The sequence below is a fragment of the Homo sapiens genome, chromosome 6, assembly GCF_000001405.40.
Source record: "Homo sapiens chromosome 6, GRCh38.p14 Primary Assembly".
NCBI classification, from domain to species: domain Eukaryota; kingdom Metazoa; phylum Chordata; class Mammalia; order Primates; family Hominidae; genus Homo; species Homo sapiens.
In genome coordinates, this window is record NC_000006.12 from 19,675,528 (window position 1) to 19,963,885 (window position 288,358).

Here is a 288,358-nt window from a genome sequence, read left to right on the forward strand (position 1 = left end):
TGGGCATTTTCTTCACAAGTTTTCTGCTAAATAGGGATCTACATGAACACCCCAAGGATGTTTACTAAACAACTCTTTTGTTTTCTATTTAGAAAATTGACAGGAAATATAAATTTGTGTGGGAAAGCATAGAAAGGACACAGTCAATAGATGCCTCCATAACCCTTAGCAAAGTGTTTGATTCACTGGCTTTTAAAATCAGGACTATGTCTTTCCTTACCTATGTCTTTTTAGACAGCAGAATGAATCAAAATTTAATTTGTTTTGGAGATTATTTACTGTTGCATATCTCATCTGTGGCAAAATCCTACAATGCGTAGGTTAGATCAATAGTTAATTGGGAGAGAAAATATCTTGAATTGATCGCTTTTCTGACATGAACTCATTTACAAACAAAAGGAAGAGATTTTAGGAGGTATTTAATAGACGATGGACCAGTGGGTCACAATTATCGTATTTATCTGAAGAAACTTTAAAAAATGCAGATGTCCTAAAAATTCTGATTCAATGGCATTGGCATATCATATGTATTTTTAAGAATGAGAAAACTTGGGGCCAGGCACGGTGGCTCACACCTGTAATCCCAGCACTTTGGGAGGCCAAGGCGGGCGGATCACGAGGTCAGGAGATGGAGACCATCCTGGCTAACATGCTGAAAACCCGTCTCTACTAAAAAATAGAAAAAATTAGCCAGGCCTGGTGGTGGGCGCCTGTAGTCCCAGCTACTCGGGAGGCTGAGGCAGGAGAATGGCGTGAACCCAGGAGGGGAAGCTTTCAGTGACGATCGTACCACTGCACTCCAGCCTGGGCAACAGAGCGAGACTCCGTCTCAGAAAAAAGAAAAAATAAAATAAAATAAAAAATAAGAATGAGAAAACTTGTGACTGTAATAACTCATATACTCCTTGGTGAGTAGATGAGTTCATTAGGTCTTATGTATAGGGCACTGCCCGGTGGCAACAGGATACCTCTAGAGAGCTGCACTGTGGCCGGGCACAGTGGCTCATGCCTGTAATCCCAGCACATTGGGAGGCCAAGGTGGGTGAATCACCTGAGGTCAGGAGTTTGAGACCAGCCTGGCCAACATGGTGAAACCCCGCCTCTACTAAAAACACAAAATTCGCTGGGCGTGGTGGCACACGCCTGTAATCCTAGTTACTCGAGAGGCTGAGGCGGCAGAATTGCTTCAACCTGGGAGGTGAAGATTGCCGTGAGCCAAGATCACACCACTGCACTCCAGCCTGGCAGACGGGACGAGACTCTGCCTAAAAAAAAAAAGAAAAAAAAAAAAGAGTTGCACAGCCTCCCATCTCTAAGCAACTTTAAGTTCATTTTCTGATTCTTTGTCTACTCTGCGTGTGCATGTGTGATGAGACCGTTTTCCCTGTTTTCCTTGGTATGTTCCCAGCTATGCCCCGGGATGTTTGGGTTCTCAGGGACACCTGCTCCTGAGCTGGGCACCATGGCCTTGGCTCATGACCCAGCCTTCAAGACACAAGCAGCGGACGTACACCCTTAAGTACCCTGGTGGGGGACCCATCACACCACCCCCTGGTGGCTCTGAAGACTAGTTAATGTTAAAAACAATTGAAATAGGCCGGGCACGGTGGCTGACACCTGTAATCCCAGCACCTTGGGAGTCCAAGGCGGGCGGATCATGAGGTCAGGAGATGGAAACCATCCTGGCTAACACGGTGAAACCCCGTCTCTACTAAAAATACAAAAAATTAGCCAGGCGCGGTGGCGGGCGCCTGTAGTCCCAGCTACTCGGGAGGCTGAGGCAGGAGTATGGCGTGAACCCAGGAGGCGGAGCTTGCAGTGAGCCGAGATCGTGCCACTGCACTCCAGCCTGGACAACAGAGTGAGACTATGTCTCAAAAAAAAAAAAAAAGAAAGAAAGAAAGAAGAAGAAACTTGAAAAAAAAATCAAGTAACAAAAGACTGAATCCTTATATTTGTGACATTTTTAAAGATTATTAACATTAGTGAGTGTATCAAGTTTATGGTGTGGCATGCCCAGGCTGCTCCTTTTACCTCTTCCTTGCCGCCTTCCCACCCGTGGTAACAAAGAAATATGACAATGACTTTGTCTTTGCACCCTATTTCTTTTCACAAGGGCTACTTTTAGCTAAGCTCATTGTGCGTTTTTTCACAATATGTAAGACTTTATTTCTGAGAGGTCACTAACAACATTCCACTATGTTCTGGTTGATGATAACTTTGTTCCACATATTGCCATTGTGTCCAAACATTTGTACTTTTTCAAATATGAAAGAACCAAAGAACCAAATTGGTCAAAGGTTAGTTTTTTTAAAGCCACAATATTTTTGGTCTACTTTTTTATTTGAAGAAAAGTATTACCATGTGCTCTATTAACATTGCTCTATGGAACAATTCACAAAAGAAGCAATCAAAACTCCAGATAAAAACCTGTGTATTTTAGCAGCCCTGCAAATTATCAAAATTTCACTGGGATAATAAGTATTGTTACCAAATGAAGTGAAAGTGGAATCTAAGTTAACACTTTATTCAAAGCAACTGAGACTCAGTGACTCCCCAGACACACACTGGCAAGGTTCCAACCCCGACCAAAAATAATGATCCTCAATCCTGCCCATCCCAAACCCCGGTCTACCCCCTCAAAGATGGACAAGGAGATTTCCAATGCTAAAGCTATAACCATGAGGAAAAAACAAGCCACTAAATTCAAGCTATAAAGTAATTCACTACAATTTTGCATTTTTCCTTTTCAAATAATTAATATAGATATTTTGTCTTGTAGCCAAAATGGCATGCTTTCTATTAAAGCAGCACAGGCTAAAACTGTGGTTATTCTAAATAGAAGACTATAAGGACCAAAGCATCAAATGATTGCTGTATATCTGAACTAGAACTTTATGATTAATTCTATAAAAATAATAATTAATCTTCTGAATACCAAATGGCAGACACTACGCAGAATAAGGTAACACAAGAAACTCAGTGATAACAGATCATTAAGAAGCAATATGGTTTTCTTGAATAATAACAAAATGTTGTTTCCTTCCCTCTAAAAACAAAAAACTATTAGCTAAAGCATTACTTGAATGGCCTATTAAAGCCAAATAACTAATAAAAAACATGAGGTTATTATCCTCAATGATTAAAAATCGCCACCCATTATAAATATATCCAGTAATCTGAAATTGCTTAAAAGGAAATCAGATATACACACCATTTCCCCAGGATGAAAGCTGATTTCTTTTTTTTTATTGTCAAAGTGCTTTCTTTTTTAAAGAAATGTTTCTTTCCCACAATGAATAAATAAACACAAACATTCAGAAATCCTTACAAACAAGTGCAATGATACCCTGTCTTCATAATAAATAATGTCAATTTTAAAGAAACAAGACATTCAAGTTTACCAGGTAAAGTCATTCTCATCCCTTCTCTCTGTTCCACACATTAAATATAACCCAAGCCATTGTAAGTGAAGTGAGGTCAAAAAAACACTCAAGATAAAAATTTGATTCTTGGAATTAGAACATAGACTTGGCTTTCTCTAGTCAAGTAAGAGTGCTAAATGCATTGTCCTCCCTGTGGTCAGCAAATTGGAAAAACTTTAATTTTTTTAAAGGTTCATTTGTCATTCTTAAGGGTTGTCTCTTTAATATAGTACTTGAAAACAAACTTGTCGCACTTTCTTATACTCCTAAAACAATAATAATGTGCTTAAAAAATGATCTTCATATTATTAGAAAATGTTTTTGTTTTTATAACTGTGATTATATAAACCAGTACCTGAAAGGTCATTATTTTTTCTAACCCATATAACATAACCAAATATAAGCCTTAGTATTAGCTTTTTACTGTGTAATTATTTTCTTAAAAAAAAAAACTTTGTGTGAGAGTATGGTAGAACAAAATATAGTAAGAAAATATTTCAGGTATAGAACTAACATATTTTAAATATTTAAATATATAACTGAACTCTGTGTGTGTGTGTGTGTGTGTGTGTGTGTGTGTGCGCGCGCATGTGGTGGATAGTCTCAAAGGCTGAAAACATCCAGAAATCTTGAGTCTAGAATTAACCAAGCACTGGAATTAATAGTGGCCTTAGGACCTTCCGCCAAACCACGATGTCAGGTAACTTCAGTTTTAATGGTCTGTTTTTTCACAGAGGTCAGAAGACCAAGCCTACAGTCATTCCCTGTGAACAAGTACAGTGAATTAAGGAAACACACTCACATACACACACACGGTATATGTGATATAGATATAGAACTTTGCCTATCTCTTCCTTGACTTGGGATAGAGGGGGAAAGTCTCCATTAAGATTTCAATCATGTAGCATTGGGACTACAATTCATACTATTTAACCCTAAAACTCTAAGCTGATAATTATTTTTAAATGGTCCTTCATTGGTAGTGGTTCCTAGAACTGAGTAAAACCAAAGGTGAATCTCAATTTAAAGGAAACACTTTCAACTCAGGCCTAGAAGAATCCTACAATCAAGAGTTAAATTCTCACAGCTAAAAAGAAAACAGTGTATTTGTTATTAGCTCGAGCTGGGAGGGATAATAAATAACAAATTAGGTCCACAAACCTACAGATACTGGAATAATCAGATAAATAATAAAAAGTAAATTAAATATATTGAATATGTTTAAATAAGAGGGCATTTAAATTCTTTCAGAAGAAGAGGAGACTAAATGAGGTATATTTGAAATATAACCACATAGATTATATAGAAATGAAATATATAATAATTGAAATCAAAACTTTAATAAACTAGTTAAACATCTGGTAAGACAAAGCTGAAGACAAAATCAATGCACTGGAAAGTAGATCTGGGGAAATTACACAATATGAAGTCCAGAAGGATAAAGGGAAAAAATATATGAAATGAAGGGTTAAAAAAAAAAAAGGTGGGCCATAAATAGAGGTTATCTAATATTCATCAACTGACATGCATAAAAGAAATAACAGAAGAATGCGGGAGAGAATATTCAAAGAAATTTGCTAAAGTTTGTTTTAGAATTAAGAAAAAATGCAAGTTTTCAGATTCCCAATATACCCTAAGTAGAATAAATAAATAGAAATCTATCTCTGGACACATTGAAAAACCTGCAGAGCAACAAAGACAATAAAAAGACCTTAAAAGAAGTCAGAGGTTAAAAACAAATTTTTTAAAAAATAATTAGGCAGCTGACTTTTCAACAGTAATAACAGAAGCCAGAAAAGAGCAAAATTATATCAAAAAGTGCTACTGAAAAATGTCAATTTTATAGACAGTAAAATTATGGTGTAGGAATATGGGCACAATACAGGCAACAAATAAGACTTTGAGTCTGTACTATTAACAGAGGCTAAATAAAGACATGCATATGTGATTTAATTTAGTAAAAATAAAAATGAGGAAAAAAGTAAAGCCTAAGAGACAAGAAAGAATGGTGAGAAACTCAAGAAAAGAAACTAGTGAACATGGGTTAATCTTTAATAAACAACCCTGAATATATAAAACAATATCTTTAGCCAAGTGTGGTGGTGCACACCTGTAGTCCCAGCTACCCAGGCGGCCTGCTGAGGTGGGAGGATAGCTTCAGGCCAGGAGGTCGAGGCTACAGTGAGCCATGTTTGTCAAATAAGAAAGCAGAAAAGTAATGGGAATTCAACTATTCTAAAGTCACTACATTGTTGGGCAAGTGAAGAATTAGTTTAAGATTATAAAATTAAAAATTCAGAGTAAGGATTAAAGTCAAAACAAATACTAGAGTAAAAATAGAATAGAGGATTTACAGTAACACATTTGAAATAAATCCAAATGTATGACTAATCACAGTAAACTTAAATGGACTACACATGTTAAAAGTCAAGGTGTTTCAGGCTAGATTTTTAAAAATTCAGCCATCAAATATATTTAATATATCTGAATATATGTATTTTAATACATGTATTTTAATTCTAGTATATCTGAATATATGTATATTCAGATATATTAAAATATATATCACATATAACATATTCAGATATATTAAAATTCAGATATACTGATTCAGTTTACATTAGACAACATAAAATATAAAACTAATGTCAGAAATGATATAATTTATGACAAAAAATAATTCTAGAGATAAAGAGAACACAATAGTGTAAAAGGTTAAATTCACCAGAAAGATATGATAATTTAAGTTTGTATATGCTCAAAATATAATTTCAATATGAAAATTGAATTTCATGAAATTCATGAAATTTGATGAAATTTGAGAGAACTACAAAGGTAAACTTACAAATCTGTTTTCATAGTAAGATTTTAAAACATCTTTCTCATTAAGAAATAAGCAAAGATAGCCAGGCATGGTGGCTCATGCCTCTAGTCCCACCACTTTGGGAGGCCAAGGTGGGAGGATCACTTGAGGCCAGGAGTTTGAGACCAGCCTGGCCAACATGGTGAAACCCTGTCTCTACTGAAAATACAAAAATTAGCCAGGCATGGTGGCATGCACCTGTGGTCCCAGCTACTTGGGAGGCTGAGGCATCAGAATTGCTTTAACCCAGGAGGAAGAGGTTGCAGAGAACTGAGATAATGCCACTGTACTCCAGTCTGGGTGACAGAGCAAGACTCTGTCTCAAAAAAAAAAAAAAAAAAAGAAAGAAAGAAAGAAAGAAAAAGAAAAAAAGAAAAAAGAAAAGAAAAAGAAATAAGTAGGAACACAGAACACGATTTGTATCCTCAATATTATAAACTATATTAAATTATTTCTAATAATTGGAAAAAACACATTTTCTTAAACCACATGTAGATCATTTGCAAATTATAAAATGTTCTTTTATGAAAATATAATAATTACAAAAATTTATAGTCACAGAAAACTTATTAAATGCTCATACACTTGAAAAATAAAAATATACTTGTAAGTAACTCAGTGATGTCGGTAATAAAATATTTAGAGAAAAAATTAATGCATTCAATGCCTACATCATGAGTAAGAAAAGACTGAAAAATACTGAACTAAGGCAAAAACTTAGAAATTAAAAAAATAGAATGGCCCCAAATAAAGTAAGTGGAAAATAAAAAAGAATTAAAACATACAATAGGGGATCAAAAATGCAAAGCTGGCCCTTTCAAAAAGACTATTAAATTCACAAACCTCTGCCAAGTTTGATTAATAGGGACATCATACAAATAAACAATATTGTAATGAAATGGGTATATAACTACAGGGGCTCCAACAATTAAAAAAATAGTAAAAGAATATTATCAAGTTTATTCTACCAATAAAGTTATAAATTCTTTAAAAAATATATTTTACTTAGCTTGCAAGATGGACTCAAGAAGAAATAGACCACATGAATAGTTTTAAAACTATTAAAGGAAAAATCTTTTTAAGGTTTGAAGCCTGATTTTATTAGGCAGCTGTGTGATGTTGGTTTAGTTATAAACTTTTATACATAAACAGGGATGGTATTAAGTAACTCACAAGTACATTTCAGCTCAAATGTAGGTAATTTATGGAGAAAGTACTTTGTGAAATGTTACTGGTAATATAGTTATAGTTATATGGGCAATAAAAGCAACATGACCTCTGCATTGGGGTAGATTAAGTAACAAGCATGATTCTCCCCTCACTTCCCCTCCACAAATTCAGACACAAGTAACATTAGAGGCAACTTTTAATACATCTAAGGCCTTTGGGATGGATTGGGCATAGGAGGAAACTAGGGGACTACTGGTCTTTTGGGTAGATGTTGGTCTCTTCAGCCTTTAGTAGAATTAGATGGGGTAGAGTATTACGATTGTATCTCATTCTTTTTATTTTTCCTTTTCTCTTTTTTTTTGACAACTTTTTTCGTTTTTTGACAACTAAAAATTGCATATATTTATCGTGTACAACATTATGCTTTGAAATCTGTATACATTATGGAATGATTAAATCAAGCTAATTAACAAACGCATTACCTCATATACTTATTTTTTTGTGTGGTGAGAACACTTAAACTATACTCTCAGCAATTTTCAAGAATACAGTTTTCGAGAATGCATTGTTATTAACTATAGTCACCATGTTTCACGATAGATCTTTTGAACTTATTCCTCCTGTTTAACTGAAACTTGACACCCTTTGACTAACATTTACCCAGCCCACCCAGCCCCTGACAACCCGCATTCTGCTCTCGAATTCTGTGAGTTTAACTTTTTTAGATTCCACATATAAGCGAGATCACATGATATTTTGCCTTTCTTTGCCTAGCTTATTTCACATAACATAACATCCTCCAGTTTCACCCATGTTGTCGCAAATGATAGAATTTGGGGTTTTTTTGTAAGGCTGAATAGTGTCCTATTGTGTGTATATACCACATTTTCTTTATTCTCCCATTGAAGGACCCTTAGATCGATTCCATCTCTTGGCTATTGTGAATAATGCTGCAGTGAACATGGGAGTGCAAATATCTCTACAACGTACTGATTTTATTTCCTTTGGAATATATCCTGCAGTGGGATTGCCAGATCATATGATAGTCCCATTTTAATTTTAGGAAGAAACAGAAGAAAGTAGAATGGTAGTTGCCAGAGGGACTGGAGGAACAGGAAAAATGGGGAGTTGTTTAATAGGTATAGAATTTCAGTTTTGCAAGATGAAAAAGTTCTGGAGATGGGTTGCACAACAAAGTGGACATATTTAACACTACTGAGAGTACACTTAGAAATGGTTAAGATGGTAAATTTTATTGTGTGCTTTTTTGCTGCTACAATACAAAATTTAAAATTCCATTTTAATTTCTTGAAAAATGTAAATTTCCTTCAACTTCAGAAAATTTATTAATATAATTTACCATATTAAAAATTATAGGACAAATATGATTAGAGATAGGGAAAAAAGCGTTTATTAAAATCAATGTTCATGCTTGAGTTTTAAACAGCCTAAACTTGAGTTTGAGACCAGCCTGGCCAACATGGTGAAACCCTGTCTCTACTAATAATACAAATATGAGCCAGCGTGGTGGCAGGTGCCCTGTAATCCCAGCTACTTGAGAGGCTGAGGCAAGAATCACTTGAACCCGGGAGGCGGAAGTTTCAGTGAGCCAAGATCGTGCCACTGCACTCCGGCCTGGGCAACAGAGCAAGATTCTGTCTCAAAAAAAAAAACACAGCCTAAGCTCTTCGTCAAAACTTATCTTCATATAGTTACACATACATACGTACTTTACAACAAACATCATACTTAATGGTAAAACATTAAAAGAACTCCTTTTTTGTTGTTGTTTTTTGAGAAGGAGTCTTGCTCGCTGCCCAGACTGGAGTGCAGTGGCGCAATCTCGGTTCACTGCAACCTCTGCCTTCCGGGTTCAAGTGATTCTCCTGCCTCAGCCTCCCAAGTAGGTGGGATTACAGGCAGCCGCCACCACGCCCAGCTAATTTTTGTATTTTTAGTAGAGACGGGGTTTCGCCATGTTGGCCAGGTTGGTCTCGAACTCCTGACCTCCGGTGATCCGCCCGCCTCGGCCTCCCGAAGTGCTGGGATTACAGGCGTGAGCCACCGCGCCCGGCCCAAAGAACTCCTTTTAAAATCTTGGAAAGACATATGCTATTACCACTTTTATATTAACTCTATTCTGAAGGTCCTAATACCAAAAAAAAAAAAAAAAAAAAAAAAAAGATACGGTGGATGTAGGAGACAAACAGGAAGCAGCAGAAGGGAAGAAGAAAAGAAGGAAATAAGAAAAGAGAGGCAGGGAAGGAGGAAGGCATAAAAAAAGAAAAAAGAAAAGTTAAAGTCATAAGGAAAGGAAATAATAAAATTATTATTTTTCTTACATGATATTATTTTTCTTACAAGATGCTCTTCAAAAAATAATCCGTCAATCTATAGATAAACTATCAAATTTAGTAAGACAATTCAATAAAGTTGCTAGATACAGTTGATACATAAAAGTCAATCGCATTACCATAGAAGAGCAATACATAGAGCATTTAATGGATTTAAAATATCACATTTCTAATGCCATCAAAATATTATGTATCCAGAACAAAACCCATGTGAGACCTTTAAAGAGAAAATTATCAACTTTTGTTTAAAGAAAGTATAAATAAATGGAGAGATTTATCATATTCATGGATTAGAAAATCCAACATTGTGATATCAAAGAATATGTCAACTCCTCCAATTGAACTGCAGATCCATGGCAATTTCAACCAAAACTCAGAAAGGACTTTATATGGAATCTATGAAGCTGATTCTAAAATGTACGTGAAAGAGCAAAGGATCAAGAATAGTCAAGACGCTCATGAAGAAGCGTCAAGTAAGAGTTCATCGTCTCCCCGATGTGAACACAAACAAACCATTCTTAATTAAGATGGTGTAGAATTAGGACATATATAGTGAAATACACTAACAGAACACAACTGAGGGCCATGAGATAGACCCAGGTATATATGCAAATCTAACATATGATAGAAGTAACATCATACACCAACAGGAAAGCAAGGGCCACTTAATAAATAATGCTTAATAAAACATGGATGACCAGTTACCCCTTTAGAAAAAGTGCAGTTGGACCTCCTCCTCACATCATAGGCAAAAAAACAGTTTCAGACTGATTGAGGGCTTAACACTTTTTAAAAAAGAATGTGATGTCTTTTTGATAGAAGGATATCTTAAATAAGACCAAAAAAAAGTAAAATCATAAAAAAGTGGTTGATGTCATTGAAACCTAAGAACCTCAGTTTATCAAAAGATATCTTAAGAAGAATGAAAATCCCAGCCACAAGAGTAATAAAGATTATTTGTAATGTATATCATCATCTGAGGAGTGTGAGATTATTCCTAATAATCAGTAAAAAAATAGCTCAGTAGAAGGGGAGCAAACTATATGGAAACACCAAAACATGAATGACCAATAAACATGAAAAATGATCAACCTCATTAATAATCAAGGCAAGGAAAATAAAAAACAAAATGAGGTAAAATTGTACCACCCTCAGGTTGACAAAATTTAAAATTCTGACAACACAATGTGTTAGGAAGAATATAGAGTAACTGGAACTCGTATACACTGTGGTAGGAGTGTTTTCTTTTTAGAAAATAATTTTGCCATTATCGTGCAAAGCTGAGGAAGTACGTGCCAATTTAATTCTACTGTGCAAACACATGAAATCAGTTTAGGGGTTACTATTTTGTTAATAAAAATTATAGACTAGACAGAATAGAAATTAATAATGCATCACAAAGGCAAGATGCCCTAGGGATGATGTGGCACCTGTGTGCCAAGAAACAAGTATAATAATGATTGTAGCAGCATTTTTTATAATAGCAAAATAAATGGAAACAACCCAAATGTCCACCAGCAGTAGAACTGGTAAACAAAACAGTTATACAAAGTAAATAAATTCAAGGCTTACTGTTCTTATCAGTAAGGATATGGAATACCCTGTTCCAGAAGTTTCTGCTCTTGTTAATTCTCCCTTTTCCTCTGGAGAATAAAAATCTGTTATTTCTGGATATCTGCCCTCTACACTGTATTTACATAAAATTGACCTATTGAATTCAATCCATGGTTTTATTTCAGAACTAGAAAATACCCAAGATCCTTATTTATTCTATCACTTTCCCGTTTCTTCCCTCTAATTTCCCACTTCCATTTCCTCCCTCACCTCAAAATACACACACATACTCACACACACATTTCTTGACATCCTCGTAATTTGACCTCTAAAAACCTCAGGTCTTTCAAAATACCTGTGGAAAAAATACTATCACCGTCTCTCTGCAGTGGTAGTTTAATGCCCTTAAAACCTTCACTCCTAGCTCTACCTTTAGGAACAAGAAAACAATTTTTCAATACCTGAACAAGAGCAGAGGATGATTAAGGTACAAATTTTATAGGCTAGTTTATTTTATTTCTAATTATATTCTTAGTAAATGATGTTAATATTTAATAGGAATGACTTTGACACTCAGTGCTTTGCCCAGTAAAACCAGAGCCCTTAGCATTTTATTGGCACTAAAGCAGTCAGCTGTGACACAGGATAATGGCAAGGGTAAAGAAGATCTGCTCCGTCCCTAAATTAAATGTCTCCTCAATGACTCGAATGTTCAGGTAGAAATAGCAGTTGCTCAAAGAAAATGACTCCTTTACACTGAAAAACAATCAACAGAGCGTTTCCCACAAATCCAAGGAGACAGTAACACATAGAGAGGAGATCACAATAATTTTAATGGGTGTTGACAATATTATCATAATAGAGTTGCCTGTTTAAACCAATGCTGACTCTACTGCATGTGTATGTACAATGTGGTTTAAGTAAACCGAAGCAGATGCAATACATATAATTCAGAAAGAACTGGAAGGATTGTCTACTCCTCTTGCTGTCAATGAGAAAAGGGTGAAACAAATGACTTACTGGACACTGTATATTTCAACAGCATTGCCTCTCATGTTCAACACAAAAATCACAAAGGCAGTCATTGGTGAGGATCCCTTGTCTGCTAGATCACTATTCTCCAGCATGTTATGATACCCATTAAACGAAAGATAAATTATAGGTGTTTGTTTATTTTACAATGATTTACATAAGACTTCTCATGCTATATATTTCCTTAGTGCACATAAAAATATGACTTGAGTGAAACATCTCCTACAATTTTACTACTTGCCTCTCAACTAGCCTGACATGTGTCCATGGCCAAGTCGCTAGGTTTTTTGTTTGTTTTGTTTTGTTTTTGTTGTTGTTTTGGGTTTTTTTGGTTTTGTTTTTGAGACAGAGTTTTGCTCTTGTTGCCCAGGCTGGAGTGCAATGGCACGATCTAGGCTCACCACAACCTCCGCTTCCCAGGTTCAAGCGACTCTCCTGCCTCAGCCTCCTGAGTAGCTGGGATTACAGGCATGCGCCACCATGCCTGGCTAATTTTTTGTATTTTTAGTATAGACGGGGTTTCTCCATGTTGGTCAGGCTGGTCTTGAACTCCTGACCTCAGGTGATCCGCCTGCCTGGGCCTCCTAAAGTGCTGGGATTACAGGCATGAGCTACCGGGCCGGCGGTAAAGTAGGCTTTATACAGAAGATACATTTCATCCATTTAGCTTAGTAGCATGTAAACAGACAGTAACTTAATGCCAAGCTACTTCATGAGGCATCATCATCAAAATTATTGTTTTCATGTATCTATTTCTGTGTGGCTCTATACTAAGCATTATGAAAAGTCGGAATGAAAATATCTAGCCCTTTCAGGATATACAATTTAAAACAAAATGGGAAAAATCAGCATACTCATATAGACACTAAGCAGAAGCAGAAGATTAGTATGTTTTATTATATTAAATGGTTAGATGAATGAAAAGGAGTTGTAAGATTTCACTTCAGGATGGTTAGGGTCTCACATGAAAATATCAGCCTCTCAGGCTGGGTGCGGTGGCTCACGCCTATAATCCCAGTACTTTGGGAGGCCGAGGCGGGCGGATCCTGAGGTCGGGAGATCAAGACCATCCTGGCTAACACAGTGAAACCCTGTCTCTACTAAAAAAATACAAAAAATTAGCTGGGCGTGGTGGCGGGCACCTGTAGTCCCAGCTACTCGGGAGGCTGAGGCAGGAGAATGTCGTGAACCCGGAAGGCGGAGCTTGCAGTGAGCTGAAATTGTGCCACTGCACTCCAGCCTGGGTGACAGAGCAAGACTCCGTCTCAAAAAAGAAAAAAAAGAAAGAAAAAGAAAATATCAACCTCTCTGTCCTGAAGGCTTATTTGAGGAGTTGGGTTTGAAGAGTTGCCTTAATCATTAATCAGAGGAGCTTGTCAAGGGTTTCAGAGAAAAGGAACACTCCAGAAGAGACCAAAGCATAGAGTAACTGATAACAGGGGCATGATTACTAAGAGAGCCAAGGGGAATCTTCAGTGCAGTGGATCTCGACGTAGTTCAAGATCAGTTAAGTATATTTCATTTATATACCACCCCCCTTTGTGAATCCATTCATTCGGCCAGGTAGACCTAGTGTTTTCTAATGCTTATCTATTACTCCAGAAGACTCTATTTGCTTTGAGTTCCTAAATACATCAAGTCAGCAATCTCTAAAAACCTATATTAGAAAAATATTTACATTTAAGAATAGTCCCTCAATTTCACTTAATTTCTAGTGTGGATAGTTCAATCAACACTGATTGAGCCATCTACACTAGGAAAATTTTGGCATCTTGTGTTCTCTCGAAATTATATAGTTCTTTGATTCTTTTAGGCTAGAAGTTCTTCAAGTGATTCTGCGGCACATTGAAGTTGAAAACCACTGCTTTATACCTGTCAGGCAATGGAGCATGCACACTTACCCAGGCTCTCTTTGTTAGAACAGGCATTTCGGCTCAACTGTACAAATACTGCAAGAAAAAAAAACGGTTTTATGGCTGAATATTAACATTGAAAATGGCATATTTCTGTTGGTCATAAATACTCTCTCAAATGGGAAAACATTGTTAAATACTATGCACTTATAAACTTTCAGAGTAGTCAGCATTGTAAATAGTGGTGTTTTATAAACTATTTTCCAATACATTGCCAATGAAGACAATAGACAATAAGCTCCCAAGGGTCTTCATTCCCCTCCTGGGTCTCCCAGTGATAAGGACGCTAATAGGCTGAGATCTCACAGAATTTCAATAAGAGTGTCAGAGGTATTTGAACCAAAGCAACTCCATCTTGAATAGGGGTTGGGTAAAAAAAGACCGAGATCCCACTGGGCTGTATTCCCAGGTGGTATTACTCACAAGATGAGATGGGAGGTCGGCACAAGATACAGGTCATAAAGACCTTGCTGATAAAACAGCATGCGGTAAAAGAAGCTACCAAATCCCACCAAAGTCAAGATGGCAAAGAAAGTGACCTCTGGTTGTCCTCACTGCTCATTATATGCTAATTATAATGCATTAGCATGCTAAAAGACACACCCAACAGCATCATGACAGTTTACAGATGCCATGGCAACATCAGGAAGCTACCCTATATGGTCTAAAAGGGGGAGGAAACCTCAGTTCCGGGAACTGTCCACCCCTTTCCCAGAAGACTCATGAAGAATACACCCCTTGTTTAACATATAACCAAGAAATAACTGTTAAGTATTATCCGTGGAGCAGCCCAAGCTGCTGCTCTGTCTGTGGAGTTGCCATTCTTTATTCCTTTGCTTTCTTAACAGATTTGCTTTCAATAAACTTGCTTTCTTAATAAACTTGCCTGGAATACTTTCTTGTGTGAGATCCAAGAGCCTTCTCTTGGGATCTGGATTGGGCCCCTTTCTGATAACAAGAATTCACTTTTCTGTGTATGACAGGTGAGAGGATGGCCCCCGGGAAGAAAGTTTGGAAAAAGTCTCCTGGACCGGAAGCGGAAGGGAGGGAGGGAGAGAGGGAAAGAGGAAGTGGGGAAAAAAGACCTGAGATGTAGATTCTTGACCACAGGCAAGTCCTTCATGGTCCTTTTCCTGGCAGATCTTAGACATCTCATGTGCTTTGCCCAGTTCTCACTGTTGATGCCTAGAAATTAATGGTTTCATAGTGGGATAATGCCATTCCTCTGAAGTCTAGGTCTGATACCCATCAGCAGTATTTAAAACCACACAACCCTTTTTGAAATACCAAAATAGCTAAGCCGAATAAAAAATATAAACTTTGACAGGCAAACTAAGATGCTTTCATGCATTTTATGCTAAAACCGTACCAACTCTCCGTAAAACTCTTTACCTGCGTTCGCCCCATCCCCTGGTTCGCATTGTTCTCAGTAATGAAGACCTCCTTGCCTATCACTAACACCAATTAGCTTACACCAAACTTCAGGACGCCAAGGAAAAGGAAAAATCACTCTTCCAGCAGCGGTCATTTAAGAAAAAAAAAAATTGATAATAATGTGGAACTCCCTCCAAAATTAGCCTACACCGTGATATAAATTGGTTTTCTTTGTGATCTAAAATTGACTCGCAGTTGACTAGTTAGAAAATAGTTGCTGAAAAGCCGGGGCCTTGGAGCTTTCGGATCCTGCCCGCCTTTCATCATGTAAACAAACGCATCAGATTTAAAGCTTTCCCATAATTGTTATGCTAACCTTGGAGCGCAACCTCTCCATTTGCATTTGAAGGAGCTAAATATTAGGCAGGAAAGAAAGTGCTCTTTTTGAAAGCCTGAGAAAATGTCCCCGCTCGGGGCTGCTCCGCCATCTGGGCCGCGGGCTGGGCGCGCGGCTCCCGCCCCCAGCTCCTTGGCAGAGGCGCCGGAGGAAGGGGCGCCGCGAAGGGCCGTCATCTTGTTGGAAAAGAATGCAGAAATGCCCCCCTAAGGCTGAATGAGCACCACTTCCACACTCAGGGCGGGGGAGGCCGGGGGACGTGGGAGCGGCGCGCCAGGAGCGAGGCGTCCCTGGTGACAGCGCGTCCCGAGGGCTCTCCCTTTTCCCAGAGCGCATACCAAAGGCAGACTCCTTTGCAGGCTCCACGAGCCCCATTCGCGGTGGAAAGGGGCGTTCCAGACTGCAGGGTGAGGGGCTCCGGTGTGTGTGTGGTGTGTGTGGTGTGTGTGTGTACGCGCGCGCACGCCCTTAAGGAAAAATCCATCTTTTATAAGTGCTGTGGCCCACTTTTAACTGGATCTCGTGGAGTACTCAGATACAGCCGGTATAGTGAAGGCTAATAGCATCAGCACACTTTCGCGCATTAATCTTGGAGTAATTAAAAATAAAAACAGTGAGCTATGGGGTTTTGTTAAACAAGGGAGAAAAAAGGTTCCAACCTCCCATCAGCCTATTCTGGGGGAATCCAGAGAGCCCATGCATCCCTCTACCTTTCCATGCAACCTGCACACAAAGCATGTCTATCGGGAGTCACGGGGAAAATCATTCCTGGGAGAATATCTAGGGCATCATAAACCAGAACAGAGCTGGAGGGGGATAAGATGCTGCTAGATTGAAAGAATGTAATTATTTTCTTTCACCACTTCTCATTTTAATCTCATTTCTAATATAACTCAAAGGTGCTTTGATTTTAAAATGATTTTTCTGCTGTCAGAATTAGCATTTTTCACTAGTCCTAGGAGACATTCCAGAGGAGAACGGCATTTTTATTTTCCTTTTCTCCCCCCATGATTTCACAAAGGCTTCTCATGCATCGCTGGACTGTATTACAAAGTTAGGGGATTTTTTTCCCTCTCCTCAAAGGAAGATCATTGAGGCTGCAAGTAACCCTGGTAGCTGCTAGGAGATGGAATTCTTCAGGCTAAAACTGCATGTTGCACAAATAACTGGCAAAAAGAGGAATGCAGGGCAGCACTTGAGTCCTCCACAGGAGCAGAAAAGATGCAGGAGTGACCCTGCAGAAAATATTGGGATAAAAAAAGGACAGTTTTTTGTTTTTCTTAGCCATAAACTAAATATCAGTGTTTGACAAGTCTCTAAAATGCACCAGTTGCTATTCATTCTATTTACTTCATAAGTATTTATTAAGGGCTACGTGTTTTGTTTGTTTGGTTCTTAGGAGTCAGAACTTGGCCTCAGGCAGACCTGGGTTCTCACACTTAATTACCTTAGAGGCCCCAAAACAGTTACTTAGCCTTGCTGAATCTCAGTGTTTTCATCTGTAAAATGGGTGTTTTGTGCCCATCTCAGGGGACTATTTTCAGGATTAAAAAGCTCAGTGCCTAGCACATAGTACAAGCACCCCATAAATCATCTTCATCATCATTGTGGTCACTGTCTTGTCTCTGAAGACTTTAAAAGGATCTTTTATAACTTAAATGAAGCAAATGAAGAAAGCATCCAAACATATTTATTTGCTGCCAAATTCTTTTCTAGCTGCTGGAGATAAACAGCTCCTTTGTAGAGGGTAGACAATGAAGGTGGAGGGGAGGATAGGATGAAAGGGGTCCTCAGCCCTGGTTGCACATTTGAATCACCTGGAAAGATTTTGCAAAACCAAGTCCCACCTGTTTGCATGGAATAGCACCTAGGCATTGTTTTTCGTGGTGTTGTTTTCAATTCCCAGGTGATTCTAATGTACAATCAGGGTTAAAAAACACTAACTTAGAAGCTGTCACCATTATCCAAGTGAGAGATGCTGGTAGCTTTTATCAGAGTGATAGAAGTGGAGATGCTCAGAGATGGTCATAGTCAGGACACGTATTAGAGGTAGAAGCAAATCAACCTGCTAATGGATTGAAAGTGATGAGGATGGGTGGGGAGACAAAGAGGAATCAGGAACCCCCTAGTTTGGGACGACAGTACAGATGATGATTCCATTTCCCAGGATGGAGAAAATGAAGGGAATACAGGCTGGGGAATGGAAACCATAGAGCTGAAGACTGGCACAAAAATACTGACCATGTTATGTATGAGATGCTTATTGGACATATATTAATATAACATTAACCTAATTTGTAAGTGGACGAATCCAGCAGGCAGTTGATTTGCAAAGAAGCCAGAACACTAAATGTCATGTGTCTGAGCACTGCCAAAAAAAACTTTCTGTGAAGATGAAAATACTCTAAATCTGCACTGTCCAATACAGCAGCCACCAGCCACGTGTGCGTATTGAGCATCTCAAATCAGGTTAGGCTGGTGTGGCTGAGGAACTGAATTTTAATTTTATTTTATTTTAATTGGCTTAAATTTAAATAGCCATATGTGGCAGGTGGCTATCCTATTTGACAAATTAGGTATGTATTGATGATTCCCATCTTTATGTATTTGGCCTGAACTACTTCTTTCAGAATCTGACTTCTCACCACTTGCCCTAGTAACAGGTCAAAGCCACTATCATCTGCAGTCTAGAGTATTGCAACAGCCTCCTACTGTTTACAATGTCCTCCGCCCACTCTTGTCACTTCTATTATATATTCTCAAAACAGCAGCCAAAATGATCTTCACAACCTGATGTTCATTTATCATGAAAATCATACCAGGTATTTCCTCTACTTAAAGCCATATAATGACTCCCCATCTTGACACAGTAAAACCCAAAGTCCTTCCAATAGTCCACAAAAAAGCCCCCTCTTTGTCTCTCTAACACTGCTTCACACTTTTCTGTTCCTACTGTAGCAGTTTTCACCATCTGTTGTACTGTATAATTAACTCAGTTATTTTATTTATTGTCCGTCTCCGTCTTAGTAGAAAGTAGTCTCCCTTAGGGTGGGGATTTATGACTATTTTGTTTACTATTTTATCCTCTGGTACCAAAAACACGGTACCCTGATACATATTAGGCACTCAGTACACACTTATTGAATGACTGAGGCAGCATATAGATAATAGATACTCAGCCAGGTTAACCAGAGAGAAAGGCTGTAGACAGAAAATAGGAGAGGCTCCAGGATTGAGCCCTGGGCCATCCAACATTCAGAACCTCACTGTCCAATATGGAAGCCCTGGGCCATCCAACATTCAGAACCTCACTGTCCAATATGGCAGCCATATGTGGCTATTTTAGAACTTTTGAAATATGCTCATCCCAACTGAGATGTACGGTTAAGTCACAGGATTTTGAAAACTTAAGTATTTATTTTTAAAAGAAGAATGCAAAGTATCTCAATTATATCGATTACTTATTGAAATTACAGTATTTGTATATATTGAATTACATATAATATTAAAATCAATTTTATTGATTTTTTACATTTTTAACATGTAAATTAAATACTAGGATACTGAATATCACATATGTGGCTCGTGTCATATTTCTATTGGACACACTGGTTTAGAGAATGGGAAGAATAGCCAGCAGGGGATTCTGTCCAGTGAGATAGGAGAAAACAGGAGGCAAGCGTGGTGCATAAAAGATTACAGAAATAATTGTTTCATATAGGAGAGAACAGCTAAACAGATTGAATGAATGAGATACAGATGGAGAACTGACCAAGGGATTTGCCAAAATGAAGATTATTCTTAGTCTTGACAAGAGTGGTTTCAGTGAAGTTGTGTGGATGGGAGCCCTACTGGAGAGGGTTTGAAGTCAGTATGAAAAGTGAAGACGTAGAGACAACCAACATAGACAACCCAATCAAAAATGTTTTGCTCTGAGAAGTTGTGGTTGCTGGAGGTAAACAGAGGAAAAAAAATTTAATGGGAGATATTTTTTAAGAATATTTGACAACTGAAGGAAATGATCCAGGAGAGAGAAACCTGAATTGGAAAATCTTGGCTAACTACATATAATATAGAAACACGGCACTTTAAAACTGAACAGGCCCTTGAAGATCATCTTCGACAAACATTTTGCATTACGGCTAAGAATTCTGAGGTTCATACAGGTGAATGATCAATGTCATACATCACAGCTGAAACCAGAATCAGAAATAACATCTACAAATGAACACTTGCTTGAATTGAGTTCATTTCTGCAGAGACAAACATTTTCAAATTCTAATATATTTGACCCACTTTTTGCCTTATAAAGCACGATATTTCCATAATTTCTAGTGGTTCATTAAGAGCTAACATTAAGTGCAGTGGTGCAATCTCGGCTCACTGCAACCTCTGCCTCCTGGGTTGAAGTGATTCTCCTGCCTCAGCCTCCCAAGTAGCTGGGATTACAGGCACACGTCCCTATGCTCAGCTAATTTTTGTATTTTTAGTAGAGACAGGGTTTCACTATGTTGGCCAGGCTGGTCTCAAACTCCTGGCCTCAAGCAATCCACCCGCCTTGGCCTCCCAAAGTGCTGGGATTACAGGCATGAGTCACTGGCCTTATGTGTCAATTATTTTTAATTGATACATAATAATTGCACACATTTATGGGATACAGAGTGTTATTTCAATATAAGTATACAATGAGTAATAATAAAATCAGAGTAATTAGCATATACATCATTTCAAACATTTATCATTTCTTTGTGTTGAAAACATTCAAAATCTGCTCTTCTAGCTATTTGAAAATATACAATAAATTGTTAATTACTGTCACCCTATAGTACTATAGAACACTAGAACCTATTCCTTTTATCTAGCTGTGATTTTGTATTTATCAACCAACTTTTGGCTATCCCTCACTTCCCAGCCTCTAGTAAGCACTGTTCTACTCTCTACTTCTATAAAATAAACTTTTTTTAGCTTCTGTATAAGATTAAGAATATGCAATATTTGTTGTTCTGTGCCTGGCTTATTTCACTTAATGTAATGTCCTCCAAGCTCGTCCATGTTGCATTGAATGACAGGATTTTGTTCTTATTTATGACTGAATAGTATTCCATTGTGTACATTTACATACCACATTTTCTTTATCCATTCATCCATTCATGCACACAGGTTGATTTCATGTCTTGGCTATTGTGAGTAGTGCTACAATAAACATGGAAGTGTATATATCTCTTTGATATATTGATTTCCTTTACTTTGGATATATACCCAGTAGTTGGATTGCTGGATCATGTGATAGTTCTATCTGAAGTTTTTGAGGAAACTTCATACTGTTTTCCATAATAATTGTATTAATTCACATCCCCACCAACAGTGTATGACAGTTTTCCCTTCTCTGCATTCTTGGTTAATTTTTTTCTTTTTGGTAATAGCCATTCTAAGTAGGATGAGATGATATTTCATTGTAGTTCTGATTTGCATTTTCCTGATGATTAGCAATGTCAAGGACTTTTTCATATACCTGTTGGCCATTTGGTTTTTTTTTTGTTTGTTTCTTTGTTTTTTGTTTTTTTGAGGCAGAGTCTCCCTCTGTCACCCAGGCTGGAGTATAGTGGCACAATCTTGGCTCACTGCAACCTCCACCTCCCGAGTTCAAGCAGTTCAGCCTCCTGAGTAGCTCGGACTACAGGCACATGCCACCACACCCAGCTAATTTTTGTATTTTTTGTAGAGACAGGGTGTCACCATATTAGTCAGGCTGGTCTCGAACTCCTGACCTCAGGTGATCCACCTGCCTTGGCCTCCCAAAGTGCTGGGATTACAGGCAAGAGCCACCGTGCCCGGCCCTTTTGGCCATTTGTATATCTTCTTTTGAGAAATGTCTCCTCATTTGCCCATTTTCTTATAGTCTGGATAATTCCCATGTTAGATGCAGTAAATTTGGTTTTCTGCTTATCCTGAGGTCAAAAAAACATGTTTATCCAAACCCTATTGAAAATCTTTAAATGTCTTGTTTTCCTTTCCTTACCATGTAGGAAATTGAACATAATTTGATATTTTTAATGAGTCAATATTTTTCAGTGCCTCAGAGCATCACGTTCAATAAAATTTCACTATATATCTAGCACTTCAGGTGTAGATATATAGTGAATATAGGGAGGGATATTTTACATTGTTTATTTCTATAAACTTCATAGTATAATACCATACTTATTTTATTTGATTTTTTTTCTCAAAAAGGTGAGGTAGAATACAGTGTCAGGTAAGGAGGTTACCTGTTAATTCAAGTCTTACCACCTTTTTTCTATCTCTTGAACACTAAAATGATACAATACTGCTAACTCATCAAAATACAACATCTGTTAAGGGGTTTGGGTTTGCGGTTTTGTTTTTGTTGTTGTTACATTGCTGATGTGTTTGTGGTGATTTTTCCACATCCCTCACTTAGAAATTGTTATGAACAGTAATACATCTTCACAAGATGACTACGCTGAGTTGAGTCATTCTGTGGCCACAAAGAGGCATGCTTTCACATACAAGTGGACTCAGATGAATTACTTGGTATCACAGAAGAAAGATATATGTGAACTTGACCACATACCTTTTTTCCACTCTAGTTCCACATCAGTACCGATCCTTCCCCAGTCCAAGGCTGATCCTTATATCACACCTTATTTGTTTTCTCACAGTACACACTAGCTCAGGTCTCACCAGCTATAAACTTTCCTTACCCCTTCCTTACTGCATATCTTCCTTTTGCTACCACACCTCTGGAAAAAAGTACTTTGCATCCACTGTCTCTGATTCCTCCTAATTTTCCATGTAGAGACCCTTCTCAGTCTTTATTTTTCTTAATTTCCCAGGGGTCTCTGACATAGTTGAATCTTTCATCTGGAAACTAACTCTCTAACTCTCTTCTCTAAACTACCATTTTACCTTTTCCTTTTTCCCTCTTTTTTTTTTTTTTTTTTTTTTTTTTTTGGAGACAGAGTCTTGCTCTGTCACCAGGCTGGAGTGCAGTGGCGCGATCTCAGCTCATTGCAAACTCCACCTACTGGGTTCAAGCGATTCTCTTGCCTCAGCCTCCCTAGTAGCTGGGATTACAGGCATGTGCCACCACGCCTGGCTAATTTTGTATTTTTAGTAGAGACGGGGTTTCTCCATGTTGGTCAGGCTAGTCTCAAACTCCCGACCTCAGGTGATCCGCCCTCCTTGGCCTCCCAAAGTGCTGGGATTACAGGCATGAGCCACTGCGCCTGGCCAATTTTTTGTATTTTTAGTAGAGACGGGGTTTCGCCATGTTGGCTAAGATGGGTTTCGACCTCTTGACCTTGTGATCTGCCCGCCTCGGCCTCCCAAAGTGCTGGGATTACAGGCATGAGCCACCGTGCGTGGCCAACCTTTTCCTCTCTTTTCTCCTCCTTCCCCTCTGCCCACTTCTTGGTCTCCCTCACTAGTTCTTCCCTGTGTGCTGCCTGAAGATCTGTCTTCCCAGAGTTTCAACCTCAGGCCTCTCCTCCCCTTCTTCTACTCTCTGTGAGTTATTTCATCCACTTCCCAAGCCCTAATTACCACCAATACCCTGAACTCAGAAGTTTCTTGAGCTCCAAGTGCATATATTTAGTAATCTCTGGGCATCTCTACCTGGATGTCCTGGGAGTTACCTCAAAATTACTACATCTCAAATCAAACCCATTGGCCAAGCTGTTTCCTCATGAATTACTGGAACCAACCAGTTACCTAGTCACCCAAGCCAGAAATCTCATAGTTCCTTTCAATCCTGCTTTCCCTTCAACTCCTGCAGTCAACTGATTTTACCTTAAGAACTGATAACAATCTGCAGATTTATATTTATGTTTTTATACATTTATATATTTGTAAAAATACACTTTTCCTCAAATCTGGTATGTGGCGTTCGTTTAGATGGTCACCCTTTTCTTCTGGTTTTCCTCTTTCCAGTTGTTCAATAGGGAGTTGCTCCTCCTTTCCCATCCTGCACATTGTTTCCAGGCTCATCTTTCCAAAACTCCAGAACACAAATTTGAACTATTATTGCTCTTCCTGAAAACTTTTGTGGGCCACCTTCCCCACCCCCACCATGGAATAACGTTCAGAATATTTGTCAGAGCACGTCATGTCCTCACATCTCGCTTTAGCCTGCCAACCCCAATGCCTCTGCACATGCTCCTACCACAATGCTCACTCTCCCTGCCCGACACACCCCTGGCTACCTCCCCACCTGGAGCTCCTACTCCACCTTCCAGACATCTGGTCAAAACCTCTTTTATAGCATTCATTACAATGCATTATAATTATTAGTTTGCACGTCTCCCATGACATTGTCTTGTCATTATTAAATGACATAAGCTGCTTAAAAAACAGGGAGCCTGTTTTTCTCACTGTTGTATTTACACCGTATAGCATCATACTTGGTTGGTGTAAGATGTGTTGGACTTGAATGACTTAGTGGTGTACTCTGTCTCAGTGAGAGAACCGATCTGGTCTAATGAGCTAATCTTCATTGCCTACCCTGTTGACAGGTTTCCTCCCAGACACAAGAGACAGGTGATTTCTGCCTTCAGACACAGTGTGTCTTCCTGATTTGTGACAAGAGGAACAGCCCCCCGTTTTCTTCATTCTTCCCAGGAGAATAAATTGCATTACACAACTGTGGGGTCGACATGCTTTATCAAGGGCATACTTTGTTGATCTGTTCCAATCTTCCTTGTCTCTCCTGTTCGTTCTCTGAGCCTGTCAGCCCTTTTTCAAAAGTGAAAACACCACAAAACATTTCTGTAATAACATGGTGTATATTATCACATTAGCTACAGTTATAATAAAAGTGGCTACATAATCAGATTATACTTTCCTCATAGCCATAGGAATAATGGTGCTTTATCAGGAAATGTGTATAACCAAATGGAAACTCACTAATGCAACAGGAAATTATCAAACATAATATAATTCAGGAGTCTCAAACTGCTAGTGTCTCAGTAGGTATAGGGGAAAAAAAATCTATTTTACTGTAATGAAACTCTTAAAAGAGACCTGCTTATTACTTTTGTAAAAAGTGCTCAGCATATGTTTTCTCCTTATGCAATGATTTCTTGTTTTGTTTTGTTTTTACTTGAATGCTATTTGTGAATTTTTGTTGAATATCGGAAGAATACAAAAATTATCAGTGGTTAAGGTAAAAAGTCATTCAATTTTTAAAAATATGGACTCATACTTTCAAACTGCTAAGAAGGTTTCCAAACAGCTTCTGTAAGTATAATCCACATAACAAAATATCAGTACCCTATGTATTGTGAAAAGTGACAAGCTTTCTACTTGTGTGCACAAACAGATAAGCAAGACGATACATAGCACGTCATTTAGCCAGTGCTCAAATTCTACCCAAAAATTAACTTTGATTTACATCCAAAACCATAAACAAATATACAAAATCTATGTAGTTGCGATTTTTGCCTTTGCTAAACACTTGTTTCATGATAGCCATAGTATCAAATTCAAATAAAAAATTAAATGACTTTTCTGCTTCATAATAAATCAAACTCTTGCTGGAATTTAAAGGAAGTACAAAGAGTTTATTTTACATTCTCGAAAAAATTCTCCACTAGTCCAGGATTAGGGAAAGAGAGACTAAATCAAGGGACAAGGCAGAAATTCAGTCCAAAGACATATTTCCTATGCCATCTCTATGTATGTGCATATGTATATACATGTTGATAGATGGTATATATATGTAATAGCTGTATAGATGGATACCTATTAATACAATATATACATAAATATGTCTATATTAATATCACATATAAATATTTATACATAAATAGAATATATTTTATATACTAGTAATATGTGTTAATTATTTTATATTAATAATTATAATTATTGATTATAAATGTGTTATTATAGTTGATAAAGGTGATATATTAGTGTATATTATAAATGTGGTATATATACTACGTAATATACAATATGTATATATTGGATAATATTATGTGCATAATGAGTAAGTGGCGATCTCCCACACTGGGAACTCTGAAGGAGAGAAGTTTGTTTAAATGAGCTCTTCAGTGGCCTACTCTACTGAGGTGCAGACCTCTTCTGACCTGAATTTCCAACCTATGAGAACATAGGTTTCAACAACTGAAGCCATGTGAAGGCACTTAGGATAGACTGGAAATACTCATTTCCACCACTTGGGCCTTTTGGCTATTTTGTTTCCTATCCTGTCTTGTTTCCTACCAGAACATCTCTGCTTTTCAGTCTCAGTATCTGATTTGACCTTGGGGGGCTGCAGCCATGTGAACCAGCCCAGCAGCCACCCTTCCACTGATGGCACAGCTGTTCTCCCCTCCAACATCTAAATGTAGCACAAAAGGAGAATGAGATTTGGTAACAATAAAACCAGATACATTGGTTTATAGTTTTAAAAATCATGCTATTCCATGGCAATCATTAAAAAGTCAGGAAACAACAGGTGCTGGAGAGGATGTGGAGAAATAGGAACACTTTTACACTGTTGGTGGGACTGTAAACTAGTTCACCCATTGTGGAAGTCAGTGTGGCGATTCCTCAGGGATCTAGAACTAGAAATACCATTTGACCCAGCCATCCCATTACTGGGTATATACCCAAAGGACTATAGATCATGCTGTTGTGAAGACACATGCACACATATGTTTATTGAGGCATTATTCACAATAGCAAAGACTTGGAACCAACCCAAATGTCCAACAATGATAGACTGGATTAAGAAAATGTGGCACATATACACCATGGAATACTATGCAGCCATGAAAAATGATGAGTTCATGTCCTTTGTAGGGACATGGATGAAATTGGAAATCATCATTCTCAGTAAACTATCGCAAGAACAAAAAACCAAACACCGCATATTCTCACTCATAGGTGGGAATTGAACAATATCACATGGACACAGGAAGGGGAATATCACACTCTGGGGACTGTTGTGGGGTGGGGGGAGGGGGGAGGGATAGCATCGGGAGATATACCTAATGCTAGATGACGAGTTAGTGGGTGCAGTGCACCAGCATGGCACATGTATACATATGTAACTAACCTGCACAATGTGCACATGCACCCTAAAACTTAAAGTTAATTAAAAAAAAAATCATGCTATTCCAAACAACTTTACTGTGTCATTCCACATGGCAACTTGGAGATTGGTGGGGGTGTCTGGAGACTATAGGGAGAAATAAGAGCCAATGTAGGATGGGGACAGGTGGTGTTATAGGATGGCGACAGGTGGTATTAATTGAAAATTATATATCAAGGAAAAAATCATCTTGGTCTGTAGTTTGAGAACAAAGCCAAAGGAATAAACAAACACCGCAGGAAGTGTCTTTGTATATGCAGAATCAAGATAGAAAACCAGTTTTCTATCCTTCAGAACAAACCCTTTATCCTCGTAGACGGGAAGTAATCAAGATTCCGTAAACATCTCCAACGTCTCCAACAGTTCCTGACTACCCAGCTTCTTCTCTTTTGTCACTAGTTACCATTGCCTTGGTCATTTCAATGCATTTCTGTCCAGATTTGGACTCCCTGCCTTCCTTTACGCAATTGATGATACTGTTTCTCAGAGCACTGTAGCCCCTACAAGCCAGATCTTGGTAGAGGACCCCCATGTCGGGGAGGCCACACAATAAATGTGGAGCAGAGAAGTCACACGGAAACTCACGCAAGTTACATTACGCTTAAATATCCTGATTTGATGAGGTACAGATTTGTAATGAATCGTCACCCCCTTAATAATATTGGCTTTGGCCGGGCGCAGTGGCTCACGCCTGTAATCCCTGCACTTTGGGAGGCCGAGGTGGGTGGATCATGAGGTCAGGAGATCAAGACAACCCTGGCTAACACAGTGAAACCCCGTCTCCACTAAAAATACAAAAAATTAGCTGGGTGTGGTGGCGGGCGCCTGTAGTCCCAGCTACTCGGGAGGCTGAGGCAGGAGAATGGCGTGAACCCAGGAGGCAGAGCTTGCAGTGAGCCGAGATCGCACCACTGCACTCCAGCCTGGATGACAGAGAGAGACTCTGTCTCAAAGAAAAATAAATAAATAAATAATGATAATAATAATACTGGCTTTTTATATCTCAAGCCCAGAATTTAAAAAGTCTTGTATTAGAACCATTCAGTTAAGGTTACAGGAGGACAAGTCACAAAGACACAGACTTCATTTGTCCTGTCTTTTTGTATTTTGTGCATCAAAAAATCCTTAAGCACAGAAATCACTCTGAAAATGCTCTGCCTGGCTATCAATGGCCCAGAGATTCAGAGTAAAGGCTCTGCTACCATAATGCTTCTGTCTGATCCCTGGCTCATGCATTTTAAAGGGGCCGGACCTTGGCATTTAATTTAAACTCTGTATACTTTAACCTCCTCATCTGGAAATGAGGGGTAGTAGTCATAATAATAATAGCCATATGGACTTATTATGAATATTAAATAAGACAATATGTGTGATGCGCTTGGTACAGTGCAGGGCATGAAGTAGTAAATGTTGGTTTTTATGACTTAAATAATGTATTGCTGGTAATAATGATCACTATTGTTCATTCACAATTAATATTAAGAATAAATATGTTATTTATTCTTTATATTGTCAAATATGTTTTGCTTAAAGTTTAGTATTATTGCTAAAATATGTAGCAGTCTTTGTGTTATTTCAGCTATCACAAAGAATATATTTTGTATAATCATTCTAAGGAAACAATGGGCCGGGCGCGGTGGCTCAGGCCTGTAATCCTAGCACTTTGGGAGGCCGAGGCGGGTGGATTACCTGAGGTCAGGAGTTCGAGACCAGCCTGGCCAACATGGTGAAACCCAATCTCTACTAAAAAGACAACAAATTAGCCAGGCGTGGTGGCGGACACCTGTAATCCCAGTTACTTGAGAGCCTGAGGCAGGAGAATCACTTGAACCCGGGAGGCGGAGGTTGCAGTGAGCCGAGATCGCGCAACTACATTCCAGCCTGGGCAACAAGAGCGAAACTCCATCTCAGAAAAAAAAGGAAACAAAAACATGAATAACTTCCAGACATAAGCCTATGGATGCCAAACAGCTTCATAGAGTCACATATGGCTGCAATGATTTCCCATCGTTTCTCCTGTCTCTGCTCCACTATGAAAATCTTGTCAATTAACCTATATCATGTCTAAACCCAAGGTATCCCTGGTCACCTAGGATCTTTAATCACTGTGGTTCAAAGTAAGCACAGGCTTCTGAGACAGAAGAAATACTAGCTTTTGCTTTTTGAAACCCAGAAGTGCATTTCTCTACTTCCACAGAGAAATGGTCCCAAATGTAGCAGGAAGAACACGGACTGCACCAGGACTGTGGATGGACCTGGAGGGGACAAGCTGGTGGTAGAGTGAGGATGCTGAACATATGGGAAAGTGCCCTAGAGTCCGAGGCTTTCAGCAGGTCTCTCCTTGAGAGATGGGGCCATAGTTGGGGAGAGAAACTGGAGGAAATTTTATATAGAACTTAGAGTAGGCAAAAAAGCATGATGTTATTAGAGGTTAGACCCTTCAGTTGAATAGATTCTACAGTAGACACAGGCTCTGATTTAAAAAAAAAATGGACATATAGGAGTATTCATTGCACGCTAAGTTAGTTTTAAAATGTGACTGAGGCCAGGTGCGGTGGCTCATGCCTGTAATCCTAGCACTTTGGGGAGGCCAAGGTGGGTGGATCACCTGAGGCCAGGAGTTCAAGACCAGCCTGGCCAACATGCCGAAACATGTCTTTACTAAAAATACAAAACATTAGGCTGGGCTTGGTGGTGGGCGCCTATAATCCCAGCTATTCGGCTGAGGCAGGAGAATAGCTGCAACCTGGGAGGCAGAGGCAGCAGTGAGCTGAGATCGGCCCATGGCCCTCCAGCCTGGGCAACAGAGCGAGACTCTATCTCAAAAAAAATAAAATAAAATAAAATAAAATAAAATAAAATAAAATAAAAAGTGACTAAGTAGAAACAGTTAGGTCTTGGCCCCAAATTTGGGGCACCTTGTCACGCAGATTCTCTGACCTGAATATTAGATGCTCTGTTCTTTCCTAGATGAGTCTGGAAGCAATTGCATAGACAACCATTTTAGTCATATAACTTCATTCTTAGAAGATTCTTAACCAGTAACTGAGAATAAGTTTTGTTTCTATTTAAAGATGGTGAGAGTAATTACTGAATCATAATGCTGAGACATCCTGTTTGGCATCAAACGCTCTACCGATGCCAAACAGACTTTTCTTTCCTTACTTGAAGGAGAATGCCAGTAGGCCTTTGTGTCACCTATCGGGAGTTCTCCTGTTCGTCATCATTCTGAATTACCTTAATTACACATTTAAAAATCAAACTCATGTCCACAGTATGAGTATCGGCAGACTCTATACATTGCCATGATCCTTCTACTGTAATTTTTATTAAGAACAACTGTGGCTCTCTATTCAAGGGATTCCCAAGATTTTACGGTTCTTTTGTTTGGAGAGAGAAAAACAGAAGTCAAAGATCAGAGAAGCCTTCATGAAATTGATGGACTAATAACGGACAGCTTAGCATGCATGCTAGCATGTAACTTTCACCACCTCATTCCCTATCCCACACTTTTCAATCACAAAGTAAGTTCTAGTGTTGTGACTCCATTCTTGTCTCTTTGTGCTACATGTGAAAATTTGGGGAAACATGTTGGTTACTCTGTAAAAGCCTTTAGCCGATTTACTTCCATTTGATCCCATGAGTTTGGAGAGTGAACCTCACTAAACCCTAAAGGGGGCTTTCCTGTTTCATGACACCAGCCGTGAGACTATCTCAGTCTTAGCAAATGTACGAAGTCTCCAAATGCTCATCAACTTCCTTAAATGCTGTTAAAGAACTGTCCCTCCAGAAAGGGTTTGGAGTATATTGGTTGGTGAATTATGAGTCCAGAGGTAGACCCATGTAAATAAATTTGATCCTAGCACATCTCACGTCTTTCTTTTTTAGACAATGCTGTACCTAGTGCCATTGAGTGAGTGTGTTAGGTTTTCCTCATTACCAACATTTACTTGGCATTTTCAGAAATTTCTGATGGCTGTGGCTGAGTTTTCCAGTCCCAAGGGACACAGCATTTTTCTTCCATATCTTACTTCACTGGCCCCAGGTGTGTCAAAGTCGTAAGTAAAAACTAGGGCACAATATTTTGATGTCCATGGAATCTGAAAGGGTGGAAGCCATGGTACAGTCAAACAGATCCCCATAGAAATGATCTATTCATAACTAAGAAAGGAAGACTATCACTGCATAGACGGGGGTTACCAGAAGTCATCATCATTCTTTCATTCAACAGACATTTATTTATTTGTTTGTTTGAGACAGAGTCTCACTTTGTCACCCAGGCTGTGTACAGTGGCGTGATCTCAGCTCACTGCAACATCCACCTCCTGGGATCAAGCAATTCTCCTGTGTCTGGGATTACAGGCACCTGTCACCAAGCCTGGCTAATTTTTATATTTTTAGTAGAGATGGGGTTTTGCCATGTTGGCCAGGCTGCTCTTGAACTCCTGACCTCAGGTAATCCACCTGCCTTGGCCTCCCAAAGAGCTGGGATTACAGGCAAGAACCACTACGCCTTGGACACAGGGTGGGGAACATCACACACCAGGGCATGTTGTGGGGTGGGGGTAGGGGGGAGGGATAGCATTAGGAGATATACCTAATGTAAATGACGAGTTAATGGGTGCAGCACACCAACATGGCACATGTATGCATATGTAACAAACCTGCACATTGTGCACATGTACCCTAGAACTTAAAGTACAGAAAAAAAAAAAAGAGCCACCATGCTTATTGAGTCACATTTATTGAGCATCTACTATGATTGAGGCACTGTGGGAGATATAAATATAAATACGAAACAGTCTACTTTTAAGGAAAAACTTATGAATGACTAGCATGTACCATATTTTATATTCATTATTCTAATTCATACTTACAACAGCATTTTGAGCTTGGAAATAATTATCCCCGTTTGATAGATAAAGAAACTGAGGCTCAAAGAATATAATTCGTTTGCTCAAACAAGATCTGACAGTTGGTAAGTAGCAGACAGAGAACTGTCTGACTCCACAATATAAAGTTACCTTAATGTGAATGAAAAGACAGTTACTGCGATAAGTAGAAATCAAGGAAATACGTGATATGTCCAAGAGAAGAAAAAATAAAATCTTATAGGATTTCAGAGGAAACAGGTAAGAGCCAGACCCCACAAAAAATGAGCCCCGGCTCATCTGCTGATTGGCATAGAGCAAAACTGTCTTAGAAATACATTGGAATGTAGCGTTGCATTTACATAGATTAAAAGTTTGGGGAGAAGACAGTTCACATCTTTATGCATGGATACTGTCACACATTGGTGAATCGGTCCCCAAAATCCCCTGTCAGGAGACCAGCTGGGACTCAGTGGGGAAAAGGCCAGTAAGGACCTCTTCACCCCTAGATCATTTTCTGAAGTAGGAGCCAATCCTGTTTTCCCCTTCTGGAAAACTGATATCCACAAATTTGAAGTATAAATATCCATTTTCCACCCCAGTTGGAGCAATTATTGGCATTAAGTACTGGCTTATCTGCTGGATCTGTGAAAGAAAATAGGCACACTATAAGAATATAATGAAATAAAATCACTTTTTCCACATTTGGTAGCAAACTTGAATTACTTTACATTTCTTGTACTCCATTTCTCATGTCTGAGCTCAAAATAATACAGTAATAAAAACACATTTTATATAGTACATCACAGTACAATAGAGTACATTTGTTCTCCACAATTCCCCTGAGATAAATAAGAATTCATCTCCCCATATTAGAGATGAGAAAAATAGTTCAAAGAGCTTATGATTCCAAGGTTCAGAAAAAGTGTCTTTCTAGGATTACAGAGCCAGTAAGTGCAAAGCTAGACCTGTGGGCCAGACCATCCAGGATGCTCCTTTCTAGACATGATGTGGTCTCACAATACATATGGAATTTACTCTCTACTTTTCATCATCAACGGTGACACTTCAAGAAAGTGATTGCTTGGCCAGGTGCGGTGGCTCACACCTGTAATCCCAGCACTTTGGGAGGCTGAGGCTGGCAGATCACCTGAGGTCGGGAGTTCAAGACCAGCCTGACAAACATGGAGAAACCCCGTCTCTATTAAAAATACAAAATCAGCTAGACGTGGTGGTGCATGCCTGTAATCCCAGCTACTCGGGAAGCTGAGGCAGGAGAATCCCTTGAACCTGGGAGGCGGAGGTTGCAGTAAACCGAGATCGTGCCATTGCACTCCAGCATGGGCAACAAGAGCGAAACTCCGTCTCAAAAAAAAAAAAAGAAAGAAAGAGATTGCTCTTGCCAACTTTCCCCTAAGCAAAAGTCACACTAATTCACATATATCTCAGCATTTTTACCTTCAGTATGAAAGCCCCATACTTTACACAAAACTACATCTATATTGCTGAAATTCTAATATAGCTTCGTGCTACTTTCTAGCATTGCAGAAGACTTTAAATCTTTTTCGCTCTGTCTACCCTAGATAACCATATGTAGGAAATGACACAAATGAATGGAAGAATTCCACGCACATCTAGACACAGGAATGGGTTATGATTTCAGTAATAAGCTTAGTTACAAAGCTGATCCAAAACAATCATTTAAGCAAAGCTTAGTTCATTTGAGTAAAACACAAATTAAACAATAAGTTTTCCAAACAAGATCTGAAATAATCGGCATCTCCACAGTTCCCAGGAGAAGCAAACAGGCAGGTAAAGAACCTGTGTATACATTTGCATCTGCAAATAAGGACAACTGGATATAGCAAATCTCAGTTTTAAAAAATGTTCTTTATATAATCAGTTTTTAAATGTTTTATTTTCTTATTTACAGAACTCAAATACAACAAAACCACTGACCATATTTCAGGAACATGAAAATTATACAATGAAAAATAATTATGAAGATTTAATACTATTAAAAACATAGACATTTTTCCATGTGAACACATTCATGCTGTGAGCATGGACAGTTTACAAAGAGTCATTTCCACTCCACCTCACTCTTGCCCAATTACTTTTTGGGAAAATATTTATAATATATTTTCAAGATATTGGGTATGCACACTTCACTTAACCTGATGATATGTGTTGGGTTTAATAATGTGTTACCAAGTCATAACCTTATCATTTGGAGATAGTCTAGAGAGGCAGTCAAAATGGCCAAGTTTATGCAAAGTTGCAGAAACGAAAGACCAAATTGAATAAAAAGAAAATAACTGGCCGGGTGCGGTGGCTCACACCTGTAATCCCAGCACTTTGGGAGGCTGAGGTGGGCGGATCATGAGGTCAGGAGTTCAAGACCAGCCTGGCCAACATGGTGAAACCTCATCTCTACAAAAAATACAAAAAAAAAATTAGCCAGGCATGGTGGCTGTCACCTGTAATCTTAGCTACTCGGGAGGCTGAGGCAGAGAATTGCTTGAACCTTGGAGGTAGAGTTTGTAGTGAGCCGAGATCGTGCCATTGCCCTCCAGCCTGGGCAACAGAGCAAGACTCCGTCTCAAAAAACAAACAAACAAACAAAAAAACTAAAAAAAAAAAAAACCAACCCACCAAAAACCTAATCATTTTGGTCCCTCTTCCTTTTGCTTCAGGATTCTTTTTGCAAGTGCTACTAGAATCCTGCTCCCAGCTATCTAATCCTGGGCCTTTGCAGATCCACAGTGGCGTGAGAACCTTAGGTTATAATAATAAGATTTGAACACCACATTCAGCACTTCCTAAGATTCAGGGACTGGGCAGTCTTTTCACCTACATACAACCTTGCATGTAGCAAATAACATAAAACCCAGTTTGAGAGGGAGCATGTCTGGAATGCAACGATGTTTCATGGAAAATGGGGTACAGACATAATTCCCCCTGAATACAGTTCATCAGTGCTTTCCACAAAAGTGAGCTTTGATGAGATATCTAGTACCTAGGAAATACAAAATATAATATGAATTTATTGGGTTGTTCAACACTCCCCCAACGTTTCACAGTTTTTAATCATTCATAATCTGAACCATTTACTCTAAGAGTTTGTGATTTGACATTCTCATTGCCATCTTGTTATTACGAAATAAATGGAAAATCTAAAACCAAATGTATATAAATAGGTTACTTTATGCTTTAATTCATGGAAAATAGTTTTTAAGTCTTTTTTATTATTTTAAGAAACGAACTAAAAGTAATCAAGAAGAATCAAAATATTGGATGTAACTGTCTAACTTCTGTATCTGTTTATTTATCTATAAAATAGGATTGACAATGTTGTCCTAAACTTACAGAGGAATATAAATGTAATAAGCCTTTTAAATCTCTGCTTTGTAAACCACAGAGAAAAAGGCACTATGTAAATATTGTTATCTTTGTGCCTCATTATCTGAGCTAATGATAACTGTAGAAAAGTTAGGTCAAATAACATTAAATGGACACTAGAATAAAACTTCAGTTTCAATGTGTTGTTTTACCATTTACATTGACAAGTGAGGATAAAAAAAGAGCATGAAGGAAATATAGCAAACACTTTGATTAGATTATGTCACCAAAATTCCAATGTAGAAATAATATCTAAAATAACAGCAGTTTCTGTTTCTGCCAACTTCTAAAATAAAAACCAACTCAGATTCAGCGTATCAGTGGAAATTAAAATAATACATTTTAAAAAATTCTCTAACCTGCTTCTAAAAATCATAACACAATTCTGATAATTGACCAATAGCATCATTTTGAGCTACTTAATTACACATCATTAGCAAGAGTAAAAATGCCAAGAAGCTCATATTGACATGGTTTCCATTTTTGGGAAATGGTCAAGTGATTCTTATGCAGGCATAGCTTACTCTGTGACTCAGAGGCACAGTTTTTACAGAGAACCAGAAAGGTTCTATGACTGGTACGAAACATTGAGCAGAAGGAGAATGGGGCCCACATATTACTACCCTCCACTTAATGTTTCATTTTTTGCACATTTATTTTGAACAAGCCTTAAGTCTCTTAGCCCATGTATCTGAGATTTTGTGAGCCGATCTGCAAAATCCAATCTGAAGCTCATCCCAATACACAACAATAAGTGAATCCTTCAGGTATAGTGCTGTGCAATCGTTCATGCTTTACAAACTCTCATTTGCCTCCTTCAAGCCAAGGGAGTATCTTACTTATCTCTATTTTCTTCGGGCTGGTGCAAACTTTCAAAACACAGTGAGTGTTATTATTTAGTTAATAACAATAGGTCCCTAATCAGGTCCCTAATTTATTAATAAACCAGGTTTGCCTCAGGTTTGAATAACAAACAACTTTTCTAGCTCAATTTGTCATTTATTTTCTTTTTGTTTTGTCTCTCTCTCTCTCTCTCTCTCTCTCTCCCTCCCACCTCCCTTGGACTTTTATTCCATCTCTAGCTTATCCATACTTCTATCACTGTCTTATCAGCTTCAAAAGTTGTCCAAAGCCCTGTGGCTTTTTTCTCCACTGGGAAAGTGACAACCTAAGCCAGGATGCTGAGCCCTGTGTCTGCTTTCTGCTTGCTCAGCAAAGACCTTAGTTGTATTGCCAGTGCTCCTGATCACTCACTCACCTCCCAGGATGGGTTTTTTGTTTTTGGTTTTTGTTTTTTTTTTTAATTTTCACAGTCAGAAGTAGGGAAAGCTGAGTGTTAATGGTTATTTACAGTAGGGGTCCTCAACCCCCAGGCCACAGATAGTACCAGTCTGTGACCTGTTAGGAACTGGGAACCAGGCCACAGAGCAGAAGGTGAGTGGCAGGCAAGCAACTCACATATGAAGCTTCGTCTGTATTTACAGCCGCTCCCCATTGCTTGCATTACCGCCTGAGCACTGCCCCCTGTCAGATCAGTGGTGGCATTAAATTCTCAGAGGAGCGTGAACCCTATTGTGAACTACACATACAAGGGATCTAGGTTGTATGCTTCTTAGAAGAATCTAATGCCTGATAAGCTGTCACTGTCTCCCATCACCTCCAGATGGGACCATCTAGTTTCAGGAAAACAAGCTCAGGGCTCCTACTCATTCTACATTATAATGAGTTGTATAATTATTTCATTATATATTACAATGTATTAATAATAGAAATAAAGTACACAATAAATGTAATGCTCTTGAATCATCCTGAAACAATCCCCCCTCCACTGATCCATGGAAAAATTGTCTTCCACAAAACCAATCCCTGGTGCCAAAAAGGTTGGGGGCCACTGATTTACAGGGTGCATTTCCCAGTAAGACATCTTCAGGATGTTCCCATTACAATCAAAGCATTTTCCTCCACCTAAGCACTCCATCCCTTACTTGCTTATCCTTTGAAGCCAGAGATCCTACTCTTCATGTGTTCCACTGGACATTTAAGGATTTTATGAATCACTAACCCTCAGACGCCCTTAAAAATCACTCTATTTTTCAGCTCAAAACCCTGCTACACAGCCTAAGGAAGAAACAGTAAGTAAAAACCATTTTTTAAAGAGTTTATCTACTGTCATCATCAAGAATTTATTAAATGCTGACCAGGCATGATGGCTCATGTGTGTAATTCCAGCACTTTGGGAAGCTGAGGCAGGAGGATCACTGTAGTCCAGATGTTGGAGACCAGCCTGGACAACATAGTGAGATCCCTCTACTATATATATATATATATATATATATATATATATTTTTTTTTTTTTTTTTTTTTTTTTAAATTAGCTGGGCATGGTGGCACACACCTGTGGTCCCAGCTACTTGGGTGGCTGAGGTAGGAAGATCGCTTGAGCCTGAGAGGTTGAGGCTACAGTGAGCCATGATCATGCCACTGCACTACAGCCTGGGCAACAGAGCAAGACTGTCAAAAAACAAACAAAAAAGGATTGCCGTATGGAACAGTGCTTAGAGGTATTTTTAAAATTGCATCAAAACCGTAGATGGTTAACATGACCTAATACCCCACTCTCCTCAGAAGTTCAGGACAATGCAAAAGCATTGGATGAATCACCAGGAAATGTGAGTTTTAAGCCTAAATAACAAATTATCTAAGCCTAGTTTCCTCATCTGTCTACCTCCAGGAACTGTTGTGAAGAGCTGCAGGTGAAATTAATTGATAAGTGGTAAAATTTACTCACGTAAGCTTTTTATACCTTTTCATTCATACATATTTACCTTGGGAAAAGAGAGAAATGAGTAGAAGTAAAATAAAAGGGAAGGAGAGAAATGTCATAGGTGTACCAATAAATCTCTGCAAGATTTCCTTTGACATCCTTCTGTAGCAATATGGTCTACTGTCAAACAAACGTTTCTTTAAGGGACTCTCTAATCTCTACCCTAAAGCTCTCATCCTGAAATAATGTCCCAAATATCATAACCAATTTGTTTTGACCACTAAACAGGCCACTTTGTTGTTCCTACAATAAGCCAAAAATCATATTATAACCCTAATTAATACTCATGATGATGGGCAGGCACTAATCTGATATGTAATGACCAATAGTTACAAATCCTTAATAGGTAATTTTGCCATACTCAGCAGTTTTGTTATCCAAATTACTTTGCTCAAACAACGGTCACCCCATTTGGCTTTAACTCCTATGGCGTGAGACCAACCCAGCCTAATGCTTTCTTGGTGACTAGCTCTAGTTCAAGGGGCAGCATGTCCCCTAGGACATAGGAAGTCTCGGATCTACTGGAAAGACATCATCACATACTTTACTAGGAATAAGAGAAATGATGACTAGAGGCTTCAATGTCAAGTTTATTTTCTCAGGAATGGGGGTGTAGTACAGGATAGCTAGGTTTTCCAAAGCAAGTTCACAAGCCTTATAGCTTCAGTCTTATGAACAATCTATCTTTTGACATTTTTTTTTTCTCAAAGGTGTTCTGGAAAGCAGAGAATGTGGGAACATAATAAACATGAGTCATATGGAGGTGGAGGACCCCCCACTAGGGGCCTGGCATTTGGAGATAAATAGACTGTGAGAAGGTTACTGAAATTGCATTTGACTGGCCAAGTTCTCTTTCAGTGGAGTAGCAATGTGAAATAAAACGCAATACAATGGCTCCGAAGGATTGTTTGTAAGGATAAATAGGACAGGAGACAGACTCTCATGTGCTATGTTTTTCCCATTTCAGATTAATTTAAAAACCACTTATCTAATAAAAAATTTACTGTTAATTGATACAAGTTAAGTACTACTACTGTTAGTACTATTAAGTACTATTAGTACAGAAGAGATTTATTTCATCTCGTGCTGTTTGGAAATTTGACATCATTCCTGGCTTTCACCTCACCCCGCCCCCCCATTATAATCCATTGGAAATGGGACAGCGACAAGAGCTATTTAATGTGTCACAACACAGAGTGAGGGGAAGAAGTGCTGGAAGTGGAGGCTTTTCAAAGAGTGGAGGAAATAGTGAAGCATGATGATTACAGAATATGTTTTTTTTTCCTTCTTTCTCCCTCCTTTTTTGTATGAGCTTTGTTTTTGTTTTTGTTTTTGTTTTCTTATTTTATGGCTAAAGTGTTATTCCTAAAGGGTGTGTTCTTTCAGGTTTATGGCCCTGACTAATGGAATTGCTCTAAATAACATTTTGATCTTGTAAGGTCACCCAGAGTGCTATACCTTTCCTTTAATGAGTCAGGTCTGGACCAGGCATTTCCCAGAATTGAGATGGTAATGAAGTCATTAGTTTCTTCCTACTTGAAGCCCTGGCTAGAAAGCAGAATTCTATGGGCAAAGTCTGAGTGGGCTTTTTTCATAAATCTCACACCCAGCTGAGCTGTAACACCTGTTACATTTTCCCAGGAGCTTGAGCCATAAGACCATTTCCAATCTATTTGCTCTTCTTCTTCCACAGGACACTGACAAAGGCAGGGGTCCCTGTTTTCTAAGGCACTGCTAATTGAAAATCTCTGGCTGGTGCAAATGTGAGCTCAAACCCACAAGAGTTCCAAATAAGGCCCCAATGATTATTTCCTCCTCTTTTTAAAAATAGCCTTTATAATGCAGGTTATACAAGATTAATTTGTTCGAGGGAAAAATAGTCATTGAACCCTTGCCCCCAATAAACTTTTGCTTTCCATGCACAGTTTTTTAAAAAAGAAAGAAAGGAGAGGGGAAAATAATAAAACCCAGAGATCAGCTAACCCTACAAGCCCTGTGTTTGTGGGAATTGAAGGATGGGGGTAGCATTAAAGTGTGTTTGCTTTTGCTGTGGGCTTTTAAAATCTTTCCTATTTATTAATTTTGAACACAAGAATTGGGAACAAAATTGAGTCAGATGATTGTGCAGATGTAAAGTGATTACAATGGCAATGGAAAGTTTAAAAGAAAATTGTATTTTCATAACCTGAGTAATTAAAAGAAGAGGCAATTTCCCTATAGAATCCTTGAAAGGAAAAAAAAAACACGCATCCATCAATAGAAAAGATGGGCAACTCCAGCCCTAATAGCAGTGGGGGGGGGGAACCCTGAAAAACAAGGACAGGATTATGTGTCAGATGACATTTAATATAAACACATTCACGATTACATATTGCTCTGGGAGTCCGAACACCCTAAGGGTGTGAGTCTTGAAGTCAAAACTTTTGAGACCCACAAGTCATAACACAGCCAGTTATCAACTGTTCCCTGTAGTCCCACCAACTGCATTTTTCACCGAAATCCCCTAAAGAAACAAACTGCCTTTGAATTCTGTACTGTGCTTCATTGGTTATTTTTTTGTTTCTTTGTTTGTCGCTTTGGGGATTTGTTGTTGTTGTTTTTAAGTATATTGCTTGTATTATTGTCATTGTTTGAGCTAGGTACTTTTGTATATCTCATTCTTAAGATACATTCTCTTTAACTATTTTCCTGCTTGTCTAATAATTGAGAAGACAGTCTCAGCTTTTTACTATGAGGAGGGAGTATTGATCAGTAGGAAGAGGCTATCATTTCATTGCAAGAGAAAAAAGTAAATTTTTAAGTAATTGTTTAATAAGCTCTATTCCCAGAGCAAAAAATTGTTTTCATTTTATTTTGTTTTGTTTATTTATTTATTTATTTATTTTTGAGACAGAATTTCGCTCTGTAGCCCAGGCTGGAGTGCAGTGGCACAATCTCTACTCACTGCAACCTCCGCCTCCCAGGTTCCAGCAGTTCTCCTGCCTTAGCCTCCCAAGTAGCTTGGATTACAAGCACCTCCCACCACACCCGGCTAATTTTTGTATTGTTAGTAGCGAGAGATGGGGTTTCACCATGTTGGCCAGGCTGGTCTCAACCACCTGACCTCAAGCCTCCTAAAGTTCTGGGGTAACAGGTGTGAGCCACGGTGCTGGTTCAAATAGTTTTAATTCTACTGTGACATCTATATATAGGTCTAAATCCAATCGTGAAAAGAGCTGAGGTGACCAGAACCTTCAATACTTACTGAAATAGTTCCTAAACCATATACGAGTCCCTAAAAAATAAATTTGGATGCGTATTTATTGAAAAGGAAAGAGGTTCACAATCCATCACTGAGGAAAAAGCTTTTAAATGGACCCACTTGAAAGTTGTCATCGTTTGGCGGGTCGAAAATGTTCAAATATTTGCAATTTCCTATTTTAACTTAAATATTATGCAAGACAATATGAATATTATGATCTGATTTTGTTGTTTTTTAATATATACTCTGAAAATTTAGCAGCAGTTATCCTTGGGATGGGATTATGGGTCACTTTTAATTCGTTTCCTCTTTTGGCTTACCTATATTTTTTACTTCTTCAGGAATAAATCCCTGGGTTTACCCTCAAGCTCCAGTCTGAAGCTAGCCAAAATATTTGAGAAAATATTAGTCATTTCCTTGTGGCTGCTGTCAATCTTCATCCCCATTCTCAGCCTACTTGTACTCTTCAGGGTTGTTGAGTTTTTTCCCTATCTGTATTTCAGCAATTCTAACTATTAATACATAACCCATAGGGTTTGACACTACAACGAGTCAAACAATCTGATAACTTAAAAATCACATTGGGGCCGGGCGCGGTGGCTCACGCCTGTAATCCCAGCACTTTGGGAGGCCGAGGCGGGTGGATCACGAGGTCAGGAGATCGAGACCATCCTGGCTAACACGGTGAAACCCCGTCTCTAATAAAAAAATACAAAAAATTGGCCAGGTGTGGTGGCGGGCGCCTGTAGTCCCAGCTACTTGGGAGGCTGAGGCAGGAGAATGGCGTGAACCCGGGAGGCGGAGCTTGCAGTGAGCCGAGATCGCACCACTGCACTCCAGCCTGGGCGACAGAGCAAGACTCTGTCTCAAAAAATAAAGAAAAAAAAGAAAAAGAAATCACATTGGATTAGGAAACAAATCTACAATTGACCTGGATTTCTTTTTTTCTACCTAAACCCACTATAAATATAATATGTCACAATTCTGTCCAAAGAATTTTACGTTCCTGTCCACTGCACTGAAAATTAGAGATAGGCTCTCACAGAGGAAAAGCGATGCAAAACAAAGACTCTCAACAGCCTGAATGGAAATTTCTAGAAAAAATATGGTTCAGGTGGTAACTTCTTATCCGTTAAGAAGGACCAGTAACACTGATTCTGTCAGACATATCTTCTCTCATTTCCAGAAGTTTGGATTATTTCTAGATTTTTCTATCTCTTTCTCATCACCTACTCCTTTAGTTCCCTGCTTATCAAATGAGTGCTTTTCTGGCTTTACATTGATCATCGCCAATTTTTACTTTTCTTCTTTCTTGTTTTATTTGGCCATTGTTGTCCAAGAGAGCTAAACTTTGCCATCCTGTTTTGCCAATAGATTCTATCATTTATTTCAATATTTCCTGTCAGATATTAGTACCTGACTTGATGGATTTTCTATTTTGTATGTGTTAGTAATGAATATTAGTGTTTATAATCTTCTTTAAAGCTCAGAATTTATTTTAAAGGGAACTATTAAATCTTTAGGTTGGTGATACTGATCTATGTTTTAATGATGGAAAGCTGGGGAAAAATAATTTTAAATTAAACCTCACACCATTAACAGAGGCAGCATGAAGTGTTAGAAATTAAATTGCTTGTAAGTGGAGGTTATAACCCAGGTTCTGTAACAAACTCTGGGTGACTTTGAGCATGTGTCACTTAACCTCTTTGGGCCTTAAGTATCATCATCTGTATGTTAAAAGATTTTCAAGAGACAGAACATAGGTCTCTCTATTTCTGCTTTTGTTTGGCTCTCAATCCATTAATCCATAAATCCTCTTTGAGCTCCTGTGTGACTCTGATGCAACATTGATTGTCTACAATGACCAATAGCCAAGATCCACCCGGCCTGTGATTCCCACAGCTGTGAGACTCAGCTCTGAATCTTGAGTTGCCAAGGCACAGAGATTCTCTTATTATTTCTTTACTATTTCCTAATGGCTCTTTTGGTTTTCAAGGCACAGAAAGAATTCTCCTGACAGATGCTTCCACTGGGTGCAAGTAGCCCTGCTGCATAAACTTCTCCTATGCAACAGCTGATGGAGTTGAGTTTCACTGTGTCCATAGATGTCCAACACCATATTTAGGAATTTCCCAGACTCTCATTCTTCCCCAAATTCCCACCCAAACTGCACCCCTGTGGAACAGAAGTGAAAATTGACTAAGAATGTTATTCAGAATCAAATGGGAAAGTTTCCACAGCTCCAGGTAATAAAAGTAAAAAGACAGGGTGATCTTTGAATTCCTCTGGAGAAAAATTAAAATGTTCTTTATTAGTTGCTATAGTGTCCAAGGAAAGCCTCCTCTCACCCTTTTTTTTTTTTAAATAAGGGCTTCTCCTTCCTACACAGTTCTTTTAATACAAGTGAAAAATTCCAAATTCCTCATTTGTTTAGCTTGAAAATCCCCTGCACATTCCCACAAACTACTTCCTTTTCTCTCTTTTTAGCAAGACTCCCCTCTCTTTAATGAAGAGAAGTTCAGAGGGTTTTTCCCATGAATAGATGGCAGGCACCTGGGAGTTATGAATTTTAAAGTGATCATTTTCTTTCAGCCATGCTGGACAATGGGCATCTCCTTTTGACTCACTTTCACAGCTTTGAGAGGCTCTCAGATCAGCCACATTCCAATCGGACTGGAGTCAGATCAGAGCTGTGCTGGACCGCATCAAGGTCTCGCACAGAAAGACAAGGAGCAGATGGCCGGCACCGAGCCCTCCTCCCCCTTTCAGCGTGCAAAGGCAGGCAATGTGGGAAAGCGTTCGCCCGGCATTGCCTATTGATCCCTGAATAGAACCACCGCATGCCACCAGCCTGTAGGTATGAACCTCTGTTAACAGATGGTGAGATCATTATGAGCAATTAATTCCTTTAATGTATCAGTGGGAACATGTTGGAAAAGATGATGCAAGCACTGAGTGAATAGTGAACTTCTCACTCCTGGGGGAGCACGCAGGATCTACCTTGGGGGGTGCTGGGAATATCTTCCCAGGCTGCATCTATATCCCAGGCTGGAGACAGGAGCTGGGAACTGACTCCACAGAACAGAGGTGTGGTTTTCATTAACTAATTGTGAATCCTTGCCTTTCTTCATGATTAATGCCAGATTTGTCTCTAGGTCATTTTTATGTATACATAAGAATCATCCAAAACACAGAAACAAACAAAAACAATGTTGGTCAGTAAGTCCAAGATGCATGGGGAATTGTTTCACAGAAATCAGCAAAGTATCAGGTCATGGGTCACATTTGCTAAACACAAATATGGTTGTGACAGTTCTAAATTGAAAATAAATGTTGCTTTTGACAAAGATAAAAGAATGATAAAAATATGCACAGCCCAGCATTGGAGTAAGGAAGACAATGTTTGGACGTGTTATAAATTAGTACTTTTAAAAGAGGATTTAAAAAAAAAATGAACCCACATATATAATGAATTGGAGCAAATGACACATGTAGCAAATTATTTCCCCCAGCATAAGCTGGAATAATTTTTAGATCTCAGTAACAATATGAGAATGACTATCAGTGGCCAACTGAAAAAACCTGGTACCCTGTTATTCAGAAATGGCTCTGAGTACTAATCAGTGCAATAACAATGGCGTTTTTACATGTTTCCCGACTTTTTTTTTTTTAATATTTCATAGTGGAGGTGTTTTTCTTTCACAGGAAAAAGAAAAATCTTCTAACACAGTATGGATCATTGGGCAGAAGACAGAAAATACAGAAACAGGAAATACAGGCAACTATTCACTTAATTCATATTTAAATGACACTTTCTGCTTGTAATTAAGACACTCAAGTAGTGTCTCTGTTCATGAAATTTACATAACTGTACAATAGCTTGCCTAAATGAACAGCAAATGGCAGTTAACTTTGAAGTGTATTATCTTAATTGAATAAATCTGGCTTTAATTCAATAAATTAAAAACATAGAAAAAATATCGCAAAGACTTTTAAAAACAGACTTGCCACCCCCCATAAATACAGCATGGTACTGTTTATAGCTGTGTTGGAATGCTCGGACATTTTCCAGTATGATTTTAGAACTCTAAAAGCATTCCGGTACACACTCACTGTTTTTCCATCATTGTTTCCAAAGCAAATCAATGTCACTTTCTGGAAATCATTGATAAGAATATCTGAACACGAAATCAAAACACATAAGCTTGCTTATATGAGATGGTTCCTCATCTGGGCTTCCAATTTCTCCATCTCCATGGGAAATCTGGTCTTTCTCTTTTTCAATTCTGTATCACTGAGTGTCCTATGACATAGAGAAAAGACTAAATAGAGGAAAATCGTTTTCTTGCATAGGAAATACACGTTCCCATCACTTTTCCATTTAAATCAGATTTACATGGATCATAAATCCCTTCAGCATAGGAGAACTGACAGAAGATGCTAAATTCTCCCCTCCCAAAGTTTGTTGCTTTAATCAGCACCATCGTGTTTCAGTGATTATATAGTTAAGGAGAAGAAATCATGCAATATGTTTTTATTTGCATGAAATAAGTTAATTAGGCACCACCTGTGCCTTGTATCAGTCAACTAGGGGAAAAAAAAGGCAGGAGAACACAGGTGTTCTAAGAGCATCATAGTAGATTTTATACATTAACTTAAAAATTCTAAAACCTAAAATCACTTATCAGAATCCAGCAGCGCATATTGCTAAGGAATAACCCATGCACGATTGCGCACGCACACACAGACACACACACACACACACACACACGCACACACACACAGATATAAATAAAAATCGCTGTGAAGAAATTCCTGGTTTCTTGGCTAGCAAGAAAAAAAAGGTCGTAATTCATTCTTTCCTCGTTCTCACAGTGTTCACTATTGTACCATCTGCAATATACAATGTACATGCTCAGCCATAACCCATACGGCTGGAAAAGAAGCATTCACACTGTGAATTACCATTTTTCCCAGCATCTAGCTCTAGTCAAAGACAGCACAATAATAAACTAGAAGCTCCTTTGTCTGTTAAACATTGTTCTTCATTACTACATGAAAAGCAAATTGTCTTTGTATAGAGGAAGAGTGGCACACACGGCCATGGGAGTGGGGGAAGGGATTTGTCTCTCTCACTGACCACCTCACAGCCACGGCGGCCATTCTTCTTTCTCCACTTGCCCACCCAACTATGCCTTGGAAATTACTTCATCTGCAAGCCCATTGGGGATAGATCCCTTGCTCCATTGAGTGAGATGTTGGATTAGAGACTCATGGTATGCTTTTACACTGAATGTCCTGACACTTACATCCACAGATACATATTTTTAAAATCAATTTGGTCTGTCACTTTTTACTTTTTTATGAGAAGTGAAGCTTATCCCAGACATTCTTTTTTTCTGGGCTAAATATACTCAGCAAGTTATTGTGGGTTGTTTGGGCTCCTAAGAGCCAAGTGAAAAGCAAGCGAGGAAGAAAACCAAGAAAATATTTGGAGCAGCAGATATAGATAAAAATGTAAACATATAGCTATAGCACATAGTAATGCTTACTATGAAAGTTAAGAAAATGTATACATTAGACCAGAACTAACTCATCCAATGAAAGGGTCCTTGTAATGGAAATCGGTCACTTATAAGAAATTAATGATGGCCTAAAGGTTTTTTATTCTTTTGGATTTAACAAATTCCAACAAATCTTTCACCCAATGAACTTGCTTACAAAAACTTTACCAAATTAAACTTTACCAAACAAAAACTTTACCAAATTAAAATATCATGACAGATAGACATGAAGGCCAATGGGCAAACTCAAGTCCTTATTTCAAATGTCAAAGAAAATTGCTTCTTTGTGACACCTCGTTTCACTCTCAATGGATCATTGCCATAGTGTGTTGCTGGAAAGGTGTGCCAGGAGATGTAGAAGGGTGCTCTGACAGGCATAAAGTGAGCGGCAAAAGTCAGATCTGTAGAATTAACCGTACTGGATAGGGACTGGCTGAACAAAATAAACCACCTGATTATCAGTCCCAAAGTAGTTCAGTTTGTGTGTTCACTGTTAAAAAGAAGCCGAGATCTCATCAGAGACTAGTAAAAATCACTGGGGAGAGAATGTCCAAAGATAAACTGTGGACATAAAACAGCTGTTTCTATATTGGCGGGTTTTGCAGTAGACTTTGTGATTGCTAGTTTTCCTCCCTTGCATGGGAATAATACTTGGCTCACCGAGTTGTCATTAAGCTTCAAAAACATTATATGTATAAAATAACTCCAATAATTTCCCGTATATAGTAGGTTCACAATAAGTGCCAGTTGCCTTTTCAGATGCAGATTAACATTTGATTTTAATTTAGGAAGAAAAGAACTTAATTGCCAAGTACCATGTTCACATTCGTTCTCTTACAGGAGACATAATTTTTTATTTTTAATGTGCCATACTTGACAACCTGAGAACTTATGATTGTGAAGTAATCATAATGATTCCTCCCAACTTTGAAATGCTGTTATTCTGGAATATTCCCCAATTTCTAAACTTTATATACTCAACCCAGAAAATAAGTCTATTCTCCTAGAGGTCACAACTATAATCTATCTAAAGAGAAGCCTGCTTATGTATTTTTACCATGTGACATGTGACTTAGGGCTAGCTTTGACTTAGGCAGGCCCATTCTATGTAAACATGATGCTGACATCACCAGGAGACAGAGGAAGAATCTCAGTCCATGCCCATGAGAAAGTGGTAAAAATACATGAGTCACATTAGAAACATCTGTCTTCAATCCCAAATTAAGGACTTCCCAGAATAAGGGACAACTTGTGGACCACATGATCTGCTCTCCAACTTGAACTATTTGCTTATTTGTCTTAATTCTATGAATATATAAAAAATAGCTAATGGTTTCCCTTTCTTAATAATACTGCATTTCCTTGAGAGTTTGCATGCTGGTTTCCAAATTGTTACAACAAATATATTTTTTTAATTTTCAGCTCGAATGCCCCTTCTTAATTTAGAATGACAATATTTGTTCCTCAACTCATAAAACAAAGCATTTATTAACAGTCCCTATAATTCTGCTTTTTGTCACTTGCAGGGAAACATGTTGAACTTACTGACTGTAGATCTTCACATTTAAGATTCTCCCTTTTCAATATCTTTTTTCTCTTCTTCTCCATGGGCCCTTCTTCATCGTTTCAAACATACATAGATATCCTCAGTCTAGAGCAGTTGTTCTAACCTGGGGACAATTCTACCTCTAGGGGACATTTAACAATGTCTGGAATCATTTTTGTTGTCAAATTGGGTGGAGGGGTGATACTGGCATCTGGTGGGTAGAGGTCAGAGCTGTTGCAGAATTTCCTACAATGCACAGGGTAGCCCCATTGCCTGTCCCCACAACAAAGAATCATCCAGCTCAAAATATCAATTGTTTCAAAGTGGAGAAGCCCTCATCTAGAGGGGAAAACAAATGTTTTTAAAAACTAGTTGTATATAATTTTTGCATCTAGCTACTCCCTACACATCCTTTATTTCATTGCTAAACTTTTCTCCTTTTTTTGCTTTTTTTTTTTGAGACGGAGTCTCGCTCTGTCACCCAGGCTGGAGTGCAGTGGCGCGATCTCGGCTCACTGCCAGCTCCGCTTCCCAGGTTCACGCCATTCTCCTGCCTCAGCCTCCCAAGTAGCTGGGACTACAGGTGCCTGCCACCACGCCCGGCTAATTTTTTTGTACTTTTAGTAGAGACGGGGTTTCACCATGTTAGCCAGGATGGTCTTGATCTCCTGACCTCATGATCCACCCGCCTCGGCCTCCCAAAGTGCTGGGATTACAGGTGTGAGCCACCACGCCCGGCCTTTTTTTGCTTTTTGGTTTTTTGTTTTTGTTTTTTTGTTGGAGAGATGGAGTTTTGCATTTTTGCTCAGGCTGGTCTCAATCTCCTGAGCTCAAATGATCCATCCACCTCGGCCTCCCAAAGTGCTGGGATTACAGGCGTGAGCCAGTGCACCCAGCCCGTTGCTAAACTTTTCTAAGACATCTCCCCTGCATCCATATTCTATTATGCTCTTAATCTTCTGCAGCTGATTTTCCTTCCAAGCAACTCACTGCAACTGCTCTCTTTAGGGTCACCAACCTCCTTAATTGTCAAATCAAACAATCCAATAAACATTTTTTCCAGCCTTATCTTATTTTGACACCTCTATTGCATTCAAACTGTTGGTCTTTTTCTCCTTCTTATAATACTCTTGTCTCTTTTTCTTTGCCCCTTGACACAATCCTCCTCAAGTCTTCATCCTTGTGATCATAATCATCATCATCATCAATCCATCATCACAACTCCTAACATCACATGCATCACTTCATTCTGTTCTCCATTTAAATCCCCCTATCAGGAGCACTTCTACACTGCTGGTGGGAATGTAAACTAGTACAGCCACTATGGAAAACAGTGTGGAGGTTCCTTAAAGAACTAAAAATAGAACTACCATTTGATCCAGCAATCCCATTACTGGGTATCTACCCAGAGGGAAATAAGTCATTATTTGAGGAAGACACTTGCACATGCATGTTTATAGCAGCACAAGTCACAATTGCAAAATCCTGGAACCAACCCAAATGCCCATCAGTCAATGAGTGGATAAAGAAACTGTGGTGTATATATACAATGCAATACTACACAGCCATAAAAAGGATTGAATTAACAGCATTTGCAGTGACCTGGATGAGATTGGAGACTATTATTATAAGTGAGGTAACCCAGGAATGGAAAACCAAACATCGTATGTTCTCACTGGTATGTGAGAGCTAAGCTATGAGGACACAGAGGCATACGAATGACACAGTGGACTTCGGGGACTTGGGGGGAAAAGTGGGAGGGGGGAGAGATAAAAGACTACGCATATGGTGGGTGCAATGTACACTGCTCAGTTGATGGGTGCACCAAAATCTCACAAATCACCACTGAAGAACTCTAACCAAATTCCACCTGTACCCCAATAACTTATGGAAATATATTTTAAAAAATAACAAAACCATAAAAACATAAATAAGTAAATAAATAAATAAATCCCCCCTATCAGAGAGGTTTCTCCTGGCTACCCTACCCAATGTAACACCATCTGATCTTTCTATGCTCTTGTTTCTCTTCATAGCATTTTTTGCCACCCAATATTATTTTATATGTGAATTTTAATTTTTTCATTGTCTCTTCTCACCCCACTCCCTTTCCTCCAGATTGTAAGCTTTATGATAGAATAGGAACAATATCTATCTTGTTCACTTCCATCTTATTAGTACCTAGTACTCAGTAGCTACACAGGCATATTTGTTGAATGAATAAAAGGATAAGTGAGAAAATGAAGGGAAACGGGGCCTATGAAGTGCTTTCTAGTAGCAGGCACTGTGCTTAGTTAGCACAGTATCCTTCCAGCACTGGTAGTATATGCTTTCTTACAACTCTTTGTCTCCTAAGATGCTGCTCCAAGCTGATACTCCTATTTCGATGACCACTTCTCTGTCTCCTTTGATGCCTCCTCTTCTTCCTCTTACTGCCTGGCTACTTCTAAGATTCCCTCCTTGATGCTATGCCATCCCATTGCTCTGTGCTCTCTTTGACAGCATGTTTTAGTGTCCCGCTTCAGTGGCCCCAATAGCACAAAATTCAGTATGCCACACCTCACATCTGCAGAACCAGCTGTATTATTCATCCTTGTGGCAGACCTACCACGTCTAGGCCAGTGCTGTTGCTGGTGACTGTTTCAACATTTGCAAAGGCCTTGATGCAGGAAGAGGCCTTCATGCAGGAAGAAGCCTTGAACTTTTAGGGAAGTGGTGAAAGTCCAGTGTGGCTGGAATGAGGAGTGAGGGGTGCAACAATGATAAAATATGCTGGTGAAGAAATCTTTACTGGACACCCCTTTTGTGTATACAATTATCTAAGATGTGTGGGCAAAAAATTAAAGATGAACTTGATGCCCCTTCATCAATAAAGTTTGGTGATTTAGTATCACAAGCATACTGTCTAAATGGTGCTCATGTCTGTGTCCCAATCAAACACCTTTATTTCACTGTGTAAAGCTCCCCCCGCCCCGCCCCCCGCTTGCATCCTTTCTGACGTTCCCCTATGGTCGATTTCACTGCTCCTGCTTACTTCACAAAACCAATTATCAGGCATTGTTTATTTTTTAAAATGGTGATCTCTATATAACATTATTCAGAACAAGAAAATATAGTTTTATTTTAAAGTGTTAAGAATCCACATGGAACTTAAATTACATGTAACAGAGGAAAGCACAGTTTTTGGAAGTGGCCATATAACTTTAAAAAGATGGGCCGGGTACAGTGGCTCAAGCCTGGAATCCTTCAGCACTTAGGGAGGCCGAGGCGGGTGGATCACCTGAGGTCAGGAGTTTGAGACCAGCCTGGCCAACATGGTGAAACCCCACCTCTACTATAAAAATACAAAAATTAGCCAGTTGTGGTGGCAGCCACCTGTAATCCCAGATACTCAGGTGGCTGAGCCAGGAGAATCGCTTGAACCCAGGAAATGGAGGTTGCAGTGAGCTGAGATCACACCACATAGCACTCCAGCCTGGCAACAAAGTGAGACTCCGTCTCAAGAAAAAAAAAAAAAAAGATGCCATTAGCTTTTCCCTCTTGTACCCAACTAAGTTTTCTTCTTCAAAGTATTTTTTTTTTCCTTCCTATAACTCAATTTTCTTCTAGCCAGGTTCTTTGCCTTTATAGAAAAGTCCTCAATGGTAAGCAAACTGCTGAAAGAAATCACATATAACGTGAGTTATCAAGGGGAATTTGAAAGAAAAGTAATTTCTTTCTAGGAATACCAGCCAAGACAAAGAAGAAGCTGAGTGTATGTAAGTGTGTGTGCATGTATACATGTGTCTGCTTATGGCAATATTTATACATAACATGGAATCAGCTTCTGAGGTATTCTTAGACATCGTCTACTTTTAAAATTTTCAATAGTCATGAACTCAATAAGTAATAAATAAATAAGAGATGACTTCCACTATAGGTGAGGCAATTACATAGATAACTTACTTTAAAAATCTTTTGAGAAAAAATAAGCAGATATCGTAAAAAAAAAAGAGTAAGTTTAAGCATTTTGGAAACTGTAAGGTATTAGACAAATGCAACATGTTATTCTTATTAATAAATAATGACTTGTACATTACTTGGCTTTGCACATTTAGAAATACGGTGTGACTGAAACATTATCATTGGGAGCCGCTTTAAATATAAGTGTGAAGTAAATTTGAGAGAGAATCTAGAAGAAAATAATTACTTTTTTCTTTCTGAACTTGTCTTAGAATGTTTATAGTTGAAGTTTTTTATTTTAAATCACTGTTTTTCTTTTCTATACTAATATGTCTTCTATACTAATTATCTTCTAGTCTAATATGCCTGGACATGAAGTGAAGACGGGAGTGTAGATGTAATATTCTGCCTAGAAAGATTTGTATTTCTGTGATACTATATACCATCAGTTTAACTGATTAAAAGAATTAACCAACTGGCAACCATGGGTGTTTTCATTACTTGGGTATTTTAGCACATTTTCAACTGAGAGAGATAAAAGAGGTAGAAACCACTTGGGAATCACGGATAACAACAGGGTATATTTAGATAATGGAAATTTGATATTAATTTTGGGGAGAAATAGCTGAAATCCTGCAATATGTGGAATCAAGAACTTTGGTTATTTGTCGGGTCCCTGTATTGCACAGTTTAAAACTGATGCTTATAAGAATCACTTGGTTTGCAAAATTGCCAAGGGACTAAATGACTTAATCAACCTTTCCCATTTTTATCTGCAGTCAATCTAAGCTTATTATTATCAAACCACTCAAGTGATGGCCCCTGATTGAAGAGAACATTCCATGGGGAACAACATGAGTAGCCTTCCCTCCTGGGAGGGGGGATATCCACAGACATTGCAATGTTCTTTTTTTCACCTTCAGCCTCTATAGGTAGAAACTTAAAAGCCATTTTGAACATTATCTCATTATCCCTTCACTTTTGAACTAGGAGTTGATTACCCTTAATTTGCAAGGGGGCACTGTATTGAGAAGTAAGCCGATTTCACTAATGTTACATACAAAGCACTCTGCACCAAGCTAAGAACAGAATTCAGACCTTCAGGTCATGATTCAACCTCTGCCTCTGTATTTGCATAGCATAATATTATGAATAGGATCCTCTCCTCTTCTGAAAAATAACAAGATATTATTAACAAAATGAATCCTTTAATGCACACTTAAAATCCTGTTTCTTAAATCAAAGGTGGCTATTTCTGGAAAAGAAATAAATTCAGGCATTCAAATATAGCAGTGGTTTTATTTTATTTATTTGTTTTTCCAGTTAGAAAGCTGCTCTGCTCAATAAGAGCCCAAATGAATGACTACATTCTTCAAAGAGACAAACTAAGGTAACCCTGATTGTTATGTTGACTTTGTTAAAGGCAATGGCCCAAAGCATTAGTAATTAAAGCTCATTTAAAATTAATTTAATTTTCAGGAGCCCATAAACTCATAAAATCAGGCACATGTAAAATAAACAGCTACAGATGCATTTTTGAAACCTAATAGTTTCCAAAGTGAAAAGATGGAACAAGAGAAGGAGAAAGAAAAGGGAATAAAGAGAGAGTGAGAAAAGAGAAAGTGCCCAGTATTAGTCTAAGAAGCTTGTCTTTTGAGCCCCAGTCCACTGTTTCAAAGGCAGGATTAGTTAGTTCACTTAGTAAAATTTCAAGTTGCTGAAGCATCATTGTGCTTCTCTTCAGAATGGAGCCAAATTAGATGGAGACATTGGAAAATGCTTCTCTGGGAAAACATTAATTTTGTACACATTTCTCAAAACAGATGAGAGCTCCCATTTCTACTACCTTAACTCTGCAGAAATTAATTAACTACTTTTGGCAGTAGAGTATTACCCAACCTTTACATTGATGAAAGCTTCAACTATTCCTCACAACTTTTAGACACAGGCTTTTAGATGACCAAACATGAGTTCTGGGAAAAGTGATTAATATATCTAAACTGTGGTCCAACTTTTATTTTTAAAAATAAAATGAAAGATGTAGAAACACCTTATTTTCAAAATAAGGGTTGGGAGTGAGAAATCTACTTGTGCAAATGTGGAAAAGGACAGTGGCATCTACAGTAAGCTGCAAGTGTAGATGTTTGAGTGTAAGAGCTAGAGGTGGAGTATGCATGTGGGAGAGCAAAGGACATGAAAATAAAAGTAACAGTCTCCTTTCTCTCCCCATCCCTTTCTCTCTTTACAGAATACACACTTTCAGTCAACTAAATGACCTAATACTGAAAATACAATGGCTTCAGAAAAGACAGACTATTTACAGAACTCTATTCGTGAAACAGACATTAGAGACAATCCAATCCGATCTCTGTTACATTCAGTAAGTCCAGCAAAAGCCCCTGGATAGTGATGTTTGTTTTCTCTCACCAGCTCACTTGTAGTTGAGGCTGACAAGTTTAGAAAACTTGTCTAGAAGTCTGCCACCCATTTGGTGGCACAGAGCAATTCTTAGAAGGCTATTCTAAGTCCTAATTCTGCTCTCTTGAGCAACACAGGATACAATATGTTGCTCCTCTTCATCTGCAGGCAATAGTATGGTGGTCAGACCTGGGTCAGAGAGACATGGGTGGATTACTCAACCTCTCTAAGCATCAGCTTCATTACCTGTAAAAGGAAATAACAGGTATTTCCAATCCTCAGAAAAAGGATTTTTGTTAGGGTTAATGAAATAATGCACTTAGAACAATGCCTAGAATTTAACTAATGCTTAACTACATTAGCTGCTTTGATGGTGTTTAGGTGTCAGACAGCCCTGAGTTCAAATCTCAGCTCCACTGTTTAGTAGCTGTCCTTAGGTTAATACATTTATCTGAGCTTCTGTTTTTTTTTTTATCTTTGAGATGTCTATCTCACAAGGGTTTTGTAAGATTTAATGAAAAAAATTTAAAGTGGCTGATATTTGGCTCTAATATTTTTATCATCATTGTCATCAGTGAACACTTAATCAATGTCCTCCTTAAATTATATTGCTAGAAACTGATAAAAAAACAATTCTAAAGTAGTCAGAATCAGCCCAAAGGGTACCGTGAAGACTGTCTCCCTTGACCCTAAACATGATACAGTAGTCCTGCCACTCCCCCCACAGTCCCCCACCACCCCCACAGCCCCCTGCACCATCCATGGTTTTGCCTTCTGCAGTTTCAGTTACCCTGGCCCAACTGTCATCTGGAAATATTAAATGGAAAATTCCAGAAATAAAAAATTCATAAGTGTTAAATTGCACACCGTTCTGAGTAGTGTGATGAAATCTTACACCATCCTGCTCCATCCTGCTTGGGACGTGAATCATCTCTTTGTCCAGCATATCCACACTGTATGCACTCCCTGCCCATGAATCACATAGAAACCATCTCGATGAGCAGATCGGCTGTCGCCATTTCACAGTGCTTGTGTTCAACTAACCCACATTTTACTTAGTAATGGCCCCAAAGTATGAGAGTAGTGATGCTGGCAATCTGGCTATGCCAAAGAAAAGTAAAGTGCATCCTTTAAGTGAAAAGATGAAAGTTCTCAACTTAATAAGAAAAAATATATATACTGAGGTTGCTAAAGTCTACGATAAAAATCGTTTATCCATGAAATTGTGAAGAAGGAAAAAGAACTTTATACTAGTTCTGTGGTTGCACCTCAAACTGCGAAAGTTATGGCCACAGTGCATAAGAGCTTAATTAAGATGAAAAGGCATTAAATGTGTGGGTGGAAGACATGAACAGAAACACGTTCCGATTGATGGCCATCGGGTTCGGTGCTATCTGCAGTTTCAGGCATCCACTGAGGGTCTCGAAGTATATCCCCTGTGGATAAGGGGTGGGGGGACTATTGTACATTCTTTAATGCAGTCTAACATTGTATTTGTTTTTCTTCTTTTAGACCCTTAGAAATAAGAGTATGAAAGAGAAAATACATACTCTGGAATCCATTGGTCCTACCCCACTTATTCAGAATAATTCAATTAAAAACAACATACACCATATAGGAATGTCAACAGTGAAGGTGAGTCGCATGAGAATTCTCTTTTGAAAAAGACGTATTTATACTTAATTTATTTATCCAGTCCAGTAATTACTCTGCAAACACTTGCCAAGTGCCTACAGACTGCGTCAAGCATAGCCTTACTCTCTAGCTTTCTAGGTCTCATGATTCAGGGGCATCTGGGATCCTATGACCTGTTTAACAGAATCCTATTTCTCTTAGATGGCCTTAAAATGACCTGTGTGTGATTTGCTCTACATAATTATTCATGTTTCCCAGAGAGGTAACATTATGTAGGTCTTCGAAATACAGATTTCAAATTGAAAAGGTTGAACTACCTCCCATCAAGATGGTAGCATATGAAAGGGCAATACATTCCAATCCCAACACAGCTAACCAGTGCATAAATCACCTGGACTTCTCCCTCATCTACAGAATAAGGGCACCATTCTAAGTAGTGTAAAAAGTCCCTTCTAGCCTTCTCATTCGAACATTATGTAACTGCATTATTCTATCATTAAGAATTTCCAGGCTGGGCGCAGTGGCTCCAGCCTGTAATCCCAGCACTTTGGGAGGCCCAGGCAGGTGGATCACCTGAGGTCAGGAGTTGGAGACCAGCCTGGCCAACATGGTGAAACCCCATCTCTACTAAAAAGACGAAAATTAGCTGGGCGTGGGGGCAGGTGCCTGTAATCCCAGCTACTCGGGAGGCTGAGGCAAGAGAATCACTTGAACCCAGGAGGCAGAGGTTGCAGTCAGCCGAGATCACGCCACTGCACTCCAGCCTAGACGACAAGAGTGAAACTCCGTCTACAAAAAAAAAAAAAAAGAATTTCCTGTAACACAAACTACCCATCTATGTATGTCCTAGGATAATAGCCCTAGGGTCAGTCATCATAGAATCAAATCAAAAGCTGATATCTTTGTTAACTCTCTAACAAATATTCTAGAGGAAACTCCTGATGTCCCAAAATATATGAAACCAGCCTCAAAAAAATTCCTGCACCACACAGTGCTGCTTTTCCTACCAGCTAACTTCCCTCCTCATTCCTATTTCTTTCAAGTTACAGAAGTCCATTTTGTTCATATATTTAATTGCCACGAGCTTCAAAGGAGGCCAAGCCCCACCTGGTCCCAGGGGTTAAAGGTTTGTTGGCCTTAGCAAATCAGCATTATTTTAATCCCCTTGCCAATGGCTGGTTTAGGATTGGTTTGCTGTTAAAAATGCATATTTGAGAGGAAGCTCCTTTTTCCTACCCCTTTGTTGAGCTATATGAGGTGATGCTCAGAGCTTCTGCAGCCATCTTGTGATCACAGGACCATAAACCTGAATATGGAAGTAAAGACATCAAACACAGCAAAGCAGAAAAATGGAAAACACCCAGGCCCTTCTTGACATTGTTGAGTTGCTGAGTTAACTGACTCTGATTAGTTAACTTGTCTACTTGTTATCTGAGATTTAAAATAGTCCTTTTTCATGGTTGTTTCTCAAATGGTAATGTGACTTCAAATAACTTGTGTGTCTGATTAAAATGCAGATTCTGATGTATTATAGGAGGCCCTGGGCTGGGTCTAGGGATTCTGCAGTTCTGACAAGCTCCCAGGTGAAGGTGACACTGCCAGTTCTGAGCCTGAACTCTGAGTAAGAAGGGTTTAATTCACTTTAGATAGATATTCAGTGACTAGTAGCTGAAATCATCCTAAATGACACAACTCTCTTAATCTAGTATTTTCTCTCATCATCTCCTACCTGTGTTGATGAATCTATTTAAGGACCTAAAAATTTTAACATTAATTTCAGTTGCTGTTAACCTGCATGCAGTTCATGCTTTGACTCGATTCCTCTCACTTCAATACCCCACCATCACTGGCACCTTCTTATTCTTTTCTGCCTTCAATAGGGCATTCACGAGTCCCAGCACCCACGGTGGGACAAAGGCGCCTGTGAATGCTAGGTGCCTTTGCCCTGCTCTAGCGTGGAGAGCTTGCCAGCACACCTGGCCCAAAGGTGATGCAGCTGCATGCACGTCGGTTCCTTCCCTGCCATCTCCAGCTCTAAAGAGAAATGCTTGAGCGCTTTTGCAAATCAAAACCTTTTCATCCTGAATTTGGTGATTCACCCTGAATGGTGTCTTCTTGGAAAGTCTGTAATGCACTATTGTGTAAGATGGGTAAAATTGGCCTGTCTCATTGACAACGCTCTTCTCATGGCTCGGGATGAGCTGAGGGAGGCGAGAGTCACAATAAAAAGGGTTCTTTACAAACGGCCTCCCTCCCGGGTCGATGTAGCCACGCCAGCGTACCTGCGTGGGATGGATGGGCTGTCTACGCCCGCTGTTGGTATCACTGCCCCCTTTATTCCTCACATCCCTCTGGATGAGAATTAGATTTCAGCAGGTATGAAGATGGTGCTTGTTTTTAACAAGGAAAATTTACAAAGCTTCCATACTGAAAAAAAAAAAAAAAAGTGTGGGGGAGGCAAGCATTCAAAGGCCATGCCAAATTTGCTTTTCCCCAAAGCAGGGAGAGACAAAGGAAATCCCAAGCATACCTCCCAGACACAAAGAACATGTGTTTACCCTCCAAATTCAAGCAAGTGAACTCAGCTCATTATCCCAGGAGCCGGCCACTGAGTCTATCCAGTTCAAGAAAATGCCTACGGTCCCATTCAGAGAGTGGAGTTTTATCTTTGTATTCAGAGTCAACTAACACTTCTTTTCACAGCAGACAACTCTACACTATGAACTTTCACATATATTATCTTATTTGATCTCTTCAACAACCAACCCTGTCTGGTAGATACTGGAATTAGTAAGAGAAAACTCCAGAATCTGAAATGTGCCTATTGAGCCCAAGAAAGAAATTTTTACAAGAGGAAAAGCTAAAATTGCATTGGTAAACTCTGTTAAATAGTGCTAGCACAGTTTTAAGAGCAATCTATACTTTTTATTTTCCACACAGCTAAAACAGACCTCTCCTTGGCTTGTGCCTCAGTGGGACAGTCCTGGTCTTTGCAGACAGAAAGACTGACCACCAGAACCTTGCCTTGGTAGCTTGTAGCCCTGGATTTATAACCCACAGTCACCTTGATGGGCCAGGACGATCTGGTCACAACTTGTCATGTCAGCTGCCAGCAAGCTAAGTCCAGCCCTTGGCCAAGTGTGTGTGGCTCTCTCAACTTTGTTCATTTGGATTCATTGCTGGTGTTTTAACATCTAGAGATGTCACATAAAAATCTGGATTTTTGAATTCTCCAAAGAAGTCAGAAGATCTGGCTGTACTACACCGTGGGATAATCCCTCTATGTCCTGGGCAGTGAGAGTGCCTCGAATCAGAGAAGGTGGTCTCCAGCTGGCCCACAAAAGCTCTCCCTGCTGTCTTTCCAACATGGGGGCCAGTGTTGTTTGTCAAATATCTATCATTCTACACCAGGGTCTCTCAGCCTCAGCACCGTTGGCATTTGGGGCCGGCCTATTCTTTGCTGTGGGGGACTGTCCTGTACATTGCAGGATGTTTAGCAGCATTCCTGGTCTCTGCCCACTAGATACCAGTAGCACCCCCCACCCCTAGTTGTTCCAAAATATCTCCAGGCATTGCCAAATGTTCTCTTTTTGGGAGTTGGAGACAAATTTCCCCAGGTTGAGAACTCCAGCTCTGCATACATGCAGCCCTCGTCAATCATTTCAGGTACTAGCCAAGCCCCCATCGATCAGTACTGGAGTCCGCATCTCCTACTGCCCCCAAATAGCCCTTCATACTACTACTGATGAAAATTCTAGACATACACACTGATTTCCTTCAATGCAGGCTTTGTGTTCCCTTTAAAATGAGTGTTGGCCTGGGTGAGGCACTATATTATCAGTCATTTATATATGTTGAAGTCTCTAGATCTTTTCTTAAGGGTAAATTTTCACAGAGGAGAGGATAAGGAGAGCCTGAAACCACTATCCCCTGAAGGAAGGTTGATAAAAGAAAGTGCTTTTAAGAAGGAAAGGAAACAGAGACAGAGTAACAAATGGGTTAAGGGATTTGCTTAAGTGCCAGCCCAGCAGGCATCCGCCTGAAACATAGCTTTATGGGGATCACCTGTGCACACTCTGCAATTTACTGCTTTGAATGAGTAGGAGAGTAGATTTACGCAAGTCCGCCTCCCTCTGCCTGGCTTAATGATGCACCTCATCGTATTCTGATGAAATCTAGATGCAATCATATTCTTGTCTTAACTAGTTGTGCTGGCAAGGGGGTCTTTCTCCACAACTGAAATTTCTCATGTTGGCAACATAGCTAAGAAAAACATACCCATTTGCCAGCTCCCCTCATTGCTGGCCCTAATTAAAGAGGATGGTGCCGCTCCTTTGAAAATGGCTGTTGAGGTCAAGGGGATGCTGAAAGGAGGAGAACCCTCTGCAGGGGTGATTACCCCATGTGTCCTCTTAGCAGGAACCTTAGCAGGAACATTGGGATCTGGTGAAGGGTATATTGCATCACAGGATCCAAGGAGAGTCATTCGGAGAATCCTGGAGCTACTCAAACCTAACTTTACAAATTCTTTATAATTAAGCAGCCACGTAACGTCATACACCCAATCCTCTGGAGTGTGGCCACAGCAGTACCCAGAGGAAATACATAGACTCAAAAGAATCTACTAGAGATCAAGAAGAATGAAGATTAATACTCAAAAATCTAGAAAAAAAAGTAAAATTTTTTAAAAGTAGAAGGAAACTAAGAATAAAAATGGATATTAATTAAAAAGAAGCAATAAAATAGGCAGTTTTGAGAAATATGATATAAAAAAGACATCAAAGTCATAAATAACATCAGGTATAAAAAGGGGCACATAGGTATAGTTACAGATGAGATTTTTTAAATTCTACAGTATAGGAGATCCTCTGTGCTCTGTGCCAGTCAAACCCTACCTGAAACTTTTGCTTATTTCTGCCCAACAAAGACAAGTGACCCTCTCATAATACTCTAGGCATAGCTCTATTATAGCACTTCATCATGGTATATACTTTTTTTATTTGTCTCACTTACTAGCCCCAAAATTCTTTTATAGAAGGGAATATATCTTACTTATTTCTGTACTGTAGCTCTAGGCATGCCTGGGATACAGTTAATATATAATAAATATTTGATACATGAATACATTCAGAGAAGACTAACAGGCTGATGAAACATGAAAATTCCATCATGAGGAAGGAAATGAGGATATATACTGTTTTTTTGTTTGTTTGTTTTTTTACGACAGAGTTTCGCTCTTGTGGCCCAGGCTGGAGTGCAATGGTGTGATCTTGGCTCACGTGCAACCTCCGCCTCCTGGGTTCAAGTGATTCTCCTGCCTCAGCCTCCTGAGTAGCTGGGATTACAGGCACCCCCTACCATGCCCAGCTAATTTCTGTATTTTTAGTAGAGGTGGGGTTTTCACCATGTTGGCCAGGCTGGTCTCGAACTCCTGACCTCAGGTGATCCACTGGCCTTGGCCTCCCAAAGTGCTGGGATTACAGGTGTGAACCACCGTGCCCAGCCTACTCTTCAAAACAAATGATTGCAGAACACAACATAGTTGTCTGTCTTCAAAAGTGTATGGGCTGCACGCCAGTTTGAGGGACAGAGCAAGACCCTGTCTCTAAAAAAAAAAAAAAAAAAAAGTGTATAGGTCTGTCATGGGGAGGAAAGATTAGATTTTTCTGTATAGACCCATGGAATAGAATTTAGACCAAAGTACATAACGTAAGCAGATTAAGATTCAAGTAGCAGTAGAGCCAATAGGATTACTTGATTTATTAGGAGCTTTCCTTCCCAGTAAGCTTCTATTTAAATTGTTTATAGGTAAGAAGTACCTCTTACTTCTTTCAAATTAATCATGCATCTTCCTGTCTTTCTTCCCATACATGAACCTCTACTTCAGCCCCAAACCACCTGAAGACAGTACAGGACTCTAATGTAGTGGATGGTCAAGAACTGTCTGGGGCCAGCTTAGGGTTATAACCATGTACATACTACTTCCCACATCTCCATCAGATTTTCAATTATGGAAATAAACCTCAGCAGGTTGGTATGAAGCCTGATTCTAGAAAGGCTAAATATGCCACTAAGCTGCCTGCCAGACGCTGCTAGTATCAACATTCTGCTCTTCATTCCAAATTGCAGTTTAAAATCAGTGCTTCTTTTTCCCAAATATCATGGCCACCTGTTTATGTCTTCTTTTCCTCTCTGACCAGCATGAAAATATTTCTTTAAAAAATTGAATTAATGACTTTTTCTCTTCATCAACTTCATTAAATGTAGAGATTAGGCTGATTTTTTAACCTGATCAGAGTTCACCATCTTCAAATACTGCAATGGTGTTGTTCCTCATGCAAAGACACACTCTTTTTTTATTATACTTTAAGTTCTGGGATGCATGTGCAGAATGTGCAGGTTTGTTACATAGGTATACACGTGCCATGGTGGTTTGCTGCACCCATCAACTCATCATCTACATTAGGTATTTCTCCTAATGCTATCCCTCCCCTTGCCCCCAACCCCTGACAGGCCCCGGTGTGTGCTGTTCCCCTCCCTGTGCCCATATGTTCTCATTGTTCAACTCCCACTTATGAGTGAGAACATGCGGTGTTTGGTTTTCTGTTCCTGGTTAGTTTGCTGAGAATGATGATTTCCAGCTTCATCCATGTCTCTGCAAAGGACATGAACTCATTCTTTTTTATGGCTGCATAGTATTCCATGTGTATATGTACCACATTTTCTTTATCCAGTCTAACATTGATGGGCATTTGGGTTGGTTCCAAGTCTTTGCTATTGTGAATAGTGCTGCAATAAACATACATGTGCATGTGTCTTTATAGTAGAATGATTTATAATCCTTTGGGTATATACTCAGTAATGGGATTATTGGGTCAAATGATATTTCTGGTTCTAGATCCTTGAGGAATCACCACACTGTCTTCCACAATGGTTGAACTAATTTACACTCCCACCAACAGTGTAAAAGCATTCCTATTTCTACACATCCTCTCCAGTATCTGTTGTTTCCTGACTTTTTAATGATGGCCATTCTAACTGGCATGAGATGGTATCTCATTGTGGTTTTTGATTTGCATTTCTCTAATGACCAGTGATGATGAGCTTTTTTTCATGTTTGTTGGCCGCATAAATGTCTTCTTTTGAAAAGTGTCTTTTCATATACTTCGCCCACTTTTTGATGCGGTTGTTATTTTCTTGTAAATTTGTTTAAGTTCTTTGTAGATTCGGGATATTAGCCCTTTGTCAGATGGATAGATTGCAAAAATTTTCTCCCATTCTGTAGGTTGCCCGTTCACTCTGATGATAAGTTTCTTTTGCTGGCAAACACACACTCTTGCTGTGCTCACCTAAAGTTACATTTTCTGTGAATACCACTTTCAGACAAGAAGTGCAATTACAAAAATTATATCTGATATTTATAATTTCTTAGGCCTATACCTGCGGTGAATTGGTTTCACACTAGAGGAAATGCAAATTACTTTGAATCCAGGTGGAAGAGTATTCTCTGACGTGTTTATTGAAAATTCTACAGCAAAACAAATGTAGCAGCTTAGAGAATCAGTAAGAGCTAGAGAGATGAAAATTTTTTACCTGCTCAAATTCAAAATATTGCCTGTGTGCATTTGCATATATACATATATGCTGTAAATACTTAAGAATATGTAATACCCATTCATTGTCTCAAACAATCAGGGCTAGCCACTGAAGCACGTCCCTCAGGTTGTTTTTGTGGAAAGCTGACTTCACTAGCATGTTTATTTCTTTGCTCCCCAAAACCTGGCTCTTCACAATGGCAAACCTTTTGGGAATACATAAAATATGCAACAAATGTGTCTGTCAGCTTGCCTAGTCTCTAATTGAAAGCCCCAAATCACCAGAATAAAAGTAAATAGGAAATCATGTTTAATACACCAAATCAATGAAAAGCATATAAAAGTTAAAATTGTCCTTTTTCATGAAGCCCCCAACTGTGTGCTGGTTGAAGAAATGACAGATCTTCTTGAGTTGACTGCTGTGTATATATGTTCCCTGATGCAACCTGAAGTTCTCTGTAGTGAACGTTAGTTCCTGAAATTATTCAGAAGGGTGCTGTTCACTCGTCAGAGTCTTAATGAAGGGGAAAACAGAACAGGGCATTTTTCTGGGAGGGGAGAATTATATCCTTTTCTCCTGTGGGTACTGTGGTCTGCTTGCTTGCTTGCTTGCTTGCTGGCTTGCTTGCTGGTGAATTTTTGCTTTGTAGAGAGTTTCTGGTTTCCTTGGGAAGTTGTGTTTCTGATCACTACATTGGACACACACACACCCTTTTCCAGAGTATCTGCTGTGTCATATCATTGTTTTATTAATTACACTCCTTGGACTTAATGTTAAACAGATTGGATAGAAAGGTAATAGATGGAGAGAGAAAGAAAGAGAGAGAGAGAGAGAGAATCATGTACCCTCTGCTATATTCCAGTCCTCAAAAGCTTTAAATTCCCCCAAAAAGTGCCTGACAGAAGAGAAAAAAATCAAATTTTCACAAGTGATCTGCACTTTCACCAGAAAGTGACCCTAGTGTGCATTTGATGTTATTTTCAGCTGCCCAGTGTCTGAATCCCCTTCCTAAAATCAAGGCAGCTTCTACTATATGAATTTTTACAGAAGGCAGAGCTCATCTCCCCTTTAGAAGCCTAAAAGGCCACTTTTCTGTGACCTCTGCCAAACTGGCCAAGGTTCATGGACATATGACCTAACCTCAGCCAATCAGATGCTACCACCCAAGACATTTAACCTGGTGGCCATGATGAAAAGACACAGAGATGGTGGAGAATGTGCGCCGCCATTAACATCCAGTGACCACTGCAGTGGCACAGGCAGTGCCAGCTAGGGTAGCAGTATTGTCCTCATCAGGACACTTCATTTGCTCCTGCCCAACTACCAAGCATGGTTATCCAGGCTTCCTGGAAATTCTGTGAGATAATCAGTAGTTTTTCTTTTTATTTTCTTTTACTATAAATGTTTATCAGTACAACACATGTATGGAGTTGACAAATCAAGTAGAAGTAAAAGAGTTAGGAGGAAAAGCAACTATCCCCTGCTTCTGCTGTTAGTTCCTCTCATCCTCCAACCATGCTCCCTAGGCACTTTTAACTTCTTTATCTATTTCTCCTGGAATTTATCTCCATGTTCCAAAATAACATGCTTACACTACTAGTCGTTGATTCACCAATATTAGACATTAATAATGACTTCCTCTAAAGGTTAGATGAGGATTTAGCCTCTCTATCCCTTCTCTACTTTCTTTCACCCAATCCTCCAAATACAGTTACATAACCACTTTATTTAAACCAACATATTATGTCCACATTATAAGGTTTATATAAAGGCATGTAGTGCATTCTGATTATCTTCTTTTTGTGCCATCAATTTTTGTCTCACCTTTTTAGAGTTGCTGGTAGTTTTCTGTATACCAGTCGTTGATATTTTCCCAAATGTTTGATTGTACAATAATTTCTGATAATTTCTGTGTCTTTTTCCAGATGCTGTATCATATCAGATAATCTCTTCATGCCCCCTTTTTTCCTTGGGGATTTGATGTTTATCTGGTGGCTCTCTTTCCATTTGAAAGATTTTCTCTGATATTTGCAAGTTATTAGCCATCTGAGAACTACAAGACATTCATAGAGTGATGGCCTAAAACCAATGAGAAATCCCGTGCACATGGGCGGGCACATGCCCTGGATTCTCTCTAGATTGAATGGGGAAAGTCTACTGCTTCTTGGTGAACTCCTAAGTTCATGGAAGTTTTTTTTGTTTGTTTTTGTTTTTTCTGGGGCTGTTTAATGCCTCCAGAATAGAATCTACCACTCTTTCTCACTGGGGTATAAGCCTGGCCCCTGACCTTCTCAAGAGAGAGAAGCAAGGCATCCTACCAGGGCCAGCTACATACATTGCAAGGCCCAGTACAAAATGGAAATGTGGACCCCTTGTTCCAAAAGCAGGGGAAATGGCACTAATGTTACTAAAATATAAAACTTTTTCTTTTCTTCTGCAGTCTCTTTCTTGAATTGTCATAGTGTTTTGTTTTTACTATTTAAAGTTATTCTAAGTTTAAAAAGATTAAAAATTTAAATAATTAGCATGAATTTTTCAGTGTTCATCTTTATGTTGTGCAATGCCAGTTTTAAATGCAAATATAAGCACATTTAACACTTAAACAGGACGACTGAAATTACACAATTTGTGTTTCATAGTGTGTACTTGAATATAAGTTTCATTCTTACCAGAAAAATGGAAATGCTGCACAAAAAAAATAAATAAGTAAAAACTCAATCATTTTTATCTTACTTTCATTTCCTTTTTTTAAAGACAGAATCTCACTCTGTGGCTCAGGCTGGAGTGCAGTGGCATGATCTCGGCTCACTGCAACCTTCACCTCCTGGGTTCGAGCGATTCTCATGCCTCAGCCTCCCAAGTAGCTGCGAGCACAGGTGTGTGCCACCATGCCTGGCTAATTTTTGTAATTTTTAGCAGACAGGGTTTCACCATATTGACCACGCTGGTCTCAAACTCCCGGCCTCATGTGATCCACCCACCTTGGCCTCCCAAAATGCTGGGATTACAGGAGTGAGCCACTGTGGCCAGCCTATTTTTATCTCACTTCTTAATAGATACATATTCTACTAACACTCTACATTCCTTACTGAAGAATAAATTAGGACAGAAAAGAAACTCTGAGTCTTACTACCTGTCCCATTCCATGTCATCATTTTTACTGTAGGTAGTTTGGCTAATACAAGAAAGTAACAGGAGTAGAAAGGACATGATGGGGTTCCTCGGAGGTCATCATTCTTAGAATGCATTGCCTTGTTCCTGCCTTTGAAAATCGTTATTGGAACAGGCAGTGTGGCTTCTCAGGCCTGTCAGCAGCAGCATACTCACTCACAGACTCAACATCTTGCTTTGCACTCACTTTGAGGCTTGCTAACCTACCATACATCCTGGGTCCACTGAAGTTCTGTGCTCATGGGACATCAGAAACACTATATTTAAATAGGGCAGCAAGGAACAGTGGACACATGTATTATGCATATCTCCTCTGCTCACATTCATGCTTCGTCATCCCATCAAACTTCACTTATAAAACACAAGTTCAAAGATAAAATTATTCAGAATTTCAAGATGGCAGAGGAGAGCATTAAGTCAAGCACAGAGTCGATCTGAGTACTGCGCCCTGTGCCTTGTTTCCTACTCATCATTATGCAGGCTTTCATTCAAGTCCATTTTCAACACAACTGCCTCACCCTCACCTACAGTGGCGCCTGGTTTCTCTGAGTCTGTAACCTCCTCTCCTGTTCAGTTTCTTCAGAGAATAAATCTTTTATTTTTGAGATGGAGTCTTGCTGTCACCCAGGTTGGAGTGCAGTGGCGCGATCTCCGCTCACCACAACCTCCACCTCCTGGGTTCAAGGGATTCTCATGTTTCAGCCTCTTGAATAGCTGGGACTACAGGCGCTGGCCACCATGCCTAGCTACAGAGAATGCATCTATTCTGTGTTAAAGAACCATACCTTAAGGCCAGGCGCGGTGGCTCACATATGTAATCCCAGCACTTTGGGAGGCCGAGGCGGGCACACGAGGTCAGAAGTTCGAGACCAGTCTGGCCAACATAGTGAAACCCTGTCTCTATTAAAAATACAAAAAAATTAGCCAGGTATGGTGGTGTGCACTTGTAATCCCAGCTACTCAGGAGGCTGAGGCAGGATAATCGCTTGAACCCGGGAGGCGGAGGTTGCTGTGAGCCGAGATTGCACCATTGCACTCCAGCCCAGGTGACAGTGCGAGGCTCCATCTCAAAAAAAAAAAAAAAAAGAACTATACCTGGAACATAAGGCAGATCCAAGAGGCACATGGGGAACAGGTCAGGGTTGATAAGGGTCTCAGTGGGATCAGCATGAATAGGAAGTCAGGTAGGTCCCTGGAGCCTGGGCAGGGCAAAGAAAAGTGGGTAGGCAGGGTATGAAATATCAGAACAGTGTCAATATGGGCATGAAAAATTAATCTGTTATTGGCACATCAATTTCTTTATTTAACTGAAGGTTACTGTTTCTATTAAAGAACATGTTGCACATTAAAAATGCCTTTTTTAGGCCTTTGACAAAATTCAACAACCCTTCATGCTAAAAACTCTCAATAAATTAGGTATTGATGGAACATATCTCAAAATAATAAGAGCTATTTATGACAAACCCACAGCCAATATCATACTGAATGGGCAAAAACTGGAAGCATTCCCTTTAAAAACTGGCACAAGACAGGGATGCCTTCTCTCACCACTCCTATTCAACATAGTATTGGAAGTTCTGGCCAGGGCAATCAGGCAAGAGAAAGAAATAAAGGGTATTCAATTAGGAAAAGAGGAAGTCAAATTATCCCTGTTTGCAGATGACATGATTGTATATTTAGAAAACCCCATTGTCTTAGTCCAAAATCTCCTTAAGCTGATAAGCAACTTTAGCAAAGTCTCAGGATACAAAATCAATGTGCAAAAATCACAAGCATTCCTATACACCAATAACAGACAGCCAAATCATGAGTGAACTCCCATTCACAATTGCTTCAAAGAGAATAAAATACCTAGGAATCCAACTTACAAGGGATGTGAAGGACCTCTTCAAGGAGAACTACAAACCACTGCTCAATGAAATAAAAGAGGACACAAACAAACAGAAGAACATTCCATGCTCATGGATAAAAAGAATCAATATCATGAAAATGGCCATACTGCCCAAGGTAATTTATAGATTCAATGCCATCCCCATCAAGCTACCAATGACTTTCTTCACAGAAATGGAAAAAACTACTTTAAAGTTCATATGGAACCAAAAAAGAGCCTGCATTGCCAAGACAATCCTAAGCCAAAAGAACAAAGCTGGAGGCATCACAATACCTGACTTCAAACTATACTACAAGGCTACAGTAACCAAAACAGCATGGTACTGGTACCAAAACAGAGAGATAGACCAATGGAACAGAACAGAGGCCTCAGAAATAACACCACACATCTACAACCATCTGATCTTTGACAAACCTGACAAAAACAAGCAATGGGGAAAGGATTCCCTATTTAATAAATGGTGCTGGGGAAACTGGCTAGCCATATGTAGAAAGCTGAAACTGGATCCCTTCCTTACACCTTATACAAAAATTAATTCGATATGGATTAAAGACTTAAATGTTAGACCTAAAACCATAAAAACCCTAGAAGAAAACCTAGGCAATACCATTCAGGACATAGGCATGGGCAAAGACTTCATAACAAAAACACCAAAAGCAATGGCAACAAAAGCCAAAATAGACAAATGGGATCTAATTAAACTAAAGAGCTTCTGCACAGCAAAAGAAACTACCATCAGAGTGAACAGGCAACCTACACAATGGGAGAAAATTTTTGCAATCTACCCGTCTGACAAAGGGCTAATATCCAGAATCCACAAAGAACTTAAACAAATTTACAAGAAAAAAACAACCCCATCAAAAAGTGGGCAAAGGATATGAACAGACACTTCTGAAAAGAAGACATTTATGCAGCCAACAGACACATGGAAAAGTGCTCATCATCACTGGTCATCAGAGAAATGCAAATCAAAACCACAATGAGATACCATCTCACACCAGTTAGAATGGTGAACATTAAAAAGTCAGGAAACAACAGATACTGGAGAGGATGTGGACAAATAGGAATGCTTTTACACTGTTGGTGGCAGTGTAAACTAGTTCAACCATTGTGGAAGACAGTGTGGCGATTCCTCAAGGATCTAGAACTACAAATACCATTTGACCCAGCCATCCCATTACTGGGTACATACCCATAGGATTGTAAGTCATGCTACTATACAAACACATGAACATGTATGTTTATTGCAGCACTATTCACAATAGCAAAGACTTGGAACCAACCCAAATGTCCATCAATGATAGACTGGATTAAGAAAATGTGGCACATATACACCATGGAATACTATGCAGCCATAAAAAAGGATGAGTTCATGTCCTTCGTAGGGACATGGATGAAGCTGGAAATCATCAGTCTGAGCAAACTATCACAAGGACAGAAAACCAAACACCGCATGTTCTCACACATAGGTGGGAATTGAACAATGAGAACACTTGGACACCGGGTAGGGAACATCACACACCAGGGCCTGTCATGGGGTGGGGGGAGTGGGGAGGGATAGCATTAAGAGAAATACCTAATGTAAATGATGAGTTAATGGGTGCAGCAAATCAACATGGCACATGTATACCTATGTAACAAACCTGCACGTTGTGCACATGTACCCTAGAACTTAAAGTATTTTAAAAAAAAAAAAAAGCCTCTTTTTTTTTTTTTTGAGATAGGGTCTTGCTCTATCGCCCAGGGTGGAGTGCAGTGGCTCAATCTTGGCTCACTGCAACCTCTGCCTCTCAGGTTTGAGGGATTCTCCAGCCTCAGCCTCCCTAGTAGCTGGAATTACAGGCATGTGCCACCACGTCCAGTTAACTTTTGTATGTTTGGTAGAGACGGGGTTTTACCATGTTGGCCAGGCTGGCTTCAAACTCCTGACCTCAGGTGATCCACTGCCTGCCTTGGCCTCCCAAAGAGCTGGGATTACAGATGTGAGCCACCGCGCCCGGCCAAAAAAATGTCTTTATTAAGTATGGCATCCTGAGAACTTGTGATTTCCTCAACGTGTTTTTGTTGGTGTAATGGGATTTAATGGATCTTGGGGTTTACACACCTGGTATTGCACCCTGGTTCCAGTATTCCCCAAGGGTAGCTAGCCATAGACAATTTATTTAACCCCACAGAGCTTTGCTTTTCTCTTCTGAAAGTAAATGGAGGTAACTATATCTAATCTCAGACCACTGTTGTGACGATAACGTGAAAATTGAAATTATATAGCATAGTGCCTAACACCATCTTGATACATAATGAATATTCATTTTCTGCCTTGTTTTCGATATTATAAAAATCTCTTATGAAGATATTTAAGTGAACCAAATGTCAAATTGAGAAGGATAGAGGCCAAAACAGACTTTTTTAATCCTCAGACAATGGATAATAGGTGCTATATAAGCACACAATTTTTTTTATTACACTAATGACTTATCCTCAGAGGACAATGGATAATAGGTGTTATATAAGCACACAATTTTTTTATTATACTAATGACTTTGCATATATATGTGGTATTAAGTGATAATGTATAACTGGCTTTTATTTACACATTGTGCACAAATAAATTTGTTTCAATTTGAACAAGTGGAAGTGGTTTATTCTGGAATTTTTTTGGATCTCTTTTATTTTTTTAAAGACAGGGTCTCACTCTGTCACCCAGGCTGGAGTGCAGTGGGGTGATCATAGCTTATTGAAACCTTGAATTCCTGGGCTCAACTGATCCTCCTCCTTTAGCCTCCCAAGTAGCTGAGACTACAAGTGCATGCCACCATGCTCAGTTAATATATTTTTATTTTTATTTTTGTAGAGATTGGGTCTCACTGTTGCCCAGGCTGGTCTCCAACTCTTGACTTCATGCAATCCTCCCACCTCACCCTCTTAAAGTGCTGAGATTACAAGCATGAGACACCATGCCCCACTGACCTAGTTTTTAGACATATCTTCACGGTTTCTAATTGGATATTTCACAACAAGAATGTCTTTGTTCATTTTGAACATTCAACAGTTTTATATTTTGTTATTTTAAGGTGTACTCCAGGTGTCCTTTTTAATGTTGCTGTTTGCAGTTATGTCAAGTCATCAAACCATGGCTATCAAGGTGCCATATTGCAGTCCATTCATGACCCATGTTCAAATAGGGTTCCAGTAAGTGCGTCTTCAGCACTGGTATGCTTGGTGCATACCAGGTCCTCCTTTTCAGCAATCATGTTTTGCTTTTTAATATAAATGATAATGATTGTCAGGGGATGCTACAGAAACAACTCAAGAACCTCAATGGTATGTGTGACTGGTCCAAGGTTTAGAGTCAAGTACAGGACTAAATCACCATAGATAACAGACCTTCAGTTTAACCAGAAGAATAAATCTCTATAGAAGTGTCATAAAGGTACAGTGCATATTCAATACAATGTAAAATGGTAAGAAAACTAGCAAACCTAACACAAACCGGCACAGGATTGAGTGCCAAGTAATTGATGATGAGAGTATGGTCCATGTTAGAATGTAAGAAGGTGTTAGAAGTGATCACCTATCCAGGTGATCACTCTGGATAGTGGAGCTGAGAATAGAAGGTGGGTTTCCCTAAACTCTGAAACTGGGGATGTGGCTAGATAAAGAAGATGCGGCAAAGTCGTTACACTGACAGGAGACTATCCACATTATCTCATCGGAAAAGCCTTAATGATTCTCATAGTTAGGGGAGTAGTCATGTAATACATATTCTTGATGCACCAGGATTATTGGTTTTGTGCCTCGCCTTTGGTATTATAAAAATCTTTTATGAGAAATGATGACTTCAAGTGCAAGGAAGAGGATGGAAATACTTGACTCTCACTGGAAAACATGAGAAAGTTCATTCTGCTCTTGTCTTCCCCCATCTGCTCTGCAGGAAAGTAAATGCCCTTGGCACTGCCACAAAGCTTCTTCAAAGGAATTTGTGAAAGGGAGAGAAAAACTTTGCAGATGCCCTAGAGCTTCAGATGGCTTGCAGCCCCTTCTTGACAACACTCCCTGAAGACGGCCATTTATGACCTCCCCTTAAAGAAAAAAAACAGACTTGCTTCACTTCCAGCTTTTAAGCTTACTTGCAGGTATTTCCTGCATATATCTTGCTTAGCAATGACTCCATTTCATTAACAAACTATCCAATAATCCTGTTGTTACCACTCACTTCACAGCTGAAATACCTGGACCACAGAGAAACACCTGCCTAAAATTGCATGGATCAGCAGAAGCAGGAACAACTTTAAAATTCCCAATCCACTCAACAAGAATCTCCCAAGTATAGGGAGAGTGTCAGGATAACCTCCCAGTTCTGTTCTTAGCCCTTGCTTGTTGACTAGCTTTCTTGGCACACTGATGTATGAGAAATATGGCTTCCACTGTGTACATACATACATACAGAATGGTACAGGGAGTAGTCTTTTCCTCCTTGTGATAAACAAAAATAGCCATGCCTACATCAATACAAAATAACTACACACCTTTTTTTTTATCCTTTGGACTTGCCCTTCGAAACGGTCATCTATTAACAGCAATTGGATTATTTTTTTTTTAACGGACTGGCACAGATGGTCTTGTATTTGACTCACTGGAACAGACAGTATTTTCTTCGGTAGGACCAACTGGAAAACGTTGGTTGGTTTTTGAGACACAAGGGACATAACTAGCGTTTTCAGACAAACCTAAGTCAGGTAAGCAAGCCTCTTTTCAAATCCCCAGTTTCAACGCAAGATAAACTTCTCTAAGATTTAAGTCAGTGTAAAATGTATGAGGTACCTCTTCCTTCCAGCGTCCCCCGTGCTTGATGAGGCAAAAGGAAGAAGACAGCGAGTGCTTAGCTGCCTTTTAGAGGATATTCATGAAAATCAGAAGAATGGCATGTGACACCTGTGGGAAAAGTTAAGGAAATTAAGATTCTTACATCGGAAAAAAATAACCCCTGGGGTGAGTTAATCTTCATGTATGTAAAGAGTAAATAGCTGCAAGATGCCATCTGATTTACTATAATAAGGGTAAAACACAAATTACTACATCTGAATTGCTGTCGATATAGCCACATTACGCAATGAGGAAAGTGTAACCGGATGTTAAATTAGGCCTCATCGTATCTTGCTCTCGATTAAGGTGCCAATATATTAACAGATATCATAAAAAATATGAAACAGATCCTTAAATGCAGAGTTACAAAAGGGTTTGTTCCGTAACTCCTGAAGCCTCTCACTTACTTTGAAAATACAAAAGAATGGACATAGAGGAGACAAGAAGCAATAGTAAAAAGATTCTTCTGCAGACGACAGTTGCTATGCCTTGAGTCTGCCCATTCAGAAAGGGGTGGGGTGGAAGAGAGAGCATCCTCTGTCACCTCGAGCCTAGACTGGACCATTTGAAGATCTAGAAATGGGCAGTTGGAGGATACAGAGGACTGGTTCCTGACTCAGCCTGAGAAAGCTGAATCATCCCATGAAAGCAGGATCCAAATGACATTGGGATTCATCTTCACTCTCTAGCAAAGGGTATGTAACCTATCCCCATGGACCAGATAGGAGCTAAAGCGGCTTGCCATTGGGTCCTGTACACCAGGGTGGAATGCGGAGGGGCCCAAGGACCACAATGCTGGAGATGAAATCCATCAGAACTACATCCTGACTTCTGTTTGATTATGCAGATTCAAAGGAAAGGCATTCTGGCTCTAAAAACAAAAACAAAATTGGAAGATATAAGTAAGACTAAGAAAAAAGGAAGGAAATAACTCCCTTGCTTTTAGGTTTGCTCAGAGTGAAGCAAGATGAAGAAAAATCAGTTATAAACTTTAAAGTAAGGTGTCATGCTACTGATATAAAGAGAAATTAAGAGTTTTGAGGCAAAACCAGCTGTCAGACAGGTAGAAAATATGATATAGCTCTTGAGAAAAGAGAATGCTCCTGGAACAGATGGGCGCGCCTCTGAGCTTTATAAAGCATTAACTAGCTGTTTAAATAAGTCCTTAGCAGATGTTTTCAATGGAGGTGAAATGGAAAAAAAAAAAAAAAAAAAAGTCCAAGGCACAAAGGGAATTGATATCACAAATAAGAGAAACTCTTGAATTCAGAGTGCAAGTTATTGTACAAAGTTTTTCTTTAAGACTAGCCACAGTATTTGTAAAACATGGAGCATATTACAAAATCTGCAATTAAAGTAATATATATTGCAATATTAGCCTTTAAAAGAGAGACATACTTAAGGAAAAAGATAGTTTGTGATGATATGTACAGCTCTTCATCTGAGACCAAAAAGGCAAGCAAACATTCATATCCACACTACTATAGGTAATCGTTTTTCTTGTAATCGTACCCAGCTATGAATACATTCACAAGAAAGGAGAAAAATCACAAAAGGATAAAGGAAAAGATTCTTTTGAGTCTGTGTTGAATGTACTGATACTCAATACTGTGTTAAAAATACGTATTTAAAAAATAGAGCTCAGTCCATTGCACAGAAAATAAAGGAGACAGTGGGTTTTTGTGTCAGATGGCTCACATACATACATACTTAATTCAATCAGCAAATGTTTATCAAGTGCCTCAGGGTGCCAGGCAGTGGACTAGGTGACCCAGTAGGGAAGATAAATAATATCCAAACTCTACCATCCATGAGCCTCTCTTACATGCCTGTTGCTCTCACTACTAGTACCTATTGCAAATTGACTTACCCATAAATGCTACTCACACTCACACATTTGGCCACCAAGCTGTAGGAATGGTGGAGGTGCCATTCCAGGTGTGGAGCTAGAGAGATGGAGTAGGAAGTGGATATGGAGCCTCAGACTCCACCCGAGATACAGACTGGAGTGAGGAAATGCGTAAGACCAGCACTCCACTGGATGTAGAGCCATAATCTAACCACGGTTCACATTAATGTCCACACCATGACTGTATGTCATTATTTAGAGTGGGAGGAGAGGAGAAATCAGAAAAGGGGAGGGAAGATAGCATCTGTGCCTATAAAATGTAAGCATATGTATTAAGAAACAACACAGAACAATCCCGGGATGAAAGACATCGAAGAGTAGGGAAAACAGAATGGATGAAACCTATTTTAATTGTCATTTTTTGACAGAATTCACATTGTTTAAGAGGTCATTAAATTAGGCATAGTGGTTTAAAGTCTGGAGTTTTGCCCCTAAGAAACTCAGGATTAAAACTATGGCTTTGCCACCCACTTCATGAGTAACCCCTAAGGTTCATTTTCCCCATCTACAAAATTGAAATAAAGCAGTGCCCACAAAGGGTTGCTGTAAGGGTTAAATTAGATGAAGAACACAAAGTACATTTATCATAGTGTGTGAAAATTATCAAAGGATTGAACAAATGTTTTGTTATTATTAATATTACCGTTATTAAGCCTGCTTACAATGAGGCAACTTTTAAACTTTATTATAAAGACATATCTATTCTTCTGACTTCTCAGGGCATCTTGTTTGCAAAGTACTGCAGAGTTTATCATCAAGGCATTCAACAAATAGTTATTAAGGATCTATTATATTGCAGATACTGTGCTGGGAATATACCAGGGGGCAGGACAGGTCTGATTCCTGCTGTCATAGAGCTCAGAGTTTGGAAAAGAAATTACTCTAGAAATGTTATTGGCAAAGTTCTTGGCATCAGAGAATGTCAAAAGAATCTTTCCAAGATGCACACATGGGTCAAATAACTTTTACAGAACAAGTAAGAAAATCTCCCCTCTAAGAATACTAGAAGGAAGAAAAAAAAATGGACCTGAAAAACTCAGGCCTCAGAGAAAATGGAACATTTATCTGATAAAGGATCTTTGGATTAATTTAATTCTGCAGCCCACAAGCCTTGCTATTCCACACTCAATTTCTCTGATGCTTCCTCTCCTCTTGACCTTCCCTGTCACTATTCTAGTTCCTCATCTCTCACAGGTACTACTGCTAATGACTCCTTACTGTGCCTCTGACACCTGGGCTTAGGCCCCTCTCATCATTCCTTCAACCTTCCCTTCTTTCAAGGCATTTCCAATCATCTCATTCTGTTCAAAACTCTGCAACACCCTCCCATTGCCCACAGGGTACAATTCAACAGCTTTACACAGCAAACAAAGCTGTTCGCAAACCAGATGCTTCTTATGTGTCAGGTCTCACCATTTCTTCTACCAACATTTTTATCCCGTTTTGACTACTTAAGGGTTTCAAAAGTACCATACTGTCTCTCACCTCTCTCTTTTTTCCACATTTCCTCTGCCCAAAATGTCCCAGCCTCCTTTGTAGGGCTCCTCCAGCATTATCTCTGCTCTTTAGACCTTGATTTTAGGAATCCTAATGTTGCATCACATGATTTGTTTGTTTGCTTTTGTGTCCATCTCTCCGCTGGATTGTAAGCTCCTTGAGAGCGAGTTTAGTACCTTTTATTTTGGAATCTCTACATCTGTGATATTGTATAAGCCAAAACAGATACCCAGTGAGCCAGCAGCTATGTTTTACAAAGCTTTTTTCACATTCATTACCTTATTTGATATGCCTAGAAATGGCGCCTTTTAGAAACCAGGTGTAACTGGTAGAGCAGGTTTGAGGCATTTTTACATTGTCAAATGATAAAACCAAAATTAAGAAATATTCAGAAGTGGTAGACTAGGGTTACATAAAGAAAAATAGCAGAAGATTTTCCTCAAACTCTTGCATTATCTTCACATTATCTCTCCTGCTAGACTATGTGACCTCTGAGTATAGGATTAAAAGCAAAAGAAACTGGAAAATAAAGGTAAATCATATAGCAAGAAAGCAGAAGGATTTTCAGATGCAACACAATAAATGAATCTATCTCATCACTCCCTTGTTAGTCACTCCTCAAAAAATTTACTCCCACAAAAGAATTTTCTGAAGTGTCTTCTATCTTCAAACCAAACAAAAAAACTTTCAAAATTTATGACCTATTTATTTTTTTGCTCTTTACAGCCCTCAGCTTCAAATTTCCAAAATGTTATCAAGTATTACATTTAATCTTATAACAAACTTACATCCCAGGTAGGATGTTGCCCATAGGACTCATGCTGGGTGATGCCTGGGTGATCCAAACAGGGAAACAATATTCCTTTAAGCCACATTAGCTCTCAACGGTGTCACTGGTCACGCGTAGAGAGGCAAATTCATGAGCAGCATTGGGGAGTTAATGAACGGCTGGCCAGATGGTGCCTGTCAGAAGGTGTTGACTTTTTAGACAACTGGGACTGTTTCCTGGGAGTAAATGAGAGGTGCAGCAGGGACGGATTGCATCTCAATCACACAGAAACAGACAGATTCACTGCTAATGAAAATAATCACATAGCCAGGCATATTTTTCCTCTTTTGATTTTGTTTGTTTTACCTGGTAGACATAGACGAGGATCTAGCTGAAACTATAACATCATATTAAACGACGCAATGGAGTAAATATGAAAAGCTACCTATAAACTATTAGTATTCTTAATTAGGAAAAATCAAATAGAATAAGGAAAAATAATGCAAATTAGTGGTAAACTAACCTGGAATTAATAAGGGTATTTTGATTGCTATAGCATGAACTACTTGAAAATAAATAAAATTTGAAATACAATAGTGACCTGCAGATGTTATTGAAATATTCAAACTGGTGGAGTCCATTAAGGATATTCTGGCACTTTTGACTTTCCAGCATAATACATCTGAAATGAACCACTTTTACTAATTTGACCATTTTCACTTGCTGCTTTGCTGAACTGCGGAAGTTTTCCTATTACATGCTTAGTGACATCTTTGGCAGGTAAACCTTGATACTCAATGCCCACATTTCAGCAGATATAATAAGTAGAAAACTTCATTGACTTTTTTGTTGCTATCAGAGAATATTACCTAAACATTTGTCTGCCTGTTGTGGTTACTCTTAGGTATTGCATAAAATCAGTTAAATAAATGCCATCACAAAACTATGGATAGCCTGTTTGGTCACAGTAACAGACTCAGCAGATTGGGCAACTCTATTTCTTACCAGCTATGTGACCTCAGGCAAGTTGTTTAGCCTCTCCTTGCCTTGGCGCCCTGGTTAAAGTGAAGATTCTATGAAATGAATGCAAAGAGTTTGACACAGTAGCTAGCATGTAGTCAACTCTCGTAATGCTTCTCTTTCCTGACTACAAAGAGCTCTCAGTCCAGGTCATTCATTCATTTCCTTCTTATGTTTCCATCCTCCTTGATTGCACACACTGGGTTTGTCTTCAACCTTGTGTCCATCCTAAACAGGCTTCTAGAAATTCAGAGCGATGTATTTGAAAATTTGCCTTGTTATCTAATAAGAGGCAGTGACTGTATGGAGCATAATATTAAGACACTTAATATTTTACCATCATTTTTTGCCACTTGAGTCAACCCCCCAGCAGGGGTCAATGTAATGGATTTTTCTAGTACAATTTCCTCTATGCTTTGAGGATTTCCTGGGGGCAGAGATTTCTTACAGACAGCTTAAACAATGCAATCAGTGGAAACAGATGAAGTTCCATATTCCTAGCACTGACCACAATATGTCATTTTTTTCTTTCTTAAAGGTGATTTATTTTTATGTTTGGTTGTGAAACAAGGATCAGATTATACACATATACACATTGCTCAGAACATGAGGTTAAGCGTTTGCTCAGCTTCCATCTCCTTCTGCATTAGATATTGAAGCAACTGTCAAGATGTGGAACAGGATTTTCTTCTTGTTGGGATAATAACGGCATATATTTATTTCCAGTAGACTTAATAAAATATAATGAATAACAAAATGGGAAAGATTTAGACAATTTCTACCTGTGTGTAAATGGAAAAGAAGGCAAAAACACTCAAAAGAGAACGTTAAAAACGTTCAGCACATCATGTTGCAGCATGATTAGCATGGTACAGAACAGAGAGGTGATGCTTCCCTTGGGTACCACATTTAGTTCAGCCAACCTGGAATATAATGTGCAATGACCACCTTTTAGACATTGACTTTAAAAACCATGATAGCTAACTCAGAAAAGTCTCTGGTTTTTAAAACTTACCTTAATTTCAACTCAAGACACTCCATTTGAGACAAATATCCTTGATGTTAAAGCTGAATGACTAGAATTCTACTAAAACTATTATTAAGTTGATTTGAGTAATGCTTTGTGAAGACAACGACCTGTGAACAGAACTATTTATATTAAAAAGCAACAATGTTTCTATGTTTTAGTCTCTTGTCATGCCTCTCTCAATACCATGCTTTTATCTGGTTCACAGCGTCATCAGTGAGAATCACAGCATTAAGACCCAAGTATACTCAGCACTCTTGATTACTTTCACATTGAGAGTAATGCATGTATAATTGCAAATCAGTTGGCCTCCTAACTCTAACCCATTAGGTTTTTCACATATCCATTAGTACAATTTACAGAATTAGAAGTGCTTCACTCACAAACATTTGCAGGCCACCTTTATCCAGTTACTTAAGAAAGTTTACTTGCATATTGCATGTGAGATGGCCACATAAACATGGATAGTATTCCACCTGGAACTGTGAAATATGCATGTCTCAAATAGAATTTGAATTTTAACAAAGACTTTCTTCCCAAGGAACCATGATTTTCACACTGCAAGTTCAAAAGTAGGATTAGCTTAATCTCAATTCTAGTTTCTTATTAGGAAAATAGCTTTTCTCCACTAGACTCAAACATGTTCAGAAGAAAAGAAGACTGAGGATTGAGACGATGCTCTGGATCATTTAGACCAAATCCACTCTATCCTCATATATTTGTACCATATAGCCTTTTTGCCTCAGTTCTATTTTTCTTTTTCTTTGCAGGCACCATTAAAGAAGAATTAAATACTGATAGATAAAAGTTAGCCTCGCTATAAGAATACAGTCAAATTGGCTGGGCACAGTGGCTCATGCCTGTAATCCCGGCACTTTGGGAGGCTGAGGAGGGCCGGATCACCTGAGGTCAGGTATCGAGACCAGCCTGGGCAACATGGTGAAACCCCGTCTCTACTAAAAATACAAAAATTAGCCAGGCGTGGTGGTGGGTGCCTGTAATCCCAGTTACTCGGGAGGCTGAGGCAGGAGAATCGCTTGAACCTGGGAGGCAGAGGCTGCAGTGAGCCAAGATCACACCATTGCACTCCAGCCTAGGCAACAGAGCGAGATTTTGCCACACACACAAAAAAAACTAACAAAAAAAACCACCCAAATTAGCCAAGCCAGAGAAATGCAGTAGTGTATTAATTCACCAGTGCTCATCAAATGAGGCTGAACAGGTTAAAAACTGGAATTTCTGGGCTTCTGCCCCACTACGATAAAACCACTTATGTAAAGGTTTAATTCCTGAGTACAGTGACCTTGAGTAAATTTCCCTGTCCTCCAGGCTTGTCCTCCCCCACAAAATCTTCCCTGACTGCCTAAGAATTCTTAAAATTCCTTTCATGTGAGGCAAATTTTTTCATTTCAAAAATGGCTCTAGAAGAAGCTATACATTTACTTAATTTTACATTAAGGTATGGATATCCTTAGAAGGGGTACCTCCTCTCTTAGTAAAATTCAAAGCCGTTAAAATTTAGCACTGGAAGGAGAATCTACTACTGAGGAAGGTTGGCTTCGTGGGACATCGACTCTTTCCTGTTCCACTGCTTGCCAGTTTTTTGTTTTGTTTGGTTGTGCTTTGTTTTTGTATTGTTTTGTTTTGTCTTTTGAGACAGAGTCTCACTCTGTCTCCCAGGCTGGAGTGCAGTGGTGCAATCTCGGCTCACTGCAACCTCTTCCTCCTGAGTTTGAGCAATTCTCCTGCCTTAGCTTCCCAGGAAGCTGGGATTACAGTCTCCTGTCACCACGCCCAGCTAATTTTTTTGCATTTTTAGTAGAGACAGGGTTTCACCATGTTGGCCAGGCTGGTTTCGAACTCCTGATCTCAAGTGATCCACCCGCTCTGGCCTCCCAAAGTGCTAGGATTACAGGCATGAGCCATCACACCCAGCCTCCTCACCAGTTTTACCCCTTTGGGTTCTCTCCCTGTGGTTACTGTGGCAGCCCCCATGCTAACCCTCAGGAATACCATGCTCTTCCATTAATATTCTGAGTCATGTATGGCTAAAACTTCTTTTCTTAGTGCCTCTAACATAGCAGATGCTGACTGGAACACCCAGGTCTTTATTCTGTATTAAAATACAACGCTGACAGGAGCAGGGGAAATAGAGAAAACAAGAAAAGGAAAGAAAGAAAGGGAAGTCACATGCTATGACTCTGTATCTAGGGGCTTTATATGTCTGGGAGCTATTTCATTTTGTCCCCACATCAATCAGATAGGGAAGGTTTCATTATTCATGCTTTGTAAGTGGTACAAGACTCAGAGATTTAGGAACTTGCCCAGAATCAATCATTGGTAAATGACAGAGCTGGAATCCAAACCCAGGTGTGCATGACCTCACAGAGTAAGGTCACACCTGGCTCACATCAAGGGCTTGCTCACTTGAGGGCACCAAAGGACCCCCACAGCCTCTCCGTTAAGTTGCTTAGGTTCCCCAGTAACTCCCCATAACCAATCTATCTCTGTAGGGAAGCTGCTGACACCTTCCAAAGGGAACCACCTCTCTGACACCTGACTAAGCTCATGGGTCAGATCAAAAGAAACACCCTGCCGCCCACCAGGATTTGTCTCTCTGGGTTTTGGCTGTCCAGCCTCAGACACTCTTTCCAAGGTGACTGATACCCACTCAAATCCAGTAGATCCCTGACCTTTACACACAGACCACCACACAACAGTTCCTTATGACCACACAGGCTTCCATATGCCTTCCACACAGCAGTTACACATAATATAACAACGGAGAATACTTCCCCTACAGACAATAGTAGCCTATTCTTACCTGAGGAGGCTACTAATTGTAGAAAGGAGGAAGAATAAGGTAGAAACAACTGTAAGCAAATGGGCTTAAAGAGAAGAGCAGTTTGGGTGTTAACAAAATCAGTCCCTTTCCCCTTTCTCCGTGAAGATCCTGCTCATTTCTGAGGCTCAGCACAGATTCCTCATCCTCGTGAAGCTTTCTCTGTTGTCTCCATGTAGTCCCAATTTACCCATTCTCTCATCCCATAATGTTTTGTTTATACCCTTTTTATTCCCCTAAAATTATGCTGTCCTATGATATAATTAGTTGTTTATGGTCCTCCACCCCAAGTAAAGTGAAAGCTCCTTGTGAGCAAGGATTGTGCCCAGTCTTACGCAGTTCCCCAGGCATGTGCGAGGTAGTAACAGTAGTAATAACAGTAATGGTAATGGCCACCATTTATTAAGTACTTACCACTGAGTACTCCTATCCATGCAACCCTTGCAATAAGGAACATTACCTGTCTTTTACAGATGTAGACACCAAAGTTTAAAATGACTAAGCAGCTTCCCCAAAGTCACACAACCAGTATATGGCTTCCATCCCACATCTGACTAACTCCCAAAGGATGTGGTTTTTCCCAGTCACCTCCAAATAAGTGTTTACTGAAAGAATAATAGTAAAACTTCACCCGTTTCCCAATTTTCCTCTGCAAATGCCTCCAAGTAAATTAAACAGGCAGAAGAGATTTTCTGTTGTTGTTACTGTCCAATAGGGTCCTGCCGAAGAAATCCAAATTTCATGGGCTTGTACTTCTAAGAGTCATCAGTAGCTCTGACATAAACATGTATGCATATAAAAAATAAATATGTATCTAAAGATACACCATTTTACTTTTATCTCTTCCATTATTTAGGTGGTCCTCTTATACTGGAGATATTCTTTTACCTATTATGAAGCAAGCCGGCTGACTCACTACTGTTCTAATGATAGTCTGTCTCCCTGACAACTCCTATAGATACCCTGGGGATACTCACACCCTGTGGGAAGGTATAAAACAAACCAGAGAATTTTCTGAGATCTATATTAGTATGTATTAAGCAATGTGAACTCAGTATTTTCATTTTTAATAGAATGAAAAATCTATAAGAAAACTAAATAGTCTTCAGATTATTTTCTGTGGGGAAAAAATGATTCATTCCTCGATTAATCAAGCTTCATGGCACTGCGCACAAAATCCGTTTGCCAGAGGTCAGTGCTGTGAATATTAAATGGTTTTTGTGCTAGAATATTTAGATTATCCTAGCTTTTGGATACAAAGACTATTCCTACTCCGCTGAGGCAGAGAAGTGTCTTCTACCTGATGATAGTGTGAATCGGACATGAGCAGACAAGCCATGAGGAATATGAAATTACCATTATTGATGGTGGGGAAGTTAGAAGTAAAGAAAGAAAAATAAAGATAAGGAAGTCACACAAACACACTTAAAGACACATTCTTGGGAGAAGAGAATAGGAAAAGAGATGCTATGGCCACTATGGTACATTGGGCAGCCAGGATCTTCTATAATGACCAAAGCGATAGGCTAACAACAGTATAAATCTCCATTGATGTTATAAGGTTTAAAAAATGTCTTTCACTCATTTGGTTCATCAATGAATCAAATTAATTTTTTTTAACAAATTGACTAGGGTTATTAACTCTGTTGGGCTGTTATTGGGAAAACAAGAAAATAATAAAAGATGGTTTTTTCCCTTGGGGCTCTCATAGTCTCCACTGCACATATATTGAATGCTTGCCCTGGGCCAGGCACTGTTCCCATGTCTGTTGGCCCCACTAGACAAGAAATCTTCAAATGTAGGAAAAGACAACCACGTAAGAAAACCATTATGATGAGGCATAATCAGTGCTAACGGTGGGATGGCCTTGGGATATATTATCAATATATTATTAATATATTGATTGAGATTATCTTGATTAATGACTAAATGCTAACTACATTGCGTGGCAACATGGGCCTGAGACACTCTGCCACTTTTGAAAAACAACAGAGAAAATTAGCCAGGGATGATAGCCAGTGCTGTAGTCACAACTACTCACTCGGGAGGCTGAGGCATGAGAATTGACTGAACCCAGGAGGCGGAGGTTGCAGTGAGCTGAGATCATGCCACTGCACTCCAGCCTGGGTGACAGAGCAAGACTTTGCCAAAAAACACAACAAAACAAAACAAACAAACAAAAAACCAGTATCCTCATAGTAGCATCCCAGTGTCTTTAAGGGAATGGAAATAGAGGTGGCTGGAAACAAGGGCAGAAGCCAAGCATAAAGGATCTCAGATACTTTCATCTGGATTTTGAACTTTATCCCATCAGTAATGGAGAAATACTAAGGAACTAAATGTACACAGAGAAAAATATAACCAACAGCATAAGGGAATAAATATGAAGAACTAATGATTAAGAGCTAGGAAGGTGAATGAACAAAGAAATGAGAAGATTATTTGTGGCAGACATGACAACCATTTCTTACCCTCCTTTCTCTTGCTTGACTCTCACTACAAAGTCAAAAATCAGTATACTGGCTTTCTAGCCTCCTTTAGAATTAAAGTAGGTCATGTGACCAATCATGTTGCCATAGGATCCTGGTTAGGACAATGAGCTTAAGAGAATATTCGCTGGGGCTTTCTGCATACACAAACCCAAAGGAATTGTACTAGTTAACAAAGATTTTCCTTTCTAAATGAGAGTAAAGGCTCACCAAGCAAGATTCCTCTCATCCCCTGCCACTCCCTATTTAATGCCTTTGTAAAAACTGTAATTTGGTGAATCCCAATACTGTAATGGCCAATTTAGGATCATGATCGGGAGGTTCAGGGTACTGTTTCCTAAACTGATATCAATCTCTTCAAATAAATCATTCCTGCCTGAAGTGTCTCCTCTAGTGAACAGACTGTCAGTAACCACCCAATTATCACAACTTCTTTTCTAAAGTAAGTAAACAAAACTTCATTTTGCAGCATCATCAGGTTCAACAGAGTCAGAAAAATAAAAATAAACGGCAGATAAGTGAAGAATAAAGTGAAGTCCCATATGGGTTTTTGTTCAGATGGCCATGCAATGTAATTTAATAGAATGAGCACTAGACAGAAAGCCAGATTCTGCTACTTGCTTTGTTTTTCATTAGATTATCAGGTTAGATGAACTACAAAACGAGGAAGCCAACTGGAAATCAGGACCTGAAACAGGATTCATCCCCTGGGCTTGAAATCATGCTGGATACAAAGACGGCCATGAATAATGGCCCAGGAAAAGCCCAGGTGAACTACTGTGTTCTTTCTGCTGCTGTGTTTTATTCCTGCCTTTCTTTATGTTGGTGTTCTACTTCAAGATCACAGAGAAACTGGAACCTACCTCTTTACAACTTACAGTAGGAGGAATTATTAGTAGAATAGAAACTTGGGTCCTGGAAGCTATCTAGGAATGTATTGCCATAACTGAGTTCCAGATCAGAGTGAGATCAATAGCCTTTAGAGTTGTTATATATAAATCAATGCAGTCCTTCCTTTCTAAAGTGGGACTGATCTTGAAGACAGGGAGGCTGTTTGGCCACTCCTGGGGACACGTAGTGAAGCTATATGGGAAGGATGGATTCCCACCAGGAAAAGAGAAAAGATCTGATAGGCTTCTTTCTATCTGGCTGAAATGAAGGCCTAGAATCTCCAAGTTTACTCACTTCTGATTTTCCTGTGACTATTCTAAGAACCAATTCAGAGATTTGCTAAAAAGTAGAGCTACATATAGATTTTCTGTACTTTAATTTTAATGAGGGATGCTGAGAAGTAGGCTTAATCCCCCCAAAATTCATTGCAATGTGTATACAAGAACCTCTGGGACATACGGGTATACCTTACTTTATTGTGCTTCACAGATATCGGGAGTTTTGTTGTTATTGTTTTGGTGTTTTTTTTAGAGACAGGGTCTCACTCAGACGTCCAGGCTGGAGTGTAGTGGTGTGATCACAGCTCAGTGCAGCCCCAAACTCCGGGGCTCAAGCAATCCTCACACCTCAGCCTCCAGAGTAGGTGAAACTACAGGTACAAGCCACCGCACCCAGCAGATATTGTATTTTCTTTTTACAAACTGAAGGTTTGTGGCAACCCCACTTTGAGCAAGCCTCTTGGCATTTTTCCAACAGCATGTGCTCAGTTTGTGTCTTTGTGTCACATTTTGGTAATTCTTACAATATTTCAAACTTTCACATTATTGTAATATCTGTTATGGTGATCTGTGATCAGTGATCTTTGATGTTACTACTGTAATTTTGGGGAGTGGCACAAATTGCATCCATATAAAATGGCAAATTTAATACACAAATGTTGTGTGGTTTTGTGTGTTCTGAATGCTCCACCAACCAGCCATTTGGCCATGTCTCTCCTTCCCTTGGGCCTCCCTATTTCCTGAGACACAACAATATTAAAATTAGGCAATTAAAAACCCTGCAATGGCCTCTAAGTGATTAAGTAAGAGTTGCACATCTTTCACTTTAAATCAAAAACTAGAAATGATTAGGCATAGTGAGGAAGGCATATATAAAGCCAAGATGGGCTAAAAGCTAGGCCTTTAGTACCAAACAATTAACCAAGTTGTGAATGCAAAGGAAAAGTAATTCAAAAATAATATTAAAAAGTGCTACTCCAGTGAACACACAAATGATAAGAACACAGAACAGTTTTATGGCTACTATGTAGAAAGTTTAAGTGGTCTGGATAGAAGATCAAACCAACCACAACACTCACAACATTCCCATAAGTCAAAGCTTAATTCAGAGCAAGACTCTAACTCTCATTAATTCTATGAAGGCTGAGAGAGATGAGGAAGTTGCACAAGAAAAGCCTGAAGCTAGCAGAGGTTGGTTCATGACGTTTAAGGAAAGAAGCCATCTGAGGTTGGTTCATGACGTTTAAGGAAAGAAGCCATCTCTAGAACATCAAAGGATAAGGTGAAGCAGCAAGTGCTGATATAGAATCTGCAGCAAGTTATCCAGAAGATCTAGCTAAGATCATTGATGAAGGTGGCTACACTGAACAGCCGATTTTCATTGTACATGAAACAGCCCTATATTGGAAGAGGATGCCATGTAGGACATTCATAGCTAGATAGAAGAAGTCAGTACCTGGTTTCAAAGCTTCAAAGGACAGGTTGACTCTCTGTTAGGGACTAATGCAGCTGGTGTCATTAAGTTGAAACTAGTGCTCATTTACCATTCCAAAAATCCTAGGGCCCTTAAGAATTATGCTAAATCTACTCTACTTCTGCTTCATAAATAAAACAACAAAACCTGGATGACAGCACATCTGTTTACAACATGGTTTATTGAATTTTTAATTTTTAATTTATTTATTTTTTAAGTTATTTTATTTAATTATTTTATTTAATTTTTAATTTTTTATTTGTATTTTTATTTTTATTTTTTTGAGACAGAGTCTCACTCTGTCGCCCAGGATGGAGTGCAGTGACGCAATCTCGACTCACTGCAAGCTCCGCCTCCTGGGTTCATGCCATTCTCCTGCCTCAGCCTCCCGAGTAGCTGGGACTACAGGCGCCCGCCACCACACCTGGCTAATTTTTTGTATTTTTAGTAGAGATGGGGTTTCACTGTGTTAGCCAGGATGGTCTCGATCTCCTGACCTCGTGATCTGCCCACTTCAGCCTCCCAAAGTGCTGGGAGGTTTACTGAATATTTTAAGCCCACTGTTGAGATCTTTCATTTGGGAAAAAAAAAGCCTTTCAAATATTACTACTCACTGACAATGCACCTGGTTACCCAAGAGCTCTGAGGGAGATGCACAGGAGATGAACATTGTTTCCATGCCTGCTAATACAGCATTCATCCTGTAGCCCATGTATCAAGGCGTCATTTCGACTTTCAAATCTTATTATGTAAGAAATACATCTTGTAAAGCCATAGACAGTGATTCCCCTGATGGATCTAGGCAAACTACATGGAAAACCTTCTGGAAAGGGATCACCATTCTAGATGCCATTAAGAACAACCATGGCCGGGCACAGTGGCTCACCCCTGTAATCCCAGCACTTTGGGAGGCTGTGGTGGAGGATAACTTGAGCCCAGGAGTTGAGACTAAAACCAGCCTGAGCAACATGGCAAAACCCTGTCTCCAGGAGAAAAAAAAACTAACTGGAGCCAAGATGGCCGAATAGGAACAGCTCCGGTCTACAGCTCCCAGCGTGAGCGACGCAGAAGACGGGTGATTTCTGCATTTCCATCTGAGGTACCGGGTTCATCTCAATAGGGAGTGCCAGACAGTGGGCGCAGGTCAGTGTGTGTGCGCACCGTGCGCAAGCCGAAGCAGGGCGAGGCATTGCCTCACCTGGGAAGCGCAAGGGGTCAGGGAGTTCCCTTTCCGAGTCAAAGAAAGGGGTGACGGACGTACCTGGAAAATCGGGTCACTCCCACCCGAATATTGCGCTTTTCAGACCGGCTTAAGAAACGGCGCACCACGAGACTATATCCCACACCTGGCTCAGAGGGTCCTACGCCCACGGAATCTCGCTGATTGCTAGCACAGCAGTCTGAGATCAAACTGCAAGGCGGCAACGAGGCTGGGGGAGGGGCGCCCGCCATTGCCCAGGCTTGCTTAGGTAAACAAAGCAGCCGGGAAGCTCGAACTGGGTGGAGCCCACCACAGCTCAAGGAGGCCTGCCTGCCTCTGTAGGCTCCACCTCTGGGGGCAGGGCACAGACAAACAAAAAGACAGCAGTAACCTCTGCAGACTTAAGTGTCCCTGTCTGACAGCTTTGAAGAGAGCAGTGGTTCTCCCAGCACGCAGCTGGAGATCTGAGAACGGGCAGACTGCCTCCTCAAGTGGGTCCCTGACCCCTGACCCCCGAGCAGCCTAACTGGGAGGCACCCCCCAGCAGGGGCACACTGACACCTCACACGGCAGGGTATTCCAACAGACCTGCAGCTGAGGGTCCTGTCTGTTAGAAGGAAAACTAACAACCAGAAAGGACATCTACACCGAAAACCCATCTGTACATCACCATCATCAAAGACCAAAAGTAGATAAAACCACAAAGATGGGGAAAAAACAGAACAGAAAAACTGGAAACTCTAAAACGCAGAGCACCTCTCCTCCTCCAAAGGAACGCAGTTCCTCACTAGCAACAGAACAAAGCTGGATGGAGAATGATTTTGACGAGCTGAGAGAAGAAGGCTTCAGACGATCAAATTACTCTGAGCTACGGGAGGACATTCAAACCAAAGGCAAAGAAGTTGAAAACTTTGAAAAAAATTTAGAAGAATGTATAACTAGAATAACCAATACAGAGAAGTGCTTAAAGGAGCTGATGGAGCTGAAAACCAAGGCTCGAGAACTACGTGAAGAATGCAGAAGCCTCAGGAGCCGATGCGATCAACTGGAAGAAAGGGTATCAGCAATGGAAGATGAAATGAATGAAATGAAGCGAGAAGGGAAGTTTAGAGAAAAAAGAATAAAAAGAAATGAGCAAAGCCTCCAAGAAATATAGGACTATGTGAAAAGACCAAATCTACGTCTGATTGGTGTACCTGAAAGTGATGTGGAGAATGGAACCAAGTTGGAAAACACTCTGCAGGATATTATCCAGGAGAACTTCCCCAATCTAGCAAGGCAGGCCAACGTTCAGATTCAGGAAATACAGAGAACGCCACAAAGATACTCCTCGAGAAGAGCAACTCCAAGACACATAATTGTCAGATTCACCAAAGTTGAAATGAAGGAAAAAATGTTAAGGGCAGCCAGAGAGAAAGGTCGGGTTACCCTCAAAGGAAAGCCCATCAGACTAACAGCGGATCTCTCGGCAGAAACCCTACAAGCCAGAAGAGAGTGGGGGCCAATATTCAACATTCTTAAAGAAAAGAATTTTCAACCCAGAATTTCATATCCAGCCAAACTAAGCTTCATAAGTGAAGGAGAAATAAAATACTTTATAGACAAGCAAATGCTGAGAGATTTTGTCACCACCAGGCCTGCCCTAAAAGAGCTCCTGAAGGAAGCACTAAACATGGAAAGGAACAACTGGTACCAGCCGCTGCAAAATCATGCCAAAATGTAAAGACCATCGAGACTAGGAAGAAACTGCATCAACTAATGAGCAAAATCACCAGCTAACATCATAATGACAGGATCAAATTCACACATAACAATATTAACTTTAAATATAAATGGACTAAATTCTGCAATTAAAAGACACAGACTGGCAAGTTGGATAAAGAGTCAAGACCCATCAGTGTGCTGTATTCAGGAAACCCATCTCACGTGCAGAGACACACATAGGCTCAAAATAAAAGGATGGAGGAAGATCTACCAAGCAAATGGAAAACAAAAAAAGGCAGGGGTTGCAATCCTAGTCTCTGATAAAACAGACTTCAAACCAACAAAGATCAAAAGAGACAAAGAAGGCCATTACATAATGGTAAAGGGATCAATTCAACAAGAGGAGCTAACTATCCTAAATATTTATGCACCCAATACAGGAGCACCCAGATTCATAAAGCAAGTCCTGAGTGACCTACAAAGAGACTTAGACTCCCACACATTAATAATGGGAGACTTTAACACCCCACTGTCAACATTAGACAGATCAACGAGACAGAAAGTCAACAAGGATACCCAGGAATTGAACTCAGCTCTGCACCAAGCAGACCTAATAGACATCTACAGAACTCTCCACCCCAAATCAACAGAATATACATTTTTTTCAGCACCACACCACACCTATTCCAAAATTGACCACATAGTTGGAAGTAAAGCTCTCCTCAGCAAATGTAAAAGAACAGAAATTATAACAAACTATCTCTCAGACCACAGTGCAATCAAACTAGAACTCAGGATTAAGAATCTCACTCAAAGCCGCTCAACTACATGGAAACTGAACAACCTGCTCCTGAATGACTACTGGGTACATAACGAAATGAAGGCAGAAATAAAGATGTTCTTTGAAACCAACGAGAACAAAGACACCACATACCAGAATCTCTGGGACGCATTCAAAGCAGTGTGTAGAGGGAAATTTATAGCACTAAATGCCTACAAGAGAAAGCAGGAAAGATCCAAAATTGACACCCTAACATCACAATTAAAAGAACTAGAAAAGCAAGAGCAAACACATTCAAAAGCTAGCAGAAGGCAAGAAATAACTAAAATCAGAGCAGAACTGAAGGAAATAGAGACACAAAAAACCCTTCAAAAAATCAATGAATCCAGGAGCTGGTTTTTTGAAAGGATCAACAAAATTGATAGACCGCTAGCAAGACTAATAAAGAAAAAAAGAGAGAAGAATCAAATAGACACAATAAAAAATGATAAAGGGGATATCACCACCGATCCCACAGAAATACAAACTACCATCAGAGAATACTACAAACACCTCTACGCAAATAAACTAGAAAATCTAGAAGAAATGGATACATTCCTCAACACATACACTCTCCCAAGACTAAACCAGGAAGAAGCTGAATCTCTGACTAGACCAATAACAGGCTCTGAAATTGTGGCAATAATCAATAGTTTACCAACCAAAAAGAGTCCAGGACCAGATGGATTCACAGCCGAATTCTACCAGAGGTACAAGGAGGAACTGGTACCATTCCTTCTGAAACTATTCCAATCAATAGAAAAAGAGGGAATCCTCCCTAACTCATTTTATGAGGCCAGCATCATTCTGATACCAAAGCCGGGCAGAGACACAACCAAAAAAGAGAATTTTAGACCAATATCCTTGATGAACATTGATGCAAAAATCCTCAATAAAATACTGGCAAACCGAATCCAGCAGCACATCAAAAAGCTTATCCACCATGATCAAGTGGGCTTCATCCCTGGGATGCAAGGCTGGTTCAATATACGCAAATCAATAAATGTAATCCAGCATATAAACAGAGCCAAAGACAAAAACCACATGATTATCTCAATAGATGCAGAAAAAGCCTTTGACAAAATTCAACAACCCTTCATGCTAAAAACTCTCAATAAATTAGGTATTGATGGGACGTATTTCAAAATAATAAGAGCTATCTATGACAAACCCACAGCCAATATCATACTGAATGGGCAAAAACTGGAAGCATTCCCTTTGAAAACTGGCACAAGACAGGGATGCCCTCTCTCACCGCTCCTATTCAACATAGTGTTGGAAGTTCTGGCCAGGGCAATCAGGCAGGAGAAGGAAATAAAGGGTATTCAATTAGGAAAAGAGGAAGTCAAATTGTCCCTGTTTGCAGACGACATGATTGTTTATCTAGAAAACCCCATCATCTCAGCCCAAAATCTCCTTAAGCTGATAAGCAACTTCAGCAAAGTCTCAGGATACAAAATCAATGTACAAAAATCACAAGCATTCTTATACACCAACAACAGACAAACAGAGAGCCAAATCATGGGTGAACTCCCATTCACAATTGCTTCAAAGAGAATAAAATACTTAGGAATCCAACTTACAAGGGATGTGAAGGACCTCTTCAAGGAGAACTACAAACCACTGCTCAAGGAAATAAAAGAGGACACAAACAAATGGAAGAACATTCCATGCTCATGGGTAGGAAGAATCAATATCGTGAAAATGGCCATACTGCCCAAGGTAATTTACAGATTCAATGCCATCCCCATCAAGCTACCAATGACTTTCTTCACAGAATTGGAAAAAACTACTTTAAAGTTCATATGGAACCAAAAAAGAGCCCGCATTGCCAAGTCAATCCTAAACCAAAAGAACAAAGCTGGAGGCATCACACTACCTGACTTCAAACTATACTACAAGGCTACAGTAACCAAAACAGCATGGTACTGGTACCAAAACAGAGATATAGATCAATGGAACAGAACAGAGCCCTCAGAAATAATGCCGCATATCTACAACTATCTGATCTTTGACAAACCTGAGAAAAACAAGCAATGGGGAAAGGATTCCCTATTTAATAAATGGTGCTGGGAAAACTGGCTAGCCATATGTAGAAAGCTGAAACTGGATCCCTTCCTTACACCTTATACAAAAATCAATTCAAGATGGATTAAAGATTTAAACGTTAGACCTAAAACCATAAAAACCCTAGAAGAAAACCTAGGCATTACCATTCAGGACATAGGCGTGGGCAAGGACTTCATGTCCAAAACACCAAAAGCAATGGCAACAAAAACCAAAATTGACAAATGGGATCTAATTAAACTAAAGAGCTTCTGCACAGCAAAAGAAACTACCATCAGAGTGAACAGGCAACCTACAACATGGGAGAAAATTTTTGCAACCTACTCATCTGACAAAGGGCTAATATCCAGAATCTACAATGAACTCAAACAAATTTACAAGAAAAAAACAAACAACCCCATCAAAAAGTGGGCGAAGGACATGAACAGACACTTCTCAAAAGAAGACATTTATGCAGCCAAAAAACACATGAAAAAATGCTCATCATCACTGGCCATCAGAGAAATGCAAATCAAAACCACTATGAGATATCATCTCACACCAGTTAGAATGGCAATCATTAAAAAGTCAGGAAACAACAGGTGCTGGAGAGGATGTGGAGAAATAGGAACACTTTTACACTGTTGGTGGGACTGTAAACTAGTTCAACCATTGTGGAAGTCAGTGTGGCGATTCCTCAGGGATCTAGAACTAGAAATACCATTTGACCCAGCCATCCCATTACTGGGTATATACCCAAAGGACTATAAATCATGCTGCTATAAAGACACATGCACACGTATGTTTATTGCGGCACTATTCACAATAGCAAAGACTTGGAACCAACCCAAATGTCCAACAATGATAGTCTGGATTAAGAAAATGTGGCACATATACACCATGGAATACTATGCAGCCATAAAAAATGATGAGTTCATATCCTTTGTAGGGACATGGATGAAATTGGAAACCATCATTCTCAGTAAACTATCGCAAGAACAAAAAACCAAACACCGCATATTCTCACTCATAGGTGGGAATTGAACAATGAGATCACATGGACACAGGAAGGGGAATATCACACTCTGGGGACTGTGGTGGGGTCGGGGGAGGGGGGAGGGATAGCATTGGGAGATATACCTAATGCTAGATGACACATTAGTGGGTGCAGCGCACCAGCATGGCACATGTATACATATGTAACTAACCTGCACAATGTGCACATGTACCCTAAAACTGAGAGTATAATAAAAAAAAAAAAAAATAAAAAAAAAATAAAAAAAAAAAAAAAAAAAAAAGAAAAAAAAACTAACTGGGTATGGTGGCATGTGCCTGTAGTCCCAGTGACTTGGAAGGCTGAGGTGGGAGGATCGACTGAGCCCGGGATTTCAAGGCTGGCTGCAGTGAGCCATAATCATGCAACTGCATTCCAACCTGGGCAACAGAGTGAGACCCTGTCTCTAAAAAAAAAAAAAAAAAAAAAAAAAAAAGAATCATGATTAATGGAAGGAAGTCAAATATCACCATTAACAGGAGTTTGGAAGAAGTTGATTCCAAACCTAATGGGTGACTTTGAGGGGTTCTAGGCTTCAGGGGAGGAAAGAATCACAGATGTGGTAAAAATAACAAGAGAACTAGAGTTAGAAGTGGAGTCTGGGCTGGGCGCGGTAGCTCACGCCTGTAATCCCAGCACTTTGGGAGACCAAGGCGGGCGGATGACAAGGTCGGGAGATCGAGACCATCCTGGCTAACACGGTGATACCCCATCTCTACAAAAAATACAAAAAAAAAAAATTAGCCAGGCGTGGTGGCGGGGGCGTGGAGGCTGAGGCAGGAGAAGGGCATGAACCCAGGAGGCGGAGCTTGCAGTGAGCCGAAATGGTGCCACTGTACTCCAGCCTGGGCGACAGAGCGAGACTCCGTTTCAAAAAAAAAAAAAAGAAGTGGAGTCTGAAGATGTGACAATTGCTGTAATCTCACAATAAAACTTGAACGCATAAGAAGTTGCTTCTTATGGATGAACAAAGAAAGCAGTCTCTGGAGATGGAATCTTTTCCTGATGAAGGTGCTATGAACAATGTTGAATGACAAAGAGGAATTTAAAATATTAAATAAACCTAGTTGATTAAGCAGTGCCGGGGTTTGAGAGGATTGACACCAATTTTGAAAGAAGTTCTATGTGAGTAAAATGCTATCAGACAGCATTGAATGCTACAGAGAAATCGTTCGTGAAAGGAAGTGTCAACCAATGTGGCAACCTTCAGTGTTGCCTTAACAAATTGCCACAGCCACCTCAACCTTCAGCAACCACCAACCTAACCAGTCAGCAGCCATCCACATCCAGACAAGACTCTCCACCAGCAGAAAGATTATGACTCACTGAAGTCTCAGATGATTGCTGGCAATTTTTAGCAACAAAGTATTTTTAAATTATGCAAGTTTTTTAAGCCATAATGCTATTGCACACTTAATAGAGTATATATGGTATAGTATAAACTTAATAGAGTATATACGGTATAGTGTAAACTTATAGAGTATGTATGGCATAGTGTAATAGACTATATACGGTATAGTGTAAACTTAATATGAGTATATATGGTATAGTGTAACCTTTATGTGCATTTAGAAACCAAAAAACAAATGTGTGACTTGTTTTACTATGATATTTGCTTTATTGTGGTGGTCTGGAACCAAACCTGTGATATCTCTGAGTTATGCCTATATAGAAGTAAAACAGAGCTTAATTAAAGACAAAAACTATTCCCGGCCAGGAGCGGTGGCTCACGCCTATAATCCTAACACTTTGGGAGGCCAAGGCGGGCAGATCACCAGAGGTCAGGAGTTTGAGAGCAACGTGGCCAACACGGTGAAACCCCATCTCTACTAAAAATACAAAAAATTAGCTGGCCATGGTGGCAGGCACCTGTAATCCCAACGACTTGGGAGGCTGAGGCAGGATAATCTCTTGAACCCGGGAGGCAGAGGTTACAGTGAGCTGAGATTGCACCACTGCACTCCAGCCTGGGTGACAAGAGCAAAACTGTCTCAAAAATAAAAAATAAAAAATAATAATAATAATAATAATAAACTATTCCCTAACTAGCTCTGGACTAATCCAATTTGTACACTACCTTTAAAAGTTCCTTAAGCACTATGTTAACAATAAGGAGTAACAAAAGTCATATTAAACTGATACTACCCCAAATTTGTAAATCCATTTTGTAAAACCCTCCTTGTATTGTTGAATGTTTTATTGTTTACTTTTTGTATGATTGCTTATTGTTACATAGTTCTCTGCTGGGGTTTTGAATCTCTTAACACATCTTTTAGAGATTCTTAGTTTCACAGCTTCTGAAATGACAACACAGCTAAAACAGAAGAAAATACAGTATCAAACCCCTGCTGGTGTGATTCTGTATAGCTTACCCAGAATGGAAACATTGTGTTTATAAATTTGCATATCAACCCCAACCTGTGTAGGGATATCAATTGCTTCCTGTAGCTGTTCTTCTCTGTTTTCCTGAAAGTAAGGCATGCCAATGGAGTATGCCAGTGAGCTACTATCTTTTCTCTCCACACACACACAGGAATTATGCTAACCATTTAACTTCAATCTGTCTAGGAAACAGATTTCTTTTAATTAGAAGATTTGAGAGCAGGTGTAATGCTTACTATTAATAAAACAAATGATAAATCAATGCAAGATTTTAGTTAGAACTAATATATTTCTAATAAGTTTATTTTGACAAGTATATAATATGCTATCATCTCTGATTCTGATTAATACATTGATCATCAAATGAGACACGAATGTGGAATGCATTATCTCAGGTATCCTATTTCAAGGGCTTCAATTGTGGCAATTGAATATAATCATTTCAGTGCCTTGTAATTGTCAATGTCTGATCCACAAATATGATATATGCCTGAAAAGATGCATTGTAAACAGTATCAGGGTAAAGCCTCAATAAATTAGTAGCTTCTAGCTACTGGCATTTGAATCCAATAAAAAAGAAGCACTAAGGAAGATAGTTTTAAAAACGGATCTGGCTGGGTGCAGTTACTCATGCCTGTAATCCCAGCACTTTGGGAAGCTGAGGTGGGTGGATCACCTGAGGTTAGGAGTTCGGGACCAGCCTGACCAATATGGTGAAACCCTATCTCTACTAAAAATACAAAAATTATCTAGGCGTGGTGGCGTGCAGCTGTAGTCCCAGTTACTTGAGAGGCTGAGACATGAGAATTGCTTGAAACCGGGAAGTGGAGGTTGCAGTGAGCCAAGATCACGCTACTGCCGCCAGCCTGGGAGACAGAACGAGACTCCCTCTCAAAAAAAAAAAAAAGGATCTAGGTTCTGGAATAACATGACCATAATGTGGAACAAAAGATTCAGTTTAGAGAGGACCATGCCCACAGCTGCCACCAGCAAGGCCAGGACACTGCAACACTGTCTTACATATTCAAGGCTGATCATGAGTGCTATGGGCATGTTGGAGTTGTGGCTGCAAGAAATGCAGTTCTCAGAGTGTGATGTTCCCCTTCCTGTGTCCATGTGTTCTCATTGTTCAATTCCCACCTATGAGTGAGAATATGCGGTGTTTGGTTTTTTGTTCTTGCGATAGTTTACTGAGAATGATGATTTCCAATTTCATCCATGTCCCTACAAAGGACATGAACTCATCATTTTTTATGGCTGCATAGTATTCCATGGTGTATATGTGCCAGATTTTCTTAATCCAGTCTATCATTGTTGGACATTTGGGTTGGTTCCAAGTCTCTGTTATTGTAAATAGTGCCGCAATAAACATACGTGTGCATGTGTCTTTATAGCAGCATGTTGTGGGGTGGGGTGGGGGGAGGGGGGAGGGATAGCATTGGGAGATATACCTAATGCTAGATGACGAGTTAGTGGGTGCAGCGCACCAGCATGGCACATGTATACATATGTAACTAACCTGCACATTGTGCACATGTACCCTAAAACTTAAAGCATAATAATAATAAATAAATAAATAAAAAGAACTGCAGTTCTTTCTACACTGTGTGTAAGAAAGAAGTTTTGACTTCTGGTTGCAGCAATCATTAGCAGAACCTACATCTACTAAAAAAGATGCAGCCTATTTTTAATGCGATACCGCCAAGATCTGAATTGCCTTATGGTCTGACTTGCCCATTGCTTTCAGAAACCAGGCCTGAGCATCAAAAGTATATTCACATTTCTAAATACTTTAAGAATTATCTGAAATGTTCTTGGACCCTTAACTTAATGTGCACCTTTACTAGTACAAGTCATCTAGAGCTGCTTTGGACAGAAGTGCTAAAGGAACATAGGATAAGCTTTACAGAAATGTCCCATCTCCATCCAAACTCTACTCCTTGCTATAAATGTGTATTAAATATTTATATATTCTGGATAAAAGTTCTTTATACTTTGTGGGTAAAAGTTGTATGTTCTGAATAAAAGTTCCTTATACTTTGTGGGTAAAAGACATTTTTTGAAGAAATTCACAAGGTAACTTTAAATTTCATATAGAAATACAAAGGACCTAGACTAGCTGAAACAACTTTGAAAAACAACAAAGTTAGAAGATGAACACAGCCTAATTTCAAGATTTATTTTAAAACTACAATAATTAAGATGGTGTGCTATGGTGTTAAGATAGACAAAGAAATAGACTAGAGAGTCCAGAAATAGACTAGAGTCCAGAAATAGACCCATACTGTATTAGTCTGTTTTCACACCACTCTAAAGAATACCTGAGAATGGGTAATTTATGAAGAAAAATGGCTTGACTTACAGTTCCCTATACCTGGAGAGGTCTCAGGAAACTTACAATCATGGTAGAAGGTGAAAAGGAAGCAAAGACCTTCACATGGTGACAGGGGAGAGACAAGGGGAAACTGACAGACACTTTTAAACCATCAGATCTCATGAGAAATCCCTCACTATCACAAGAACAGCATGGGGGAAACAACTCCCATGATCCAATCATCTCTCACCAGCTACCTCCCCCAACAAGTGAGGATTACAATTTGAGATGAGATTTAGGTGGGGACAGAGCCAAACCATATCACATACACAATAACAAATTGGAGGTTTTCTGGACAACTATTCTAGGAAAATTCAATGGAAAAATGAAAAACTTTTCAATAACTGGTGCTAGAAAAAAAAATCCATATGCAAAAAAGTGAAACATAACATTTGATTCACATACACCAAAAAATTAACTCAAAAGTGAATCACAGGCCGGGTGCGGTGGCTCACACCTGTAATCCCAGCACTTTGGGAGGCCGAACCAGGTGGATAACATGAGGTCAGGAGTTTGAGACCAGCCTGGCCAACATGGTGAAACCCTGTCTCCACTAAAAATACAAAAATTAGCCAGGTGTGGTGGCACCTGCCTGCAATCCCAGCTACTCAGGAGGCTGAGGCACAAGAATCGCTTGAGCCAGGGAGACGGAAGTTGCTGTGAGCAGGGATCACACCTCTGCACTACAGCCTGGGCAACAGATCAAGACTCTGTCTCAAAAAAAAAAAAAATGGATCACAGAGACAAATATAAAAATAAAATTGTACAACTTCTAGAAGAAGGCATAGAAGAAAATGTTACTGACTTTGGATTGGGCAAATATGTTTTAACTAGGACCCAAAAAGAAAAAATTGACTGGATGTCATCAAAATGTTAAAAGTTTGCTAAAAAATTTTGCTATTTAAAAAACACTGTTAAGGAAATGAAAAGCTAGCCTACAAATTAGGAGAAAATATTTGCATTAACATGTAACTATAAAGGTTTGTATACAAAGTGTTTGTTCTTTTTTTTTTTTTTTTTTTTTTTAGAGACAGGGTCTCACTCTGTCATTCAGGCTGAAATGCAGTGGCATGGTTATAGCTTACTGTAACCTCAAACTCCTGGGCTCAAGCAATCCTCTTGCCTTAATCATTGCTTATGGGAATGCAAATGGATCTGCCACTTTGGAAAAAAATTATAAAGCAGTTCTTTATAAAGTTAAATATACACATACTATATGTCCCAGCAATTCCACTGTTAAGTACTTACCCAAGAAAAATGAAAGTAAAATTTGTGCTCAAGTTCAGAGCTGCTTTATTTTTAATGTCAGTAATTGTGAAAAACTAGAAAGAACTCAAATACCTATCAACTGGTGAAGAGATTAAATAATAAGTGAAATATTATTTAGCAACAAATAAGAATGAACTGATAACAAACAATAAGATGTTACAAAAAGCATTATATTAAATGAGAGAACCAGACAAAAAAGACTATAAAGTTCCATGTATATGAATTTCTAGAAAAGCCAGACTATAGTGATAAAAAGCAGATCATTATTACCATGGAGTAAAGAGGCAGGTGAAGGAAGTCACTGCCAAGAGGCCCACTGCAACTTTTAGTCGTAATGGAAATGTTCTATATCACGATTGTGGTAGTTGTCACAGAGCTGCATATGTTTGTCACAATTTATCAAATTATACGCTTAAAATTGAATTTTAGGCCGGGGTAGTGGCTTACACTTGCAATCCCAGCGACTTGGGAGGCCGAGGCAGGAGGATCACTTAAGGCCAGGAGTTCAAGACCAGCCTGAGCAACACAGTGAGATTCCCGTCTCTACAAAAAAAGAATTTTTTTAGTTGGCCAGTGTGGTGGTGTGTACCTGTAGTCCCAGCTACTTGGGCGGCAAGAGGATGCCTTGAGCCCAGGAGTTTGAGGCTGCAGTGAGCTATGATCACACCACTGCACTCCATCCTGTGCAGTGTGCAAGATCCTGTATCTAAAAGAAAAAAAATGAATTTTTTAATTTTTATTTATTTATTTTGAGACAGAGTTTCACTCTGTTGCCCAGGCTGGAGTGCAATGGCATGATCTTGGCTCACTGCAACCTCCGCCTCCCGTGTTCAAGCAATTCTCCTGCCTCAGCCTCTCGAGTAGCTGGGATTACAGGCATGCACCACCACACCTGGCTAATTTTTGTATTTTTAGTAGAGATGTGGTTTCACCATGTTGACCAGGTTGGTCTCGAACTCCTGACCTCAGGTGATTCACCCTCCTCGGCCTCCCAAAGTGCTGGGATTACAGGTGTGAGCCACCGCACCTGGCCAAAAAAAGAATTTTATTATATGTAAATTATGCCTCAATAAAGCTAACAAAAAATAGGAGGTTGCAATCAATCCCATGTATATCCTATGTGGACATGCAGGTGCCTCCTCATTACTACAGTTCATATCCAGGAAAAGCTTTCCAGAAGCTTTATTTTTAGACTGGTGGAATTCACAGTGCAAAATATCAGCCTCAACTCAAAAAAAGTCACCTAGCAATATATTAAGTTAAAAATATTATTTTACAAATGCTCCTATTTATTTTTTTATTTCCATAGGTTTTTGGGGGAACAGGTGGTGTTTGGTTACATGAATAAGTTCTTTAGTGGTGATTTCCGAGATTTTGGTGCACCCATCACCCTTTATTGTAATCAGAATAATGTAAAATTCTTCCTTGAGTTTAGATGTCAGGGTTACATAATATATGTAATTTGTGGACATAAGTATGGACTCTTCCGTAACAACGATTGTGGAGTTACTGGTCCCGGTTGATATTCTATTCTAGGAAAACTACTTTAAGTTTTCTACTTGCTAGGCCTCTTCAAAACAGTGAGCAGGAGTGATATCAAGAAATAAACTGCTCTGATGCCTTACTTCTATCTCAGAATAGCGAGCAAATTAATCAATGAAATTTTTCCAAAAGGTTATGGACATAGACAAATAAAATGAAGAGACATCAAGTGAATGTTTGAGCCATGTGGCAATGTCTTAAAGCAGACACACCTTTTTTGTTTGTTTGTTTGAGACAGAGTCTCACTCTGTTGCCCAGGCTGGAGTACAGTGGCGTGATCTCGGCTCACTGCAAACTCTGCCTCCCAGGTTTACTTACACCATTCTCCTGCCTCAGCCTCCCGAGTAGCTGGGACTACAGGCACCCGCCACCACGCCCGGCTAATTTTTTGTATTTTTAGTAGAGACGGGGTTTCACTGTGTTAGCCAGGATGGTCTCGATCTCCTGACCTCATGATCCACCCGCCTAGGCCTCCCAAAGTGCTGGGATTACAGGCGTGAGCTACCGCACCTGGCCAAGCAGACTCACATTTTCTATTCATGGACATTTAATCTATGATGGACCAAATGACTACAGACATGAGAAAACAATATGTGAGTATAGTCTGTTGGCTGGCAAGTCTAAAATACAGGATTCTATATTTACAAACATGGACATTAGCCAGTTATGATTATAGAAAAAATGACTGGCAGATCGAAAATGCTATAATGGGATGTATTTTTTTTTTGTCTTTTTGTTGAGACGGAGTCTCGCTCTGTCGCCCAGGCTGGAGTGAAGTGGTGCGATCTTGGCTCACTGCAACCTCTGCCTCCCGAGTTCAAGCGATTCTCCTGCCTCAGCCTCCCGAGTAGCTGGAATTAGAGGCGCCTGCCACCACGGCCAGCTAATTTTTTGTATTTTTAGTAGAGATGGGGTTTCACCATGTTGGCCAGGCTGGTCTTGAATGCCTAACCTGAAATGATCCACCTGCCTTGGCCTCCCAAAGTGCTGAGATTACAGGCGTGAGCCACTGCGCTCAGCCTGTATTTTAAAAAGATACAAAATGATGTGTACATATCTCAATGATTTTTTAATACACACAGGAGATCAAAAGACATACATAAAAATGTTAACAGTGATTGTCGATGCGTATTTTTTATTCCTTTCTATAATTTCCAAATTTTTATGAGAACATATTATTTTCATTATATTGACTAAGTAGACAGAAAGGAACACAAATAACACATCAGTGAGTTCATCACGACAGGCAATTTGTTTCACTCTACTAAGCTTACTATTTATACTTCAAGTGTTCCTTACTAGGGAAGAACTTTCACCTTGCACATAACGGTGTGACCTGCAAATAGTTCAGCTTCTACAAAATTCAAGTCAGTTGAGCAAGACAGCAATGGCTGGGAACACTTAACCACCAGGGCAGGTAATTCAGCACCTTAATATCAACAGTGCTCAGAAATGGAAACTTCCTCATTGTAAATGGCTTCTTCAAATGCTACATTCAGTTTGACACAAAGATAGTTCCCCGTGACAACAAGCTTATTAGTGTATTTTTAATATGAGGTAAAGGTATAAAACCATAGAAGTCATTTTCTTGAAAGTAAATGCAGAACAAGGCATTATCTGTTATAGAAGCATATGAAATGTGTTGAAAATTTACAAAGAAAACTGATGCTGTGGGAAATTTTAAGTACATTTCACATTGACAATCCAAAATATGAGAAAAATGTCTGGTGCATGTTTTGGGGAATGTTCATCCAAGATAACAGACTTTGAATATAAACAAGTACCTAGAAAACATTTTTGAATTACTAAAAACGGTATCTGTTCTTTTAAAAATGTACGGATTTGTGAAATAAATACCAGAAAATACCTGAAGGGGTGTAGTTATTGAGCTGGGCTACAAAGCTATGCATTTTACCTAAGACACTCTACTGACAAAAATACAAAATGGAAAAGCCTGACTTTTTGCAAGGAAAAATAAACCACAGGGGATCCAACTCAATCACAAAACATTATGCATTATGTAACATATTCATTTGAACCATTCCCTGAAATACAAACAATTGCTTCATCAAAGACGTAATAATAATATCAAATATTTGCTGAAATAGTATCTAATATTTGCTGAATTTATAGTATACACCAATGACTATTCTAAGAACTGATGTTTTGTATTAATTCATGGAATATCTACACATAGGAAATAGTATTTTTCTTCTGACTCTATCCAGAATTGACAAAGCGGATGGTTGGCTACTCTTGACCACTTCTCCCTAAGTCTATATCAAAAAAATTTTAATTAAGTGGTAATATGGGTTTTTTTTTTTAAATCTCATGCAACAAATTAATACTTTCAAAATTACCCTTAAAACCAGGGGAAATGCTCTCATCAAATATTCCTTGGAATTATTCAAATCCTACCTGACATTTTTCTGACTGGTCATTGCTCTGTATTATTAAGTACATTTTGTCAAAGTATTTATCATTGTTCATTAGCACTATTCTATGTACTTATTGTCACAGATTAGTGTCTGTCTAGAACAATGTCTACCTACCTCATTTGAATATAATGCTTTTTCCAAAGACTAAAAGCTCCTGGAGACTAGGGACCAGTTTTATCTTTATTTGGGTGGGGATTGGGGGGCAGAACAGTGCTGTACACTGTAGGTGGTTCAGTTGCTTTGAGCTGAAGTCCATTAAGCACTAATGTTTGAAAAGAATTTTCTTCACCTTAGCATGCAGTCAAATAACCTTGAAAGAGTCTCAGGTGTGAGGCAATATTAAAAGTGCAAGGCTGCCTGCACAGGTAATTAATAGAAAGAAAGCAGGACTCAGCTCATTCCCTGGGAAAATTCAGTAGTGGCATCTTTAGTAGAGCAAAAATCAGTTTTCAAGTACAGTATTAAATGACCTTCCTTCCTGCTCTGGCTCGAAGTAAATTAAATTAAGAGGCGTCAAACATGCACCCTCCCATGTGACATGTTCAGGCCCTGCTTGGGCTCATTACCAAGTAGGAAACTTTGGGCACATCTGTGTGCCTTGCCCGGCCTCATTTTCCCTTTCTGTCAGTTGGAGTAACCTCAAGAGGTCTTAATGAGGCCACGTAAGTAATGCACTTCCTCACTTAGTGAGCACTCAATCAATGGTAGCCAGCTAATCATTACCTCTCAGTAGCCTGTTGGTGGAGCAAAACATTGATGTTTGGTTTCACAGCAGACTTTGGAAGATAGCTCTGTTAGTGAAAGAGAGGGCTTCTCTTAGCCTGAGGAATGACTGAGCCAAAGGCTGTGATGGCCCGGTACTGTTCATCTGGTGAATTCTGTATGGAACACCCTCAAAGACTTAATATTCGCAAAACAGCTTTTTCCTGCCCACCCCCAATCCCCACCCCAGCGAGAATGTTCGCCTTTTTCTAGCTGTGGGGCACTAGGCAGACTCCTCTTCCAGTAGCTCCAGAGATGAGCCCCACAGGTCCCAGCCACAGTTCAGCCCCTGCTCCAGCTGTGGTGACCTTGAGCCCTCTCTCAAAAGCCTGACGGTCAGGCTCAGGAGTTGGAGTTAGAGTTTACCAAAGAAATGAACCAATAGGATATATATAGAGAGAGCGCGAGAGATAAGAAAATACATTATGGGAATTGACTCCCGTGATTATGGAAGATGAGAGGTCCCACAATCTGCCATCTGCAAGCAGAAGAACCAGGAAAGCCAGTAGTGTAATTCAGTACAAGGCCCAAGGCCTGAAGACTAAGCAAGCCAACGGTGTAAGTTCTGGGGTTTCAAGACCCAAGGAGCAGGAATTCTGAGGTCCTAGGGCAGAAGTTGGCCGTCCCAGCTCAAGAAGATTCACCCCTTTTCTGCCTTTTTGTTCTATCTGGGCCCTCAAGGATTGTATGGTGCTCACCCACATTGATGAGAGTGGATCTTCTTCACTCAGTCCATGAATTCAAATGCTAATCTCTTCTGCAGATACCCTCACAGACATAGCCAGAAATGATGCTTTACCAGATATCTGGGCATCCTGTAGCCCAGTCAAGTTGACACATGAAATTAACCATCACAGTGTGGGTATTGCAGGGAGAGAAACTGTGTAAAGGCTGGGAGGTTACAGTTACAGTGTATAAGTAGTTCTACGCTGGCCAGGGAATAGAATGGATGTAGTCCACGGTTTCTAGTTTCCATGGCTGAATGGTGGTGTCACTCAATGCTGAGCCTCAGTTTCCTCAAGTAGGCACATTTACCATCATAACACCTGCCTTGCCAACCTCAACATGTTATTTGATAATCAGAGAAGCTAAGAGACTCACAAAAGTATATTTTGGAAATAAAAGTGCTCATTATTTTTTCAAGACACTATTTGAAAAATATTCAAGAGATGTATCTCCCAGCTTCCTTGAGAATCTTAGACAAGTCACTGGACTCAGTTAGCTTGTCTGGAAAATGGGAATAACAACTCCATCTCACTAGGTTATTGTGAGACATGAAAATACAAATACTGTTTGCCTTCTGCAAATCCCAAAGTCAGCAAAATGTATATTAATTAATTAAATGTATCTCCCAAGGAGCAAACTTGAAGTTTCTGAGACATAATACAAGAGCCAGAAGTCTTTCTATTCCAATATATTAAAGCAGCATTTGTACTTCTGCCTCGCCCCCGGCCATTCCCGGCTGCATCTGTGGCACATGCTTTCTTTAATCTCACACAGTTTTCCTTCAATGAAGTTGGAAGATCGAATCCAATGTTTTGCCATTCCTTGCTCCCTTTTTTTTCTTTAGGTTGTTCTTTTCCTAACAGATTTTCTATACCCTATCATACCCCATGCCTTAGGAATTAAGAGTTGCCCCAAACAGTCCTTTGGGTAAAGCTCTGCACCCAGCATGCTTTGGCCCTGCTCATTCACAGACGGCTGTGCCTGGATATGTTTGCTCCAGGGGTGGCTTAGGACCCATGAAGTTCTTGTTTCCCTTGGAGATTAGAATTGCAAGGTTCACATGGGGTGCATTCAGCTCACACATACTTTCACACGTACTTTCGGTCTCTGTAAAAATTAAAATGCAGCAGGTATTGTTCCTGCAAATCTCTATGCAAAAACATTCTGCCCGCGCTGGCCAAGGAAATCAAGCCCATTATAGCTCCTTGTGCTCATCCTTCCTTCCAAGAAGAGAGGTCTCATACATATTAGGCTGCTGTAAACAGCAAGAAGATTGTTTTTAAATACATTCTTTTTGGCTTTTAAGTCTCTTTGGCTTTTGAATATGAGTGAATTAATATGGTCTTTGACATCACAAGAGTAAAAACAAACCACTGAAAAATGAGTAGTGAAGATTTGAATAGAACTAAATATTCCAAATCTGATCAGAAAATGCTTGTCAATCCCTCTGGTGTTTCTCCCCGTATCTAACATCTCCCAAACCATATATTCTTCCCAATAATACCAAAAAGAGAAAAAAGATATTTAACCTATAGAATCATATAGAGTGTGAATCTTAAAACATTAATTTCTCTCAAAGTAAATCTAGTGCCTATGGGCACTAGCAGCAGAGCATAGCTGCTAACACCTTCGTCCAACAAATCGAGGTTTAAATCCTGGTCCTGCTCCTTGGTATCTAATGACCTTAATTAAAGTGTTGTAATATTTCTGAGGTATTGGGATTTGATTAGAGGCATCCACTGGCAATAATTTGAGCAATGCTTTGACTACATCATTCCAGGTACTGCTCAGCAACAATTCAGAGAATTCATCCTTAAGATTCTGTTCTTTTCGAAACACATCCAGTACCAAAATCTGTATCAGACAGTGCTCACTTAGAGAAGCAGCACCAGTGGGAGGTAGATGATAAAATGATAAATAGATTATGTAGGTAGGTAGATAATTCATTACAGAAAATTAGCTTACTATCGTGGAGGCTGACTAAGCAAGTCCAACATCCCTAGCCCAGGGAACCAGGAAGGAAAGATCATGAGCAGAATGAAACTCACGGGCACAGGCCAGCACTGTCATCCACAGACAGAATTTCATCTCTTTGTAACAAAAACCTGGGGTCAGGCGCGGTGGCTCACGCCTGTAATCCCAGCGCTTTGGGAGGCCTACGCGGGCGGATCACGAGAAGAGGAGTTCGAGACCAGCCTGACCAACATGGTGAAACCCCATCTCTACTAAAAATACAAAAATTAGCCAGGCGTGGTGGTACATGCCTGTAATCCCAGCTACTCAGGAGGCTGAGGCAGGAGAATTGCTTGAATCCAGAAGGTGGAGGTTGCAGCGAGCCGGGATCTTGCCACTGCACTCCAGCCTGGGTGACAGTGAGTGACTTCGTCTCAAAAAAAAAAAAAGAAAAGAAAAAAGAAAAACTTCAGCCCTGTTTTGAAGGCCATCCCACTATTCAGTAAGGCCCACCCAGATTTTCTAGGGTAACCTCTCTTATTAAGGTTAAGTGGTTAATGGCTTTAATCACATATGCAAAATACCTTCATAGCATGACATAGGTAAGTGTTCGACTAACTGGAGACTGTAGTCTAGTCAAATTGACACATTAAAACATCAACAAAAGTCGTTTTTTAAAAATTCTGATACTTAGGTGTAAACCTAACAAACATCTGCATGACCTCTGCATTGAAAACTACAAAATATTAGGAAAGAAATGTTAAAAGACATAAATACATGAAGGGTTATACCATGTTCACAAACTGGAAGGCTCAATATTGTAAAGCTAACAGTGCTTCCCAAATTTAACTGTAAATTAACGTAATCCCAATTTTATTCCTAGCAAATTTTGAATCGATATTGGAATTAACAAAAAAAATTCTAAAATTTATATAAAAATGCAAAAGGCCAAAATTAACCAAAATAATCATTTCGTTTCTTGTTGAAGAAAGCTTATACTCTAGATATTAAGACTTATGGAGTGATAATTATTAAAACAGTATATATTGCCATAAAAGAAGAGACTGATAGATTCATGGAACAGAATGGAGTCTGGGAACTGAAACACACACATGAGGTTAACTGATTTATGATGAAGAGGCCACTCACTACAATGCAGTGGGGAAATCACAGAATTTTCTACAAATGGTTCTGGCTCAACTGGATAGCTATGGGGAAAAAAATCTTTATTCTTACCTCATATCATATACACACAGGAAAATCTGTCCAAGAGGGACTGTAGATCTGAATGTGAAAGGTAAAACAATACAACTTTTAGAAGAAAACATGAGAGTATCTTCATGACTTTGGAGCAGGCAAAAATTTTACAAATAGGACACAAGAAGCGCTAGGTATATAAGTATAATTATATATTTTTTAAACATATATATTAAGATTTTCTGTTCATCAAAGGGCACCATTTAATCATTTCATGATGTATATGTATATCAAAACATCACACCATACACCTTAAATATATATAATAAAAATAATAATTGTTTTAGCAGACTAAAAAAAAGGGCACCATTAAGAACCAATAGAGTGCATAAATAGGTCCATATGTAAATAATCAATTGATTTTGGCAAATACGCCAAGATAATTCAATGGGAAAAAGAAAATGGTACTGAAATAATTGAATCACCATATAACAAAAAATGATCTTTGAATCCTACCTCACACCTTTAAAATACAAATGTTCAAGATATATCACATGTATCACATACCTCAATGTAAAAGCTAAAACTATGTGCAGGTAATGGTCTGGCTCTTGATCTGGATGCTAGTTGCAGGGTTATGTTTTCAAGCTATACACTACACTTTGTTGTATGTTTACTGTAATTCTATTAAAAGAAAACACTATGTACAATCATGCACCACATAACAACATCTGGGTGGATGATGGAAGATTACAGTAAGATTGTAATCTTATAAAATAATACCGTATTTTAACTGTACTGTTCCTCTGTTTAGGTATGTTTAGATACACAGATACTCACCACTGTTACAACTGCCTATTCACTACAGTAATATGCTGTACAGGTTTGTAGCCTATACCATATAGCCTGGATGTGTAGTTGGCTATACTAAGTTTGTGTATATACACTCCATGATGTTTGCACAAAGAAAGTGCCTAATGACGCATTTCTCAGAATGTATGGCCATCATTAAGCGATGCATGACTCTGTATGTATATATGTATGTGTATATGTATACAATCATATGTATATGTGTGCATGTGTGTATGTGTGTACACTCGTATACATGCATATATGTATTTTACATTGAGGTATGTGATACATCTTGAACATTTGTATATGCATACACGCATATATGTAAAAGCTAAAACTATGTGCAGGTAATGGCCTGGCTCTTGATCTGGATGTGTATATATGCGTGTATACATACTTACAAACATATATTTTATATATACACACACAAATATATATACACATATAAGGGTGTGTATGTGTCCATGTGTATTTGCTTCAAGCCCCACCCAATGTTCCAATATTACCAACCGTTTCTCACACCCTAATTCCACAAGGCTAGAAGTACTCTCCCCTACCTTGAACTTTAATTGTATTTATTTGTAACTCCCTTACGCTGCATCTTTCTTTCTTTCCTATAGTAATGTTGCCAGGATAGATTGTCTTTCCTCTACTAGACTGTAAATATATCCATCAAAGTTTTGGCCAGAGCAAGTGCTCAGTAATTTCATGAAGGAAAGAATAAAACCTTAGTTTAGTTTTAAAACAAGCCTGACTCCTCAGTTTTTCTTTTTAAGCAGCCATTATAACATCAAACTATTTCCTCTGATTAAATGAATTACGGATAAAGCCCAGTGTGAATTAATTTCAGGCATAAATTCTACAATTTTTTATACATAGTCCACCTTGTATATTTTAATAAAGCAATATGACTGGTAATTTTTAAGCAATTGATATCTATAGATTTTAATTTCTAAATTAAGATATATATTTCAACATAAAACAGTAGTCACTATTGGATAGAGAGAGAAAAGCATTAGAGTCTGGTGGTCAATACCTTTAGTAGGTATCTGAACTACCGTAGCACGTCACGTTAAACTGTTACTCAGTCCACTTTCCTCCCTAGACTTGGAGCCCCTCAAAGACAGGAACTACATCTTATTCTTTTTGCACGTCCAAGGTCAATTACAGATCTTTGCTCTGTGTGTACATATAGTACTCACAAATCATATATTTTATTTATATATATATATATATATATATATATAGTTTTTTTTTTTTTTGAGACAGAGTTTTGCTCTTGTTGCCCAGACTCGAGTACAATGGCGTGATCTCGGCTCACCACAACCTCCGCCTCCCAGGTTCAAGCGATTCTCCTGCCTCAGCCTCCCGAGTAGCTGGGATTACAGGCATGTGCCACCACGCCCAGCTAATTTTGTATTTTAAGTAGAAATGGGGTTTCTCCATGTTGGTCAGGCTGGTCTCGAACTCCCAACCTCAGGTGATCCGCCCGCCTCAGCCTCCCAAAGTGCTGGGATTACAGGCGTGAGTCACCACACCCAGCCAAAATATTTTTGATAAGATAAATAATAGAATGAGTGACTTCAAATAAGGAGATCTTCATTTTAAGCCCTGCCTAGCTTTGAAGTCTTCCTGTATGCCTAACAAAGAAAGTATTTCTTTCCTTCCTTCCTCATTCTCTCCTTTTCTACCTACAATAGCAATAATAACAATAATACTGCCATGAAAATTATAATTTCTACATTGAGTCTTCTTACCAATGTACTTTTTCTTCTTATCACACATTATACTATTTCAAAGCAACAGTGACATCTGTTTTGGGAAAAGTTGAGTCTTAGGACTCTCCTGTGTCCTGGTATGTTTGAACATAAATACTTAAGATCAGCTAGGGTTAATAGGTCCCAGATAAGTGTCATGTCCATCATTTCACCCTGCCCTTTAAATCACTGGTCTCTCTAAATATTTTGGGGTTGCAAATATATTTTCTTTCAAATGTAACTCCCGTTGATTGAGATATCTTGGGTTCCTCTATTGAGATTCTGAAGTTACCTTCAGTCTCAGCAAGACAGAATGCTACAATTAATTAGTAAGGGAAGATGAACGATTGGTATGCATGCTATATTCCTGCCATCCCTTTTCCGTGGCCCTAAATTATCTAATGCCAAAGTGAAAATTCAAATATCCATTCATTTATTCATTGTTTCCTCCATCCATTCAAGATACACATACTGAGCACTATGCTAGGCCCATAATGGCCAATGTGATTACAGAACTAGCTAAGAACTCTAGAATAACACTTACTCATAGGTCATTTTGATAAAGATAATTTTCTTATTGTTTGTATAATCAATTTAATGGTATTGATTAGTAAGAGTTCATTGGCCAGGCCTGTGTTAAATAATACTATTGTCTTTTAAATATGCTATTCCATTTATCTTAAAAAGCATTCCTGTTAATTGCAGGGGCACAGATGTTTCTATACCCCTTTTACACATAAGAAACTGAGGCATAATAAGAGCATGATGTAGCAAAACAGATCATTGGATTTGGGTTTCTCTAATCATAAAATGTTATGTTAAAAAAATGTCCTGGTAATCATTCTAGTTTCTCCACAATAATGTTCTGTTTTTGTGACCTCCCAAGAAATGCCCCTTTCATGAACTCATTCACTGCATGCCTAGACTTTGCTAAGTATGGAAAGGTCAGCACTCAAATGTTGGCAGGGAGTAAATTTAAGTAAAATTGAGAAAGTGGCACTATAATTGTAACTGCCTTTAGGAAATGCAGAGTTTAAATAGTTGTATTTTCTTCTTTCCTCCCTTTTGAGTGTGCTTTTTGATTCAGATGTCGGAAAGCCATAGAAATTTTTAAAAATAATAATGTATTATACAACTGCAACCTTTGCAGCTGATCACCTAAGGTATCTATTTTTTTTTTAAAAAAAAAAGGTGTGTGAGTGTGCGTGAAAGAGAGCACACAACAGAGAAAGAGGAAGAGTTGAAACAGTGTGTGTGTGTGTGTGTGTGTGTAATATGAAGCAAAAGGAGGAAGAAAGCTTACACAGAAATCCCGCAGGAACAGAGCCCAGGGTGCTATTCTCTTTTCTTTGCATAAGAACCACAGGGCACTACGAATGACCAGAGAGTAAAAGTCTTTGATTCTCTGCAACCCTAGGTCATGCCGTGTAGATAGAATAAACCCTAAGATTTGGGTAATTTATTTTAAAAACCTGGTACTTTGTACCAGCTTGAGAGCTGGTTACCCCTCCTTGAAACCAAACTTTCATTTTCTAATTTTATTTTCCAGGCAACTTCCCATGAAAAAAAATTAGGAGAAAGTGTATTTCCTGGCGCTGTGTCAAGCTCTCAGGAATGAATATTTGGATAGATAAGGCAAGTACATCACTAAGATCAAATGACGTCTCTGCTCTAATCTAAATTCAACCAATTTTAAATTTCAGGGTTCCAAGTTGTTTTTAGGTCCTATCTTTAGAGTCACTCCTTTCAATGATATATCATTTCCTCCAGGTTGAGATTTTTAAAATATTGCTCAATTATTTCCTAGTAAAACACTATTGCCTAGGTGTTTCTTAAGGAATTTCCTGACTCTTGGAAATTATTGGTCTACCAAACATTTGTGAATGTAATTAATTCATTTTCTTGATTTCATCGGTGTGATATCACATGTACAAATTATAATATACAGATCTGCTTTCTGGCAGGGAGCACCATGTGTTTAGCACAGCAATCTATCATACCACACACACATTATTCATTAAAACTAAGGGACATCATGTGCATAAAACCCACTCATTAATTGGAAAATTAAACTCCCTTGTGTATAAATAAATCACACCCTCAGCTATATAAAGGCACTTATTTTTATCTTTAAATTTGTATTTTAGTGATTGTTTAAGAAATGCAATCGGATTGGTCTATAATATCTTTTACCGTAGCAAAGATTTGGCTGTGGTGAAAACAAACTCCACATCATCCAAAAGTCTGTCTTTCTTTTGGTTACTAACATTCCAAGTGTAGCCAAAAGACACACGGTTGAAGTTTAGAAACATTCTGCAGGCTGATAAAAATGCAAGTAGGTCCTCTAAGTAGGAAAAACTTTTGGCCGAGTTTCAGGGAAAAAGGCTTCTTAAACTCAAAATACCACCTTTACCTGTTTCTTTACCTGAAATGCCCAGTGAACCATCACCAGTCCCTCTGTTGTGATTTCTCAGCTGTAAAGTGAGATACTAATAAGACCTATCTCGTTAGGCTGTTGGGAAGACTTAATGAAATGACAGACACGAAAGGCTTCCCATAGGATCTGGTAGACAGAGGCTACAAAAGAAGGATGAGATGATCCACCACTTTAATCACGGTAACTCATGACAACACGGTCCTACTATGTGTCAGTCACTCTACAGAATGCTTGTCTTACCTTATCTCAAATTAATCCTCACAATTCTGACAGAGAGTTATGATTATTCCCAACGTACACATGAAAGACGGTTACAGTTCATAGGAATCGGGCTCAGGGAGGTCAACCAGCTCTCTCAAGGTCACACAGATTCTTATGCAAGGATTCTGTGTGATTATGGTCTTGCTCTTTCCCTGATCAGAATAAGCTGAAGTATACATGCAGAAATAGGAGATTTTTTGTCCTAGAAAAATATCCAACGTCCCATAAATTACCATGATGTCCTTTTTTGTAGCTTCTCAGGGAATCCTTGAAGATAGCAGTTTTAGAAAACTGAAAAATATTTTTGAATAATATAGCTAAGTATAGAGATAGATTCAATGACAGAAACTAGAATATTAAGCATCTTCAGCATCAAATAAATGAGTGCTGAGCAACTGTGGAACCTTGCAAGCTCTCTCAGCTCACACTTGCCTTGCTTCACATATGGGGGGGAAGAGAAATCCAGTTACATTCTTCTATTTGTTTGTCAACATTTCCTAATACAACTGCCAAAATGTCAACCTAGACTTTTTAGAAAAAGAAAGAAAAGGATTGGGTTAAAATAAGTAACTACAAAAGAACGAGGATGATTTTATCCACATTTATACAGCTATTTTAAAAATGTTTAATCATAATATGATTAGTGTTTGGAAAGATTTGTCTAGTTTAAAAATAGTTTTAAAGTTGTGAAAAAAATGTTTTAAATAAATAAGAGGCTCTGAGAACCATCTAGCATTTACAACATTGTTAAGAACTGATTGAAGTGTCATTTAAGTAATGCTTCTGAAATTTCCTGCACAAACTAGTGCCTTTATATGTGGACATAAACAGTTTCTCCATTGCAAACAACACGTCTTTGCTTTAAACAAAGATGAATCCTTCAAACGGAGATTAGTATCAGTGTTTCTTCAACACATAGTAAAAATTCATTATGACTTTCTCTATTAATGTATCCTTGCATAATTTATTTTACATTTGGACACAAGAAAATGCTGTAAAAATTTATTTGGAAAAAAATGCAGTTTATTGTAGTCTGAAAAAATTTTCCATATATGCACTGCAGCTCTTCCTAGATACATCAATTAACGGAAGACTTTTAAAAACAGTTTTAACTAAAAAAAATAAAGAACATTAATAATATTTTGGGTTTTTTTCTTCCTCAAACTCAATACAGCCATATTCTTTGATTGGTACATTTTTGTATTTGTTACCACTCGGTATACCTAGGAATCTAAAATGCTGGCATTCTGAAACATAACCATTAGGATAGTTGTTACATATTTAATTTCATGCTCCACTCAGCATAAAGCAGTTGTGGGACTACAGACCAAAGCAAATTAAGTGGCTTCTTAGATAATTTCCTGCTTAATTGAAAGCAGGTAGCTTTTTAAAAGTAATAGTTGGTTTTGTTTCAAATGATTGTAAAGTTATTTTTTTTGAATACATGGTTATAGAATAACTTTCTACTTAATCCAAACACAATGAGTTGGGAGTCTCCCACTGAGTCTAAGGGACAAGAAAGTGACCTAGTTCTGGTAGCAAATAAATGGGGGTAGGAGTGGATGTGGGACATGGGGCAAGGCAGGGGAAGAATGGCATGGTGTTTGGGTTGGAACACACACAGACATGCACATGCATATGTATGTACAGTTACACCAGTTACACAAGTTCAGGTTGAATATCCCTTATCTGAAATACTTGGGACTAGAGGTTTTTCAAATTTTTTTGGATTTTGGAATATTTGCATATACATAATGAGATTATCTTGTGATGCTCCCCAAGCCTAAGCACTAAATTCATTTATGCTTCACATATACCTTATACACATAGCCTAAAGGTAATTTTATATAATATTTTAAATAATTTTGTGCATGAAACAGAGTTTTGACAGCAACTCACTACATGAGGTCAGGTGTGGAATGTTCCACTTGTGGTGTCATGTCAGAGCGCAAAAAATTTCAAATTTTGGAGCATTTCAGATTTTTGATTTTTGAATTATGGATGCTGTGTGTGTGTGTGTGTGCACACGTGTACACATATATATTTATCATTAACATATACAATAGATTGGGTTTCATTTCTGTCTGCTCTACTCTTACCATTGGTCTAATGTTAACAAGTGGTCTATTATGAGATTGATTGCCCTGGTTCATACCTTCCAGACAGGTTTTCCTTATTACAGTGTAAAAACAAACTATCTGATATGATGGTCTATCATCACATAGAAATAAGAGTATCAGCTGTGATGCTCTATCTTGCTTTTGGAGATACAGTCCAAGGAGCATGAATGTGAGCACACTAATAAAGAGACATGAAAAGAATTCGGTTAACATAAATGCCTATATATTGGGGGGACAATAGAATTCTCTTTTGTCAGGAGTCAGTATTCAGAGTTTTTCGTTTTTGTTTTGTTTTTGAAATGGAGTTTCGCTCTTGTTGCCAAGGCTGGAGTGCAATGGTGTGACCTCAGCTCACTGCAACCTCTACCTCCCGGGTTCAAATGATTCTCCTGCCTCAGCTCCCAAGTAGCTGGGATTACAGGTACCTGCCATCATGCCTGGCTAATTTTTTGTATTTTTAGTAGAGACGGGGTTTCATCATGTTGGCTGGTCTCGAACTCCCGACCTCAGGTGGTCCACCCACCTCGGCCTCCCAAAGTGCTGGAATTACAGGTGTGACCCACGGCATCCAGCCTCAGAGTTTTTCAAATAAATTAGAAAAAGCTTTTAAGTCACAAAAAAAAAGAGAATGTTTTCTTGTTGCATACATTGAACAGAATAAGAGAGACAGAGACAGACAAATGAAAAGGTATTCTTCAGAACCAAAAATTTTAAAAAACTGCAAGAAAAAAACATATACTGAATTTTTACATTCATCAATTGCCATGGTGATTCATGCAACTGATAACAGTGAGCATCAGCACCCTAGAGCTATGGAGTAAGTGCTAAGAGATGCGCTTTTGGTATTTAATGAAATTCTAACTTGCCTGCAGTTTTTTTTGTTTTGTTTTGTTTTTGTCGCTGCTACTTTGGATCACTGCTGTCAACCAGGCTGCACTTGGAACCACTAGCTATGCAGTTACAGTGCAATGTATTAACAAATCCATTTTTATTTTTCAATACTTAGAACCACCCTGTAGTACTAAATGCTTGGTTTCCCATTTTTGTGGCATTCCCAAGAATATTTTTAACAGTCATTTTTAAAATGTCAAAGGAAGGAAAGAAGAAAGGAAGAGAAGGAGAAGGGAGGGAGGACAGAAGAAGGCAGGGCTTCCAGCAGAGGAGCCATGAGTGAGTCTTGTAGTCATGCTGGAAATAAATGTTCACCAGCTATTTCAGTGTTCCACCCTCATAACAGACTTCGTTTCCCTACCTACTTGAAGTTGGGCATGGTAATGCATGTGTTTTGGTCCTTGGAAAATCTCAATTGACGTTTATCAATTCCACCAGGCAGAAGCCTTTCTGGATGTATCTTGCTTCCCCCCCCCCCCTTCCTTGTGCCACAGCCACCAACTCTCTTAAGACAGTAGAGGTCCATCGGCCTCACTCAAACCTGGAAGGAGAAAACATTTAGCCAACCCATCATGGATATGTAGCAGGAGCAAGACATAGATCTTTGTTTCTATGAGCAACTAAGATTTCACTGCAACATAACCTAACCCTAATTAATATAGCAGGTGATGGGAGAGAAATAGGAATTCAACTTGTAGCAGCAATTGTCATAAAATTGAAAAGAGAAAACAAGGTGAAAAGAAAAAGATGGCATAAGAGAATATGAAGTTCTAGAATGAAGATGAAACTGAAAATTCAAATACTGGCAATAACTGGTCAAGAAACAAAGAACAATGCTAACAGAATTCTATCAGTTACCCCATAAAGCATAGAGAAAACAGTCCTGGGGAATATTAGTTTTGAGACTCAGGAGAATATTTTATGTCTCCTTTGACCTATTTTAGCATTCTTCCAACATGACTTCCCTTAATGCTCAATAGAATTTTTCAGAAATTCCTGAAGGAAAAATGAGCATAAGTTGGTTGTCGCTTGAGTGTGTTCTATGAAAGACAGGAAGATGGTTGCGTTTCTCACTTTAGGATCTGAATCAATGGTGGTACTGTTCAATGAGATGGAGAACACAGAAGGGAGATGAATTAGGATATGCTGAGATTGAAAAGCCTGTGTGACATCCAAATGGAGACATCCAGTGGTAACTGCAGATTCAATAAATGAGTTCGAATCTGTTAGCTTTTTCTTAAGACCAGCATTATGGAATTGGATAAGATTATCCAAGGTCAGTATATATGAGAAAAAGAGGGCAGAACCTCAAATTACAACAACATTTAAGGAATACGTAAGAAAAAAAAACCCTCAAAAGAAAATTAGAAAGTACAGTCAGAGAAATAGGAAGAACTTTACCTACTAAAATTTCCAGGCCCTAACCTTAACCTCAAACTTTTCTCCCAGTCTTTCACTTCCTGCTCATGGTTTTACTTCCGTGTCTATTCTACTACCATAACCAATCACTTTTACCTATCATTTTGTATTCTCAATAGTCTTTCTTCTTGACTTACACCACTACCCTATCATACCTGGATCATTTTTAAAAATTCACATTTCTATTCTTACAAGGATATCTTCCTTACAACTATTTTTCTAGCTATTCCTGAGCCTAAAGAGTTAAGAGGCTTCCAGAGTAACTCCTCTGACTCAAATACTCAGCCCAATTGTTTGGCTTCCTTAATCACTATTCAGGTAATATATAGAGCATGACCACAGGAAGAAAGAACTAATATTTGAACATATATTATGTGTTAGTCATGCACTGTGGTGGGTCTTTTATATATAACATATTTACTCTTAACAATATCATGAATTTTTATTGACCTTAAGAAAGTTAAGAATTTTGACCAAGATCTCATTGCAATACAGATATTCTGCCTCCAAAAGCCTTGTCCACACCACCAGGCTCAGCTGCCTTCCAAATAATAATGCATTGCTCCTCTCTTCAAAATATTTTCACTGTTTGGGCAAGAGAAAGTCCACATATGCTAAAATTATTTTAAAGCTGTTTCAAATCCAACAGAAGTAGAAACTGATACCCCTTCACAATGAAGGGGAGAGACTATAATCTTTGTGTTAAACAGGCATAGCTAGGTTGTTTTTAACCCGGGCTGTACTTTTTAGAATCATCTACTTTTGAAAGCAATGGGTCTTCAATTTTCAGAAAGATGGAGCAGTGTTCCATCTATTTCAGACATAAGAAGGTTGAAGACAAGGTGAACAGAGGGCGGCAAATCAGCTAGGGAACTTGGGACCCGATGAACAACAGGTGGTGAGTGCTCTGAGTTAATTTTTTGCCTCAAATATCCCAGATTAGGTGCTGGAGAAGACAGAAACCCAGAAATACCAACAAGTATCAACCCAAAAAGCCTCAACAGAAACCTGCCCTCTCTAGAAAAAGGATAAGCAAAATGGCTACCTAGCCAGACAGAAGATGCTTGGACAGTAACAGCCAAACACCACAGAGAAAACTGTGGCCTCACCTCCACCCCCACCAGCAAAAACTGAGTGGGAGGCTCCATTTCCACCTTTGCCAGATACCCCAAAACTCCTATCCAAGTGGTGTCATAGAGGAAAAGCAGAGAGCTAGGAACTTCATCTCCACCAGGCAATAAGGAGTCTTCACCACCACCACCACACTGATGGTGCTCATGGAGACCACATGGAGAGTATGGACTTCCATCCCATCCTGCAGTAATAAAATGCTCCTCCCCACCTCACTGGAGTGGCATCAGAAGAAGTTAGTGGAGAGGTAGAACTTTCACTCCTGCCCAGCAGAAACCAGACCACCCCAACTCAACTCAACAATGTCAGTAGAGGCCAAGCAGTAATGAGTCTTCATGCCCCTCCCAGCCAGGATGATATCAACAGAGGTTTAATGGAGAACTAGAACTTCCACCCTTGCCCAGGAGTTACGAGGAGTCCCTCACACCCAGTTATTAACATTGGCATGGATTTCTATTTCCGCTTGGCAGCAATAAAGCAGCACCACCATAAAAATGTTTTAATGAGTAATTATGAACATGCCCAAAACAAATGGAAAAAAAATTAAAAGTCTCAGCAAGGAAAACAAAGATATAAATAAGAACCAAAAGGAAATTGTGTTAGTGGAAAGACAGCAGAATTAAAAACTCAATGGATGACCTAAACAGCAGAATGAAGGGAACAAAAAAAGGAATCAGTAAACTTGAAGACAACAATAAAAATTACCCAATCTGAAAGCAGAGAGAAAACTGATATTTTAAAAAATGAGCAGGGCCTTTGGGACCAGTAGGATTATAACAAAACATCTAATATAACTTTAAAGACTAGGAAGGAGAGAAGAAAAAGGGTGTGGCTGAAAAGTATTTGAAAAAATAACAACTGAAAACTCCCCAAATTTAGCCAAAGCATAAACTAACAGATTCATAAAACTATCAATGAATGCCAAGAAGGATAAACGCAAAGAAATCACTACTGAAGCACATTATAGTCAAACTTCTGAAAATAAAGACGGAAAAAGTCTTGAAAGTGGCAACAGCAAATAATACCTTATTTATAGGGGAAAAAAATTTAAATGACAGATTTCTCAACAAGAAACATGGGGGCCATAAGGAAGTGGCATAACATTTTTCAAGTACTAAAAGAATTGTCATCTCAAAATTCTATATCCAGCAAAAATATCCTTCAATAATGAAGGAAAAATCAAGACATTTTCAGTTGAAGGACAACTAAGATAGTTTGTCACCAACAGACCTATTTAAAAGAATAACTAAAGACGATGGGCATGGTGGAACACACCTGTAATCCCAGTACTTCTGGAGGCTGAGGTGGAAAGATCGCTTGAAGCCAGAAGTTCAAGACCAGCCTGGGCAACAAAGCAAGACCCCATCTGTACAAAAAATTTAAAAAGCTGGCTAGGGTGGTGGTGCTACGTTGGAGGGTGAAGAGAGGATTGCTTGAGTGCAAGAGTGTGAAGCTGTAGTGAGCTATGATTGCAGGACTGAACTCCAGCCTGGCTGAGAGAGAAAGATCTTGTCAAAAAAAAAAAAAAAAAAAGCGAAAAGAGTTCTCTAAACAGAAAGAAAATGATAATTAAAAACAGAAAACTTGTAACATCAAGAAGAAAGAAAGAAGACAGAAATCATAAAAAAAACCATGGGAAAATATAATAGGTTTTCTTTCTCCTCTTGAGCTTTCTAAGTATTTGACTACTGAGACAAAGATTATAACACTATCTGGTAGGGTTCTAAATGTATGTACAGGAGATACTTAAGACAATTATATTGCATATTTATATTATAAAGTGAAGGGATATGAAGGGAGGGAAGACTTTAACACTTCACTTGAACTGGTACTCCATTAACACCAATAGAGTTAGTAAGCTATAACTATAATACAGTAGCTACAGCAACTATTAAAAATGCTATATATTTGCACTCAAAAACACTATACATAAATCAAAACGGATTTTTAAAAAATGTTTAAGTAGCCCAAAGCAAGAAAGAGTTTAAAAAAAGGAAGACAGAGCAAATATTAAATAAAATAGGAAACAAAAGCATAAACGTATATCAATAATTACATTTAATGTAAATGATCTAAATATAACTATTAATAAAATGAGATCACAGAATGAATTTTAAAAAAAGAGATGACCCAACTATATGCTATCTACAAGAAGCTCACTTCAAATATAATGAAATAGGTTGAAAGTAAAAGTATAAAAAAAAGTCATGAAAGTATTTGAAGAAAGCAGGGATGGCTATATTAAAAGAAAATAGACTTCAAAGCAAAGGACAAGAGACAGAGAGAAATATAATTCACCAAAAAGAATTACATAAGCAATTCTAAGTGAACTGTATTAGCAATTCTAAGTGAGTATGCACCAAATAACAGACTTATAAAATATGTGAAGCAAAAACTGATAGAACTGAAGGGAGAATTAGATATATCCACAATTATAGTTGGGGACTTCAACACTCCTCTCTCAACAACTGATAAAACAATTGGATAGAAAATCAGCAAAGATATAAGAGAACCCAATAACATCGTCAAGCAACAGAAGCTAACTGACACTTCCAGAGCACCCCGCCCAACACTAGCAGCATTCTCTTTAAGCAATCACAGAGCATACACCAAGATAGATCATATCCATAACACAAACTCATGAAATTTAAAAGAATTAAATCATATGGAGTGTATCCTCTGACCATAATGAAATTAAAGTCGAAATCAGTAACAGAAAGATAATAGGAAAATAACCCAACACTTGGAAACTAAATTCCCTATAAAATAATCCATAGCTCAAAGAGGAAGTCTAAGTGGAAATCAAAACATACACTGAACTGAATGAAAATAAAAACACAACATATCAAAATTTGTGGATGCAGCAAAAACACTGCTAAGAGGGAAACTTATAGAACTAAAAGCTTACATTAAAAAGCAAAAAAAATCTCAAATTAAAATCTAAGATTATACCTCAAGAGCATAGAAAAGGAAAAGAAAAACCCAAAGAAAGCAGAGAGAGGGAATAATAAAGAGAAAAGCAAAACTCAGTGAAATTGGAAACAGAAAATCAGTAAAAGATGGTTCTTTGGAAAAAAAAAAAAAATCAATAAAATGCACAAATCCCAATCAAGACTGACAAATTAAAAAGGAGAAAAAAACATAATATTAGGAAAGAAAGCAGGGATATTACTACAGATCCTGCAGATATCAAAGGGATAATGAGTAAATACCACATAAATTAGACAAAATTAGACAATAGATAAAATGACCCCATTCCTCAAAAAGCACACATTATCCCAACTCACACAATATGAAATAGATCATTTAAATAGCACTTTATTGAGAAAACTGAATTCATAATTTTTAAATTACAGAAAAAGAAAACTCCAGGGCCCGCCAGATTGTTTTACCACACTATTCTAACAAATGTTTAAAGAAGAATTAACACCAATTATACATATACTTTCCCCAAAAATAGAAGAGGCATGAACACTTCCCAATTTATTTTAGGAAGCCAATATTATCCTGCTATCCAAACCAACCAAAGATTGCATGAGAGAGAGAGAGACAGGGAGACAGAGATAAACAGAGACAGAGACAGAAACTACAGACTGATATCCTTCGTTAATATAAGTGCAACAATCAACAAAATATTAGCAAATGGCCTTCAGCACTATATCAACACAGAATTATATACCATGAGCTAGCATCCTAGGGATGAAAGACTGATTTAACATTCAAAAATCAATCAATATATTAATAATCTACCATATTCACAAGCTAAAGGGAAACAAATCATGATTCATCAGTTGATGCAGAAAAAGTACTTAACAAAATTCAACATCCATTCATAATACAAATTCTCAGAAAACTGGGAATGCAGGGAACTTCCTCAAACTGACTTTTTAAAAACTTGAAGAAAAAAAAACCCTACAACTAATATTATACTTAATACGAAAGACTGAATGCTGGCCTGGCATGGTGGCTGTAATCCCAGCACTTTGGGAGGCCGAGATGGGCAGATCACCTGAGGTCAGGAGTTCCAGACCACCCTGGCCAACATGGCAAAACCCCATCTCTACTAACAATACAAAAATTAGCTAGGCGTGGTGGCACACACCTGTAGTTCAGCTACTTGGGAGGCTGAGGTGGGAGAATCACTTGAATCCGGGAGACAGAGGTTGCAGTGAGCTGAGATCACACACTGCATTCCAGCCTGGGTGAGAGAGAAAGACTTGATCTCAAAAAAAAAAAAAAAAAAAAAAAAAAAAGACTGAATGCTTTCTCCCTAAGCTCAGGAACAAAACAAGGATGTCCCACCTCACCACAACACAATATTGGAAGTTCTAGCCAGCACAATAAGGCAAGAAAAGGAAATGCAAGGAAGAACTAAAACTGTTGCTATTTGCAGATGACAGGTTTCCCTACGTTGTAAAAAAAAAAAAAAAAAAAAAAAAAAATCCAAGAAACCTTCAAAAACAAAAAACCCCAAAACAACAAAACTCCTAGAGCCAATAAGTTCAGCAAAGTCACAGAAGGATCAACATACAAAAGTCAACTATACTTTTATACACTGGGTCCTACTTGAGTATAGAGTGGGAGGAGGGGGTGGATTGAAAAACTACCCATCAGGTACTGTGCTTATTACCTAGTGATGAAATAATCTATATGCCAACTCCCCATGATGCATTATTTCTTATATAACAAACTAGCACATGTACTCCAAACCTAAAAGTTAAAGAAAAAAAATTAAAAACTTGGATTTTATTAAAATTAAAAACTTTTTCTCTCCAAAAGATCCTTTTTTTTTTTTTTTTTTTTTTTTTTTTGGGGAGATGGAGTTTTGCTCTTGTTGTCCAGGCTGGAGTACAACTGCGCGATCTTGGCTCACTGCAACCTCCGCCTCCCAGATTCAAGCAACTCTCCTGCCTCAGCCTCCCGAGTAGCTGGGATTACAGGCATGCGCCATCAGGCCCGGCTAATTTTTGTATTTTTAGTAGAGACGGAGTTTCTCCATGCTGGTCAGCCTGGTCTCGAACTCCCGACTCAGGTGATTCACCCGCCTAAGTCTCCCAAAGTGCTGGGATTACAGGCGTGAGCCACCGGATGTGGCCCAAAAGATCCAAAAGACAGCAAAAACACTGGGAAAAACTATTTGCAAACCACATCTCTCAGGGGTCCCCAAGTCCTGGGCCTCAGACTGGTACAGGTCAATGGCCTGTTAGGAAGCTGGCAACACAGCAGGAGTTAAGCACCTCCTGAGCCAGCCTCACCACCTGAGCTCTGTCTCCTGTCAGATCAGCCAGGGCATCAGATTCTCACAGGAGAGCGAACCCTATTGTGAACTGCGAATGCGAGGGATCTAGTTTGCATGCTCCTTATGAGAATCTAATGTCTGATGATCTTAAGTGGAACAGTTCCATCTGGAAACCATTTCCCCCACCACCCCCACTTCCGTGGAAAAAACTGTCTTCCACGAAACTTGTCCCTGAAGCCAAAAAGGTTGAGGACTGCTGATGTAACTGATAAAGGACTCATGTCTATAATTTAAAGAACCTTCAAAACTCAACAGTAACAGAACAAATCAAGAAAATAAGAAAATGACACGAAGAGGGATTTCACTGAAGAGGATATGTGTATGGCAAAGACATGAGAAAATGATCAACATCCCTAGTCATTAGGAAAATGCAAATTAAGACCAGAGTGAGGTATCACTGCACACCTAATCGGAACAGTAAAAGTAAAAAAATAGTGACAATACAAAATACTGGTAAGGATGTGGAAAAACTGGATCTCTCATATATGGCTGCTGGGAATGTAAAATAGTACCACATTTCTGGAAAATAGTTCAGCAGTTTCTTTAAAAATTAAACACATACTTACCATATGACCCAGCAATCACACTCCTGGACATTTATCCCAGAGAAATGAAAATTTAGGTCCACAGAAAAACCTGCAAGCAATTTTTCAAGACAGTTTTATTTGTAATAGGCACTCCCCCCGCCCAAAAAAAGAAGGAACCAAAATGTATGATAGGTGAATGCTGAATGATTAAACAAACTGTGTTACACCCATAGTGTAGAACTCAGTAACAGAAAGGAACAAACTAGAAATACCTGCAATAACTTGGATAAATCTCTAGGGCATTCTGCTGAGTTGGGTGGGGTGGGGGGGTGGGGGGGATGGTGAGCTAATCTTAGAAGGTCACAAGCTGTGAGGACCAATTTATAAAACATTCCCCAAACGACAAAATTATAGAAATGGAGAACAGACTGATGGTTGCAAAGGGTTAGGGATGGTGTGGGGGAAAGAAAGGGACGACCATAAAGGGACTGTATGAGAGAGATCTTCGTGGTGTTGAAATAGTTTGTATTTTGATTGTGGTAATGATTACAAGAGTCTTCAGGGATAAGGTGACACAGAATCACAGGCACATTTTATCTCAGTGTCAATGTCCTGGCTTTATTATTGTGCTCTAGCTATGCGGGATGTAACCAACAGTGGAGGCTCTATCAGACCTCTCTGTACTATCTTTGCAACTTCCTGTAAGTCTACATTCAAATAAAAAGTTAAAAAAATCGGTGCCCAGGCCACATCCCAAACCTTGTAAATTAAAATATCTAGGGGAAGAACCTAAACAACTGCATTTTTTTTTTAAATGCACGAGGTAATTTTAAAGTGTAGCTAGAGTTAGGAACCACCGCCAGCTGGTATTATTACCGAAACTACAAGCAGGTGGAACACCTGTAAGTCTGGTGGAAGATGATAAGGAAGGAGAAAACTAAATATACAAATCTATGTTAGGTTTCTTGAGGGTTTTATTCTCCTAACGTTAAAACCTAGTATTAAGTGAATCCAAATAATGTGGATGGGATAATCAGTCATCCATTATGATACAGACCATTTTACACAAAATAGGCCAGCCCCAATAGACTATTCTTTAGATTCTTAAGCATTTGGTATCGATGTTACAATTTTAAAATGCTAAAAAGCAATTATAATCACATTTAAATATGCAGCAATTTTAGAAAATCAATGTTTCACCGAGTTTCTCATTTTAGATGAATAACAAAATGAGTTCAAATTTTTATTTGTGTTGACTACCACCAGCAGCGACCCGTGGGAAGTAAGTGAAAAGCAAGTATTCCTATTTTGACTACACATTCTAATGTATTGGTTATTTATATTTATGATCACCAACTATTATCTATTAGACTTCTCCGGATTTAACTGTTTAGGAAGTGAGCTGTAGACATACAGAAACCAAGGATTATTTTGAGCCAATAAACAGTGACTTGACCAACCGAATGCCTTGTGTGGTTATTAATCATTCCATATCACCATCATCAAAAGACACTGTGCATCTACTCAGCTGGGCCAGGGGATTAAAGGTTTACGAAAGAGTCCCTCCTTGCCTTTAAACGGTTTAAAGTCTGTTTGAGGATGGGTCCAAATACATAAAATGATGAATAACAAAGCGAAGAACATGCTGAAATCTGGACTGACAAAAGAAAAGGGCCAAAGGGCTTGTTTTTACTGGAAGTATTTTTGCATAAGCTGGGAAGGGAGTTTGCATCTTCTGGACTCATAGATCAGACAAATGAGCAGCTTCAACAAAGCAGATTTATGCTATCCACCAGGAGGGTTTTGCTTAGTTGTCAGTTGTGGACTTTCTTCCAAAAATGCAGCTGTTTTGAAGCAAGAAATCTGGCACCAAAAAATAAATAAAATGAAAATTTAGAATAAGAATTACCTCCCACCCAACTCTAATCAACAGCTACGTCTCCCTTTCCTCCACCTTCAAGATTTAAAGGTCTGGGGTGGAAACTGGAGGTGTGGGGGGGCGAATGAGCTATTTGCCTTGCCCCAAGACCACCAATCTCCTGTGTGTGTGTCTCTCTCTCTCCAAATACGACCCTCACACACTCTCCAATTTACACTGCTACAACTTCCCAGATTTGTTTTACCTTCTGGAAAGATTTATCCATTTGGAAGCGTTCTTGAAGTTGCTAACTGTCGTGAAGTTCGATTTGAAAGCAAAACAATGACCGCGTTTTAACAGACAGTGCAAATTCTTTTTAAAAAAAAGTTGTTTTGTGATTATGGGAGATAATCAACAGCTACTCAGACATTCTTCTCTTAAACAGCTGAGGTTTATCATTTTCGCTATTATGACAATGAATTTTTTCCTCCTTTGCTTTCTGCCTTTTGGCAGGAGCCTCGACTCTGCAGGTGTTAGCGCTGTAAGGGCCGAACCCAACCGCCAGAATGTCTGCCGAGCCTAGCATGGGATGCTGCCCAGCAAAACAGCACCCAGGGAGAGGGCGACTGAGGAAGACAGCCTGCAAGCGCGCTTCAGAAAGGACTGGGACCAGAGCCCTAGAAAACTACAGCGAGTGGATTCCCTGGCAGGGGAAACCCGCGAGAGCCTGGGAAAAAAAAAAAAACGAGAGGGAGAGAAAAAAACTCACCCGGGCGCCCTGAAGCCCAGCGCAAGCAAGCGAGTGAGCGCGCAGGCTGGCTGGGCTGCTCCAGCTGGAAGTCATTGTGCGGGCTGGCGTCTGCGTTGTCAGGGCGACCGCCCGGCCGGCGCCAGCGGAGCGGGGGAGGCGGGCTCCGTGAATGGGTGACGTCACGCAGCCGGCGCCAGGCAGTCTGGGCGGCCGAGCCAATGAATCAGCTGTCCGGGGGAGGCAGCGCAGCGCGGCGCGCGGGAGCTGGGTGCAGGAATGCGCCTGGAGCCGCGCGGCCCGGGAGGGCGCGAGACGTCTCCGCCCGCCTGGTCGCCCCGCGGCGGCCAGAGGTCCCAGCGTCCCAGGCTCGGCCATTCCGGTGCCCCCCACGCCCAGTCTGCGGCTGTGCCCGCGTCCCTAGTTTTCCGCCGGTTACCCCCACGGGCGCGCGCTCTGCGGGGAGGCCCACGAGCTGGGGGGGCCGCTGGGGTGGTGTCAGGATGTTTTCACTTACTGCGACTGTGGCACTTATTTAAAAGGAAACATACAATAAAACTTGTCCTTGTAGATAAAATAGACTTTGAAAGTATTGATGAATTCACTGCCACCTTACTGTGCTCTCCGCATTGTGCTGGGTGTTGGGTATCACAAACAATGAAAGGACCAGGACTCGGAAGTTCCCAAAATTGAACTGGGTAGAAAAAAGTGTAAGGAACTCATGATTCAGACTTACAGCCGACTGCTCTTCCAATATTCTATAGTGTGGGACTATAGGGCGCCTTTAAGGTTCTAGAAGGCAAATGGCTCCAAAGATTTCCAATTTTTTGGTGTTTTTGTGTTTTGCATTACCTCTGTCCTGCTTTGCTCTCCATTACAGTGTCCTGTAGGTGGCCAAGTACTGGGTTAAGGTCATTTCAGTATGCCCAGCATTTGACGCTCTCCCTGACTCCTGGTAAGGACTGGACATTGTTGATGGGTAATCCACAATGCAAGAGCAAATAATTTTAAGGCTAGAGTAAAAGGAGTACTTCTGAATTCCTAAACATCTTTTTGGGTGCTTACTTGTTGGTTTCTGGTGGTTTTTCAAGAGTAGTGATGCATCATTACTGAAACTGGAAAACCAGAGTGTGGCCCAGACTCACATTATAGTAGATGTCGTTAAATCAGCCCTTCCTGCTGAAGTCTGTGCCCCCCTTTTTAAATCTGGAAGATGAGATCTGGTGAGATATTCTCTTAAGACTCATGAAGTTCTAGCAGTCTATCATTGTATTTATCAACCTTTCAAACGAATGACTTTATTCCTATCACAGTATGTGATATATGTGACATTCATTTAACAAACACTTCAGGGTCCCTGCTATGCAAATACTATGTACTGGAAGTTTTAACTGAAATTTTTTTGGAATAAAAGTTAAGGGCCTGGCGGCTCATGCCTGAATCCCAGCACTCTGTGGGGCCGAGGGAGAGTTCGAGACCAGCCTGACCAACATGGTGTCCGGAATTGGTGGGTTCTTGGTCTCACTTACCTCAAGAATGAAGCCGCAGACCCTCGCGGTGAGTGTTACAGTTCTTAAAGGCGGCGTGTCTGGAGTTTGTTCCTTCTGATGTGTTCAGTTTCTTCCTTCTGGTGGGTTCATGGTCTCGCTGGCTCAAGAGTGAAGCTACAGACCTTCCCCGTGAGTGTTACAGCTCATAAGGCGGCCTGTCTGGAGTTGTTCATTCCTTCTGGTGGGTTTGTGGTCTCGCTGGCTTCAAGAGTGAAGCTGTAGACCTTCACGGTGAGTAGCACACAGCTCATAAAGGCAGTGGGGACCCACAGAGTAAGCAGCAGCAAGACTTATTGCAAAGGGCGAAAGAATAAAGCTTCCACAGCACCTAAGCGGACACGAACGGCTTTTTACTGCTGGCTGGGGCAGCCTGCTTTTATTCTCTTACCTGGCCCCACCCACATCCTGCTAATTAGTCCATTTTACAGAGAGCTGAGTGGTCTGTTTGCGCTGATTGGTGCATTTACAACCCCTGAGCTAGACACAAAGGTTCTCCACATTCCCACTAGATGATGCTAGATACAGAGTGTCCACACAAAGGTTCTCCAAGTCCCCACCAGAGTAGCTAGATACAGAGTGTCCATTGATGCACTCACAAACCCTGAGCTAGACACAGGGTGCTGATTGGTGTGTTTACAAACCTCGAGCTAGATACAGAGTGCTGATTGGTGTATTTACAATCCCTTAGCTAGACATAAAGATTCTCCAAGTCCCCATCAGATTCAGGAGCCCAGGTGGCTTCACCCAGTGGATCCCGCACTGGGGCCGCAGGTGGAGCTGCCTACCAGTCCTGCGCAGTGGGCCCACACTCCTCAGCCGTTGGGTGGTGGATGGGACTGGGCACCATGGAGCAGGGGGCAGTGCTCATCAGGGAGGGTCAGGCCGCACAGGAGCCCACGGACGTCGGGGGAGGCTCAGGCATGGCGGGCTGCAGGTCCCAAGCCCTGCCCCGTGGGAAGGCAGCTAAGGCCCACCGAGAAATTGAGCACAGCAGCTGCTGGCCCAGGTGCTAAGCCCCTCACTGCCCGGGGCCGGCACCGCTGGTGGGCTGCTCTGAGTGCGGGGCCTGCCAAGCCCACGCCCACCTGGAACTCGCGCTGGCTCGCAAGCACCACCTGCAGCCCCAGTTCCCGCCCACGCCTCTCCCTCCACACCTCCCTGCCAGCTGAGGGAGCCGTCTCCGGCCTTGTCCAGCCCAGAAAGGGGCTCCCACAGTGCAGCAGTGGGCTGAAGGGCTCCTCAAGTGTCGCCAAAGTGGGAGCCCAGGCAGAGGAGGCGACGAGAGCGAGCAAGGGCTGTGAGGACTGCCAGCACGCTGTCACCTCTCAATGGTGAAACCCCATCTCTACTAAAAAAAAAAAAAACAAATTAGCTGGGTGTGGTGATGCACGCCTGTAGTCCCAGCTACTCAGAAGGCTGAGGCAGGGGAATCACTTGAAGGTGGCAGAGGTTGCAGTGAGCCGAGATGGTGCCACTTGCACTCCCACCTGGGCAACAGAGCAAGACTCCATCTCAAAAAAAAAAAGGGGAGAGAGAGAGAAAAAGAAAAGGAAGGAAGGAAGAAAGAAAGAGAGAAACTAGAAAACAAAGCAAGTGCTAATAAACGGGTATAGGCCAGTTTATCTTGATGTGCATGAAGTCACCTGGCAATTGGATGAAATGCAGAAGAGGCTTGGGATTCTGCATCTTTAACAAGCCCCCAAGTGATGTTGATATTGCTAACCCTGAACTGCACTTTGAATAAAGAGAATCTTGACCACAGAGTACCAAGGAAAGCATAAAGTAAGAATATAATGGATATAAAGTGGTCTGGGTTCCTAAAACCTGTGGAGAAGATGAGCTTGAGCCACGTGATTGTGCATATGATTGGCTGAGGGAATGAAAAAGCAGAAGAAACAGCATAAATAACAATTGCATTGGAAGGAAAGGAGCAAAAAATAAGTTGAGGGGTGAAGAAGATTTTGTCTGACTTCAATTAAAAATATTTAGGGAAACTATAAAAAATGGGATTGAAGATTTACTGGTGGGGTAAGACAACCTTAGAGGTTACCCAATTTAATTTGGTGTAGTTGAAACTGAGCAGCAGTACAATCTCATTAGATAATGGCAGAGCTCAGAATGGAAGCCGAACCTGAGAAATTTAGATGACAAATACCTTACACATAGAGTCTTTGATATAAGAAAAGCCACTTGTCATTGTTGTGCAAGGTGAAAATATGAGGGAAGAACGAAAACAAGCGAAGAGACCCATAGGAAATAATATTAATAGTCCAAGCATGGAGTTTTGGGGAAGGTTTGGTCTAGGGAAGATGAGAAAATATCAGGTGAAGAGGTGAATCAGAAAAATTTTGTGTTTGCATGAATTGTAATGGCTGCCACCAGCTGATTAAATCATCCATTTATGTAAGAAAAGGAAAAAACTTCCCTCCATCCCTCCCATGGTCCAATGAAGCATTTTTCAACCCTGACCTCACATCGGCATTACTATTTTTTTTCAGTGGGAATTCCTGAGCTCCACCCCACAGAAATTTAATCAGAATCTCTGGGAGTGGAGCCCTAGAATCAGTATTTTTAAAGCCTCCCTAGGTGATTATAATGGGCAGTCAGTGTTGAGAATCACTAATCTAATATACAGTCACCAGCTCATTTTGTAGGCTTCATTTCTGCCCCTGAACATTACCCCCAGTGTTAACTGTTATACTAGCACTAGATCATTTTTAATACTGGGTGTGTTTGGTGGTGGATTTTGATGGTTTATAGCACATTCTCTAAGCTCAATGTCTTCCATCCCTCATTAACTGTCATGGTTTAGTTGTGAACATACCCTGATATCTCTCATTGGCGAGAGAAGGAACAGTGATTTGGCACGTGACTGGATGGAAATGATAAACCTGGTTTATGAACCTATATGGTACCATAGTGTGGCAGTGCAGTTATTTTACTTGATTTTAGCTTTGCTTTAATAATCTACTTTAACAGCCTCTTTAGGTTTAGAACTGATGAATGAGCACTTAAAATAGCGACTTGGACCATTGGAACTTTTATTTTGCGTCTTCTCTAAAAAAATAATCGTTACTTGCTGGAAAAAAATCTGAAGGTGAGAAGAGTGTATAGTCTTTTCCTTGGTGACTAACTTAACTTTTAAAACTTCATTGATTCATTTATTCCTCTAAAATTAATTGAGTACCTCCTATGTGCCAGGTACTTTTTCAGATAGGAGGATGCCAAGAGAAGAAAAGCATTTTCTCTGTCTTCAAAGAGGAAAAGATGAGCATAGTGAATTTCGGGTGTTGTATTTATTCAGCTTGGACGTTTAAAAGATACTTGGCTTTCCCATACTATCTTGACATGCATTTTGTGAGTATTTTTAAAAATTCATTTATTTACTTTTTAAAAAAGAAAACTAATGAATGTATGTGGTTCAAAAACCAAAGAAAATATTTTCCCTTTCATTCTTGTCCTATGTCTGCCTAATTCCCTCTCACACCTTACAGAAGCCACTATTAATTTCTTACCTATCCTTTGAGAGTTATTTTTTTGAATATACTAGCAGATATAAACATATTCTCATTTTCTCCCATTTTTACGCTGTTCTGTATCTTTTTAAAATTTAAAAATATCGGGAGGATATCTTTCTATATGTGCACATTCTGTTTTCATTTTGTTATTCTTCCATAATATTCTATTGTCTCAAAGTACCACAGTGTATTTCTCTTACTGCTATTGATGGTAATTTAGGTTGTTTCCAATCTTTTGTTACGAAATTACATAAACAACCTTGTGCAACATCTGTGTCATTTTGTCCATGTGCACTAGAAGTATTACCTGTAGGATAAATTTCTGCAAGCCAAACTATTGGGTCTTTTAAAGGGTGTATGTTAACATTCTTGATTGTTTCCTTAAGATAAATTCCTAGGCATGAAGTTCCTGGGTTGACTAATATAAATACTTTAAAGGTTTTTGATATTCACTGAGAAATTGCCATCTAGAGAGTTCGTACTGATTCATTTTCTCACTTGCATGGTATAAAAGTACCCATTTCTCTGAAACCTTGCCGGTATTGGAAAATACCTTTTTAAAAATATGTCTTTGTTTACTTCATGGGTAAAGAATTGCATATCTATTTATTACCTTAGCATGCATTTCTATGAATAATGTATAATTTGAACTTTATCATATGTTTATTAGCCATTGCGTGATTAGAGGTTTGTCCATCTCTTTTGTCCAATCTTGAAGAATTTTTATTTTTATTACTGGTTTGTAATACATTAATACACTAATCATAATAATGATCTGTTTATTAAACCCTCGCCTTGTTCCAGGCACTGTGCTAAGCATTTTTAATTGGTCCGATGTATTGTAAATATTTTATCTGAGTTTGGTATGTGTCTTTAATACTTATTTAAACATTATTTCCTCTTAAAAACCTTTAGAAAGCTGTACAAATTATGTGATAAAATAAACTAATCTTTTATGTGTTTTTGTTTGCTCACTTAACACACAGGAAAGTCTATACACTCTAAAATCAGCTTAGCATTCACTTTGATTTTTCTAGTTCCTGTAGGACTTTAAGTAATTTTTAAAACAAATTAATTACTGTATACAAATGGTTAGCTAACTACAATGTAACTAACTTTTTCTGTTTCAAGAAAATATTTTTATACTTTTTAAAGCAATTCTTTTATTATTATTATTATTATTTTTTTTTGCAATGGAGTCTTGCTCTATCGCCCAGGCTGGAGTGCAGTGGCGCGATCGCAGCTCACTGCAACCTCTGCCTCCCGAGTTCAAGTGATACTCTGCCTCAGCCTCCCAAGTATCTGGGATTACGGGCACCTGCCACCATGCCTGGCTAATTTTTTTGTACTTTTAGTAGAGATGGGGGTTTCGCCATCTTGGCCAGGCTGGTCTTGAACTCCTGACCTTGTGATCCACCCGCTTCGGCCTCCCAAAGTGCTGGGATTACAGGCGTGAGCCACCGTGCCTGGCCAAAGCAATTATTTTTACACATATGAATCACTAAAAACATAGGGGCAGGGGAAGGACTAAAACTGCCCATAATCCCATCAACCTGAGACAATCTCTATTTAACATTTAGAGCAAATCTAGTTGATTTTCTATATGTAAATAAATATCCATATACTATGTAATTTTTACAGAAATGGCATTATATTATGCATATGTTTTGTTGCTTGCTTTTTCCCCCTCTTAGCCGTGTAGAGTGAATAACATCTTTTTATGTCAATAACCCCTCACCCTCATCATTATCCATTGTATGGAAGAGAACTCTTTAATGAGATCAATTTCCCCTCCAGAAGCAGGAAACCTGGGCAGAAGCATTCCATGAGAAACCTCACCTGCCTGTTTGATGTTCATCCGTTCAGAATTTCCTAAGGCAGTTTAATCCCATTGTTTCTCAACTACTTTCCGTTTCTTTGAGGGCCTAACAGCCCGCAAGAAAAGGGGAATGCAGTGGTCAATCATTAACCTGCTCCAACGAGAGAGACAACTCAGAAAGAAAACAAAAACACTTTTTTTTTTTTTTTGGCAAGACCTGGTTCAAAATCTTATAGTTTTTTTCCGCGAATTGTTTTCAGTCCTCTTTCCCATACGCCGTTGTCTTTGTCTCCCTAGCCTACACGCACACCTCCCTTCAGATAATTTTTAACTTACGCTCTTTATTTCTTAACAAAAATAATGACATGACTTGCTCTCCCAGAGCTCTGACCTTAGGTTTGTTCTAGCTGCAACACTAGTATAGACCATTCTATTAATTATGAATGTATTCATGTGTATAGAGGCAATGGTAGACCAGTGGTAATGTTACCTTATTCTGGAGACTTACACTTATAAATAAATAATGAGATGCTTCTGTGAAATGCCTTTAGCAAAGGCAGGGGAAAGCATTACTTCTCGAAAGACTGTACATTTGAAAGATTGAAAGGTGATACCAAAGGCTCTTCAATAACATATAAACCACGTCTGTGGAAAAAAAGAAAATAACATGAAAGAAGTGAACTGGAAATTCTATAATGCTAAATTGGGGACCAAAATTTTCTAGATGGCAAGTGTAAAATCTAAGTGAACAGAACAGAGAACCTAAAATAGATTCTTGGAGATGTAGGAAAACTGATCTCTGATCCTGCAAATATCTTTCTATGTTATACATTTAAAATAAATCACTACATTTAAAAATCTGAGATGTTATTTATAATAAAATGCTACATTCCCATCATATCCTGTTAAAGATGGTATTGAAAAGTTGTGTTAAGTAATTCCAATGAGAGATTGGTATGTATGATTGATTGGTTATTATTAAACAGCATTTTTTTCTATCTTAACTAACTTATATTGGGCTTGTGTATTAAGCTAGATATTCAAGTCTAGATACTAATTAAAACAGCTTCATGAAGTATAGTGGCCACTGGCTTCCTGGGAACATTTTTTCTGCGCTGAATATTCTAGTCAGTTTCTAGCAAATAGAAAATGCTTTGTGGTTGCCACTAGAGGGCAAATAGCCTCCTGGACTTCTCTTTGACCAAAGAGTGTCTTGGTCCAAGCAGCCAGAGTTTTAAGGTCTCATATAAACTAGTCTTAAATCTTGCATTGCCGATTGTTAGTCAACTCACCAACTCAGCAAACTCAGAACATTTTAATTTGTTTTAACTCAAAATTTAAATAGGTTCTTTTATCAGTCTACTTACATGGCCCAATCTGGGATGATAGATCTCTTCGCTGAGTGCACTAACTTCTTACCTTCTTATCCTACCCCTTTACAATCTAGATATTAAACCCCACTGCTCAGCCAGCAAGGTGACCTAACTTCACAGCGTTCAACAGCATTCTTAGACCGTAGAGTGACATCAAAGGCATTTCCCAGCCTGATTCGTTTCTGCTTAACTTTCCAATCTCTCCTCCTGCCATTCCCTCATAGTCCCTTTACTCTGCACTACTTCAGAGTTGCTGGCACTTTCTCAAATATATGATGTTATTTCATGCCCTCCTGTCTTTACTCAGGCTGTTACTTCTACCTGGGATGCTGGCACTGCCCACCACACACTGTTGAAGACTCAGTTCAGGTATTACCTATAAGAAAGCCTTATACTCTTTGCTGATCCCCTTTTTCTTTCCCTTCTTTCTTTCCAGAGCAATAGATTTACTTTTCCCTCCTCTATGCTCCTCTAGCATCTTTTACACACCTCAATAATAATACTAACTCTCCTCTTGTGATTATGTCTAGCAGAATATGAATATTCAATCTATTTTGAAATGTCAACTCAGTTGTTTTGTCTTTTCTTTGCTGCATTAGGAATTGTTAGGAGTTCTAGAAGAGGGATGGAATGCAAACAACAACTCCCTTTCTCTCCAGGAAGAAGAGACCTGAAGCCCACGATTGTGGTTTTTGAAGACTGAGCTCTCTGCCCTTGCGTAAGGAGGTCCAAGATTTCTCCTTGATAAAAATGTGGACTGAAATGCTAGTTAAAAGAAGCAATTAGGGCTTTTGGTATAGAGAAATATTTGGAAGCTGAAGAGACTGAGGTGGACTGGAAAAGATTTGGAGATGCCAAACATCACAACTCAGAGACAGGAAAGTGGTCTGAAAATATAGCAGCTGCCTGGAGGTGCCAGGTGAGTGGGCTTGGAGAAGAGCCACGATGAGGGCCACTGTTGGAGTCATACTGAAGAAACTCTTCACAGCCTTCCCCAGAGGACTATGCAGTTAAGCGGCAATTCTGCCTCATGTAGACAAATAATCATGGAAGGTGATTCGCAGCCTGTGATCAACTTCTTTTTTATCCCAGCAAAAATAAGTGATTCCTGAAAATTATCAAAATAATCAAACACAAGGAGAGTCTGAGAAACTGTCACAGCCAAGAGGAATCTTAAGGTGACATGATGGCTAAAGGCAATGTGGTACTCTAAATGGGATCTTGCAAAAGAAAAAGAACATTGGGGGAAAACTACAGAAATCTGAATAAAGTAGAGACTTTAGTTAATAATGTATCAGTATTGGTTTGTTAATTATAATTATATATACCATACTAAGGTAAGATGTTAATAATATGAGAAACTGGGTGTGGAGTATATCCAATGTATCTGTCTTTCCAATGTCTTTGTAAATCTAAAATAGTTCTAAAAAATAAAGTTTATTTAAAAAGAAGGAGAAGGAGGAAAACACAGACTAACCTGTGAGGATGTGTCCTCCAAAACCCTCAGGACACTGGAAGCACCCAGGGGACCTGAACTCATGAATTCCTTGGGTATAGGGATTGATTCATGCTGACATTCTCCATGGCCAGTGCACAGTATCTGGTTTTAAATAGTGGTCAATGCATAGTTACTGAATTAAAATTTATTTCCAGTAAGGAAGACGCAAGAGGCAATAAAGATAATGTTTTTCTTCTGATGATAAATAAAACTGCAAAATATATTTTGTGTACTTAAGTTGATTGAAAATTTTGTAGGGATATCCAGTTCAACAGAGTTCACCCTGACATTTGGAAAAAACTGTGCTCTTAGTGCAGAAAGTGACACAAGACTCCATTCTTTAAGAATACTACTATTTTGCCAGACGTGGTGGCTCACGCCTGTAATCCCAGCACTTTGGGAGGCTGAGGTAGGCGGATCATGAGCGCAGGAGATCGAGACCATTCTGGGCTAACACAGTGAAACCCCGTCTCTACTAAAAATGCAAAAATTAGCTGGGAGTGGTGACACGTTCCTGTAATCCCAGCTACTCAGGAGGCTGAGGCAGGAGAATCGCTTGAAAACCCAGGAGGCGGAGGTCACAGTGAGCCGAGATCGTGCCACTACACTCCAGCCTGGGCAACAGAGTGAGACTCCATCTCAAAAAAAATAAAAAAGAAAAAAGAATACTGCTATTTTTTCTGATGTTCTGATGTTAACCTGGAGGAAAACCATCCTTATAAAAATAAGATATTAAAATCAGGGAAGAAAATACACAAATAGAGATTGGGTACATAATATCTAATAGTTTTAAGTAAAGAATAAAGGTTCAGTTTCTTTTTCATATAAAAGGAAGCAAACATATTAAAATTCTCCTAAGTACTAATATTTTAAGTACATAGACTGAAAATTGAAAGTGTTCATATATTTTTGATACGAAATTGTTCTCTGATGTTTTTTAGTCTAGTAAAAGTCCCTTGACAAATGATAATTATTAAATAGTATTTTATCCATGGTTACTTCAAAATAATTTGTTATATAGACATTGTATTTTTAAAGTTTGTCTATTTCATGATATTTGTCTTTCAGTATGGTAAGGTACAGTAGAAACTTTATACTTAAAAGAAGAAGATGTTGCAGAAAGGAAAGATGGCCAAAAAATAAAGGTTCAGATCATGAATTTGAAAGCTTTCCTCTGTCCAGATTCTCCACATTGACTCAATCAGTTGGGGGTCTTGCTGATGACTCAGGACTCTGCTAAACTGTCTTGCTTATCACAAGGGCGACTATCAGCCACACAAATATAAAGCTGTAACCCTCTCTCCTTGGCAAGGAAGTAAAAACCAAATAGATTTTTAGCTTGAACAGGCAACCCAAACTGATAGTTTATTCTTGACATATTGAGAAAGATAAAAAGGTCATTTTTTGGTATTCTCAGAATAAATCAATGATGTTTTAAAAAGTACTCATGTCCAGATGATGGTAATTACATGAGACAGATGTGGTGTTTCTCTCTCAAAATAAAATAAATGAAAGGAATGAAGAAAAGGAGAGAGGACAAAGAAATGCATATGATTGAAAGCAACAGGGTAGTAAGAGTTCTGGGTGGTATAGAGAGGAAAGAAAACTGAGTAGATACCCTCTCTTCCTGCCAATAATTCTATGAGTTGACTATCTAACCTGCTTTAAGGCCTACTACACTTGTAAGTTTATGTGCCTTTTTTTTTTTTTGAGATGGAGTCTTGCTCTGTCACCCAGGCTAGAGTGCAGTGTCACCATCTTGGCTCACTGCAAGCTCCGCCTGCCAGGTTCACACCATTCTACTGTCTCAGCCTTCCGAGTAGCTGGGATTACAGGTGCCCGCTACCACGCCCAGCTAATTTTTTGTATTTTTAGTAGAGACGGGGTTTCACCATGTTAGCCAGGATGGTCTCGATCTCCTGACCTGGTGATCCACCCGCCTCAGCCTCCCAAAGTGCTGGGATTACAGGTGTGAGCCACCGCGCCGGCTGTTTGTTTAGGTGCCTTTTCTAACTTTCTTAACAACTTCAACAAAAAATTATTATGCATATATTTTAGAAATGAGGATGCTGGAGGGTCAGATTGTTTAGTAACTGATCCAAGGTCACCTACCTAGTAGGAAGCAAACCCAGGGGTCAAATGTAGATCTATTTGATTCCATAAACCATGGAACCTTCTATACTACCTCTCAGAATTTCCCTGTCAAAACTTTTCCGGAATGATTTTGGATTAAAAATTTTGATTGGTTAATTCATAGTAATAAGAGCTACCAAAAACCCAATTCATTGTTGAAACTAATTGAACCTCATCAATTATTTCAACTTTTTTTGTATCTCTAATCTTTGCTATCTTTTGCGATCCATAAAAAAAGATTTTCTTATTTATGCCAAATTCTTTATGCTATACTATGATACAAACCAAATCAATCTGCAATTTATTGCACTGGTCCCATTATGCTACATCCGCATGCAGAATGTTGAAAGCAATGCTCAAAACTCTGATTTTCTGTATATGTTATTTGTGACCCACATAGTGTTTTAATTCTGAACATTTCTTTTGGTTAATTATTATTGCTTCCAATTCTCTGTGGAAAGTTTGCATCTTGACTCTTAATTTCTTAAAATATCAGTGGTGGCCATTTTACAGTCTGTGTCTGAAAACACCGTTATCTGGATCCCACTGTAGGTCTGTTTCTGGTGCCTGTTTTTCTTTTGTTTTTTGGTCACATCCTGTCTCCTTGTTTGCCTGGTTGTTTTCTTTTCTTTTCTTTTTTGAGATGGAGTCTCGCTCTGTCACCCAAGCTGGAGTGCAGTGGCGTGATCTCTGGCTCACTGCAACCTCCGCCTCCCGGGTTCAAGTGATTCTCCTGCCTCAGCCTCCTGAGTAGCTGGGATTACACGCATGCACTACCATGCCTGGCTAATTTTTGTATTTTTAGTAGAGATGGGGTTTCACCATGTTGGCCAGGCTGGTCTCAAACTCCTGACCTCAGGCGATCTGCCCGCCTTGGCTCCCAAAGTGCTGGGATTGCAGGTGGGAAACACCATGTCCAGCCTGGCTGGTTGTTTTCTATTGCCAGATGTCGCATGTGGAAATTGTCACAAGACTCTGTATAATGCTTTGTTCCTCTAGAGAAAATGTACACATGCTTTGGCAAGCAGCTAGGTTAGATGCACTAGTAACCTCAAAACACTTTAATCCAATCAGCAATTGGAGATCATCTGAGGTTGAGTTTCAGTTCCTGTTAGATTTGATATAGTTCCAGTTCAGTATTATCCTTAGGTATAACTCCTCTGGATCCAAATTGCCTGCCTGAGATATTTACCATGATCCCTACTCTTTAACAAACACTGACCTCCCATTTTTGGTCCCCCAGCTCTATGAGTCTGTCCAGCTCTCTGTTTTCAACCTTTAAGCCACAGCTTTCAAAATCAACAATCATCTTTAAGAGAAAAGTGAACCCAAATACCAGGTTTACCTCCATGGACTTTCATCTTCTCCCTGCTCTTGACTCCATAATTCTTCACTGTTTTGTTGGCTCTGCAAAAATTTCAGATTTTAATATTTTTTAATATTTAGTTTGGCTTCTCTAGCTGTTACTGGGAAGGTTGATCCAAAATAACCTAGGCCATCATTGCTGGAAGAGGATTTACCTATACAATATCAATTATTTTTACTTACTGTCAATAAAGACATATAGTTTCGACTTAAATTGAGATGTTTGGTTTCTCATAAAAAATTAGGAGCTATGGCAAACTGATCCCAAGTTTCTGCATATCAGCCATCTGTTGAATCAGAGTAAGGGCTGCCACTTAGAGATGGGTCAGGCAGCATCCAGTTCACAAGCATCGTTTGTTCCAACATCTTAGTTTCTTATACCAGAAACTTGACCAGTGGCAGAATGCCTAAAACTAAGACGTAAGAAACATCTAAACACCTAAAACTAAGATGTAAGATGTTTCTTACATCTTAGTTTCTTAAACTTTTATTCATTTCTGCCACTTGTCTGGCCCTTTTAGGCATTTGCTTTTCTGACCTCTGGTTCAAGTGAGTAATTACAAACCAGGCAACAGGGATCCAAATAAAATATCCCAAGTTCTTTTCCCACAATATTATTTAGCACCCAGCAGCAACACAGGTTCTGCTTAGTCCCATTGATAAACCCTCAGAACTAAAGAAATGTTCGTTCATATACTTCTGTGCATTTACTTGAAGTAAATCTCACAACATTGTTTTTATAGTATATTCTACACCAAGTTTGCAATCATAGATATTTCTCTTTTTTAACCCACAAACTTGGATTATCTACAACATGACCAAGGAATTCTAATCTGTATCAATTATTTAAAGATTTAAAATTCCTTCTTTAATTGAATCTCATCCTTGTTTCCTCAACTGAACTAACTAAATTATTGTGCATGGAATTTTGCAAAAATTAATTTGAATAATAGTGATTGTTAAGGTTTCAGGGGAGAGGTTAACTTTCTCATAGATTCTATCCATGATTGGCAAATATTCATTCCATTTCTCACTCATCAAATATTTGAGCAGACGCCCTGTACCAGGCAGGCAGTGTCCTGAATGCTGAAGATGCCAAGATGAATAAGACACAAGCCCTGACCTAGAGAAGCTCACTGTGGTAGGGAGACAGACATGAAACACAGTCCTTACAACACTCTGTGATAAATATTATAATCGAGTTATGAACCAAGAGCTATGGGAGTAAATGACTAGGTATGTCTGAGGAGTTAAAAAAAAAAAAAGCTTCTCAGAGCAAATGGCATTTCAACCTGCTCTTAAAAGGATAATCTTGGTGCTGGTCCAGTACAGAAGAGGAAGGGGGTTTTTGTGTCTTCTTACCTGAACCGTGCTACCCCAGAAGCTCCCACTAGTAACCCTGCCTCACATTTTTAACTCTAGCAATCCATTATCTATACGGATCTTTTTTTTTTTTGAGACAGAGTTTCACTCCTGTTGCCCAGGCTGGAGTGCAGTGGCACCATCTCGGCTCACTGCAACCTCCACCTCCCCGGTTCAAGCAATTCAACTGCCTTAGCCTCCCAAGTAGCTGGGATTACAGGTGCCCACTACCATGCCCAGCTAATTTGTTGTATTTTTAGTAGAGACGGGGTTTCACCATGTTGACCAGGATAGTCTTGAACTCCTGACCTCAGGTGATCCGCTCGCCTCGGCCTTCCAAAGTGCTGGGATTACAAGCATGAGCCACTGCGCCCAGCCTATACTGATCTTTCCAAATCACAAATATTATCACTGATTTCCCATCCTTTTCACAATGAATTCAGACCCCTTGGCTGGCATCAAAGGCCTTTGTCATTCTAAGCCCTGATTCAACATCCAGCTCCAGTTCCTGCCATGCCTCCCAGGCAGGGAATGTGCTGCAGGTGGAATGGAACTTAAAAGACCATGGTACCACATGTCTCCATGTCTTTTGCATGAGTTTCCTCTGCCTCATGCATGTTGTCTAAGCCTCTTTCCATAGCACTTTATGAATGCCTGTATTAGCACCTATCCACTATATAGTAAAACCTATTTACCTTATCTGAGTTCATCCAAAAGACCACTGGATCCATATAGCTTGGCCCATTACTTAACACACAACTGTTTCTCAATGTATATTTGGGATCAATGAATGAATTAAAGAGACACTGCCATAACTAGTGTGGCGAAATTCGAGGGTAAAGGGAGAACCTGGAATGAGATGAGATGCATAAGGTACCACTATGTATGAAGATAACTATATCCCAGGTTATATACATACTTTTATTAAGATGCTGCTGCTAAATCTCTCAGAAATACTGTTGTTCACTCGTGTCCAAGAGTGTATCATAGTCAACAGATTTTTCAGTAACATTTGGTTTAAAAAAATATCCTTCTTGGACCATAATAATAAAGGAAAATTTGAGATACCCTGACAGTGGCATCAGAAACACACACACACACATACATATCTATGTATGTGTGTGTGTGTGTATATTACTTAAAGTAAAACATAAGTATAGCTACATCTTTGAATGGATTTTTCTAAGGCTTTTGTCTGTGCTATTTCTGTTTATTCTTCCTGATTGCAGATCTCAGTTGTTATCTGTTGGGTCTGAGATCTTCATAGGTCTAACTCGGGTCCTAATTTTCCTCAAAAGTTGGAGTTCTAAATGTAATTTGGTACCCAGATTGTACTCTGGAATGGATAAAGTACATTAGTGGAAAAACTGGTGAAATTCAAATGAAGTTTGTAGCTTAGTTGATAGTAATATAACTAAGTTCTTGATAATCACAAATGTGGCATAGTTATGGAAGATGGAAGTATCTGGGAAAACTGGATAAAGAGTGTATAGGAACAATCTGGATCTATCTTTGCAACTTTTCTGTACACCTAAAATTATTCCAAATAAAAATTTTATTTAAAAAAAATTGAAGAACATTAAGAATTATGTTCAGAGCATTATGTCACCTACAGAGAAATCAAATTCACTTGAAGACTGACCCCATGATGTATTATTACAACCTGATATATCTTAGGCGCCTCATACTGCAGGGAATCAATGACTTCCTTTACAAACGTTCTTCTGTGCTATTCTTTGCCTTCCAGACTTTCTGGATTTTAGATTTGTATGTATATTCTAGGGAAAATTCACATGTATCTTGTTTGTTGTGCGTATTGTCTTCATCTAGAACTGATATTCCCAGGGTCCCTCATTAAGCTAGAAAAGTCACTGGGAAGTAATCTGTATTCTTTGAATACTACTACTAAACAAGAACAGCTAAATATAAAAAATAAAAAACATTTACCATAGAAATTCTTTGGTGGTATATTTCTTTTTCATTTTTAATATCAATAACAGTAATTCATGTTTGTTGTGGAAATTTTAGGAAGTAAAGACAAAATGTGTATTTTGTTTTTATTGTTATAAATTAATATTTAATTGTTCTAAGGAAAAAGAACATTCAATGTACTGTAATTACATGTTAAGATGACTGTGGAAACAGAATGAAATGCTAGATTTTGTTATGACAAGCAGACGTTTCTAAGTAATATCACATAAACAGTACATAGCTTAACAAAGCAAGAAGCATCTTCTGCTGGGTAATTCCATGGCTTGCGCCTATATAAATACAACCTACATAAATGAGAACAAAAACTTGTAAGAATCCAGTGACTTGAAATATCAGATAATTGGCTGGGCACGGTGGCTTACGCCTATAATCCCAGCACTTTGGGAGGCCAAGGCGGGCAGATCACCTGAGGTCACGAGTTCAAGACCAGCCTCACCAACATGGGGAAACCCCATCTCTACTAAAAATATGAAAATCAGCCAGGTGTGGTGGCGCACGTCTGTAATCCCAGCTACTTGGGAGGCTGAGGCAGGAGAATCACTTGAACCCACAAGGCGGAGGTTGCAGTGAGCCAAGATCGCACCACTGTACTCCAGCCTGGGTGACAGAGTGAGACTCTGTCTCAAAAGAAACAAACAAACAAGGAAATATCAGATAATTAGCCAACCTACTGCCTAATCCGCTCTGTGGAACATCTCAGCTTAATAATAAAGTTATTAAGTGACTCATTCTTCTCCAAGACTGCTGGCTACTAGCGGGGCCTCTTCTTAATGCTACCAAGAAGAGTATTCTCTCTCTGAGAATATGCAAAAATATCATTTTAATATATGAGATTCTGAAATCCACAGGCAAATGGATCAAATAAAGAAAGGACTAACCTAAGTGGGAATAATTTTGTTTGACCCCCACAAAGCGACTGGGCAAATCAGACCAGATCCATAATCAGAGTTTCCAAGTGGCTGGCAGCGCTGTTTCCTGACCAAAGTTAGAGAAGTGCAAAAGACACAGGTGACCTCACAGGCCGCCTGACAAACCCCTGAATGTTCTCTGGTGTAGTCAGAGATGAAAGGAGGGTAGAAGATAAGAGGAGTTTTAAATTACAGATCTTAGCATCAGTGTGTGCTAGCTGAAGGAGGAGGCTCAGAGGGCGATGAACATGCTACAAAGAGCCTTGTGAAGTGGGGCATGGAGTGTGTCCCCTAATCAGCGGACATTCTATTAGAGGGCATTCATTCATTTCATCTATCCTATTTACAAGGAAACCCAGGAATAATTTCAAATGACAAGTAAGAAAAAGAGAAAAATATATATATTTTTTGACTTAAAGACTTGGAAAAGATTCTTCTACAATGCATTCTTCCACTTGGAAAGTAGGCACTTTGGGTGGCTGTATCAACAGTATGAAAACACAGAAAAGCATTTTTTCTTGAAAGAAATTACTAGATGGTATCTTAGCAGACTGAATTTAGAAACAGGTGATAATATTTTTACACAAATTGATATGCTCCTATCTACATTCTGAATATAGCAAATTTAAAAGTCGTCTTTCTTTCCTGTGCTTGCTGTCCCGACGCACAAGATGATGTAGATAAGGCACCTCCCATTTTAATGGGCTCCTCCCTTGCTTGTGAGGTTTCTTCCAGGCTGTGTCATGTTAACAGCATTTGACCTGGCTGAGGAACTCCCTGCTCCTTGAAACCATTTCTTTCCTTCTCTTCTCTTTCTCACTGGCCACTCTTCTCATGCTGACTTTCTGCCTCCTCTTCTCCGCAACCTCGGAACGTTGAAGGGATGCAGAACTTGGCTCTGGGACCCCCTCTCTAACTACTCTCTCTCCCTAGAAGACATTCTCCAGTCTTACCATTTCATATTCCATTCACGTAGAGATAATCACTCCCAAATGCATATCTCCAGCCCAAATGTATATCTCCAGCCCATATGCCTCCCCTGAACACTAGACTTAGATGTCCAATTACCTACTCAACATTGCCATATTAAGCTTAGTAGGCATCTCAAATTAATATTTGCAGAATTAAACTCTTCTTCCCCCAAACCTGCTCCTCACACAGGATTCTCTGTCAATATCAAAGTCAACCCTTCCAGATGTTGAGACCAAATGCTGCAGAATCGTTTTTGACTCTTCTCTATGACCCACATTCGCTCCATAGGCAAATCCCACTGGCCATGCCTTCCAAATACATTCAGTTACTTCTCAACACCTCTGCAGAATCACCCTGGTCAAAGCCTGGATGATTACAGTAGCCTCCTCCTTCCTTCTGTTCTTTTGTTCCACAGAATGGTCTCAACACAGCCGCCAGAGGCTCTTCCCCTATGTCTCTCAATATCTTACTGACCATTGCTTAAAAACTTGCTTGAGGGAATGGCTGTCATTCCCGTGGAAGACAAATCATAATACCGTTCAACTTAAATTTGTTTAAAAAGAAGATTTCATATGAACATGTTAATTAATTAATTGGAAGCATATAATACTGGAGTTGAGCAGAAAGTTACAAATTAATCAGTTCTTTTTCTTTTGAGACAGAGTTTTGTTCTGTCGCCCAGGCTGGAGTGCAGTGGTACAATCTCGGCTCACTGCAACCTCCGCCTCCCAGGTTCAAGCGATTCTTCTGCCTCAGCCTCCCGAGTAGCTGGGATTATAGGCGCGTGCCACCACGCCTGGCTAATTTTTGTGTTTTTAGTAGATACGAGGTTTCGACACGTTGGCCAGGCTGGTCTTGAACTCCTGACTTCAGGTGATCCGCCTGCCTGGGCCTCCCAAAGTGCTGAGATTACAGGCATGAGCCACTACACCCAGCCCTCAAATCAATCAGTTTTATGCTCTCGTTGCATTGAGGACAAAGTTGAAGCAGAGAAGATTAAATGAGCCTCACTCAGTCCATGGTAGAGCTAGCACCACAGTCAGATTAGGTCTCAGGTCTCATTACTTCTCAGAGCAGGGATCTATGAGGTTTTATTTATTTATTTATTTATTTATTTATTTATTTATTTATTTTTTCCCCAGAATATTTTGCAAAGGATTAGTCACATTTTCCCCAGATCAACTGATTTTTTCTTCAGATAATGTGCTAATTACAGAAGTTATATAGTTCAGTTTCATAAAAAGATACGTTGTATGTAACTTCGGCTTAAAATGAAGTACCAGAGTTAAGAATATGTTTCTCATGATTTATAATTCTGTTGAATTTTGAGATCTTTTAGGGAGTGAGCTCATGTTGTTCTCACCAAACTCAGTGAAGAGTTTTCATTGTCAGAAGAAGGGCTCCACCCTCGCCTTTGCTGGCTCTGATCAACATCAATGCCAAAGCGGCTGTGGTGGTTACACTGCATTGGGAGTACTCCAAAGCGAAACTTGGCTGGGTAAACTCTACTCCTCCTTTCTCTCCTAAGAGGCTATATTTGGAGAACCAGTTTGCCCTGCTCATCTTGGGGTTTTTATATTTATTTTTTGACAAATTCTTCCCCAACCATGCCTGGCTTGATATTAAGCTTGAAAGTATAGCATGCACATGAATACTAGTATTTAAATGATTAGTGGTTAGACTTCTAAGACTAAGTATACTGTGGATGCATACCTATCTATATAGATATTGGTTGGCCTCCCAGGCTCAGGTAATTCTCCCACTTCAACCTCCCAAGTAGCTGAGACTATACAGACATGCCAACATGGCCGGCTAAATTTTGTATATTTTGTAGAGACAGGGTTTTGCCATGTTGCCCAGGCTGGTTTCAAACTCCTGGGCTTAAGCAATCAGCCCACCTTGGCCTCCCAAAGTGCTGGGATTACAGGTGTGAGTCACCAAACCCAGCTTTTAAAGTTCTTCTCCTACCTTTACTGATGGCAACTGCTAACTAATTTTAGTCTTTCATTTTGAGATAACATCTTTCAGAATTGTTGTGAGGTTAAAGGTTACATCTATATGTAGAGCCATTTCATAGTGCTTAATACATAGTCAATAAATAATAAATAATGCATATACTTCTCTAAATTGTAAACTTTAAGTAACACAGTTATAGGGAAATTAGCTATTTATTTTCCTGCTTTAATTAGAAGATTGAATTTGCCAATGCTCTGTTGCATATGAGGTAAGTTGTTGCAAATTCTTTTTAGAACCTTACAGACTCTACTTTCTAGTGTCCGTAAAAAAGCAAGTCGGTAAAATTGTGGAAGATAACAAGAATTCATCTGTATGATAAAACTATAGAGTAATGGGTCTATTTTTCTTTGATGATTTATAGAAATAAAAATTGATCATTTAGAACCAAACTTTGTGTTTTAAGATCACAGCTACTCAATATCCCCCAAGTTGCAGATGACATTATTGTGTTAGATGGTAAACATGCACATAGCAAACTCGTTGCCTTAAAATAAGTGCTAAATCTTTTGCAAAATAAAATATTAGTGTTATTGATATAGGCCAACTACCTTCATCACCAAGATGCCTCTTTATCTCTTGGCTGCCTTTACTAAAGTGGTATTAGGTATTCAGAAGTGAAGTCCAGTGAAGCATTTTACTAAATCTATCATTGTAAAGCTAATTGGATGTTGCACATTAAGAAGAAATAGCCAGCACAGTGATGTAAGAAGGCTGTGGAATCAGAATCATACGTTTGTAAGAGACCTAGATAATTTCCAGTTCAATCACCTAGCCAGATCATAATATTCTACTTTAAATATCTGAATGTAGGGGAAATTCCATGTATTTAGTAAATAGATCATGTTCTAGTAACTGTAATTAACATAGCTCATTGGTTCAAAATACAGTCTCTAATATTTTTGCCTCCTTGTATTTGCTTTCCTAAATGTCATACCTGGATCCCTGACCACATCCCTTGTATTTTCTTATCTATGTTATATCTGAAAAATTTGGGCATTTGCTTAGTTAGTGCCTCGATACTTCTGAATTGCTGATCCATTCTACTTTTTCTCCACCCACCACCAACTATAAAATACCCTTTATTCAGCATGTTTTACAATCATTGGTAAAATCATAAAAATTAAATGGGCCCAAAGAGAAGTCATATTGTTCTAGATGTGTGATTTTTATTCATGACACAGGAAGGAGAATAGCAGGGAGATTCTGAGCCAGTTCCCCTTCTCTGCCATGTACCATCCCATTAGCAAGTTGAAAAATGGTCTTTGGAGCTGGCTACCACACTAGCTTCACCTGTTTACTCACCCCTAATATCTAGGATTATCTCCAAAATTAGTGACAAGAACAGTAGAAATAGAACTATGGTCATCACATCTTTCTACTTTTTGAAACAATTCTAAGTTTGATCAAGACATAAGACAGATAACACTTATTTTTTAGGCTACTCAAGTCAGAAGGAAGGAGGAGGCCCCTTTATAACACCTGCCATAAATATTGTAGAACCAGCAGTTTAAGAAAATTAGAGCCAATCTTCTTCAGCTCACCAGAACAGATACAAAGATGCTCCAGGAGCCTGATGCCTAGGCAAACACGCTACTGCAGGATACTATCACCATTTCATGTCCTTTCAGAAATTAAATAATAGATTTCTGATTGCCTGGATTATAAAACTGCTGTTTCATCAACAAGTTAAAACATTAATCATATTCCAACTGGAAACAGGAGAAATCATTTTTATTCTAAGAATATTTTTATTCCAAGACAAATTTTGCCAAAATAAACAACATGTATTGGTGAGATTATAGCCATTTTAAAACTCATATTGTTGAATAGAACACTTATACTTACTTAAATTAGATAACTCTGTGTTTGGCCATTCCAAAAACTAAATGAGCATCTGAATCTCTAAAAAGAAACTTCTTTTTATCAAAAAAGAAATTTCTTGATAAAAATTGCTTTTCTATTTACTTAGGCCTCATTTACATTTTTACCAATAGGACAGAGGGTTTCTCTTTTGCCATGAGATTACAGTTTAGCAGTTACCACGATTTCAAAAGAAAACTGGTCCAACCTAGGGGAATAAAAAGATTTGGGTCAATAAGGGTAAATATAGTGATTAGCTGGTGTGCAGGAAAGATATAAACTCTATTGCCAAATTGTTTGTAGCCGCATTTATGTTCTGGTTGTAGGAGATGATTGAGCAAGAAAATAAAGAGTTGAAAGGAAAGAATAGGAAGTTGAGCCTAGCGAAGAACGCTGAGTAGAGAGAGAACCAACAGGGGCAGCAGAGGTCCTAACATGATCCGACTCATCATGAACATCACAGTTCCTGTTCTTGCTCTTGCAGAACCCCCACATGCTCTTCTTTCTACCCCGATAGCCTCTCTTTCCCACTACTTTCCTCACCTGAGAAAATATCTAGCAAATTTATAATTTAAAGTTTTAGTTGCTCTCCTAAAGCCTTTTGCTAAGTGTACTAGAACCTTCCTGGGACATCATCTGATCTAATGGATACACCACTACTCTGCTCCAGCCCTTTTGCTTCCCATGTCAACAGGCCAGCCACTCTCTGAACATACGCAAAATCTGCAGGTCATCTCTAAACAACTGTATATTGGGATGTCATCCTAGTAGATTGTGCCAACCCACCTGGACAGCCTTGTTATATGAATAATTCTCTTTACTGACCTGTAAAAACATAAGAAAGAAATGGCCTTGCCTCTAAGATGCTTTGCTCTAATCAAAGATCTGAAACACACAATCCTGACATAGCTTGAAAAGAATTGTCTAGTATTATGTCAACAAATGCACATTGTCCTGCAACATTGAGATAAAATAAGCACATCAGACATGTAAGAGTACACAGCAAAAAAAATGAAAACAACTAAAATATTTATTTTAAAAATTTGTTAAATAAGTTATGGCACGTCTATGTAATAGAATATTATGTAACCATAAAAAGTATGACAATGAAAAGTAACTATTGCTCTGGAAATATCTCTACATTATGCAAAGTGAAAAATTTGATGTCCAAAAAAAGAAATACACACTATAATTTTTGTTCAATAAATAATATTTACATGCATAATACATACATGAAGAAAATCTGGAAATATGCACAATAAAATAGTTACAGAGGTTATTTTTGGTGTGGATTTGTGGATTACTTTTATTTTCATCTTTAGGTTTTGCTGATATTTTTATCTTTATGTTTTTTGACATTTTTACAATTTGTCTATGAAAAAGAAAATAGAAATACATAAATAAATAGAAAATAAATAATTAAAAGACAGAAAATCATTAAAGTTATTTTAAAATAAGCATTGCCAGAGAGTTAATGATAGATGGCTTCCTGAATGAAGAACCATGCGTCACTAAATCCTACAATGTTGTTTTTCAAGAGTTGATGACTGTGGTTTGGAAGAAGAGAGAGTGGAAAGTGTTTTAGATAGAGTGTCCTGAGATAAGGTAAAATACTAATTGAATATAAGGAAACGAAAGTTGAGGCTGGGCGCGGTGGCTCAAGCCTGTAATCCCAGCACTTTGGGAGGCCGAGGCGGGTGGATCACGAGGTCAGGAGATCGAGACCATCCTGGCTAACATGGTGAAACCCCGTCTCTACTAAAAGTACAAAAAAATTAGCCGGGTGTGGTGGCAGGTGCCTGTAGTCCCAGCTACTCGGGAGGCTGAGGCAGGAGAATGGCGTGAACCTGGGAAGCGGAGCTGGCAGTGAGCCGAGATCGCGCCACTGCACTCCATCCTGGGCGACAGAGTGGGACTGCGTCTCAAAAAAAAAAAAAAAAAAAAAAAAAAAAAAAAAAAAAAAAAGAAAGTTGAGTGTTTAAACTGAAGCAGAGCAAAGAACAAGCGAGAACCTTGCAGTTTCACTCCTCCAAGCTTCTGCACATGCTGTTTTCACTACCATGGAACATCTTCTGCTGATGAAGTACTCTTTCAAAATCAAGCTCCAGTAACTCTTCCTCCATTAAATTTCCTTTGACTCAGGCTTTGGTTTTTGTCCCCACTGTGCCCTCTGCATGCCAGTATTGTTGAACAGAACACACTGTATTGCATCAACTGATTTTTAATTTGTTTAAGCCATTTTCTAAGTAACAAGTTCCATGAGGGTAAAGGACTTATTTTTCTTGAACACAGTCTTGTCATATAGTAAATGTACCATACATGTTTGTGTGGAATTGGCTTGAATTGACTTTAATTGAACTGAAACCATTTTGGAGAAGATTGGTTAGCAGAGAGCCTGAAAAGTGGGGCTGAAGAGATAGGGTTGCTAGAATTCATAATATAGAGGTGTTAAGCATATACCTCATTGGTATAGGAGGATGGTTCTTCTAGAAGCTGGATTAAAAATGTATTACCATTTTTCAACCGTGTTCTCCAGAGTTGGGAGTTGGCAGTTCTGGAAAGGCTGCTAATGGACAATGTTGGAAGGTGCCAAAAATGATCCATTTAACAATCTGCCAAAGGGTACACTTATTTTATTTATTACAGTTTGTAGATTCCTGATAAAGACTGAACAGTGGGTTGAAGATCAATGTTAAAAATATATTCGACAAGTTACTTTCATATGATACAATTTCAATCCTATGCCACAAGCCTTGATGACAATATATGTTGCATTTTTTGCAATGTTGTCACAGTAATTGTCTTATTTTGCCTGATAGCATATATTTTGCTTATTTTTAGAACATAATATAAACAGATTCGTATTTTAATGTTGACCTAATGAACAAAATATTTTTAAAATGGTAAGTATGGTTTTATCAGACCAAGTATTGTCTACAGCTTGACCAAACTTTTAGATTTTTCTATTGAACAGTTATATTTGAAAATATATTTCATTAAGGCTTTTAGTCTTTTAAGATTATACTTTTGATTTAATTCTATTCAAGGGAAAATAGTTATACCTGTAATCCCCTGCAAAGAGATGATTTTGTTTAAACTGGAGGCTTTTAATATAGAATTGCCAATGTTGATAAAGTTCAAAGTTAACCCAGTTCTTTTTCCTTTAATTGTGATTTTTAACATTCCTTTAGTGCTTTGTTGCACATGTTATGATAGTAGAAAAAATGTACTAGTTCAATTATTTCACATACGACTTTTTATACTGTTCATCAACTTTACACACAGTCACTTTCCACTACTGGTACGAAGGTCACTGACATCACAGCCTATCCAACAACTGATGACAACTGTGTAGGGAGCTACAAAAATGACTCAGAAATTCCTCTTTGTGGGAGAAAAAAGGCAGCTGTTTCTTGAACATTGTATCAGTTCTTAGCAACCATGACCTAGATGTCAATAAAATGGGAAAGTCTTTTCTCTCAGTGAAGGCTGATTTACTGTGATGGACCCACATTCAGTATTCAGTTTGAAGATGCAAAGCAATTTACTGTTTATTTAGTGTCTTTTCTCTAAGTAATTAAAATACATTTAATAACGCTTTTTCTATATTTTGGAATTATTTTGCATTCACCTTAAAAGAAAGAAAAATAAAATTAAAACTTTTTCATTAATGTGAATCTAGAAATAATTTCTGCTATGAGTAGAATAGCTTTTATTTATGACTTCACTTGTGGTATTATCTGCTGAAAGAAAGAATGTAGCAGACAAATGCATATCACTATGGGAATGAATTTTAAGGAATAATAATAATTCTTGTCTCGCATTTCTCTACTAAACTATAATTATGAGTTAAAGCACCAATTTGATCTATTTGGCATCTTCATAACCATTTTACCTATTACAAGCCCCCTTTCAACAATGGTATAGCCATCAGTGGACATTCAGTATCTAGTATTCACTAGATTCTGGTGTATTACCCCCTATCATTCATTTACTGCCTTTCTCCTGGGGCTTTCAAAAGCAGTTAATCTTCATTCCATCCCTGTGAACCTCTTGCTAGATGGAGAAGCTGTGCTTGCACGGATTGAACCACAGAATTTTAAAGGCAAAAATATGTTACCCATTGGGAATCTTTGCTCCTTGCTCTGGAAATAGCAGTGGGATATATCTAATCTTGAGAGCCTCTTTTCTTTTCTTGCTAAGAAAAAAGTGGAGAGGAAAAGAAAACAGTAGACCATCTTCAATATGGAATAATGAGGCTTCTTATCTTCCCCACCCAGTGGGTGTTTGTACCAAGGCAGCAGAGGCTGCAACAGGAGTGAAGCAGAGAAGCAAGAGTACAGAACATGGCTTTAGTTTTTGCAAAAGGGAGAAACATTTCAAATAATTAGATAGGGTCCTCCTTGAAGCCTTAAATCCATGTCATGCCATACAAACCAAGAAAGAGTGAATGTGTTTTTTAGTGTAGTCCATTTCCAACAAGTGATGAAATATGTTAATGAGTAACCACAATAGCTGAAATATTAAATTAGTCTCATGACTGCTTTGGAGGGTATTTCACTACCGTTCAGTTCATGCTGTGATACCTAGCTGACAACAATATGATACAGAGTTAGTAAGATAATAAACACATTCATCATTCTCAGGCTCCATTGTGGCCCTTGGATAGAAGGTTTCATTTCTCTTGGGTAAATACCTAGGAGAAGAACAGATGGGCCATATGGTATCTATATGTTTAACTTTAAGAAACTGTCAAATTGTTTTCCAAAGTAATTTTCCTCATTTTACATTCCCACCAGCAGTGTACGATAGTTCCAGTTGCTCCATATACCAGCACTCAGTATGTTCCGTCTTTAATTTTGGCAGTTCTGGCAGGTGTGTAATGGTGTATCATTATAGTTTGGATTTGTATGTCCCAAATGACTAATGATGTTTAGTATCTTCCATGTGCTCATTTGCCATTTTTATTTCTTCCTCTTTTTTTTTTTTTTTTTTTTTTGAGACAGGGTCTCACTCTACTGTTCAGGCTGGAGTGCAGCGGTGCGATCTCAGTTCACTGCAGCCTCAACTACCCACCCAGGATCAAGCGATTCTCCCACCTCAGCACCACCACCACCACCTCACCCACCCCGCCCCCCCAGTAGCTGGGACTACAGGCGTGCACCACCATGCTCAGCTAATTTTTTGTATTTTTTGTAGAGACAGGGTTGCACCATGTTCCCCAGTCTGGTCTCGAACTTCTAGGCTCAAGCAATTCGCCTTGCCTCAGCCTTCCAGAATGCTGGGATTATAGGGGTGAGCCATGGCACCTGGCCTATTTCTTCTTTATTGGATTGTATGTTCTTTTGCCTACTTTTTAATTAAGTTGTTTATTTTCTTATTATTGTGTTGAAAGCTCTTTATATACAGTATTCTGAGTACAGGTTCTTTATATGTTTGGATACAAGTCCTTTTTGAAGAAATTCACAAACTGATTCTAAAATTCATATGGAAATGCAATATCCCCAGAATAGCCAAAACAGCTTTGAAAAAGAACAGAGCTGGAGGATCAATGCCTCAACACTATCTGATTTCAAGCCTTATTATAAAGCTATAGTAATCAAGAAAATGTGGTAGCAGCCAGAAACAGAGTGACACATACACACCATACACAATTAATTTTTAACAAAGGTGCAAAGGCAATTCTTTGGAAAACAGGTAGACTTTTCGACAGAGTGCTGAAACAATTGGATCTACAAATGCAAAATATTAATTTCAACCCATATCTTGCACCACATACAAAAATAACCTCAAAATGGATCATAGACCTACACATAAAACAGAAAACAAAGACTGGAGACATAATTTGTGGGTCCTAATGCAAAATGAAAATGCAGGTTCCCTTGTTCAAAAATTACTAAGAATTTCAAGAAGGCAAGAGCACTAACCCAAGCATACAGCTCTTCTGAGTGCAGGACCCTGTGTGACTGCATAAGCTACACACCATGCAAGCAACCCTACCTAAGAAATATAAAAATTCTAGAAGAAAACCTATGAGAAAACCTTTGTTACCTGAGCTATGAAAGATTTCTTAGATAGATCCAATATCAAAAATATGAGCCATAAAGGAACAAACTGATAAACTAGACACCAACAAAATTTAGGGTGGGCATGGTGGCTCACACCTGTAATCCCAGCACTTTGGGAGGCCAAGGTGGGCAGATCACCTGAGGTCAGGAGTTCAAGACCAGACTGAACAACATGGTGAAACACCATATCTACTAAAAATACATAACTAGCCAGGTGTGGTGGTGGGCGCCTGTAATCCCAGCTACTTGGGAGGCTGAGGCAGGAGAATTGCTTGAACCTGGAAGGCGGAGGTTGCAGTGAGACAAGATCATGCTATTGCACTCCAGCCTGGGCAACAAGAGTGAAATTCTGTCTCAAAAAAAAAAAAAATCAAAACTTCTGCTCTAAAAGAAGATTGTGAAGTAAATGAAAAGTCAGTCCACAGACTGAGAGATATTTGCCAAAAATGGTAATACATTGTAACATGGTTTGCCCACTTATGTGCCAACCACTGTTCTAAGAACTTTACTGAATTTCTTTTACAGAGACCATATATATAATATGTGTATCTCATAAACACCTTATGAAGTAAATGCAATTTTAATCATTCCAAATATGAAAGGTATAGGAATTTAAGAACCCAGCTGAATGATATAAAACTAATAAGCAAAGAGGCCAAAATTGGGGCTTAGGCTGTCTCACTTCAGAGTCCATGCTGTTTATATCTCCTAAGGTAAAAACAAATTCCACTTATTTCTCCCCATTTTTCTGTCTTTTAATCTAAGGGGGGCTTTCAAAAAGTCACTTCTTATTTAAACCAACTACCTTTAAAACTCCCCAAACAAGGCATTTTTGACAGCCACATCTGCCCAGCCATGTTCAACGTACAACGTCCTCTTCCTACAAGCCTTTTCCAGGACCTAGCAAACTAAGGGGTTATCAGCATTTCCGGGACTAGTATCAGCAATCCAAGGGTAGCACAAGTAATTTTGTAACACTTAGTGCCTGATAAAGCAGCCTTGAGCTTGAATTGCCACATTGCCCAACTTACTCTTTGGGAGCAAGGGACAGTCCTGCTGCAGAGTACATAGTGGTTTCTTATGCCCTCAAAGAATGCATGTGCCTCTTTCTGTGACGACAAATCTACAGAGTGACCAAGGCATTGGAACATTCACGTTTATCTGTGTATGAGTACACTCACTGTTTCCCTGGAGGCTATGGAGAAACAAGTATCAAGTCCTAAAAAGGCACTGGGAATGAAGAGCACAATATGCTTCCATACCCTTGCTTCATGTAAACACAGGGTGACTATGACTTCTAAAGGCCTGGGTGTTGCAGTTCAGTGAGGGCCTGATTTAGTAGCTAGAATACATCTCAGGGAGGACAGCAGACCTCTTTGTCTGGAGGAAGGGTGTATCCATGACTCTGGTCATCACGGCTTTCTAGCAATTCTCCTATGAATGTTTCATTCTAGGTTCCTACTGAGGTATATTTTGGGAGTCTCGAGCATTTCCATGACAAAAGGATTTGGGTTAGCCCATTTTACTTTTACAAGTGCAAGTGAAACACTTTGATGTAAAAGAGTCACCAACAGACTAAGTTACCTTCTCTGCACAGTAGAAATAACATAGCTTGTAAGGTTTATCCAAAATCTGAGTGATAATTGGGTAAACTGTTTTGAATTATCAGTGCCAGGAATCTTCCATGATTGCAGCTTTGATGTCATGTAAGTGTCTATGTCTAAGAATACAAAAACATACATTGCATAGCCCCTAGTACTCTCTGGTTTCATGGACCAAAACGTGCAGGATTGTATTCCTTATTCCCATAGTATATGGTAGCACTTTAATTTTTTAATGTCTTCATGCCTTCCAACCTTCAAAACAAGGAGCACAGTAACTGCCTCTGCCTACTCTGCTAGCAGGATTTACGGATCACATCTTTCCTGGGTATTCTTGATCTTGTGGCTGAGGTACATTCCTTTGAAACCACCTCTTCCACCCCACCCCACACAGAGTAACTCAGTCTTTCTAACTTTAAGCCAGTCACACAGAGCATCTCCAACAAAACCTGAAACTTAGGCATTTGGCGCTTGTCACACCCAAGGCATGGCTTTCTGAGATTTAGCAAATTCCAAAAAGGTCGATATGATTCTTCCTTTGTGTTACGTATTCAAAACTTAAATTTTAATTTTAATCGTTAGGATATGTAAAATGTTTAAATGTAAGTGTGTCCTGGGCATATTAGCATAGTTTTATTTTGCCAAACAGAGGAAAGTCTTGGGTTTTGAATTTGGAAGCAAATTTTAAACTCTAGGAAAGAGAAAGATCAATGGAACAAAACATCTGTACATATATCCATTTATTATTATCGTCTGTGCTCATATGACTGGCTCCAAGATAATAGCTTACAACCAGTAGTGCTGGCTTCACCGACTTCCCATTTAAAATTACAACATTTTCTCTGTATTTGCATTAATTTAATGATGTATATGACTATGCCTGTCTTTAGAAGAAAGCCCTTCTGAGTTTCATAATTCTGATTTTCTCGATTAATGTGTATGTAGACCATCTACGTATGCACATAAATAAATGAGAATGGCACTTGTTTCCAAACAATTATTAGAAGCAGTAACATACAAGGATTAGGGGAGAGGAGGGTTATTGCATCTACCTGTGAAACCAGAATTAAATAGTTGCTCCTCATTTCATCAGGAGAAAGGAATGTGCTCTGGGGAATAGTGCGATAGTCATAAAGCACTGACATAGCTAAACAAAATATCTGCCTGGTGCAGGTATTTCAGTTCTGGGAATGGATGTAGAAAAAGTCCATATAGGGGTAGACAGGAAGAAATGAGGTCCATGTCTCTTTCTTTCAATTATCTATGAAAATGAAGACACCAATCCATGTCATGTACACGAATGAAGAAAATTCTTGGGTTAATTCATCTCCAAGCGTGTCTAAAGGTGGGAGGGTTTGTAGAGTGAAGGCACTCAAAATTCATTTCCCCATTGTCTGAGAATTTTTATGCACCTTTCTCATCTGAAGGGCTCAATTTTTTCTTGAAGGGTACACACAATGCTCCACCAAAGCTCATTGTGCAATTTTATTTTGAACCCTTGAAGGACAGCTTTTCTCTAAGAAATCTAACACAAAAACGCCCTTAATTAACAGGCTTTTTTTTGCAGGGTGGGGCCCAAGCGGGATCCCAGAGACTGGAAGTGTGAATTTTAATGCTTTGCTGTCAAAGGAGGCGACTCTGGACATTCTCATCACCTTATTTAAAGCGGGGTACGCTGACTAATACGTGAAGCTGTGCATTAATGGCCTAAATTAAGTTACAGGTATGAATTTTACATAAAACAGATTAATATTATATGTCATAATGGAATTTTAAATATTCCGTGTCCATGCATTTTTAATCTTTACGTGCTCTAATTGAATGCGCAAGGCAACTGCATTTCTTGAGCCCACTTTTGCATTTAGATGGGGTAAAAGAACCCCCCCCACGTTTTTGTTTTATTTATATTCCCTTCACCAAAAACCTGCATTCGATTCGGCATTCTTTTCCTTCTTTTTTTTTCTACTTTTGCTAAGCTTTAGCATTTTTTAAAAAGAAAACGGAAAGGCTACACATTCCATTCCATCATTATGGTTTCGGCAAATGTGAAAAGGCGAATAATGAAACGGAGGAGGGAAATATAGAACAGAATGAACGTGCCTTCTTGAACAGCGCGTCTTTCTTAAGGCACTGGAATCCCACGGATGGAGTGATGGGTGGCGGAGGGTCCCTGGGCGCCGTGCTATTAGGAGTGGCAGGGTATCCGCGAGCAGGGCCCAGGCGCTCCCTCAGCAGCCTAGTCGGGATAAGGGGGGCGGTGGAGAGTGAATTCCGGCCGCACATTCCCGCAGTTCTTCGCAGGAACTTCGCTCTCTCTTTTCCCCTCCCTTGGGCACACATCAGCCTGGCCCGACTCCCACTCAGCTCTCTTTTCTCAGAACCCCGACCCACAGCGTTGACGGAATGGAGTGCCCTTCCCATTGGCCCGAGCGTCATTCCCCGAGGTGGCACTGCCCGCCTGATTGGCTGGCCACTCCAGACCCCCCGCCCACTCCTCCACTCGGGTAGCCGGACTCCCCGCCCCCCAGCACCGCCCGGAGCCCCCGCCCTCGCCTCTCCCTCCGCGCCCCCGCCCGCGCGCCCAGCGGGCTCCGCTCGGCTCGCGCTGCGACCCGGCCCGCGCGCTGGTCCCGCCCCCGGGGCGCACGGCTCTATAAATACAGCTGCGCGGCGGGCCGGGCGAGAGCGTAGTGGAGGAGGCGCGGTTGTGAGTAGTACCGGGAGTGGGGTGATCCCGGGCTAGGGGAGCGCGGCGGCCGCGATCGGGCTTAGTCGGAGCTCCGAAGGGAGTGACTAGGACACCCGGGTGGGCTACTTTTCTTCCGGTGCTTTTGCTTTTTTTTTCCTTTGGGCTCGGGCTGAGTGTCGCCCACTGAGCAAAGATTCCCTCGTAAAACCCAGAGCGACCCTCCCGTCAATTGTTGGGCTCGGGAGTGTCGCGGTGCCCCGAGCGCGCCGGGCGCGGAGGCAAAGGGAGCGGAGCCGGCCGCGGACGGGGCCCGGAGCTTGCCTGCCTCCCTCGCTCGCCCCAGCGGGTTCGCTCGCGTAGAGCGCAGGGCGCGCGCGATGAAGGCGGTGAGCCCGGTGCGCCCCTCGGGCCGCAAGGCGCCGTCGGGCTGCGGCGGCGGGGAGCTGGCGCTGCGCTGCCTGGCCGAGCACGGCCACAGCCTGGGTGGCTCCGCAGCCGCGGCGGCGGCGGCGGCGGCAGCGCGCTGTAAGGCGGCCGAGGCGGCGGCCGACGAGCCGGCGCTGTGCCTGCAGTGCGATATGAACGACTGCTATAGCCGCCTGCGGAGGCTGGTGCCCACCATCCCGCCCAACAAGAAAGTCAGCAAAGTGGAGATCCTGCAGCACGTTATCGACTACATCCTGGACCTGCAGCTGGCGCTGGAGACGCACCCGGCCCTGCTGAGGCAGCCACCACCGCCCGCGCCGCCACACCACCCGGCCGGGACCTGTCCAGCCGCGCCGCCGCGGACCCCGCTCACTGCGCTCAACACCGACCCGGTGAGAGGCCGGGCGCCGGCCGTGGGCGGACGCCGCGGGGGATGGGAGGTTGGTGGCGTGGTGGCGGGACGCGGGCGCTCACCGTCCTCCGGGCAGGGGCGGGCCAGGAATGACAGCCCCCTCCCCCTGCTCCTCCGGGCTCCCCCGGGCCGCCAGCAGCCGGCCGGGCTCGGCGAGCGCGGGTCCGGGAGAACGCGCAGGGCGGGACTCGGGGCTGTGGGCGCCCTGGGCTGTCAAGTCCCGCCTGAGCCCGGAGGGGCCCCCCCGGCTACAGGCTGGGGTGGGGGCGTCGGCGCGCCAGCCTGATTTCCGAGGACAATCCAGGACCGTGTCGAGCGCGTTGTTTGCGCCTGCTAACCTTTCCCTTGGTGTTCGGTTGCTGTTCCAGGCCGGCGCGGTGAACAAGCAGGGCGACAGCATTCTGTGCCGCTGAGCCGCGCTGTCCAGGTGAGCGCGCATTTCCCGTCTCGGGTGGCCGGTCACCAGAGACGCCCGTCCCCGAGGGCTTCCGGGGCCAGGCACCGCGGTGTTCTTTGCCCCCAGCGTTTCTGAGAGCAAACTCCCAAGGAAGTAAATCCCCTCTCTCCCTGCCACCTAAGTAGCAAGTAAACCCGTACTTAGCCTTAGAACTCGAGGTTCAGTCTCGGTGGAGACGGGTCAGCCCTTGTCCCCGCCGTCCCCGTGTTTTTTCTGGTGGTCAGCGGGCTCTTCTGCCTTCCCTAGTTCCCGAGGGAGGGCACCCTCGTGGGCATGGGAGCTGCCCCGGTGTCCTCCCGTGCAGTCTGTCACCCACAAAGGGGGACGCGGGCAGGGCGCCGGAGTGGGTCCCCTCTCCGGGCTTCCCGAGGGCCGCAGCTGCCTGCTCGGCGCCTGGCCCGGCCGCGGGCGGGTGTTGTCTGACCTGGTGGTTTGTTTTGGGTTGTTGATCAAGCATGTCTTGAGTTTGGTCGGTGGCGCCAGTTAGTCTGCAGCGAGAAGGTTCACACACCCCCTCTATTCATTCCTCTTCCACAGGTGTGCGGCCGCCTGAGCCCGAGCCAGGAGCACTAGAGAGGGAGGGGGAAGAGCAGAAGTTAGAGAAAAAAAGCCACCGGAGGAAAGGAAAAAACATCGGCCAACCTAGAAACGTTTTCATTCGTCATTCCAAGAGAGAGAGAGGAAAGAAAAATACAACTTTCATTCTTTCTTTGCACGTTCATAAACATTCTACATACGTATTCTCTTTTGTCTCTTCATTTATAACTGCTGTGAATTGTACATTTCTGTGTTTTTTGGAGGTGCAGTTAAACTTTTAAGCTTAAGTGTGACAGGACTGATAAATAGAAGATCAAGAGTAGATCCGACTTTAGAAGCCTACTTTGTGACCAAGGAGCTCAATTTTTGTTTTGAAGCTTTACTAATCTACCAGAGCATTGTAGATATTTTTTTTTTACATCTATTGTTTAAAATAGATGATTATAACGGGGCAGAGAACTTTCTTTTCTCTGCAAGAATGTTACATATTGTATAGATAAATGAGTGACATTTCATACCATGTATATATAGAGATGTTCTATAAGTGTGAGAAAGTATATGCTTTAATAGATACTGTAATTATAAGATATTTTTAATTAAATATTTTTTTGTAAATATTATGTGTGTGTTTTTTTTTAATCTATGGGAATATTTCTTTTGGAAAATCATTTTTCAGCTCAATTACAGAGCTCTTGATATCTTGAATGTCTTTTCTGTTTGGCCTGGCTCTTAATTTGCTTTTGTTTTGCCCAGTATAGACTCGGAAGTAACAGTTATAGCTAGTGGTCTTGCATGATTGCATGAGATGTTTAATCACAAATTAAACTTGTTCTGAGTCCATTCAAATGTGTTTTTTTAAATGTAGATTGAAATCTTTGTATTTGAAGCATACATGTTGAAAATACACCTTATCAGTTTTTAAGTACAGGGTTTTATAGTGTAATATATACAGAGTAAGTGTTTGTTTTTGTTTTTCAACTGAGGTCAAAATGGATTCTGAATGATTTTGCATATGGGATGAGGAAATGCTTGGATCCTTAAGGAGTTTACGAAATCTGCTGTTTTATCAAAGTGAAAAAAAATTGCTTATTACTCTTCATTTTACACTAAAGCTTAATGTCACTAAGTTTCATGTCTGTACAGATTATTTAAATCATGGAAATGAAAAAAATGTTCTCTGCTTGCTACCAAAGGACAAACTCTTGGAAATGAACACTTTCTGCTTTCCTTCCTCCAAAGAATTAATAGGCAACAGTGGGAGAAAAAAAAGGCATAATGGCAAATCCTTCAAGCAGGGATAAAAGTCGATCTTCAAACATTAACTTAAGCAGACCAAAAATTCTGATGACCGCATCTAGATTATTTTTTTATAAAAATGATTTTCACTATAGCTATGTTACGCTAAGCTACTGTCCAATCTCTTGTGATGTGTAACTTTTACATGTGAATATTAAAGTAGATTTCTCTGTCTTGTACTGTGATTTCTGGTCTCATTTCTTTAAAACCTTACTCTTATTTTTCTTTTAAGGCTCTTTTTTCTCCTTAAGGAAGGTAATATTTTCTAGGTTAGATAGGACTATCAGGGTTTGTGAACATTATGCATTTAATGTTATGGGTACTTTACACACAAGTTAGATGGAATTTTTAGAGTGAAAGAATTAAGTAGGATTTAATTGGGTGCTTTGTAAATAGTCAACTGTGTGTATAACGTGGTCTGTTTGATTTTTAAAAGGAAAGGATTTGTTTCAGATTATACAAGAATAAAAGTATTATAGACCCAAGGGACTTCTTATGAGGTCAAATTCAGATATTTATATGAATATGAAATACCATGGTCCCTAGTAGTCAGTTGAAGTGGCAATGTCTAAACAGAAATGAACAAAACTAATGCTAGCAGGTTAAAATCAATCAAAATGTTTAAAAATTGATTCTGTCCTCAGCATGTTATTTCCTCAGCTCTGATAATTTACTGGTCTTGAGTATTTTGAGAATTTGATGTTGAACGTTATAAAGTCAAAGAACTGCTTGTTTAGATGAGGTTTATTTTTATTTTTGATATTATTCATTCTTGTCACACATCAAGAAGAAAACACTAGAGTGCTGCTGGAATTCCAAATCTGAAGAATTCTAACGACTGCATTCTTTGTTATTAAAAAGGGCACAATCCTTCCTTTTTATTTGGCAGTTTAATTTCAGTAGGAAGCATGTCACATGTGCACTGTTGGTTAGAATTATGCATCTGTCATGCCTGACTGCTGAACCCTACCTAAGCCTTTTGGCGCAGTTTAAAACTTATACTGGTGGACTGTGAACCTCAAAACAAATGGGTATTTTTGGGTTTTGAGGATAGATGTTACTCCTTAAAGTTTGTATTTGGGGCATGAAAAACTACTGAAAGAAGAAAAGTGCTACAGATACTACATTTCAAAGAGTTGGCATTTTCCCTTTGGCCACTCAAGCAGCATTTGATGTATCTAAAGAAACAAAGTCATTGTTTATTTTTTAAAAAATTATATGCAGTTGTACAAGATACTACATTCCATTGAAATGTTGGCTATGTCCTAACCAGGCAACCAGATAACAAAAACATTTTGAGTCTTTTATCTAGGTAGTTCTAATTATTCAGCTACTTAGTTTAACAAAGGAAAATATCCTGACTTCTCTCATTTCATTTGTAGACTTTTCATTGTATAGGCACAACCAAAGAGTCAGACTGGTTTAAAACTCCAGAAGGAAAAAAAGTATCCCACACAGTGGATGTTGTTTCTAAGAATGCTACAAAATCCTGACATCTCAGACATCTCAATGTTAAAGGAAGAAAAAAAATACCTTTTCATTTCAAAGAACTAATATACTTTGATATTGTGTAAACCTTACTCAAGTTTATTGTCAAGCTTTAACTGCCTTTTTAGAACTTTTTAAAATTTCGAGCCCACAAATCTATTGTATTAGTTGCCTTCTATAACAATAAATCTTCACTGAGCAAAAGGCTCTGGAGTTTGTGGTTTTTAATTGACTTTTACTGAGTTATGCAATTTTTCATTATCCAGAATGGGTCTCTTGATGGATCACCTCAATTATTTACAGTGTTTCTTACCATGTTATGAAAAGTGGCGATATGAATGGAAAGAAAATCTAGTTTGAATGCTGGAGAAAGCTTCTCTACTCTAGTCCCTGCTTAGGATAGGAAGCAATATTCCTAAAGAAGGCAGCAGGATGACGTCCAGGGAAAACTAATTAAAAAAAAAAAGTTAAACAATGCAGACAATTTATTTCACAGTAGTACAGAGCCAAATGAAACTGGCTCTGCCTTTCTAGCTGGTGCACTTTAATTATATATATGTTAATCAGCCTAGATAGCCTTTGGGTCTCGACAGGGCCAAACACCAAACCCTGCAGGCTTATGAGGAAGGAAAACCTTCCCGTTTCTGCTTTGCAAGTCCAGGAAATTAATTTAACCCGTCTCAGAATGAATCTTAATAGGGCTGCCCTCAGTAGGTATTCTTCAGACCCAGATGATTTCTTTCAATTACAACCCAGGATATTTTGCTAAAATATTAGTTATATTAATTAGAACCATTGCCCAAAAGGTTTTAGGATTGTAACTTTACTTACAGTTCTACCTTGAGCACTGATTTGATCGATACTTTAAAAGATATAACCCTTACAAACGAGAACTAATTTGTTCAAGGGAGACAACCCGCAGTCATATATACTTAATTGAAAATGCTCTCAAATTTGCTATGAATTTGTAAAGTGTGTTTTGCATTCAAGTGCCTCCTTCATATTTATTCATATTCTGGCTCCTGCTAAAAAGTTTTGCCTAAGTGTTAAAACTTAGGTCTCAACCACATTGCCAAAGGTTTTCTATACTTACCAAAGCCAAAGTAAGGCCATGGTGAGGCTGCTGGAGTTCCATCATTCATAAGTCTTCACAGTAAATCCACACATGGGATATGAAAAGAGCTGTAAAAATTGAAGTAACTTGAAAAGCCCCTCTGAGTCCATAAGAGTAAACACTTCAGTTTCTGGGGAAAGAAGAACAAAATGCATTATCTGTATTCCACTGGCTAAGATATAACTGAAGAGGAATTGAACTTAAAATGTTTAAATAAAGAGACCCATGAAAAATTTTCTACATGAACCCATGAAATTTTTTTTAATAAGAAACCTCACACTTTAGATGAGAATTTTCTAAGAGATTACATTAATATTAGCACAATATGCAAATTCCTGGTGAAACAAGGCACTATTATTTGCCTTTAGTTACTGTTTCCCAATTCTTTATGATATAAAATACCTATCAGGACTTTGGGCAGGCATATACAAGTCACATTTTAAAATGCTATCTTTTATTTCAAAGTTTAATTTCCGAAGGAAAGTATTGTACTTGTAGAGTTCTTCATGCAAGTTCATAGACTGTTTCTTAAGTATTTATTTAAATATCCTCTTAAATATTTTAAATGTTTTTCAAATACTACTTCCTTCATAAGGTTTAGCAGTTAATTGAGTGATTGTAGTTAAGTATGAGTGTGTATGTCTAAAAATAGTTCACCGACATACAGAAAAATATCTTTCAAAAGGGATTTTTACTCTAAAAAGTAAGTAAACTTTTCTCTATTTTCTCTCCTTTTTTAGTTCCTAAGATTGGGAATTTCCATAAAGGTGTACCTTCCATTTTTTTTGGACTGCTATAACCAACCATATTATGTTTAAGCATAAGGCAGGACCGAAACTAAAGAACAGGTGAATCAACTGTCATGTATATATCATCTCCTAGAATCTGGTTTAACCTCATGATTAATTTCAGAGAGAGCGAGAGAGAAATAGGGAAGTTCTTATTTGTAGGTCAAACCTCAGAGAAAGCCAGGAAAACAGACATAAACTTATAGACCAAAATTTTACAACTTACCTAAGCAATAATTATTGGAAACACTTTTCATACAAGTTTAACCTGAGTCCACAGCTGTAGTTAAAACAAAGTAGGGTTCTTTGTTTGAGACTTTTCTTTGCCTGTCCTGCGGTGCCTAACAAAGTAACCTTGTAAAATATTTGTTACTAACTGAACTGAATGCCCCCTTAAGAGTCTCTTCCCAGAGTATTTAGTCACTCCTTCTTTGCCCTTTCATCTGCATTGAGTTGCAATTGAGCTTAAGACCAATATATCTAACTGCGTCTGGTCCTCTCCACCTCTGAAAAGCAGTAGATTCCAGATAGGACTGATGGTCTTCCCCAAAACTGCCCCTCTTTCTGAATTCCTTATCTCGGCTAATGCCACCTGTCATCACTCAAGTCAGAAATCTGGGATTGTGCTTGACTTTCTCCTGCCCCATCATATTCAACTGAGCACAACAATTCCTGCTAACATTCTCTCAGATCCTCCCCAGCATCCCAGCCTCACTGCTACTCTATCAGTATCTGTATCTCCATTTCACATCAGAACTCGCAGTCAGCTCCTATTCTAGTCTCCTTGCCTCACCTTTCTTTATCTTCTCTACCTTCCATGTGCTCTAACTGCATGACTCCTCAACAGTCACCCTCTGCCTATGCAGGCAAGTCCAGTTTCTTGGAGCAGCATGCAAGGCCTCCTCGTGACCTGGACCTATGGATCCTTCAAGAGCCATTCCCTCCTGGACCTACAGATCCTTCAAGAGTCATTCCCAGCTGTCCTCTGTCTCTTCCACTTCTGGCTGTCTTCAAGCACACATGTTATGCTAAGATCTTGCCCCCTATATGCTAGACAGCAAAGCATGCTTATTTTGTTAGTCTTAACAGTGTATGCTTGATTTCCTGAGAGTTAAGAAGGGAGCAACTTCAGGAAGGACACACGTGGACTGTAGAACAATGCAGTGAAGGAGGGGGCACCTGTCCAGACAGCCAAACCACCTAAGTCAGCCTTGCCCACCTGTGAGTAAGAGCTAAGCCATCTACATTCAAAATGGCATCCTCTTTCACTCTTTCTTTCTTTGCGCAGTGTGTTACCCCCTGCCTTGATCTCGGACCCTCGTTCCCACTCTTGGCTGTTGCTAAACTCCTACCCGACCATCATTCAAGACTCAACTGTTACCTCTTCAGCAAAAATTATTTGATGCCTCCCCTCCTCACCCCGGAAACAGCATCCACGCCCCCCCTGCTATATTATAATTATTTTCACATGTCTGTGTTTCTGGTAGATCCCTGACCCTCCAAAGATTCCAGACCACAAGTACTAGGAGAACATTCCTGTAACTCTTTATGCCAGCAAATCTAGCAAATTCTTTGCAGCTCAAAATTGCAGTGGAGAGATTTTTATTATCTTTAAAAGCCTTTGGCTGCCTTAAACATGGAAAACAGATAAGCTGCGTGTTCTTGAGAATGAAGGAGTGTGGTCAGCCTAGGGCAAAGAGAGTTTAAAGGAGAGACTGAGAAGGGGGGAAGAGAGGCAGAGAAGATCCTGTATCCCCAGAAAAAAATTAAAAATAAAAGAAACAGTACTGACCCATGTTGGAATAAGGAAACAAAGACACGTCAGTGCCTGAGATGAAAATGTGGGGTAAGGGGAGATGACTCCCACTGACGTAGGTTGTGATGGGTCTGAGCAAGCAAGGGACTTGGTAAAAATTGTACAGTTAAGTCTCTGCGTGTGTTTCTTTACTCTCGTGAATTGGTGAAGTGACGTGGGATGGATCAGTTACAATTCATGCAATGAATCCTCATGAGTCAGTCTTGAAAGGGCAAGCTTGCTGCCTGAATGGGAAAGCCTTTCACAGATAGAAGTTTTCATTACCCCTACCATGATCTGAGGCCCTAGAGTGGAATCATATAATTAGAAACCTGGAGGCCGGGCACGGTGGTGGCTCATGCCTATAATCCCAGCACTTGGGAGGCCGAGGCAGGTAGATCACTTGAGGTCAGGAGTTCGAGAACAGCCTGGCCAATATGGCGAAACACCGTCTCTACTAAACATACAAAAATTAGCCGGGCTTGGTGGTGGGCACCTGTAATCCTAGCTCCTAGGGAGGCTGAGCCAGGAGAATTGCTTGAACCCAGGAAGTGGAGGTTGCAGTGAGCTGAGATTGCACCACTCCACTCCAGCCTGGGTGACAGAGCAAGACTCCATCTCAAAAGAAAAAAAAAAAAAGAAAAAAAGAAAGAAACATGGAATATGTCTAACAACATTCCTCTCATTTTTCAGGGAAGGAGACAGAAGCTGAAAAGGTGAAGTGATAAGAGTCAGATCTAGAACCTAGTTTCCCCATCTCTAAGCCAAGGCCACAAAGTTCAGTGTGGATGGATTCTATTTTAGTTTACTCTTCAGTGGTTTATCTTGTTCCCTATCCTAATCTACAACTTGCCTCATGTTCTTTCCTAAGAAGTGGGGTTCAAATCTTAAGCAAATAATTATTAAATGCTGGACTGATCTGGCTGCCTTTTAAAACAGAGAGCAGAGATAAAGTACTTTAATTACAAGGATCAAGAATTGCAAAGCTCTTGGACAAATGAGCAAAGGCAATTCAATGGAGAAAGGATGGTCTTTTCAACAAATGATGCTGGAAAAATTGGACGTCCACAATTAACTTAGGCACAGACCTTAAACCTCTTACAAAAGTTATCTCAAAATGGATCATAGACCATTACATTTTAAACATAAAGTGCAAAACTGAAAATTCTAGAAGAAAACACGGCAGAAAAATCGATGCGATCTTGGATTTGGTGATGAATCTTTAGATATAATACAACATCAAAAGCACATTCTACGAAAGAATTTCAACCTGTGTTGTCCTCCACAATTATATCCACGTGTGTGCACAGACCTACCCTTCAGTCTATGGGAACAGTGTAGAGTGGGGAAAGGGCAGAGACTGTCCGGCCAAGCCAAAAGACTTGGGTTCTAGTCAGAGGCCTGCACCTCGTTAGCTGTGTCCCCTCAGGCAAGTCACTTTTCCAGATTCCAATTTTCTCATAGGTAAAATGAGTATATAATAATTCTAACCTAGCTCAGGTGGTTCTTAAAAGAGAAAAAGAAAGTAACATACATGAAAATATTTACAAGACAATGGTTATAATTTTGGTATATATAAAAATCATCTGGGCCAGGTGCGGTGGTTCATACCTGTAATTCCAGCACTTTGGGGGGCCGAGGTGGGTGGATCACCTGAGGTCGGGAGTTTGAGACCAGCCTGACCAACATGGAGAAACCCCATCTCTACTAAAAATACAAAATTAGCCGGGCGTGGTGGCGCATGACTGTAATCCCAGCTACTCAGGAGGCTGAGGCAGGAGAATTGCTTGAACCCGGGAGGCAGAGGTTGCGGTGAGCCAAGATCACGCCACTGCACTCCAGCCTGGGCAACAAGAGCGAAACTCCATCTCAAAAAAAAAAAAAAAATCTGAAGAGATGACTTTCTGAATTCCACTAATCCAGGTACCCCCCACCACTGAGATTCTGATTCATCAGGTGTGGGGTATGACACAGAAGTCTGCATTTGAGCTTTCACCTGGTGAATGAGGCAAGTCTCCCAGGAACCATTGAGAAACAGTATTGTAAGCTCCAAAATGGTATGTAGGTGTAAGCTATTATTGTTATGCCACACACGGTGTGTTTCTCCTACTCTTCGACACCAATTTCTAATTTTCCAGGAGCTCTTATCGAGTAAAGAGAAAAGGTTAATATAATATCAACAGAAGTGGCAATAACAGCTCATGGGAAGAGGAAGTTGGTAACAGGAGATGCCCAAGAGGGAGCTGCTGCATACATGAGACCTTGGAGTGGGATCCTGGGACAGGTCTAGGGTCAAGATGTTGAGTCCTTCATACCCTTGATCTTCATTCCAATCTAGCTATGTGTCAAAACATTTATAATAACCCACTTTGTTCTCACACGCAATCATTGTTTTCTAAGCAAAAACCTAAAAGAAAGAATTTTTTTCACCCTCTTATATGTCCTTCCAAATCATTACCTTCTCTCTTTACCTCTATGTGATGTTTGGAGAAGCTAGTAGGCCTATATAGGTAGCCATGAGCAGCATTGCTTTAATGGTAAAGAGATTCTTCTGGAAAAACAAATTTAGAAAAAAAAATTTCATTTCCCCTAGTGTAGTATATCATCCTAAGGGATTGCCTACAACATGATGTAGAAAAAGAGGCTAAATGGTCTTATCTCAACTGCTGCATTTGCCTTAGAACTATCCTAATACATGGCTATCTAACACAAAAATACTAAATCCATGTAAAATTGGGATATGCTGTAATATAATAATACCTTAATTTCATATATTAGATTCCTTCTTCATAGAATTGTATACAATTTTCATGAATTAAAAAACAATGAAGAATAACTTCAATTCTTCCAAAATTGAATAAGATCTTTTATAAAGGAAAAATCAGAAAGTTTGCAGAATTAGATTCTGAGCTCTAACACTTACTGTGTGGCCTCAGGCAAGTTACTTAACCTCTCTGAGCCGTTCTAAAACTTTCTCTTATAATGATGACACAGTACTACTCAGCCCTGAGAGTCTCCCCTAACACAGTGTCAGGCACATGAGCTATTCAGTATTTGTAAGTTCCTCCCCTCTAATCATTTCTATCTGTATTCATCCTGCTGCTTCAAGGAGGTAGGTTTTCAGCAAGTCGCATGCTTGCTGAATAGGGACAGGAATGATTAGCATGTGCCTGCCCTCTTCCAGTATGAAAACAGGGTTAAGAAGAATAGAGGAGCAGGGTGTGTGTGTGTTCACTCCATATGGAGGACAAAGATTTCAAAAATGCACAAACATTTCAGGGAGAAGAGATTTTTAAGCCTTCCCAGTGCAGAAGCTATTTTCTGTTTCATTTATTTCTCTTCAGAATAAACCTGAAGTTCTGTGCGCACCGAAGACATAAATGACATAAATGTTGATGGAAGGAGAAGGATTTGAGGAAGGACGAGAGTCTGAGGAACAAGAAAGGACTGCAGTAGTGAAACAGCAGAAGAAACGAGGTGACGGCCTCCAGGAAATTAAAAGGGGGCCTTATATCTGTTGATTTTGCTGTTAACACGGTCAGATGGGATACTTGTTTGCTTTTTGATCCATTTTCTGATAGTTAACTAAGTGCTGTAGGACTGACATAAATGCTGAGGATGGGACAGAGGGAGGAACTCTACACATGAACTCCCATATTCAGGGCCAAGTCATCGGGCTACCCTAATAATAGTCTCCTGGTAGAAAACAATTCTGAAAACGAAAGACATAATAACAGAGTGGTACACAGTATGCCATGTGGTATTTAAGAGACAGACTAAGGTTGAAAACAACATAAAATTTATGTATTTCTTCATGACTTAGAAAAATGTACCTTTTATAATTTATGTTTAACATAATTTCTAGTGGCTATGCTTCCCTATAAACTAAAGCTGAGATTAATTCAACAGGATGGAGACACCAGTATTTGGGAGTTCATTATGTTCTTTGCAATAATTCAATGAATCAGAAAATAATAGAATTTTGAAATAAAATCCAATTCCCTCATTTTACCGAAAATGAAACTGAGGCTGTGACGCTTTAAAATATGCCTTTTGAGGCTGGGCATGGTGGCTCACTCCTATAATCCCAGCACTCTGAGAGGCCTAGGTGGGAGGAGCATGTGAGCCCAAGAGTTCCAGACTGTCCTGAACAACATAGCACAACCTTGTCTCTATAAAGAAAATTTAAAAAAATAACCGGGCATGGTGGCATGCGTCTATAGTTTCAGCTACTCAAAAAGCTAAGGTGGGAGGATCACTTGAGCCCAGGAGCTCAAGGCTGCAGTGAGCCATGATCGCGCCACTGCACTCCAGCCTGGGTGATGGAACAAGACACTGTCTCTACAAAAAAATAAAAATAAAATAAAATGTGTCCTTCATAAGATGACCTAACTTAGGGGCAGAGCTGCCAGCAAAATTTCAGGGCTTCCAACTCACAGTCAAGGAGACTTTATTGAGTTCAGTACATAGTAGAATCATTTATATTATCAGAGCATTTCTTTTTTTCAGTATTTATCTTAGGAGTTGTTTCTTTTAAAAATTCCTATTTGTTCTGATGCATATATTTCTTTTTTTTTACAGATCATTTTTCTCTTATAAAAATTCTGTAAACACAGCCATTCTTTCTGTATTTGTAATTTGAGGACCGACTGGAGTTATTCCTGAGAGGGCTATGTTCCTGAGAGAACAAAATTATTGTTTTTGAAACTCTAGAGAGAACTGCTCTGGCAAAAGAAATGTATCTTTTCATCTACAGTCATTCTGAGGTGAAAGATCTCATGATCACTCTGGACTATACAACCCACAAGCAGACTTCAAGGATACCTACAGGAACCCCAGAAGTCCTGATTGATCACACAGGCCCTAAAGACCCTATCAACTTGTTTATCAACTTGCAATTCTAATTTCCTGAGAGTAAAACACCAGTAAAAAATAATCTCCTCCCTCAATATTCTAGAGAATGCAAAGAAATACACAGTCACTGTAGACCTGTGAGCTTTTGCCAAGTTTGGTTTTCATTATTATACATATGAAGAGAATCATCTTCGCCAAAATCTATAAAGGGGCTGATTAACTCAGCTCTGTAGTAATTGTTTCATATTAAATCAGTCCAAAAGTTTAGGGCATGTTTCTCAGGAACTCTTTATCTAGCATCAGGTATGTATCTAAACAGTATAGTATCTGTTAATTTTGAAGTTATATAAAAAAAGAAAATGTGCATTTTCACACGTCTTAGTAGAAGCTCTTTACAGTTTATATAATCCAATGTTGATAGAGTAAAATTTTTTTATTCTTTCCAGTAATCAAAAAGTAGTCAAAATAAACAAAAGTTTCAACTTTTAGAGGTATCATTTTTTAGATTAGATTGCTTATATGGTTTGATGCTTTCTTAGAAGGTTGAATGATTCTAAAATGCTTTTAAGAAAAACATCAAGAATAAAAAGAATTACTTAAAACCAGGTCAAATAAAAAAAGATTATCAGAGATCTCATAAGGCTTGCAATATCATTTCAAGATTTATTTTAAAAGTAAGATTGCACTTTGTTCACTATTCTTCCCCTGCCAAAAGACACAGAACTTCCTTGTGAAACTGTGTTTAGGATCCATACCATAATATCATCTTTTCCAGGAAACTGAATCATAAAGAGGTCTATAGGGTGATCCTAGGAATGAAATCCCAAAATTCCGCAGGATGGGGCTAAGGTTTGTATTTTCAACCTGAGAACTTCAGGCTGCTTCTCCTTCAGCAACCTCCTCCTCTTCTCCACTGCAGCTCCCCCCAGCCTCCCTGAAGTCCCAGGGAGCTGGGGCCTGTCCTTCCTAACACAAACTTTCTTTCTTCTGGAAGTGCTGGAAAATCTCAGAGAGACTCACTGTCTCCCACATCCTGTAAATTTACCCAGGAGAGAAGCACTGTGCACACTTTGTGAGGAGGGTCGCGCTCATTGGAGAGACTCGGTGAAAGCAACGAGGAGACTGTACAAGCACACACGCAGCCTCTTCACCTCACACTCCACAGCTATTTCTCATGCACTCTGGCCTTAACTTTGCTGACCTTGCCACCGCAAGGTTTTATATCACTAAATAACAGAGCACGAGGCTGCCATGGTGGACAATCTGCCTGCACTTGCCCCTCCACATCACCAAAGCTCCTTAGATCCCATTCATCAAATATTTGCTTTTACACTTAAACACACAATTTATGAAACACAATTTCTGGTTCACCTAACCCTTGCATGACGTGAGTTTTGAAAAACCAGTAAATTTTCCTGCTGACATTCCTCAAGTTACACGCTTTCCTGGTCCTACAGGCAGTGCAAGTTATCTGCTGCCCTCTTTTGAATTTTAGGGCACACTGCACTCCTAAATAGGGCCTATTGCCTGAAGACAGCCTCTTTTCCCTGTCTAGGGGCTGCTTCAACCTTCTGGCTAATCCAGAGCCTACTGGAACAGCACTTTAACTCCCCTTTTGAGTGCTACTTTCTCTGCTGGTGTTCTTCCAAAGCAAAAGCAAAACCAATTTTATGAAGCAGCAAAAGAAGTATAAAGCATGCTATTACTTGTTCTTTTCTTTTTTCCCAGCTTATTGAGGTATAATTGACAAATAAAAATTCCATATATTTAAGGTATACAACTTGATGTTTTCACATATGTATACATTGTAAAATGATCATCGCAATCAAGCTAATTAACTTATCCAACACCTGATATCATTACCATTTGTGTGTGTATGTGTGTGCTGACAACACTTAAACGCTCTACCCTCTTATCAAATTTCAAGTATACTGCACAATATCATTAACTATTGCCACCATGTTGTACACTGGATTTCCAGAACTTATTCATCTTGCGTAACTGAAAATTTGTACCCGTTGACCAACATCTCCTTACTCCCCCAGCCTCTCCCCATAACTACCCTTCTAAACCTGCTTTGATGAGTTTTACCTTTTTACATTCCATATATAAGTGAGGTTATACAGTTTTCTGTTTCTGGTTTATTTCACTTAACATCCTCCAGGTTCATCCATGTTGTCACAAATAGGAGGATTTCCTTCTTTTTTAAGGTCGAATAATATTCCAGTATGTATATATACACTACATTTTCTTTACCTATTCATCCATTGACAGATGCTTAGGTTGTTTCCATAACTTCGCTATTGTAATTTCATTTCTTATCCGCCTGCCCCCTCTGGGCTGATCTATTAATTCCCCTAAAGTGTCTGCATGTAGTTCTGTTGATAAAGATACTGAAATGAAGAAGTATGCCAGAATACGATTTGCAAGCCTGTCCAGCTGAAGATAGCCATCCTTCCCAGACAGTAGAGGTTGAGGTTCTCACAGCAGTGACAGGTCACAGGGACATAGGCAGCCCTTCTAGGAAGTTAAACCTGCTGGGCTAGGCACGGCTCATTAACCCAGGTTTTGTGCAGACCTCCCCAACAACTGCTCTGCTGCAATGGGAGCATTCTCCAGTAACCATTGGTACCATGGCCCCTCCCTCAACCCCTCCCTCATAACGTCTCCCTGTGCTACCCTGACGTCCCTGGATAATCAACGCTCCTATTTCCTAGTGCCTACCAAACACGAGAAAGAACAGGTGAACATGACCCCTAAAAATAAAAAGAAAGAAACTATTGCCAACTTTTCCTCAAAATCATGCGGGGTTTTTTGGAGGACAAGAAGATAGCAACAATATAGTGCTGAGAAAAATCATAATATTGTGTCTGGAATTGGTGGGTTCTTGGTCTCACTGACTTAAAGAATGAAGCCGCGGACCCTCACGGTGTTACAGCTGTTAAAGTGGCGCGTCTGGAGTTCGTTCCTTCTGATATTCGGATGTGTTCAGTTTCTTCCTTTTGGTGGGTTCGTGGTCTCGTTGGCTCAGGAGTGAAGCTGCAGACCTTCGCGGTGTTACAGCTCTTAAGGCGGCGCATCTGGAGTTGTTGGTTCCTCCCAGTAGCCTTGTGGTCTCGCTGGCTTCAGGAGTGAAGCTGCAGACCTTCACGGTGAGTGTTATAGCTCATAAAAGCAGTGTGGACCCGAAGAGTGAGCAGTAGCAAGATTTATTGCAAAGAGCAAAAGAACAAAGTTTACACAGCGTGGAAGAGGACCCCAGAGGGTTTCCACTGCTGACTCGCGCAGCCTGCTTTTATTCTCTTATCTGGCCCCACCCACATCTTGCTTACTGGTAGAGCCGAGTGGTATGTTTTGAGGGCGCTGACTGGTGAGTGTACAATCCCTGAGCTAGACACAAAGGTTCTCCACGTCCCCACCAGATTAGCTAGATACAGTGTCCACACAAAGGTTCTCCAAGGCCCCACCAGAGTAGTACAGAGTAGATGCAGAGTGTGGATTGGTGCATTCACAAACCCTGAGCTAGACACAGGGTGCTGATTGGTGTGTTTACAAACCTTGAGCTAGATACAGAGTGCCGATTGGTGTATTTACAATCCCTGAGCTAGACATAAAGGTTCTCCAAGGCCCCACCAGAGTAGTACAGAGTAGATACAGAGTGTGGATTGGTGCATTCACAAACCCTGAGCTAGACACAGGGTGCTGATTGGTGTGTTTACAAACCTTGAGCTAGACACAGAGTGCTGATTGTTGTATTTACGATCCCTGAGCTAGAGGTAAAGGTTCTCCACGTCCCCACCAGACTCAGGAGCCCAGCTGGCTTCACCCAGTGGATCCCGCACCGGGGCTGCAGGCGGAGCTACCTGCCACTCTCACGCCGGCACTCCTCAGCCCTTGGGTGGTGGATGGGACTGGGTGCCGTGCAGCAGGGGGCGGCGCTCATCGGGAAGGCTCGGGCCGCACAGGAGCCCACGGAGCGGGTGGGAGGCTCAGGCATGGCGGGCTGCAGGTCCCGAGCCCTGCCCCGCGGGAAGGCAGCTAAGACCCGGCGAGAAGTCGAGCGCAGCACCGGTGGGCTGGCACTGCTGGGGGACCCAGTACACCCTCCTCAGCCGCTGGCCCGGGTGCTAAGCCCCTCATTGCCCGGGGCCGGCAGGGCCGGCCGGTTGCTCCGAGTGCGGGGCCGCCAAGCCCACGCCCACGCGGAACTCCAGCTGGCCTGCAAGCCCCGCGCGCAGCCCTGGTTCCCGCTCGCGCCTCTCTCTCCACACCTCCTTGCCAGCTGAGGGAGCCGGCTCCGGCCTTGACCAGCCCAGAAAGGGGCTCCCACAGTGCAGCGGTGGGCTTAAGGGCTCCTCAAGTGCTGCCAAAGTGGGAGCCCAGGCAGAGAAGGTCCCGAGAGCGAGCGAGGGCTGTGAGGACTGCCAGCACGCTGTCACCTCTCAGTATGACTGAGTCTAAGAATGTCTTATCAGAAAGTTGATTTCTATTTTTCTATGGCAATCTCTTTGTCTATCTGTCTCTCACAGGCATCTTTGAGCTCCCCCGACTCCCTATAGATTTTTCAGCTTGATCATAAAACATCATTCCCCTTTGACCTGTCTCTTTGCCATAGTAGTCTCATATTGCAAATGGCCATTACCTGGTCATCGAGAGGGAGGAGTGATCTCACTGCAGCTCCAAATAGGGGAAAAAAAATGAATGGCACTGTCCTTCTCCCAGCAAAACAAATGCTGAAATTGTCGGATGGTCCAATCAGGCCACTAGAAGATTAAAATGCACCAAAAAAATACAGACGCCTTCCCAAACCAGTGGGCAAATGTCCCTCTGTACACAATGGCCAGCTTCCTGGGTGACAACCTGTGCAATTGAACAATGCCCTGAGCATTGAAGGGCCCACACTTAGTTTAATGTTCTGCTATCACTGTCTTGAAATTCTTACTAATTTTATTTAACGAGGGGCCTGCCTTTTCGTTTTGCATAAGCCTCAGATTATGTAGCTGGTCCTGCACAGCATTGAGGAATAGCTCAGTCCTGAGGCATCCGATTTCCAACTGCAATGGTGGGTTTTTCACTGTTTATTTATTTTGGGGATGGGATGGCATGTGGTTTGCCTGGTACCTGTTTCGGTTCTCTTAGCTAGAACGCCTGCTTGTTGGGGCAATGCTGCGTGGCTGACTGGCAGTTACAGTCCCAGGGACGACAGGCTTGGTCAATCATAGAAAGTGAAAGTTTCCATGGAGAACCGTGTGATGCGCCTGGAAGGAATCATCATGGCAGGTAGAAAGGTGCTGAGAAATTCTGCACGGAGGAGATAGTTCAGTAAAAAGAGAGGTTCATAAGCAACTCCCAGGAGTAATCTTGTTGTGTCTAGAAGGAAGAGACAAGAAAAGCCATTTCTTCCAGATTCTTCCTTTTCAATTGAAGCCACAAGGCCCCTGGTGCACACTCAGCTGATGTTCTTTATGTTTCCTACTGTTTACTCTGAATTCTTCCTGAGGTTTTGCAGAGAAGCACTACATCAACACAATTTCTTTTATTACGATGCCATGTCATATCATATATCTCCTGTTCACATTAGGTTGACATGGTGCTGCGTTTGTGGATGAGCATATATGGATACATATTATCACAATCACTACAGAATAGCATTTATTGAGTGACCACTACACTATTAGATGCTGCAAACCGACATGTGAGAGCACAAATAACAATTTAATAACAGAAAAAAATGACACTCCTTCTATTTAATCCAACTTGCAGAAAAACAAAACAAAATAACTACTCCATATTTCCTCTCCATGCCTGCTGTACGGTGGCGAGAAAGACCTCTAAAATGCATAAAGCTCTTATCTTCGTTTATTCCCCAAAGAATAATAGATCAGTCAGAGCTCTGATGCTGTTTTAATAATGTACAATTTACAATTCATTGGTTACCAAGCACTCACAGTATAATTAATTTTGCAGACCTGTTCAGCAAATCCACATGGTTTTGTACAATATAGGGAGGAGGAGTGGTGGCAGTGGTGCCAGGAGGAGGGGGGCAGGAGTGGGGAAGGACGAAGGAGAAAACTGTCTTCTCTCCTTTTTCTTATTGAAGTAGCCGAGTCCTGCACCAGCTGGGCAGATTGGCAGATAACTGCCATGGCTGAATGAGAGACTCAGTCTGAGATAACAAATATCTCCCCACCGAAAAGTTTACACCAGCGAAAACCGTGGTCCTGCGGGTACCCTGTTCAGTCTCATGGGGAGATCACACTAAGGAAACCTGCTGACCAAACCACAGAGCTACGTTAAGCATCTCTCTTCCAGAAAGGAAGTGATCCCCTCACAGACTGGAGTTGACCCACGAACTGCAATGCGCTTTAGGAGTCTGGCAGCTCTAGGGATCAGCTAGTTTTCTCAAAGGTGGCATTATTTCTTTCTTTCCACACCTCCTCATTTATCAGCATATCTCTTGTGTTCTCCTCTTTCTCTTATTGGCTGTCTTTGCTTCATCAAAGTTTCTAATCCCCCTACATACAGCCCACCAAGGCCTCCTGCCCCAACTCTGCCCTAAGCAGCCCCCTTCCCATCATCTGAATATATGTCTTAGGATGCTTTTGTTCATATTTCCAAGAGAAAATCTGATTGGCCCAGCTAGTCTTTTTCTGAACAGGGTTATAGGTGCTGTTCAGCCTGAGGGTTTTCTGCCCTTCTGTAGGGTACCCACTTCTATCCCCATCAGCTGTGAGACGGACAGTGTGGGGTCACAGGATAAAAAAGAGGGGCCTGGGACTGCTCCTCCATCAGTAACTCTGGGCAAGGCAGGTTCTGCCCAGAGACACTCTGTCTAGGCACATGCCACAATGGGGCCAGGTGCACCTCAGACCCAAGTCTGTCCTTCAGGCGGCAGGGCCACGTTCTTGGGGCAGGCCCACAGGGGCCTGGAAGGAGGCAGAAAACTGCCTGCAATTTCCCCTGATTTTCAGTGTATGTTTCCAAGTTTTTCAGTGTATGTTTTCCAAGTTTTACCAGCTCCTAGACTCCTGCTAACCCTCTTTGAGAACTATCCTCAACATACACGCCCACACATACACAGGCACCCATGGGCACACACACGCATAGGCACCCAGACACACACACACATTGGGACTTGGCATCTCCTACTCTCAATCAGTCCCTGACCTCTGTCTAGCTCTGAATCTGCTCAGCTTTTCTTTCTATAGGGCTCTGGTACCTGTTCTATGTCCTCCCCAGCATCTGACCTCAGCCAAAATTGTTTTTTGCTGTGACTCTCTTGTCACATCAAGTGCCTTGAAGGGACTCCCATTTTCTAAACCACAGAGTCTATGACAGATGGACAAACACGTGTTACTGTCAGGGCATGCTGGGTCACAAACGATACGGAGCTGATGTCTATCAACTGTCTCATGTCAGTTTACTCAACAGCATTTGGAGTATGATGTTTGGCCAACTTCTGTCAGAGTTACGAGGGCCTTCCTGTTGCTGCCTGTCACCCAAACACCTCAAATTCTTAGGGTTTGCTTTGGTTTATGGCCAAAACATAGTCTTCAACCAAAATAAGCTTAATTTAGGATTCACTCGATCCTTCTTAATATTTTCATATTCATCCCACTCTATCTTTTTGTGAAATTCTTTTCCCCTTGATCATTTTTTCATGTCTGACCTAATTTCTCCCTTCAGTCTTCAGGATCTCCTGATAATCATTTATTCCATGGCAACTCCCTGATCTACCCATATGGCCCAGCAGGGTACAGTTTATTTTATTCCTTAAAAAGATTGCCTTCAATTCTGCACAGTCACATCTGACTGTTGTTTTTTTTTTTGTTTTTTTTTTTTTTGAGGCAACTGTCATGGGCATCCTAAGTGCCCCTGAAATAGAAGACCCTGATTTTCACTGGGAAGCAGATACATGTGATCCCTTAGGGGAAGATGGAATCTTTTCTTACAGTAAGCAGGCATCACAGATAGCTTTATGTGTGGGCAGATGGGGACCCTGGTGCAAATTTATAAAGTGCTGGGATGACTCATTGATTTTCAAAAGACCCTTCTGCCTATCTCCTAACTAAATGGTTTCCTATCACATGGGGAGGTTTAAAAATTATGGATGCCAGTCACTCACTGGGATTAATGAAGTCAGAATGTCTGGAATTGGGGTCCAGACATGAGTATGTGTTTTAATTCCCTAAGTGGTTCTAATGTGTACCGTTGTTGAGAACTCTTCCTTAGTTCAGTGGTTTATAAACTTGGCTGCACATTGGAATCACCAGGGAGTTTTAAACAATACACACGCCTGGGTCTCATCCCTGGAGATTTTGACTTAATTAGTCTGGGTTTTGGCCTGGCCATTGATAGTTTCAAAGCTCCCCAAGGGGTTCTAATATGCAGCCAAGATTGAGAACAAGTACCTTAATGAACAACCTGAAACTTCAACATTGGGCTATCTAGGTAGCCTGTATTTTTACTTGCTAATCTTGGCCAATCCTATCCAGAAGGTTTCCAGAGAGCAGGTTGTGGGAGGGGAGCCTGGAAAAGGCACACAGACATGGAGACCCTGCGAAGAGGGCATGAGGAACACCATGGAAAGACCACAAGACGAAGAATGTTTATGCCAAACACAAAAATTATTTTTGGCTATTGAACTCCTCTAAGTATGCATTCTGCCACATGTTAGAAGCAATCAACAGAATCTCCTCTCCCAACAGTTTAGATGGCAGAGGGCATTGTTGGCTAGAATCCCACAAAACTCCACTGAGACCATCGCCAGCAGCAGACAGCTTCAGTTTAGAATCTTATACCTGCCTCAGCAACAACTAGGAAGAGGTATAATCCACAGCTAATTTACTAACATTCTAAGTTTTTAAACCTAGCATTTGCTATATTTAGAATTGTAAATTTGTGAACATTCTAAATATAGAATTTAATCTGATCTCAAAAGGGAATTCAATTTTACTCAAAGGCCTGAAAATATCTGGTTTTGACTTAATGGTGATAGTAAGCTGCTTCTAGAGAGGCAGAACAAAAAAACCTTCAAAACTGGGGAGAGACAGGAGATAGGAAAATAAGTATGATAAAGCTTCCCTAAATCCCCAGTAAATCTATTTTAAGGCCTTGTATTATTTTATACCTTTTCCCCCAACCTCCACATTAATTCACCTGTCATTTTTTCAAGGACATTTTACATTTCACTTTTCCTTTGCTTCTACATCTGTAGATACCCAGGGAATTTCCTCTCACCCAGTTTCCAAAACTTTTCCAAACCAAATGCACTTACACCTGGTAATGTGTAATGCCAGTATGCCTAGGAGAACTGGGTCTCTGTCCAGAAATCCTTCCGTGGACTCCTGAGATGCAATACACATCAACCTATTAGGTTACCAGGGTCTAGAAAATCAAGTGTACTTAGGGACATTGTTTCTGTTCCACTTCAAATGATATTGAGATGGTTCAGTCTGGCTGAGCATGAAGTCAATATCCCAGAAGAGTATGGAAGTATTTCTCTCACAGATTACCTGGGTACGCACCTGGTTCCCTGTCAGGTTCTCCCTGGTTCATTTCCCTAAAATTCTCTCATCATCATCTCACTGCCTCATCCAGTCACTCCGGGAGTGACCCTTTCCCAGGCACCTTTGATGTCATTCGACCCTGGGTCTGACCACTGCCTGAGATCCCCGTCACCCTGCAAGCCCTATCTTTTTAAAATGGAAATGGTATTGCCTTTCCAGAGATCATCTAAAAAAGAATTTCAGGAAAGTACTCTTTGCATTCCAGCATAAGTAAAGAGAGTGGAACTCTTCTGCAGCTGGGCAAAACCATCTAAGTGTTAAAAATAAGAGACATTCTTCCTCCTTTTTGCACTGGGCATGCCAAACCTCCCCCTCACACAGTCACATCTCAAGGCTGTAACTCAGCAGATATGAGCAGTCGGTTTGCAATGACAACATCAGGTACCAAGGCTGTTCAGTTTATCCATCTCCCCAAATCAACTTTTTACAAGATCTCTTCCCATGTCTCCCTCTGCATAAAATTAAAACCCCTGGAACTCAGAGGAGCCAAGCTAGCCACCAGGAAGCACACACTTGGACAAGTAAGGAGCTGCCAATCATTTTAAGACCTGTTGGGCAAGCTTATCAGGTTCCCGATTCCTCCAGTATAAAATGCCTGGCGGTTTCAATGATCGAGATAAGCACAGCTGTAATCTACCATGATCCAGAGCTTATTCACAGATCACAGCTGTGTAATTTCAGGTAACATGCTTCCCTTGTTTGGATTTGTTTAACATTGTTAAATATATAGTCAGACCATCTGCACAGTATTTTTTTTAAATTGGAAATTACAACCATAACTTCCTTTTTATATATCAATAAACTAAACAGCAAAATTTCAAAGGGATCCTTCTGCACCAAGCAGTGAAGCAGAATGCCTGTCCCACGCCACACCACTGCCTAATTGCACACTAATTGGACAAACGTGATTAAATATTTCAAGATCTTTACTAATTGCCTCTATTTTAGCTTTAAAATTTGCTTGCCACCAACAAATTTAATGACACTGGTGTCTAGTCATCAGCAAAAAGCCCAAGAGTTGCTCTTTAAAATGTACCTAGTCAGAATATTTACTGATTGTGCATTGTTTCCAATGTAGCTTAATTAGAAATCCAATCAGTTCGCTAAGTCTAATTATACTTGATTTGTAGATTCAGACTATGATACATAATGAAGCCAAGCAGCTAACAGTAAACGTGCCTGAAATGTAACAATAAGAGAAATATTTTTTAATGTACGTCTTGTCACTTTAGAAAATCAAGTAATACACACGATCTTTCACGATGGGGATTTTGGAGGTTTGAGCTTTGCAAAGTTTCCATGAACCAGATTCCAATTCCACTGGGAAGAGCTGCTTTGAAAGATGATGGCCAGAAAATATTTCTATGTCTCCATATTAAAGATTAAAAAGAAAAAAGAAACAATTGCTTTCTTCACACTGACTCTGTGAGAGACTTTTGTGGCATTATTTCACAGAAGTTGATTTGATGAAACTGATATGGTTAAAATAGATACATCTTATTTTAAAAATTATCCTCCCAGAAATTTGATTTAGCTATCTTGGAAAATGCCTTATCCGATGCCTAAAAACCACAATGCTTATATAAGCAAATATTCAAATTTGTGTGGGCATAAGTGTGTATATACACAATATTTTACAAGAGAAAACATTTCTATACATATTATCGTATGCCTGCAATAATTTGCAACCAACTGTTGCTGTGTGAAGACAGGCTAGGTGAGGTGGAGAAAGGCAAGAAAGCTTTATTATTTTCAATGCGGATTAAAATAACAACCACCATTGACTCAATCATCCAAATAGTTTGAGACAAAGCAGTATTGAGAGAGCCCTAAATACCCCTCACACTATGACCCAGAATTCAAGCATCTCCCTGTTGGCATTCGGCACACAGACATGGTGTAATCACTAAATGGGTTTGATGCTGAAAACTGGACATCTCACCTCACCTTGCAATTGTCATCTGCCAAAAAAGGCCATGTTTGGGAACCGTAAGGATGCTGGTGATAATGCTGGTTCAAAACAAATCTCCAGAGTCAAGTTCATTTCATTTTCATTTTAAACACAGTGGGAGAAATCAATAGGTGAATCAGAATGGGTATAAAGGAAATGCAATTTCTAAGCTTTGGGGATTATAATATAAACATAATAGAGGATGACTCAAAACAACCTGAAACTCTAAATTAATTACTGTTGACTGTTCAACAATAGACTATTACTTTAGCATATTTATCTTTCTTTTAATGGAAAACTTATCATTTTCTAACAACATAGCCTAACAGAAACATTGAAATATTCTTGGCTGAGAAATTCTGTAGAAGTGCAAAATCTGAGCAGTTGTAATTTTTGCATTAAAAACCAACCATTTACACGCACATTCTGTTGTTGCTTTTAAAAGCTTTGCAGGCCAGGCATGGTGGCTCAGGCCTGTAATCCCCGCACTTTGGGAGGCCGAGGCAGGTGGATCACTTGAGGTCAGGAGTTCGAGACCAGCCTGGCCAACATGGTGAAACCCCGTCTCTACTAAAAATACAAAAATTAGCCAGGCATGGTCGTGCATGCCTCTAATCCCAGCTACTCAGGAGGCTGAGGTGGGAGAATCGCTTGAATCCAGGAGGTGGAGGTTGCAGTGAGCAAGACTGCACCACTGCACTCCAGGATGGGCAACACAGCAAGACTCTGTCTCAATATAAAATATAATAAAATAAAATATAAGAGTTTTGCAATAAAATTGCTCCATTGTGTGTGTACATATGCACACACACACATACGTCTGCACAGACACCCATATGCAAAATTTTTAAAGAATTTTGGATGAATTCCTGATTTTTCTTTTTCCTTTTTTTTTCAAAAGCACTTCATAGCATGTACTGAACCTGGAGAGTTTTCCTTTGCTTTCAGTTCTTTGCCTTCTGACATGGGTCCAAATCAATGTAGCTTCTAGCCAGGACCTTTGTTTATACTGTGCCCTGTGTAGCTCTTACTTTTCCCCTGTACTCTGGTGTAAGGCCTTATTGATTAATTTCTCAGCATTTAAGCAAAATGCTAAAAACAGAGTTTGTTGGTTGATTTGTTTTTCAATCAGAATTCATCACACTGACCTTTGGGTTAACAGAGAAAGTCCTCATTGGCCTCATTTGAGCATAACACTATAGAAAGTCTCTTCTTGACCTGTCTTCCCAAGGACGGATTGCTTTGGGAATATTGCCACCTGGATTATCCAGCACAGAGAGGTATGGAAGCAGGGACAAGACACAAATCTTATTATTTCTCTAGGCTGAAGCAGGCAGGTCTCACCACCTTCCTTAATTGATTGAGGTGAGAGAAAAGAAGATGTAAATACAAAATCTAGACTCTCCTTCAGATCAGCTATTCAAAAGCAAAAGTTGGCAACCATATTACCCATTTAAAAAGCATGGTTTCTGTATGTAATTGTCATGAACTGAAACAAAATAATTTTTTTAATGTTGCAAAAAATAATAAGAATATAGAAAAGCATATCTTCACGAAGTCCTAGGAGATGAGCTAAGAAAAGAACCTCCTGGTGCAGTCTTCTCACTTCTAAATGTCAGAGAATTTCTAAAGGAGTGTTTTGTTCCCTTTTTTCCTCACAGCTTAGTTTTATCTTTTCCTCTTCTTATTAATAAGGCCTGGCCCCTCGTTAACATGCAGCCGGAACCTAATGAGCCTTGCAGACTCCTGTAATTTCTTCACTGTTGAAAATGCCTGACACTAATCTATGCCATTTATACTAATAAGAGGTGGATCAGCTGATATTTGGTGCAATGAAAATATGCTAAATATACTTTATTGAATTGCACAGAGTTAGTTCTTCCCAGTTCACTGTATTACGGCAACAGATGCACAGTCATTACCTCTGCGCTCTATGTGTGGCAAAACCTTTGGTTTGAATAAATAAGAGAAGAAGGAGCCAGATACTTGATATGTTAGCTTCCTTTTTTTTTTTTTATTTTCATGCTGACAATATTGACTTTCAAACTCCCACCTCAGAAAAGCCATCTTTTAGGTGATTTTCAAAGCACAAATAACAGTGCTTCCTATTGAAACGGCAATGAACTGAAGATCTGACCTAATCTACGATATTTTATATGACGTGGACTTTAATGAATGCTAAATTTAAGTGGATTTTGCATAGAGCTTATCAATTACATCCATAAGGATCCCAAAAGTATGAATCTTGGTGATTCATACCTTTCTAGTGAATACCAAAAAAAGTGCCCAATTTTAATCTATGTTGAATATCTTGTTATTATTATATTAGGCAAAAGCAACCTTTTAAAATTTTTGCATTACCAGTCTAATTTTTTTTGATGACTCTGTCGTATTTGCGTTTCTTCTCTTACTTGAGAGGCACATGACTGAGGAGACAGACTGCAGGTGTTAGTAAATGTTTCCAACACTTATGTCAATACCTGTATTTGGCTCAGACATCACAAACCAGAGGGTGCTTTTTAAAACCTTATTTAAAATCTACATATTTATTCAAAACACTCAGCTATCGTTGCATCTTCTGAGATGTGCTGTGAATAAGATAGAGGCTTAAGGGTCCTGAACTAAACATTTATACCTGTGGACCCACAATACATAATAGCCTCCAATAAGTGAATTCCCTAGTAAGTAAGTTCACCAGGGTAGGATTAGTCTTTTGAGGGAAGTTGATTACATCATTAAAATTTCTCATTAACTATGCTCATATTTGACCAAAGATTTAGGAAAAGGATAGTAAAACAATTCAGAAGGCAGAGACGAGGTGAAAATGTCAAATAGCATCCAAAACCTCAGTTCCTCCATGATAATAGTATTTTTCTCTTAACAGGACTTACATTTGAAAATAGTCGCAAGCTATTCAATGATGAAGAAAGAAAACTGTAATACGCATTGCTATTTAAACATATTTCCCATGTACCCACCTGGTAGCCAGCACTCTTGACTGTCTCCTGACCAATATTTTCTTGGAACATGTTTCATGTTTGTCTGGGCAGTATATCTTGCACTTATCCACAAGCATATTTCTTTCAGATTTCCAAATGTCCTCTGATTTATCCTCTAAGAGAATCATGAGTCCCTTCCATCTATACCTCTTCCCTTGGACAATTACTTTATCTGTGCCTTCTAGAATCTGTTGTCTCTTAACCTTTGCCAGCACAGGTGCAGTAACTCCCCAAAGATTAAGAGTCTGATTGTAGGTGTGATTGAAATTTGCTTGGCTTCCCTTCAGAATCCAGTGCCCTAGCCTACTAAATCACCTCCTATAATCTTGTGCACTTAGGCAAAGCAAACAAAATAATCTGCCAGGAAACACTAATGGTGGAGTGTCAACACAGACATCGTTTGTATTAACTGTCCTATTATTATTGCCCTGCTCCTTAAATCCAATCAAACTTCAATTCCCATTCTGCAGGGGCTGGGTGTTAATTAGAATGAATGTGTGTTTGCATGTACCTATGTGCACACACACATGCCCCTTTGTATACCCATATACCCCTCACGCATGCATGTGTGTGCCCATGGATGCAGGTCTCATTACTAATTAATTTAACTTCCAAGTGCTGCCCCGTATTTCCAATTTGTCGTTCCAATGCACAAAAGCATATATTCTGCATGCATGTCTTCTGCCCCAGATCTCGACATTTTCTAACAGATGTTAGCTAATGTGGTTGTAGAAGGTTCACTGTGGATGCTGCGAGCCCAATAAATCTTCCTCTTAAATGTAGGCACTCCACCATCCCAGCATCTTATACCTATAATACATTTTAATTACTTGGTTATTCAAGTTATACTAAATTAGATTTGCACAGAACAACACCATGGATTTCTCAATTTAAATTTAATCCGCCACAAACAACCTAAAATCGGCAAGTGCGCTTTTATTAGAACTTGCAGGAGCCACTGAAGTCTGATACCTTTAAAATTATTAAGTGACAAAGATTACTAGCACTAAGGTTCTACTTTGCTTCCCCATTAGCCATTTAGGTGACAGCTGCTGTATTACACATAAAGATGAACCATTCCTTGAGGGATGATAGTGGCTCCGCTCTGACACTGCTGGCATAAAGCATTATCAGACCATGGCTGAGCTTGGAGCCACCGAAGTCTCCTAGGCACCTATCAGTACCCTCATTATCTGCATCACAGAGTGCCGAGAACGAACACTGCCAGGCCTCACAGCTTCGCAGCTCATTTGAGAAGCGGAAATTAAATGTCCCAGGAGAGAAAACAGGCACACTGTAACAGCATCGGCGCTGTACACCAATAACATGTCGACCGCTGTAGCACTGACTTCTATCTCATTAATTTAATAGGCTCCTGGAATGAGGATGGGAAGGTAGAGAGGCAGCCTTGACAAGGAGATTACTGAGCAGCGCCGGCATTGTGTGTTTTGCGAGCTCGTAACAGAACGAGGACTTGCTGGAGGTATCACAGCTCTTCAGATATTTGTTGGGGCTTTTAGAAGCGCTGCACAGCAAAAAGAAATGATGGGTGGGAGAGAGAAAAAGAGAGAAGGGGAGATCACAGAACAGGAGCAAAATTAGCTGATCATAAACATGATCTATGTTTATATTATGCAGCATTCCAATGTAAGGTGAAGAAAGCGAAGAAGGCTAGAGATAAAGGCACTCTCTGCACACAGAAAAAAAAAAATCCCTGATCGTGTGTGTGTGTGCATGTGTGTTGGAGGAGCCTATTGAACAGAAGCCTTTGCCCTGATGAAACTGTTTCTATAGCACCATTTTCATAAAATTCAGAAATGCTTTTGCTGCAGAAATATCAGCTCCTTTATGACCAGAGTGACACCAAGCAAAACAAAGCTAAGAGCCAAGAGACTATTCGGATAAGTCAGACCAAAGAAATTTTCCCTTAAGCAAAACATGATGGCTGAAGTCTCCAGGTGATGGAAACAACAGTGTTTTTTCACCTGGAATCATCAGATCATGCTCTCAATTCTCAGCCGGGTAGACCCACCCTTCATATAGGATTCAGATCCCTGCTCAACCAGAGAGAGGCAAGACAGTCAGACTCCAAGATAATCAAGATAGATTTTTGTACACTGGATTTTTATTTTTAATAACTGTTCTCCATCGTTGTCATTTGTTTAAAGGCCTCGAGAGAAACAAAGATCAAGAAATCCAGTCTCCTCTACCTTTTGACATTGCTGAGAATGGCTCTTTGTGTATTGGTTAAAGGAACAACAAGGCAAGACGTGGTGACTTTTGTGGTTATGAGTAATTAGCAATGGTATTTATAGCATCCTGGGTAAATCTCTGATCAGTGTGATCTTTGTCTTCATGCTGCAGCCTGACAGAATTACAGGATAGTGGAAAGAGTGCTTGCTGTTTCCAGTATCAGGGAAATAGGTTTCGTATACCAGCTGCAATATTTACTTGCTGTGTGTCTTTGGGCAAGTCACTTTACCTCTCTGAGCCTCAGGGGTTTTGGGTTGTTTTTTCTGTTTTTGTTGTTGTTGTTGTTTTGTAAGTAAGAAGAGAGGACTGACACCTCCCTCTTCACCTGGCTGTGAGAATTAAGATAATGTAAATGAAAATCATTGGTATGGTATGCTAGTGTTCAAAGTTGTTTCATCAGATCAGACCCTATATTACTGATTTATCCTCCTCTGTGTTCAAAAATAGATTTCTGAGGGAATACCCACTGTAAGGGAGGAGGGGAGCTTTAATAAAGAGAGGCAACTAATGAAAAGCAGGGGGTAGCATGAACAGAGAGGCTCTTTCTATCGTACATCTGGCTCCCAGGGGCCCGTTTTTCCTGGTGGGGATGTTCTCAAGCTGCATCAGTCATAGGTTGCTTGGGGATCTGAAGAATGCTGAGGACCTCTTTGCTTAGAAAAAAATTCACTAGTGCTTATAATTTCAGAGATTCACAGACTTCCAGCCATGGACCCCAGGTTAATAAAACTTGTTACAGAGAAAGGGTATGTTGTGAGACTTTATGTGATATCAGAAGAGAAATCAACCCAGTCCTCCACACACACACACACACAGACGCATGAACACACACATGCGCGCATGCACACACACACACTCTCTGGATAATCCAAGCCCTTTTTTGTAGTGACGCAAGTGAATTACAGAGTTCTGAGGATCACAGGCCATCAGCATTCTCCTGTTTCCGATTTTGTGCGAAACCCCTATCCTTTTCCACCTTTAGGATGAGGATATACTTGAATGTTGAACTCCTGAAGGCTTGAGGCCAGTCCTCTTCCTGGACCACTGGAATGTCAGGAGCTAAAATAGCTCCGTACCAATCACCTTGATGGACGGTGAGCTGTGGCGAGGACAGCTGGGGTGTTTCTGTCTTGTCAGAGTGTCCCCACCTTCAGCAAGGAGCTGGGGTTTCACCTACTGAAGACTGGCCCCATTTAGTCCAGTGTTCGTCTCTGGTTCTTTTCCCAGCAGAAGACTAGATTCCTGACCCCCAGTTCAGACTTGGAAAACTGGAACTTCTGCCATGTCCAGTCGCCAGCCTCTTCTGCACATCCTGCTCGCCTCTCCCAGACACTTCCTATTCCTATTGCTGCCACCTGCCCAGGTAGCCTGTCCCATCTGGTGGCCTGAGGGCAGCACAAAGTCTCTAGATACTAGCTGGTCCTTTGTCTGACAGGCTCTGGACACAATGGACACTCAATAACTATTCTTAAATAAATGACCTAATAATATATTAAAGAAAAGGGATGGAGGAGGAAGAGGAAAAGAATAAAAGGTGGACAGGGGTTAATAGGGGCTTGGGTGGGGAAGAAGTGTCACCACAGCTGTCACCTGCTAAGTGTTAGAATAAAGTGACAATCTCAAAATGTCATACTACTTTTTCCTACTCCACTTCAAATACAAGTTTCCTGAATATTGATGGGAGTGGAGGAAGACAAGAGACGACGCCCTACAAGGGAAAGCCCACAGAGGACACTGTGGCCATGCCTCCCCTTCCTACATTCTGTCCTGTTCCCCTGGCAGAAGGGAGTTTGTCATTCATGAGAGCATCATGACCCCACTAAGAAAGGGTGATGCTTTCCCCAACATGTATCAATCATGCAATAGTAGACCTGCTTATTACTTGCAAAGGGAATGTGTTCCTTCAAAGCCCTCCTTGAAGACCTATAGAACAGCCCCCAGGAAACTCCCCACACTGTACATGAAAATCTGCTTTGCCAGAACGTGTCTCCTGTTCCACATAAAGCTCACCTTGACCCACAAAGTTATTCCTCCTACTGAAAAAAAATAAGGGGAGGCACTGTGACTACTTCTCATTATTGCAGAAAAGTTACAGACTCCAGATAAAAGACTGCACTGCTCTTTGTCTATGAAACCTACCTGGAAAAACAGAAATCTGATCAACCAACCACGACTGTATGGTCTTAGAGACACACTTGCCCTGAGCAGGATATTCTGTCAGAAATTAAATCCAGGTTACCTATAGAACAAACAGACAAGCATCTGCAATGACAACAGCCTGACACTCTAACCCAGTGGTTCTAAATCAAGCGTAGTTGTGCCCCCTAGGGACATTTGGTAATATCTGGACACATTTTTAGTCGTCACAACCAGGGGGTGCTACTAGCGTCTAGAGGGTGGAGGTCAGAGATAACCGAGAAACCCCCTACAATGCACGGGACAGCTTTCCGCAACGAAGCATTATCCAGCCCAAAATGTCAATAGCGCTGAGGTTGAGAAAGCTCAGCCTAGTTGAGGTGAACTACACTCACTAGTTCTTTTGTTTGTTTGTTTCCAGCAACATTCTACCCTTCCCATCTTCTTCACTTCCTGGCTTCTCCTGCCTCATCTACCATATTTATTTCTTTCTCACGCTCTGACCCAGACTTCAGCCAAGCTCCAAGCTATATATATACAAATTTTGACCCTGACCCCAATTTTTTTTTCTTTTGACTGTACCACAGTGACTAAAATTTCTACTTCAATCATGCATTGACATAAAAGAGCTTAACATATCAAAGTTCTCGCAATAGGAAAGCTTCTGCCGGGTGTAGTGGCTCATGCTTGTAATCCTAGCACGTTGGGAGGCTGAGGTGGGCGGATCACTTGAGGTCAGGAGTTCGAGACCAGCCTGGCTAACATAGTGAAACCCCGTCTCTACTAACAATACAAAAATTAGCCAGGCATGGTGGCACGTGCCTGTAATCCATCTACTCGGGAGGCTGAGGCAGGAGAATTGCTTGAATCCGGGAGGCAGTGAGCCCAGATCGTGCCATTGCACTCCAGTCTGGGGGGCAAGAGCAAAACTAGAAACTACTTCTCAAAAAAAAAAAAAAAAAGCCTCATAAACCACTTTCAGACATTTGCAATGAAAGGTCATTTCTAAAGTCTAGAAAAGACCTGTGGGAATGGGGCACCTGGCTGAAAGCTTGTGATAAATGGCCATAGATCTGGGAAGCTTTGAGTGCACAGTGGCTTTTGAGAGCAGGCCTAGATATTATGGCACAAGGTGTGGTCCTTAACAGCTGGGAAGTGGTGTGAGGAATCGGGGAGCTAAGGGGAGAGAGAAGGGCCAAACAAGAATGAATAAGGAGAGCCCTTCTGAAAGAAAAAAAGGAAACTAAGGCTACATTGAACTTTATGCAATTCTGCCCATGGGTCATTGGCCCAAACACCTGAACTCTTGCGCCAGAAGGAACTCACCTCTCCGTCCTCCAATGTGATTCTCCCCCAAACCTACACCAACACATTCCTCATTTTTCTATCCCAATCTCACTTACTCCACAAAGCCTTCTTTAACTAATTCTATTTTCACCTACATGCTCTCCACAGTTAATTGCTCAGTTGGTTTTCTATTCATTTCCACTCATTTTTAAAGGAAATTCTATCACACTAAAGCAGCTTCTTACAGGACTAAACTTCTTTGTGTTGACTTTCCTTCTTTTTTTTTTTTTTTTTTGAGACGGAGTCTCCCTCTGCCACCCAGGCTACAGTGCAGTGGTACGATCTCAGCTCACTGCAACCTCCGCCTCTCAGGTTCAAGTGATTCCCCCTGCGTCAGCCTCCTGAGTAGCTGGGATTACAGGCGCCCACCACCACTCCAGGTAATTTTTTTATTTTTTAGTACAGACAGGGTTTCGCCATGTTGGTCAGGCTGGTCTTGAACTCCTGAACTCAGGTGATCCGCCCTCCTTGGCCCCCCAAAGTGCTGGGATTACAGGCGTGAGCCACCACACCTGGCCAACTTTCCTTCTCATAGTTAAAATATCCTTCTGATTTGATTATTACACATTGTTTACAGGTATCAAAATATCACTTGTACCCTTAAAGTGTGTACAACTATTATGTCAATAAAAATTCTTCTACAAAAATCTTCTTTTTGGGGTTAATTTCATGATACAAAAACCTAACACCCTGTCTGATGGTGATAATCTAAGATAGGTATTATGAGAAAAGAAGGAAAGCATTGCCTGATAAGTGTCTACTGTGTGTCAAACACTGTGCTAAGCATTTTAAATACCTTATCTCATTTAATTCACTTAATAATTTTGTAAAGCAGATAGTGGTATCCAAGTTTTTAAAGACATGGAAACTGAAATCAGAGAAAGAGTATAAATTGTGCAAGATCATACAATTGATAAGTGGCAGACTGGGCTGAGTTTTAACCCTAGAAGAATAACCCAAAGGTAAAAGATTTGCATCAAATATCTCTGCCTTCTCATGATGTTACATTATGGATCTATCATTTACTGACCTAACTAAATATAATACACTTTTTATTTTGGCATAATTTTAGATTAACAGAAAAGTTGTAAGATAGTAAAGTGTTCCCATATAACCATCACTCATATGCCCTTAATTTTAACATCTTATGTTACCATAGTAATTTTTTTTGTTTGTTTTGTTTTGAGACAGAGTTTTGCTCTGGTCGCCTAGGCTGGAGTGCAATGGTGCAATCTTGGCTCACTGCAATCTCCACCTCCTGGGTTCAAGCAATTCTCTTGCCTCAGCCTCCCAAGTAACTGGGATTACAGCTGCCCGCTTCAACACCCGGCTAATTTTTGTATTTTTTGTAAAGATGGGGTTTCACCATGTTGGCCAGGCTGGTCTCGAACTCCTGACCCCAGGTGATCCGCCCGCCTCGGCCTCCCAAAGTGTTGGGATTACAGGAGTGAGCCACCGTGCCCAGCCACCATAGTACATTTTTTAAAACCATGAAATTAACATTACTAAAAAATTATTAACCAAATGCCAGACTTTATTTGGATTTCCCCAATTTTTGTAGCAATGTCCTTTTTCTGTTCTAGGATCCCTTTTGGGGATACCACATTGCATTTAGTTGCCATGTCATCTTAGTCTCCTCTGGTCTGTGACTGCCTCAGACTTGCTTTGTTTTTCATGACCTTGGCAGTTTTGAAGAGTACTGGTCAGGTATTTTGCAGAATGACCCTCAATTTGGGTTTGTCTGATATTTTTCTCAACAGTTAATTGCTCAGTTAATTTTCTATTCATTTTCACTCATTTGTAGACTAGGATTGTGAGTCTTAGAAAGAGTATCGTAGAGTGAGATGTCCTTCTCATTACATCATATAAGAGGGGACATGATATTAACATGACTTATTGCTGGTGATATAAATCTTGATCATTTATTAAAGATTGTGCCTGCCAAGTTTCTCCACTATAAAGTTGCTATCTTTTTGTTTCTCATGCTCTATTTTTTGGAAGCAAATCCATCCCATACTTCTCCAGGGGGAGAGGAATTATGTAACCCTCACTGGAGGAGAAAGTATCAACCTACAGTATTTGGAATTCTTCTGCAAAAAAGATTAGTCTCTTCTTCCCTAGTTATTTATCTGTTCAATCATTTATTGTCAACAGTGTGGACTTGTGGATACTGATTTTATTCTTTGGGCTATAATCCAATACTATCATTATTCATTTTGTTGCCATTTATATATTTAGCCTGCATATTTTTTTTCAGAAATTAAAGTCTAAAATGTTCTCATCAGTCATATTAGGTAGAAATTATTTTATTTATCTTAAATGTATATCTTCCCAGCTTCCTCCGTTGTCCCATAGTTCTGGGATTGTGAGATTTGCTCCAGGGCTGCCACACTGCAGAACTCCAGGGGGTGCTGATCACAATGTCAATGATGCATGGTGCCCCCTGCTGTTGTGCAACATGGAAAGACAGGCCAACTCTGTTTCGCATGATTTTATACAATTTCACCAGATACCCTCCTTTCAACTTTCATTGTTTCAGATTAAGAAGAGTCCCACTTTTTCTTTACCACAACACTATCAGACATAAGCTCTATTCATAGAGACATACATTCTCAATCCTGAAAATTCAGATTTCAGCCTTTATTTGCCACATAGATCAACTTTAGTCTTGCTACTGGGACCCTGATGTGTGGGTGTCTTCTTCTAGAATGTTGCTTAAACAAAGTTGCAGTTAGCAGGTCTTTATCCATCAGTTATTGAAGGAGCTGTTGCTGGTGACTGGAGTGGAGTAGAGGGTGGTGGAGGGAGGAATGGTGAGGAGGGGTCAGCTATCAACAGATGGCAGTCTGTAAGACTGGCTTTTACGTTGTAATAGGCAGTGTGTGCAAATGGAAGTTGATATGTTATTGCTTGAATTATTCTTCTCTGTTCTCCAAGTTTGCTATATTTTTCTTGAACTGTGCAGAACTATACACAGGACACATAGAAATACCTAATGGTTTTGAGGACATTTCTACTTTCTCCTCAACCATCTTCTTTATGTGCTCCAAAATGTATGCATAGGAAGCTGTCTGATCTGTGGGATTTTTTTGTTTGTTTGTTTGTTTTGTTTTTCATTTTTTGTTTTTGAGACAGGGTCTAGCTCTGTTGCTCCGGCAGCCGGATCACAGCTCACTGCAGCCTTAAACTCCTGCGCTCAAGCAATCCTCTCACCTCAGCCTTGATCTGCTGTTTTGAAGGAATAATCTACAGTTACCCTCAGATCCATCTCTTGTGCCAAGGCCTATCTTAGGTGCCATCACCCCCAAGAGGCCTCTTGAGACCTCTCTTTCAGCTTAGGGCCCCCTTGGGGTGTTGGGGCCCCCTTGAGCTCCCTGACACACTGTCATAGCATGTGCTTTCCTGCTGATCTTCCCCGCTGGACTGTGAGATCTGGGGGGCAGGGACCTCAGTACCTTGTACGATGACTGGAACACACTGGGTAGTTTTACATATAAATGAAGAGCCAATGGTTCATAGTCCATCAAGATTTACCCACAGTGAAATTCATCCACTACATTGTCCCCATATGCTCAGCTGATAAAAACAACCTTACAGTTTCTAGGCATTTACTACTCATAAGAACTCAATATTATGTGGCTATGTGGTAATTTTCCTGTCCATTTTCTCTTACAGGTAATTTTAAACCATGTTATATAATTATAAACCAAGCAGAAGTCTGGGGGCTTCTACAACCAATAATTCATACGGTGATGTATCAGCTTAACTTAATCTTTTGTTTGCTGCTCTGAATAATGATTATTAGTAAATAATTCCATAGTAAAATCATTCTTATTTTAGAAGACATCTGTTCCCCTTTAATAGGTCAGCCCTCCCCAAAGAGGAAAGGATTGGCTATAAGAGCCCTCTGCTATCTTCCCTTCCCATCAGCCTTCACCCTTCAAATGAGAAGTAGGCAATTCGATTTAAAGTAAAAAAGAAAGGTTCCTGTTTAAAAGTATGTGTGTGATTAAAAAATATATATAGATGCATATCTATTTTATTTTTTAATATAAAGAATTAAAAAATTTAAAAGTGTGTGTGTGATTAAAAAATACACATATGCATATATTTTATATTTTAGAGTGGTTTAAATTTAACAACAAACTTGAGTAGACAGTATAGAGATTTCCTATATACTCTCTGCCCCCACATGCCCAGCCTCCACCACTATCAATATACCACCAAAATGGTACATATATGAATCTACATTGACACATGCTTATCAGCCAGATGCCATAGTTTACATTAGGGTTTGCTCTTGGTGCTGTACATTCTGTGGGTTCAGACAAATGTATAATGACAAGTACCCACCATTTATATGGTTTGGATATTCTGTTCCCTCCAAATCTCACGATGAAATGTGGCCACCAGTGTTGGAGGTGGGCCTAGTGGGAGGTGTTTCAATCATGGGAGTGGATCCCTCATGAATTGCTTGGTGCTGTCCTCATGGTAATGAGTGAGTTCTCATTCTATGAGTTCGTGCAAGATCTGGTTATTTAAAACAGCTTTCCTGCCCCTGCGCTTGCCATGTGATATGCTGGCTCCACTCACCTTCTGCCATGATTGGAAGCTTCCTGAGGCTCCCCCAGGAGCAAATGCCAGCATCATGTGTCCTGTACAGCCTGCAGAACCGGGAGCCAAAATATTCCTCTTTTCTTTATAAATTACCCAGTCTCAGATATTCCATTATAGCAATGCAAACTGACTAATACAGATGGTGCTCTACATCTGTGGGTCTAGACAAATGTATAATGACATGTATCCACCATTATGGTATCGTACAGAGTCTCTTCACTGCCCGAAAAGTCCTTTGTGCTCTGCTCATTCATCCCTTCCTCCTCACTAATCCCTGGCAACTGCTGATCGTTTTACTATAGAGAAAAACGAAAAATTCATTTTTCTTAGTGCTGAATTCATTGTCTGGATATACCACAAAAGAAAACTTTCTGATAAAGCATGACACACTTATAGTGAAGTACACAAACCATTAGAGCACAACTGGATACATTTTCATAAAATGGACACTCCTGTGTAGCCAGCACCCATATCTAGAAGCAAATCATTTCAGTACCACAGAAGTCCCCTGCTGCCCTGTTCTAGTCAATGCTCCCAAAGGTTAACCAGTGCCCTGTCCTCTAACATCATAGATTAGTTTTCCCTGCATAAAGACAGTTCAGAAGTGGACTTTGGAAACATTTCTTTTCATGAGAAACCTAGAAGACAACCAGCAATTTCCTCCTGGAATCTGACGTAAGTCTAAATTAAAGAGAAAACCTGGGAGATAGAATAGTATTTCTTCTTTATTTTCAGAAAGGACATTTACTAGTTCCCTCCTAGAGGTGAAGGATGCATTTAAAGTGCTTGTTTCCTCTCTATATGGTCAAGCTTGCACAATACCAAAATGGTCTGTCCACAAGTGGCAAGTCTAAGCATATCATTTATTTGACATTGCCTCGGCCAGAGAGTAGTTGTTTCTTTGAATGCAACATTTTAAATAAAACACAGTCAGATGGAATGTGGATTGTGTAGCTATTCTGTGAATTAGTTTGCTCTCAGGATTCAAGACATATTTAACCTGTGTTAACAGCAGACCTACCTGGGAACATTGCAGATCTCTATCCTCAAACCCATACTACTTGGGGGCTGCAATATTAGCCAATGTCCTTAAGGCAAAAAAAAAGGGGGGGAAGGTTTTAACAGTGGACCATAAAATGTTGAAATACACACTCACACACACACACATGCATGCATATTCACAAACAAAACACATATATAGACAAAAATAACCCATAAACTTTCAAGATAGAATGGGAAAAAAGCAACAGATACTTCTTTTTCTTTATTATCATAGAGAGTTATTATTCATGCAACAGAAGAAAAACCAGATAGCCTCTCCTATCGCAAGCATGAGAACTTCCGCAGCTCAAAATGATCAGCTAGAAAACCCTCACGTATCACGGGTCCCTGGACAATCACTGTTATAAGAGGGTGGGCTGCATTTTTAAAGAGTCACGTGATATTTTGAAGGATGTAAGGTGACTTACCATGAAGGGTCAGCTGACATTCTCTGCATAAAATTCAGGTTGAGGTTTGATTTATTGGAGAGTCAACACACTTGTCTTTTGGCTGTTGTCAGCAAGCACAGACAGAGGCCACCAAGAGTCCCCCAGGAAGCCCTGAGCATCTATATCATTAGCCCAGGAAGGAGTAAGCACAGCCCAACCTCTCCTTAAGAAGCAGCAAAGAGCAGGAATTAAATGGGAGAAGATCAAATACTTAACACACTCTATTATATAACACAGCTCCCTAAAATAGGAAACGAAAACATTTAGCGAATAATAACAGCTATGACAGCAGCTTTTATTAAGTAGTTATTATATGACAGTTATTATATTAAGTGTTTATAAACATCCTGTAATTTAATCCCTACAACAATTCTACGAGCTAGGTGTTATTTATTACTATCATTATCTTTTTATAGGTAAAGGAAAGGAACTTGCCCAAGATCGCACACCTTGGAAGTTGCAGTGCCTGCTTTGTCTGTCCTCTTAGATACTATGCAAGTCACAGGCCAATAAATGCATTATGTTATTATGGCAGTGGGAATGCTGGATGATTGAAAGACTTGTTCAAGACAAAGAAGACACCCATGGCAGAGCTAAAATAAGAATAATTTGCTCTTTAATAGTAAAGTAATTCTTTGTCTTAACCATCTGATCCTAATGAAAAATGACTGATGATTTAATGCAGACTAAAAACCAAAACTTGAATTGATTCGTTGACATGGACAAAACTAGAATTGCCTGCAAATATTCCCACAGCAGTGATAAGAGCCACCCTTACGAAAGAAATGAAATATGCATGAAGGCTGCAGGTGGCAACCCCGCTCTCCCCACAGAGTATACCTTTCCTCCGTGGGCCTTGCTTACTCCACTTCCCTTCCCCCTGAGACCCAGAGGTCTCACATTCTTTTCCCTTCCTTCCCATTAACCCTTGGACTTGAAGAAATAAAACAATTCATCATAGAAAACATAAAGTAGCGATTATTATCCCAAGTACAACCAAGAGGATACTATTCATTGCAAACTGAGGATTCAAAATTGCTTTGAACTTGGTTAATCTTTTGGTGTTTGTCTGATAATAATACAAATCTAAGAAGACTTTTTTGCATAATTTTGTTCATGTGTTTTCAAAATATGTTAATGCACCCAACACTCATATTTGAATTTCTAAGTACTCACACCAGTCTCCAATAAAAGGAACCAGGGCTCCTTGGTGAAATAGCTGATTCTAGAGCTGGGTCAAGGAAAATACAAGATGAGCTTAGAGCATGATCTAGTGCCAAAAATAAGGAAGTGCTACCAAAAAAATGGTGGAGTATGTCATAGGAGCCAACCGGAAAGAGCTCCTAATTGCCAAAGCTGGAACAATTTGAGTAACAAAAGAAATAATATTGTATTGGATTACAATCCAAAGCATAAAATAAATATACATAATGTCATATTGATATAAATAATGATCTAATAAATAAATAAATAGGGGAAAAGAGACAAATCATCTCTATAGAAATTGCCAAATAATATATGCTGATACACCCCCTTCTAAAAGTAGTAGGCTAGTTTTAGTAACTTGCTTTCAAAGAATAGATATTGGGAAATGGGAAGATAGTAACTTTTCAATACAGAAACCTGGCAAATACTACCTTACCCAATTGATCAAGTTTAACTTCACCAGTGATAAGACATGTTGATATCATGTACTTCCTGATCTTAAAAGCCACTTCACTCTGTGATATTCTTTCCTTTTTTTTTTTTTTTTTTTTTTTTTTGTGAGATGGAGTCTTTTGTGACCTGTGACCTCTGCTTCCCAGGTTCAAGCAATTCTCCTGCCTCGGCCTCCCGAGTAGCTGGGACTACAGGCACACGCCACCATGCCCAGGTAATTTTTGTATTTTTAGTAGAGACGGGGTTTCACCATTTTGGCCAGGATGGTCTCAATCTTTTGACTTCGTGATCTGCCCACCTTGGCCTCCCAAAGTGCTGGGATTACAGGAATGAGCCACCGCGCCCAGCCTGTGATATTCTTTCCAAAAACTCACAGATCTGATTGAATCATGAGAAAAACATCGAACAAACCCAAATTGGTGCACATTCTACAAATATACATGACAAGTCAATATCGTGAAAACAAAGGATGGCTAAGAAACTCACAGGCCAGAGAAAACATGATGCCTAACTGCAACGTGGCATCCCAAAACTGGTGAAATCCAAATAAAGCTGAGAGTTTAACTCATGGCAATGGAACAACTTAGTTTTGACAAGTGTACTATGGTTATATAAGAAGTTAAAATTAGGAGAAATTGAAACTAGATGATATTAATAATTTAGTGAAAACTAAATGGACAAAACAATTAACATAGATAGGATAAATAAAACAGATGAGAAACATGAGGGGTGCCAGTTTGGTTCAAACCAAGGACTTGTTCCAGGTATTAACGATGTGTCCCAGAAGCAAAATCTGTTCTGTTTTGAATACATAGGGAAACCTTGGTCACTTGGGATAGTCATGAAATTTTAAGAGGAACACTTAACAAATGTGTTAAAATTGTTAATCAGTTAAGGGCAACGTACAGACCTCTAGAATTTTTTTCTCAGTTAGGCAAGGAGATGAGCAAGGTCTGAGAAAACATATTGTCTCATATTGATGCTCATTGACAAAGAAAATTTCCCACTCACCTTACTGAGTCAGTGAAAACTTCAAGTGTTTTTGAATGAAAGCTTCAATCTGTGGCTTGTATGCATGACTGAAAATGACTTTGCAAATTAGCATCTTTTGCCTATTCTTACAAGGCAGTCTCACTTCAGTACTCCACCTGTAAGTCAAAGCAAACATGGAAATTCTAACCTGGAGCTGTAGGGTATACACCCCCAGGGAGGTGAGTTGGATTCTTTCCATGGTCTGAACCAGCTGGTTATGTACTCATCTGTCAGATTTGCTGAAAATGTGTTCAACCTTGTTAAGAAACCCTTGAAAGACCTGAGGAAAGACCTTCATAAGTATTTTCCTAGTCCAATGAGAGAAAGATAAACAACACGTTCCCCAGCAGTTCACAGTCATGACCAAGTAATTTGATACCTTCCATACAAAAATAGACACTGAAGATCACTTTGAATAGCTTCTTGAAACAAAAGTCTCCTGGAAATATTTGACCAGTGTATAAAACATTCAAAATTTATGGCTGCCAACATTTTTGTGTACCATTCTAACATTTTAAATTTCCTACATAGGTAAAATCTATGAAGAATTCATATTGCTAGAATGCCTTGCAACTAGGGTGTACCTGATTGACTTGGCTTCAGCCAACTATAACACCCATGAGAGGCTTGATTCAGAAGTAACCATCATGAAGAAGTGGCTGGGCAGGCGTATGGACCTTCTGTCAAGCACGAGGGCAAAAAATGTTGTTCTTTCTGGAACAATAGTGTTCAGTGCTAACAGTCATGGTTGCCCATCAGCAGTGCTCATGTTTCTCAAGGGATACCTTAGTGTAATTGGGCATTACAACTGTGCAGCCTCAAAATCTGGCTTTCTTATCCTAATGAACTTTGTGAGTTACTCAAAACCCTCAAATAGATTTCTTGGCTGCTTGAGGTAGCCGCATTGAATTCTGTTGTTTGCAACTAAGAACCCCCATCCACACAATTAGTAGTAATTAAACATTTTTCTTCTTTCTAATTATATACATGGGAGTTGAAATGTGCTTAACATAAAAGTAAAGCCTAGAGTTATCTTACTCACTAAGAATCTCATTTTCACCTTCAACTAGTCATATGAAATCAAATATCCTTTATTGCTGCCAAAGAGAAACAAGTTTACTCGATGATTAACTTAATTTTGGTACATATTTTTGCAGATCAATTTGATTATAACTTACATTTCATTTATATTCATGTTTGAAATTAATTGTTCAATGAACAACATTATTTTGTTTTCATGGAATTTATTTTGATGAACAGTGAATCATCATAGGAAAAATAATGAGTATAATAGCATATGCGGTATATGACATGGACAAAAATTGGGAAGGTAACACACAAAGGACAAAAGTAGAGAAAAGAGTTCATAAATATTCCTAAATGAATCAGAGAAAAGTTTACAAAGATGAGAGCACGAGGCAACTATTGAGTCAAGGGTTTGCAGGATAGGCAAGGAAGAACGAGAGAATTCCAGGCAGAGACCAGAAGTGAGGAAACAAGAGGACTGGAATGGCATGGTGTGCTGAGGAAAACTCTGACAGTGCAAAATGACTGGAGAGTGAGGTATTAGACAGAAGTAAAGTCTGTTGAATAAGCGTAAAGATGCAGGCATGGGTCCTGAACATAAAGAGCCTCATATATCTTGCGTAAGATTTTAGAGTTTATGGAGGATTGGGAGCAACTGAAGAATTTTAAGTGCTGGAACACATCATTAGATTCACTTTTTAAAAACACAACATTTAAAAAGAGACCCTTTCCAGGAATATTTGAATTTTACTAGAGACCAAGCCCTGTATAAAAAAGATAGTGCTCTGATGGTAGAATCTCAGGCATCATTCAGAAATGAGAAGACTACTCCCAGATGGTAACATTGTACCTTGCATTAGGTTTACCTGTAAGACTGGCTTTGTTGGAAATGAAAACTAGATGTTAGCTTAATGTGATCCTGAAGTGGCTTGAAACAATAGATACAATCTCCAGAAAAGTAGACCACATCAGGAGAACAGTGGCCAAGCTGCCAATATTGAAAATGCTACCTGCCTGTGGAAATGAGTGGTAAGTCTATAGCAGGGGCCGTGGGTTACTTGGTTCTCTCTCTCAGTTCCTTCACAGTTCCCTAGTGTGATCTGAGGACAACCCATGTCTCACAAGGAGATTTCTCAAAATGTAAAGCAAAGCCCCCTCTTCTTTTTCACATCTCAAAGTCAATGCCATATCTTGGTTCTAAATATTAACTTGGAGGTAATCATGTTTTCTAAGTGATGTAGTCTTTCAAGATTGAAAAGCAAACTATCCATTTCATCTCCAGTTTTATTCAAATCTTTATGATTCTTCATTAAATACAGTTGGTATCACAATACTTTCACTTTTGTGTGGGCAAGGACCTGAGTATGGCCAGAAGAAGCCAGGCTGTGTGGCAATCTTAGCAGGAGACTGAGATCCCGCTGGAGCGCTTCTGCATCCTATCTGTGCCAGTGATGCTTCTTCCTGGGGGCCTTGTGGCCGTGGTTTCTGAGGTCTACTTTTGCTTTCTATGGTCACTCTGGACGATATTTGCAGGATTTCTTCAACATAACACTTTTCTTGCTCCAGCTGTTTTAATCCCAAACTGAATGGAGCTGCTAGGTTTATCAAGACATTTTGGGCTGTTTGAGAAAGATAAATAGGCAATTCTGTCTGTCTGTCTGACTGTATTTGTGTTTCTCTGAGTCTCTCCTGTGTCTTCAACCACCGGCTGAACAGTGAAATATTCCATTAATCGATTGTTTTATCGATATGGTGCCAAGCAGCCAATGAGACAAAATCTTTTCCACAAAATCAACACTCTGTATCTGTTTATATACAGATACAGAGGTAGATATACACAGTCCCTGACTTAGGATAGTTCAACTTATGATTTTTTAACTTTACAGTCGTTTTATTGGGATAGTAAATGCATTTTTTAACTTACGATATGTTTGACTTATGATAGGTCTATTGGGATGTAAACCCATTGTAAGCTGGGGAGCATCTGTAGATGTCAATGTAGACATACATATGGATAAATAGAGACATATGGGAGGGATTGAGTGAATTAATCAGCTTTAGCACTGCCGTGATCTCTTACTAACCCCAAAAGCGTCATATCTTTATGACCTAGGATTTCCACTCTGCCTTTGTCTAACATAAACTCTTGAAAGAAATTCAAGTGACTGAGTAATTTGCTTTCCTACTCATTTATTCTTTCCCATTAAATTTAAAATTGTCATATTAAATGTCTATATCAATCTGCATTTGGAAGCTTCAAAGCCAGGTGTTCCATCCTTTTTGTTTAGTTTCTGGGGGCCTAAACTATTTAACTAAGATCCTGAATGTTTACAAAGCACCAAGGAGAAGAGCGCAACTAAGGGGAGAAGCCAGCTCCACACACAACTGCCACAAGATAACCATATATAGTTATGTCTCTTCTGTCATGTCTTTAGTTAATTTTCACTAATCAGATATATATTATAGGCTTGGGTGCTATTTTGCTTAGCCGAGGACAGAATCACTGATCTTTGATCTACTCATCTAACTTTGGTTTAATTTTATAGTTTTCAGGGTGGTGATATCCCCTCGGTCTTAATTATCCACAAACCTCAACAACCGGGGTCAGTCCTCTGGCCCAGCTCCGTTTCCCCATTGTCTATCTTGTGATTGGACTGTATTACGGTCCTATTTGATTATCTCTGCCAATGTTGTCCTTTATTGGAATAACTGAACTGACTACATGTCTTTACAGACACAGGAGTATATTAAAAGCCAACTGGACTAACAATAAATACAATGTAAAGTAACATAATTATAAGGCTTTAGGGGAAATCAGTGTAAGTTTTAACCCCAAATAATAAAAATAACCCCATAATATCGTATTATGAATCTGCCAGAAATAAAAAAGATAAACTATTTTGCTTAATTTGAATTCAAATACATCATATAAAAATTAAATATATTGAGTCATTGTTAATAATTATTTTAAAATTGAAAGAGACTGGTAAGACAATAAAAAGACAATCCACAGACTGAAAAACAAAAATTATTTAAAAATTTTCCACTACTTTAATTCCCCTTAGAAATTAAATAATATAAATTACCATTATTTAAAAAAATTACGCTTGCCTATTTTTTTTGAAAGTAAACAACACTGAAAATTATAATAAAGAAATCAACAAAAGACCTCAAATTCAACCACCCAGAAATAGTTGACTAGTTCGTGCCGTTCCTTCCAGACACCTCTCTTGCATGTAACACACAAATGGATACCTAATAAACAAAAGTAACTTTATAACAATTGAAGCATAATATACTTGTTACTCATTTATTACATTTTTCTACTTTAAGGAAGCTGTTTATCCTCTTGTTGAATCATCTTTGTTAGCCCTTCCTATCAAGAATTCTCTCTCTATTGCCTTCATTATTATTTTTTTTCTCCTCGATATTCAGTTAATTCTGAAGTCTTTTCTTTAAGACAGTTCTAGGTGCACCTATTCTGTTACTTGCTGATAATTATTTATTTTATTTTATTTTATTTATTATTATTATTTTTGAGACGGAGTCTCGCTCTGTCGCCCAGGCTGGAGTGCAGTGGCGCTATCTTGGCTCACTGCAAGCTCCGCCTCCCGGGTTCATGCCATTCTCCTGCCTCAGCCTCCCGAGTAGCTGGGACTACAGGCGCCCACCACGCCCGGCTAATTTTTTGTGTTTTTAGTAGAGACGGGGTTTCACCGTGTTAACCAGGATGGTCTCGATCTCCTGACCTCGTGATCTGCCCACCTCAGCCTCCCAAAGTGTTGGGATTACAGGCGTGAGCCACTGCGCCTGGCCGATAATTGTTTATTACATCAAGTAATGTAGGTGTTCTGTTTCTCAATATATTCCCTACGTATTCAAGTTCCCTTTTAATCTTTTGTAGTGTTGTTGCCATTTCATCTGCTTGGTCTTCTGTTTTGCTGAAGTGCTTAAACAGCACAAAACACTTTTCACAGAGAATTCTTCAATTCTTTTGGTTAAGTTTTTGTAAATTTGGGTTTTAAGTGTTATCTTGTGGCTTTAATTTGTATCTTCCCAATGACTAATGCTGTTGAGCATCACTTCCTGTGCTTATTTGCCATCCATGTATCTTCTCTGGTGAAGTGTCTGTTTAAATCTATTGCCCATTTTTTCAAATAGTTGTTTTCTTATCATTGAGTTTATTCTGGATACAAGTCCTTTACGAGATATTTGCTTTGCAAATATTTTCTCTCAGTCTGTGGATTGTCTTTTTATTCTCTTACCAGTCTCTTTCAAAGGCCAGAACTTTTTCATTGTGATGAAGTTCAATTTGTCAATTTGTTCTTTTATTGATTGTATTTTGGTATCATATCTAAGAAAACTTTCTCAATCCCAGGTCACAAAGGTTTTCTCCTATTTTATGTTGTAGAACTTTTATAGTTTTATGTTTTACACTTAAGTCTATAATCCATTTTAGGTTAATCTGTGTATATGGTGAAAGTATGAAGTTTTTTGTTTTTATTTTGTTTTGCATGTGTTCTAGTACCAGTTTTTCCAACACCATGTGTTGAAAAACTATCCTTTTTCCACTGAATTGCCTTTGTGCTTTTGTGAAAAATCAGCTGGTCATATGTATATATGTCTGTTTTGGTTTCATTGATTTGTGCGCCTATAATTATGCCAATATCACAGTCTTGATTACTATAGCTTTATAATAATCTCAAAATTGGATTGTGCTATTCTTCTAAATTTGTTATTCTTTATTAAAGATGTTTTGGATATTCGTGGTTCTTTTTTTTTTTTTTTTTTGAGACAGAGTCTCTCTCTGTCACCCAGGCTGGAGTGCAGTGGCGGGATCTCAGCTCACTGCAAGCTCTGCTTCCCGTGTTCACGCCATTCTCCTGCCTCAGCCTCCCGAGTAGCTGGGACTACAGGTGGCCGCCACCACGCCCGGCTAATTTTTTTTGTCGATTTTTTAGAAGAGACGTGGTTTCACCGTGTTAGCCAGGATGGTCTCGATCTCCTGACCTCGTGATCTGCCCATCTCGGCCTCCCAAAGTGTTGGGATTACAGGTGTGAGCCACCACAACCGGCCTATTCGTGGTTCTTTATATTTACATATTAATCTTACAATCAGTTGTCAATTTATCCAAAAAAAAATTGAAGGTAATTTTCCTTGGAATTGCAGTGAATCTATAGATCAATTTGTGGAGAGTATACATCTTAACACTGTTGAGTCTTTGGACTCTATATAGTTAAGTCTTCTTTAATTTCTCTAAACACTGTTTTGTAGCTTTCAGTGTACAGATAGATATTTTCCATGTTTTGCCATATTTATCCCTAAGTATTTAATTTTTTTGGATGTTATTTAAATTGATGTCATTCATTTTAAATTTCATTTTCAGATTGCTCATTGCTATCATATGCAATTAATTTTTGTATATTGATTTTGGATCCCACAATCTTGTTAAACCCACGTATTAATTCTAGTAACATTTTGTAGGTTCCATTGTAAGAAGAAAACCCTAAGTATTTTCTACTTAAACAGTGATACCATCTGTGAATAAAAATAGTTTTACTTTTTCCTTCTCAATACGGATGGTTATATTTCTTTTCTATTGCCTTGTATATAGTAAGAAAAAGTATTACATTTTACAATGTTGAATAGAGGTGGTGAAACAGACATCCTTACCCTTATCCTGATTTTGAAAACATTAAGTCTTTCACCATTAAATATAATGTTATCTGTACGTTTTTTTGTAGATGTCCTTCCTCAGGATGAAAAAGCTATCTTTTATTCCTAGTTTGCTGAGAGTTTTTATCAGGAATGGACATTAGATTTTGTCAAATGTTTTTTGGTGTCTACTGAGGCAACACTATTTCAGTTTCTCAAAATGGTAAATGACAATATTTGAATGTTAAACTTATCTTGTATTCCTGGGATTAAACACAACTTGATCACGATTCTATTTATACATTGTCGGGTTCAATTTGCTAAAACTTTACTTAGGATTTTTTTGCACTTATGTCTATCAGAGACAGTGGTCTGCAGTTTTCTTTTCTTGTGTGTCTGATTTTGGTATTAGGGTAATGCTGTCTTGTAGACTGCATTGGAGAGTAGTCCCCTCTCTTCAATTTTCCGGAAGCACTTGAATAGAATTGATGTTATTTCTTAAATGTCTGGTAAATTTACCAGTAAAGTCACCTGGAGAATGAATCTTTTGGGGAGATGGTTTTTAACTAAACATTTATTTAACAGATTTTTGGCTAGTCAAGTTACCTACTTTTATTTCTTGAATGAGTTTTGGTAGTTTTTATCTTTCAAGGAATTTGTCCAGTTTATCTAAGTTGTCAAGTTTATTGTCATAAAGTAGTTTATCTTTATAATATATGTAGATTCTGTATTTATATAATTCTTTCATTCATACTACTCATTCACACTATTGATCATTTGTGTCATTTCTCTTTTTTTCTGATCGACCTGGCTAGAACTTTCTCAATTTCATTTATCCATTCAAAGAAACAGCTTCAGGGTTCCTTAATTTTTCTATATTGTTTTTTTCTGTTTTCTACTTTTATCTTCTTTAAGATGGAGTCTCACTCTATTGCCCAGGCTGGAGTGCAGTGGTGCAACGTCAGCTCACTGCAACCTTGACTTCTCAGGTTCAAGTGATTCTCATACATCAGCCTCTTGAGTAGCTGTGACTACAGGTCCCACCACAGTAGCCACCACAGCCGGCTAATTTTTGTATTTGTAGTAGAGACGGGGCTTCTCATGTTGGCCAGGCTGGTCTTGAACTTCCGAACTCAAGTGATCCACCCGCCTAGGCCTCCCAAAGTGCTGGGATTACAGGCATGAGCCACCGCGCCTGGCCTGTTTTCTGCTTCTTTATTTCTGCTTTGATTTTTATTATTTCCTTTCTTCTATTTGCTTCGAGTTTAATGTGCTCTTTTTCTAGTTTTTTTTAAAGATGAAGCTGGAGTCATTCATTTGAGACGTTTCTTTTTTTCTAACATGGCACTTAGTGCTATAAATTTTCTTTTAAGCACTGCTTTAGTGCATCCCACAAATTTCAATGCATTATATATTAATTTCATTCAGTGCAAAATACTTTCTACTTTCCCTTTAGATTTGCCCTTTGACCCATTATATTACTTAGAGGTACACTATTTAATTTCCAATATTTATGGATTTTCTAGAGATATTTCTACTAATGATTTCTAATTAAATTCCATTGTCATTACGAAATGTACTTTATAAGACTTGAATTCTTTTAAATGTATTGAGAATTGTCTTATGGCCCAAAATATGGTATAGTTTGGTAAATGTTCATATGCACTTGAAAAGAATGTTTATTCTGCAGTCGTTGGGGGGAGTTTTCTATAAATGTTAATTAGATCAAGTTGGTTGATAGTGTTGTTTAAATTTTTTATATTTTACTGCTTGCCTGTCTAATGATTTTATCAACCAGTGGCAGACAGGTATTGATATCTCAGACTATTTTGAAATAAATCCATCCAAAGACACTTAGATAATTGAGTAGCCAAATTAAAGAAGAAAACCACATCATTATATTTTTAAAGGAAAAATTTGGGGAATGGGGCATCAATTAACATAAAGGAATGAATCAGTAGGTGTAGAACTGAATGCATGGGAGGAGATCTTTGCTGATCCCTGAAGCAGTCGTTTAGGTAACCACCTATTGTACTTATGCATAAAGATAGGACCCTTCCATTAGTTCCCACTATGAATTTTCTAATGGAGGAAGTTGAGACGTATGAGATGAACCCACTTGAAAATGAAAAATTTGTCCGGGAATGACAATCTTTAGGGACACCCTTAGCTGCAATCACAAGCAGCAATACTGTAACGTCATTAACCTCATTCCTCTCATTCTACAAAAGGTAACTTTATCTGTGAACTGTGCATCCACACACTCACACAGATAAGAGGCCATTAACAAAAGCATGAGTGTTGGCGGCCCCACCAACTCTATCTAACCCAGTTAGCACATTTTCTAGCATTTTTGTCATGAAGTCATTGGCAGTGTTAGTGTTCGAAAACTGCATGGCTCAGATGTTTCTAAACCCTTTTAATCCATGACAAAGGCCTCCCTTTATTGTTGTTTTGTTTTCCTTCGCTGCCCTACAGCATGGCAGCCAGTGTGCGCTCCTGATAAGCAGTGAGCCATGCAGATGCGGTTCAGTTTCCTTGTGCGCACCACCATGCAACCTGCCAAGGCCCCAGTGTGGAAGGCAGCATGGCTTCCCCTCCCCGCTCCCAGAGCCAATGCCAGTGGCACCCTGCACAATGGTTAGCCAGGAAGATAACTTCAGAAGAACACAAAATTAATTTTTTGTGACACAAGTGACGTTTACCATTAACTAATTTTGGAGATGCAGCATAGCTAATGTAAATAATTTCATTCTAATCCAAGTGAGATGAAAGCAGCAACCTTCCAACTTGGAGCATAAAGGAAAAGAAACTGCTACTATGATAATGGACGTTTAAGAGGTTACTTTCTTTCTCTTCCTGGCTTTTCATGGTAGGTATGAAGATAAGACTACACTGGTTCAGAAAACAATGCTGATACTTGCTGTTCTTGACAGAAAAGGCTCTTCTGTGTCCAGGGGAGCGTGACAAAGGAAACAAGAGAGGAGACTCTTTAAATGGTCGTCGCCAAAATAAACTGGATTGAGAACAAAATGTGTGAAGGAATTGACAGTCAGTTGAGTCTATGGCCTAAATGACTATCTTCACTACCAAGTTCAGAGGAAGGGCTAAATCAGTGCACACATGGATTCTAAGGGGACCCCTGGGCTTCTGGTAGCAAATGATGGGCCAGGGTAGAGTCACGTTTGAGAGCAGCTATAAAATGGTTGGGACAGAGGAGTCAATGTACAGGGCAATTTAGAATCCAGTGGAGAAGGCCAGATGCCAGAAGAGCACTGAGAATCAACTGGATTACAAGAGAGAGGCCTATTTCCTGGATTAGAGGCTAATAGCTACATCTGGATTTGAAGAATGAGAATCAGCGGAATCCATAATGACAGACCACATGGAAGGTGGAGGTATGAGACAATATGAGATAGTGGAAGTCAAAGACCACTTGTTAAAAACCCACTCAGTGATGGCATGCATCTTTAAACTGCAATGCCAAATCCCTACCACCACCCCTGATTCTTAAAGGAACTAACAGGATTTTGAAAGCTACTTCAAATTCTGCATACGCTGCAGGTCAATATCCTCGAACAGTTCATGATAAGAGCTGCGTATCTAAACTTTCAGGGCCTTTTCCATTTTCTTCCTGGATTTTTCAAATGATCAAGAGACACTATCCTCCTATCTCAAGAAACATACAGTAAATTACAGAGAGCTAGAAAGGGTAGAATAATTATATCACAGAAATTGTATTTTTCTGACAATATGCTTTTAACAAAACAATTTTCATTCCAAGCTTCCCACCATCTTTTACCTTTCAACTCTGCCCATGCCACATCTTCCCTGGTACTTTCTACCCTCCAAATAGCAAGGGCAGAATGAGCTATCCCACCATAGTACCCACATGAAAGCAGTCTCTTCCCAGCCTGGGAGGCGAGAGCCCGTTTTCCACCAAATGTCTAGCAGATGTCCCGGACTGAGATTCTGTCCATCTATCAATCAGCTTTACAAAACGGTGTTATACAAATGATTGAGAGACACTTCCAATCTTCTTGGCATTCATTGATCACACTATGTCTCTCCTTCAGTTTGCTTCAGATTACTTCCTAATCCATCCCCCTCCTCATCTCAAACTGCTTCCTACAATTTCACATAAGCCTTGAGTTACATTTTTTAAAGTCCCTATAACCTGCCACTTCCCTAAATCCACTGCCTATAACATCTTTTCTGAACCTGGGACAACACCCAGTGCGTACTCATACTCTCTCTAGTATAACTGGTTGTTCAGAGATTCTAACTAGAAAAATCTGTTTCTCCTCCTCCTACCAGCCATAAACCACACCCCTGCCATCTTTTAAGATCTAACTCAAATCACGTCTCTTGGCTTCCCCTGGTTATGCAAGTTAGTATCTAATACCTAAGCTCAGCTCTCTCAGGTCCATCTGTTCTTCCTTCCTTCTTCCCTTTCTCCTTCTTCTTTTCCTCCCTTCCTCCCTCCCTCTCTTTTTTCCCTTCTTTCTTCCCTTCTTCCCATTTCCTTTCCTTCCTTCTAGCAAACAGTTAATGACCTCCCACTGTATACCAGGCACTCACTCTTTAAGGAACTGGGTTACAGGAGTAAACAAGACAGACAAGGTCTTGTTCTTACCAAGTTTACATTCTAGAGGGTGGAGACAGACAATAAACTATTAAATAAATAAACAGGAAAACTGTCGGATATGCGATAGTGACTGTATGGATAGTTAATGGGATGAGGAATGTTCAGTGGATACTTTAAATGGGTGGTAGGAAGGGCCTCTTTGAGGAGATGACATTTGAGTTATGATTGAAATGACTGAAGGAGGAATCCATGCTTCCTACTTGGAGGGAAGAGCATTCCAATGCGGGGAAATTTCCAGTGCAGGGGCCCTAAGATAAAGTCTAATTGGGAAAATATTATCTTTTACCTTATTGTGTCTATGCCATAACTACACGTGTTATAGGTAATGTAATATATATTGCACATGTAATAAACATGTAATACTATGAGGGACCATCCACATTAATTATATGTTTACAAACTTTTTCTTCCCCAGTGGATTCTGTTCAGAGTGTGCAGTAAACTATTACCCAAACTAATAAGTTCTCGACCTACTTTTGAAGATATTGACTAAGAATCAGATCCAAACCTCTCACATCTGAAAGGAAAAGTGACAAATTTCTGAATAATAGTACGTGAATTTATTCTATAGCTGCTCTCTGGACCAAATGATGCCTAAACCCAAGAGAGAAATTAATGCACAGTTCATCAAGATTTACACGTAAGCACACGCCTAACTCTTGACTTTTTCTCATTAACTTTTATGGTGCAAAGTTCTTTGAGCTGCTCCCTTTCACAGAATGACCCCATGTTCCCCATCATCCATTAACCAGCTTTCCCTAGCTCAGTTGAACACATCGTAAAATTATTTTCAGTAAGAAACCAGCTATACATTTTATGACTTATATAATAAAGAAACAAGAAAAATATGCACTTTATAAAATGATAATATGCTGTCATATGGAGCTTTTAAGTTAATGGGACATATAGGAAATGGTGCCGTTAACAAAAAGAAAAAAGAAAAAGAAAGTAATATATTATCATATCCTCAGTGCTGCTGCTGGCTGCATTTGGGTCCACAGTGCAAAGAATGGAGCAAAAACTCATAAAATAGGAAACGCGCAAATAATGTCACTTTGCGCCTTAGAACGCCGAAGTTTTCTGAATTAAAAAAATAATAAAAACCAGCCTGGCCAACATGGTGAAACCTCGTCTCTACTATAAATACAAAAAAGAAAAAGAAAAAAGAAAAAAGAAAAGAAAATGCCAGGCATGGTGGCGAGCGCCTGTAATCTCAGCTACCTGGGAGGCTGAAGCAGGAGAATTGCTTGAACCCGGGAGGCGGAGGTTGCAGTGAGCCGAGATCACACCGCTGCACTCCAGCCTCGGTGACAGAGAGAGACTCTGCCTCAAAATAATAATTAATAATAAAAATAAGGTAACAGCACAGCTCACATCAGTGAACATAGGTGTGTGAACCTGCTTGTCTTGGCTTTCCAGCAGGCAGATGTCCAGGGACATGCGGCCGGAAGAACCGGATTTCAGCCCGGCTGAGTCACCACAGCAGCCGCCTTGTGATGGATGTAGCCCGCAGGCGGATCCAGCCGCCTCGAAACAGGTATGAATTGTGAAGTGGGCCAAAGAGAGCAGATCAGCTGCTCCACAGTCTGGTTCAGGTTTCACACAGAAACAGGGAAGTGATGATAAATTTGCAAGTACACAGGCACAAAAGGTTCTCACTCACAGCTGGTGCATCTCATTCCACTCTTCAGAAAATCAAGGGCAAAACTGGTTGTTAAGAAGCCTTGTGATTTTCATCTCCTGAGAATAGCTGAGAGTAACCAAGATATTGGAAAGCAGTGATAAAGCCTGGATTTGTTTTCAGTTTTTATTACAAACATTAAGCTACTGATTACGGGGGAGGCAATGTTTTTTAGTAATAAAGGACACAGGTTCGGGAGCCAACATGCCTGAGTTCAAATGTCTCTGTTATTTACGAGGTAACTTTGGAGGTTACTGCAATGTGCTGTTTTTCATTGTACCCATCTATAAAATGGGAATATTAGTAATATATAGCATACAGGATTGTTGTGAGGATAACTGAAGTTATTAATTAAAGTGCTTGGCCAGGTATGGTGGCTCACATCTGTAATGCCAACACTGTGGGACGCTGAGGTGGGAGGATCACTTAAGTCCAGGAGTTTGAGACCAGCCTGGGCAACACGGTGAAATCCTATCTCTACCCAAAAAAAAAAAAAAAAAAAAAATCGAAAATTAGGCAGGCCTGGTGGCACACACCTGTAGTTCCGGCTGCTTGGGAGGATAAGGTGGGAGGATCGATTGAGCCTCGGGAGTTCAAGGCTTCAGTGAGCCGTGATTGCACCACTGCACTCCAGCCTAGGTGACAGAGCAAGACCTTGTCTCAAAAAAATAAAATAAAAAATAAAGTGCTTAAAGCCATACTCAACCAACAGTAAGTGCTGTACTTGGTAATTCTTCCCTAGTATCCTAACCTGAGAAAACTACTGGGAAGTCATCCCTGGTGTAAAACATTTAGGCCCTGATGGAGCCCCACCTCTCGGGAGACAGTTTATTCTATAGCAAGAAAGTCGCTGTGTGCACACACACACACACACACACACACACATACGTAAACCATAACAGACCTAGTGGTGACACTTGCCACCTGAGAAAAAGTGGGCTTAGAATCAGAATATGGCTTAATTATCCTATGAGAAACGCTTCAGGAAAAACTGCACTGCTCATGAATCTTTAATGTATTAAAGTGGATCAGAAAAACCTATGCAGCACTGTATTAGTCAGGGGTTTCCAGAGAAACAGAACGGATAGGACATATATAATTATTTATATAAGAAGAGACATAGGAATTGGCTCATGTGATTATGGAGGCCTAGAAGTCCCATAAAAATCTGCTGTCTGCACACTGAAGAACCGGAAAAGCCAATGGTATAATTCGGTCTAAGGCCTGAGAATCAGGGGCCAATGGTGTAAGTCCTGGTCTGAGTCTGAAAGCCTAAGAACCAGAAATGCTGATGTCTGAAGGCGGGAGAAGACATGTGTCTCAGCTCAAGCAGAGAGAGTGAATCCACCCTTTATCTTTTTGTTCTTTCCAGGGCCTCAAGGGATTGGATAAGGCCTACCCACATTGCTGAGGGTGGATCTTGTTACTCAGCCTACTAATGCAAATGCTTATCTCTTCTGGAAACATCCTCACAGATACACCCAGAAATTATGTTTAACCAGCTATCTGGGCATCCCTTGGTCCAGCCAAGTTGACACATGAAATTACCGATCACAAACACTTTGTTGCTTCATTGCTTATCAAATAAAGCAACTCTTCTATTGTCTATTAATGTTAACTTCCAAGATGGTGAGTCAAGTGCTAGCTAGTCAACTCTGTCACAAGGACTTCAAAATAGTCTTGTAGACACATCAGAAGGAAGGCTGCCAATCATTTGTGGAGTGCTCCAGAAAAGTGAGGACTCTAATCATACAACTTCAGAGCTGTCCCCACAGCAGTATCCCCTGGGGAGCTGGACAGATACTCCAAATCAGAGTTCATGCCAGGCAAATTAGGTCAGAACCTCTGTGAGTGGGGCCCAGGCATTGATGTGTTATTAAGACTCTCCTGATAATTCTGATACACAATGACATTGGACAACCACTGAATGGACCAATGCTTTTACTTTGCAAATAGGGACACTGAGGCCAACAAAGTGATTTCCTAAGGCCATGGAGTAGGGGGGTGTGGCTCCTGAGTGGCAGAGCTAGGATTAGTCCAAGGCATTTTTCATCCAACCCAAGTGCCAATAATTCTCAAATGGTGGGGAGTGGGGGGAGGGAGCAGGGATTGCAGGAGATGGAGCATATCAGAATCATATGGAATTACTTTTCATAGAATCACACCAGCACCACCACTGCTGCCGTGTTCCACCTCCCACCCCTCAAGTTGTTTTAGGATCTGATATGACTCTAACACATTCCTGCTGCCCAGCAATAATTCCCAAACATCTGAACCATCGGACGTGTGCAGACCCTACCCCATCCTGAAGCTGCAGCCCAGAATCTTTACCATTAAAAAGTTCTTTAGCTCGGCTGGGCGCGATGGCTCATGCCTGTAATCCCAGCACTTTGGGAGGCCGAGGCAGGCAGATCACAAGGTCAGGAGATCGAGACCATCCTGGCTAACACGGTGAAACCCTGTCTCTACTAAAAATACAAAAATTAGCCGGGCGTGGTGGCAGGTGCCTGTAGTCCCAGCTACTTGGGAGGCTGAGGTGGGAAAATGGCGTTAACCCGGGAGGCGGAGCTTGCAGTGAGCCGAGATCGCACCACTGTACTCTAGCCTGGATGACAGAGCGAGACTACATCTCAAAAAAAAAAAAAAAAAAAAAAAGTTCTTTAGCTAATTCTTACAATGAATTGGGGTTTGAGAAATACGGTGATGCACAGATGGTCAGTTATTGAGGTAGTAGCACATTATTCATGATTAATAAAACTTAGGATAAGAATGGACAATGAGGAGGGTATTTTGAAAGGAGGGGTTCTGGTGGGCTGACACAAGCACGCAGGGAGCAAAGGTCTATAACAGACATCTCAGCTCTTCCCAAGCCTGGGCAGAATTTTGTGTGACATCTTGCATTTCCCTTATTCTCAGGAGAACTAAACTGAAGTTAAGATACCTTAGTTTCCCCTTATTTGCTCTGTCTATGCAATCTTGATGTCTGTTTTATCTCCAATGTAATTAACAGTGAATAGAAGGGTGAACATGGATGTTTTTGAGTGGAGCCCCTGGTGTCAGGGGCTTTACAAATAGGGATAGCTGAGGCCAACAAAGTGATTTCCTCAAGGCCATGCAGGGGCTCCTGAGTGGCAGAGCCAGGATTAGTCCAAGGTTTTGGAAGAATCCCGACACACAAGTCTTTTCATGGATCAAGCAGGCCAGTACTGCATGTCATAGCTTATCTGGGTTCATAAGAGGAAAAAAGAACACTAGCCGAGACCCTAAAAAGCACACACCATCAATGTGCCCTGTCTTAATCATGATCAGTTCTGCTTGTTAGGGGGCATTGATTGGGAGATGGTATATTTGCCTGAGGGTAGTGCTAAGCTTGGGGGCATGGTGAATGATTTTGTAATTGGGAAGGGATTTGCCATATAGAAGTTTGTGACTCAGGGTTGAGTCTTTTGGTAGCTCATGATGCAACCCAAATCCTAGGACACGTGGTCAATAATGTGCCTTATCTTAGGATTCTCCCAGCCAGACTTTTGCATAAGTTGTCTTTCTAGCAGTCAATTAACATGGTGAGATCTATTTCACACACCGTGGCATCTCTCTAGAACAACTGAAAGGACTGGTGCAGCCACAGCTCGCTGCCCTCTACAATAACTTTCTGTCTGTTGCTGGGGTGAGTGGGAGACTGCAGTCTGGATGGGGCTTTTCCCAGATAGTCACAGATTCCTGCTTCTCCAGGCAGCAGCCTTACGTTCGAAGCGTGCTGCAATATAAAAAATCAGGCTTTTGCTGAAAGCCTTCCTTTGTCTGCTTTCTAGCCTACTTTGCCATCCAAAAAGATTCCACAGAGTTGATGTTTCCGCTCCTTTAATTCAGTGCTTGGGATGACACAGCCCCAGTCCAGCTGTCCACCCAGCAAAGGGGTGTGTGTAAATGTTGCCCAGTGTTCTCGGCCTCTTTTCTTTCTTTGGGTCGGAAGCAAGGCTGTCACACTGTATGTTGTTATTTAAGGGATATGCTGAGATGTTTCCTTTCTGTGGTGGCAAAGATCTTTTCAAGGGAGCCTCTTTATTCCTCTGACATTTCCACTCTTGAAAAGATGACCCAGTTCCCGCAGAATAACAAAGGATGCACACAGAGAAAACAGATTCCCCTGGAGGCCTGATAAACCCAGGTGAACTCTGGCCAACTGAGTTTCCCTCAGAGAGCTGGGCAAGCTGCCAGGAAGCTGAGGAAGATAGTCACATCTCAAAGATAATATGGACAAATTAAGATCTGCTTAGCTTTGAGCTGTCTTTCAGAATTTCTCTTTGATATGAATCCATGTGAGGACATCTGGTCTACCAGTTGTCTCCTTTAAGGCCAAGTGGGGTTTCGTTGGGGCCTGAGGATTCATTGCTAAGCCTGAGTTCCTGAACCAGTGTGAATGAACCAGAGCAGCCCCCAAGGTTTCCAGGACTCAGATGAGCTCACATTCACCACAGGTGCTGGCCTCTGTAGAAATTACTAGTTGTAGAATCTGGGGAGGGCAAGGGCTCGGCGAATAAGGGACTAAGCACCATGTCCTGTGCAACTCAAAAACTTCAAATATTACAATTATCGATCTAATTTGCTCGGAAAATTCCAAATAGAAGTTGGTTCCTTTCAACCCAAATGTCCATCAATGATAGACTAGATAAAGAAAATGTGGCACATATACACCATGGAATACTATGCTGCCATAAAAAAGAATGAGTTCATGTCCTTTGCAGGGACATGGATGAAGCTAGAAACCATCATTCTCAGCAAACTAACACAGGAACAGAAAACCAAACACCACATGTTCTCACTCATAAGTGGGAGTTGAACAATGAGAACACATGGACACAGGGAGGGGAACATCACACACTCCCTGTCAGGGGGTGGGGAACAAGGGGAGGGAGACCATTAGGACAAATACCTAATGCATGTTGGGCTTAAAACCTAGATGATGGGTTGATAGGCCCAGCAAACCACCATGGCACATGTATACCTATGTAACAAACCTGCACGTTCTGCACATGTATCCCAAAACTAAAAGCAAAAAAAAAAAAAAAAAGTTAGTTCCTTTATTGGGATCTCTTTGCCATTCTTCTCAGATATTTCCTATTTACCTTTTCCTTTTTTGACAACAGAACTAGAGAAATGCTCAAGATCTAATTTCCTTCTCCTTGACTCTCCTCTTTTTAGGGTGCATCTAAATGATAAAGCTATAGCTGCTTTTGTGCCTGGCCTGTAATTTGCCTTTCCAAGGCCAAATGTTATCTGTTTGGTGGTGTTGTATACAGAGAAAAAAGGATTCTTTAGGAGATGTGTTCTTTTCATCAGATTCTGTGATCAAAGAATGCCAATAAAGACAGACATTTGACTTTCGTAGTTTGTTCTGTATCTTCTCTTATACAATATTCCCTATTTTTTTACATTTTTGATCTAATGCATTGCCTCTCTGTAGCCATCTCTTTCTCATTTAGTCATTCAACAAATGGTTTCCATAGGTATTGCTCTAGGACTGGAAAAATAATAAAGCTCCCTGCCCTCTAGGAGGTGATGGTCAAGAGGGAGAGATGCACACAAGATCTTCACAACATCATTAGGAACAGAACCAAGTACTAGAAGAGAGACAGGTACAAAGTACCTCAGGAGCAGAAGAAATGCAGCTTATTCTACCAAGGAAGAACTGGGGAAGTTTTACAAAGGAGGTCCTGTTTATACTTGGCCTTTAAGAATAAACAGGTCTTTGTTAAGTGGATAGTGTTGAGAGCAACTGAGGAAGAAAGAACAGCACATGCAGAGGTCAGTAATCAAAATGGCACGTGGGCTTCTGTAGAAACCGCTAGTGACTGAGTGAGATGTGAGGCTGTCAAGGTGAACTAGGGGCCTGCCTGCAGGAGGATGTTTAGAAAGATAATTCCAACGCCATCACTGTCATCCTCATATTCGCTGCACAAATATGCACTGGGTACCACTATGTGTTAGGTGCTATTCCAGGAGCAAAACTGGGCCAACTGCCCCATCTACTCATTCATAGTCCCCAGGGGAAAGATAAAAGTGAAATCAGGATTTTAATCTGCTTGAACTTGAATTCCTTTTTTTAAAAATTATGGATATATTATACAGCAGGTCAGTAGCAGAGTAGTCAGAGCTAGAACTTGAACACTGTCCTAAGATTCAGCCCCTACTTCGCCTCTGTGAAATGCATGCTTAGTGGAAGGTAAATGTTCAGTGGCATCAAAGCTACTATGTGTCTGCAGTGAGCGCACATTGGCAACAATGATGGGAAAATGTGTTTTGTACACACAAACACATGTCTGTTTGCTTACACATAGATGTCCATTCTGCACGAATAGCAGACTTGTGAGTGGGAGAGGCAGGTGTGGAGTGATGGCTATAGAGTCATGGTACATCATGAAACCACTCCAGAGCAGGTGCTAAACACTTGTGACCCTCATGTGCCCCAAGTGTCAAGAGAAGTCATCTCCAGACCCATGCCAGCTCCACAGTGATCAGGGACAGTCATGCCACCTCTGTCTTTCTGCCAGCATATCCATCACTCTGTTGGTTTTCTGAATGCCTAATGCATGTTCAGCTCTAAAGAGGAGACAAAAATTTATGTAATGCCTTCCACGTGCCATGATCATATGTCTACTTTCATCTGTGTCATCTGGTTTAAACCTCATAATAAACCTATGAGGTAGGCATTGCCATTCCCAAATTTCTTTTGAGTAAACTGAGGCTTAGAGAGGTTAACTTGCCCATGCCATGGAACTTATAAGCAGCCACCATTGCCAAGAAAGGTATATGGGTTAGAGGTTAAAGTCTGTACAGGGAATCCTCACTTGATGTCACTGGTAAGTTCTTGGAGGCTGTGACTTTAAGTAAAATCACATAAAGGAACCAATGTGACCATAAGCTAATTGATATAAACAAGAGTGACGTTCCCTTGGCAAATTTCTGGTCACAAAAACACCGAACTTCTTTTAATTAATTAATTAATTAATTTTGAGACGGAGTCTCGCTCTGTTGCGCAGGCTGGAGTGCAGTGGCGCGATCTTGGCTCACTGCAAGCTCTGCCTCCTGGGTTCATGTCATTCTCCTGCCTCAGCCTTCTGAGTAGCTGGGACTACAGGCGCCCGCCATCACGCCTGGCTAATTTTGTTGTATTTTTAGTAGACATGGGGTTTCACCATATTAGCCAGGATGGTCTCGATCTCCTGACCTCGTGATCTGCCCCCCTCGGCCTCGGCTGGGGTTACAGGCATGAGCCACCACGCCCAGCCCAAACTTCTTAATAAAGACCAAAACAGTTTTAATATTAAACACTGAAATAAATGTGAGCTACACATACATTTAAGAAAGATTAATAAAAACAAGATAATGATTTACCCAATTTTTTATGAATCAGTAAGTGACAGTGACGTAGTGGTGGTGGGTCAGATAAAAAAATTCATGTCTGCCAAGCAAAAATTGTAAGGAGCCCCTCCTATAAGCATGCAGTTCAGAAACAATCACGAATACGGTGGGCCTCCGAGAGCTTTTGTACTGCATCATTTATTGTCATGTGTCTATACGATTATTGTATGCTTTATGAACGTTTATTTTGCAATAATTTGTACTCATTCACTTATTCATTTTTTCCAGTCTGCTCAGTTGAGTTCAGGGTCATGAGTGCTCAGGGTACCAGATGGGAACCAGCCCTGTGCAGAATGCCATCCATCACAGGGCATACCCATACACACCCACACTCACTCACACCGGGACAGTGCAGACATACCGATTCACCTAACATGCACAGCTTTGGGATGTGGGGGGAAACTGGAATACCTGGAGAAAACCCACACAGACAGTGGCCCTGGCTGGGATCTTTTTTTTTTTTTTTTTTTTTTGGTCAACATTATAGTGAAACATTGTCAAAAGAAAGGATGTTATTCCAGGACTTGCTGCAGGTCGGAGTTCATCCTAGCTCTGCTCTGGGACAGAGAAATAATGTTGGGTCATCTTGGAGAAGTTTCTCACTCTTCCTTAGCCTCAATTTTCTCATTTGGAAAAGAAGGATGAAAATAATTTCAGAGGGTTATTAGGATGAAGTAAGACAGTGGTTATGTAATTAACCTCTTGCCTCACACATAGCAAGCATTCAATACATAACAGCTATCTTTTTTTTTTTTTTTTTTTTTTTGAGATGGAGCCTTGCTCTGTTGCCCAGGCTGGAGTGCAGTGGCGCAATCTCAGCTCACTGCAAGCTCCGCCTCCCGGGTTCACACCATTCTCCTGCCTCAGCCTCCCAAGTAGCTGGGACTACAGGCGCCCGCCACTGTGCCCGGCTAATTTTTTGTATTTTTAGTAGAGACGGGATTTCACTGTGTTAGCCAGGATGGTCTCGATCTCCTGACCTCATGATCCACCCGCCTTGGCCTCCTAAAGTGCTGGGATTATAGGCGTGAGCCACTGCGCCCAGCCCATAACAGCTATCTTAATAAATGATGAAGCTGGGAGTCCCAGGCTCTCTATTACAGCACTTCCATAGGAAACCTTGGTGAGTTTCCATTTCCATTTTGTCAGCTTCACCCTCAATGTCAAAGAGGTGCTGCCAGTTCAAGGTCGAAGTCTAATGAACCATGAAAGAACAGCTTTCAGGTATGAGCCACCAGCTGGGATGCTTCTTGGGATGCTTCTTACCTATTGTTCTCTCTCTCTCTCTGTCTCTCTCTCTCTGTCTCTCTCTCTCTCTCTCTGCACTTAGCCCCTAGTAACCCTTAAGAATAAAGACAGCAGCCATTCTGGGGCACTGAAAGTATGTAAGGATGTTTCTCTTCATTGGGTAGCACTGGCAATAATACAACCCCAAATAATACATAAAGCTAAATGATGAAACTAGCCTAGCATACCTGAAAATACCAACATTCAACAAATAGTCATTGAACGCCTATTTAAGGTAGCCACCAGTCATACAAAGAACTCACAAGTTTGCCCACAGAGGGCTTGAGGTCAAGTCAGGAATCCCAACAAGCACAGAAGTTCAGTTTGGGGCAGTGAGCGCTCAGTGCTGCAAGAGCAGAGGAAAGGGGCATCCAAAACATTGGGATTTAGGGAAGGTACAGGCCATCACTCCTCCCTGGCACCACAGTTACCACAGAAAAGGAAAAATGATCCTCCAATGGCCCAAAGCCTATCAGCCTCACACACAGAGGGGACTTATGGTTGGGAGTGCAAGTCTCCCACCCTGGCCTCCTGGGCCATCAGGTTGGCATGTGGATAGCACAGGAATGGTACTGTAGATAACTGACCAGGTCTATCCACAAGCTTCAAAGGCATCCTCTGACTGGGTTCCATTTATATTACAAAATGAACCGTTTTCCCCAAATTTCCTTGACCATTTAAATCTATTTGTATTTCTTCCCACTTAAGTACTTAAAGTTCAAATATAAATTTAACACTACGGCTAATTTCCCACGAAGTTTCAAAATATGATCCTTGGCAGGATTATGAAACTTCTTCAGGTCATTCCGGTGGAGGATTAGAGGTGAGAAGCGGATGGAGAGGCACAGAGGGGGATGCAGTGCCAGGACCTGGCACTATCACCAAACATCAGTGTGGTCCACCTGGCTAGGGTGGAAGGAAGAAGGAACACTCCAAAGACAGCAGGGCATATCTGAGCCTCACAGCAGGAGCTAAAAAACTTGCACTGAAATTACTTAGATTTCTTTAAAGTCTCCCTGTAAAGCTATTGCCATATCTAAAGAGGTTTGCTTGTGTACATGAGTGTGTGTTTGTTTTACTTTTAAGGATTGTGAAGCACCAGGATGCTTGATAATGCAATGCCTCAAGCGCCTGCCATAGTTTTGGCTGCTATGTTTTAGTCTTTGCAAACACAATGACTATTTTGAAGATAGTTCCTTAACCCTGTTCCTATACCTGACGTTGTGCTGGGCATTGCGGGACCGTGAAAGACAAGTTATGTCCTCTGAGCTGCTTATGTGCAGAGGCTGACACAGAGACTGCACCTACAATTGGAAAAACTTTGAGCAAGTATATAAATCAAATGATGAAAAAGAATAACACTCTGAAGCAGCATGGGGTAAATGCTGCATATAAATCTTTGCATTACTGCAAACCTCGAAGGTACTGCAACTACCCTCAGGTGCTTTGGAACCATTCCAACATGCATAGTTTAGTTAAATGCACCTATCCAGATGTCGAAATAAAATTAAGGCCTTTCTTGGTCTCCATACCAGAGAATTCCATACACATCTCTACATGACTAAGTCACTTCTTTAACTATTTAGTGTGGTGTGAAGGGCCTGGGAGAGAATTTAGAAGTTGGAAATGTCTAAAAAGTTAGAAAAGAAGAATTACAAGGAAAAATGATTAGATGAAACCATTCTACTTCTAGGAGAGCTAAGTAAAAATGAAAGCTCTTCTAGGGCGGACTTAAATGAAAAGCCCCCTCTGGCCCCTAGAAACTAGAGGGAACACAGAAGGACCCCAGGTGCAGGGAATAAGGACCTGATGTGGGTGAGTGGGAAGGAACAGAGCATGAGTCCAATTTTGTACTTAATCTCCAGGTAAATTGGAATGGATCCTCATATCCCTAGTACTCTTCTCCAGCAATCTGGAAAATTTGGCCAGGATTTGTACCATTTTGCCACTAGACACTGCTGGAAGACAGATAAGATATTGTAGTTAAGGTTCTTTGGGATGCAAGTAACAGAAACTGCCTTTAGCTATAAATGAAATTTACTTAAAGATACTGGGGTAACTCACTGAATGCAAAAGAAAGCTGAGACAAACAAACAAATCAAAACAAGTTCCAGGAAGGGCAGAATCTATAAGCCTTCTTTCTGAAACCCTACTGTTATGGTGACTTAAGTCTACCATTCCCAGGTTTTTCTCTCTTGCTCCTGGAAGAATCTGCTGGTCAGCCCTGCATCAATTGTGAGGCCAAGAGCAGGAACAAGGATGCAATACAGGCATGGCAGCTGAGCATCAACTGTAGTTTAGGTGCAGTTGCCAGAGCTGAGAGGTTTCTTTGTGAGCCACCCCCATGGTATCCACTACTCTCTAAGACAAGCTCATGGTACGGCAGTCCATGGTGATGAGTTGCATTAAAGCTTCACATAGGGAAGAGAGAGGGAGAGAAAACAGGTATACATTAGAGGAGGAATCTAAGAAAGAGTACTGTGCTGGAGAAAATTGTTAAGCATGGAATGTATTACCAAAAAACCCACCAACAGCTGAAACTAGGAACTGAATGTTAAAAAAATAGACTATGTTCTATAAAAAGATGGCTAAGTTGTATGTCTGTCCCAAAGACAAGATGACCTCCTGAGGCTTTCTCCAGTACTAAGATTTTGTGATTCTGTGATAAAATGTCACCCTATTGTTATGATTCGCATTTCTCAAACCCTGTCCATTAGATGTTAATCGATGTTCCATGAATAACAGTTTCAAACAAGTTCAAAGACTATTAAAGTTAAACCTTTGTTATTGTTTATGTTTGTTTGCTTTTCTTTTTTTGCTGCAGGACATCTCTCAATCTTAATATATATACCACGACTCTCCAGAAAAGGACAGGATTATGAATGCAAGATTTACCAAATGTATTTGACACAGAATCTTTTGGTTGATGAATGATTCTTTTTTTTTTTTTTTTTTTTTCTTTTTGAGAGTGAGTTTCACTCTTGTTGCCCAGGCTGGAGTGCAATTGCATGATCTCAGCTCACTGCAACCTCCGCCTCTCAGGTTCAAGCGATTATCCTGCCTTAGTCTCCCGAGTAGCTGAGATTACAAGCACCTGCCACCATGCCCAGCTAGTTTTTGTATTTTTAGTAGATACGGGGTTTCACCGTGTTGGCCAGGCTGGTCTTGAACTCCTGACCTCAGGTGATCTGCCCGCCTCAGCCTCCCTAAGTGCTGGGATTACAGGCGTAAGCCACCACACCCGGCCTTGAAGAATGATTTGGAATACTCTTTGAGCGACTCCTAGTGACAGATTAGGGAATTTTGTGTTCCACAGAACACAGTTCAGAAAACACCACATTAGTCTATGTATTTCTTGGTGTGCTTCAACTAGTTCAAATGGTTGACACACAATGCTCCCTGCTTTCTTGATAATGTTTAATTTAATTCTAGATTTATTTTACACAGGCTTTTTTTGTTAATTCATATACAGTAAAATTCATTCTTTGTGGTGCACAATTTTACAGGTTTTGAAAAATTCCTAGAGCTATCTACAACTACAGTCATAATAAGAACAGTTCCATTGCCCCCCAGATTCCCTCATGCTGCCTGTTTATAGTCAAATCCTTCCCCAGACCCAGTCCCTGGCACCCATTGGTCCGTTTTTCATCCCTTTGGTTTTGCCTTTACAGAATGTCATATAAATGGAATCGTGTATTATGTCACCTTTGGGCCTGGCTTCTTTTACTTAGCAAAATGCATCTGACATTCATCCATGTTGTTATGTGAATCAATAGTTTGTTCCTTTTCATTGTCGAATTGTATTCCCTTGTTTGAATGGGCCATAATTTGTTTTCCCAGTCATCCACTGAAGAAGGTCATATAGCTTTTTACTTGTCAGAAAATGATAAATCAAATGAGCATGTGTTCTTAGCTAACAAATGAAGCATACTCTTGGGTACTATAATATCAAATGAAATTTTGTCTCAGTCAAAGAGAATATCTGATAAACTGCAAATGATTACGTTTTTCTTTTACTTGAGAATAAAAACCATGAGAACATACTGGGTTTGTCCACATCATCATTAAACATAAAAATATCCCAAATAAATTCCCATAAAACTTAAGAGATTTCCCACAGAAGCTGTCCCTGCCAGATAGGAAAACTAGTTAATAGAAAATCCCAGAGGTATTTAAGAATTATTGGTTATTTCGTCATACACCATGACCTCATTTATAGAGCAGACAAAACAACTCTCTTAGAAGTAGGAGGTGATGGGCAGAGGTGAAGTTCCTTTCATAAGAAAAATAAGATCAACAGAATATTACTTATGAAGATCAGAATAATGTGTTGCATCCACTAACCCACTTACTACCTCATTTCATTCTGAATATATCCTCTACTCTCCACTGATCCTTGTGGAAATTCATCAGGGTTGCATTTACAGACCAGGAGTGTCTCATGTTACAAGATGAGACAGGTCACCTTTGGATGACTCAATTCAAGAAAACTTGTCAATTCAAACTCCCCAGTCTGCGACTGCCTCTAAACCCACTCCAAAGAGTTTTGCTCTCCTACTGACAATCATGCATTTCCTCTATGGCTTTAAAAGGAGGACTTTGGCCTTGATGCTGTTTTCCTGGAGAAAAACTGTTTTGGATCTCAAAGCATCTCTGCAGACAAAGAGCTACAGAGACACCTTTTATTTCTGCTATTGTTTTCTTTGTTTCATTTTGTTTTGTTTGATGCACTTTGTGGAGGTCAAGCTTACTTCTCTGAAAATGTATGACAGTCTCTCCGGCCATTTCCAGGATTCCAAGAGTAACTCCATCTAGAAGATGTAAGATTCCCAGAGTTTCTCAAAGACATCGTGTTTAAGGAGGAAATGGTCTTATTTTACTGGCTTGATATTGAGTGTTGAACAATTTCTATTATTCATGCAACAAACATTGAATAAGTCCTAGGGCAGAGAGCACAGGACAGTGAACAGGATAGATGCCAGCCCCGGCCTTCATGTATCTGATAGACACAGGAGAACTGACATGCTTTAAAACAATTTAATGGGGCTAAAAGCTGTTTGAAACTGGCTTCATGGCTCTATGAGAATATCATCAAACTGTCTAAATTCTAGGAAATTTTCCAAATAATGACCGCAAGAAATTGGCTACAGACTTTAACTTCCCACAAAGATACAATTCATTATTGTGCATTCTCCTTAAGACTGAAAGTGCAAAAAACTGTTCGGACTTATAAAAATTAAAGAAAAACAAATTTATAAAAGTAAAGGAAACTGCTGTTCTTTTGAAATTATGTGTGCCCAGAAAGGCCACTGCATTCCCTTAAAGAGAATATCCCTCAAGATAGTTGAGAACTCAGATATAAAAAGTGAAAATAAAGGCTTTTAAAAAATTGTGTATAGATTAAATGTCATTTGTTTTTAAGATGTCCCAAATTCTACCCATTAAAAGAAGATAGTGAGAATTCTGTTAGGTCACTGATGGGTACTGACAGCTTTCAATGTGGGCCCCAGGCTCTGCTGGGCTTCCAGGTAGATATTAACTGCCTTCCCCTCCAGCCCAGAGAAGGGGGCCTATCCCCACCCCACTGCACAGAAAGATGCCAACTTTAGCTAAGCTCCCTGTAAGGAGGTGGTTAATTAGGAGGACCCAGAAAGATGTGATAGTGGGAATGGAGCAGTCACAGAAGCTGAAAACCTCAGAGATACCACTCCCCTGTACCCACCACAGATCATGGTGGGCCAGGCTTTGCCCAAAATGAAGTCAGGTCTCAGAGTCTCGCTCTGAATCATGATCCTCATTCCTCACTGTGAGTGTATTCATCATAACAAATTATCGTAGACTGGGTGACTTAAATGACAGAAACTTATCCTCATGGCCCTGGAGGCTGGTGATGGGAATTTTTCAGCTCCATCATAGTCTTATGGGACCACTGTCATGTAGGCGGTCCATTTTTGAACCAAACCTTGCTATGCGGTGCGTGACTGTGTGTGAATGAGTGAATGAATGTATGAATGGCTCTTTGTTCCAGCTCTATCTCTTATTAGCCATTTTTTCCTTGAGTAATTCAATTTACCTACCCAAGCCTCAGGATTCTAAAGTTAGTGCCTTAATTCACATGGCAATTGTGTAGCTCAAATAACAGAAAATATATAAAAATACTTTATGAACATTTTATGTAAATTTTAAGAGTTACTATTCTGGTCTGTCAAAACACAGAGAAAAGAAGACAAACAACTAATTTTTATGAGTCCAACTAAAATAGATTTTTTATTTTCTTAATATAGCAAGTCTATGCAAATCCACATGTATGGGGCCAATTTTCCAATTCCAGTCTCATCCTAGGAGTTCCCAGATGTCCAGAACTCATAATATAAACATTAGAGAGCACTATTAAATTATAGCAAGGGCATGGCACTTCTCTTTATAGCAATCCAAGGTCAAATGAACCTCTAATGGGACACATAGAGATTCTTCTCTTGGATGACTTCAAAAAGGGCTTGGGGACATACATGTTTATAAAAAACATAATCAGGACTCAGAATTTATAAGTAAAATTATAACACAACTTTGGAATCCAGGCTGCAGAAGTCCAGTAGTATTTAAACTTGAAATGAGACGAAAACTCTGCCATTCCTTTGGTTTACCTGTCCTGTGCACCAGATTTAATTATGTGGGGCAGAGGGCAAACAGACATCAACCTCAGTTCCTGGGAGATGAAGCTGGACTTATTTATTTTTCTCTCATTTTTTTTTCCACAAAAACTATTTCAGGGTTTACTTTGACCCAAATCCCCTGTTGGCCTGCTTTGAGGATAAGGTGAGAGATCTGAGGACTGAGAAGTAATGAAGGCCAAGCATCTTCATTTGTAAGAGGGAAAGAAAAAAAAAATAGAAGCAAAGGAAAATGGAACAGGCTTGTAAGGTAATTAGCCATTTTCAAATGCAGCAATGGGCAAAGGAAACAAAACGTAGAACATGTATTAAAAGTCAAGCAGATGGTTTAGAAAATACAGCTGTAGGATCACACAGATTTTGACCATCCAAACCAAATTCAATTATCATGTCTGTGCTGCTTTTCTCTTTCTGCGACTGAAAGGCTATTATTAGGTGCTCTCTCTCTCTCTTTTTTACATCTCCAAGTAATGCCTTCGTAAAACATTCCAAAAAGTAAACATTAGCTTTAGGCCGTTTGATTACTGGTTTCCCAGAACGCTATGTTCTGTCCCGTTTCTCTCCATATTCCTTTAATATTAAAAATAGGAAATGACTGAGGCGGTTGAATGGATCTGCCTTGGAGGCTGTTCCCCCAGCCAGTCTCTCAAGCATTGTTGGGTCCTCATCCCACCAAACCCCATTTCATCTTTATGACATAGACAGCCCTATGCCAAGCAGACGGAACCAGGGCACCCACCATATCTAACATGGAAAGTATTTAGAAACTGAGCCCTTCCTTCTTCTCCACAATTATTAATTTCTTAACAGTGCCTCGCTTTGTTTAAAAAGCTTCCTTGACTGTGGCTCATTTTAGGTAAAGGTCGTTTTAGTTTTCGCGTTGGCTTAGCATCTGAATGGAAAGAACTGACTATAAATGAGTCTTTGAACAGGTGAGGTAAACGGAGCCCTGGATAAGAAGAAAGCTCACAGAAGGCCCTCCTTGGTCTAGCAGAACCCAGGACCTGATCTGGGCTGACACAGGGATCAGTTGTGATTCCAGCAGATACTCTTATTCCCACACTACTTCCTTCAAGCTCTGAGCTGACTCAGGGGAAAGCATATCTGACAAGCCTCGTAGTAGGAACCATTCCCCGGAGTGTCAAAGGGTAGAAAGGCAGCTAACAAGTCAGGCCATGAATTACTTTGCTGGTGGGGACAGATACCAGATGAACATATGTACCCGGGTTCTGCACAAAAATGTCTTTCATGCTCCTCAAAAACAACGTCACAAAGTTTGTCCCAGTGAGTTTGTTTGCCCTCAATATGTGCCTCTGAAGCAAAATGAAAAGAGAAAATGTGAAGGAAAGCAATGGTCATTGCAATTAAGCTAGCAAACAACTTAATCCTGAAGCCAAATTCATTCTCACATAAATTTAAATAACATTTTAGAAAACCTTAAATTATCCGTCATTTCAAATTCTATTCTGTGCTTTGGTAACATTCTTAAGCACATTCGTACACATTTAGAATTGTTGGACACATACTATTTTGCCTTTTCCTTTTGAAATGTAACACGATTTCACACATTTTCGTACATCACCATTGTCCACGAACTTATCTGTAATAGCAATACGAAACTCAGTCTTTCATTAGTTTAGTCATTCAACAAATATTTCTGAGCACCTCTAGTTACTAGAGACTTATATATTATCAAAGAGAGGATCCCTAAGGATAACCCAACAGGGTTGTTTTTCAACAGTCTTAAAACTGATCTCTTTATATTTTATTTATTTTGCAAAGTCAGCCTTCTGTATCACCAAATAAAGAGAGATTTTTCCTCAAGAAAAAGTGAACGTAAAGTACAAGGTCTCACTTCACTTTCTGTGCCTTAATCTCTTCTATGGAAAATGAGGGAGGGATAAATTTGATACCCAAATCCTTTCTTTCCCTGGAATTCTGTGGTCTAGGTTTAAGGAAACAGTAGCAACATAACGTGTTTTGTTTTGTTCAAGCATCCTACAATTGCTCTTGGAGTCATTATGCTGTCTCTAGTCTCTAATTCACCAGACAAACACTTAAGCAAGAACATCGAATTTTTGTTGTAAAGCCCCACTAAATGTTTAGCTGCAGCGTGTGAATCCTCAGAAACAGCCCAGGAATTTAGGAACTGGGAACAAAGGGACATATCTTTCGCTATGATAAGGGAAGAACAAGGAGGCCTTTGGGAAAACAAGAAAAATCCCATTATGGGATTCAATGAGAGAAGAGAAAATTGTTTCCTCTTAATAAATATGACTTTATTTCATTCCAGCCACCTATTAATCCAAATTAAAAAAAAATGTTCTTGGCACTGGTGATTCCTGTCTGAGCCCATTGCTGTTCTGATTTCCCACTGAGATCTACAAGTGATCAAGAGATCAATAATTCCAAATGGTGTTTTTACAGGAGCATTTCCTTCCAGAGTATGAAAATGCTCTTTCATGAAGACAGATGGACGCAGTCTGCAGGACCCTGCTTGCTCGAGAGAAACCGTCTTTGAAAACTTTTGACAACCAGCGGGGTAGCACGTCTGTTTCTGTTTAAATGAGCTCATTACAGTTAATATTTTTGTGACTTCCAACCAGTTGTTCAATCATTTCTCAAGTGTGATACGTTTTAATCAAAAACGAAACACTTTAGGACACAGATATTGTTAACACCCCATTTTTACTACATCTTTTCTGGAACAAAGTTTCTGGAATAAGGAACTTTTTTAAAAAGTGGGGGATGGTACTTATGATATTTCTTTGTTTGCTGGAATAGAGAAAGTGGAATGATAAACAGGCCCCAAGTTATTGTAAGAATGACATGTCCCTCGTCTACTTTCATAGGTCTGTTTCTTCGGTAAGCCATTTTCTGATCTCGCTTAGAGGATTTTATTTTATTGACTACTTTAAAAGATATAGTAAATCTAGTCTATCTGGCATTTTATTGACCAAAATAATCTAGTAAATGGCACTTCTGAGTTTATCAGCAAAATAATAGTTGACGCTTATAATGATGATGGACAGAGGAGAATAGGCTACCAGCCAAAAGGTCAGATGGCAACCAAAGCAGACGCCCAGATTCAGGAAATGTCAGAAAGTGACACTTTTGAAGAGAAGAAAACTCTCCTTATTGTAGGACTGCAAAGTGTGATTCTGGGGGCATTCTAATACTGGGGATTAAGGGACTCCCTTAAATGTTATTGAAGTGGAACTTTAGTCAGTGTACATTTGAAATGGTAACCTGTATGGGAGAACAGTCTTCTAGGTTGACATTTGAAGTGGTATTGCCATGGCAAATGTACCCTAGAGGCATGGATCTAAACGGAATCTAGGAAAGACAGAGTGCAGAGTAAGAAATTCTTATTACTGTCATGCTAGTGCAAAGATAAAAATCACTGGGATGCCAGAAGAGCTGTGGCATTTCAATAAGCCACCACTGCTCTATGGTAATGACCAACAGGACACTCAACACCCCATGTGCACAAATCAGCCATGGAATCTTAATTCGACTTTTTGATAAAAGAGATTAAGTTGATGGAACCATGCAAATATAGCATTCAATTTGGTAGCAAATGATGGCCACTATAAATTAGTAAATTGACATTCAGGTCCAGATTTATCTCACGCAAGCTGGATGGCCCCTGGGCAAAGCTGGGATGTTCATTCCTAATTCACATTATGCAGTGAGGTCCAGCTTACACTGATGTCAACTCCCTGACTAACAGAATTACCAAACTATTGATGCCTCTGCTTTTGTTACCCAAGAAAGATTAAATAATGTTAAATAGAAATTGTATTATATTTTAATTCCTTAAAAAGTATAATTGAAATAATAAAAATAATACCTAATAGTTATTGAGTATTTGCTAAGTGCCAAGCACTATTTTAAGTGTTTTAATGTAGATAGATAGATAGATAGATAGATAGATAGATAGATAGATAGAGAGACAGAGAGATAGAGAGATAGATGCATTTTAATGTATAGACAGATAGATAGATTTAATCTTCATGGCATTCCTAAGAATATTCCCATTTTACAGATGAGGCAATAGAGGCACAGGGAAGTTAAATAAATTGCCAAGATCACACAGCTGGTGAAAGGCGTAGTCCAGATTTGAACTCTGGCAATTTAGATCTTCAGTCCATCTTCTCAATTACTAGACAAAATCTCTCTATTAAATAAATGTTTTATTGAGCAGTATATGCCATTGACCAAAGAAGTCAGAGAAAAGTTCTACTGAGTTAAACAAGATTTTTCCATTTATAATAGCATTCCCTAGCATTGTTTTTGTTCCCCCCTGGTTTGACTTTGGTATTCAGAATACATCTTTTTTCATAACTCCCATGTGTCTGAGGTCAGGATTTTCACATGTGGTGCAAACACCCATTCCCAAATCAACCCCTTGACTTCCAACCGCAGGTTTACTAGGAGTAATTAAATACTCTGCAATGCAAAGATCATGTCTGGGCCAGATAAAGCAAGGGCAGGGTGGAACTTGGCCGCCATGTTTTGTTTTTCAGTGCATATACTGAGACTACACGGCCGGCAACTTTCACCTCTTATATTACTTTTCTCCTTTGCCAATTATTGACCCTGGGACCAGTAAACAAAAACTTGTCTTCCTTGCTGCTCTGAAGCAAATATACAATTAAAACACAGGTGTGTTTGTCTTATTAGAATCTTTGCCATGGAAATTCTAAAACATTACCAAGGCAGGGTCATGTTATCTTGCTGTGTTACTGAACAGGAGAGATGGGGAAGTCTAAATAGAGACACTAAGCCCAGAATGTGCCTAGCCCAGGGGCACCTGCAAAGAGGAGTATGTAAAACAGGTTCTCTGACCACAAGCATTGTGTAAGAGGATGACATTTTCCATGAGGAGGACCACAGTGGCTAAGCCAAGCCCATAGAGTGGAGACCCCAATCTGTTTCTAATCAACATCACTCAGGGGTCAAAGTCGTAATAGCATCAGGTTGATGAGATAGGGACGGGAGCTGGAGATCCACTGATGAGCTAGCTGGGATAGACCGGGCATCTTCCACAGTGCAATCTTTACTCAATCATTTATTCATTCATATAAATATACTGTTGAAGGCCAACTATATTTCAAGCACTGAGTAAGACAGGCACTATCCCCTGATCCCAAGGAATGTGTAGCCTAGCTCATGAACCCAGCTCAGCCAGAAGTCAAATTCCAATCATCAGGCCTATCTGGAAGAAGTGGGAAGAGGGTGTCGTGATATAGACAAGATGAACAGTTTGGGGTAAAGCATGCAGAGTATTTCCAGTCTAGGACCTGTGTTTGCTGGAACATCTGCAAAAACAAGAAGACCACTGGTAAAGTTCAGAATCTGCAGGGTCAGAGTCAGTTAAGTTTAGAATAGCAAGCATGTCACCTGATAGAAGAGGCTGATCCTGGGCTAGGCAAGGTGGCTCATGCCTATAATCCCAGCACTTGGGGAGGCTGAGGCAGGTGGATCGCTTGAGGTCAGCAGTTCAAGACCAGCCTGGTCAACATGGCAAACCCCATCTGTACTAAAAATACACAAATTAGCTGGGTGTGTTAGTGCATGCCTCTAGTCTCAGCTCCTCAGGAGGCTGAGGCAGAAGAATTGCTTGAACCTGGAAGGCAGAGGTTGCAGTGAACCCAGATTGTACCACTGCACTCCAGCCTGGGAGACAGAGCAAAGATTCTCTTTCAAAAAAAAAAAAAAAAAGAAAAAAAAAAAGAAAGAAAGAGAGAAAAAGAAGAAGAGGCTGATCATAAAACAGGTTGTCTGCTCTCTGTCCAGGTGCAACTTCTTGCTGCTGGGCAGCCAATGCTCCACAGACCTCTAGCCTAGACTGAAGATGGCCCCATTCTTGCAGGAGGATTGCCCACTGATGCAGGGGCCGGGATGCTGGGGTTGGCAGAAGGTGCTGAGGGCACACTTGGAATTCATGGTGTTACGTATATTTTTGGCATCAGATTAACTTTTCTCTAAGTGTTTATCTCTGATGGACATTAAGATTAATCTTGCATTCACTGAGAGCACACCAAATCATGGCAGAGAAAGGCAGTCCAAATGAATGGTGCATGAGAGAAAGGGACTACAAGATACCTAACATTTGGCTAATAGTGAATTAATAGAGAGTCAGTGATGTAAAATGCAATTCATTTTCATATATTATAAGTAGATAGACATATATATATAAGATATATAGAACATATACAGACATAGGCATGTGTGTATATGTGTGTGTATGTGCATATATATATATATACACACACACACACATACATACATACATATATATCTCCAAATACATGTGGCTTCTACTTTGAGCTTGACAAATATTTCTGGCCATGTGACCTATTACAGAAAGTTATTTAGGCCTTTTTTTCATGATGGTAGATTAGAGCTTTACAGTGTGCCTCAGCCACTTGGAAATAGCAAGATAGTACACAAAGATCAATTCTGTAAGCTTTAATTCAAGAAGGAAAATGGGAATCCACCAGAATTGTGAAAGACACCCCAGATCCCAGAGAGGAGAATGCCAGCAAGCAGCTCCCATGATGGTAACTGACTGATAAAAGGAAAGAACGAAAAAAAAAAAAAATCCTACCTGCGTGAAAACAATTACAAAAGTTAGAAGTGTCAATGTCTCCAGATGAGAAGGAACCAGCACAAAGATTCTGCACCATGAAAAATCTGAATGTAGTGACACCACCAAAGAATTGCACTAGCTCTCCAGCAATGGTCCCTAACCAAAATGGAAACTCAGAAATGACAGACTAATAATTCAAAGCATGAATTGCAAGGAAACTCAATAAGACCACGACAAAGTTGAAAATAAACACAAACAAACCTCTAAATCAATCCATGAAATGAAGGAAGATATTTATCTCTTCCTTCATCTCTTCCTTCATTTCATGGATTGATTTAGAGGAAATCAATCAGAGCTTCTGGAACTGAAAAACTCACTTAAGGAGTTCGAAATGCAATTGAAAGATTTGTCAATAGACTGGACTGAGCAAAATAAAGAATTTCAGAGCTTGCAAGCTGGTCTTCTGAATTAACCCAGGCTGACAAGAATAAAGAAAAAGAATTTTTTTTAATGAGGAAAGTCATTGAGAACTATGAAATTATGTAAAGTGACCAAACCTATGAATTGTTGGTATTGCTGAGAGAGAAGGAGGAAAAGCAAACAACCTGGAAAATGTATTTGAGAAAATAATTCAAGAAAACGTCCCTAATCTTGCTAGAGAAGAAGACACCCAGATACAAGAAATCCAGAGAACATCTGTGAGATACTATACAAAATGAACAGCACCAAGACATATAGTCACCAGACTGTCCAAGGTCAATGCTAAAGAAAAAATCTTAAGGGCAGCTAGAATTAAAGGGCAGATCATGTACAAAGAGAACCCCATCAGACAAAAAGCAGATGTCTCAACAAAAACTTTACAAGCTTATTTTCAGAAAATGTTCTTGTATTCTTAAAGAAAATAAATTCCAACCAAGAATTTTATATCCCATCAAACTAAGCTTCATAAGTGGAGAGCTAAAATCTTCTCTAGACAAGTAAGCACTAAGCAAATTCATTACCACTAGATCGGCTTTAGAAGAGATCCTTAAGGGAACTCTAAACATGGAAAAAACAAACAAACAAAAAATACCTGCTACCAAAAAAACACACTTAAGGACAGAGCCCATAGACCCTGTAAAGCAAAAACACAGTAGAAACTACAAAGCAACTAGCTGACAACTTCATGATAGTATCAAAACCTCACATTTCAATATTAACCTTGAATGTAAATAGTCTAAATTCCCCACTTAAAATGCACAGAGTGGCACGCTGGATGAAAAAACGAGACTCATCCACCTGCTGTCTTCAAGAGACCCATCTTACACATAACAACACCCATAGGCTCAAAGTAAAGGGTTGAAGAAATATCTACAACACAAACAGAAAAAAACAAAAAAGAGCAGGGGTCCCTATTCTTATATCAGATAAAACAAACTTTAAACCAGTAATGGTAGAAAAGAACAAAGAAGAACATTACATAACGATAAAGGGTTCAATTCAACAAGAAGACTTAATCCTAAATACATATTCACCCAACATTGTAGCATCCAGATTCATAAAACAAGTACTTCTAGACCTACAAAAAGACATAGTCACAAAATAATAGTAGGGGACTTCAACATCCCACTGACAGCATTAGACAGATCATCAAGGCAGTAAACTAACAAGGAAATTCTGAACTTAAACTTGACACCTGATCAATTGGACCTAACAGACATCTACAGGATACTTCACCCATTAACCACAGAATATACATTCTTCTCATCTGCACATGGGACATACTCTAAGATTGACCACATACTTGGCCATGAAGCAGGTCTCAATAAATTCAGAAAAATCAAAATTAAACTAACCATACTCTCAGGCTACAATGAAATAAAAATAGAAATCAATATGAAGAAGATCTCTCCAAACTACACAATTACATAGAAATTAAACAACTTTCTCCTGAATAACTTTTGGGTAAACAATGAAATCAAGGCAGAAATAAAAAAGTATTTGATATAAGTGAAAAGACACAAAATATATCAAAATCTCTGGGATATAACAAAAGCAGTATTAAAAGGAAAATTAATAGTACTAAATGCCTAACTCAAAAACTTAGAATGATCTCAAATTAATGATGTTCCTCTAACATCACACTTAGAAGAACTAGAAAAACAAGAACAAACTAACCCTAAAGCTAGCAAAAGAAAAGAAACAACTAAAATCAGAGTGGAACTGAACAAAATTGAGGCCCCAAAATCCATACAAAGAATCAACAAAACCCAAAGTTTGTTACTTGAAAGGAAAAACAAGACTGATAGACTGATAGCTAGACTAACAAAGAAAAAAAAGAGAGATGATCCAAATAAGCAGAATCAGAAACGACAAAGGTAACATTACAACGGATTCCACAGAAATGCAAAAGATCCTCAGAGACTATTATGAACACTTTTATGCACACCAACTAGAAAAATCTAAGGGAAATGAATAAATTCCTGGAAACACACAATCTCCCAGGATTGAACTAGGAAGAAATTGAAACCACAAACAGGTTAATATCAAGTTCTGAAATGCAATCGGTCATAAAAAGCCTACCAACAAAAACAATTCCTGGACCAGATGGATTCACAGCCAAATTCTACTAGACTTACAAAAAAGAGCTGGTACCAATTCTACTAAAACTATTTCAAATAGAAACTCCTCCCTAACTCATTCTACAAAGCTAGCATCCGCCTGATACCAAAACCTGTCAAAGACACAATGAGGAAAGAAAACTACAGACCAATATCTCTAATGAACACACGCAAAAATCCTCAACAAAATGCTAGCAAACTAAATTCAACAGCAAATCAAAAAGTTAATTTGCCATGATCAAGTAGGCTTCATTCCTGGGGTGCAAGATTGGTTTTGACATATGCAAATCAATAAATGTGATTCACCACATGAACAGAATTAAAAACAAAAACCATATGATCATTTCAATAAACATGGAGAAAGCTTTCAATGAAATCCAACATCTTTTGTGCAAAAATCAGTACTGTTTCTATACATCAATAATGTTCAGGTTGCGAGAGAAATCAAGAATGCAATTCCATTTACAATGGCTACCAAAAAAAAAATTCCTAGGAATATATCTAACCAAAGAGGTGAAAGATCTCTACAAGGAGAACTACAAAACAGTGCTAAAAGAAATCATAGATGACATAAACAAATGGAAAAATATTAAATATTACGGATTTGAAGAATCAATATCATTAAAATAGCCATAATGCCCAAAGCAATCTACAGATTTAGTGCTATTTCTATCAAACTAACAACAATTATTTTTTACAAAAGACTAATCTAAAATTCATATGGAACCAAAAAGGAACCCAAATAGTCAAAGCAATCCTAAGGGGAAAAAAAAAAAGCCAGAAGGATCACATTACATGTCTTTATACCACAAGGCTCCAGTAACCAAAACAGCATCGTACTGGTACAAAAACACTTACATAGACCAATGGAACAGAAGAGAGAACTCAGAAATAAAGCTGCACACCTACAGCCGTCTAATCTTCAACAAAGTCAACAAAAATTAGCAATAGGGAAAGGGATCCCTGTTCAAAAAATGGTGCTGGGATAGCTGGATAGCCATGTGTAGAAGAATGAAACTGGACCCCTACCTTTCACCACATACAAAAATTAACTCAAGACAGATTAAAGATATAAATATAAGACCTTGAACTATAAGAATTCTGGAAGAAAACCTCAAAAACATCACTCTGAACATGGGACTTGAGAAAGCATTTATAAGTAAGTCCTCAAAAGCAATCACAACAAAAGCAAAAATTGTTAAGTGGGCCCTAATTAAACTAAAGAGCTCCTGTACAGCAAAAGAAACTGTCAACAGAGTAAACAGACAATCTGCAGAATGGGAGAAAAAATTCACAAACTATGCATCTGACAAAGGTCTATAGAATCTATAAGGAATTCTTCAAACTATGTCTTCAAACAGAATCTATAAGAAACTTAAACGATAGGCCAAGCAAATTACAAATAACCTTACTTAAAAATGGGCAAAAGACATGAACAGACACTTTTCAAAAGAACACCTAGAGGCAGCCAACAAAGACCTGAAAAAATACTCATCACTAATCATCAGAGAAATGTAAATCAAAACCACAATGAGCTACCATCTCACACCAGTCAAAATGGCTATTAAAAAGTTAGAAAACAACAGATGTTGTCAAGGCTACAGAGAAGAGGGAATGCTTACACACTGTTGGTGGAAATGTAAATTAATTCAGCCACTGTGAAAAGCAGTTTGGAGACTTCTCAAAGAACTTAAAACTACCATTTGGCCCAGCAATCCCATTACTGTGTATATACCTGAAGAAAAATAAATTGTTCTATCAATAAGACACGTGAACTCACATGTTCATTGCAGCATTATTCACAATAGTAAAAACATGAAATCAACCTAGGTGTCCATCAGTGGTGGATTGGTTAAAGAAAATGTGATACATATACACCACGGAATACTATATAGCCATTTAAAAAATAAAATCATGACCTTTGCAGCAACATTGATACCACTGGAGGCCATTATCCTAAGCAAATTAACATGGGAATAGAAAATGAAATACTGCGTGTTCTCACTTACAAGAGGGAGCTGAACATTGGGAACTCATGGACATAAACATGGCAACAATAGACACTGGAGACTACCAGAGGGGGAGGGAAGTTTGGGCAAGGATTGAAAAACTAACTGCTGGGCATTATTCTCAGTACCTAGGTGACAGGATCATTTGTACCCCAAACCTCAGCATCATGCAATATGCCCAGGTAACAAACTTGTGCACAGGTACCTCCTGAATCTAAAATAAAAGGTGACAAAGGAAAAAGAAAGTTATTTAGCCTCTCAACAAACTAAATTTTTGCCCATTTTACACATAAAACAATTTAATCTGTAGTAATATTAACTTGCCCATTGAAGATTTAGTATGAAGACTAGATAAATGCCATGTGTTCAGCAAGTACCGTGTCACCTGACACTTAATACGTGCTCAGTAAAAAGCAAAGCATTTGCTAGTTACTCAGTCCTCTCAGTTCATGAACCGAGAGAAGGTTACCAACCAAGAATCCTCTGTCTCAAGCCTCACAGTTAATTAGGAAATGCAAAATCCACTGCAGAAGCAAGTAGAGGATCTTGCTCAGACCCAGGTTCTTTTCATAGCTCATGGTGGGGCTCTAAGGAGGAGGTTGAGTGCCAGGTAGGGCTATGGGAACCTAAGGAAGCATGTGGATTGCTATGCTCATCTGGCAATGGCTGTGACTTCTAGGACCAATAATACATACCCAGGCAAATGGGATTAAACTGAGCACTTGAATTATCCTGAACACAGGAGATGGATGAAGGAGCATCGCAGATCACATTGTAGGTGCTGCTTGTATTTCTATCCTCACCTTAGCTGAACTGTCTAGAAAGCTATTTGATACCTGTGAGGTCAAGGTAGAGCTCAGTGGCCACAAATAAGAATCTCAGCCCTGGTGCTCAGCAGAAAGGGCTACAAAACTGCATAGACCCATGATTTGAGTTATTTCATATCAGACTTATTTTTCCCCAAGGTTTGCTTGATTGCCCCCTCTTCCTAGCTTTACTCTCCCATGAAATAACATTGATCGGCTCTCTCACAGTTGTCCAGGTTGTGCATCAATCCCCTTAAGTTGGAATGGCATGCATGCTTCTCACTGTTCCTTGTAAAGTGCAACCCTGCTGCCCTCTGTAGCAGGCTCTTTATTTCCTCCCTTGTGCTAATCAGAAACATTTAGCTGCTTTCCTGCTCAGAGGCTGAATTAATAAATTACAAATTCCTGTTATCAAAGATTTGGAGGTTTTGACAAGTGATTTAGTTGATCACAAATGCAAGACTGTGTCAGGGAGAACCCGTGTTTTCAGGATATAGAAGGTGGATCAGCCTTGAATTTGAAAAATAAACAGGCGAGTTTGATGAGCTCAAATTCATGGCAGAGCTTCTTAATATTTCCTGAGGTTCTAATCAAAGGAGCATCTTAACTAGTCCCAGAGGGAAATGAAAGATGAAAGGCCCACTCTACCTTGCCTTATCATGACTTTCCCCCCACCCCCACCTCATTCCTTTTGCCTGTTTCTAAAAATATCTTGGCAGGTAAGAATTAGTACTAGGATGTTATTTAGTCAAAAAAACAAAAACCCACTGCATAATGTACTGTACCTTTAAAATTTTTAACATCTATTACATTAAAATCAAGGAAATTGACATAGATAGGATGAAAGAAGATACAACACCTCTAGCTTATGCCAACTAAAAATAAGAATTATTAATGAAGCCCGGCTTTCTTCTGCTGTGCACATTAATTATTTATGATAATAATACTCTGTACTGCCATATTAAAGAATTTTCTTCACCCAGCTTCCCAGAAAACTCCATCTTCTTGGGGGGAAAAAGGGAACCTCAACATGTTAAGCCCACAAAAGAACTCATTCCTCTTCGTATATTTATTATACTGGAAGATGAATATAGTCTTGGGTTATTAAACTGGAATGAAAAACACATCTTATTAGAACTTACATGGTGATTTTTATTCTCACTAGTTTCATATAAACTTAATGATGCAGACTGCATTTTATGCTCATCTATTTTAAAATGGTGCCTGGAGCAAAAAAAGCTTCCATTAATGCCAGTTTGGTATTTCAAATACAATTTGATGTAATTTACTTCAAATATATGTGAACAGAGAAGGATAATACCAGTGCATTTTCTAGATTCAAATGTGACTTAGCTCATGGCAATGATTTGTTAAATCTAAGTTATTTGCAAAAGAAAGAAAAGCCAAAAGAAAATTTTTGTTAGTTATAAAATACAAGACATATATATAAAAGAATGAGTCTAACCAGTTTTTGAGGAGAGAAGAGAAAATGGTGGGTTTTATGATAGAAGACTATTTTAACTTTATTCTCGGTTTTAATATTTATCAACCACAAGTAAATAATAACGCATTTTCCCCAGTGATGTGCTGAGCTATCGGAACGCATTGTTTTCTCATATTCATATATTGTAGCATTATATTCATGGATATGTCAACATAAAATCTTGCAGTTTAGAGAGATTTGATATGTTTTAAGCTTGGCAGAGAAATATTAAATAAATGTTTATATTTCCTAATCTTCAAATTTTCTCTCAGTGATTTTTAGAAGAACTATATTTAAAAGAACTTTAAAAAATAATCTTAAATATTATTGTCCTAACAGCTGCTTCTAGAAACACATCAAGCCTGATTTGATGTGTGAATCTCAAAGGGAGAGTTCATGTCGTCTCATCCTCTTTACTTGGTGATCAATGTGCTTGCATGTCTGTTTCCCTTGCTCCGTGTTGACGCTAGGTCAGACTTCACGTTAGGAACGGGTGGCCGGTGTGCCTGTTGAAAATGCTCACAAAGGCATCTTGATGCACTGTAGCTGTCCAAGGTCTCTTCCCTACAGAAACACGCTCTAAGAGGATTACAGAGCTCGTGCTAATTCAAAGGATTTAATATTTTGCTGTGACACCCCGAAAACAAATAGAGAGCCCTGCCATTCCATCTCTACTCCACTTGCTGTTAGAAATTGGTTTTTAAGGGGCCAATCATTGCTTATTAACCTGAAAATATCCCTTCTACTGAAACACCAGCTGCTGAAAGGAGAAGGGTCCCAATATTAATATCCCCACTGATTTTTCAGCATGGTGGCACCTCTCTGGAACACAGAGAAGTTGAGTGATGATAGATTTGGGCTGCGTTTTCTCTTTCTCATTCCTGGCCAGGCCTGCCATGTGCCTGGGCTGTGGGCAGCTGTCCTCATCCTTCCCTTCCTGATTTCCTCAGGGAAGCAACCTTGCTGTGAAGCGGCTGGGCTTGCTGGGAAACAGGAGAAATTGTAGGAGGAGAAGGACTGGCTAGGGGTAAAGGAAACCCAGAAAATGCTGTGCAGTGGCCTGTCTGCAACATGGACCCCGCAGGCAGGCAGCATAAAGCATAACGTCTGTCCTGGTCAAGGACTAGGTTCTCTGAGAAAGGAGGTACAATCTCCTAATGGGTAAGATACTGATTTAGGAATACTGTCTTCTCATTGCCTTAAAAGTGCCAACCCGGTAAGCAAAACATAACCTCTAGTTTCACAATTTTCCTGCATCCAAGGCTGGAGTTAGGAGCAGGGTGATGGGAGAGTCTGGGAGGGAGGCTGCATCTAGAAAGAAAGACAAGGGAGAAGAGTTGGCTTTTACATTTCATAGGCGTGTCAGCAACCAATATGTTTGCTTCCTTGGCTGCCACTAATAAAGGCAGTTCTTAAGAAAAATAAACAAGCCTATATTTTAGGAAGACTCATACATTTCCAGGAATCCTGGCTATGTGTGTCTATGCCAACAGTCACCCCACCCCCCGCCCTAAATGCAATGGGCTCTGCTTTCCCCATTGTCCTTATATAGGAGCAAAAGAACAGGTTTTCTTTCTTTTTAAGTTCTGCAAAAACCTTAGGAAGTATTAAGTGACTCCTTTTTTTTTTTTTTTTTTTTTTTTTTTTTTTTTTTTTTTGAGATAGGATTCACCCAGGCTGGAGTGCAGAGGCACAATCACCACCCACTGCAGCCTCAACCTCCTGGGCTCAAGTGATCTTCCTACCTCAGCCTCCCGAGTAGCTGGTACTACAAGCATATGCCACCAAGCCTGGCTAATTTTTCTTAAGAGACAGGGTCTCCCTGTGTTGCCCAGGCTTGTCTCCAACTCCTGCGCTCAAGCATTTCTCCCACCTCAGTCTCCTCAAGTGCCGGGATTACAGGCATGAGCCACTGTGCCCCTACTCCATTTTTTTTTTGTTTGTTTTTTAAGCTACATCATTTGCATTTCCAACTAGAAGCTAGAAATGACTAGCACTATAACTGTGTCAAAAATCTAGGTCTTAGTCTGAGCCCAGTAAGAAGCCCACCTAGAAGGGATTCAAGCAGACCGCAAAAATGTACCGATATTTCTCGTTCAACTTGCCTTTTCCTCATTAGCCAGATGATAAGGAGACTCAGCAAAATCAAAGAAGTGCCTCTAACAGTGTAAGAAGCACATTTCATATTATAAGCCCAGAGACACACACAGAAACACAAAACTGAAACAAGTCTCACAAAACAATACTTATGCTTTTTTTTTTTTTTTTTGGAGACGGAGTCTCACACTGTCACCCAGGTTGGAGTGCAGTGGCGCGATCTCGGCTCACTGAAACCTCTACCTCCCGGGTTCAAGCGATTCTCCTGCCTCAGCCCCCCAAGTAGTTGGGACTACAGGCGCCCGCCACCACACCCTTTCTATAGATGGGAATATGCTCATATTTCTATTTTATTCTATTCCAATTTCAAGAGCTCAGTTGATTGGACAGCCCACTACTGGGTCACCATGCTGGGTTTGAAAACCATGAAGTCAAAGGACAAGCCCCAAGTTCTATAATGCTTTAGGATTTTCCAGAGTCCCAGTCTGTCTTCTATTTACTTGTAATTGTGGAAGAACATGTTCTATAGATTGAGTGGCAAAAATACATTTAAGAGCAGAAACTGTTTTTCTTTCTCTACTTTGCATGGGAAAGAAAAGAGCATACCTATAAGGAGATAGAAACAAAAAAGCCATCTAACCGTTTTGAATGAGTGATGGTCAGGAATCTGGGGGAACAGAAAAAGGGAAGTAATAACATGGCAGGGGACTGGAGCTTTGAGCATAAAGCATCCAGAATGCCCAGTGTCCACTTTACATTGTTTGCCTTACTCCAACGTAACCCTCTCCATACCTTTGTACTGTAGTAAAGTCTGATACATTCAAATAGCCCCTGTGGTAAGATGGAAAATGAAGGACCTCAACCATTCAATGGAATGTGAACTGTCTCACATGCGCTCTCTACCAAGTGAAGTATGCAGGAAGCAGAAGCCTACTGAGGCGTCCAAGTCCAGCCTTTCTAGAGAGTGACCACTGGCACCATAAGGAGCCAGCTGTGTTTACCAGGAGGAGAAAAGGAGGAGAGTGATACTTCAATGAGGATGTGACCTCAGCAAGCATGCTGATCTGAGTAAGAACTCTGGCATACATTTATTTAAACTATGAAGGATTTAGGTGTTTCTTTTTTTCATGGTTGCTATATATCATCATAAGCCAAAAGCTTTGGCCTTTAATGCCAATGAATCATTCATTTTTCCACCAAATATTTATTGAGCATATCTTAGGTAGCAGACCCTATTCTAGAGGCAGTGGAGAGAAATAAGGTGGAGTTCCTACTCTTCATGACAACTGTATTTTAGCAGTAAATCAATGTGTACATATCCAAACTGCTAAACAGTGATAACTGCCACAAATATTGCATTGTGGGCATTCAAAGAGGAGTAGGTTATCTCTCAGTATTGAGATTGGAGAAGAATTCATGAAGGACTAGAGTTGGAGAGATGGTATTTGACATTCAAAGACTGGGAGATAAGAGAGAACCCAGCATTGGCAAACTATTAGAACAAGAACATGGGGTCAGTGTAATGAAATGTAAAATTGCTTTTTCATCTTTATCACCCCAATGCCTGGCAAAAAGCAGGGACTCGGCAAATAAAATTAACTGGCCCTTACAGAGAAAGAATCAGAAACGCTAACTTATTTGTTCCTGAACAGACAAGCCACAGGCTAGTGATAAGATTCCAAAACAAATGGAAGAAATGTGAGAAAGTTACTACAGATCTCAGTTGTTAATTAGTTATTTCATCTAGTTTAATAGATTTTTCCATTCATGAGGATTTGGCCTCCCAAATCTGGCTTCTCGTCAGAATGATCTGGAGAGGTTTTCACAACTGCAGATCCCCTGGCACCACTCGGGAATTTTGATTCAGCAGGTCTGTGGTGGAGCCCAGAAATTAGAGAGAAGAGGCACCATTCCTTCTACAGTCCTTCATTCAACATAGTAATTAAGGTTTTGCATCCCCCACTTTGCAGTATTTCTTTATTAAACATACTTTTATCTATTTCCTTTTTACCATGCCATCTAAATATGCTGTGAAAGAAATACAATAAAATGTGGCACTCTAAGTGAACTTGTTTAGATAATTGCAGTCATAGGTAATGTTAATTACCTCATGGACCTATTGAAACTACTGAAAACTGAAATCAAATTTTCATTTCTGCTTTTGCTAAGGAAGGACTTTCCCACTCAGGGCTTATACAATTAGTTATTAGTATTTTGGTGTTTTCAAAAAACTCAAATGACAAATTGTACATTTACCCCAGTTTCAATTGTATTTTGTTGTAGTTCACTGACAGTGATCGTAAGTCATAGAGATTTTGTTGATTCTCTAACTGTTATCCATTGAACTTGTGAGCTCTCCAGGCTTCTCATTACTTGCAGACTTGACAACAATACCTTCTATGTCTTCATGCACATCTTAATGAAAATGTGGAAGAGAATGGCGTGAAGAACAACATCCAATGGGCAGTCACTAGAAATCTCTATCTACAGCTGTTTGGAGCCTGGCATTCTACTAATTAACCCACCTCAACATGTTAGCTTCCAATACGTATTACCCTATCTTGTCAACAAAGATCTCACAAAGGATGCTATCAAACACCTTGCTGGAGTCCAGAAATAGGACATCTGATGTGTTTCTCTGATTTACCACATAGGTAACCTGTCAGCGAAGGCATGAGAACAACAGGACATAACTTGTCCTTAGAACCCTTGCTCCATCCCGCTAGAAACTGTGTTTGCAAATAATTGTCTTCATATGCAAATCTAGAGTCTGATCTGAGATTTCAGTCATGTAGGGCATGCTCTTTCTGGGATTGGTGCTAGTTGTCCTTAGTTCAGCCATACTTTCTTTGACAATCTGGCCAGCTTTTTGAGAACTGACTTGAGTAGAGATACAGTTTGTGCCATGCAACAGTGTTTTCCCTTTGTGTGAAACCATTACACCTATCCTGAGACCACATCCCAAACTGTGGCCCTGTCAGGGTCATGCTCCATCAGTTGACCTGAAATTCATCCACACGAATAACCCAGGTAAACTGAGTATCTTGCTCCACCACCACTCTCAGTCAACAAAAAGAGAGTAAAGGAGTATTTTGGGTTTATTCATTTTTTTACCTCTCTCCACAATGAATTAGAGCCATCCCATATATTTTTATTGATTATTGCTAACAATTTCTACTGCTCACACACACACTTGCAAAATTTTTATTATTTCTAACGGAACAACAACCATGTACAAAAAGAAACTCAGATACTGTCTTAGTTCATTGTGTGTTGCCGTAAAGGAATACCTGAGGCTGGGTAATTATAATGAAGGTTTACTTGACTCAAGTATTCTGCTCAGTAACCTGAAGTATTCTGCTGGCTGCAAGGTTCAAGACTGGGCATCTGATGAGGGCCTCAGGCTGTTTCTACTCATATCAGAAGGCAGAGGGGAGCCAGAACCATGTGGTGAGAGAGGAAGCAAGAGAGAAGGGAGAGGTGCTGGGCTTTTTTTTAGCAACCAGCTCTAGGAACAACTAACAGAGTAAGAACTCACCCCTGAGGGAGGGCATTCATCTGTTCATGAGAAATTGGCCCGGTGACCCAAACATCCTCCATCAGGCCCACCTTCAAGAGATTTGGTGGGGACAAACCATATCCAAACCATAGCAGATATACAGAGGCTACTGTGTTCAACCACAGAGAAAGATTTTTTTATTGTTTTTATTTTTATTTTTTGAGAGACAGTCTCTCTCTATCACCCAGTCTGGAGTACAGTAGCACAATCATGGCTCACTGCAGACTTGAATTTCTGGGCTTAAGCAATTCTCCTGACTCAGCCTTCTGAGTAACTAGGACTACAAGCACATGCCACCATACCCAGCAAATTTTTCAATTTTTTTAGAGATGGGGTTCTTGCTTTGTTGCCTAGGTTGGTCTTGAACTCCTGACCATGAGCGATCCTCCTGTCTCAGCCTCTCAAATTGCTAGGATTACAGCCATGAATCACTGCAAGAAAGATATTTTTTTTTAAAGCCTGTGATTCAGACCAAGCATTGGCAGACAAGGATTCACTGGCCAAATTTAGCCTGTGATGTGTTTTTGAAAGAAGCACAAGCAAAACAGTTGTTATATGAGTACATACAAATATCTTTGATTCTCCTCCTGACCTGCAAAGCCTAAATATATGCTGTATCCTAAATACAGAAAAAAAAATTGCTACCCTGATTTAGAATAGCCAAACTCATCATGAAACAGTCACAAATCCACTGAAGTTTGTTGATAATTTACATTTTGCTTAAAAAAAAAAAGTACGGAGTTAATACTTACCACCTCCTTGCCACTGAGCGACATGTTGAAAGCAACCTAATATATTTAGGGCTTGTTTAGGGGTTGGAAAGAGACTTGAAACCATAGGGCATCAGGAACCCAAGGTCTCTGCCTCCTGGCCCTATAAGCAGCCCTGTTGGGCATTCGTTTGATGTGAATTAGTTAACAAAGCAAACGAGAGATCTTGCCATAAAACAGCACCCTTTCTCCATGGTTACTGAGACAGTCTCCAAAGAGGCTAATCAGCTATATTAGAATGAAGATGACACAAATCATTGATGTAAATAAGCAAATTAAGAAAAGGATCAAAGTTTCCCTTTCCCCACAGTAATTCAAAGTATCTTTCCAAGCTTCTAAATTCTAAAGAGCATAAAATGAGGATAAACATAGAAACTATAAAACAGCAGATTATATAAATAAAATTAGAAGGCATACTCCTAATCTCATATTTCCTACTGATGTTTGCCACCATTCAGTGATGCCAAAGCACAAGCTGCCATCAGATCCTAAGCTCAAGGTAAGGGTGAAAAGCAGAAACTTCACCCTCCATGTCATAGTTGCTATGAGTTAGTATAAGTCTAGCTGCTATCAGATCCACTGATTTGGGACTCATCTTTTGACAAAGTATATATGCTGATGAAAAGCTGCTTTTGTTGCAGAGAGACTGCTAATTGTTTGATTATACAGGTCTTCACATTAATGAAGCACTATTCCATGGGTTTGGAGCATGGCGTGCAACCAAATTACCAGCCCAGCACTCATGCTGTGAAATCTGATTATTCATTAGCCAGTCAGTGAGTGGTACCAACATCTTTTCTTTTTTCAAACCATCAAATGAGAATGACTGCTGTTCTCCATCCCCCACTCCCCACTTCAAGAATATGAGGATTTGAATTTGTTGCATGTGGGAAAGGGGAACGGCAGAGAGAGATGGGGTTTCCATGGGAGGTTTTTTTTCCCACACATTTAATGCAATGTATATTATGACTAACAGGGAACAATATGGATTGGCATTTCCTGCAAAAACTGATCACTGCTCACATCATCAGGCTTCACATGAGGATCTATCCTGGGCCTCCTTGACCAAGCTCTCAACCACCAAATGTGGTTGCTTGAATGAACTGGAATTTTACTGTCTCAGAACTGATTGATGAGAATCACTATAAGGCAAGTGTTCAAAGTAAAACAAGGGGAGGGAAGTCTTTTGTGTGCATGAGTGTGTGTGTGTCTTTTGTTCTCTTGTTTGTTTATTATAAGAACTTTTACCTCCACAAATAAAAATAGGGTAGTCATAAGAGGACATAATTACCAGATTGATTTATGAAAATCATTTTATATATTTTTTGTAATTGAACAAAATGCTTGCTTCATTTACATGGCAAAAAAGTTTATGTCCTTTCTGTCTAAAGCCAAGATTGATAGGGATTTAGTGTGACAAGTTTAAAGAACACGTCTCTCATCTATTTCAATGCCAGCATCAAAAGTCAAAAAAACTCAGCTATGACTGCTCTATTTATAACTCAAGCTGGATTGGGTTTCCAAATCAAATGATAGGAATTCCATCTTCTTTACCAAAGAAAGATACTGACACTCTGGCAAATGGGATTATCTCTAATGAGATTACACACAAAGTGATTAAGATGTGAATTGACACTCCCCAGGAGAGACAAAGAGGTTCCTAAAGAAGCAGAGACAGAAATCAGTAAAGTACAGGAGGAAGAGCCTTTCCCAAGAAGGGGGACTCATTTCATAAAGCCCTAATGAGAGAATTAGGGACCAACCTTGCTTTTTTTAACCTGTGCCCAAGAAAATAAAAGTTTGTAATCATCATTAAGAGGGCCCCAGATGCAAAATGAAACTGACCCCAAACCTATTTCAGACCATTTTTAATAACAGAACATTTAGAGGCTCTCTTCCCCATTGGCAAGGCATCTCTCCAATAACTGTTTGCCTATATGCTTTCAACATGCAGACTGCCCTGAAGAAATACTCTCAAAGGATTTTCCTATATTGAATTATGTTCTTTTATTGCTTAAAAGAAACATAGAGATACTTAAGCATGCTCATTTTATGGGTGAAGAAACTGAGATTCAGGAGGCTTGGAGACTTGCTTGGGGGTCACAGTGGTTTTGACAGCTGGGACTAGAACAGAAATCCTTGATGTAAGGCTGGAGAAGTAATCAATTGAACAGGGCCAAAATAATGTAGACCCACAAAAGGAAAGACAAATATGTGAATTGAATGGCAAAGGGAATATTATCAGTTGTGAAAATCTCTGTTAAAAACAAGACAATAAGCTGGGTGTGGTGGCTCATGCCTGTAATCCCAGCACTCCGGGAGGCCAAGGCAGGCGGATCACAAGGTCAGGAGTTCAAGACCAGCCTGGCCAACATGGTGAAACCCCATCTCTACTAAAAACACAAAAATTAGCTGGGCGTGGTGGCATGCACCTGTAATCCCAGCTACTTGGGAGGCTGAAGCAGGAGAATCACTTGAAGGATTCTTCACCCAGGAGGCAGAGGCTGCAGTGAGCCGAGATTGTGGCACTGCACTCCAGCCTGGGCAACAGAGCGAGACTCAGTCTCAAAAAAACAAAACAAAACAAAACAAACAAACAACAACAAAAACCAACACAATAAGTCTATCATTTAGTTTCAGCAACTACTCTGAGGCTACCATAGAATATTGTATTTCTCATGACATCCTGAACAATGCATCAGACTCAGATTCCCACAGTTCATGAACCAATGCTGGAAGAAACGAACTCATACACCTATAGGCACCAGGAGACATACTGGAATTCGAGGGGTGGGAGATTCCAAGTATTGCTTTAGTTTCTAATCTTAACTTACTATATGACCTTTAGAAATTATTTTATCTAAAGATATAAAATGGGTATAGTAATACTTATCCGTCCTACTAGGGTGTTATGAAATGTCACTAATTAGACTAGTTTACAAAGCACTTTGAGACTTCCAAATGAAAAGTTCCACATACAATAATTATGAGTATTAGCATTATTATTAACATAACAACTTAGTTACCAGCTTCATTATCACTTGCTCTCTTGACTTCTTGCTAAGAAAGACATTCTCAATAGTTTTTTGCTTCCCCACTTACAGGTCTTCGTAAGAAGGATTTTTAGCATACCAGTACATGGGTCAAGAAACCATCCAAGAAGTCACATTGTTACAATTTCATGTGTTTTATTCTAATTAAATCCCCAAATCAACCACGTTATGGTAAACATAACATAGTAGTTTTAAAACTGGTTTTAGTCACAGTTCCCGTTAACTATGTGATAAAATCTATGAGACTGCTTCTGGAAAACCGCATACATACATTGCATACATACATTTGCAATCAATTTAAAGATTAAGTTGATTAAACATTAAAGATTAAAACCCTAAATCTAGGAAATATTTATGTAATCACCCACTACTGCCCAGGCACTGTTCTAGGCACTTGAGAACAGCAGTAAATAAGACAGAGCAAGATCTCTGCCCTGGTGGATCTTGCATGGGTATCAGGAAGCAGACAATTAAAAAATAATAAATAAGGTCTATTATGTTAGAAAAGGATAAGTTTTATGCAATAAAGAAAAAGTAGAGCTAAAAGTAAGCTAAAAGGAATAGGAAACACTGTGCAGACACTCTGCTCAAAGGATGAAACAGTGTAGTCCAGGTAGACCTTATTGAGAAAGTAAATTTTGAAGAAACAATTTGAAGGAAGTCAGCCAAGTCTATACCTGGTGGAAAAGTATTTCAGGCAGAGGAAGGAGCCAGGATGCAACCCCTAAATTGGGCCAGTAAGCAAGGGGAGAAGCAGTAGGAGGTGATGTCATTATTGCAATGATGGTAGTTTTACCCAGGATGGTAGCAATAGGGGAACAAAATGATCAAATGGTCAGTCTGGAAACAGCTGGAGGCAGAGTCAATGGAGTTTGGAAGTAGAGCAAGGGAGAAAGCAGGGAGGGTTAAAGCTGACTCTTGGTTTTTGGCCTGAGCAACTGGAAAATGGAGTAAATTTGAGGAGTAAAGCTATTCAAGAACTCCTGTGCACTTTGCATTTTCCCTGCTGAACCCTTAGAGCTGAAAATATCATCTGACACATATCAGGGGCTCAGTAAACATTTATTGCATGAATAAATCTTCTCCTAACAATGGAGAGGATACCACACAGAATATGGGGTGTACTGTCACAGAATACCCCATATCACAGAAATCCCCAATCATTCTTCCAATATTATCTCCTTCATCTTTCTAGGATTTAAATTAAGGGTGAATATGTAGAGTTTCAGCTGCAGGGTTACCTCACTTCGACTCCATCCCTGCCAAGCCAGCTGTTTTTTTTTTGTGTGTGTTTTTTTAATGGGGATATAACAGGGAATCTCAGAAATACACAACAAACTAGCAATAAGAATGACAAGGGGGTTATAATTTATCATCCAAAGAAATTATATCAAAGCTCCAAATAGCTTTAATTGATAATATTATCAACATCAGTCAGTACCCCTTTCTTCTTCTTCTTGAAGGTGGTCACTTCAGTCCAAGACAGTATTTCAAAGAATCAGTGAAAAAAGAGTCCCAGCCCAGAGACACATGGAGTAGCAAAGAAAACTGGCAAGGTGAGGGCTGTCTATGCTGCTATTGCAGTACCAAAGAGTTCAGAAGTCGCCAAAACATGCATGTATCTGTTTTTACAAAGTACTGCCCAGTAGAATATGTTTACGTCAAACGTATGAGAAACCGCAACATCAAAGACAATTCCCATTGAAGCTGAAAGCATCAGGCAGAGTTGAACAATGGAGAAAGTTGAACAAAGCTTTGTTGTAGTCAGTCATTCCCACAGATTGCTTCACAATTCACTTGCTAGTTGTGACCTCGAAGTTGAATTAACCTCAAATTGTTGATCTGCCACCCTAATATAGAGAGGTAAGAGGCACTCTGTGGTACTGATAGAAATATTTTATTCAAGCAAAGAGCTTTGGATTCCATATATGCTCATTCAATTCACTCAACAACACACCTGAGCAGTGGTTTAAGACTTTCGTCCCATTAGTAAACTCTTAAGTCTTCTTGCTAACTCCCACCCATGTTCACTGAGTTTGAAATTGACAAAAAGGAGTAGGTTTAGATGCTAAAATGTTAGAACATTAAAATATCAACTAATGCAGTTCCCTCACTGAAAAGTGAGAAAGTTGAGATCCAAGGATGTAGACCTGCTTATGCTACATTTGTTTAAACCACAGTCAGGCAAAAGCACAGCTAGATCCCATGTTTACAGACAGGACTCCCAGGTAAGCTTTTTCCTGCTATACATGTGTCTCAAACTCTTCCTACCGGCAAGCCCTCATTCATCTAAACAGGCAGGCTGAGAAACTCCAACTTTGTTGATTTCTAATTGAACCACACCTACGGTAGCAATGGCTTCAAAGGTTGGACATCATGCTGAATACCTGCTAAAGAAAAGTGCTTTCTCCTTTTGATATTTCTACAGTTGCTAGAAGCTTGGGGCTATAAACCTGGTTCTGCTGTTGACTGGCTGGGTAATCCTGGACAAGTTAGGAAACTGTGCCTCATTTTCCTCTTGTACAAGATAAAAGCACTGCAATCCACTGACCCTAAGGGAGCCTTGCAGGTTTAAGATTACATGAGTCGATGAATAATCTCCCTCTTTAACAGTAGTGTCTTTAATTATTTGAAGATTTATAGTAATTTAGCACCTTCCTTCCCTCCATGAAAATAACTTCACATTAGGGAAATGGATCAGTAAATTTTGATAAATGGATATAATAAAATAAGCAACAATCTTAAATTATATATGCAAAAAGTTAGTAATAATGCAGGAGATACTTTTTTGTTATGCTGATAACTGAGGAAATCAAAACACGATTGTATATATATTATCCCAAGTATATGTGTTTTCTACCTTGCACAACATTTAAAATAGTGGTTGGCTCTGACAGGTGAAATCAAGGGTGGATACTTGGTTTTCTACTTTTTTCTTTGAGTTTGTCTCTATTTTCCATGAAACAAAAAGCCACTTTATTTTTAGGGAAAATAAATAAGCTTTGTTTTTTAAAAAGATTTATGACCCTGGCATTTTGCAAGTACCTGAAAATTTATGCATTTAGCAAACATAGACTCTGCTCAGAATATAAATGAGCCCTGATAGGTAGAATGTATCTCATGCCTCTTCTAAATTTTAGTAGTTACCTAACAAATGTTTTTGCCCTTGACTGTAATGCTAGAAAAATCAAATCACAAGACTGTAAGGCTAGAGTTGAGAAGTGAAGTCTTCTACAAGAGCCAGGAAAGATGCTTTTCAGCAACCAGTTTGAATTCTTACATAGTATAAGCCACATGGTAGAAAATAAATAAAAGCAGATTAATTGATTGACTTATGGCCAAAAAGTATCTGGCTTCAGCTTTCTCCTTATGCCATTTGTGAAACCTGCAGCTCAGGGGCCCCTATCCAGGCCGAGTGGTACTTTCTAGCCTATGGCTCCTAACTGAGGATATACACTTGAAAAACAAGAGTCAGAATACCTAGACCAGAGATGGCAAATATACAGCTCACGAGCCACTGCTCTCTGCTTCCATGTCCTTGGCAAGCATTACTGATGGATAAGGCTTCCATCCTTTATTCTCGAAAACAAACTCAGAGACTTGGAAACAACATTGGCCATTCCTACCAACCACTGGGAGCTGGCATGTGGTAAGAATCCAATTCACTACCTCTTACTTGGGTGAAGTATTTTTGTTGTTGTTGTTGTTGTTGTTGTTGAGACGGAGTCTCACTTTGTCACACAGGCTGGAGTGCTGTGGCGCAATCTCGGCTCACCGCAACCTCCACCTCCCGGGTTCAAGTGATTCTCCTGCCTCAGCCTCCTGAGCAGCTGGGACTATAGGCATGTGTCACCATGCCCAGCTAATTTTTGTATTTTTAGTAGAGACAGGGTTTCACCATGTTGGTCAGGCTGGTCTTGAACTCCTGACCTCGTGACCCACCCGCCTTGGCCTCCCAAAGTGCTGGGATTACACGCGTGAGCCACTGTGCTCGGCCAGGATGAAGTCTTAAAATAGTTATGCAGCAATGTCTTCAGAGGAACAAATGAAAGATATTTGATAAATGAATGGATGGATGTGAGTCTTGTAATAAAAATGCTTTGACAACTCTAAAGTGCAAGGCATCAAAATCTTGACTGTGGATGAAAGGAGGATTCACTTCAAGCTGGCTTATTCACAGACTTGGCAACTTACTGCTGGTTGCTGGCAGGAGGTCTCAATCCCTTGCCAGATGGATTTCTTCATAGGGCTACATATCTGTTGTCACAACACGGCAGCCGACTTCCTCCTGAGCATGTGATCCAGGAGAACACAAGGTAGAAGTCACAATGCTTTGTATGGCCTAACCTCGGAAGTTGCACCCTATCCTTTCCTCACTATCCTGTTGTTTATACAGGCCAGGTCTATACAATATGGAAGAGTACTACACACGAGTATGAATACAGGAGGCAGGAAACACTGGGAGCCATCTTGGAGGCTGGCTACCACGTAAGTCCCTGTAATGGAGTTAAAGAAGTTTGAGATTCAATCCTTGCTCTCAAGGAACTCACAGTGTAGTTGAAGGAAGCCCATATATGCAAACAACAACAACAATAAAAACCAACAATCTGCTTAAAGAAAAAATAAAAACTATGACAGACTGCTAGAAACCCCCAGTATCTAAGTTCTCTGCCTCTTCTTGGGAATACTACTACATTTCATTTCCCATCTCCGTTGGGTTTTGGTCTGGCCGTATAACTGGTTTTGGGCAATGGAATATAAGTGGAGATGATACGTGTCACCTCCAAGCTGAGGTAGTAAAGAGCGGCATTGCCACCTCCACACTCTTTCTCCTTTATTTGATGGTTATGGCATGTAGAGGGTGGAGTCACTGTGTTCCTGAATGACTGTTTAGAGCAGGCTATGGCCCACACCTTCCCTGGACCCATGCTGGGCTTCAATATGTTTTCACAAAACTCACATGTGAAATTTTATTGCTATTTGTTTCAGCCCCTGGTATTATTTACCCTAGCAAACAAACAAAGTCATCCAAGGCAACAACCAATCTGTGCAAAATAAATGACTGTAAGCCTCCTCCAGATGAATCCATGTTTTACGAGACTTCTTCTCACACATGCATGGGGCTCAGCTCAGTGCAATGGCCCAGTAGACATTCCATAATTATTTAGACAGAGAGTATAATAGAAAAAGTAGGCAGCAACACTTCAGAAAACAGCCTGAGTGGATTCTTCACATTGCTTTGCAATCTCTTTCTCCCAAACCCCTTCCCTCAATAACAGTAGCCAGCAGGAATGCAGTAAATCTCCTATATGGTTTTCCTGCCATTAGCTAGTCTCTTTCCCCACACTCCATGTTGTACAGTGCCATGAGAGGAATCTTCCTTAAGGTCAACTCTGATTGTACCATTCCTCTGCTCAACAATCTCCAGTGACTCCCCACTGCTTTCTAAATTAAGTTATGTGCCTTATATTCACTTTCAAGGCTGGAAACTACCTTATATTTTGCTCCTTTCATTCATTCATTAAGCAAATTTCTATGGACCTACATTGCACCAGACACCACGTTAAATGCTAATTAGGTATGGCTCTTGCCCTTAAAAAGCTCAGGGTCAGGCATGGTGGCTCATCATGCCTATAATCCCAGCACTTTGGGAGGCTTAGGTGGGAAGATCACATAAGACCAGCCTGGGCAACCTAGCAAGACCCCATCTCTACAAAAAATAAAAATAAAGAAATTAAAAGGAAAAAATCTCAGTCTAGTGAGGGAATGATAGCACAATGTGAAAGTAAAAGAGGTAACTCAAAAGTGATTAAGCAGTAGAAGTATAGAGGAAGTGATAGCTATTTGGTGTAAGATTTCACTTAATAAAAATGGAATGCTTGCTATGCCCCACATCCACTTCATACTTTATTCCACTAAAAAGCCATTCTCCCACTCTAGAATACCATCTTTGCACCAGATTTACAGAAGAGTTACAAAGAGTGTACAGAGATCCCTCATGTACCCTCACCCCACTCACCCTAATGTTAACATCTTGCATAACCATGGCAATTTGTCAAAACAAAAAATTTAACATTGGTACACTATTAAACTATAGACTTTATTTGGGTTTCACCAGTTTTTCCACTAATGTCCTTTCCTTTTTCCAGGTTTCCACATTGAATTTGGTTAGCATGTTTTCTTGGTCTCCTTAATCTGTGATGGTCTTTTATTGTTTTTTATAACCTTGACAATTTTGAAGAGTACTGGTCAGGAATTTTGTAGAATGTCTCCCAATTTGAGTCTTTCTGATGTTTTCTCATGATCAGACTGGGTTTTGGGAATGGATAATACAGAAGTGAAGTGCCCTTCTTATCACATTATATCAGAGGGTATGTGATGTCAACATGACTTGTCCTTGATGAAGCTAATCTTGATCACTTGGATAAGGTGGTATTTGTGAGGTTTCTCCACTGTAAAATTTCTGTTTTTCCCTTTCCATGCTCTATTCTTTGGAATCAAGTCACTAAGTCTAGATGACACTGAAAAGGAAGGGGATTAAGCCTGTGACCCAGGAGAGGGGAGTATCCACATATATCATTTGGAATTCTTCTGCAGAAAGATTTATTTGTCCATTCTCTCTCCTTCCTTCCTCCCTCCCTCCCTCCCTCCCTTCCTTCCTTTGTTTTCTTTCTTCAATTATTTATTTGTATTACTGTGGACCTATAGATATTTTCTTCTTTCCTTGAGTTGTGTGATGCTCTGCCATTTTTAACGTGACGTTCATAGATACATGCTTAAGGTTATATACTACATTAAGTGCAGTCTTATCATCTTTCTTGACAGTAAACTTCCAGGAAAAGCAATGTGCCCTATTTCACTTATCATCAAAGTTAGGTCAAATGTCACCTTCCAGATGCCTACATTGGCCAGTCCTCTAAAGTAGCGCCCACCCCCCACTGCTGCCAGTCACTCTCAGATTATTCTGTTACATTTTTATTTTCTTTATAACACTTGCTGCTTGGTAGTAATTTTATAGACTTATTTATATACTTAATATTTGTCTTTTCCCACTAGAATAGCAGCTTCCTGAGATCAGGAGCATTGTTTTTCTTGTTCATTTCTGTATTCTCAGTGTCACAAACAGGGTCGGGCACATTGCCAGTACACGGTAAATGTTTACTGAGTAACTCAATAAATCTTCATATTTCTCACTATGCCCAGTGACTGGCCTTAGAGAGATCAATAACTACAAATGAGTGGAATCTGGAACTCTCCCAGTACCTGTTAAATTATGGTTAAATACATTTTTATTTATAAAATTCTAATGCATAAAAATAATTTTCACAACAACACTGACATTAAAAATAAAAATAACAAACATCTGAATATGTCTTTGCTGTCAGGCAGCAGATTCTACTTCCTGATTGTGTTGTATTCCTGTTAACACTGGAAATTCAAGTCATTGTTCTCTGAGCCCACACCAGCTGGCTGCGCAATGGAGAACAAGAGTAGAAACAGAGAGAATTGTCCCAGGTGCTGAGGGTCTCTGGCTCATGCCTAATCCACAAAGTAGGCCACTGAGATGTGCCTGGGTGGTCAGATAATAAAGAGACTGGCATAGGATGAAGAAAGAAAGAAGAAAGAAAGGAAAGGGGAGAGAAAGAAAAAGACAGAAATACATATACAAGCTCCCTCTCCCTCTCCCTCTCCCTCCCCTCCCCCTCCCCCTCTCCCTCTCCCTCTCCCCACGGTCTCCCTCTCCCCACGGTCTCCCTCTCTTTCCACGGTCTCCCTCTGATGCCGAGCCGAAGCTGGACTGTACTGCCGCCATCTCGGCTCACTGCAATCTCCCTGCCTGATTCTCCTGCCTCAGCCTGCCTAGTGCCTGCGATTGCAGGCGCGCACCACCACGCCTGACTGGTTTTCGTATTTTTTTGGTGGAGACGGGGTTTCGCTGTGTTGGCCGGGCTGGTCTCCAGCTCCTAACCGCGAGTGATCCGCCAGCCTCGGCCTCCCGAGGTGCCGGGATTGCAGATGGAGTCTCGGTCACTCAGTGCTCAATGGTGCCCAGGCTGGAGTGCAGTGGCGTGATCTCGGCTCGCTACAACCTCTACCTCCCAGCCGCCTGCCTTGGCCTCCCAAAGTGCCGAGATTGCAGCCTCTGCCCGGCCGCCACCCCGTCTGGGAAGTGAGGAGCGTCTCTGCCTGGCCGCCCGTCGTCTGGGATGTGAGGAGCCCCTCTGCCTGGCTGCCCAGTCTGGAAATTGAGGAGCGTCTCTGCCCGGCCGCCACCCCATCTAGGAAGTGAGGAGCGCCTCTTCTCGGCCGCCATCCCATCTAGGAAGTGAGGAGCGTCTCTGCCTGGCCGCCCATCGTCTGAGATGTGGGGACCGCCTCTGCCCCGCCGCCCCATCTGGGATGTGAGGAGCGCCTCTGCCCGGCCGCGACCCCATCTGGGAGGTGAGGAGCGTCTCTGCCCGGCCGCCCCATCTGAGAAGTGAGGAGACACTCTGCCTGGCAACCGCCCCGTCTGAGAAGTGAAGAGCTCCTCCGCCCGGCAGCCACCCCGTCTGGGAAGTGAGGAGCGTCTCCGCCCGGCAGCCACCCCGTCTGGGAGGGAGGTGGGGGTCAGCCCCTGCCATGCCAGCCGCCCTGTCCAGGAGGGAGGTGGGGGGGTCAGCCCCCCGCCCGGCCAGCCGCCCCGTCCGGGAGGTGAGGGGTGCCTCTGCCCGGCCGCCCCTACTAGGAAGTGAGGAGCCCCTCTGCCGGGCCAGCCACCCCGTCCGGGAGGGAGGTGGGGGGGTCAGCCCCCCCGCCCGGCCAGCCGCCCCGTCCGGGAGGGAGGTGGGGGGGTCAGCCCCCCCGCCCGGCCAGCCGCCCCGTCTGGGAGGGAGGTGGGGGGATCAGCCCCCCGCCCGGCCAGCCGCCCCGTCCGGGAGGTGAGGGGCGTCTCTGCCCGGCCGCCCCTACTGGGAAGTGAGGAGCCCCTCTGCCCGGCCAGCCACCCCGCCTGGGAGGGAGGTGGGGGGTCAGCCCCCCGCCCGGCCAGCCGCCCCGTCCGGGAGGTGAGGGGCGCCTCTGCCCGGCCGCCCCTACTGGGAAGTGAGGAGCCCCTCTGCCCGGCCAGCCGCCCCGTCTGAGAAGTGAGGAGCCCCTCCGCCCACCAGCCACCCCGTCTGGGAAGTGAGGAGCCCCTCTGCCCGGCAGCCGCCCCGTCTGAGAAGTGAGGAGCCCCTCCGCCCAGCAGCCACCCCGTCTGGGAAGTGAGGAGCGTCTCCGCCCGGCAGCCACCCCGTCCGGGAGGGAGGTGGGGTCAGCCCCTGCCATGCCAGCCGCCCCATCTGGGAGGGAGGTGGGGGGGTCAGCCCCCCGCCCGGCCAGCCGCCCCGTCCGGGAGGTGAGGGGCGCCTCTGCCCGGCCGCCCCTACTGGGAAGTGAGGAGCCCCTCTGCCTGGCCAGCCGCCCCGTCCGGGAGGGAGGTGGGGGGGTCAGCCCCCCCGCCCGGCCAGCCGCCCCGTCCGGGAGGGAGTTGGGGGGGTCAGCCCCCCCGCCCGGCCAGCCGCCCCGTCCGGGAGGGGGGTGGGGGGGTCAGCCCCCCCACCCGGCCAGCCGCCCCGTCCGGGAGGTGAGGGGCGCCTCTGCCGGGCCGCCCCTGCTGGGAAGTGAGGAGCCCCTCTGCCCGGCCACCACCCCGTCTGGGAGGTGTGCCCAGCGGCTCATTGAGAACGGGCCATGATGACAGTGGCAGTTTTGTGGAATAGAAAGGGGGGAAAGGTGGGGAAAAGATTGAGAAATCGGATGGTTGCCATGTCTGTGTAGAAAGAAGTAGACATGGGAGACTTTTCATTTTGTTCTGTACTAAGAAAAATTCTTCTGCCTTGGGATCCTGTTGATCGGTGACCTTACCCCCAACCCTGTGCTCTCTGAAACATGTGCTGTGTCCACTCAGGGTTAAATGGATTAAGGGCGGTGCAATATGTGCTTTGTTAAACAGATGCTTGAAGGCAGCATGCTCGTTAAGAGTCATCACCACTCCCTAATCTCAAGTACCCAGGGACACAAACACTGCGGAAGGCCTCAGGGTCCTCTGCCTAGGAAAACCAGAGACCTTTGTTCACTTGTTTATCTGCTGACCTTCCCTCCACTATTGTCCTATGACCCTGCCAAATCCCCCTCTGCGAGAAACACCCAAGAATGATCAATTAAAAAAAAAAAAAAAAAAGAAAGGAAGGAAAGGAAGGAAAGAAAGGAAAGAAAGGAAAGAAAGAAAGAAAAGAAAGAAAGAAAAGAAAGAAAAAGAAAGAAAGAAAGAAAGAAAGAAAGAAAGAAAGAAAGAAAGAAAGAAAGAAAGAAAGAAAGAGAGAGAGAAAGAAAGAAAGCGAGCTGGCCAAGGCTGCCAACTATCTAAATTTGAGTTCATTATGGTAGAGCCATTTTAAGCCTCATGGAGAATTTACCCAGTTGGGGAAGAAAGAAATGGAAATCTGAAAAGCCAGCAACAGTCCTTTCCCTGAACTGGAGAGGTGGCTGAAGGCTGGTAGGAATTTGGACTTTTCTTCCCAGCTTGTTTGGTAAAAATTATCAATGGCTGACATTTAAGAGAAATGAAATCTGATGAGGCAGAGTAAATGCAGTGTGAATGATTTGCTTTTCCCCATAACTGAGTGGATAAACATGATTATTTACTTAATAAAGAATTCTTTGATGTTCCCAAAACAATCCTATTAGTTTAATAAATGGTTGAAAAATTATGATTTATACAAGCTTGGTTAATAAATATACTCTGCAGTCTCTGTCCATTTATCATTGATTTCCATATGTTTGTACAGACAGCTGAGTTCTTTCTTTTCCTCTGAATGCTGCATTTGCAGGAAAATCAGGATTGAATTTAAAACATGAAATAATCATTATAAACCTCCTAGGTAAATAGTACTGACTCATTTACTCACACACTGAAGAATCAGGGCCAGCACCCAGGAATAAGAATCTTTTTCTATTTTCTTTCTGTCTTTTGGAAGAGAAAACTGACCCAGGGTATATCATCACCCCTAACTCGGTGCCAGAGTTGGGGAAGATAGGAGAAACTATATGTACTCCATGATCATTGCCTGCCAAAAGCACTTACCGGTGCATCAGAGATGAGCTTCTGAAAAGACTAAGAGCAAAAATCTAGTATCTGATCTCAAGTATGAAAGGCCATCCTGAGTCATATTACGAGGCTGCCATAGTATATTAATATATCTCACAGGCTTACTCTTTTAGATATGCCAAGTTTCTAAAATCATTGTCTTTGTAATCAAAAGCTTTTACTAAATACGTCACATGGTGGTAAGATAGTGAGCCCCTTTCAGTTGAAGTATGCAAGCTGAATCTGAATGGCCATTTGTGAAAAATGCTTTGAAAGAACATGTAGAGCAGATGGAGGGTTGGCTTGCAGGAACTCCAGGGTTTTCTTTTTTTTTTCAACTCCAGGGTTCTATGCAGTCAGCCACCTAATATCTTACAATCTAAATAGGAGGAACCATGTGGATGCTAGTCAATACTGAAAACCTACAATTAAAATAATTAAATTAAATGAATACATAAATTAGGTGAGAGCACCTGGACATTTGGTGGGAAGATGAGTGAGGAGGATATGAACCGTACTTAGAAGGCAATCTATTACACATGCTGTAAAGGTAGGAGACAAATTCTTATTGGAATGACAGATTAATATTTCAAGAGTTAGTGAGTGATGGGAGTATAACAGAGCTGTCACTGCTCCACTCATACCCCCTAGGCCTTATTACTTTAACACCTGCCTGCCCAACTTCCAACCCCCAGCAGCTGCATCTCTTTGCCCCTGAGCAAACATAGTGACTAGCTTCTAATGAATAGAATGTATCAGAAGTATTCGTTTTCCACTCCCGAAATTAGGTCATAAAAGGCATTGTAGCCTCCTCCTTGCTCTTTATCTTGGATTGGTCACTCTGGGGGAAGCCAGCTGCCATGTGGTGAGGACAATTGAGCAAGCTTATGAAGAAGTTCACATGGTAAGAAACTGAGGCCTCCTGCCAACAGCCCTGTGAGTGCGCCATCTTAGAAGTGGAACTTCCAACCTCAGTGAAGCCTTCAGGTGCCTGTGGCCCCTGCCAACATCCTGATTGACACCTCTTGGGCAAGAACCACCCAGCAAAGCTGCTCCCAAATTGCTAACCCACAGAAACTGTGACATAATACATGTTTATCATTGTAAGCTACAAAGTTTTAGGGAGGAGAGCAATTTGTTACACAGCAATAGATAACAAATACATTCAGACTAAGCTAAAATACAGAGAATGATCAATAAGGTCAAAGGCCAAAAAAAAAAAAAGTTCAAAGGCTTGGGAGATGAGGAGGAAGACAAAGCATGGCTTATATTATTTTTAACAAAAAGTAGAATGATACTGTTTATTTCATATATGAATTTTTTAAAAGCTGAACCTCAGATGGAAATTTATTAATCATAATTCTTAGATCATGACAGTTGTCTTTCATTCAGCAATGATCCTCTATTTTATTTATGATTTTAGTAATATAATGCACACTTATAAAACCAATGTTCAACTCAAGAACTAACTAGTCATTTACATTCACCTACACATAATTATATATTTTTCACTTAATAATATACCATATTTCTTCCTCATACCTACATAATTTTTTTTATGTCTACACAGAATTCTGTAATGAATATTCATACTTGATTAAACCGTTCTTTATTGTTGGACATTTAAAATAGTCCCAACTTTTTGTTATTAAAAATAAGATGGTGATGAATATCCTCATGCATAAATTAATGTGCTGCTGTGATTAATTCCTTAGGATACATTCTCAAAAGTGTGGTGGCTCACACCTGTAATCTCAGCACTTTGAGAGGCTGAAGTGGGTGGATCACGAGGTCGGGGTTCAAGACCAGCCTGGCCAACATGGTGAAACCCTGTCTTTTCCAAAAATACAAAAATTAGCCGGGTTTGGTGGTGTGTGCCTGTAATCCCAGCTACTCGGGAGGCTGAGGCAGGAGAATTGCTTGAACCTGGGAGGCAGAGGTTGCAGTGAGCCAAGATCATGCCACCACACTCCAGCCTTGGTGACAGAGCAAGATTCCCTCAGAAAAAAAAAAAAAAGTGCAAGTCTCTATGAAAAGGCAAAATCCAGCTCTACTGCTCCTGCAGCAACAGCTATCCCTGGCCTATCAGAAATGTCTCATCTTCTCCATACGAAGCCTCTGGATCATACACCTAGATCCAAGCAATTCAGTTTCCTCTGAAACAGTGGTCCCCATCGTTTTTGACACCAGGGACCAGTTTCATGGAAGACAATTTTTCCACAGATGGTGTGGGAGGGATGGTTTCAGGATAAAACTGTTCCACTCCAGATCATCAGGCATTAGTTAGATTCTCATAAGGAGCAGGCAACCTAGATCCCTCGCATGCACAGTTCACAGTAGGGTTTGTGCTTCTATGAGAATCTAATGCCAAGGCTGATCTGATAGGAGGTGGAGCTCAGGTAGTAATGTGAGCTATGGGGAGCCGCTGTAAATACAGATCAAGCTTCACTCGCTCTCCCACCGCTCCCTTCCTGCTTTGCCACCTGGTTCTCAACAGGCCACAGACTGGTACCAGTCCATAGCCCAGAGGGTTGGGGACCCCTGCTCTAAAAGATCAGAACTACAATGACAATGTTCCACATGCCTTTTTATCTATCACCAAGAACGAAGCCCCTCCATATTTTTTGTCTTCTACTCAGTCTTCCCCAAACGGTGCTGTAAATCCCAAATCTGTTCCACCCCTTTTCCTCAAAACCAAAATCCTTCCACTGCACCTTCTAGAAATTTCTCTTCATTGATGTCTCATAAATTTTAACTTCCTCTGTAAACCATACCCGCCCCCGTCTGCCCCACTTTTCTTAACCAAAACTTGACTCTACATCAGGAATACTGTTTCTCCTATAGCTCTCTCAGATAGAAGCTGTTTACTCTCACTCCTTTAAGACCATTATTTTTCTTCCTTATTGAATAAAAATCATTCTTATGTGTCTGGCAACTTCGTCTCTCTTTACAAGAACCATAGAGCAATTTTGTGGTCATTCTCCTCACTCGAAAAAGACATAAGCACATGTCTTCTTCTTCACCCCAACTCCTGACATCACTTGACATAGCCTCAAGTTTGGCCGCTCAAATCTTTAGTCTTCTCATCTCCAATGTTCTTTCACTCTGTGCTACACTTGGTTACATCCCTGACCTCATCACCAACAGAAACCATACCACGTGCAAGATTGGGAACTCAACTCAAGTGATAGCCAAAATTGGAAGCTATTGAACTTTGTGCTGATTCAGACAATGGGCACAGCTGAAAAAACTAGATGGAACAGATAAGACTTGATTGAAGCACGCGATAAAGGGCCCGAAGCCGCTCCTTGAAGAAGAGAGAACTGGAAGAGGAAGAGAAAAGCACTGGAACTGTAGGCTGAAGTTCTAGAAGGAGATAGGGCTACAACAGAGGTGAGAAGCGAGATCCCAGGGAAACTGATAAGCAAAGGGGATTTAAACTGTTTTGCTGTGACAAAAAATGTAATAATTATTTTTTTTTTTTTTTTTTTTTTTGAGACAGAGTCTCACTCTGTCACCCAGACTGGAGTGCAGTGGTGCGATCTCAGCTCACCGCAACCTCTACCTCCTGGGTTCAGGTGATTCTCCTGCCTCACCCTCCTGAGTAGCTGAGATTACCGGCATGCACCACCACACCCGGCTAATTTTTATTTTTAGTAGACATGGGGTTTCATCATGTTGGCCAGGCTGGCCTCGACCTCCTGACCTCAAGTGATCCTTCCACCTCAGCCTCCCAAGGTGCTGGTATTACAGGCGTGAGCTTCTTTGCCCCTTTTTAAGCTATTTTAGTTCAAAATTTAAAATGCTTGTTATGCTTCCTTACATGTTGGACTGATGTTTCTTTTGAATGCAACACCAGGGTGAGACCAGGCAGCCCAACATTATTCAAGGTACACAAACACTCCCATCTTTGGCCTACCCTTCTCACTCACTTTTCATACAAGGAAAATTCTTTGACTTGAGATCTCCAATCCCCTAAACTACGTCATCTTTTCTCTATAGTCATCAACTCCTTCCTATTTTCTAATTTCTTCCCAAGTTCAGAATGTGTGTCCAGTAGTTTAGTAATCCTCGACCTTGGATGGATGCCCACTGCAGACCTCTATGCCTCTGTGCCTGCATAATGCAGCTGTAATGGTGCTGGCGGGGATGCCCATAATGCTGCAGATTTTTTTAGAATCTATGTTTATAAATAAGATGAGTCTGTCATATTTTACAATTACACTGTCATCTAATTTACATGAGTTTACTTTTTAAATGAGATTTGGGGCATTCCTCTTTTTTCCTATTCTCTGGAAGTGTTTTATAGGATTTGAATTTTGATCATTAGATGTGTTTCCTTTTCCTTTTTTTTTTTTTTTTTTTGGTACAGTTGTAATTATGTTAGTCATCTCTTGGATGTGTTTTAGATAGAACTTTGTTAAAAACATCTGGGCCTAATAATTTCAGGCAGAAGTTTAAAGAAAAAGTAGATATTAACCCACTGATTCAATTTCTTTATTGGTTGTAAGTCTTTTCAGATTTCCCATTTCTACTTAAGTCAATTTTGGTATACATTATTTTCTAGGAGATTGTCTGTTTTGAATATCTTTAAATTTATTAGCCTGAAGTTATTTATGTAACTCCCTTATTTTTATTTCTACATCTGTAACCATGTGCCTTTTTCATTCTTAACACTGTATATGTGTGCTATTTCTTTTTTGTCAGAAATTAATTTGTTTAGGTTTTTATTTTAAAGAACACTTCTTTATTGATTGTCCCTATCTTATCTTTATTATTTATGAATTTATGATCTTTAAAATGTTTTTCCTTCTACTTTTTTCGGGTTTTCTTGAATTGAATGCGTAGCTTGTCATTTCAGGCATTCTTTTTTAAAAAACAAACCTCTTAAAATATAAGTTACATACAATAAAATGCCCAAATTTTTATATTTCATTGAGTTTTGATGAATGTGTAACCACCACTATAACCAATAAAGAGATCATTTCCAGTATGCCAAAATTCCCTTGTGCCCCTTTGCAGCCAACCTTCACCACTACCCTAGTCTGGTCCCAGGGAACAATTGATCTGCTTTCTGTCATTATAAATTAGTTTGCCTTTTCTAAAATTTAATATAAGTGGAATCATACACATATTTTCTTCTGTCTGGCTTTTTTTTTTTTGCTTAGCATAATGTATTTGAAATTTATTCATCTTAAAATTTATCCATGTATTAGTAGTTCATTCCTTTTTATTACTGAGTAGTGTTCCATTCTACAAATTATATTACAGTTTATTTCACTTGCCTCTCAATGGGCATTCGGGTTATTTCCAGTTTGGGGCTGTTATGAATAAAGCTGGTATACATACTCGTATACAAATCATTTTTTGAATGCATGTTTTTATTTTTCATGAGTAAATACCAGAAATAAAATTGCTGAGTTATATGTTAAGTATATGTTTAACTTATAAGTAATTGTGAAATTCTTCTCCCAAATATTTATACAATTTTACAACTACTTTGGAAAACAGTGTTTGAGATTTCCAATTGCTCCATATTTTCACCAACACTTGGTATTTTCGGTCTTTTTTAATTATTCTCAATAATATTTAAAGTCATCTCACTGTAGTTTTAATTTACATTTCCCCAAAGTCTAGTGATGTTCAACAACTTATGTGATCACTAGCCATTCATAAATCTTATCAATATGTGTTTTCCTCATTTTTTGTCTTATTATTGAGTCGTAAGAGTTATTTCTGTAGTCTAGATATAAGCCCTTTATTAAATATATTTTTGATACATAACTGAGAGAAAAAGAGAGGGAAAGTTTTGATATTAAACCTTTTCTATTGTTCTTTAATTAGTATTTTTAAAATTCCACTGTAATACATATTGACTCATGAGTTACTTACAAATGAATTTTGAATTTTCAAACATGTAGGTTCTTTTACATTATCTCTTTGTTATTGATTACTATCAATTGTATCGTGGTCAGAGAACATGGTCTGTTTTATGCTGGTTCTGAAATGTGTTCACATGTAATCATTTATGTTACTTTATGTGACAAATTTCACAAATGTATGCTCAAGGCGAATCTGTATTCTCTGTTTGGTTCATATATACTTTTAATTGTGATCAATGTTAGATCAATATTTTTAATTGTGTTGTTAAAATCTTCCATATATGTATTATAACATAAAATCTTCCAGTACAACTATAAATGTGTAGGTTCTACTGTACATCTATCAGCTTTTGCCTTATGTATTTCCAGGTCTTAGTATTAGACGGACACAAGTTGAAAAATTTTAAATATTTCTGGTGAATGTTAGCTATTATCATGTAGTGAGTGTTATTTCCCTAATAATGTTTTTGGCCTTAAACATATGACCTTTTAAAAAGTATTAGTAATAGTATTTGCGTGCTGTATCTTCCTTTATCCTTTCACTTTGAATCTTTTTATGTGCTTTTGTTTTAGATATGCCTCTTGTCAATACCATTGTATTAGTCTGTTCTCATGCTGCTAATAAAGACATACTGAGACTGGGTAATTTATAAAGAAAAGAGGTTTAATTGACTCACAGTTCAGCATGGATGGGGAGGCCTCAGGAAACTTACAATCATGGCAGAAGGGGAAGCAAACAAGTCCTTCTTCACATGGCAGCAAAAAGGAGAAGAATGAGTGCCCAGCAAAGTGGGAAGCCCTTTATAAAACCATCAGATCTCATGAGAATGAACTATCATGAGAATAGGATGGGGGAACCACCCCCATGATTCAATATCTCCACCTGGTCCCTCCCATGACGTGGGGATTATGGGAACTACAATTCACGATGAGATTTGGGTAGGGACACAGCCAAACTATATCAACCACCAAACTAAGTTGTTGTTTTTTTTTTTGATTCAATCTGGCAATTCTGTTTCTTTAGAAAAAATAGTTCCTTTACATTTATTGTGATTACATACACACCTACATATTGAGGTATAATTACCTAATGTAAAATATACAGTGTATAATTTGATGAGCTTTGACAAATGTATACCTTTGTAATCAACACAACAATCAAGATTATTCTATCCTAGAAATTTCTCTTAAGCTCCTTTCCCTTTATTCTCACTCTCGTCACAGAAACAAGCACTATTCTGATTTCTTTCCCTGTGGTTTAGTTTGGTCTGTTTTGGGACTTCATATAAATTGATTATTTATGTCTTTTTTGGACTGTCTTCTAATACTTAGCCTATTTTTTTGAGATTCATACCCATTGTTGCATGTATCAGAAGTTTATTGTTTTATTGCTGAGTAGTATATTATATGAATATAGTCACATATTTTTATCAGTACCATTTCATCTTTTGCTTTTAATTTACTTGCCTATTCTGTCCTTCTTTTGATTCATCATGTCTTTCATCCATTTTTTTCCCCATCAACTAGTTTGGGAGTTACATACTTTATTTCTATTCTTTCAGTAGTAATCATTAATAATTTAACATGCACACTAACAAAATGTAAAATTACTGAATACCTCTCATCTCCTCTTGAACAATACAAGTAGCTTAGTACACTTTATTTTCAATATTCACTTCTCATTTTACAGGTGTTTTGTCCAGCATTTTAGCTCCATCTTGTTTTCTGAAATTCCCAAATTATAATAATTATTGTTTCATACACTGAAGTTTAGTTTAGACTTATACATGATAACTAAGTTTTTTTGCTCACTATTTGTTTTTATTTGGCAGATTCTTAAGGGGTCATGGTTTCTTGTAAGACATCTTTTTAAAATTCCCTTAGTGATACTAGTGGTACACTCAGTTTTGTTTATTCAAAATTATTTACTTTGCCTTCATTTTTGAATAACATTTTTAAAATAATATTTTTAAAGAGAGATGTAATTCTTGTTCAAGAATAATTTTTTCTCAACAATTTGCAAATATTCTAGTCTTTTGGCTTCCATTTTTGAATAAATAATTTAAATTTTAATTGACATTATAATTGTACATATTTATGGGTACAGTTTGATGTTTTGATACATATATGTTGTATAATTATTCAATCAGATAGTATATGCATCATCTCATGAATTTGTCATTTATTTGTGTCAAGAATATTCATTTGGTAATATATGGTATTTTACTATTAACCAAAGTCACCCTCCTGTGAAACAGAATACCAGAATTTATTCCTTCTATTTAATTGTAACTTTCTACTCATTGACCAACCTCTCCTCATCCTCCCCTCCTCAGTCTGTGGTAACCAGTGTTTCATGGTTCTACATTCTACTTCTATGATATCAACTTTTTAGAAAAAATTTCACCTATGAGTGAGATCACGTAGTTTTTGTCCTTCTGTGTTTGGCTTACTTCATTTAACATGATATCCTCCAGGTTCATGTTGTCACAAATAATATCACTTCTCTCTTTTTAAAGGCTGAATAGTATTCTATTTTGTATATATATCACATTGTATTAATTCATTCATCCATTGCTGGACATTTAGGTTCAGTTCATATCTTGGCTATTGTAGATAGTGCTACAGTAAACATGGGAGTGTAGATTTCTCTATGACATACTAATTTTATTTCCTTTTAATATATACCCAGTTGTAGGGTTGCTGGATCATATGGTGGCTCTATTTTTAATTTTTTCAGGAGCCTCCATACTGTTTTCCATAGTGGTTGTACTAGTTTACAATCCCACGAACACGTGCAAGTGTTCCTTTTTCTCCACATCTGTGCCAGCACTTGCTTTACTTTGTCTTTTTGGTAGTAGACATTCTAACTGGAGTGAAGTGGTATCTCATTGTGGTTTTGATTTGCATTTCCCTGATGATTAGTTATGTTGAGCTTTTTTTAAATACCTGTTGGTCATTTGTATGTCCTTAGATAAATATCTATTAAGGTCTTTTGTCTATTTTTTATGTATTATTATTTATTATTATTATTTTTGAGACAGAATCTTGCTCTGTCACCCAGGCCGGAGTGCAGTGGCATGATCTCGGCTCATTACAACCTCTGTCCCCTGGTTTCAAGCAATCCTCCTGCCTCAGCTTCCCTAGTAGCTGGGATCACAGGCGTGCACTACCACGCCCAGCTGGTTTTTCTAGTTTTACTAGAGACAGGGTTTCACTGTGTTGGCCTGGCTGGTCTCGAACTCCTAACCTCAACTGATCCACCCACCTCGGCCTCCCAAAGTGCTGGGATTACAGGTGTGAGGCACTATGCCCAGCCTCTTTTGTCTATTTTTAAATTGGGTTATCTGGTTTTTGGTTTTTGTTTTGTTTTGTTTTTTTTGCTGGAAAGTTGTTTAAATTCCTTATGTATTCTGGATATTAACCTCTTGTCAGATAGATAATTTACAAGTATTTTCTCTCATTCTATAGGTTGTTTCTTCATTCTGTTAATCGTTTCCTTTGCTATGCAAAATTTTTTTAGTTCAATGTAATCCCAACTGTCTATTTTTGCTTTTGTTGCATGTGCTTTTGAAGTCATATTTAACAAATTTATGCCCAGCCCAATGTCATGAAGCATTTTTTCTATGTTTTCTTCTAGTATGGTTTCAGTTTTTGGTTTCACATATAAGTGTTTAATTCACATTGACCTGATTTTTGTGTATGTTGAAAGATAGAATATAGTGTCATTCTTCTGCATGTGAATATCTGATTTTCCCACCACAAAATTTATTGTAGAGACTGTCTTTTCTCCAATGTGTGTTCTTGGCACCTTTGTTGAAAGTCAGTTGGGTGTAGGTGTATAAATTTATTTCTGGACTTTTTATTCAGTTTCATTGGTTTATGTGTCTGTTTTTATGTCAGTACCATGCTGTTTAAGTTATGATAGCTTTATCACATATTTTGAAATCAGGCTGTGTAATGTCTCCAACTTTTTTCTTTTTATTCAGGTTTGCTTTGGCTATTTGAGGCTTCTGTGGTTTTATATGAATTTTATGATTTTTTTTCCTATTACTATGAGGAATGTCATTGGCATTTTGATAGGGATTGCATTAAACTGTAGAGCATTTTGGGTAGTGTGGCCATTTTAACAATATTAATTCTTCTAATTTATGAACACATGGTATCTTTTCATTTATTTGTGTCTTCTTCAATTTCTTTCATTGAAGTTTTATAGTTTTCATTGCAGAGTTCTTTCGTCTCCTTGGTTAAGTTTATTCCTAGGTATCTTTTTTATCTGTAGCTATTGTAAATGGAACCTCTTTTTAAATTTATTTTTCAAGTAGTTCACTATTAGTGCATAGAAATGCTACTCATTTTTGTATGCTAATTTTGTATCCTGCAACTTTTCTGAATTTTTAAAATTAGTTCTACAGTCTTTGGTGATGTCTTTGGGGTTCTCTCTATATACAATTATGCCATATACAAACAGGGACGATCTGACTCTCTCTTTTCCAATTTGGGTGTCTTTTATTTCTGTACCTTGGCTAATTGCTCTGGCTAGGACTTACAATACTACATTGAATAAAAGTGGTAAAAATGGTCATACTTGTCTTGTTCCTGTTCAATATAATGTTAGCTATGAGTTTTCCATATATGGCCTTTCTCGTGTTGAGGTACAGAACTTCTGTTCCTAATTTCTTGAGAGTTTTCATCATGAAGGATGTTGAATTTTGTCAAATGCTTTTTCTGTGTCTATTGAAATAATCATTTGGTTTTTGTTAAATCATGCTTGCATCCCTGAGATGAATCTCACTTGATCATAGTGAATGATCTTTTTATTTTTATTTATTTATTTATTTTTTATTATACTCTAAGTTTTAGGGTACATGTGCACATTGTGCAGGTTAGTTACATATGTATACATGTGCCATGCTGGTGCACTGCACCCACTAATGTGAATGATCTTTTTAATGTACTGTTGGATTCAGTTTGCTAGTATCTGGTTGAGAATTTTTGCATCTAGTTTCCTCAGGGATATTGGCCTGTAGTTTTCTTTTCTTATTGTGTTCTTTCCCAGTTTTGGAATCTGAATAATGTTGGCCTTATAAGATGAGTTTGAAAGTATTCCTCTTAAATTTTCTGAAATTAGTTTGAGAAGTGGTATTAGTTCTTTTTTAAATATTTGGTAGAATTCAGCAGTTTTCAAGTCTTTACCTACAGTTGAACTGTGGATGTTTTCCCTTTTCTTTCTAATTGCCTTTAAGAACTATTTGTCTCTCTGTTCTGCTCATACAGTGAATCTTGGTAGGATTTTTTTTTTATTGTTCCTTTTCTTGTCCTTTCTAAATCTGATGATTTATTGTCTTTGCTTCTAGAAAATTCTTAGCCTTTGATATTTTGAATATTCTCTGTCTCATTCTCTTTTTCTGGAACTTTATTTAGACACATGGTAAAACTCATTTTTCAGTATCTCTTACTCTCTCTTTATATTTTCTATTTCTTTCATTCTTTCTGTAAGTTTCCTTAAGTTTCATATCTTGTAGTTCACTAGTCTCTCTTTAGCTCTGGCTAATCTTTTGCTTTAATTATTTCATTCAGTTTTTAATTTCAAAGATTATATTTTTCACATCTAGAAGTTCACTTTAATTACTTTCTCCTCACATTTTTCTATTCTGCCTTCTAATTCCTTAAATAATTTAATTTAATATTAAATTATTTTGGTCCTACTTCTGCTGATTATAATGCTGGCTGTCACTCATAGTGACTTGTGTTTTGTAATTTCTATTGTTTTTATAATTTTCTATTATAAACTCATTGTCATCCCAGTGACTTTAACGGTAGAAATTCTGTGAGGTTGAGTTAAAAGCATGTCTCTCCAGAGCAGATTTATTTTTCTTCTACCAAATGCCCTAAGATGACTTTAAGTTAATTTCTTAGTGTGAGGATTTATGGACCTTGTGAATAGCATAAATGCAAAGCCAACGCTTACATGAGGACTGACACATTGTTATGAAGTCTCAGAGGTGACTTTTTTCCATGTAGAGTACAGGTTGAGTTAGATACATTTCCTTTTGATGAAAGGCAAAGATGTAGAAATTTGAGGCACTCAGGTTTATATGGAGATATCAGTTCTAACTCCCCACCTCACATGGGCCAAAGCCTAGTCTCTCCACTGGGCTAAGCCATTCAAATCCTACTGTCTTCATTAATGAGATTTGTAAATATCTTTGAGGTAGCTGTAGCTTCAGTTTTGCTTTATCACCCTGATTATTTTTAAATTTATGATCATTGGGATTGCTCTTACTTTCTTGACAGTTCAACATGACATCTAGCAAGATAGCTGTTATATTTTACAAAGCACTTTAAAGTGTTGGTATTGGAAGGTTTGCAGAATATCTAGTTAATTATGTTGCTGAAAATTGCAATTACCATTAACTCTTCAACCCATATCTATGGATCTTCCACCTCTACGATTTATTAAAACTGTTCTTGCCAAGGACACCTCCATGTTGACAAACTTCATGTACAGTGTTCAGCCTCACCTTACTAGGCCTCTGAAAGATATTCAACATATGCAACCATTTCTTCATTCTTGATGTACTTTATTTTCCCATGCTCTTAGTTTTTCTCCTAACTCTCTGGGTACCTCTTCTTAGTCTTCTTTGCCCGTCTAATCAATCCAAACCTAAAGTTTTAAAATTATCCTTATAAATATTGTAATAAATAAGATGAGAGAAAAACTCAAAATGTTATAATAAGCAGCATATGTTTCAGGAGTCTTCAGTACACTGCCAGCTAATGCTTATTGTGATACTATTATTGCTATGCTCTTACTATCTTTTTTTTTTTGAGGCGGAGTCTCACTCCATCACCTAGGCTGGAGTGCAGTGGTGTGATCTCGGCTCACTGCAGTTTCTGCCTCCCAGATTCAAGTGATTCTCCCGCCTCAGCCTCCTGAGTAACTGGGATTACAGGTGCCTGCCACCACACCCAGCTAATTTTTGATCTTTAGTAGGGACAGAGTTTCACCATGTTGGCCAGGCTTGTCTCCAACCCCTGACTTCAAGTGATCCGCCTGCCTCGGCCTCCCAGAGTGCTGGGAATACAGGCATGAGCCACTGTGCCCAGCCCTTATTACCATTTTTATGTAAAGTTAATTGTCATGACAGTAAGTTAATCATAAAGTGAAGCTGAAGTTTAACATAGTTTGGCTTCACCATGCAGAACTATTCTGCCCTATAACGAAGAGGAATTACCTTTTTGCTTAAGAGTGTGAACTCTAAAGCTATACTACCTCATTTCAAATTCCTGCTGCACTACTTTCTAGCTTGATGATCCAAAGCATGTACTTTAACCCTTCTGTGCCTTGGGTTCCTCATCTATGAAATAGAAGAAATTAGAGTACCACCTAGATTTGTCAAAAGAATTGAGGACATACTTAGTCCCTGGCACATACAGGTTGAATACCCCTTAACCAACATGCTTGGGACTAGAAGCATTTCGGATTTTGAATTTTTTCAGATTTTGGAATATTTGCATATACAAAATAAGACATCTTGGGGATGAGACTCAAGCCTAAACCAAAATTGATTTATGTTTTAGATCACCTTATATACATAGCCTAAAGGTAAATTTTATTTTCCATTGGGAATGCTGAATAAACTGTGTGTTGTGTAACTGCTTTTTGACTGTGCCCCGTCACATGAGGTCAGGGCTGGAATTTTTCATTTATGGCATTATGTCAATGCTGAAGTAGTTTTGTATTTTTGAGCATTTTAGATTTTAGCTTTTCAGATTATGGATGCTCAACCTGTACTAAGCACTGTATAACTGCTATCTTTTAAGATTCTTTACACTATTACATTGACCTCTGTACTCTCCAGGTACAGCTAATGGGAGTAAAGAATTCTGAACTGTTCAAATAATTTTGACACAGAGATTGAGATAGCCAGGTATATTTCTGGACGCCCCATAAATGAGTTAGTCTCAGCTACTGCTGAGTCGCTTGCTACGTGCTTTGGAAACTCATACAGAATGCAAAGAAGCAAAAAGAGTAACTAGGAAGTCTCTAACTTTTTCATTTGTCCTAATGAAAATCATTAGATAATGGCATTGTTTAGCAATCATAAGGTAACAGCCTGGGGTAGCGGACACCTCAGTAGGTTCAGAATGACAGAGTGCAACATGGTCATAGTTAATGAGAATTTTTTTTTTTTTTTTTTTTTTTTTGAGACAGAGTCTCGCTCTGTCTCCAGGCTGGAGTGCAGTGGTGCGATCTCAGCTCACTGCAACCTCTGCCTCCTGGGTTCAAGTGATTCTCCTACCTCAGCCTCCCAAGTAGCTGGGATTACAGGCGTGCGCCACCACATCCAGCTGATTTTAGTATTTTTAGTAGAGATGGGGTTTCACCATGTTAGCCAGGATGGTCTTGATCTCTCGACCTCGTGATCCGCCCGCCTCAGCCTCCCAAAGTGCTGGGATTACAGGCATAAGCCACCGTGCCTGGCCGTTAATGAGAATTTTCTAAGCATAGCTGGCCCTCCAAGACACTTCGCTGAGATATTCCTAAGTATTTCATCTCAGGGCATTTCTGGGAACACTGGCATTTCACCATAGCTGAGACCATAACACCACCAGTTTCCACTGTGCAATCTGCCACAGCAAAACAGCAGAGAACTATCAGGAAGGCACAGTCAGCTTTGCTTGAGTGCCAATAAGCAAAACCTGGTGGCTGCCATGCTGGATCACTCTGCCACGCCTGGTTACCAGGATAACTTGAAAGTACCTGTGAGGTTTTCCCTGAGCTTTCAAATGTGGTCCAGGATAAATTCGGAGAACTTCTAAATGACCTGAGGTTTCACAATAATCCTTATTGGGTAAAAACAGGGGAGCAGGTCAAATCTGTATTCTCTCCCTCCTCCCATGTCTAATCTGTCTTGACTGTGATAGGCTGTGAGGACCCAGACCCAAGAATGAGGACTCCCAAAATATACTACTACAAACAAATATGAAGGGAGGTATCCCAAAGCTGGAAGAAACCTGGCACAAACACTTTGACCCTAAAAGAATACACCAGCCTCAGAATGTGCTTGCTTACAGGGGACACCAAGCACGTATAAGCACCTACAGGGCCAGGTAGATAATAGAAAGCAGTAAGGAGAGGGTAGGTAGGTGGGAAATTGGAGAGTGCTTTATCTGAAGTGGCTGCAATTGATCAGCTTCAGAGAAATGTTACCCAACCAACAAAGGTCCAAAGCTAATCTAATTCTTTTTGCTGTTGTTGTTGTTGTTTGTGAGACGGAGTCTTCCTCTGTCACCCAGGCTGGAGTGCAGTGGAACAATCTCAGCTCACCACAACCTCTGCCTCCTGGGTTCGAATGATTCTCCTGCCTCAGCCTCCCAAGTAGCAGGGATTACAGGCACGTACCACTGCGCCCAGCTAATTTTTTGTATTTTTAGTAGAGATGGGTTTCACCATGTTGGCCAGGCTGGTCTTGAACTCCTGACCTCAGGTGATCTACCTGCCTCGGCCTCTCAAATTGCTGGGATTAGCTAATCTAATTCTTTAAGAAAAGCTAGAGGTCAAATTGTTCTCTGAAATCTCTCAATTTTGAAATGTTGGTAACTATTTTAAATTGGTCAAAAACTTACATCTGCAGGTCATATTTGGCTCGTGGCTGTCAATTTATCACCCATGTTTTAGAACAAGGGTTCCTGACCCTTTTATAATGCACCATGTTGCCACAGCCTAGGGCATGGCCACATTCTCTGTGACCAAGGGACATAAGAGCGCTTATACACTGCAGGAAAGGCATGCTGGAACACCACGCTCCCTAGCGAGGATTGGTGCAACCAGGAATGGAGAAAAACTGTTATTCCCCCTACACACAAATGTCTTCTTTTTTTTCCTACTTCATGCTTATTATTATCATTCTTCCTAAATTCTTTTAGAAAGAAAAAACATGCATCGTATTTCTATATCTTTATATTGTTATTTTATGTATTCATCATAATTAAATGTATGTATACCTGTGTCTTCCAAAATTGTGAACACCTTAAAACACTTAGAATTACAAGTGCCTTCATATACACCATGGAATACTATGCAGCCATAAAAAATGATGAGTTCATGTCCTTTGTAGGGACATGGGTGAAGCTGGAAACCATCATTCTCAGCAAACTATCGCAAGGACAAAAAACCAAACACCACATGTTCTCACTCATAGGTGGGAATTGAACAATGAGAACACATAGACACAGGAAGGGGAACATCACACACTGGGGCCTGTTGTGGGGTGGGGGGAGGGGGGAGGGATAGCATTAGGAGATATACCTAATGTTAAATGACGAGTTAATGGGTGCAGCACACCAACATGGCACACGTATACATATGTAACTAACCTGCACATTGTGCACATGTACCCTAAAACTTAAAGTATAATTAAAAAAAAAAGAATTACCAGTGCCTTGTAGTTTATTAATGTGTCAGGCTCAAGGTGCAGAATGCCAAGTGAGAACTATCAAAGGTCCAGATGAAATGTGGCGCTGCTGTACCAGCCTTCTGCTGACAAACTCCTGAACTTCCTCCATGTGAGAAAATGCACCTTGTGTGGTGAAGGCTTTGGTATTGGTGGCATTCTGTTACATATGGCCAAATCTAATCCTAACTTATGTAGCCTGAAAATTTTTTATTATTAAAAAAAGAAGCCTTTTTAAAATGCCTTATAAAGTAGAAACTTCTTGAGTGTTTTTAATCTTTTGATATAGCAAATTTAGGGATCTATCAAGAACCAGCCATGGGCTCTAAAGTTAGACTTTAACAAATTGACTGCTTTCTTCAGCCATTTGGCAAAACCTCAAATTTAGAAGATTGAACTGAAGTGGGTCATGAATGTAATGACGTTTTCTTAGGATTTGGAGGACACCTTTCTAAAACATTTTGTCAACAGTTCTCCATCAATCTTCAGAGCTGATTAGGAGATAAGCTGGTACTGCCAAACCCTTCTCCCATAATTTTCATGTTTCTTTCTTGTGACTTCTAAGTTTATAACAATTAGCGTGTTTTGCTAAATCTGAGAAGGATAATCCATGACTGCTTTTAATTAATCAATCAATAACTACATCCCAAAGGATGTTTTTCATTTTTTCCTTCCTGCTGGAACACCAGTTCCCTGAAATAGACATGCCCATAATATTCAAAGTGACCAGAAGCATAAATGTGACCACAGAAACAATGACCTTAGCAATTATGCCAGCAATGTGAATTGTTCAAGAAAGGAGGTGGGAACCACCTCCATTTATTCTCAATCAGTCAAAGCAGGGATGTTTGACTATCCAAAATCATTCAAAACAAACAAATAAGCAAAACAACAAGCAGCACAACTAATTCTAAAAAGCATGAATACAACCACCAATAAAAAACTTCCGCAATTTAAATTTATCACATTAAATGGTCTAAGGATTGTTATAATGAGCGAGGCACTCTGATCATCTGAAGCTAGGCTGCGGATGGTTTCATGCCATAAAAGGGGACAATATACTGAGACTTTTCACAGAAAATGCCCTTTTGAGGATATTAAAGCAGATGCTCTCTTTCCCTCACTCTGGAGCCTCCTATGGGGTGAATCCAGTAGCTTCTAGATAAAGTGCCCACGCTGAAGTATTCAAATCCATTTAATGAGGCATCATGACAAAATTTGGCAAGGGTTTTTTCCCCCTGCTCCTTTTCCACCTCAAACTGTTTTGATTCATTTGTGAAAAATTTACTTTTGCCAGTTGAAAAACCCTTTTGTGGCTGCCAGTCACTAATCTCCCCTCTGACACATCCATTCAACTAGACTAAATCCAATATTGACATTTGTATCTTAGGGGAAAGGAGGTTAAGCACTGGGAGGAAAAGCAACTCCCGAGCCACGCTGAACACTGCACAGCATCTAAATGAGCTACGATGGGTTTGATTCGAGGGGAACCCCCGAGAACTCAGGGGGGCTTTGATCACATCCAGGGGCCGTCATTCTCTAGCTAGGCAGCCAAATAGACGTTGTTTGATGCTATCTATAGGTATCCGTAGCAGCCTAATTAAAATTCTTCCTAGTGCTCAGAAATCATTCTTCAGTACCATCATCTCAAGGGAATCTTTTCAATGTTTCTACTGGACTTTGCTTTCTCTGGCATTAAAAAAAAGGAATCCTCCACTCTAGTTCCTTGAAAGTTCTGCTCACTTCTAGGATTACCAGAATTCTCTTTCTTAGACACTGGCCTTAAGGTCATAGGGAGGTAGTAAGGGTCCTTCCTACCAAAGCCATGCTAGGTGATTTATTTAGTGAGAACCCTCCCATACCTCCCACCTCCATGCCCAAAGTATGTGACTACATGTCTTCAGTGTGCGATGAACATATTGACAGCTGCTTACTTAATACAGGCATTGCTAGAAAAACAAACAGGTTTTAATTTGAAATTTAAAATACAGATTAAATTGCCATGTAACAAAATAAATATTTGCCATGGCAATTAAAGAGTGAATTTGAAATGGCTGAAGAACTGAATGGAAGTCAAAGTGAGAAAAAGTCAAAGTACAATTTGCAAACAAGGGGAATGACCCGGTATTATTTGTATCCAACCTTCTTCATCACTGAGGCATTACTCTTCTTTGTGTTTCTTACCAAGTTTAACAAAAAGGAAACTATAATATGACACAGAGGGTGCAATCCGTATAGCTTTCTACTATTTGCTGAGCCTTGGTTTTTTCTTTTCTTCTTAATTAAAAAATTCTCTAGTAAATAATATCTGACTGTCATAGCATGGAACCACTTAGCCCCTATGCCATCTTGGTAATGTATCGCAACATTCTGTTGCTTTAGAAACATGTTAATTTTGTCCAAGTTGCTGATGGGGTGCAAGTTTGTCTACGAAATTTTAACACAATACTCTTTTATGTCTTTCTGCAGAGTTACGTACACACTTCTGTTACTGTAAACCTGCCACACTACAAACTTTGGGAACACAGAATAGTCATACATTTTTGAAAGTGTGTTTATACGACAATTTATATTTTGTTTCCAATTACCTTCAAAAGGAAAATCACCAGTAGTGATTTCCTCTCTTTATTTTTAAACCAAGAGTAGTTAACTATTTTTCCCCAACAGTATATGATTTTTGCCTGTTTTGTAGCTATCACAAACATCATAAGCTGGTTTCACCGCATATTAACAGCCACATCAGTTTCTTATTGTTCCTCACGTTCAAGACAGACAAGTCAACTTCCTATATTCAAGCCCTCTAGGTTCCTCTTTCCTACCTACCTTTGAGTAAAACTGGTTGTCAAGCTCCATTAAGTTATTAATAGGTAAATGTTATAGCATGCTGCATCGGCTACTCATCACTATTGCCACCAACTCCATAGATCAGTTAGAAAAATGGTGAAGCACAGAAAATTTATAGTGTTAATGTCAGAGGAAAAAAATCTTAAGCTTCAATCAACATTTAGACCGAAAATGCCATCTATTTAGGTTTCCCTGAGAGTATAACATTGGTTTGTGAGTACTGATGAGAAATAAAGATCATCATAGACTCTTAGAGTGGGAGGGATATTGAATATTGATTATGCCAATATAGTTTGCTGTTGGGCCAATTAATATCATTTACCCAACAAATTCATTGTCAAACCATAACTGTCAAAAAGTTAAAACTCTTGTACAAATATTGCATGCATCTGTGTTAAAAATGTATTCAACTTATTAATGAGTTGAACCATTAAAATAACATTAAAATTAAGATGAGAAGATATTATACAAGGAGATAATTCTAAAATAAGTTTGCTGAATTAGAGAAAAAACTGGTTAATGTCCTGTAGGTCATAAGGGTAATAAAACCATAACTTTTGGGGTTATCTTTCTGGACAACAATTATTTCCCTCTCCTTTCAGGTTTACAAGTTAACATATATTTAATACTTAACCCAATGTCTGAAACTTTAAGTAATAGAAATAAAATCAAACACAGGTACAGTTCCTAGATAATTAAATAATATTTGGGGGTTTTTAAGCAAACATTGAGAATATGTAATTGGAACATGTTTCTTTCTCCACTGGTTCATGTTACCCAGGTTTATGTATGAGGTTATAAAAGGCAAATGTAAGCATGTTTTCTTTTTTTTAACTGTTATTTTAAGTTCAGGGGAACATGTGCAGGATGTGCATCCTTGTCACATGCCTTCTTAAAGATTCATTGTAAGCTGTTTCATCATAAGCTGTTTTCTTTCAGTGAATGGAAGTGTTTGACAGAGAAACACCTTTGTAAGCTAACCTTGAGAATATGTTATTAGAAACATGTTCTTTCTCCATTGGGCCCTAGATATTTAGGTGACCCTGCTCAAAATATAAAACAAAACCTCAGTATGACATTAAAAGAATATACCTTAAATCTTTTGTTTTATTTCCAAGTTTTAAATTGCATGATTAACAAACTTTTAGTTTATCCAGGGCCTGTGGAAGACTGAATGATGGCCCAAAGATATACATGTCCTAATACCCTGAACTTGTGAATATGTTATCTTACATGGCAAAGAGACCCTTGTAAGTGTGATACAATTAAGGACTTTGAAAAGAGAAGATTATTGTGGATTATTCCAGAAGGCTCAATGTAATTACAAAGAAGGAGCTCTTTAGATCCTCCTCTTTAGAAAAGGGAGGCAAGAGGATCAAAGGCAGAAATATGAGATGTGATGACAAAAGCTGAGGTTGAAGTGATACCCTGTGAAGATGGAGGAAGGGGCCATGAACCAAGGAATGTGGACAGCCTTTAGAAGCTGGGAAAGGAAAGGAAGTGGATTCTCCCCTAGAACTTCCAGAAGGAATGCAGCCCTACTTTGGACTTCTGACCTCTAACAGAGTAAGACAATAAATTTGATTTGTTTTAAGCCTTTCGATTTGTGCTAATTTGTTACAGCAGCCACAGCAAACTCATACAGGGCACACAGAGAGGAACCTCATAGCATCTTAAATACCAGACTTGGTAGAATAATGGCAAATTCTAAAAATCCAAGCTATTACCTTAAGTAGTTTGACCACCTACAATTAGTAGATCTAGAATGTAGAAAAGTTGATTTGAATGTTTAAGCATAATTATGTACAAAAACTACTCTTACTAAGTTAAGGACAGTCTGGTTAATCAAAACTAAACATGTAAACAAACCAAAAATTTCCCTTTGTTGAGTTTGCAAGTTTAAAGAAGAAAATCAAAACATGCTTTCATATGCTCACCAACAGTATGACTGCATAATTAGCACAGTCACTCTTAAATTCAACAAATGTGGCTTAAGTTTTTAATTCTTCTAGCTGACTATAAACTTTGAGTTTCAATATTATACAGCATTTTCTCTGCTGTATATACAGCCATGAATCAGTTTGTTGTTTGACTCGCTCCTTGATATTGACTTCTAAAGCGACTAAATTTAATTCCTATACTTTATTGAAGCCACCTGGGTTTGGTTTTATTTATTTATTGAGATGGAGTCTCACTCTGTCGCCTAGGCTGGAATGCAGTGGCACAATCTTGGCTCACTGCAACCTCCGCCTCCTGGATTCAAGCGATTCTGCTGTCAGCCTCTCGAGTAGCTGGGATTACAGGTGCATATCACCATGCCCAGCTAATTTTTTGTATATTTAGTAGAGACGGGGTTTCACTGTGTTGCCCAGGCTGGTCTCGATCTCCTGACCTCAAGTGATCCACCTGCCTCAGCCTCCCAAAGTGCTGGGATTACAGGTGTGAGCCATCATGCCCAGCTTTGTTCGTTTGTTTTAACCCATGTTCCCTAGCCACCCCCAGGAGTGTCTTATGTGCAGATCTGATCTTCAAGGTTTAGGAAGGAATGATGGCACTTATCACTCCCCTCTGTAGAACTCTTTAAAGTGTTCCCATTGCGAAGTGTTTACCTGAGGCTGGAAGACAC

General features: G+C 39.8%; 1 protein-coding gene and 2 long non-coding RNA genes across 5 annotated transcripts, besides 12 other annotated features; 2 read left to right on the forward strand and 1 right to left on the reverse strand.

Annotated features, from left to right (window-relative positions):
* Positions 15,901-16,404: an enhancer, noted in NCBI's record as "OCT4-NANOG-H3K27ac hESC enhancer chr6:19691659-19692162 (GRCh37/hg19 assembly coordinates)". NCBI's record gives its function as "activates a minimal SCP1, AML or CMV promoter by ChIP-STARR-seq in naive and primed H9 embryonic stem cells {active_cell/tissue: H9 hESC(naive and primed)}" and the evidence as "EXISTENCE:reporter gene assay evidence [ECO:0000049][PMID:30033119]".
* Positions 39,580-40,105: an enhancer, noted in NCBI's record as "OCT4-NANOG hESC enhancer chr6:19715338-19715863 (GRCh37/hg19 assembly coordinates)". NCBI's record gives its function as "activates a minimal SCP1, AML or CMV promoter by ChIP-STARR-seq in naive H9 embryonic stem cells {active_cell/tissue: H9 hESC(naive)}" and the evidence as "EXISTENCE:reporter gene assay evidence [ECO:0000049][PMID:30033119]".
* Positions 43,464-47,152: an enhancer, noted in NCBI's record as "VISTA enhancer hs1533". NCBI's record gives its function as "enhancer in: midbrain (mesencephalon)[5/7] | forebrain[6/7] | eye[5/7]" and the evidence as "EXISTENCE:transgenic organism evidence [ECO:0001131][PMID:17130149]".
* Positions 43,592-44,791: an enhancer, noted in NCBI's record as "P300/CBP strongly-dependent group 1 enhancer chr6:19719350-19720549 (GRCh37/hg19 assembly coordinates)". NCBI's record gives its function as "activates an origin of replication core promoter dependent on BRD2, BRD4, P300/CBP, MED14 and CDK7 cofactors, with strong dependence on P300/CBP, by STARR-seq in HCT116 cells {active_cell/tissue: HCT116}" and the evidence as "EXISTENCE:reporter gene assay evidence [ECO:0000049][PMID:35650434]".
* On the reverse strand, positions 53,894-129,232 carry LNC-LBCS (lncRNA bladder and prostate cancer suppressor, hnRNPK interacting). 3 transcript variants are annotated; one of them, NR_134651.1, is made up of 4 exons: positions 129,148-129,232; positions 126,560-126,629; positions 74,121-74,231; positions 53,894-55,252 (listed from the first exon to the last, which is right to left on the reverse strand). It is a non-coding gene; the product is annotated as a lncRNA bladder and prostate cancer suppressor, hnRNPK interacting (long non-coding RNA). The 3 variants fall into 3 exon arrangements; NR_134649.1 differs by lacking the exons at positions 53,894-55,252; positions 74,121-74,231; positions 126,560-126,629 and adding exons at positions 126,637-128,383; positions 128,644-128,751; NR_134650.1 differs by lacking the exons at positions 53,894-55,252; positions 74,121-74,231; positions 126,560-126,629 and adding an exon at positions 126,637-128,383.
* Positions 54,962-56,161: an enhancer, noted in NCBI's record as "MED14-independent group 3 enhancer chr6:19730720-19731919 (GRCh37/hg19 assembly coordinates)". NCBI's record gives its function as "activates an origin of replication core promoter dependent on BRD2, BRD4, P300/CBP and CDK7 cofactors, and independent of MED14, by STARR-seq in HCT116 cells {active_cell/tissue: HCT116}" and the evidence as "EXISTENCE:reporter gene assay evidence [ECO:0000049][PMID:35650434]".
* Positions 58,917-59,417: an enhancer, noted in NCBI's record as "H3K27ac hESC enhancer chr6:19734675-19735175 (GRCh37/hg19 assembly coordinates)". NCBI's record gives its function as "activates a minimal SCP1, AML or CMV promoter by ChIP-STARR-seq in primed H9 embryonic stem cells {active_cell/tissue: H9 hESC(primed)}" and the evidence as "EXISTENCE:reporter gene assay evidence [ECO:0000049][PMID:30033119]".
* Positions 73,825-75,024: an enhancer, noted in NCBI's record as "CDK7 strongly-dependent group 2 enhancer chr6:19749583-19750782 (GRCh37/hg19 assembly coordinates)". NCBI's record gives its function as "activates an origin of replication core promoter dependent on BRD2, BRD4, P300/CBP, MED14 and CDK7 cofactors, with strong dependence on CDK7, by STARR-seq in HCT116 cells {active_cell/tissue: HCT116}" and the evidence as "EXISTENCE:reporter gene assay evidence [ECO:0000049][PMID:35650434]".
* Positions 89,003-89,615: an enhancer, noted in NCBI's record as "H3K27ac-H3K4me1 hESC enhancer chr6:19764761-19765373 (GRCh37/hg19 assembly coordinates)". NCBI's record gives its function as "activates a minimal SCP1, AML or CMV promoter by ChIP-STARR-seq in naive H9 embryonic stem cells {active_cell/tissue: H9 hESC(naive)}" and the evidence as "EXISTENCE:reporter gene assay evidence [ECO:0000049][PMID:30033119]".
* Positions 89,616-90,227: an enhancer, noted in NCBI's record as "NANOG-H3K27ac-H3K4me1 hESC enhancer chr6:19765374-19765985 (GRCh37/hg19 assembly coordinates)". NCBI's record gives its function as "activates a minimal SCP1, AML or CMV promoter by ChIP-STARR-seq in naive H9 embryonic stem cells {active_cell/tissue: H9 hESC(naive)}" and the evidence as "EXISTENCE:reporter gene assay evidence [ECO:0000049][PMID:30033119]".
* Positions 129,151-129,200: a silencer, noted in NCBI's record as "silent region_16976". NCBI's record gives its function as "represses an Ori minimal core promoter by ATAC-STARR-seq in GM12878 lymphoblastoid cells {active_cell/tissue: GM12878}" and the evidence as "EXISTENCE:reporter gene assay evidence [ECO:0000049][PMID:35858748]".
* On the forward strand, positions 132,395-138,673 carry LOC105374963 (uncharacterized). The gene is made up of 5 exons (XR_007059488.1): positions 132,395-132,458; positions 133,656-133,773; positions 133,878-134,033; positions 137,694-137,755; positions 137,986-138,673. It is a non-coding gene; the product is annotated as an uncharacterized LOC105374963 (long non-coding RNA).
* Positions 135,785-136,350: an enhancer, noted in NCBI's record as "NANOG hESC enhancer chr6:19811543-19812108 (GRCh37/hg19 assembly coordinates)". NCBI's record gives its function as "activates a minimal SCP1, AML or CMV promoter by ChIP-STARR-seq in naive H9 embryonic stem cells {active_cell/tissue: H9 hESC(naive)}" and the evidence as "EXISTENCE:reporter gene assay evidence [ECO:0000049][PMID:30033119]".
* A 23,169-nt stretch (positions 138,674-161,842) lies between the features above and the next one.
* Positions 161,843-166,670, forward strand: ID4 (inhibitor of DNA binding 4). The gene is made up of 3 exons (NM_001546.4): positions 161,843-162,668; positions 163,057-163,115; positions 163,683-166,670. Exons 1-2 carry the CDS (start codon positions 162,228-162,230, stop codon positions 163,099-163,101), a joined length of 486 nt encoding a protein of 161 aa, NP_001537.1. The 5' UTR covers positions 161,843-162,227; the 3' UTR covers positions 163,102-163,115; positions 163,683-166,670.
* Positions 264,446-265,074: an enhancer, noted in NCBI's record as "H3K27ac hESC enhancer chr6:19940204-19940832 (GRCh37/hg19 assembly coordinates)". NCBI's record gives its function as "activates a minimal SCP1, AML or CMV promoter by ChIP-STARR-seq in primed H9 embryonic stem cells {active_cell/tissue: H9 hESC(primed)}" and the evidence as "EXISTENCE:reporter gene assay evidence [ECO:0000049][PMID:30033119]".

Coding starts and splice junctions, on each gene's coding strand:
- ID4 (NM_001546.4), top strand. CDS start 162,228: ATGAAGGCGGTGAGCCCGGTGCGCCCCTCGGGCCGCAAGGCGCCGTCG. Junction 162,669..163,056: donor CTGCGCTCAACACCGACCCG/GTGAGAGGCCGG, acceptor TTGCTGTTCCAG/GCCGGCGCGGTGAACAAGCA.